Source organism: Coffea eugenioides, chromosome 4, assembly GCF_003713205.1.
Source record: "Coffea eugenioides isolate CCC68of chromosome 4, Ceug_1.0, whole genome shotgun sequence".
NCBI lineage: Eukaryota > Viridiplantae > Streptophyta > Magnoliopsida > Gentianales > Rubiaceae > Coffea > Coffea eugenioides.
Genome location: NC_040038.1, coordinates 605,969 through 882,311, shown reverse-complemented (window position 1 = coordinate 882,311; position 276,343 = coordinate 605,969). Strand labels below are relative to the sequence as shown.

Below are 276,343 nucleotides of genomic sequence, written 5' to 3'. Positions count from 1 at the left end.
GGAACTGAACCGTCACTGGACCAAACAAGTGTCTTTACTCCTGCTGTAAAATTTTCAAAAAATTTTGAATAAGAATGCAGGTCGAATTCCTTGACCTGCACCCAATAAGAGTTTTAAATCTATCCCTAGTGAAAGTAAAGATGATGAGAAATTTAAAATGCAAAGTTCTAAAATAAGTCCAGGAAGGAGACAGAGACAATTTCCTTCAGAAACTGTTTGGATTGAGGAACGGGAGGGAAATAAAATGAGAGCCCTAAATGGGATTTGGTTTTTCTTGACTATGGATCTTTTGTTACACCTACAAGTGTTACAGCTTATCCTAGTATGGTGATACATGTTCTTCTTTAATTATGATATAGAACTTAAGTCTAACTCTAGTCAGCCAAAAAAACTGTGGTTCCATTCTTCTCTCTATCAAGGAAGATTCTTCTTCCTTTTTTCCCCCAAATCACCTAATTCAACCTCATAGAAATTCAAGTATGAATAATCTAAAAAAAAAACAAATTTAGATTATAAAATTTATCTTGTCAATGTTTGAATTGAATAAAAGTATTTTAGAGGAAAACAAAATAAAAAACTGGGAGAAAGATTAGCCAACTTGAAAGAGAACAAGGAGAAGGCCTGCCTACAGGGAGAGAGGAGAGAAGAACCCCAACTTGCTTATTTTTTGTGCTCTCCGTTGGAGATAGATCATCAATTGTTGCTTGTTGCTTTGATTAATATATATAAGAGTTCAAACTTAATTAGAAGGCTTTTATAGTTTAAAGATGACACATGTCACTACATTAGGATATCTAATTGCTGTATTACATTTTAGGGTGTAATAAAATACTTCTTGTTGTTTTTTCTTGTGGCTATGATTCGTCTATTACACTTTATTTTGATGAAAAGTGTCTTATTTAATAATAACATCTCTAGTTAAGTTAATTCTTAGATTTTTTTTTTGGTAAGTTGGAGGTTTTAAATATAAGTCTCCTACTTACATTTTCTCCTTCTTATCACCCAACCCAACCGGTCTTATTGGGTTAGTCTAAATAATCATTGTTTAACAAAACATCTCTTTTTAATATGACAATTATCCTTCCTCCTTTGCCATATTGCAAATCCTTCTTAAGCAAAATCCCTCATTTTGCAAAACACATTAAATCTCAAGAAAAATCCACCGCTGCCAATTACTTTAGTTATCCTGCTACATCACCAGGAGCACGAAAGTTATTCCGTCAGGTACAACGCTATTTCTAACAAGTTGCTTACACAATAACTAAAGCCTAGTGACCTCTAAGTAGCTCCCAAATCTTGTATATTACTTTGAAGTGTTGATAGGGATGAATTGCAGAAAATTGGTATATCAAAATTCACAAGAATGGTACCAAGATATATTGTTGAAAAATTGTCTCCTCCAAAAATTGGTGAAAATGGAGGGAGAATCGAATTTAATGTTTGGATAGAGTATTATTTGAAATATTATTTGGAATAATTACTGTAGCATTTTTTTTGTAATGTAATGTATGTGAGATAAAAATGTGGTTGAAAATATAAAAAAGCAGATTGGGAAATGTGTTTATGATACAAACAAAATATTATTTGATTTTTTTAAAAAGATCATTCTCTTTTTTTTTTTTCTTTTGCAGTTAATTAACACTCAATATTTTTCTCTTTTTTCTATGCTTGGTTGAGTCAAAATAAAAACGTCCAATGTTTTCATTCTTCTCCGTTCATATTTAACCTAAGCAAGACGGATAAATTAAAAAATATAAAAGCCCGCTTTACTCTACTTTCCCTAAAGCAAATAAGATTTGATGAAAGCTGCTTTTTTTTTTGCTGATGAAAGCTGCTTTCTACTTGACCCATTTTTTCCCTTACTTTTCCACCGGTCCTTTCTATTCCCTTCCTTTACTTCGATCCCAACGATTCCTACGTAAGCCGGAACCGTTACGTTAAAAATTCCGGTGCGGTGGTGCACCCCCGTTATCCTGGGAAGGTGTGTCGTGATCTAGGCTTGCTCTCGGGCTTGGTTAAACATGCCCGTTGTGTATTTGGGCTATTAAAAGTGGGCAGGTCTGGTTTACCTTGGGCTCTGCTACGTAGGCTTTTATTGTTTTAACGTCCAAAAACAAATAAAATTGGCGACATCCAACATATTGGGTCATAATTTTCTTATGGATTAATCAAATTACAGATCAAACTCTAGATTTTGGCCCTATGACACTCATCCCCTGTTCCTCCACAAGAATTTTTTGGAATTCTATGCTTCAATGTTTTAATTTTGCTATGCTTTTGTCAAGTTTCAAGTGGAAGTAGATGTTTTGTTTGTGATGTTTCAACTTAAGGTTTTATAAGAATTGATATAGGTTGGTGACACAGTGACAACAAATGATCAGTCTAAATTTAACTTTTGTGTTTGATTTCACTAATTTGCTGAACATAAGATATTGAAAATTGATAGCCATGAAAATGTAATTGATAAGAAAAAGGAGAACAACAGAGTTTGGGGGATATTAGATTCTTTTTTTCTTTTTAAAAAACACAGACACATCTACTGTCAATAGATATGATTTAATGGCGAATTACGAGCAGGAACCGTCACCTTCAGGCACCATTCCTGAAGGTTGATGATAAGGATTGGTTAAAAACAAACTGAAAAAATTTATATATTACATGTGATGTTTTTTCCATAGACAGAAATAAATACACGCATTTAATTAGATTAGAACGCTCAGAAAATCATCGCCAAATTAGTTATATTACATGTTGTATTTCATTTTAAACGCTGTGTGTAGGGTCACAAATATTTGCTCTAAATTTAATATTGTGTTCAAAATGATTTACATGACCCCAAAAAAATGTGCATCTTCATTCAATTGAACAAAATAATTTTGAAACCGTTTCATTAGCCACTGTTCCTGCCTCGTACGCTTAATGGCAATGGTTGTAGCTAGCATAGACTTACTGTTAGAATGACTGAAATACAGAAATAGGGACCTTTTTTGTAATTTGGCTGAACCTTGAGGATTAATCAGTGATTTAATTAAACCTTAGGAGAAGTAAAATGTAATTACTGGTTTACTGCATCTGTCTACGGTACGAGTACGACTCGGTAAAAAGCGTCCTATAAATATCCGCGTGAGGCGAGTTAAATTCCTCCCTTTTAGATAGGCCTCTCTTTAATTTTCTTGTCTTTTTTCTTTTTCTTTTTTTCCTTTCTTTTTTTCTTTTTTCTTTCTTTAATTTTTTTTCCTGTTTCTTCTTCTTCTTCTTCTTCGAGGCCCTTTCCTAGCTCTTCTTCTCACTCTCGAAACCCTACCCTCCATCAAAGTCTCTTCATCAATCAAGTCGATCAAATCGATCGTAACCCTAAAATGCAGCATCAGAGGCTGAAGCAACAGCAACATCAGGCGCTGATGCAACACGCGCTTCTTCAGCAGCAGTCTCTCTATCACCCTGGTCTTTTAGCTGCTCCTCAGGTTCGAAACTGTTCAATTTTTCTATTCTTTTTTTTAAACCTTGTGTAATATAACAGTTCTATCTCTTGATAGATATGTTTTCTTGTCCTTTGAGTTCCTCCCCCGCTTTTTCCTGAGAGCTGTTTTTTATGCCTGAGGATGATGAAATGGCTTCATTTTTGAAGAATCCCATTCTTTACTATTGTTGGAATTGACCACAAAACCCTCTTTTTGTCTCCCTTTTGTACTTTTTCTGTTATATTCTCCTGGATAAATTGAATTGAATGGTTTGAAATGGTAAATTTGATAATTTGACCGCTGTAAAAATAAGGTTATGTGTTGTCCTTTTTTTTTTTTTTTTCATTTTCCTGTTTGACTTCACTTGTTAATCAAGAGGCAATTGGAACTCTTTTCGTTGTTTTATAGTCCTTTGGGAGTGCCTGCAAGCTCTGTGTTTATATTTTTGTTTTGCCTTGTATGTTTATCTGTTCAGGTTTTACTACTGTGGGTGTTATTTTTCCATTGCATGATGCTGTCCATTGGCTGTAGACCAGAAAGATGATTGCTTTTTCTTTTAAACATAACTTTTTTCGTTCAAGTTCACGGATATGGCTTTTTTATTTTTCTGTTACCTGGCTTTTTAGGAAATTTGAGAGGATTTAGAGAGTTTTATAGGTCACTTAAAGCACCAGTCTTTACTGTGAAAACGGTGGTTGTCAGTGAGGATTGCAGCTCTGAATTTTGATTATTCTTCTAGCTAACAGGGATGTAACTTTCTAGTGTTCCATTGCTTCTGCGTACTATTTAGTTTCTTTCTTCCTTTATTTTCCGATCTATGGTCAAAGTGTACAACAATTCTCATTCTTTCAAGATAAAATCTCATCTAAGAAAATGCAGCAGTTGGTTCAATTGATGGATTGCCATTTTGAGGCATTTAATCCAAGAAGGTAGCGGAGGCACTGGAAAGGTAGAAGTGTTATATAGACAAGCAGGGCTTTTAGGAAAGAATTTATCTCTCATGGTGCAACATTTTTTTACCCCCACTGATTGTGTTCACTAACCGGATCTGTATTATGAAAATTTTAACATTTTGATCATTCCCCTTTATATGTCAATCTTCTTTACACGTCTTCTTTCTTCTATTTGTATTTGGTATATGGGTTTCTTCTTGCCCTGTATTGCAGAAGTTTTGGTAGTGACATGTTCGTGCTGTACTTGGTCAAATCATTGTGTTCATTTCACTCGCCTGTACTTTGGTGGTTTCAGTTGTAGAGATACAAAGCACTATGATTTTTCTTTATTTTTATTCTTTTTTTTTTTTTAATCTTTGCAGATTGAGCCAATTCCAAGTGGAAATTTGCCTCCTGGTTTTGATCCAAGTACATGCCGCAGCGTGTGAGTGCTGTTTGGAGCCTTTTTCTTAGTAGATGTATATATTGTCACATAGTGGGTTTGCTCCGTAGAAGTGAAAGCAATTTTGCAACTAAGAATTCTTATTTCCCATTCAATGTGGTATTCTATTGTCTTTGTCCCTTTGTTTGCCCTTCATTGAATGTCATATTGAGTTATAGATATTCATCCAATGCTTATTTATGTGATAAACTTAAGCATCTTTCTTGTGCCATTTGTGTGTACTTCTGTTCATAACATGCTTCAGTAATCAAAGGAGATTCTTATAGATTCATTTATTTTTTTTGTTTTCTTTTTCTTTTTAAACCTCTAGGTTTTTTATTTTTGAGAAATTGCAGGTATGTAGGAAACATCCATACCCAAGTGACTGAACCACTCATTCAGGAAGTTTTCTCGAGTACAGGTCCTGTTGAAGGTTGTAAACTTATTAGGAAAGAAAAGGTAGTCTACTTTTATTTTTTCTATACCCCATTCTGATTTTATGTTATCATACAATTGCCTGGTATATGTTTTGCCTTTGTTCACTGACAGTCAAGTCCTTCCACGCACTCCCTTTTGCTCCTTGCAGTCATCCTATGGATTTATTCATTATTATGATCGTAGATCTGCTGCACTTGCTATATTGTCTCTTAATGGGAGGCATCTGTAAGTAAACAGTATGTATAGCACTCACTATAGTACTTGCTTGATTTTTCTGCTTTACTTATGTTATGGCTATGCAGGTTTGGGCAGCCAATTAAAGTTAATTGGGCATACGCCAGTGGTCAAAGGGAGGATACATCAGGTATGGTAATCTTTTATGTTTGATGTTCTTGTGATTCTGAAGTTATAAGAAGATGACATCATAACATATTCTTTGGTTAACTGCATGTTTTTTCTGTTGTTCAGGTCACTTCAACATTTTTGTTGGTGATCTTAGCCCTGAGGTTACTGATGCCATGCTGTTTGCTTGTTTTTCAGTTTACCCTAGTTGCTCGTAAGCATCCCCCCCTCTCTTTCTATCTCTCTCTCCATGTTGTTGGCTGCACTGATTATAATGCTTAAACTTGTGCCTGATTGGACCATAAAGTTGATTATTTGAGCTGTTTTGTTTATATTACAGTGATGCAAGGGTTATGTGGGATCAGAAGACAGGCCGTTCAAGGGGTTATGGATTTGTATCTTTTAGGAATCAGCAGGTATGCCACTTTCTGCAACTATCATTTGGATATTTGATGCGCTTCACTGGTTTTATTCAATACTCAGGACTTCATTTTCTTTTCAGGATGCGCAGAGTGCAATAAATGACTTAACAGGTAAGAAAAATTGATGAAATGGGTTCGCTTCCCCCCCCCCCCCCCAGCGGGGCGAGTGGCATGTTTTATCACTCACAAATCATTAAGAAATTGTCCATATTTGAGATGGGGTTGCTTTTCTGGCTGTGATTATTTGCTCATGTTCATATAGTTGGTTACTTTTGTATCCCTCTAGCTGCTGTTCGAATGGTTGCATCTTAGAGTTGTTGGTTCCTTTTGTTTCAGGAAAATGGCTTGGCAGTAGACAGATACGTTGTAATTGGGCTACTAAAGGTGCTGGTGCTAATGATGATAAGCAGAGTTCTGATGCTAAGAGTGTTGTGGAACTGACAACTGGTTCATCAGGTGAACAATCATATTCAGAAATAAGAAAGATATATTGTGTATAGTCTTTCCCTTTCTAATGTTGTCTTTTCGTAATTTTAAAAGAGTGAAACAAGGAGAACTGGCGATTTCAGAGTTTACTCTGTTCATTAACAAGAGTGCTATATTTCTCACCAAGGATTTTTTTGTTTTGTTTTGTTTTGTTTTGCAGAGGATGGGAAGGAGGCAGCAAATAATGATGCTCCAGAGAATAATCCACAATTTACCACTGTGTATGTGGGCAATCTTGCTCCAGAGGCAAGAATCCATCCCTTCTGCTTGTTCCCTTCCCCAAAGGATTGTTACAAGTTTACAATCAATGAACAGAATTTTTAAGTTTATAAATGAGAATGTTGCCTGTTTCATTTACTTGTGTATATATATATATATACATACACACACACACACACGTGTGTGTATCAGACTTTTTCTTCTTTCTTTCTTTTTTTTTTTTACTACATCGAAATAGTTGATTGTGGAACTTGCGAGTTTCTGGCAGGCACTTCAAGAATGTGCTTTTACTTTTTGCAGGCAACCCAACTTGATCTTCACCGGCACTTCCATGCTTTGGGTGCTGGAGTGATTGAGGAAGTCAGGGTTCAGCGTGACAAAGGATTTGGCTTTGTAAGATACAGCACCCATGCCGAGGCAGCTTTGGCGATTCAAATGGGCAATACCCCGTCAATTCTTTGTGGGAAACCAATTAAGGTGTGCCTTTCAGGTTCCTCTGACAGCTATTTTGACATTTTCTTGGAATCATGAACTTACTCATCTGTTCCCTTTTATTTTGCTGGGTTACGGTAAGGGAGCAGGGTTTGAGTACCTCCGAATATGCTTTCTTGTTTCCTTACCTTAATCAAATCCTTTGGTAAATTGTAGGCAAATTTGGTTGCTTAGGTAGTGAATTGCGCTGGGATTTTCACTTAAAATTTAGACTTTTTCAAATTTCCTTGTGTCTTAGTGTTCATGGGGAAACAAGCCAACTCCACCAGGAACTAGCTCAAACCCACTTCCGCCACCGGCTCTTGCACCCTTGCCAGGCCTTTCGGCTACTGACCTCTTGGCCTATGAACGGCAACTAGCTATGAGCAAGATGGGTGGTGTCCATGCCCTCATGCACTCTCAAGGGCAACATCCCCTGAAGCAAGCATCTATGGGGTTGGGTGCTGCTGGAGCTAGCCAAGCAATATACGATGGGGGGTTCCAAAATGTTGCAGCTGCACAGCAGCTTATGTACTACCAGTGATGCAAGAAGATCAGGCATTGTAAACCCACCTAATTATCCTGCTCTACTTGCTGTTGTTTGAGGCTTGGATTTTTTATTTTTGTTTTATGTTTATTGACATTGACATGGATGGGTTTGTTAACCCATCCTTTACCTGCTTGCCATGTGTATCAACATATAGAATGTATGCTTTTTCATTGGTTTTGTAGGGAATGAAAGGCTACTAATCCTATTAGTGTTGGACGGAGTTGCCTTGCTTGGTTGCTATTGTCTTCTGTATACCCTTACGATGAGACACGGTTGCTTTTGAATTCTGAGGGCTATATGTATGGCGCTAGCAGTGTTGGGGCTGTCGAGACATTATTGCTTCCAAGTGGAGAAAACTGTAAGGCTCTCCCGCTTAAAGAAGTAACGAGTTAAACTTGTAAAGGAAATATAGGCCCCCGATGCGCATGCCAAGAGAGCGTTCCAGGGAAGTATTACTCAGAAAAATGTTAATTGATCGCTTTAATTGTCAAGTCTGACTCTTTGCTTCTGGCATCAAAAGCAAGCTTAAAACCTTGTGATAGTGAGAATCTGAGCCATGGAGCATTCGCTCATTCGAGCTGTATCGTTCTGGTTGATCACAAATTGGCGTGTGCATATAATTGTCTCTTATTTGGAGATTGTCATCTCAAAGAGAGAAATATTTTGGGCTACCACGCCTTTCCCGTCTTTATACTGGATTTCTTTAATCGGGCATTGCTACGTTTTACTCCAAATGCCATGAACCCTATAGACAGACGCGGCAACAGCCAAACAGACTTTTAGTATTAGAGAATGTGCGTGCGTTGCCAAATAGGTTATTATAAAATGGGTCAAGAAAATATTTTTAAAAACATTTCTACCCAAAAAAAAAAAAAAAAAGGCACAATCCAAAGAGGCTCTCATTTTAACCAACTCCACAGCAGCCAGCCTATTGTCGAAGCAGCGTTGGAGATAGTTTCCTCCAATCGGAATAGGTCAATAAAGGAAATTTTCAACGGTTTCAATTCTCGGCCTCATTTTCCCCGGCCCCTATGGAGCTCCCTTTACGTGTCCCAATTTATCGAGTAAATCTCACAATTACTGAAGCAATAATTGCAAGATACTGCATTAAAAGATATAATACTTTTTCCATGGGATCATGATTCCGAGAAACTAAAAATAATAACCGTTTAATTTTCCTTTGGTGTCTACACACTTCACCCATTTAAAATGATATAAGAGACCAAAATAATTTTTCCATACTACTCACTCCCAGCATCTACATATAATGGGTTTGCTTCATCTCTTTTCTTGTCGATTTAATCCCCATTAAAAAGCATACACCGTTGATTCAATTCCCATTAAAAAGCCTTCCAAATTAAGTTATTTATTTGGTCTCAAAGCATACACTATTGATTCAATCCCCATTAAAAAGTTTCTTTTCTTTTTTTGTTCCTCTCAATAGCAAAGTATACAAGTAGAATTGATAAGGAGAGCAGATTTACACAGGCAACAAAAAAAGAATTCTGTTAGTTTACAATTTAGTTCAAAATATGAGGTGTCGTAATATAGGATAATGTTTTTATACACAGTTAGTATATAACTAGTTTTGTACCGTTCGTTGAACGGGAATCTTCGAAAAATAATAAACTATTTAGTCAATTTTATAAAAATTTCGATATGAAATACAAACTTAATGTATATTTCATTATAATCTTTCTTAAGTATATTACTATATGCACATCATATATAAAGTATTCTTATAATATAAATTTGAACATCTAATTCAGTAAATAATAATTCAAAAATGGAAAAAATAACATTCGACAATACCATAACATTCAAAAACTTGAAAATAAATAAAAAGTGCAGTAAATAGTATCAAATAATATTCTACTCTTCAGAAACTCGTTTTTGTTTTTCTTCTGTTTGAACATTCTCCTCGATTTGTCCGTGCAAATCAGCATTTATTGATTTTCCATTATCACTGCATGATAGCAAAGCAGGATAACTAAGTATAAAAAAAATAAATGATTTATCGCATTCAAGATTGTGTATAACAATACGTAAATATTATAATTTAAGAAAGTAAAATAGTATATTAAATCTACCTTCTCATGCAAATCTTTTTATGAAGATTCCCTTCCTCTGTGATTTTTGTTGATGAGTGATTCATATAAAGTGTATTGAAATGTTGTTTATTAGAATCATCTGTTATACTAGTTGGGATCTGGGAAGAAGATGCTTTAGGTTGGTATTGATTGTCGATTCCACCAATTTGATAATGATTTATCAAAATTAAAGACAAAAATATTATGTGAGATATAATATGTGAAATATAAGAGAAATTTATTACTAATTCAAGATATATTACTAATCCTATGTGTTCATAAAAAAAAACAGAAAATAAAAACAAAAAAAATAAAATTCAAGATATGTTACTAAACTTTTACAATTGAAGATCAACATGCCTTTTTTTAAAAAAAATATGTATTGAAAGAAGATGTACCTAATAATCAAGAGGAGTGGAAACCCAAAATCGATACTTTAATGTGCCAACCGCTTGCACTGAAAATACCTAACCATGAATTTGATACTTGAAATCAATATATTAGAGGTTATATGTAGTGTAGGCATAAGAAATAAGAATTGATAAGAATATAAAGAGATATTGATAAGAACATTAAAAGTAAGTTTATCGTGATTTAAGTTATTTAAAGTACGTAACTTTGGGTAGGAAATAAGAATCCTATAATATTAAGAATTCTTATAAGAAATAAAAGTGCGTTCTCAAGATAGATTTTACTTATCTTGAAAGACCACTTCAACTATATCGAATCCTTTAAGTGCATGGACTCCTATGGTGTGGGTCCACACACTAAATATTCCCCACCATCTGAGCAGAGATGTATTATGAATTCTATAACCTAACAATGAGTATAACCTGCATGTTTTGATTAACAACGAACAGGTTTATAAGAATTTACAAACCCGTGCTCAAATAGGAATTTATATTTGACCATACGGGTCAAATACATATAATTAATTGGATTCAATTAATTTTTTCTTTTCCATAAATTTCGTGCTATGCACTATGTCTTGATAACACACTTAATAATAAAATTTATTAAGAATCCTATTTCCAACATCAGATATTGACTTCTGTTATTAATGGTTCATTTTGAAATTAGTTAATTTTTTACTTTTTGTAGTGATAACAATTCTTATTTACTTCGGTTCCCTATGCAGTACACAAATTATTGGCATGAATTTGGAGATATATCTAATAGAGATATTTATGTCTCTTTTATTTATATCGCATTACTTTCCAGTTCCTTTTTTGGGTAGGAAATAAGAATCATATAATATTAAGAATTCTTACAGGAAATAAGAATTGATATATATCTAAACAAAAAAGGAGCAAGTCACGTAGGAAATTACTTGTCGTCTCGTTAAACCACGTAGGAAAGAGAAAACATGAAGGGATAAGACTGAGAATACGACTTTATTATATATATATATATGATTTTCTTTAAATCGCGTCATATAACATGAATTTAAATTTGAAATTCAAATCATCCATACGTGCCATACATCCATAGCTGTTACTACTGTTAGTATAAAAAAATTGCTATATTGTTAGTGTATACAAACCCTAATTCTTAATAATATTATTAGGGTTAAATGTACTAAAACCTCTCTAAACTTTACCAATGTTGTGCATTACAGTTACTATTACACCCTCCTAATTTACAGTACTCTGATTTCTGATTTGTGTTGTATTGGGAAAAAAAAAAGTCTGATGTCCTTTACACAAATAACAAAATGAAAACATAAAAAAAAAAAATTGTTGCTACTGCAATGCAGCTGAAGACACTGTCTACTGTTCACAGGTCTGAATAGCTCCGTTCGTTGGAATTAAGCAAAACCCTTCCCGCGCGTAAAGACGCTAGGCTAGGGTTTAAGCTACACAATTCAGGCAAAGCTCACTGCTACCATCTTTCCGTAACAGATTAGGGTTCGAAGCTTTAATCAGAATGGAAGATGTGGATATGGAGGCTTCTCCGAGCTACTTTGACCCCGAAGATCTCAGCATCAGAGAGCAATTTCGTCGATACGGGTAGAGCATCCCCTAAGATTATTTATGCCCTTCTCTACCCTGTTCTATTTCTCTAATGTTCTGGCGCCACAAATTATTGCAGAGTGGTTCATGTAGTAGCCCTAATGTTTTATGCACCCCAAGTTCTCTATATGTTTAATGTCGCCACCACAAAATCTAAAAAGCTACAAAAGGTTGGGTGTGCTCGTATTTCAATTCAACACAAAATTATGCTCGTTGGAATAATCAAACCTAGCCTGAGCACCATAATGTTTGGCTCTCTATATTGGGGAACATCTGAAAAATACGTTCTTTGGCCTATAGCTGATTTTGGGTTTAGATAGTTAACAGGCAATCCTTTTTTCCAGGCATTTCTCCATAACTTATAGTGTGTTTGCAAAGTTGATTGGTTATATGGGGTTAAATGAATTTCTACGATGCAGGAAAAGGCATTCAGGGTCAAGCTTATCACCGCAACATGATAGCGCCGCTTCTAAGCTGAGCGAGATCAGGTCAAATGCTGCACTTTTTCTTGAAGATATAAAACAGGAGGCTGAGGGCCTTGACATGGATGATGGAGGAACACCTCTTAATGCTTTTTCCAAGAGGAGATCGTTCATTGATGATCAGGGACCATCTGAACTGGACTTTGGAAGTGGAATTCGTTCTCTACAAACTCTCAAGCAGGAAGAGGATAGACTGGTTGATAGTGGTGACACAACCTTTTCTCTGTTTGCTTCTCTACTTGATTCTGCACTTCAAGGTGCTTGACATTTCTTTGCTGAATATTCTTACCTTTTTATTTTATTTTATTTTTAACATGTCATTCTAAGTTCATCTCTTGTTACACTCCTTGTTAGTAAGGATGTGCTTTCCAAGCCTGCCAAATGGTGCCTTTAGTGTTAAAACTATTTTTTGAACCTGTTATTGAATTTTTTAAAATTATTTAGTTTGCGAATTTGTGCATGATTTTGAACTTTCTCTGAAGAAATTTCAGATGGGTTTAAATCTTTTGTGAAAGCCATAAAGTATGTTTTTTTTTCTTCTTTTGACTTGTGGATAGGAGCTGCCTAAATGAGATGATGTCATTGGAAGAAAGCTTGTTTAGACTTTGCCTAAAATAACATTTCTGGCCTAGTTTCTGATGTTGACAATTGAGTTCCCACATTGTCAGAGTTACAAATGAAAAAGCAACAAACTTAAACTTATATTTGATTACGACCTTGAACTGATTTGTTGTTCAATATCAAGAGATGCTAATTTATGCCGAGTGAGTTAACTGAACTCGTAAGCTTCGTCCTAGTGACTACCTACTCAAGTTTCTGGTGGGACTCGTAACTGTAGGGCTCTACTATTTGTAAGTATCATTCTGGTCTCACTTAGCATTCTAGTAATCTCAAAGATGGTTTTCTCATTTATACTGCCCATTAAAGTACCCATTTTAAATCAAGCAGTACTCTCTTGGTTGTTACCAATTATATACATATTTTTTTTGGAGTTCATTAAAACTTTGCAGTTAATGCTAGTGGTTTTAGTCTGTTCCATTCCTTTCTAAACTGCCCAGTTATAGGAGTGCCTACAATTCGGCTGTATGTCTGGTGCAGGGTTGATGACTATTCCTGATTTGATATTGCGATTTGAAAGTGCTTGTCGTGAAGTTTCAGAGTCAATCAGGTTTGTTGAACTAATGAAAGTCACCATGTACTCCTGAAAATGAGATCTTTTAACAAATTTTGATGGGACATGTGAATTTGGCTTTACCTTTTTGTGATGTTGTGTTATATCCTTTCCAATCACCTGATAAAGGTATAGACATCATGATATGAAAAATTCTGGACGACAATTCATATTTTGTACAGAAATCTACAGGCAACAGGTTGAGATTTCATTTGATGTGATTGTTTTTACTCAATTAGATTAAGATTTTCCTGGAAACTAAATTTACATACAGATCACATTTCATTATCCCAAAATTGCAATTAGTATTCATGTCTTTTGAGTTCTTCTTATGCACTTAAAATGCTACTGGTTAACAAATAGGAAATGGTAAAATTAAAGTGGAGACTGTCTTCTCTAGCTTATCATGCAAGATAGCCAAAATCCACCAGTTATGGAAGCTTATACTCAACATGAATTCTAAGTGGAATTTAATAGGCATAATTCACTTCCATTCCTTTCCTTTTTACTTGTTTTATTAATTCTACTTTTCCTTTCTGGTGTTATAATATTTTGCATCTATTCATGTATTTCTGCTCTATGAGGTTGTAGAAGACAACTATAACTCGGAGGTGTTTATTTCTGCAAAGAAACTAGTTGAGGATTTCCAATTAATCATCTATTTGACCATTGAATAACATCTCATAGTTTTTTGTCTTGCAGGCCTGGCTCCAATGAAAGACTTAGGATTGTAGAGGATAAACTGATGAGGCAGAAAGCCAGACTGTTGCTTGATGAAGCTGCTTCTTGGTCTCTGCTGTGGTATCTATATGGAAAAGGAAATAAGTCTCTGGCCTTTCTTATGCTATATGTTAGTGGAGACTGTGATTGAACACCTTGCTGTGAATCATTTGCTTGTTTTCAAATTTGCAACATGCACTTTTGAACTATACATAGGATATTAGCACATGGTAGATTGAAAAACATTAATTGCAATATTGTGCATGAATGGTTATATCTACGTTGTTGGGAAATTTGCATATCCAGTTTTCCATATCCACAGAAATAAGTTTGTAAGGCCTTTTTCTTTTCCACTGCAGTTATATTTCCATGACCACTTGTAGTTCTTATTCTTCTTGTTTTTTGAATTGAGGTTGTTCCATGTAAGCATGGGAGTCTTTTTGTTTTTCTTGTTTGGACTCCATGCTTCTTGGAGCCATGATTGTGAAGCTTTTTATGCTTTTGCAGGAAGTGAAGACATTCCAGAAGATCTAATCCTGGTGATGAGCTTTTTATACTCTTGTTTTATTCTGAAACATCTATTTCTCATTTTTCACATCTTGAACGCCCTCTTGATTAATGACAGTTCCCAACAACTTCGCATTTGGAGGCTTGTCAGTTTGTTGCAGCAAATCATACCGCGCAGTTATGCCTCCGGATCATTCAGTGGCTTGAGGGGTTGGCCTCCAAGGCCCTTGATTTGGAGAACAAGGTAGCAAGTTTGACAATCTTTATCCTTATTTGAAGGTTGACTGTTTTTCTTTTAGTGTGGGATGGGGGAAATAGAAAGCATTTGCCAATGGTGTTAAAAAAATATGGTGCAACTCTGTTTGCAAATCATAACTTGTTTTGAACCTGAAATAAGCTTGGGTTAAGCTTGTGATAAAGAGGGAGTCTGACATCTGGTGACGAATATAAGAAAAGGGAAGTTACACTTTATTGCGTTTATGAATTATTAGCTTCGGGGGCCAAGGTTTGGTCTGTGGTATTAATGCCCATGCTCTCTCTCTCTCTCTCACACACACACACACACACACATCCATGCACAGACAGGCAGACAGTGTAAACCTTGAAAGAACTTGATAAGAATTTTTTGGTGAAGACTTAAGGTTGTAGGTATTAGAAAAGTTATTTTCATGTTTTTATTTGTTCTGTCCACATGCAAGCATTTTTGTTACATTGCTATCTGTTTTTTGTCATAAAAGAGTGCTCTTTTAACTTAACAGTAATTCCACTTACCTATATGTGTGTAGTTTTTTGTCTCTTGTTTTCTGCAAAAGAGTGCTCTTTAGCTTAGCAAAATTCACTTTATTCATCTCCATTTTATGTATTTGCAGGTCCAAGGTTCTCATGTGGGTACCTATCTTCCTAAATCTGGAATATGGCATCATACCCAACGGTTTCTGAAGAAAGGTGCCTCAAATCTAAAGACTGTTCATCACTTAGATTTTGATGCTCCAACACGTGAACATGCACAACTATTACCAGATGACAAGGTAAAACAATGAACATACTGTGATAGCTTATCACCTTAAATTAAAATACTGAGTTACTGTTCACCTGGGTTCGTTATTCTTGTGATGTATATTGGATGCCAACTCTATTTTATTTGTAAGGAGAAGCCTTGATTGCCTTTTAATATGGGATACCACTATTTTCACTCTGGCTTTACATCTGCATATCTGGCATGGAATATGTGTTGTATCCTATGAACTCAGGGGAAACAGATTTGAAATGACAAACTAGACAAACTACTACTTGTTCTACTTGTGGTAGCTATGTGTTGGTATTTGCTTATTGTGTATGTGCATTAGTTAATGTCCTAAGCAATTGCTTGTACAAACAGAAACATGATGAATCTCTTCTGGAAGATGTCTGGACTTTATTGAGGGCAGGAAGACTAGAGGAGGCATGCAACCTTTGCCAGTCTGCCGGCCAGGTATGGCTGTCAAAAAGTTATTCATTTCTTCTTATCTTCTGATAAAATTGCTAGTATTTTTAAGAGATTCATTCTATTTTTTTTTTGCCTTTTCTTGGTGTCATAGCATTTATTCTCTTTGAACAGCCATGGAGGGCTGCAACTCTCTGCCCATTTGGAGGATTTGACCTTTTCCCATCCATTGAAAGCCTGGTAAAAAATGGCAAGAGCAGAGTCCTGCAGGCCATTGAATTGGAAAGTGGTATTGGCCATCAATATCGCCTCTGGAAATGGGCTTCTTATTGTGCATCGGAGGTAGATGATTAACATTATAAGTAAAGCTTAGTTGTCAAGTAAAGCAACTATTGTGTATTTTTAGTTCCTATCTGAAGTATTATATGTTTTTTCTTTTTCTTTTTCATTCCTTTGTCCTGTTTATGATCTTTTAAGGTCTTGCTTGATTTCTTGAATGTATCTTCTTGCCTAAGCTGTACTGATGCTTTATGTGAATTGATGTCAATACCATAAAAGTTGTGAACAAAATTAGAAGTTTTAGTACCTATTTTCTTGACAGCCATTGTTTGCACATGATAAGCTTTAGCATTGCTAACTATATATATTCCTTCCTTTCATTGTGTTGAAGCAAATTGCCAAGCAAGATGGTGGGAAGTACGAAATGGCAGTATATGCATCACAGTGTAGTAACTTGAAGCGCATTCTTCCAATTTGTATGGACTGGGAGGTATCTATGCTCTGCTTTACTGGCTTGCAGTTGTATTAATCATCTTGTAACTGGATAGATGACAGGCAAAAGAAGCCTTCCATTATCAGTTCACCTCTTTGAATTGCTTTTATTGTCTAATTCGAGATGACATGGGTGAAGAACCTAAATCCCTAGCTATTTTAATTTTTGGTTTCCTTGTATTTGTGGTTGAACAATTATGAGATGCAGTTAGTGTTATGCTTCTGCAGTCTGCCTGCTGGGCAATGGCCAAATCTTGGCTTGATGTCCAGGTTGATATGGAATTGGCACGCTTGCAACCTGGGGGAATGGATCAATTTAAAAGTTATGAAGAAGCTATTGAGGAAACTCCAGAACAAGGGGATGGTGGTCAGCAAATAGCTGGACCAGATAACTGGCCCCTTCAGGTTTTAAATCAGCAACCCAGACACCTAGCTGCACTGCTTCAGAAACTCCATTCGAGGTTAAGATTTCATGTTTATCCATTATGGGTGTTTTACTGGTATTCTTTGACTATCTCAATTTCCAAGTTCTGCTCATACAGTGACACTGTGCATGAAGCTGTTACACGAGCATGCAAGGAGCAACAGAGGCTAATTGAGGTAATGATCTTTCTGAAAGGAATTCTTGTTTCTGAGAAGATAGCAAATTTAACCTCAGGAATCATTTGACAACTCTCCAGTTTGATTGACAAAAAGTATTGGGGAAAATTGATAAACTGTATATAATGTCAATAGGTGTTCTACATCTGCTGCTACCTCTTACAGATTTATGTTTTCTTCCTCGGTTGTGGATTTGAAACTTCTTTGGTATTCAGAATAGCTAGATTTTTGTGGTGTGATCATCCAATGTGTTGAAGGACATGTTCGACACAAAAAAACTTGCTTATGTAAACTATGGGTCAACTTGTGACTGGCAACTGAAAATTGGATACTCATTTAAAGCTGAAACCTCTAAACAGTAAATCAGAGAGGTGGAATAGGCTGCTTATTTAGGCGGTTGATCCTGTGAAAGTTGATTTTTTCTGGATTTTACTTTCATATCCTAGGGGCTTGTATAACCTTGTACAAGTTCTATTTGGCACAAAATAGTAGACTTGTGCTGCTAACGCAATTCAAGCTGCATCACACACTGTTCTACTTAGATCTTTTTGTGATGTGAGATGTCATTATTCCTTCTTTCCTGCAGCTCTTCCAAGCTGTGACCTTTCCCCATATTTTAGATAATTAATCTTGTTTTCCACTGTCCATTTTTATCATTTTTTATAAAGAGGATCAACAGTGGTTCTCCACTTAACCCCCTTGATGACTTGAAGCTGTGACCTGTCGGTTACAGGTGAAGCGTCTTACCGACTAGGCTACACTTCGTTGTCACAGTCCATTATGTTGATTGTTTGCAAATTCAGAAAGAAAGCAGCCTTTGCGATGGCCAGAGCTCTGCTCTTTTTCTCCTTATTTTTGGTCATAAATTGAAGAGTCTTGTTTTAATGTCTTGAACACTAAATTCTGCTCGAATGGTTTTACTGTCATTGACCAAGCTTTTGAACAGATGAATCTTATGTCAGGAGACATGCCATGCTTGCTTGATCTCATATGGTCATGGATATCTCCTTCAGACGATGACCAAAATGTCTTCAGGTATATGTCCACTATATAAGCTAGAAGGCTATGTATAGACCTTTCTGCTTTATTCCCACTAAAATTTTTCCCTCTCTTTTAACATGATTAGTTGTCTCCACCTTCTGCAGGCCACATGGCGATCCCCAGATGATGCGTTTTGGGGCACATTTAGTGCTTGTGCTTAGATATTTGCTTGCAGATCAGATGAAGGATGATTTCAGAGAGAAAATCATGGCAGTTGGTGATCTCATCCTTCACATGTAAGTCATTATTTTCCTTTTGTGCTAATTATATATGAAATGCTTTTGAACCACACTTCTAGGTGTCAGAGTGCATAGATTAAGAAAAAAGTGGATATGTTTGGTCACTTGGTAAAAATTTTGGATTTCAATGGTTCTTCCCCTAAAACTATAAAGGTATACCTAGAAAACTTATATCATGAGAATAGTATTTGATGCTCGGTTGGTTTTGTGATTAAATTACTGGTCCTCTTAGCATGTTACCAACTTCATTTAGTCCCCTAAATAAACTTTAGATCATCTGTTTCTGTGAATTATATAATCTGGGATCTCTTTTTTGGGTTAATTTAAAGGCCATTTGAGGATAGATGTGTTCACTTTCATATTGCTGTTCAGGTATACTATGTTTCTATTCTCAAAGCAACATGAGGAATTGGTTGGGATATATGCATCTCAGCTTGCACGCCATCGTTGCATTGATCTCTTTGTGCATATGATGGAGTTACGGCTTAATAGCAGGTCTGGTTCAATGAAGTGAAGATTCTTGTTTTGCTGAGTCCTGGTCTGGTGTAAATTTCGGTCCTTCATTATTAGATAGAAAGTTGGCTGACTATTGGTTCCTTGCCTTGCATCGCATTTTCTGGAGAAAAAGTGGGCAGGACTTTAATCATGCCTTGAACCCTTTTATTGCATATGATTAGCTGACTTCAGGAATATGTGCCTGATAAATTAGGCCATACTTGTCTTCATTCATGCATGATGGATAATAATCTTCACTTTAGATACATATCACAAGCTCTGGCCTGGCAGTTAATCAATAGCTGGAGAAAATATGCTCTTTCTTTCTACACAAGCAAACACGTGTATTATGAATGATAGGTCCATTTACTTGTACTTGTTTTCCTTCAAAATCTTTGCTTTCTTCATGTTCTACTTCCATTATTTTGAATTTGGCAGCCCTTTGCTTATATGAAGGTACGTTAGGATGATTTGTCAAATTTAAGTCTGTTTGAGCTTTTAGGTTTGTTGGTGACTGTTATGCTGCCTAAATGACATTGAGGCATATTCTGCTGAGCTTTACCGCAGCATGCTGCATATGATGTATCCCTTCTCCATTTTATGAGTTCTTTAAATTTCTGGTACCAATTCTGGTTCCCAGATGGATTTCTCAGTTCCCCTTGTTCGAAGGAACTGCTACCCTAGGAGGAGCTGCTTTTAGTCTATTAGCTTTTGAGAAATTAATTGTAAGTGCTTACTTGCCTTTGACTTGTTATTCAATGTTTTACTTGCCTTTTTTCTCTCAACAGCGTGCATGTCAGGTATAAGATATTTCTTGCTGCCATTGAGTACTTGCCTTTTTCAGCTGGAGATGACTCTAAAGGCAGCTTTGAAGAAATCATTGAGAGGTATACTTATTTCCTGAAGAATATTTTTGTGTTGTGTAAAGTTAGTGCGAAGGATGCTGTGTTCCAACGGCACAACTGATTCATTGAATTGTAAATTCGTTGTCAGGATTTTGTTGAGATCTCGAGAAATTACAGTTGGAAAATATGATAAACTATCAGATATTGCAGAACAGCACCGTTTGCAGAGTCTTCAAAAAGCTATGGTTATTCAATGGCTTTGCTTTACACCTCCCTCCACAATCAAAGATGCTAAGGATGTTAGTTCCAAACTTCTTCTCCGGGCATTGGTTCATAGGTATTTCTGTCTTTTATCTTCCTTCATGGGTGTATGCTTACACTAACAGAGGCAAGACTTGTCGTGTATAGGTCTTTTCCTCTTTCAAGTCATATTGGTGCACAAAATGGATATATTGAAGCTAAAATCTGTGCAACTAATTATTTCTGGTGCTTCACTTTGTGTATTTTTTATTGTTGGTTTTTCAAGTCCTGTTTATAAGAGTTTTATTGCTTTCCTGCTTTAATCGATGTAGATTTTGGGTTTAAATTCTTCTTAGTCTCTCAAATAAATTGATTTTTTTTCTAATGTTTATTTCTGCAATACAATTACATGTTTGTCAAGATTCGTAAGATACTTCTTTTGCCAATTTTCTCCCTTCGGTTTGTTATTTTCTCCGTATAGGAAGGGGATATGGGAGATGAAATATCATATAGAACTTCCGGATTTGTAGCAGGAATTTTTTGGTCACTGATTTTCTTTTTTCTTTTTTCTCCAAGAATGATGTTAACCTATGATTACTTTATAGCAACGTTCTGTTTCGGGAATTTGCTCTCATCTCAATGTGGAGGGTTCCAGCGAATTCAATTGGGGCCCACACACTGCTTAGTTTACTTGCTGAGCCCTTGAAAGAGCCAACTGAAACTCTCCTTTCTACAGAGGATCATCATCTTACAGAGAATTTGCGAGAGTTTGAGGACTGGGTACCTTTCTGATATCGTAGTTTACATTTCTTCTAAGTTTTTCAATTGAGTCATCATCATTAAGAGTATTATTTTCTTTGTTTACTAATTTATTTGTTTTATCAATTAGAATGAATACTACTCGTGTGATGCAACATACCGGAACTGGCTAAAAGTTGAGTTAGAAAATTCAGAGGTTCCTCCCCGTGAACTTTCAGTTGAGGAAAAGACAAGGGCACTTACAGCAGCCAAAGAAACTCTGGTGTCATCCCTTTTATTGTTACAAAGTAAGTTTTAGTGGGAAAGAGCATTCTGAGATCAAGGATGCAGGTTGATATAGATGCACTAATGTTGTCTGTCATTTGGATTGGACCTAGCTTGCTTATTCTCCTGCTTGCAGTGACCTCTACTATCTTGCTCATCATATTAATTTACTTTTGAACTGGTTTTCTAATAATGAATATCTTTTGATTATGTCTTCAGGAAAAGAAGCTCCTTGGTTGGTTCCAACCCAAGATCGAATTTACGAATCTGAGGAACCTGTATACCTTGAATTACATGCCACTGCGATGCTCTGTCTACCCTCTGGTGAATGCTTGTCTCCGGATGCCACTTTGTGCACAACCTTAACAAGTGCTTTGTACTCTTCGGTGAGCGAGGAAGAAGTGTTGAAACGTCAACTCATGGTACATTTACCTTTAAGTCCTGATTTCCTGGTGAATGAAGATGACAATTAAAAGAATATAATAACACCATTAATATTACAATGAAAAAAAATGACTTATGGTTTCGTGCGGATGCTTTGATCTCCACATGGTTTATTGGCTATTACTTGGATGGCTTAGTACCTGCAAGATGCGATGATTGAGTAATCTACTCCAAGTTTTGACTTTTTCATTCTACTGTAGATTTTAAGTGGGGAGGTCATGGTTGTTACGTCTAAATGTTATCATACTCTTTTTGGGGGATGCCTATCAGGTTGTAGTGTTGCTGTACCTGATAGGCGATGAATGTTGTTTTGGTTTCAGGTGAGTGTCTCTAGGTCAGCGAGGGATGAGTACTCCATTGAGGTGATACTACGCTGTTTAGCAGTAGCAGGCGATGGGCTAGGGATACACGAGGTCAACGATGGTGGTCTCCTATCTACTGTGCTTGCTGCGGGCTTCAAAGGTACTGACTTGCAGTAGCTGCTTTATTTACTTAATATTATATCAAGTCTGGTTTGTGCAAGTCGTGCAAATTTCTTTAATTTACTTATCCCAAGGGTCATAGCAGTGCGTTGAACTGGTTACTGGACGCCAAGCTACTTGGACCACTTCCAGGGGCTACTGCTCTCCCCATGTATGTTTTTGTGCTGAGGATGATACGAACTTGTAGAGGGTCTGAAATTTTATTTCTGGTACATGTGATGGCAATAATCCTGATCTTTCCTTGGGATAAGACTCTCTCTATTCCCTGATACAACTGCACAAATTTGATTCTTGTCCATCAACGACTTCTTCAGCACAGCTTTTATATTTGAAATTTCTAAATACTGCTGTTTAGGCCCATTGTCAGAGTTTGGCTGTATCCAACTAGTATAATTGCTGGTCCAACTGTAAGGACGATTACAATCCAAATCAAGGAATACAGATGTTAAATGAATTGCACTATTATTGTGGTTGATTATGCTTATTCTTTCCTGCAGAATCTTCTGTAGTAACCATATCTTTCGTTACAGGTGAGCTGGTTAGGTTTCAAGCCGGAGTAACTTTGGAAATCTCTAGATTAGATGCTTGGTATTCAAGCAGTCTTGGGTCTTTGGAAGGTCCAGCAACATACATTGTTCGAGGCCTTTGCCGTAGATGCTGCATTCCGGAAATAGCTCTTCGGTGTATGCAGGTGGGCATAGGGTGAAACATAATGAAAAGAAAATTATGAAATATATAGAACTGTGAACTAGCAGCCAGAGAATTAATTTCTGTGTCCTTTTTTGAGTCTCTATTTTGGTAATTCATAGGTTTCCGTTTCCCTCATGGAGGCCGGCAATCCAGCCGAAAGCCATGATGAATTAATTGATCTAGTCTCATGTGCTGAAACTGGATTTCTTCATTTATTTAGTCAGCAGCAGATGCAGGTGAGCACAGTTCTTAAATTTGTCTCTTTTCAATTACAAGAATTTGGACCACAAAAGATCTTCTGTCCCACATTTTGTATCATTTCCTGTTCCAACATCTATTAAATTGCCATATATCCTTCATGAGCATCCTATTATAATTCTTTTTCTTGTTCCTTTAGGTTCTAACACTACTAAGAGAGTTGAATGTAAAAGATCACAGACTAAAAAAAACAAAAATTAACTAAAAAAATGTGGTTTTAATGAATTTTTTGATTTTTTGTTTCTCTATTATATATTTTTATTTAGTTTGTTATCTTTGTATTCTACCCTGTAAAAAGAATTAAAATGAGATGTTCCAGAAGGGTATATGACAATTTAATAAATGTTGGGACAAAGAGTCGTATAGGAAATGAGATAGAAGACCCCTTGCAAATTTCGACTGGGTAGTTACTTGCAAATGGCTTCATTAGTAAATAGAATTTATTGGGGTCTGGTTTGCTTCCTGTTTTGTCATATTAATTGGTTATACCAGTATCTCTGCACTTGCTTTTCCGTAAGTGCTTTGTGCAGAAACAGTGGGGCTTGTCGTCTCTCTTTCCTTATGCTTTACTTATGGATTAAATACTGAGATACAGTTAGACTTAACTGACATCCAGCAGTCTTGAATCTAGAACATCTAATTCCCTGGTCTCAAGCTTGGTTTTTTATCATCAGACCATTGCCTCATTGGCGATAGTCAAATTACTTGAGATTTGAAAATAGAATTAAATGATACCAAATGCTTTATTGTTGCTATTGTGTGTGTGTGTGTGTGTGTTTTAAATTTTTTCCCTCCTCCTTAGTGCCAATATTTATTGCATGTTCAAGTAGTGTCTCGAAAAGCCCTTGTTTTTTTTGTTTTAACCAGATTCTATCCACACTTATATGCTAAATTTTGAAATGCGAGCGTCGAGCACATCACTATAGGAACTTCTCGTGCTTTTGACATTTATTAGTTGGAATTAGGTAAATATCACTTTAGAAACTATTTGAGAGTCAATTGAAACAGAAGCCAGTCAAAAACCTTAGCCTTTTTTCTTCTGCTTACCTTTCTGGTTTTTGCATTCTTTGTTACTCGCTTGATTGTTAACAAAGAAGGTACCGAGCAAGTTTCCCTCTGGGTTGATTGGTTGTGACCGGCACTGACCAAGCTCCTCTTGCAGAAGTTTTGATTTGTATTATTATTGCTGTGCCCATATTGCGTGCTGCTGACTGGTTTGGGATTTGGTTTGCTGCAGGAATTTTTGTTATTTGAAAGAGAATACTCAATTCATAAAATGGAGCTTCTGGAAGATAATTTTTCCTGACTCATTTCGACGGTGCAAATTGGAATGGGATCTTAAGCGCTTGGTTTCCAGTTTGGTGAAAAAAAAAAAAAACTCTTGGGTTCCGCCATTGGTGTACTATACCCTGTACACTGCTGCACCGTTCTTGATGTAGATCATGCTGTGTCTAACTTATTGTGATGTATGTGTATACGCACGAGCAAAAAATGTACCCCTTGACTGCAAATACCTTACATAGATCATCTAACTAGTTATGGGGGCTTAATATCCGAAACATCTATCTTTCCCTTGTCAATTTCTCTTGCAATTTATTTTAACACAATTACTTGTGATGCTGAAACTCGTTTAGATTGCTATTTTTTGGAGTTTTTGTAAAAAGAATATATAGTAATGATTTGACTTAATGTATGTGAGGTAAAAGGATGATTCGAAAATACGATTACGGAAAACATAAAAATTTTCTTTTTCTGGGGAATATGGGAAATAATTGCAGTAGGGATGAATGATAGTGAGCCATATTGTATTCTGAGTTCCCTTATTTATTTACGTCTCAATGCCATTTGAGCTGAGTACCTCTTGTAGGTCAATTTCTTTTACTCACTCGATTGAAAAGGCTGGAGATTTTCGCTTTTTTTTTTTTTTCCTGGAATTCCATAACGAGTTGAACTTTGTGTTTAAGCTTGCATGTTTTTTTTTGGAAATAATATTTAGTAATACAAAATTCTAGTACAACTTAAGAATTTACTATTAAAAAAGGAAAAAGTAAAAATCGAACCATTTTAATTGAGTTGACAAAAGACATTGACCCACAAGAGATACTAAGCTTAAATTAAAGTATCATTTCAAAAAAGCAATTTATAGGACCAATTTAGCGTTGAACTCGAGATTTTCATGACAAAAAAGTTCAACAACTTTTGATATCAAACGGAGGTCGAGCTATATTGGAAATCCTACTAATCACAAATTTCCTATTCAGATTTGGTTTAATTGATTGAACAATGAATTAATTAAAAAAATTTCACTTTAAACGAGCTAAATATCTTTGTAGACGGACAGTTCATCCAAACCGAGCCTCGACTCTGCGGTCGGCTGGCCCAAACCCAAAGTTCTACAAAACCCCTTCCTGCCTTCTCCTCACAAAGGAATTTTTTTTTTTTTAAATATAATAATAAATAAAAGTCTTCCTTCCCTGATCGTCCCTCGGAAATTCGGTTCCTCCTCACTAACTATAATGCAGTAAATGTTCATTGCTGCTGAAGTTCTGCGACTGGAAAAGCTTTTCAAATTGCAGAGGTTTTATTGCCCAATACCAGCAAAGCATTCGCCAGAGATGAATTGTTCAATTTTGAGATGAGAAGATAACTGTTCCCCATTAGACACTGAGAGATTTAATAAGCCATGGGGATTTCGTTTAAGGTTTCCAAGAATGGTAGGCGGTTTCGCCCCAAACCGCTCCCTCTTCGACCCGACAGTTCCTCCGTTCCTGCTCCCTCCGATGGAGCAGACGACGTCATCTCCGTTCGCACTTCTAAAGATACCAATCATATCGTCGGAAAAACTGAATCTGCTTCCATGTCAACTCCTAAACCCGCAGTATGGCTTCTCTTTTCACAATTTGCTTTTTGGAGATTTATTTTTTTCTTTTTTTAGTGTTTAATTTTTCATCTGTTATCAATTCAGTAGGTACGGTTCAGTATTGATGCCTTTTGCTCTACAACAAAAATAATTTTATTGGTTCGAGTTTTTTTTGGCAGTGAAAGTTGCTAGTGTCTTCTGTTTCATTAAGTTGGAAATTTTAAGTTCATTCGGTGGCTTAATGAGTAGGGAGAGATTTTACACTTGTGATCGCTATGCACAGAAATGGACGTTTTATGAAATATTCTCCTTCTTGTGATTCAGCTTTGCTAATCGCCGAAACTGATAACAACGAAAAGAGCAAATAAATTAATCAATAGATAAACAACTACTATTTAAATGATAGTAACAATAATGTGGCTGTTCCCCCTCCCTCCCCCAACATCTTTGGTTGAGCATATGATTTTGGGAATGCATTTAGTCATGCTATAAAACCTTTTCATTGGAGTCATTTGTTGGATAATCATAATATTTGGAGAGGAGAGGTGGTAAGGATGACTATAGTTTTGATTTACTTAAAGAAAATGGATTAATCTTTCATATACTGTTAGCATTGGATGAATGACAATTATGCAAAATTTGAATTTGAAATTCAACTTTTGCACATACGTAATGCATCCAACAGTGATAATGTATACATTGTCAGCGCATATGAGATTTACTCAAAACAAAATTGCATATGCAGATATTGCTCTTTCTAACCAAACAATCATATCATGCTTCCTAATACAAGAGCAAAATTGGGGATTTTGTTTTGGTCACTATGAAGGGAGCAAAATGGTATAGTCGATATGTATTGAAAAGGAAAAAAAAAAAAGCTATCATTTATTGATAAAAACTCTCTTGTTTGTTTCCAATTTCAATATTTTATTTTGTGTGCAGGTTGACTTTAGCGAGAGGGACAATGACACTTCTGGAACCTCAGGTATGTCAAATTCTTCTGAAGAACTTGTAGATAATTTCTTTTATTTCTGCAGCAGTAGTATTTGTATTAATTGGTAACCTTTCTCTTTTTGTTCCAATTCCACTAGAAACTGAAGTTTCGTTTACACTGAGCCTTTTCCCAGATGGATATTCTATTGGAAACCTCCCTCAGGTTTGTTTCAATATCTTTTATTTGGAAAGCATGCCAACATAACTGCTTGAATAACGAAGAAAAGAAAATTTTGGCACACCTAGTGCTGTATATAACTATTGGAGATGATTATTCTTTCCTTAGTTTCAGGGTGAATCTGGGCATCAGCTATCTGCTGAAGTTCCAAAATATTTGCATCCATATGATAGAGCATCTGAAAGTCTCTTTTCAGTAAGTACATAGTTAATACCTTTTGCTTTACTTGCAAATATTCCTATTCTATGTTTTTTTTCCCTTGAATTGATATTTCATTTGTGCTTATTTAACGTATTATTGTTTTTTTCCATGTAATACTGTTTTTATTGTACAAAAGTGACAAAAATGTTAATTAGCTATTTATCATCTTTTTTTACTTCTTGATGCATGAAGTAAATTTGGTGCCTTTGAGGTCTGGTTTTGTTATAATCATTTTGTCTCTTGCCTTCTGGTTTATGTAATCGAGAATATCTTGATAATTGAATGGTTTTTCTTTCCTTTTTTCCCCTCTACATTCTTGTGTATGAAGGCTATTGAATCTGGTCAGTTGCCTGGGGATATTCTGGATGATATACCATGCAAGTACACAAATGGGATGCTTGTTTGTGAGGTAAGTTATCTCGAGTTCATTGTAGTTTTTGGGTAACTCTGTATCAGTTATATGATCGGTATGGGGATTTTTGGAAAAATTTGCATGTTGGTGTGGGCATTTGCTGACATGGTAACCTCAGTTTGAAAGCAGTTCAATTCTGGCTTTCTGTATCCTCTGGCTTTGTGTATCATCTGAAAAAATGGGAAAGGAAAAACCAGCTAATAATTTCATTCTAACTTCTGTATACACTGTGATAAATATATGTGACAGCCCAGACAATTATGTTCCCTAATCAAACTTTTGTTTTGTATTGCATCTCCATCTTTCTCTCATCTGCGTGTAAAAGAGGGACATGTTGTGGTTATCTCTTATCTTTCTTCATTTATATATGCCCTTTTTCTCTTAATCTGTTGTCTTCTAGTATCATGCTCTTGTTTTGATTCTCGTATTCTGGCTTGCCTAATACATCCATCATAGTGTGTGAGTACTTTTGCTATTTACACCTTTAAAGTTATGAATAAGTTAGTGATGAGGTGGTTGTAATCCTTATTACAGGTCCGAGATTATAGAAAGTGTTTATCTGAAGCAGGAGTTACTGTGCCTTCTGCCAGTGTTTCTCCAATTATTAACAGGGTATGTCTTAGGATGTCTCTGGAGAACGTTGTCAAGGATATCCAATCAATCTCTGACAGTGGTTGGACATATGGTGATTTGATGGTTAGTATGGTTGTCATTCTTATGTCAGCATAAGAAGGAAATATTACCTAATGTCATGCAATCATTTGCCTTTGGATAGGAAGTGGAGTCTCGAATAGTGAAAGCCCTACAACCTAAACTCTGCCTAGATCCAACTCCAAAGTTTGATAGGCTTTGTGAAAATCGAACTTCCACTCCCATTAAGGTAATCCTGTTGTAACTTACTTCAGGAGATGTTTTTGTGATCGGACACCACTAAGGTTATCCAATTTGTTTCTGCAGTTAAATTTGTCTCTAAGTAGCATGAGGAGGGAAAGGTTAAAGCGTATTCCAGAAGTTACAGTGACATCAAATAAGAGTATCCATGGGAAAAAGATATGCATAGAGAGAGTTCCTGAGGGCTCAAGATTTGGAGATTCTGGAACTGCACTGCAGCAGCCTATCCATGATAATCTGCAGATTCAAAATAATGGTCCAAACAGTATGCTTGCCCTTAGGTCTAATAGCTTTGGGCCAAATGCATCTGTCCCATCATCTCCTTTGGTATCTCAGCAGTCAAAATACCAAATGGGGGTTGGTAGCCCAAGATATATGCAGGATCATATGTCAGGAGCTGTTTCGAATGCATCAGGTGGTTCTCTTCCTGGGCAGGACATGATTATCAATTATGCTGATAATATGAGCTCTGGTGCTGCTTCTTTTCATGGTAGGAGGGATAATCAAGAAACACAATCGAATTCAAACAAGAGATCAAGACTTACTGCTATTGGTGCTCATGGAAATCAACAGCAAATTGTAGGATCACAAATGGAGAGCTTCCATGGATCGGATTCGCAGTGGAAGAATACACTTTTACAGCAGCAATCACGCATTCAGTATGCTACTTCTGGAATGCAGAAGTATCCACAGCAAATATTTGAAGGGGGTTTAAATCAAGAAGCTGGGGCAGCGCCATTCTCCCAAGGAATGAGGTATGGCTTAAAGGAAGAGCCAGTTGAGACAGAGAGATGGGACAAGCCAGAGCTAGGACAAACTAGAAATGAAATGCATGTGCTGGAGTCCGAACTAAATCAAACAGATTCTCCGCAGTCCCGACTTCAGCAAAGACTACCACAGCAACTTGTTCGATCTAGTTTTGCTCAGACTCCTTGGAATAATCTTAGTCAGCCTCTTGAAAGTAATTCTAGAAAAGAGGATCCATACCACAAGAGGAAGGTAGTGCAAAGTCCTCGTGTTTCTGCTGGAGGCATACCTCAGTCTCCTTTGTCATCAAAGTCTGGAGAATTTTCTAGTGGTTCAGTAGGGCCCCAGGTTGGAGCAGCTGTAACGAGTGGATATATATTATCCCAAAAGGAGAAGCCAGGAATCACATCGGTTTCTCCAATTGGCTGTACAACTTCTTTGACGTCAAGTGCTAATGATTCTATGCAACGTCAACACCAGGGACAAATTGCTGCAAAGCGAAGATCCAACTCTCTTCCCAAAACCCCCGCTATAAGTGGAGTTGGTTCTCCAGCTAGTGTTAATAATATGAGTATGCCAATAAATGCTAGCAGTCCTGTTGGAACTCCTCCTTTGGCAGATCCAGTTATGATTGATAGGTTCTCGAAAATTGATACGGTGACTGCAAGGTATGATGCTGATCAAAATGCTATTGCACTACAGCATGATTTGTTTGGCATGTTTTTTCAGGCAATTTCCACAAACCTTCAGCTTACTGTTTCTCCATATTACCCTTTGACGTATGTGTCTAATATCTGAGTTCAATTGCTCTAGATTTTGACCTTTCCTTTTCTTACTGTATGAGAGTACTTGAATATTGGTAAAATGCAGAAAATCATGTTTAGAATGATTCACCAAGGGTCAATGTTGCAGAGCTTTTCACATAGCAAGGATGTCCAATATGGACTGACCAATATCTTACATTGCAAAAATAATTGCCTGTTCCAAGTTTCACGAGGGATTGTAGCCTATGCGTGCTGCTATTGTATTAAGCAGTTTGTTATGCTTTTAGTTCTTATTTATGTTAAATGTCCTTAACTTCACTCTTCTTTGATCAACAATTATGTTTGCTTAATTTTCGGAGTACTTGTGAGGAAATTTTCGTGTCAATCACTCAAAAATCTTTGTTTTTGGGATTTGCTGATATTTTCAGATTCCAACTTAATTGCAAAAAGAGTAAGGTGGATGAGTACCCTATGAGGAAAACGAATGTATTCCCTGCTCAGCAGCTGTTGGCTCTTCTCTCAAATGATTCAAGCAATGAAAACTTCAAGGATGAGTCACGTAAAATGCCATTGTCAACCTCACTTGCAGGTGGGAACATGAATGTTTGCAAGACGAGGGTGTTAAATTTTATGCTGACAGAGCGCATAGTTCAAGGTTTGTTGGGACTGGAGTTTTAGATTTTGATCTTTACTGTGGGTGTTGATCTGATTGATCCTTTTGCTTACAAATTATATCCGTCAGGGAATGGTTATTCTATTGTGCCCAAGGCTCGGACTAGATTGATCATGTCAGAGAAGCCGAATGATGGTACTGTAGCAATTCATATTGGAGAGATAGAAGATGCCCAGTACTTGGCTGCGGAAGACTACCTTCCTACCTTACCCAACACGGTGAGTTTCAGGATTATCTTTCAATCTGGGTGTTTATTCCTTTCCCTCAGCTGTCTGCCTGCCTTGCCCCTATTTGGAATGATACCGAAGTCCGAATATCTTATTCTTATTAAACAATTATGTATTGCATACTTCTCATTACTGTGGTTTAAGAATCAGTTGGCTTTCCTCCTCTGCTAGCCTGTGCATTTCCTTTCATGGTTGAACTAATGAAACACCCTAAATCAAGGAGGAGAAACAGGAAGTAGAAAATGAAAATGTTGAAGGAAGAACAAGAAGAAGGGAAAAAAGGAAAATTAAAAAAACCATTTTATACCTGTAGGCGTATTAAAAAAAAGGGGGGGGGGGTGGGAAATTTATATACCCAGAGGTGTATAAAGATCACATGTTCAGAACCAATAAAACTAGGTCCTGCTCATAGAACTCGGGGGCTGTTCCTACCTTTTTAAGCTGCTGAAATCCCGGTCGCACACGCCAAAAGTTTTCCGCGATAGATTTCCTTGTAGTAGTTCCTTATGCTAAGTGGCTAGTTGTTTGAGTACTGATTCTTCACATTTCATCTGCACCAGCTGAATTTTCTTTCCATCCTTTAGTCCACCAGAGACAAAATAGCATCTCTGTGCCTTTGTAGATTGTTTTGTAGTAGTTCTGACATCAATTGTATGGTAATTGTAACAGCACACGGCAGATTTGCTTGCAGCACAATTCTGTTCACTGGTACGTTACTTCTAATGTTCATATCACTCTCTTTTTCTTCTTCCTTGTCTTGTAATGATCTCATCCTTTATCCAGATGATACGTGAAGGATATCTTGTTGAAGATCTTGTCCAACCAAAACCAATTCCAACAACGAGTGCCTCAAGCAACCAACCTAGTGCTCCAGGAGTTCTTCCTAATAATCCTGCTGAAATGCAGCAGTATCCAGCAGGAGTTTCAGGTCCTCCATCAAATGACAGTAGTAAGCCATCAAACAGTGGAGCTCTGTCATTGAATCCATCCAATAATTTACAAGCACCGAGAATGCTAGCTCCTGCGAATGTACAGGGAGTACATATCTCCCAAGGGCTTCTGCCTGGGACTTCAATGCCATCCAGGCCACAGCAACCTGACCCACTACCAACTTTGCAGCAGCAGCAACTGCAGAGTCAACATCAGTTGATGCAGCAGCAGCAGCTCCAAAGATCACCCCTCATGCTTGCTGCTAATCCAATGTTGAATACTATGGGGCAGAATTCCAATATGCAGTTGGGCAATCACATGGCAAATAAACCTTCACCCCTCCAACTTCAGATGCTGCAACACCAGCAGCAGCAGCTGCAGCCACAACAGCAACAACAGCAGCAGCAGCAGCAGCAGATGCAGAGGAAAATGATGATGGGTCTTGGAACTATAGGTATGGGAAACATGGCAAATAACATGGTTGGGCTTGGAGGCCTGGGCATGGCAGGTGTACGGGGAGTTGGTGGAGCAGGAATTTCAGCACCAATGCCATCTATTGCAGGAATGGGCAACTTGGCTCAGAATCCAATGAATCTTAGCCCAGCTTCAACTATAAGCAACACAATTAGCCAACAGTTACGCTCTGGGGCTCTTACTCCAGCACAAGCTGCTCTGATGCAAACAAAGATAAGGATGGCACAAAATAGAGTGAACATGCTGAGTGGCCCTCAATCAAGTATTAGTGGTATTACCGGTCCTCAATCCAGTATTAGTGGTATTACTGGTCCTCAATCCAGTATTAGTGGTATTACTGGAGCTAGGCAGATGCATGCTGGAGCTACGGGTCTTTCAATGCTAGGTCCTGCTCGAGGCAACCTCAATCCTATGCAAAGAACTATGGGACAAATGGGTCCACCAAAGTTAATGACTGGGATGACTCCTTACATGACCCACCAGCAGCAGCAGCAGCAGTTGCAACAGTTGCAACAGTTGCAACAGCAGCAACAGCTTCAACAACAGCAACAGCAATTACAGCAACAACAAGAAACTGCTTCACCTCTGCAGGCTGTTGCTTCTCCTCCACAGGTAGGTTCACCATCTAATATGGGAATGCCACAGCAAATAAATCAACAGACTAACCAGCAGCAGCAGCAACAGCAGGCCAGCCCACAGCAAATGAGTCAGAGAACTCCAATGAGCCCACAACTAAGTTCAGGGGCTATACATACCATGAGTGCTGGTAATCCAGAAGCTTGCCCAGCAAGCCCTCAACTGAGTTCTCAGACTCTGGGTTCTGTCAGTAGCATCGCTAATTCTCCCATGGAGCTGCAAGGTGTCAACAAGAGTAATTCAGTTAATAATGCATAGAAGAATGTGGAGATTTTGATTTTGATTCCCTGGCGGTTTCTTTTAGCTGCCTTGGTCCACCTCAGCTCCTTAGCAGCATATCTGATTGGCAATATTGTTGTTACTTGGCGTGTAGTGTCTATGCCTGATGTCGTATTGTGGTGCCTTGTAAAATTTGTACGATTATATGTATGTATATTAGTAGTCATCTTAGTTTTTACGAGTATGTTCAGTCTTGGTGTATTAGCACCTTTAGTTTCTCAAAATAACACTTCTAATTACAATTTATTGCTTGCAGGAAACTTAAAATTCTGCAGCAACAAGAATTTGTAAGTATAGAAAAGTGCTTTGGTTATTGGACGGTATTGTCAAATGTTTGTTCTAATCTTTTCAGGCAAATAACAAGTGGTGCTTTGGTTATTGGACGGTATTTTCAAATGTTTGTTCTAATCTTTTCAGGCAAATAACAAGTGTTAATCATTGCGATTAATTGACCATTCTAATTACTATAGTTACTCAAACAAAATCTTGAAGTCTTTAAAATTTTCTTCCTTTGACAAGTTTCTTGTATCGTGTTATACACATTAGATAGGCAGTACTGGCGTCTATAACCATTGATCCAATACAAAACGGTCCCAAGACTCACGATCACGGTGCCTTTTCGTGTTGGTCTATCATATCCTATGTACCTTCATATTTCCCGCTACAACTACTAGGAAGGGATGAAGAATTGCGGAATACATGGATGCAACGTCAGATGTACTTAATTTGTTTTACGTCATCTAAAATGTTAGGGTTAAACTTGCAAGTTATTAATACTAATTCGAAGATGAAATTTTCTGTCTGAAGGAGAGCACCAAAGCACCAGATGCATCGGAAACAAAGCACAGAAGACAAAATAAGACGGAGCAAAAGAAAAAAAAAACACGCTTCCGGATCTCCGAGCCCCTCACTCACTGTTTCATAGAAAAAAAAAACAAAAAAAAAAGGGAGGCCTCTGCGTCTTCAACTGTTTTTGTTTCTAATTAATTACCTATGAACCCCAAATTTCTTCTTTACTATTTGCAATTTCTCAACTTCGTAGGCAAATGCTGAACACATCCAAGGATTCCATTTGTCTTGAAAATCCATTTGCTTCCTTTCATTTATCAGAGAAAGTAAAGGACAAATCCATGCATTCCACCGCCCAGTTAGTTACCCGAGAATTAGCTGAGACTTCCCAGCAGTTTATAATGCAAGCACATAGTCCTGCAAAATTTGTTTGACAAGAAAACATGGACATTTGAAGCTACTACACCCCAAAACACAGTAAAGGAATGCGGTTGAACAAATTCTTAGATTTTGCATAGCAGTCTATCATGTTGCGTCCTCACGTGGCCTCGAGTGATGTCCTTCACTGTACAAGTTCCAGCAAGGGCCATGCTTAGCTCTAGCTCCTCCTTCAGCATGTTAATGACTCTCTTCACCCCATATTCTCCCTTTGCTGCCAACCCAAAGAGAACTGGCCTTCCAATCTATAGCACAATTCCAAGCATACTGAGGATACTTCATATTTGCAAGAAAATGCATGGCGACACGTACAACAGGAGAGAAGTGGTGCTTATCAGTTTAAGACAAATTAAATGATAAAACAAATTTTACCATAACAGCTTGTGCACCAAGGGCCAAGGCCTTGAATATGTCCGTCCCTCGCCTCACACCTCCATCAAGCAGAACAGGAATTTTCCCTTGAACAGCTTCAACCACCTAAAATCGTATGACGCACAAACGCACAAGATGTTACACCAACTACTAATGGCCACCCGGTGCAAGAGGATAGGATGATACAGATCAAATTTCTGAATCTTATGAATGGTACAGTTGGGGGATAATGTGTAAAGACACTGTTCTGTTAGTGATCAAAGAGAATTGACATAGCGCAACACCTCCTGTTTAATTAAAAGTACCACACTTCAAAGTAGTCCTATCCTCTTATCTACAAACATCTGGAACTGCCTTTTATCTTTCAAGAATGGGTGAGTACACGCCAAAACAACTCAGAGCTTTGGATAAACAGCGACAAAGAAGAGCCATTGGGATTTTGGAGTCTAGATCAAGTTTCAGTCATTCTTGAAAAATCATTTCTTTAGCATAAATCTAATGCAATACCTTTTGCTGATCACCAACATTTGACAAACGTAATAAATCATACATGTTTCTGGAGAGAAACATTCAGAGTTAAAAAGTAGATTAAACTCTGTAAATAACAAAACAGAGTTAGACAAAACACTTATACTTAAAACATCGTAAGGTATTTCTGGTCGAACACTAGAAGTTAAAACACAGTATCATACTCTTTTCTCAGTGCACAACCATCACCAATAATTTGGAATACTTTAAAATGGGCTAAAACTTCTATCCATGAAGTACAGACGCATAAAACCATCAGACGTATGAGCTTAATGTACCTACCTCTTCCAAAACACTTATAGTAGCTGGAGAATAATCTAGCTGCCGAGCTCCATGATTAGAGACAATGATGCCTGAAACTCCTACTTCCAAAGCTTTTATTGCTGTAACAATAGCATTTTTACAACAGAGAAATTGAAAAAAAACTGCAAGGACTTTTTACCATATGTGACGTTGTAACCTATTGTGTGTCATTGGAGTGATGAATTTGCAACCTTAAAGCAGATTGACTCATGAATAGGATATCCAAATTCCAAGACCAGCTTTGATCAGATAACAGAAGAATTAGGATGTCAGTGGTACTAATCTCTGGCTATTACGTTATAGAGGTGGCAGTGGTGATTACATCAGAAGCACCTTGATGGACATATGGAAGTAGGAAAATTATGCAAAACATGTTCATTCTGATGTTTCAGAATGCACATATCTATAGGAATGCAGGAAATCAATAGGGGAGTTTTAAGCTTACCATCCTCAGGAGTGAGTACGCCCTTGATCAGAATGGGCAAATTTGTAATGGACTTTAACCATGTTATATCCTGCAAAAGGTGTGATCCAGACAAGCAATAGTTCACTCAACAACTATAGTTTGTCATACTCATCAAGTGGGTTACAAGTTTCTTGGATGTTGGAACAGAGGGTGTACACTCCAAGACTAATGCTTCTGAAGCAAAACCAGAAATGCATGTAGTTAATACCTTCCAACAGACAGAAGCATCCAACATAGCAGATGCATAAGCTGCGAGTTTTGAACCTTTATCCTTAAGAGAAAAATAAAAAGAAACCACATCAATAATCAACATAAAGAAGAACTATGTACATAACTAGGGAGATATGTGAAATGACACTGGAAGAACTAATGGGATGTGCTACCGCAACTTGAAGATTTCTAGCGCATAAAAGCACACATGATTCTACTGTATCTAAAGACCGGATTCTGCATATGATACAGAACTTGCAAAGCAGAAGATGGAGAAAAGAAACTTGATTAACAAATTAAAAATCACCTTATCATGTATCCACGGAAGTCCATCAAAGGTGTCATTTATGCAACATTCCCAGATAATAGTTAGACTTAAGAGACCTAAAAACCCAAGAATGAATGTTTTTCTGTTTTTTTTTTTTAATATTGAATTTGGTAAGTAGAAGTCAAAAAAAATATGATCCATCTTCATGAACTTAATCATACAGCGAGAATTCCTGCTAAAATTTCTGATGCATCTATCTTCAAAAATAAAATCAACGAATTTGGAAAGGTTGCTCTTTTTCTTTTCTGAACTATGCCTCCCATCTATTACTCTGATTCTCTTTCCAGCTAATTAGATTACTAACACTAGCTACAGATTTTTTTGCACTTACAGTAACAACATCAGTTGAAATGAGACCGTCAAAATTTCTCACTGGAGGTGCAATCATCCTGCAAGAATGATTATGCTAAAAGGGTCAAATATGCGATGAGAAAAAGCACGTCTATGTTTTGTGCAAATCAAAGTAAACTGTGACAAAGATTCTACTTGAGAAAATGGCATATATTCATGTTACTCACTTGTTTTTTATGTCAGCCTCTCTCCGACCAAGTCTAGGGGTATCAGCAGTAAGGATGACAGCCTTGAATCCACTTCTTTCTGCCCTTCGTACCAGTAGAGCAGTTATATCCCGCCTTTTGTAAACCTAATAAGAGAAGAAGACCAAACCTGAATCAACTCCTAAAGCAATAGCATAACCAAATATTTCCCACTTGGACATTAGAAATCTTTTAGAAAAACAATAAGATCTTAGTAGACAAGGAAGGATGGATACATATAGTTGAAAGAAGCGGATGGCATTGCAGCTTGAAGCAACCTCCTCCAATGGGCGGGAAGACGAGAAGGACACAGCCTGATATTGACAAAAAAGTGTTAAAACCTAGAGTTCATATTAAAATCAATCGCACCCTTCAAAAAATGAATACCATAATGGTGTCACATGCTGCTGCTGCTCTGGCAGTTGCAACTTCCCCTGGAAAAAAACAGTTTTAATAGTCAACTTAGAAATACACCAAGTTCCATGACAAACTGGTGAAGAAATACACACACCTTCAGGGTGTGCCAATTTATGCCCGCCAGTTGGGGCAATCATAAGGGGTGCTGAAGTTCTATAGCCCAAAATACTAGTTGAAATGTCTATTTTGCTGACATCCACAAGAACTCTTGGCAGGATGCTGAAGTGATGCAAAATTCATGTTAAAAACCTGTCATAACTTGCAGATACTGAGCAACTGCAAATACACCTACTTTATTCTGTGAAATGCTTCCACATTTTCCTTAAGTGTATACTGGTCCTCAGCACCACCAGCATAGTAGTCATAATACATCTTTGGAAGGGCTTGCCTTGCGAGTTCTTGAAATTCTGTGACATTTACTGGTTCAGCAGCCATATATCCTTTAAAAAAAAAATCAGAACAACTTCTCATAATGCAATTCATGGCAACTGACATTACATTATTTCCATGTGCTTGATGTTAAAAGGATCAGTAGATTTTGACATACTTCAAGCAAATAAGATGACAAATACTTGTTCATCTTTCACGTCTGACAGTCTGAATTATCAACCCACTTTCTCATTTACATGAATAGGCTTAATTCAACATGGTGCAAATAATTACACTGCTCCCTACTAGCTTAGAGTATATATGGAAACAGAAGTAAGTGCAAGTCCTTGCTTGCTGCAATCATCGCAATCAGATGAAACCAATTGGCTACCACGAAATAATCAGTTAAATTTTGTGCTTTGCAAATCGGCTACCACAAAATAAAGTTTCACTCCTAATTGCCAATTAGCATCCCTAAACAAAACTCAGATTGACCAAAAAAAACGCTTGTCCATATTACGAGCATATCCAGTCAGAACAATCTTTTAAACTACCAACTTCAAATGGAATCACAGATTTTCATCCTTGAATTTCAGAAACTACGCCATGTACTTGTCTCCTCAACTTAATACTCTAAAAAGGAAGACACAAAGTAGTAAGAAGCAGATAAAAGCTTGATATTGACTAACAAATGAAATCAGACAACTGCCAATAAAGCCATTGTTTCAGCATGTCTATGTCTAAAGTTTTTTTTTAATTAAAATAATATAATTATTATCTATATCTAAAGTTATTTAAAGTTGATATGTAGCACTCAAAATGGATGATCCAAACCAGTTTGGAAGCAAAACAAGATGCTGAATTGCTGAATAAATCGATACAACACTAACAAAGCAACTGAATTTCAGCATCCCAATATCTTCGTTATTGGTAAAGTTGATACTGACTGCCAAGTTTGCCACTTGAAAGCTAGCTAGCTACTTTCATACAGAAATGCTCCAAGAAACTTAAGAAAAGCAAAGATTTATATTTTTAATTGGTGATCCATAACCATGCTGCCCCAGGTTGATGACGGGCACAATACTGAGAAGAACACAAGATGCTCGCTCATTACTGATACGCTAGATAAATACTGATACCACTCTGGAGAAAGTAAGAAATTGAGCAATGGGTTTATGAGAAGACTGATCAAACCATTTATTTACCGTTAATACCAAAAGCAAGATAGTATTGCACCAAATGTTGTGTACTTGCCTCCAAGTTTCTAGAGTGGAGAGACAAAGAAAAAGTTTCAACAATGGAGTGAAGAACAGACTGAAATGAGTAATTGAGTGGTCAGAACCCAAACACTTTTAACTCCAGAGGTTGAAAAATGGCAAACTCATGGTGATTAATGATCCAAGTACAAGTGAACAACTGCTGACTAGTCAATCCCCGACTCCATTTTTTAACTTTCATTTTCCATTTTTCTTTAGAATAAATACGAAATCACGGTCTCATACTTTACGTCTGGTTATCTTTTTTTACGTCTGGTTATCCAAGTATTGTTTATTAGGAGTCACAATCAGATTAGGCCGTGGGTTGATGGGTCGGGTTGAAACTCAAGTATTCTAGATAACAAGTCAATCCGAATTCGATCTGAAATTTTAAATGGGTTAACTTTCGTGATCCGAACGTGACTCGTTAATTTCGCGAGATACTAGAATCCGACCTGAATAACTCATTTACTTTAACTTTCTTTTTATTTTTTTAAACCTTCTCACTTTAGTAGTATGGTGGTTTTTTTTTTTATTAATGGAGTTTCCATGAGAATATAGAAAATTGCAATCCAATCTAGTAGTAATTTTTTTATTTTTCTTTTTATACAAAAAAAAAAATCATGCATAAAAACAAAACTATGACACTTTCACAAATAAAATACCTTATTTTCGTATAATATCATGATTATGTTCCCGTAATACTAATTTATAATTTTAGTTAGCTTTCTTTTTATTTATTTATGCCTCTAATTTATTAATTAAATTATAAAATTACATATTAAACGGATTAGACGGGTCAACTCGTGTTGACTTGAGTTGGATCTGTTTGCTTAGCGGGTCATTCGAGACTAACGTGAATTTGATCCGAATCCGTGAAAAGTAAATTCATACCCGTTAATTTCGTATTAGATTCGAATCGTATTTTCACGTCCACGTCGAGAGTTGCCACCCTTAGTTTATTTGATGGTTTGAAAAGATTCTTCTTCTATTATTCTATACGTGTATAGTCTAATGTTGTTGTTTGTGTCGGGACTGTTGATGGTCCTCAACAGGGTTCAACTGTTAACTATGACGATTCCTTCTTATCTGTACCGGGCTATGAACAGTTCCACAATTATGAGATTATGAGGTTGCCAACTCTTTTGAGCTTCTGCTTTCAACTTTCTGCTTTAGTTCATTTGATCGTATTGCACCAAAAATGACTCAAAAATAGTCACATTCATACCCTTAAATTGTTCAGCAATTCAATTTCATAATATGTTCACGAATACCACTCACTGCATTATATTTCTTAGTTGTCAAAATAGCCATAAGATACTTGCCAAAACTTTATCCGATGTTTAAAATTGCTGCTCAACTGATGCTAAAATCACACGAGCCCTATCAGAATCAGGAATTGACTTCCTTATGTGTTTTACAATTTTGCTCTTAACAATCATTAAACTTGGTCGGTTGAACCATTCCTAATTATCATACACGATCCTTTCCTGTTTGATGCTTTCAAGAGTAGGCTACGCAGGCTTATCAATACAGAGGTATAGATCTAAGTCTAGGCAATCCAAGGTGATAAACACTTGGTCACACCAATTAGAAAAATTGGACCCATTCAACTCCTGAATGTTAGCTGCAATTCCTAAAACTAAAGCTGGAGTAATAGCTGTAAATACAAGTCAAGCCATGAGATACATATATAGAGTAATCAAGTGCATTATCGTATTTTACCTTTGGACTAGAATAACAACGTCATGCTAACAATAGTAAATGATAGCAATTATTCACTTACAACTTTAATAGAGATATCATATTTCTTTGGATAATATAATAACTCATGACTATAGAAATTAAAATACCTTTGGACAAATTTTAATAACTATAATTATCATACAAAATAGATATAAATAACCTTTGTATAAACTGTATATCAATTAGGTCACTTTTGCGACAAACTAAATTAATCATCACTACTATCATGTTTATATAGGTTATTGAACTTTAAATAGCTGAAAAATATGATTGTATTGGTTTAATATATGGTAATTTGAATATCCATGAACCATTATTAAGAATACCTTAATCTCAAATTGCCCTCCCAAATATGCATTTATATATGCTTTCTTTCCAAAATTGTGCACATATCAGTTGTCGGACACTATGAAGACAAGAAGTAATAGTATATGTGCGTTAAATAATTTGGGTTTCAAAAATGGTTCATTATGGCATAAACTATTGCAACCATTAAAGTAAGTATACAATCAATTATCCAATCAACCATCATAATTCAAAGCGTGAATATTAAGGTTATTGTAATAAAGCATATTTATCAGCCATATATAATTGCTCATAAATGATGTTTTAGTTCAAGTACCATTTACGCATTCAAATTTTATTTTAATACACAAAAATCTTTTATGTCATAGAAGTAATTAAAATGCACATAATATGGTTACATTTAGAACCATTAGTAAAAATTTTGGGCACTATAACCAAACAGACATCTAACTCTCCTTAATTTCTTGCGGTTAGATGTTATTAAGATAATAATTAAGCCTTTAATAATAATATTGAATACTTTTCCAAGGATCAGAGATATGGCAGACCAAACGAAATTAATTGATTCTCATAATCAATTAGGAAGCAAAACTTCTATTCAGTCATTGCCAATTCCGCCATCCAAAGCCAACTAACAACACAAGTTGGTGCATGTTTCAAACTGACTAGAAGAGTCAATTAATTGGTCCGAAAATTATTATTGTCTATTTCTTTTTTGCGTTCTTACGATGTCCATTCCCAAAGTCCGAGTGATTAATCAAGCTTTTCTTTTGGCCCATGCAATAGGGCCACTTAAAGTCATACAGATATAAGCAATTGCATAGTTGACATTTGACAATCAATCATGGGATTCATAATAAGCATATATATATATATATATATGATTAAAGACATCTAACTATCACCCAACCATAACAATTAGTGAAAATATTGTCAATAGCATCGATACGTCATACAAATTTTATCGAAAATTGAGTTCCTCCATTACTTGAAATTTTAACAGTTATCGTTAGCGGAAGCAAAATCAAGACCGTCACATGCATATGTGGTACGAAAATAACGAACCAAATTTTTGAACTCTAAGAATTTTGTCTTAAACTTTATTGCAAAATAAATCAAAATTAAGTGTGACATAATTAATTTACAAGTCATAAATTTTAACCTAACTCTGATGCCACTTGTTAGACATAAGAAGCAAGGTTTTTAGTATGATTTGTAAATTAAAATTAAGAAATAAATTGTAAATTGGTATACCTTGAGACATTTTGGAGAAGAATTTCACACCTCTTTATCATCAAACTTTTCGATCACCAATGTTGTAAACCATAAATCTTATGCTATTTAGCCTTCTCTCACTAACTCTCTGTTATATTATTATTTTAGTGATGGGTGAAAATAACATATGTCAGAGTGGTGAGAGAAACTAGAAACTCTAAAGTATTTGTAGAGTCACAATCGAGAAACTAGAAACTCTAAAGTATTTGTAGAGTCACAATCACTCCCGTAATGATAGATTTTAATATTCTTATCGTACTTCATTTGTTAAATATAATGATAAGATACAATTTAATAATCACTGAAATTATCAGATAAAGTATCACAATAAATATAATACATCCACATACAATGAATATAAGACTCCCTACTTCCTCAAATTTGTCTATCCTAATGATTATGTAACTATCAACGTAAATCTATTTACGTAGTTATTTATTCCATGAACTAGTGAGGTAATTAATGAATATTGGTACAATATCATGTGATCGTGTAGGCTACACTAATATTCCAACAGGAAAGATAGGCAATATTCAGGTTTTATTAGACATCTCCAAGCGTCAACATTCAACACTGAGAAAGAGAATCTGTTAAACCGCATTATTGCGCAAATTGCAACATGTGCCTGACGTTAACTCCTTGTGCTGGAATTGGATCATAGCTCAAATAGGTGCAAGCTTTGAACAAATGGCAGCCTGTTGGAAATTAATTTGTCGAAATGAAACAGCAATAAAGGAAATTCATTGCAGATTAGACTGCCATTTCTTCTCGGACACAAGGCAAGCCACAAAAATGCATAGAGACAAAAATGTGTTGACAAGTTGGTGAAAGGTCAACCATTCTCCTGCCGGCAAAATTACAGCTTCTCTTGAATTAGAATCGGTGTCACTCAACCCAGACTGAACTACGAGTTTGCCTGAGTATCGCTATAGCCTCTCCAGATTGAAGCGGAAACACAGATGAGTACAAGCCGAAAGCAGATAAAAAAAAAAAAACTAGCCAGCTCCGTAGAAAATTGAGCAGAGTGGACAAACTGGTCATAGTAGTTTCTAATTTTGTTAAACCTCGTGCAAATACTTGCACTTGTATCCATAATAACACCTTCCTTGAGCATAGTACCTGCACAGCTGCTTCTTTTCCTTTAAATGTCCTTGGACTATATCCCTGGATGCGTCAAAATTCTCAACCCGAACATAAGCACGCATCTGCTCTGAACTCTTCAGAGGATTATTCATACCACAATTTCTATGATAGAAATCCTTTTGCTGTGCATTCTCATTTTTGGCATATACATGGCTTTTTGTTGAAGAACTCAAAGAATTAGTGCTGCTAATTTCACAACCAGCTGGGGCTCTTGGATGATTTATAACACTTCTGTGGTTTGCGTGTCTGGCATTTTTTACCGCCCCGTAAACTGAGGTCATTGAATTCTTGAACTTAGTTTGGACCTCATGGGTTTTCATCCAAGAAGGATGCCCTGGAAGATTGCAATTCATACTGGTAAAAGGTCGCCTAGAAAGATTCCCTTCCAATGGGACATTAGCATCCGTGCAAATTTTAGACCTCATCTGCACATACCCTGGATCTTCTTGCCTAGCAGAAGTTTTATCCTTGAAGCTTCTCAACTCCCAGCATTCCTTCTTCTTAAAATGTTGAGATTGGCAAGTGTCCTGCATGTCCTCTGGCTGCTGTTCAGGTTGTATGTTGTTGTTCAAGGGAATGGAGAGAGAACATTGCATTTGTTTTCTATTCTCTTCCTGTTTTCTAAAACTGTGTTCTTTCTTCAGTACCCTGACAAAAGGATGAGAATGATGGAAGAGGATCAGTCAGAGGTTTAGATACTATAAAAAAGTTCCTTCTATCTCATCATTTTTTACAAAAATGCAAATTTTATTTTTCATTAAAACCTAAGAACATTGTTACCTATCTGACTTCAGCACTTTCCGCATGTCTCTTTCTAGCACACGAGTTTCCCTATTTGAACGAGCAACAGCACCTCTAGCATGCTTTTCTGACAAGATCCTTTTCCTTTCCTCTTCATCTTCCCACCTCTGACAGTAGGAAAACAAGGTAAAAATTGATGCCTGACATATGAATGGAGAGAGATTAAGATGCTTTATTGTTTGCAAACAAACCTGCCTCATTGTTGTTAACCTATAAAGATTTCTGCCCTTGATGAGAAGGGGATGAAGTGGGGGTAGCGATTTCTCTCCTTTGCTCCATAGTACTTCAATCTGAACAGATTAGTCAAGCAAGTTAGATTCACACAGCATGATAATTTCATTTTGAACTCAGATACCCTGCAAATTGTTGTCTTACAGCTGGTAAGCATGATGAAGCCATACAGGAGTGCGGCTTTTAGAACAATAAGAAAACCATTTCTTTTGATTTAATAGGATTCCAAGGTGAACAGTCAGCCCCTCAATTTAGTTGATATCATACATTTTCGATCAGTTTCCTAAGCCTACTACTCCACCAAGTTGAACAACTACTCAGCTCACCGTAAAGGTATGTTGTTGCTTTGCAGCACCATAACTCTCTTTTACTATCCTGCCAGCAACCAGTCGAGTCCCGCAAGGGGGCCCACTTGCACTCCTTGAGGCAATGTTGAACCTGAAAAGCAAATAAAGACCAAGTCTAAGAATCTGCATTATTCTCAACACACAGATTCAACAGAATTTATAGTAGGCATTATATAAATATCAAGTAATACATTCTCTGCTGGGTTAATTAAGTGAGATACTACTTGACTAAGTATTTTCCTGGAGTAATCAAGGTTAAGCTCAACAATTCTGCACAATTAAGATTGCCATACTGAGAAATAGAAGTATGGACTCCATCTCTTCAGAGGGCTTACATTCCATATACAGTTTGTTTGAACAGGATGATGTCACCAGTGCATGCATCACCTGCATGAGACAGAAACTTAAACTCAAAAACAGACAAAAAGATGATTTATGTTATCCAATTCTTAATACACACATTAACAAGAGAAATGCTACCCGTTAAAATCGAATTGTAATCCATTATAGGAAAACTAATTAAAAATGGCAATAAAGTTGGGAGCCTTTCAAAGTTCAGTGCAAATTCATAATGGTAAAATCAGCTATTATCATCAAGAATATCACGATCTCTATATAAGCTAATAACTTACAACTATCTAAGTAACTATAAAAGCAAAAATTCTGATGGTACGCACCTTTGCAGTTCACAAGAAAACTAGAAGCAGGGTACTTTTTCTCCCCTCCACCATTGAGGATACTGAAACATATGCTAGAGCTGGTAAATTAGACTTCTAAACTAGGAAAACTCAAAAATGGTTCAACATTAAGTAGCTCATTCAATGCGGGGACACAGGTATGAACAAAAAACAAAAAAAAATGAAAATGGAAAGCAGAAATTACTCAAGATGTTCTCTAATACGCTGAATAAGGGTTTCTTTGTTGCCCGTTAATCTCAAACCATGTTTCCTCAGATACACCTTGCACTGATCCACTTTAAGCTTCTCCAACTGACCAGCTGCCAGAAAGCATGTATCAGTATCAGCACAAACAACGCATGGAACAACATATAGTCCCGAAATAAATGGACTAATTATCATGATTGCACTGTACTAACCTCCAATGACCTTCTGAATAGTCTCATAACCTTTTTGATCTTTCTCATCAAGTCCGGGAACAACCACTTCTGTAACATCTGGGTCACCTTCTCCCTCCGCATACTTGATCATTTCCTTGTCAATACTAGATTTTGACAGGAACCCGTTTCGAATACTCAGGAAAGAGTCAATAATGAAAATGTGATTGACACATTTGAGCAAACACGCAGTAGGCCAAATAAAGACATCATTATTGTTTTTATTCATGGAAAATAGCAAAAAGGAAAACGAATTACCCAAGATTGGATTTTCTCCTAATGGACAGCCCGGAAAAGCTGGATCGACTTTCTTCAAGAATATCAAAATCTGGGTCTTCTTCGGAATCATCAGAATCATATCCATCACTATGGTCTGATTCACCATTGTAGTTTTGTTGCTCAAGAAGCGCCATTTTTGGTCTAATATTTTCCTTTAATCAGTATCAGCCGAAGCACTTCTAAACAACGTTATCTCTTGCAATGAGGGATAATCGTAATTGGGGTTTCCACTGGCCTGCAGAATGCAATGAAAATTCAAGAAAAGGTGGGCGCATTCATCTCAGGATTTGAATACAGGAATGACCGTTGCACTGCACATCAGAACAAATCGCAAAGAATGGGGTCCTTAAAACCGGATTGAGTGGAAGTAACAGTGGTGTCAAAGATATAATTAGTTAGAGATTAGATTATTCGACAAGATGGGAGTGTTGGACTTGGGTATTGCTTTTGGGCCAAAATGGCTAGGCCATCTTTTTACGGGGTTGAGTATCGGAGCCGAATAGACCGAGGTGACTGGTTGAAGCATCAGCCGGCCAGCATGAAATGATCGGTTCCACCTTTCAGGCCATCCATCTTTTTCTTTTGACCTTTTGCTAGTATTGGTAGGATACGGACTATGGTGTATGATGTACGTACTAATTTGTTTTTAACAATGAAGGCGAATTTCTCATGTGATCAGCGCCAATCATCTGATTGGATAGTTCTTCATCTTGTGATCTTCAATATTCCGTTGGAAAATTCCAAGTTGCAGCACATTCATACTCAGAAACACAGCCATGCAATTGTGAATTCCCAATCGCAAAGAGAAATGGGCTTCCTTGCTATTCCAATTAGATGCTATGCTTTTAAAAGAATATCCTGGGCCACATCACTATACTACTCCACTAAACATAAATCACATCTAGCGATCATTATCACCTTGTTTCAGACATTAACTAATGGTATTAAATATGTTTAATGCCAGTGCTATGAATATATACCATTTAAACTTGCGAGTTTCTGAAAAGCAATATGAATTAGTACCACGTACGTGTAGGTTTGTTACTTCTGAGCTACTGCGAGTTGAATGAGGCAAATAGAGATAAACAGTAGAGAGCTGATTTTCAAAGTCAAGTGCTACTGCCGCACCTGATATGAGTCTCTTAAGTCCTTTCTATTCTAACATGGACTAATTTTTCCTAGCTCAACTCTTGATTACTAGGCTAAGGTTGTATCGATTAACGTCTCAGGCTATTATTACTAGTAGTAGATTGTATAAAGACTGATTTAGGCAGCTTTCCGAAAGATTAATGTAAGAAGAGAGACATCATTTTCACACGAGATTTATAAATGTTTTTGCTTGGTCAATTGGACAGCGCATTGTGAAAGCAAGCAACGCATACCTATCATTAACAGACAAGGTGCCATTAGAGCCTATTACTTTTAGCTAAAAGTAAGAAAATTAAGGCTGTTACTTCAACTTCAAGGTTAACATTCTTTCCAGCCTATTGTCCTCGTTCCAAGTTAACACAAAGATATCCTTTTCTCCTTCTGAATAGAGTAATATTTTTCAGAATCAGATTTGTGTTTTCGAGAAAAGAACTTCAAGAAAGCTGAAGCAAAGGGGGATATTACACCACAAGAAATAAATCGATTTAGGGAGAAAATAAAAGCTTGCTATAGAACTGCACCTTCCCTTTTTGCTCGACTTTTTGAAGCAGCAGAAAATGTGACAAGTATATACAGAAGTTTCGACTATGAAATTATTAATTGAGAATAGTATGTTCAACAAATTTTGTCAATCAAACCAGCACTTTTAGTTTCTTTTTTTTTTTTGTCATTTATATACTTTAAATTCAACAGTAAACTAAGAATAACATTTCAGATTTACGTCTATCTTCTTAGTGGTTTGTGACTTTGTGGACGCTTTTTCTCTTGGATCTACTCTTGGTGAAAGAGAGCAAATATGTTTACTCCAGTTCATTCTAATCTTTAATTAGATAAATGTTCTGTTCTCTTGGGCAGAAGGACATGCTGTTTTCACTTTCTATGACCAAATCTCTATGCAGTCCGAGAAGATAGGGAAGTTAAGACTTATACGGTAGATGGCGAACATAGTGGCACAGTACCAGTTGATATATCTAATTTGTGGAATCAAGGAATTTAATAATTTCCAGTCCAAATCTAGGAAATTTCTGAGGAATCTAAGCGCAAGTTTGGTCTTACCAAAGTAGACCACCAAGGAGCCTCACAATCTTACCCATAAAACAATCACTTTGTGATGGTAACCGTGTTTGGCTACACATAGATCAATCTGTGCGTCTACTCCTTTGTCATCTTCTCTTTTCGCAAGTTTCATTTGTTTGTCCAATACTGCAACTGACTCAGATTTGCATACACTAGCAAACACTCCGTAACTGCCCTGCCTCTTCTTAATCTATGACAGCTCCTCTTCGTATCAAAACCTTTCCCCTATTCTATCCCAACCAAATTATCCGAGCCCACCTCTCAAAATCACTTTTTTTGGGTTAGGTACCTCTCAAAATCACTTGAAAGCCAAGAAATTATGTTATCTTGATTGAGATTCAATTAACAGGGCTGTATTAATTTGCTTCAAAGTCTCATCCTCTCTGTTGAATTTGCATAGTTTACCAATGATGGCTTCTTCTGTTGCCTCCCCACTTTGTACATGGCTGGTTGCAGCTTGCATGTCTGCGTCCTGTGAAAAAGATCACTTTTTGAAGTTACCATCGATTTTTCGATGTTCGAGAAGGCTGAGTAGGTCTGCAAGAAGAAGAAAAGTGGTGGTGCCTCAGTTCCTAAATGCGGGTGGTGCTGGTTTGGTTTCTTCGTTTTGCGCTTCTGGAATCCAAAATTGGTTGAATTCTTGTCTTACTTTTGAGCCCTGTGAGGAATATTATAATTCAGAGGGACTGGCTTCTTCTCTCTCTTGTTTTAGTGAGAATGCATTTTCACTTTTCGGGCACAAGGCAGAGCCGGTGACTCGCAGGCAAAGAAGGATGAATAGAGCTGCCATTTCTGGTAAAGAAGCACGAATTTCTGTTGCAGGTTTCTATTGATGTCGTCATCGGTGGTCTTAGTTTTTTATGCATGCCTCAAGTAGTCGTCTCTCGAGGCTTGTGGTGTTTTAGAGATTCGTTTGATAGATTCTGTGGTTGGATCATGCTTTTACCATGAACGTATGAGACTAGCATTCAAAAAATGGCCTTTGGAATGTGTTAAATGTGAAGTTCAATGTGTAATAAATACTTCACCTTTGCTTTGAATGTATATTAATGGGAGTACGAGAAAGGACAGAGATAGTGATGCTAGTAATTTGGACCACTGGACACCATATAGGAAATAAATGTTCGGTAAATCTTGATGGTAAAGCTTTTTATGCTTCAAGAAAGTTGCCTGTCAAAGCAAAAGGAAGTAATGCACTTGTCTGTGCTATAAAAAATGGAAGTTTTACTCCAGTGAGATGTTGTATTTTTCCGTGATTTTAAAAAAATTAAAAAAATATAATCCATATCATACCAACCAACTGAATCAGCTCCTAGACTGAAATGTTTTTGTTCTAGGCAAAGCGATGGCTGTTGCAGTCAAACCACAGAAGGACACCATAGCAAAGAAGAAATCTCTTACTGAGAAAAGGAGGATAGTGGTAACAGGGGTTGGTGTAGTATCCTCTCTTGGTCATGATGCGGATATATTCTATAGTAATCTTCTTGAAGGAGTTAGTGGAATAAGTCAGATTGAAACTTTTGATTGTTCTGAATTTCCAACGGTAAATTGTGCATCAAAGCAGAACTTTTAATGTGTTTCTTATTTATAGCACTTCTTTGGTATTGGTTTTTCTGTTGACAGTATATTTTGTATAACAGAGAATTGCAGGGGAAATCAAAGATTTCTCAGCTGATGGGTGGGTTGCTCCAAAACTTTGTAAGAGGGCGGACAAGTTCATGCTTTACATGCTAACTGCAGGTAAAAAAGCATTAGCTGATGGTGGCATCACAGAAGATGTCATGGAGGAAATTGACAAGGCTAAATGTGGTGTTTTAATTGGCTCTGCCCTGGGTGGAATGAAGGTAACTTACTAATAAGCATTTTTAGAACCTTGAGAATGAATATGTATTTTGACTCGAACATGCCTCTATCTTCCAGCTCAGAGTGAATTCTTATGAAACTCACACAAGTGCCAAGTTTTAACTTGTCCTTCTAGTCCTCAAATGAGGGTTCATTGTATTGTCTCTCTCCCATAACAGTTATTAAACTAATTATGGGCTTTTTGCTGTTTTGCTTCCTATGCTCTTTTGGCTTAACTGAGTAGGTTTTTAACGATGCAATAGAAGCTTTGAGGGTGTCATACAAGAAGATGAATCCTTTTTGTGTACCTTTTGCTACAACCAATATGGGGTCTGCAATGCTTGCAATGGATTTGGTATGCTGCAGTTCATTATTTGCCAAAATTTCAATCGAGTTAAATCAAGATTATAATCCTGTAGCTGTTCTCTAATTGCTGAAACTGTAGGGATGGATGGGCCCAAATTACTCTATTTCTACAGCTTGTGCAACAAGCAATTTCTGTATGCTAAATGCAGCGAATCACATCATTAGAGGTGAAGCTGTAAGTGGCTAAATCCTCCTCTCCCCCAATTCTTGTGACATGTAGGTATTTAACAGTCCTTTGAAAATTTTGTAGCAGCTGATCTAGTATTCTGTTTCAAATATATGGAAATCTGCAGGATATTATGCTATGCGGTGGCTCAGATTCTGCAATTATTCCTATTGGTTAGTAATGATTTCAGTCTGACATGATTGAAGTTGTACCTTGTTTACTGTTAATGAAGCTGTCATTTTAAAATATGATTACAGGATTGGGAGGATTTGTTGCATGCAGGGCACTTTCACAGAAGAATGGTGATCCAACCAGGGCTTCACGTCCTTGGGATGTGGTATTACAGCAACCTATCCTGTTCTCTCTCTCTCTCTCTTCCTGGTTCTAGTTCTAAAAAAGGGAAATCATGGAAAATTTCATCCAAAATGTCAATCTGGAAAACTTTTTCTGGACACATTTCTACTTGCTTAAGGAAATATGTGTTAATTTAGTGATGCTTGAGTACATGAGGTACAATTGACACTCCATGTCTGCAGATTTTACTGCCTATACTTATTGGCATTCAGAACTTGGTTAACCTATAATATTGCAGAATCCAGCAATCTAAAGCGATATTGATCCTTAAATCTTGAAAATATTCTTGCTAGTCATGGATTTTTCTGTACATTAATATCTCTCTCTCTATCTCTGTGTGTGTGTGTGTGTTTTTTTTTTTCATGTGAGGGCTCAATACTTCTTTATTTTTTTGTGGTTACGCAGGACCGTGATGGATTTGTTATGGGGGAAGGAGCTGGCGTGCTACTTCTGGAGGAGTTGGAACATGCAAAGGTATACCACTTTTGTTTTCTTTGGGGAGGGGGGCAGGGAGTTGTTTCTCTCAGCCTTATTGAAGCTTCTTTCTGTTTTCATTCTGATTAATGCACTAGAGAAGAGATGCGAAAATCTATGCAGAGTTTTTAGGTGGAAGCTTCACTTGTGACGCTTATCATATGATTGAACCCCATCCAGAGGGTAAGCTTGTGTTTTTTTATTTTTTAACAACTCTTCTACCTTCCTTAATGGACTTTTTATTAGATTAGTGATTTTGCTGATGTGTTTAGATCCATATCCCATGTTATAAATGGAGTCAAGGAAATGGATTCCCAATTCATGAGTTATCTTGATCAGTAATTACTTTTCCATTTAGGCAAGCAATTGCCATAAGCTTGAGGGGGTCTTTGACATGTCATGCAGGTGTAGTAATCTTGTTCTAAAAGAGAATGGGCAATAGTGCTTGTTAGATTGATTGTTTAACCCTGGACCTTTGGTTATAAAGGAGAGCATGAGTTTTCTTATAAAACTTGATGTTTGGTTTCAAATAGATGCTAAATCTGAAATTTGTTTTGAAATCATAAAACAGGGGCAGGAATTGTTCTTTGCATAGAGAAAGCCTTAGCTCAATCGGGTGTCGCTAGAGAAGATATTAATTATATAAATGCACATGCAACATCAACTCCAGCTGGTGATCTGAAGGAGTTTGAAGCGATAATGCGATGTATTGGGCGGAATCCTGAGGTAATTATCTAAAAGGCCCTTATCATAGTTCCGTTTGCTGTTCTTAACATGTTCTAAACTATTACAGCTCAAGATGAACTCTACAAAGTCAATGGTGGGCCATCTACTTGGTGCTGCTGGTGCAGTAGAAGCTGTTGCAACAGTTAAGGTAACTGGAGTGTTGATTATAGTGGACAAGAAGTTTATAATTACATTAGATTGAACTGGGCATGCTTTTTTAAGAGTTATATATATATATATATAATTTTTATAATTTTTCTTTCTACTTTTAATTCTAGGAAATCTTTTCTAGATGCATATAACAATCATGTGTGTTTAAGTAAGAATGATTTGCAGGCTTTACTCAAGTTCTGTTGTACATTGATAGTTATAATGTCTAAATTTGTAGTTGTTGCATCTCTTGATTGCATGTGTATAAATGGTTTTTCTCATGAACATTTTTTTTTTTTTTTTTGTTTTGAAGGGAAGGGATGGGAAGGAAGAATTGTTGAGGGGAATGGGACTGTCAGATTTTTAGAAGAACACAAACTTTTAACTGATGGGCTGCATTCGTTTCTCACAGTTGTATCCGAAAATGCTTATCTATAACAAGTTCAAACATGTTAAGATTTGAAACCAAATTGGCTGCAATGGAAGTTAGTGAACTGCATCTTGAGTGGCTTGTATTGCTGTTGAGCATTACTCCATGCTTTCATGGTTTCTGGGAAATCCATTTTTCAGATTTGGTCTTGTACTTTCTACTACCTGGCATACATTCAAAGTTTTAAATGCTATTGTTTCAGATTGTGTGTGACTTGCTTTGGAGAGCCTCAGGTGAGTATTTAAGAGTCAATGTCAATGGTTTATTTGTTTACTTATTTATTTATTTTTTTAAATAAGCAGGGGGAAGGGTGGGATTTAAGAAGCGGGGTGGGGGAAGGGTGGATTTGGACCTAAGACCTCTAATTCTTGGGACTTCAACCTTAGCCACTAGACCAAGGCCTTCGCAGCCAATGTTAGTTGTTACTCGGTCCCTGGATGAGTACTCTCTCTTCCATGTGAGGTTTGAGAAGGCGGCAATAAGCCCTAAGTTTAAGGATCCAAAAAATGATCCTGGAATACACCTTACATTTGGAATGACTTTGTGCAATTTTGCCCTGTTTATTCCCTTCGTCATTTCCTGCTGGGGTTCTTGTATACAATGAAGGGCAATTTTTAGCTTGAGCATTCCTGCATAGAGAAGTTCTTGCTTCGCGAAGGCTGAAGGGCCTATTGAAGGCTCTTATTTGAGTTGATATTAGATAATTTATTATCACATGAGCACTGTTCTTCATGACATTTTGTCTATGTTCTTATGCCCTCTTAGCTGCTCTTTTGTCCAAACTCTTGCTGATATCTGGGACTTGGTGCTTTTTAATAGGCCATACAGACAGGATGGATCCATCCAAATATCAATCTCGAGAATCCTGACAAAGGCGTGGTATGATTTTGATACCCTTGTTCCCTTGAGTTAAGCTCTTAAGATTGTATTCTACTATTAAGGTTGATCATCTTAGAAAATCTATGAGTGGTTTCTTTATTTAAGTGACTTCCTTCGTTATTGATATATCGATCCTGTAACAACCTAGTGCAGGACACCAGTGTGCTTGTAGGCCCGAAAAAGGAGCAGTTGGAAATAAAGGTGGCACTATCCAACTCTTTTGGCTTTGGAGGACACAATTCTTCCATTCTCTTTGCTCCTTACAAGCCAGATGAGGGTGACTGAAGTATTCTTCCTTATGACTGGGCAAGTAACTATCAGTTATGAAGTCACCCCCACAGAATGGACTGCTTTTTATTTTTATGAAGCAGTCATTGCTCTTCTTCAGCATTTTTCTCATTGGCTAGGATATCCTTCCAACTTAATTTGATTTCCCTGGAAAGATTAGTGGCAACTCATTGTATGTACGCAGTTGATACTTCTTTCTTCTTGAAGTTGTGTATGGTGGCTTGGAGCAAACTGCGGAGTGCTTCCATTGGAAGCACAAGAAATGAAAAACTGGAATTGCAGACAAGCTCAAAATACATGAACAAGTCCATGAAAATCAGCAAAAATTTTAATGGAGTCTTCTATGACTCGAAAAGTCGAGCGATTGCTTTGGTCCCTGGTGGATCAAAACTCATTAGGTTATTATTCTGATGTTCCTTCCAAACGTTTTTTCTTGCCCCATTCCTTCAGATTGCTGTCGGATTTCGTCCGTGTTTATATTTATATATACACACTGTCCCCTATCATTAGCAAATGATATTTGCCACGATGAGAATTCTAATATCAGCAATTTTTTTTTTTTTTTTTTTTGTATCAATTGTCAGAAAAATGACCTTTCTAGTCAACTCTCCTGGTCATGAGTTAAAATTGACTATGGAGGGTATTATGACCTTTCCAGTCACTTTCCATTTGCATCTGTTTTGTTCGTGGATTTCTCACTGGGCATCAAAAAATTTCATCTCATTTACCTGAATCTTTTGATTGAGAATGATGCATCGATGCAAACCAAATTACTTTAAGTTGCGTTTAAACTTTAAGCAGCTGCTTTAACACGGGAAATTCATACATTTCTATAAACAAATTTGGGATCCAACAGCATGAACATGCTCTCAGCAACCTACAAGAATTTGTCCAGCAATGCCAGGCTCCACCTCACTCCTAAACATAGTACACCGGCACCCTATATTAAAGATACGCCTCTCACATGTTTGTATTACTATGGGCCTGGGAAACTCGGCAACGTAAGCAGTACCATTTCATGTTTATACACACGCACGCACACACTAGCGCAAGACCATAATTTTAAGCACTTCTTTTCACTTCACATTCTGCTTCGGACCCTCCGCAAGAAAGAATTTGACCAAATATCCTCCAAATTTCTCGCAATTGTCAATGTAGGAAAATTTGATGCAAGAAGTGATGAAAGGACAAATATCAGATAGACAAGGTAATGAAGTCTGTACGAGCCCTACAATGACAATGAGCTCCCTAAAGTTGTCAATAATAACTTGCTTCTGTTTGTATCTTTTGATTCTCAAACAAGGGGTAAAACCACTTGAGATAAGCCAGTATAATGGAACACGTGAGAGATGACTTTCTTCTGCCTCTGTAGGTGGCATCTTCATGCAAACTAAGCAAAGGCTCCCCGACATCCATCACCAAATCTTCTTCCTAACCCAGAACAGGAGGATTACAACGCCGAGCACTACCGCTACAGGTGCCCATTTACGAATCAAGGCCTATAAAGGAGCAAATATCAATGCAAGGTGAAACACACAAAACTGAAAAAGCCCAAACACATCTTAGGACTTGATGCAGCCACCAACAGATTATACAATTTCAAAAGATAGGATGCAGTCAACAACGATTAACACAACAGGCTCCAAAAGAAGAGGCTTATATCAACAAGCTCATGAATCACTTGAAGAATAGCAATATACCTTTTCTGCTCCAAATTAAACCATTAATTTTGCTTAACAAGCATTCCAAGGAGTGGTAGTAAATCAAGATGTTTATTATGTTTACCCTTAATTTGACCATATATTGGCCACCCTAGTTAAAAATCTCACTTAAGAGAGAAAAAGATTCTATACCAAGAAGTCAACTTAACCAATGTGGGGAAAAAGTAGTGGTCATTTCAGTGTGTGCATGGTTTTATTTATTTCTTTATTTTTTAATATAAGCTTCAATGTTTTGACCTCATATTGAGGATTTCACACTAAGCTGTGTCACAGTCATGCAAACCCAGGCCCTATAATCAAGGTAAACAATTGGCATTTGCCTTCTAAACTTTGCCATTTGACCAATCTGACCAGTTCAAAGCAAGAAAAATATATTCAAAGCTAAAAACAATTTAAAAGAAACAAAATGAGAAAAGCTTACAAAAATCCCAGCTTGTCCTGTTCCTGTTTTGGTCAGATTCTTATTAACTTGAACTGGATCATGCACATGATTGGTCGAAACCATTGATCATGTGTCCAGTTTTGATGGCATTAATGCAAAATTATTTGCACAAAAATTATTTGCTTGCATCACAAATACAGTTTTATCTTCCCAACCACCTTTTTAACTCACATACATCACATCACATCACATCACCAAAGGTGCTACAGTAATTATTCCAAATAATATTTCAAATAAACTCCTATCCAAACACACTCAAATATTTGTATGACAATTAATCTTAAAGCAGCATTATTGCAAGACACAAGAAAGGAGAATCAAGCATTTATAAGAATGAGAAGCCAATTTCAAGCATCAAAAGAGTTGGACCAGCAACAATTGTCCTGAACAATACAAAAGCATAGACACGCTAAAGCATAAAGTGGGTCAAGCTTGCAAATCTAGGACATCATATTATAGCAAATCAGAATGGTAGGCATAGGCAATCAGACGCTTGACCGACAGAAACAAAACCATCTTAATGCTTGATAAAACTAACCTGGCGATTCAAATCTCTTGCCTTTTCAGCATATATGCGAGATTCAGAAGTCAAACGGCTAGAAAGCTGACTCACCTCTGCATGATTGGCATATTAAACGTTTACTCAAAAAATAAAATAAAATAAAATACAATCAGATATGAAATGAAAGAAAGTACAATAGCAGGCACCAAAAAGATTCTTAGCTTAGAAAGGGCAAGGGAAGCTGAATAACAGTAATGGGCTACTGCTAACCCCATTTAATCAGTTAAGACGCAAGTAAGAATAAAGAATGATCCACTACAATCTACGGAATGAATTATCAAATGCTCTCCACCCCCAAAAACTACAGAGCCAAACAACAATATTCCAGACCGAACAATAATGTCGCTCAAGTAGGATAATGGTAATCTAATATAGTAAGTTGGCAATTGGCAATTGGCAATATTAGTTAAATAGCATTGTCATAGACTGAGGTTGCCCATATGTGACTTAATTCGAGATGTAAAGCTGAACAACAAAATGCATACCTACTAAACCAGCCCTACATAAACATTATTTGCAATGTTGTTTTCCATCTTTGGCAAGTCACTAGCTATAAATAGCTAATACTAACAGGTCAAAGACTTCATGTTAATGACTTGACACCTACAATATTCAAAAAGGAGATCAAACAAAAAAGGGAATTGGAATAACTCACGGTCCAATTTTTCCCCGACACCAAGAACTTCTTGTACATTGCGAGTCATAATCTGGTGTACTTCATAAAGTTCATCATTCAACTTTGCAACGTTCCGCTGGGTTCTTGTATCCTGGTATAGTTTCTTTGTTTTCTGTATGAATGTATCTTCCAGATACAAGGAAGAAAAGAACGTATTTAGCTATGGGAAGAGTAGAAAAGCTGGTGAAAAAATTTTTAAAAAAATAAGCGACAGAAATATTACCAAATTTTATAAAAGCATAAGGTCTGGCAGCAGTTTCGATTTGACTACCATTTACACGTTCAAATTCATTCTTAAGGTCTTCAAGGTATTGAAAAGCAAGCTTCTTAGGATAAGCACGGTCACACATTGTCAGATAACAAACTCGCCCTTCAATGATATAACTGGGGATCTTTTGTCAAGGAAGCACAGTGATTCATATAGCACCAAAATCACCATTTGACCAAACAAGAAATGCATGTGACTTTCCCAAGAAATAACTAAAGCAGCATAAAATACCAAGATAGTTGTCCAAATTTCTATCCAAACTTCCTAAAGACCATTATTATACTGAAAAAAAGTCATAAATACAAATTTCCAGACCACATAAAAACTGCCAACTGCTGCTCTAGTCCTCCATTTGAAGATATACATGTGCAATCCTTTCAGGATTCCAGTATATTTACCAAATCCATCCAATTGCAGCATCTTTTCATAAAATCCTCCAAGAGTTTCGGGTGTTTTTAGGTTGAAATTGAAGGAAATATGTACTCATGCACAATCAGAAGCCACATGTACAGTTCTCTCAATGTAAAACCATACCAAATAAAATATTAAGGCCAAGAAATTTATCAGTTTGGAACAAGGAATGCAGTGGGAAATGGTGGTTTAATCACTTGTCATGACTAAGACAGCTTCAACAGACATGCACTGACAGACAGTGAGCAATCAATCACTCCTGGTAAAAGCCGAAGTGTCCTAGTTATATCCCAAGACCAGCACCTATGGCATGTTCAATTCAGGTTTAAAACAAAGGGGTCAACAGGTTTTTATTTAATCCCAGCTCAGTTAACTACACTAGCGAGCAGTGATTAATCAGAAGCAAATCTCTTAAGTTAAACAAATCACAAATTTCAACAACATAGTTTGCAATGTTAGGGTTTAAGATCATTATCACACCAATTGTCTTCCTTCTGGGCTTTGGCTACCAAATTTACTACAATTTGATAGTATAAGAACCATAAAGAAAGGAAATTAAACTACTTTGTGATATTAGAAATATGCCTGGTGGCATAAAGTAACAAGAGCACACATAGATAAAATAATGCCTAGCGGCATAAGCAAGAGGATACTGGAAAACATAAGGACCGGTTTCAATAGACATTCTGGAAGCCTCATTCTGGCCCCTTGACAGATTTGTGAACAACGCCTTGGCCTGCTTTTTGTAGTAATCCACGTCTGGCATATCTCGGCCATCATCCAGCCCCTCCACTAATGGAAGGCCATCAGTAACACGAGCAATCATAGTCAATTTCACCATTTTTCTTCCTGGAACTCTATCCTATAAGACAAATGACCTACAACGTTATTTCTGTAAAACTTTAACAACAATGCCAGAATAGCCCTCTTCTCAAGAATTTTTTTTAAATTAAGATAAAATAACATTAAATTAGAACAATGGCAAAACGATCCTTTGAATTGAATCAGTCGATTTGAAGCAGAAAACAAAATCCAGCGGCGAGGAATGTTAATTTTCAGTTTATACAACGATAACTAGTTTTATTTCACTTCAGACAGATCATAACAGCATTAAAACCAAAAGGATGCAGGACTGAGTCGAAGAAAAAATATTTATTAAAAAAAGGAAAAACAAAAGGATTGTCAGCATCCATTACCTGAGCCTGAATTAAGTGAGTCGATCAGGTTCTTTTCATACGCATACGCGGCTCCGCAATAGGTAGACGCACACGTATGTGGAAGGTATGTAGATTTCGATCCTCAATTCGAATTGGCAGCAATTGTAATCGGTTACAGCTACAAAATTCCGATGATCCGAGCTAGGGCTTGCCGGAATGACGCGAAATTTGGGAGATCCGATGGTGATTAGGGGATACGCCTGCGACAAGTTTTCCAAAGAGAGGGAGAAGGCCAGACTAGATGGGGCTGGTTTTTTTTTTTTTGGGTCTGTTTGGTTTTAAAAAAAGTACTACTCGTCGTATTAAAAACTGGCGGAAGGAGCGGCTACTAGTACAGTACTACGGAAATACTACTGCCACTAATTAATGGATTAATTCCATTTTGTCCCCTCAAACTATACACGTAATCTCACTTCAACCCCTGAACTTCAAAATGGGACATTTAAATTTCTAAACTACAAAATATGTTCCAGTTAAGTAAAATTAGTGACGGAATAAAAAAACTTGACGGTGTATTGGGAGCGTGAAGAGCACCCTCCATTAGTGTGACTCTGTAATAAACCAAAAGAATAGGAACATAAGATAATTTTACCTTTTTTTAATTCCTTCTTCTTTCATCCTTCCATTTTCCTTCTTTTTTTTCCCTATTCTTCTTCTATCCCATCCTCCCCAGTTGCATCCCCACCTCTGCCACCCAGCATCCACCACCATCACTCTCTAACCTCTCCCCTCCCAACCCCCACCAGCCTGCTATTTCCAATCCCTTTTCCACCCCTATATCTTGTTGGTCACCAAAACTCATCACCGCTAATCCTTTTTCACTATTGACTCTCCCCAGCCACGGATTTAAGGGGGGGCTGGTGGGGGCTTAAGCCCCCCCCCAAGCCACCGGAAAACCCCCTATATATAGGGGATTCCGGCGGCCAGCCCAGCCATTCCGCAGAGGGCAAGCTCAGGCTCCTGCTTGATGATTTTTTCTTTGTCTGATGAGGTCAGACATTCCGCAGAGGGTTGCACGTATCCATACCCAAACCCTATGGCAGAGTTGCAATGAGTCTCTAGATTCTAGGTTGATGTTGTTCAGCACAATGTGGCTGCAAGGAACCGTGTCGCTGCATGCAAATTTCATGGCGTTTTTGCTTTTGGAAGTCCCGCTAATGTTCTTGTACATGATTTCACTTATTTCAACTGCAGAACTCTGGATATAAAAAGTCGTTGTCAGGATATTTTAAGGATGAGTAGATAAACAATTGCCTGCACTTTTTTTTTTTTTGGTCGAATTTTAGTATCATTCAGAGTTTATTCACCAAAGAGAGCAGAAAATACAAAGTCCGTCTGGTTCCCAATTAACCAGCTATTCTGGAAAACCATGAAGCTAGAGGGTGAATCATACCTGGTTCTGGCAAGGCGTCGGCGAATCACAGTAGAATTGGTCAATGATAATGGGATTTGAAACGTCATCTACTCTCACATTCTGATATCGTACCCCTCGAACATACCCAGATCCTCCCTGCAGAGCTACCATTTTTAATCATTCTCCATATAATTATATGTTTTTATTATTTTTATAATTATTGATTCTAAATTTTACTTATTAAATATATTTATTTCGTCACAAAAAAAAATTTTTAATACACTTCGGCCCCCCCAAAAATAAATTTCTGGCTCCGTGACTCTCCCCTCTTTCCGATCATGGCTGATCTCCACCCGCCTTAGCCATAATCGAATTTCCTACTTTTCTATGTTTCTTTTCAATATCAAGATTTCAGGGATAAAACATGCATCAAGAAGTTAAAAAAATTTTCAACTTGAAGCTTGAAATTTGTTTCTGGATCTGTTCGTATGGGATCTTCCATGGAGATTGCAGTGGCCTTGAAGGTTTTATTGAGTGAAAGAATATTGCAAGAAGAGGCAAGAAACTTATCAGACAGCAATTCCCATAAATTTTCCCCTTTACCAAACCATACTAACCTTCTGTATTTGAATCCGATTGTGATATCAATTTCGAAGTCTCATCCAAGTACCCCTTCAATTTGTTTTCATATTTTAGCCAATTTAGTTCACATCCCTGCTTTGCAGTCTAAATTATGCATTCAACTTGAAATTTTCCTTTTTGGCCTGACGATTTTTTACGATGAGCATAAAGATGAACTAAGAGGCCTTTCCATTTTACTAATGCAATCCAATGATTTCACTTAGCATATTACTGATGCAATCCAATATTCAGAGTCAGCATGAAATTAGTGAAATTTGCTTTGCCTAAGCCTGTTTCTGAACTCTATTAAATAGTCCCTAAACTTTACAACTGGAATTGGATAGAAAAATGGACTTTCCATCGCCCAAAAAAAAAAAAAGTTATGTGAAACAAAAGAAAAATGGAGTTGCGTGAATTTCTACAGCACAGAATTCAAATTCAATTATAAATTCTAGCGTTAATCATAAGTCCCCTAAAGTTTGGTATATTTTGCAGTTTATCTCCTAACATTTTATGTTTCTCATTTTATCCACGCTATTAGTCCATATCTCAGCAAATGGGCCGTTTAAATATTGCAATTGATGAAAATACCCCCATTTTAACCGTTAAAATTTCTAACTAAAATGGTCCTCATCATGTTCTATAAAAAAACGGTTTTTGAAAGTTTTCTAATATGTTTTGAGCATTTATCACGCCAAAAAAATTTCTCTCCTTCATTCGCAATATTTACAACTAAAATAGAAAAAAAAAAATGTCCCAAGTTTCTTCAAATTTATTTCCTTACTCTTCCTCTAAATGTTGTTTTATCACACCATATGGAAGAAATCAATTCAGGAAACCTGTGAATGTAGTAAAAAAACACTCCTTGAGAAGATTTTGAACACAAAAAAAAAAAATTTGGAAGGAGATTTCTTAGATGTTCAAATTATAAGGTTTGATTTTTATGGTAGATTATTTTTTTTTTACTTTTTAGAAAATAATTTGAAATGCAAAAAGTTTTTATCTAAAATCATCATGCACGTGATTAGTTTAAATGATTAGACTTGAAACTTTGCTACAAAGGAATAGAAATATGTGTTATATCTGACCCAAATCTATAGGCATTTATGTTTGTTCATTGTTTTTTTTTTTAGAGATATCATTATCCTTCTTATATCAACTGCGAGCACTGTTACTAAATGTTTGCTTTGACTATCAATCAAAGGAGTAAAGTGAGAAAAATAAAACGCTATGAGATAAATTACAAAAATATACCAAACCTTAAAGGTACTTCTTGTGATTAATCCTAAATTTTAATAAAGAATCAAAAACGACCTTTAGTCCATATAGTGCATCGTGAGATTAGTGAGACTTTTTGTGTTGCCTGAACTAGTTTCTTTGGATCTATATTGGTGAAAAAAAAAAGATTGACATTTGGAATTGGATTAGAAATGGACTTTTCCTAAAAAATACAAAAGGAAAAAAAGTGGAGTTGTGTTAATTTCTATAGCACATAATTCCAATCCAATTCTAAATTTTTAAGAAAGAACAAAAAAAAAAACAACCTTTATTCGATATAATATTGCATGCTACAGATACTTAAATTCATAATAATGTGAAAACATCGGAAGTAGCGTTGATCTGAAAGGAAATGATGGGGCTTTGATCCTTGGTGTAGCTCCTATTACAACTATTGATGCGGCGAGGTCAGCTCGAACTTGACCCGCTCTATAAGAGAAAAAGTTAGATAAGCCTATAAGTTTGGGTCTAAATATTATTTTCAAATTAAATATAAGTCGAGTTTGGTCCTTATTAGATTTAAACCTGATAATCAATATATATATAATTATATATAATATATTCATATTTTTGTATATACAATTATATATCTGAATATTAATACTAATACTTTATATTTATGAATTATGTGTCAAAATATATTAATATATATAAGAAATATTAAATATACAAAATTATGTCAAAAGATTCAAAACATAAGCAACAATCCAAAGCCCTAAATATACTTATGAGTTGAAATCAACAATTCTATTGCTTTCGTGAGGGGTCAATCTCATAACTTAAATTCTAACTTTGTTTTTGTTTTAGTAAATTTTTGTGTTTGTATGATGTTGGCTACTTCTTATACCAAGTAGTTAGATTATTGGTTTGATTGTCTTAATGTCTCTGGTGTATTATCTACATGCTCCCTCACTGCCTTATATGGGTAATAGTTGCTTGTGTTTTGACTAAGGATACATGGGTAGTTTTTAGCAGCACACACATGGGTAGTTTCAATGACAAAGTATGCCTTTTGTACCCTCCACCAGTTTAAATTCCATTTTAACTCGCCACCATTATTTCTTGATCTGTTTTATTCTTTTTTGTAGGTTTTTATGTAACTCATGAGTCAAATCAATTTATTTACTTCTATTTGGATTCAAAAGTTGTGCTTTTATACAAATTGGTCACTGTGAACAAATGGAGTGGACAAATCTTAATACAAGCAAATTAAGAACATTTGAAAATATACTGACTGTTGATCATCTTTTATTACTATTTTTCATGTACTTTAAACTAATTAGATATGTTAAAAAATTCTTGATTTATGTACTTTTTAATGAACTATTATTGGTTCGTGTATAATTTTAATATTGTGATCCTATGAGTATTAAATTAATTTTAGAACTTAATAGTTATAGTAACTATATTAAGAAAATTAAGGAGTAATAAGTAAGTTTATCTTAAATTTGAATTAATCTCATAGCTCAAATATTGCGTAAGTCAAGTATGAACTTCATATCTATCAATCTGAAACTCATAACCAGAATCTTGATCTCTGATACTTACATCAAAAGAGAAGAGAGAGAAGGAAAGCTTCTAGATTTACGTGTGTTTAACATATTAGGAGAAGGAAAAATTGCACAGATTGTACCTCAAACATCACTATGTGAAATTTTAGTCCCTTATAATAAAATGATTACTTTTAGTTCCTAACAAATTGAAAATGATCAACTTTGATCCTGCATGAGCAAATCACATGATCAATTCTTAAAAGGTAAATGTGGCACGTCAGTGTAACGTTGATCGAAAATATAAGGGACTATTAATCCTTTTCTTTCCAAAACCCTAATTTCCCCAAATTTTCATCTTCAATCTCTTCAAAAAAATTATAGACCAAACCCAATAAGAACGGGGGATGTGGCAGACAAATTGGCTTACATTCAATCAATTCACAGGGCTTAAAGACCCCGATTTATGCACAGAGATCCTCTCCGCTCATGGCTGGTACCTCAAGCAAACGGTTTCCTGTTTTACCTCCACCTCTAATCTCCTTTGACGAGCCCACCACCGCTAAAGATACTTCTTCTACCTTCGTCCCTACAATCACCTCCTTCAATTCTAACACTGAGGAAGCAATAGTAGTCTTAACTCTTATCCACCATAGCAGCTAGAATCGATGGGGCCCTCGATTTGGTTTGAAAAGTTGTGACTCTCCCATTCTCCATCATTTCCAGTAGTCCAAAACAGTAATATTGGCAGCAATCGAACTCGGGATGTGGGCCACTTGGTTTGATACTGTGGAAACGATGCTTGGTTTGACCACGAAGAAGAGTTCAAGATGGTGCTGTTTGGTTTGACCATGAAAAATGATTAGTGTCTTTGGATTATAAATTATTTGAGATATTTTTACTGTAGTATTTTTTTTGATATGATGTATGTGAGATAAAAAGGTAATTGAAAAATGTGTTTGATGATGTAATCAAATCAGAATCTGTAAATAAGGTGTAAATATAGTGAAATAATCTTCATGCAACATTTGAGCTAGAAGGCATATTTTTGAGGTTGAGATTTCATGCAACATTTGTCTGGGGAATCTTGCCAAGGTTGTTAATTGTTGTTTTGTTTCATTTTGGCTTTTTGTTTATTTTGTAATTGAATATTGGAGAAAAATATAGTCAAACTTAAAACAATAATTTGAGATTTTAGTTGGTTTCTCATCTATGCAGAACATGAATTACTTGTTTTTGTTGTAAGTAATTCATAAATTACTTGTTGGAGTATATTTTTTTGTGCAAATCTACTTTCTCTATGATGCAATTTTTTAGTATATAATGAGGTTTGGGTTCATGATATATAAGACATCATTCCACTTATTTGGAGCAAAAGGATTGTACTTTTGTTAGTTTTGGATGGAATTAGATATTTGTTCAAAATCATTTTTTTTTGTTGCACAATCCATGTGTTTTTCTAAGGTATTTTTGGAAAAAATTTAATGTAAAAAAGTGATTAGTCATTTTTGTATAGTGCTTAATTGAGATATAGGACTTTTAGTCTCTTATATTTTCGGTCAACGTTACACTAATATATCACATTTACACTTTAAAAATTAGTCACATGGTCTACTCGTGGCTAGTTCCGGCTAAACTTCTAATGGAAAAGTGATAAAGGACCAAAGTTGATTATTTTTAATTTGTTAGGGATTAAAAGTGATCATTCTGTTCTGGAGGATTAAATTTTTACATCAGCGGTATTTGAGGGACAATTTGTGCAATTTTCCCTTAGTAGATCCACCTTGTTTTTGATTTTTTTTTCCTGTCAATCGTTACTTTTTATCTATATCATACTCTATCATAATCTAACAAGGAAGTCTCAGTTCCTACAACGGGTCGAGATAGGGACAAAATCACCACCAAATCAAATAAATACATTATGCACCCGTCTGAATTTTTTAAAGAACTACATAATGTGATAATTGATGGAACCTTGCATCCCACCCCACCGAAGCCTTAATGGCTTGGTTTAGGCCACCACCCCACCAAAGCCTTAACGCGTGCACCTTGGTTCTGGTTAGATTCGGGCATTTATACCTGCATAATTTTTTGTCCCTGTGCGCTGTACCGATCTAATATCCTACTGCAACGAACATCAGTCTTGGGAAGAGAAACGATCAAACAAGACTAAAATCCATCGGGATTAGGATATCAGAGAAGATGAAGGTGGAAGTTCTCTTTGGTTTTCCCCACGAATGAAAGGTTCTTCAGGGCTGGTGGCTTCTTCACATTCTTCAGGGGTGGCTTTACCACATTCCACTCTCGCCAAAAAGTCCAAACCTGCTTAGCTGCTCGTGTCGCGGGACAAAATGAACTGCCGTCGGACCCTAAACGTCGAAAACCAGCAGCTCAACTCACCCAAACGCCCATCACCATCGCCTTCTCATTTTCCCGCCAGTTATCGCAGCCCTGTAAGTTCATCTTCTACCTTTTGATTTGGATTATTTGTTTAATCTTATCAATTTTTACTATGTTTTATCCAAGGTAACCATCTCTAATCTTTCTGGGATGGACTCCTCCCCGCCCCCAACCACCAAAAATCCCTCCCTGTTATTCTTTTCTTTTCTTGTACTCTTTCTCCAGTCTTATTTTTTACTCATGGAATCTTTGCTACATAATCGACTTGGTTAAAACTGATTCTTGCTTTCTTTAATTGAATTGTTCTGTTTGTGACTTGTTCCAACTCAAACAGAAAAAGGTTTGAGTTTTCTCTAGACAAATGGGCTGTGATGGTCAATAAAATACCCTTTACATGTCTGCATTTAGGCCTTGTTTGGAACCTATTTTTGGCAAGTTCGTTTCCTACAAGTTTTTTAAAAACTTTAACTACAATAATCTCAAAAAATTTCTTAAAATTTTTAAACTATACATTTTAAAATATTCAAAAATTTACACATTTTAATTTTTTTTTAAAATTTCTACATTAAGATACAGTAAAGTTTTAGACAAATTCCCAAAAAACTCACTTTCCAAACGATTTTTAGCGTAGTAGTGGTCAAAACTCTGTGGAGAATGGCTCTAATAGCTTTTTTTTTTTTTTTTTGAAAAATGCTAATGCATATTATTTAGAATTTTTTGTAACCCCCGTGGGCCTATATGTTGCTATGAGCCATTTTGCCTTTGCATGTGGATATTAATGGTAGCTTGTTTACCTTGGACTTTGTGTAGTATGCAAGAAAGTTATCAAATCAAACCGAGGAGATTGCTCTATCGGGTTATGCAGTTTTAATATACCGTTCTCTTTGACATCACTGTACGCTCTTATTAGCATATTGAGATCATCTAGTATCATCCACATATCTAAATACCGGAGGAGAAATTTATGATGCTTAAAATCACTTCACGATGTTCAAATCCCAAACATTTAGCAATTTTGACCCCACCTTTAATTTTCTATTTCTACATCATATTGACTGTTTCTAATCTTCCAAGGTGCCCCAGCTGGACTTGTCTGGAAAAATGGAAGAATTTGCATTCCTACTAGTTATAACATTATTTGCTGTTATTCAGGTTCTAGCATGGTATCTAATTTAATTGGTGACAGATATAAATAAGCTAGTGTTATTTTTCCATATGAGTCCCTGCATCTAAAGGTATCACCAGTCTCCATTGAACTAACAGGTCTTAGAATGGTGCAAAAGGATTCTCATGTTTGGTCGAATTATTTCATTCTAAACATTTCAGGATGAAGCTTGTAGATCTTCTGATCATGCACTACTGGCGAATCCTGGTGGATTGACGGAAAGTTCAAGAAAAACATCTACTTCTGGCACACCATGTCAGTTTGATGGTATGCCAGCTTCAGATCAATTGTGCAAGCATAATCATCAGCAACACTTGCCATTTGATATGGGAAACCTTAATCTGATGCATAATTCATCAGTACAAACACATGGTTCAGGTCACTCACCATCCTACAATTCCAATTTGGAGAAGTCTTTTGCTTCAAGAGATACTTGGATTGATCCCAAGTGCAAGCCCTTACATGTGAGGAGAATGCAGAGGGACCAAACACAGTATGCAGAGGAAGGAGATTCTAACTTACCAAATTCAAATTCCTCTAGTGTTTCTGATGCTGCCAGCATTGGCAAATCATCTCCATTAGCTAATTACATTATAAAGGGCAGCACTTTTGAGAAGGGCAGTAACCATGAGGAAAGTTCTCATGGGAAAATGGGTATGAATGACATACCTGAAGATTCTAGATTCCATTTTGACATCTGTCCATCTGGATCCGTTATCAAGCTAAAAGCCCCGCTTCATCTCATGAATAGAGAAAAGAGGAATGAAACTAAGCGCAACACAGGTGGACTCTGCATTACATCATTGAGGCCTGGGATGATTTTGTTAAAGAATTACATTTCCTTCAATGATCAGGTGCAGTAATGTGGCTTTCTGACTATTTGTCTACATATCTTGTGGTGTTCCTTCTTGACGTGAACTTCTCTATTTTATGTCCATAAAATTTTTCAGTCCTTGTAATGCATTAAGTCTCATTATTATGAATGAATGCATCACGTTGATTTGAATTTTTATGTATCCAAGTACTTTTCTTTCTGCAATTTTATTTGCCCTCATAAAATTGTCTTAAGATACATTAGAATTCGACAATTGAAAATTCTATTTCATTCACTTTGCATCTTGCTTCTGGGAAATGCTTCTACAACTAAGCCTAGATTGTGGAATAAAATATGTATCCCATCCCTATCCAACTAGGTCAAATCCAAATTTTGAGCATAAATATAAGGAACCACAAAAAAAAAAGGGAATATTGCTTTACAGATGAACTACTATTTTAGCGAAACAGTAATTAGCTGATGAAAGGCTTTGCTCTGTTTAGCTTGACGGTTTTATATCAAAGGAGAGCCATGTCTGTGGCATTCTTCTGTCAATCTGCACAATGCTAAAGAATTACAGCTTCTCTGTGAAAACAATGATAAGTTTTACATGTTTTCATGGAATTAATTATTAGGAAGTTAAATTCCATTTTTTCATGAATAAATTTTTTAACACAAGTTCCATGGATTTGGGTATTTGCTACTCTCTAGCTTCCCTTCTTTGCTGATAGACCTTTTTATTTGTCTGTCTAGGTTAAATTGATAAAGAAGTGCAAGGATCTTGGACTGGGTCCTGGAGGCTTCTATTTACCTGGCTATCGTGATGGAGCAAAGCTGAACTTGAAGATGATGTGCCTTGGTAAAACTTGGGACCCTGAGACAAGTACTTATGGCGATGAAAGGCCTTGTGATGGCTCCAAACCTCCCATTATTCCTAAAGAATTTTGTGACTTGGCTAAAAGGGCTATAAAAGATTCCCATGCACATATAGAGAAAAACTCCAGAAAAAGAAATGTGGAAGATGTTTTACCCTCGATGTCGCCTAACATCTGCATAGTCAATTTCTACTCAACAAGTGGCCGCCTTGGTCTCCATCAGGTTCTATCTTAGCTCTCTGTCCTATACCATTACCAATTTTCTGGACCAACTCTATGTAGATGCGACACAGTTATTTGCTTTCAAAAGTATACTTCGGACTTTAATGGCTCAAACAATGAGAAAAAAGATGGTGATTCTTTATTTGCTTCGGCCTATTATAAGATTGCAGAATAATGACATCTAAGACAGAGGCAAAGCAATTTATCATATTCTCTAGTTGAACAACACTAAATATATTTTTTGTGCATGTCACTTGCAACTGTACAGGACAAAGATGAAAGCCAAGAGAGTCTTCGTAGAGGAGTGCCCGTGGTGTCCTTTTCAATTGGTGACTCTGCAGAATTTTTGTATGGTGACCAGAGAGATATTAACCAGGCGGAGAAAATCAGACTGGAATCCGGGGATGCGCTGATATTTGGTGGTAAAGCTAGGAACATATATCATGGTGTCTCAACTATTTTTCCAGACACAGCTCCCAAGGTTCTGTTAGAAGAGACAAATTTGAGGGCTGGCCGTCTGAATCTCACTTTTAGAGAGTACTGACGACATTTTTTGTGGGTTGGAAGCTGGATCAATTCTTTGAACTCAACTGAATTGTAACCTTAAATCCTTTCTATGTCCTTTGATGTATTCCTGCTAAGACAGGAAATTGGTAAATCGCCAAAAAGAAAATTTGCAAGAACTTGAGAAAATCATGGTTGCTTAGATCTAAAGGAAATCACGTAGCCTTCGGTTTGCATGGCTGCCAGACTACCATAATTGTGAAGCTGAGAGCATCATATGGTTGTTTTCTTTTTTTGGTGCAAATCTGCATGACATGCTTATTGACTGATAGAGCCATAGACATTAATTGGGGAGATCTATAAGAATAAAGTAGATCAATCTTATGCTCGAGTCTGGAGACTGTTGAAAGTGTTGATACAATGCACTGAATGGGCTATTGTGTGGCAGAAGCTTTTGTCGGGATTACATTCCACTGGTTGCATTGTAGGAGTTGGAATACTCTCTAGAATAATATACAGGAGGTCCCCAGCCAGTGAAGCTGTTCTTTTGGGGATCAGGAGTCAGCTAAATCCACCTCATGCTCGCGGAAAGTGAATAAACACACGAAGCCTAAGAGAGTGACAGCTGAATCATGAAATGTTGGACTTGTGCAATAGCTCAGAGGTATGGGCTTCAGAATGAAGCTGACATACCAATGTAGGGGTCGACATTCAACACCAAAGAAACCCCTTCTTTCTTACAAATTTGCATGGGTTTAAGACCTCAAGCAACGCGAAGAAGAAAATGGTAATAAAAATGTGAACTCATAGGCTCACCTTATAATATCAGTAATGGCGCTCTTACCTTCTTGTTTTTTTTTTTTTGGTACAAATCATAGGTATTCGCACCTATTTTGCGGTCTGCGACAAATTTTATTCGAGTCGGATAGGGCTCTTTTCAGGGAAGGGAAACTCTTCCAATACTATTTTTCTATTTTTTATGGATTTCAAACCCAAAATTTCATGATTAAAGAATGCAAACTCCTTCCACTCCCACTTGCGCTCTTTCCTTCACGGACTTTCTCCTTCTTGTCTCAGTCACCATCCCATTAGTTCAAGCCGCCAATTCCAAAAATGCCTTGGCCTCTCCCTCTGCCCCGTTGCAACTTACAATGTGATAAAACGATGATGTTTTGTGTTGAAGTAGCTCCAGTTCAAGAGTGATATGATCGCAAACTTCTGACGGATTTTTCAGGGACATACTTCTCCACGATGTCTAGTTAAATGACCACGGCAAGTGCTATCTTAACAGCCCCCAATGGCTTCCTTGAAATGTCTAATAGTAGTGCTTAATACGGTTGACGCCTTGGTTGGAAACCCTACCTGTGCTGCTCCCTTGCTGCATGATCAGAGAAGAGAGAGCAAGCGAGAACTGAGAAACGATTACCATTACAGAAGAAGTTTCACATAAATGCTTTTCTGCACGTTCTTAATTCTTATTTGTGCTTGTTTTATTATGTCTAGGCAAGACGCTAACCAAACGTTTGATTGATCTTTGATCGCTGTTTGCCCCCCAGTTTACGTAGTAGGGCTGTCTTCCATAATGAAAATTTTGTCTGCCGCTACATGTGTATATATTGAGTGGAAATGAATCTGTTATTGATTTTTGATGGAATGATATCACGTACCATCAATGGACAGCATTTCCAGCAAGTTTTGTTTAGGTAACGTTTTATACCCGATGGAAAACTAAGAAAGTCCCTGCGAAGTGGGAATTTCAGTTTCATCACAGGCTTTCATTTCTATCGTACTGCGAAGTGTGTATTCCTTCCTCCGTGTTTCTGATTTTTGTTTTGCTCTGTTATGCGTCTTTTATTTGGTCATTCAAGGATCTCATGCTAAGTGCTTTGGTTAAGCTCTTATATTCGGCGGCGACTCTTAAGCTTACAAGATTTTCTGCTAATATTTTTAGCCAGAGATGCCGCGGCAGTCTCAGAACAATCATTCTCCGATGCATCTATTATGGGCTGCGGTTGGTGACCGGCCTTTGCTTCTGTAATGCTTGTAACGACTAACGAGGGCACTAAACACATCTGAAATATTAGCGTAGCAGATCGAGTAGACCACAGGACCTCCAGCTCCTTGCATACAGTGAACTACTTGCTGCTTTATTGACCCCCTTTTTGGCAGCCAAACTTCAACAGTCCCCGTACCAAAATCGCCGGGCAAAACTTCCATCCATGCATCACTGTACATTTGCTTGAAAAGGAAACCATTTGCTCTTTGATTGATTCTTGTCTAGTAGATTACACCAAAGCAGCAAGATCAACTACCTAGCCAACCAACGAAACACAATTCCCCAACCAACAATTGTCTTTGTCTACGCATTTCCTAGACAGCAATATATAATTCATAAGTGCATCATGCACATACATATTCCCTCGGCATACAACTTTTCCTGCGGACTTCGGACCGCAGAGAAAACATTCTTGGTTCTACTGATCGTGTCATTTCCTTTAACCATTTTTGGTCCTTCTTTTAAAGGATTTGGTATTTTGTGCCAGAACTAGAGGAAAGATGTCGAGAGAGACGAAACGAACTATTCAAACGGTGATCGGGACAAATTTTTTTTTATTTTTTTATTTTTTTATTTGCAGTTGGAGAGGAGAAAATCAAATACGGGTAGCCCAAGGTGGAGAAGCAGGGCACATGCCAAATTTCTGGGACCTTGATAGAAAATTTTGCATGTGCCCTGATCCTCCATCTTGGGCCACTCCTATATTAGGCCGTGCAACTCCAAAGCCAGCAGTTCAGCAGAAATGTTTTATTAGTAAAGGTCAGTTTTTAAACTGAGCTCACATTGTAGTGCATTGAAGCTATATCTACACACTACAACAATATTAAAGCACTTTCCTCCGCTGACATTACCTTGTATGTACATAATTGTTGAAGGAAGAGTTTGCTGCCAGAGATGAATGGTCAATCATTGTGACCTTGAATAACTTATTCAGGTACATAAATAGTTGTGCTTGGCAATCAGATAGATCAAATAAGAGTTGATAAGGTGAAATTTAGTACATGTTCGACTTACTCTTCTTTCATCACTTAGGATCTTATCGGCTTTCCAGAGCTACTGCAGCTGAATCGACATGAAGAAGCAAACAGGAATAAATTTTTTGCTTCAATCTATCAACAATTTCGCCCAACTCCTTTTTCTCTGAGTCTGCATCATTTCTTAGTTGATCCAGCCATTCGTTCGCATGCTTAAGCTGTGACAACGTGAGAGCAATCTGGTTACCAGGATCTGTTTGGTTTATAAGATAATCCTTTCCCTTTTTGTTCTGTTTACCCCCTTGGAAGCCTGAATCAAGTGCCTCTTCCAAGAACTTCAAGAACCAAGCTTGTGTTTCATTTAAAACAATCTCTCTTAGTTCCTTGATTTCCTTTGAACCATCTATATTTGCCCATTCGAGTTTATCGGTACCAGTCAGATCTGTCGGAGACTTTGAAAGTTTCATCCTATCTCTACTAACTGAGGAAGATATCCTTTTGCCATATTTGTCTGTATTTTGCATGGATGAGTTGACGGTGAAATGATCTGGTGTATCCTTTGATGAGTTTGTGGCATTTGGATGTTTAATAAGCTGGTGGAGCGTAAAGAACATTGAAAGATAGAGATGGGGGTTCGTTGGTGAAGCGGATGAGCAAAGATCAGCAAAGATACTGGAAACACAGAATGCATTATGTTCCCAGAAAGTCTGAAGATGATCTTATGTAATTCTTAAATAAGCAAACATTTTAGGCCTTCTGTCTACTCAATTTACGTACTTAATGTCGAATTTATTTATTTTTTTGCCAAAAGCAAAGAATAAAAGGAACAATTATCTGTAACTACCTGAGGCACTTTACCAGATTTGCTGCTGTGGAAGCTTCTTTCTGGGCTTCAGCTGCTACTGAAGAGGCCAAGTTTTTCCTCCGAAGCAATCCCTAGGTGTAAAAGTTGAAAATGAGAATTATATCAAGATGGTAAATTGGTACTATTTTAGCAATTTTTTATCTGTATGGATTATATGTTTTAGCAGCTATATCCTATTACGACTAAATGCCTTCTCTCTGTAGATAATTCGCATTTTAATGATAAAAACATCGGATGTTTGAGTTCATACGAGTAATCAAAACTATGAAAAAGGAGCAGCATATTGGGCTACTAGATAGGGTACTTGATGTGTGTGTGTATATATATACCTTGCCAGGCTTCAGCAGGTTTGCAGGTAGATTTGACCAACATATTCCCTCAGAAGATTGGTGTTTGTCTCGATTGTTAGGCAAGCAATTCGAGTCGATGTTTTCTTGTTTGCTGCTGGTGTGTTTGATAGCTGGATATTTAGAGGATGCAAAGGCCTCCTTGCCGTTTAATGTGTCAATGTCTGAGTTTGTAGTAAGTCCATCAGGGCGAGTTCGTGAAGGAGTCAGAGTTCGAGTCTGTAGGGCAAATTTCAACCATCAGTCTTGTCCAGATTAATGAGCATATGAAAGTGAATCCAAGGTTGAAGAAAATAGACCTTATTCTAACATACTGATTCTCGTTTTCTGTCAATTGTATCATTTCAATCACGGACGTTCAAAGTAGGACTGGTACAGACAAACTGCTAGATTGCAATTGTTCCCTCACGAAGTATGATCATTAAGGCATGAATTTCCTTTCTTCTTTCTCATCAAAGCAAAACTAGAATCCTACCGAGTAATGCAATTAATGTTTACTCTGTCATCCAGACAAAGCACCGGAACAGAGAACATACGCTACAAATTAGAAAAGCACGTTCATCACATGGTTATTTGGTGGTGATCAATTTCTTGTAAATCTATGCATTCTCAAAGCAGAAAATTTCTTATGAATTAAGACTGTCAAGGGAATTCCTAAATTTTGAGACAGTAAAAAGTCAGAAAATACACAGATGGTTCTAAGTTAGTGATGTCAAAAGAAATGAAATGCGAAGAACGATTGTACTTGTACCCCATTACCTCTTGCTAAGTTGGATATAAACAACTGAAGGGCAGTACACTATGTTGGTAAGGAAATTGTTTATACCTGAACCTTGATCTCTGCTTGTTTCCCTTTCAAAAATCCATTCCTCTTTCCTGCTACAGCATTCTCACCGCCAGGGTCAGCTCCATTTGCTTTTCCATTTGGTGTCAAGACACCCTGCATATACCTTGAGGAGACAACAGCCTTGTCCTCTTTAATAATAATTTTCTTTCTTTGGCCATTTTCTTTTGCTCCTGGCGGTTCAACTGATACTGAACTATCTTCACCTTCCTGATCAACTTGAACAGGGCCTTCAGATGGCTCTAACACCTGCATCAAATCCTTGGGATTACCAATGAAAGGATGTCGGCCTGGAAGCGGTCTAACACCAACTAAGACGGGAACTGGAGTTCCAGCCTCCATCCTATCAACATAGAAGAACTGCCCAAGCTGCAGCTTGTTGTTTAAGATAAGTTCATTGTCATCTTTTGACAGAGATACATATGTTGAATGGGAAGAGTCGGAGACCTTTATGAAAAAGCCATGGCAAGGCCACAACTCTGATCCACTTAAGGCTGGGACAATGCTTATTACTTGTAAAAGGATAGACCTATATTCACCGCGAACCTTAACAGATGAGTTTATAGTCTGCAGAAGCTTAAGCAGCACTCCAGGTGTAAGGGATGCCATCTCTTTTTCCTTGTTCAAGGGGAAACTGAATTGGCTCGTGCAAATCAGCTTGAAACTCGAGACCTGTGATTAATAGGTGGTAAATCAGGTGATTTTGCTGGTCATGATGATTGAAGTATTGCTGCTGTCAAGTGTTGATCAAACTTATCAACTATGTAAGTACTAAAGGAGAGTAGCAACTAGATTCATTTGACTCTTGGTGGATGAAAAATAGGTCTCATCAAAGTGCTTGAAACATGAACTGGGGCTGCATTGAGGTTGGTTTTTGTTTTTCTCTTGCTGGATACCCGATTTGAATTAGGATAAAAGGTTTTCCAGTAAGTCGATGGTTGCATTTCTTTGATTCATTGTCTTCGTTGTCCTAGTCTTTGATCAAGTTAAATGCACAGTAAAATCAACTCTAGGAGAACCAGAAAGCAACAAGTGTTAGCGGAGAAAGACGTTTTCTGTTTGGAAACAGTTTTCCTCCAAAAAAACAGACAGGCGATCTATATACTTCGCAAACCAAAAAAGAAATAAAACGACCCACAAAACTGATTATCAGGAGTTTTTGTTTAAAAGACGGAGGTAGGAGATATGCACACCTGAAAGAAGAGCCAAGGATACAAAAAACACAAGAAGGATATAAAACCAAGCGTCAGCCTTTGAGGGAAGTGATAAAAGAGTTCAAAATGTTAAAAGGTAATGGATTCCAAACGAGGTGGAAGCGGACAATGGAGTTAGCTTCATATTGCAGGCACGTAATCATCCAAACTTCACTTCCCTTGGCTTTGAAGAAAAGAGACAATCTTTCTCGAGAATTAAATGTCCCGAGGACATCTTTCCTCAACTTTGAATGACTGCTTTGCCCCCACGTCTAAAGTAAGATGTTGAAGACGTCCTGGACGATGCTTAATGTGGCTAATATGGTAATGTCAGTCATGATACCATTCAATAAACCCATTATCACACACTCAGGCAGAGGAAATGGAGCCATTTGGAAAGGTAGTGGAATTGCAATATCTTAATCTCCTCTGAGATAAAAAAAGCAGATGAGTTTGACCAAACCACGTAAATTACTGTGTTTCTCTGTTTGATTTATTTGTTTTGTTATTATTTTTATTGGGTTGTCAAGAACCATGTTGGTGTCCAATTACTCGAGGCCAAACATGATTTACATATTAGAGAATCATTTGACTTTAATGTTCCACTATTAAATGGAACAAAAAGTTTGACTTGTTACTCTGCTTTTCCAGTTTCGTAGTTGAAAAAACCTCACCTTTGAGTTCGACTTAAAAAAAATGCAAGATTCATTGGTGTCCAAACTTTATGGGCCATGTCATTTATGTTATTGCCCTTTAATTGCACAAGGCGGCACAATACAGTTTCCAGCCATACCAACTTCCCGCCACTTCTGAAGGAAACGAAAAGGAAAAGATTGGTGGTCTTTCTTGCTTAGGATTTTGCAATCTGATGCATTGAACTCCTCGTCACCATCAAATTTTATTGCTTATTCTGCATAGTATAAGTGGGAGAGGGGAAGCAGGTGTTTGGGCGCGCAGTTGTTTCTACGAGACTGGGAAAAATAGAACATCAACTTGCCTTCGTGTGTTAGTTGACAAAACACAGAAAGGCCTTCAATGGTGTAACTGTTCTCTACCGCCCACCATGCCCCTGGTCGAGTAGAATTAGATTACTCTTCATAGCAATTTCAGATGAGAGGGTCGCATATCGAGTTGACAACTCTTACAGAGCTTTAGTACTTATTGAGTTTGTGAGTTGTTTTAAACTCAACACTTCAACATTACTGTGTAAATGTTCCTTGCAATTTCACTGAAAAAACTGTTCTTTCTGCAATCAATATAGAATTTTGAAGCATGTTTCAGTTTTCACCGCTTATGAAAATGCTGTTGCTTCCAATTCTGCACGAACCAGGCTAGCGTAGACACCATCAAGGTGGGAAGCCATAAGTTTTTCATGGCTTCCATATTCTGCCACCGCACCATCCCTCACAACTGCAATTGCATCTGCTTCGCTGATTGTTGAAAGCCGATGAGCCACCACAATGGTGGTGGCTCTTTTAGCAATCTTCTTGAGTGCATCTTGGACATGTTTCTCTGATTCCAAGTCTAATGCACTGCTAGCTTCATCTAGTAAGAGCACTTTTGACTTCTTCAGTATAGCTCTGGCTATTGCGATCCTTTGCTTCTGGCCACCAGACAACTGTATCCCACTGTCTCCAACCTACAGCAGGACGAGAATTCACTCAGCTACACAAGTCAGTTGATAGAACAGCAATAGGATGCTTAAGATTTATTTTTCACTTTGCAGTTATTTTTCATTGAGTGTACTCGCAGAAATTATCTCAGCTGAATGAAGCGTAGTAAGGCAAATCATCCAAGTAAGTTGCTATTTGCACCAGCTCATTCCTCTAATATATTGTTTTTCAGTGTTGAGGAACATTTGAATCTTTACCTGCTGTTAAAAGGAATTCTCTAATATCATTACAGAATGTTTTCTCATTAACTTGAATTTTTGGTCATGCATTTAGGCTAGATTAAATCTCAAATCAATACATGTTCAACTCAAGAGATCGACTGCATCAGCTACCCAGAGTACTATTTTCGTCACTTTCTAAAGTGTTTCGGTTTAGTGTAAGAGAGGTCATATAATAGTAGACATACCTCTGTCTCGTAGCCTTCAGGAAGGCCACTGATGAATTTGTGAATGTAAGCTTCCTTGGCAGCATCTTCAATTTCGGCCCATGAAGCGTTAGGATTGCCAAATGCAATATTCTCTCTTATGCTTCCAGCAAATAAGGCAGGCTCTTGACCAACTAATGCCGTCTGCCTTCTCAACCATTTCAAGTCAAGCTCCCTAAGATTAACCCCACCCATCAAAATCTTCCCCCGAATTGGATCATAAAACCTCTGGATCATCCATATTACTGTTGATTTTCCTGATCCACTTCCTCCAACCAGAGCAACCATTGTCCCACCTTTTATCTTCAGCCCAAAATCTCTCAACACGATCACATCAGGCCTAGAAGGGTATGCAAATGTCACCATTCTGAACTCAACATCAAATGGCTTCAACATTTCTATCTTGCTGCCTTTCTGGCTTTCATCTTGTATTAATGGCCTACGACTTAGTATATTAAGAACAGCTGGAACTGCAGTTGGGGCCAAGTAAGTGTCCGGTGCAAGTCCTGCAAGTTGTCCTACTGAAAATGAACTCAAAACAAGTATCAGAAAAATCTTGTACACATCCCCGAAGTTGGTATAGCCTTCTTTCACAAGATAAGCACCAAAGAATAAAGTTAAGGTATAAGCTCCATACATAGCACCTTGAGAAAACCCAAGAGCTAAACCAAGAATTTGTGTTCTTTTGACTGATAATTTTTTTGGCTTAGACAAAGCTTGATCAAAAGATTGAACTATGCGTTCATGAGTAGAGAAAGTGGCCACTGTTCTGATATTGGACACAGCATCTGCAGCAATATTGCTAGCTTTGGCATAAGAACTATTATCTAGTTTTGGTCCAACATTAATTATCAAGCTGAAATAGCTTGCACCAAGAGTGAATGGTGTAAGAGCAGCGGCCAAGAGAGTCAATCTCCATTCAAGAAAAAATGAAACACCGAGGCCAACTGCTGCAGAACTCAACCCCATTAACAGCACTGAAATCTTATCGCCCAAAATTGATCGGAAACTAACACAATCACTTGAGAGCCTTGACACCAGTATCCCAGTGGAATTCTCATTAATGTCAAACCAGCCAGGTTCTTGTTTTAGTATAGCTCTGAACAAGAAATCTCTGACTCTCTTTGTGAGTTTGGTACCAGCCCAACCACAGAGACCTTGTTGGCCTGTCATGAATCCTATACACCCAAAGCCAAGTCCAACCAGAATCAAGCAGAGCTTTCTAATTTCTCTTTTCAAATTTTTGGTGCTTGGATCAAAGTAGACATTAAGTGCTTGGCCAAGAACCAGGGGAAAGACTGATAGAATAACACCTGCGTGCATACCCAAAAGAAGCCCCAATAACAGTATCATGAGTTCTGGTTTCTGTAGATTCCATACCTCTGAAAGTTTATACTTCCTCGACTCGGATTGTTTGTCTTCTGCCTCTTCAACTTGGCCCCCATCTTGATTGGATTTCAAGTACTTTGATCTTGATATCTCATATACATTCTCTGCTTGTGAGGGATCCTGATTCAATTTGGTATGGAAACCAATTGCAATATCGGATTGTTGCAACGTTGGTTTTGAGACAGCTTCCAAAGCAAGCTTAACCAGGTTATAGTAGGATCCAGAATTTTCCATGAGTTCATGATGATTTCCAATCTCAACAACAGAACCTCTATCAAGCACAACTATGGCATCCGCATGTTTGATTGTTGCTAGCCTATGAGCAATGACAATGGTGGTTCTACCCATTGAAATTTTATCTATGGCTTTTTGAACCACTGTCTCAGATTCAGGATCTAGCGCACTTGTAGGCTCATCTAGGAGAAGGATCTTAGGGTCCTTGATCATTGCTCGAGCAAGGGCAATACGCTGCTTCTGACCACCAGACATTAAGGTTCCCCGATCTCCTACCTGCCCATGAGGGTGGGATTAGAATCTGAAGAGGGCAAAATATATTGTTGTAGATGTAACATTTGCTCCTATATAAATTGGCCTAATTGGATATGTAAAAAAATCAAAACATTATACCATGGTTTCATAGCCTTGTGGAAGTCCAGAGATGAAACTGTGAGCATTTGCAGCAATGCAGGCTTTAATTGCCTCTTTCTTGGTGGCATTCTCCTTTCCCATCATGACGTTTTCTAGTATGGTTGTTGAGAAAAGAACTGGTTCCTGACCAACCATACCAATCTGACTTCTCAACCATTTAACTTGTAATGTCCTCAAATCGTTACCATCAAGGGTAACAATACCTGTCAAATTACAGCAAAGTTACCAATTTTTTTCTGTACACCAAAACCAAGAACCTTCATTTGTGAACGCTTATCACTGAGTGTAAACCTTTTTCGTTTGTTATAGAAAGAAACAAGTATTTATAACAGACCAACCTTGGGTAGGATCATAAAATCTCTCTATGAGAGCAAAAATTGTTGACTTGCCGCCTCCACTGGTACCAACTAATGCCGAAGTCTTTGAAGCTGGAATAACCAAGTTGAGAGACTGGAGAATCTGGATTGTAGGGCGAGAAGGGTAGGCAAAGGTAACACCCTTGAACTCTATCTTCCCTCGTGGGTTGGAAAGCCTCTTCCCCTCAGCACTATAGGGATCAATATCTGGAACTCTGTCTATAACTTCAAATACTCTGCTTGCTGCTACGGTTCCTTGTGCAAATTGAGCAAAATATGACAAGGACAAAGCCAAGCCCCTGCACAAATGGTTTATTTGTTTACAGGATTTAAATTCTGATTAGACATGGTAAGGTAAACAAATGTGATTTTAAAGTTCTGGAGAAGTCAAGTTTACTAGTTTCCATAACAGCAGAATGCTTTCATTCTTTCATCAGAGAAAGAGAGAGAGGAGTCTACCTTCCCCCTACAGTGACGCCAAAGAAACATGCAATGGCTTCACCTCCCTTTATCTCTTTCCTTGCAACTAAGATTGATCCATACCAGAAAGCCAATGCCCATGTAGCATATGTGACCAAATAGATAACTCCAATCCCTGCTCCCTTGGCAAACCCAATCTTTATCCCTAATGGCACCGACTTATCAAGCACATCAACGTATTTTTCAGCTAAAAGATCCTCTGCTACAAATGAGAATACAGTTCTAATCGATGATATGGCTTGCTCCGCTATGCTGCCTGCTCTACGGTAAGAGTCCTTAAATACACCATCAAAGAAAAAGTCAGCAAAGAAAACTAAGCTTCTCAGAACTTACAGAATTGTCACCGGAAATTTTTTGTTCTTTACCTCTTCTTTTGCAGCTAAACCACCATATATTGCCTTATAGGCAATGCCACAGAACATAGTCAATGGTGTGACTGCAAAGATTGCCAGGGAAATCTTCCATGATCTTAAGAATCCAACAGTGTAACCACATATGAATGTGAAGATGTGATGCACAAAATGTGCCATCTGCATTAAACAAAAGAAATTAATTGAAACCAACCCTGGAAAACTTAATGCATGATATGGCTACTGTACAAGTATACTACCACACAAATGGTCACTGTCAGCTGATCCAGGAATGTTAAGGTCAGTATTTGAAATTCAACTCATTCATACCTACATTCACATCGCTACATCTCTGAATATCTCTGTATGTGGCAAACCATCTAGAACTTAACTAATTCACCTCATTATGTTGCAACTCTCCTTAGATTGCTTTTATTGATGCAAATTGGTGTTAGTCAATGCAAGTCATTAGAACAATAACCTAAACCTATCGTCACCTTCTCTCCCATCACTTCCTGGATTTGTGCAACATCACTTGAAATTCCGTGCATAATGTCACTGGTGCTGATATCAGTGTCAAAAAAGCCTATATCCTGTCGCAAAACTGCTCTTAGATACTGAGTTCTAATTCTGAGGGCAGATCGTTCCCCAACCATTCTCCAACAAGTAATTTCTACCATTAGAAAAAAAATTGCATCAATAGCGAATATTATTGCAAATTGAAGCGTACAGAAAATGGAGAAGAAAGTATCTAGCCTACCCATATATGCTCCAACTACCACGACTGCAGCCAATCCAGTCATAAGCAGACAAATCTGAAATAAGAGAACATATTATCAGCCCATCGTTGCATGCTCATATAGATGTATGCTCACCTATGTATCTGCTGTTATGCATAAGGCATAACAGCATAGTTGTATTGTATTTGCAGCTAGAATATTGACGGAGGAATGCCAAGTAAACTTGGTCATACAACATTTTTTCTTCTAACCAGTAATTAAAAGCTGGCAACCTTATGTTAGAACAACATCCTACTTCTGAGTGCCCATCACATTACCAGATACTGTAGTGACAAAGCGCGTACCTTTTCCACATCTTTCATCATCTTTTGTAAATCAGTTTTTGATTCCTTTGCAATTTTATTTACAAACCGTCCGAAAAGATAGGAATACCAAGGAAGAGATCCCCCATTTATCAAAGATCCCAAACAACCTAACAGCACAAGTAACAAATCAAATTTGGTTGAGTACTTGAACAAACCAAACAGTCCGACTGACTTGGGCGCCCCAACATCATCGTCATCAAAATCTTGTACATCGTAAGCCAATTCCTGGTCAACATCATACCCACTGTGACTGTGAGTGCGGTACTGATTACTTGTAGCTTCATGAACTCGGTGATTTGGAGTCTTATGATCATTATTAAAAGAATACAAGTCATCATTGATGTTTTCCAGGGCATGCACTGTATGATCGTAGTCCCCATGACGATATGGCGCTGTAGCCAATGATGTCCGGTGATGATAATGATGATGATTCTGTCCATACTGACAGTTTAACTTCCGATGGCTTTGTGCATCGCCGCCATGAATATGGTGGGTGGTGTGACCAGGATTGCGAGGACCATGACCAACGCTATACAGGTCATCTTCTGTTCCTTTGTGCTTATAAGCGTTTGATATTGATAACCAACTAGGGTTCTGGCGTTGGAGGTGACCTGGATCAGTCTCTAACAAGTTGATTTGATGATCTAAATCCTCCGGTGCATCATAATCAACTAAGCTCAGCTCGTCTTTGTCAGCCAAAGGCCCACTACTTGCAGCACTCCTTTTAGTAGCAGCTGACAAGTGACGATGAGCTCCATGCGGCATAGTTGGTTCACGGGGAGCAAATCTTCTTGCAGAGAACGCGTCTTCTCCATCTCTGGCAACATAGCTCTGTAGCTCAAGCCTTCCAGACGGTAATGCTTCATAATGTCCGGAAGAATGATCATAGTATGGATTGGTAAAGCTACGTAAACCAGCAGCAGCAGTAGTACGTGAAAGAAAATAGTCCTTTGCTGATCTCCTGAATATCCTACTGCCACTTGAATATCCTACTGGGCTCAGTGCAGCACTAAAATCGCGATTGTCACGCCATCCAGTAGGGTTGAACTGCCATGACAGCTCACCTTGCCATGACCTGTCATCATCAGCTGCAAAAGGGCTGGCTGGAGTGGGGTTTCGAGGCCTGCGTGAGCCCAAAGGAAAGTCGTACGAAGTGGAAACTGAAAATGAGGCGGATTGAGGTTGAGATCTTGCAGGGGTAGTGTGGTATTGCCGGTGAGAATTACGTGGGGTAGCAGGTGTTGAGTGCTCAATTTCGGAGGAGTATGCATCCATGAATGGAAGACTCCTGTGTAAGGCTTTAAGCAGGAATAGAAGGTATGCAAATTGAACGCCAGAGACAAGAGACACAGACAGATGTTCTTATTTGTGTAGAGCAACAAACAAGAAAATTTCTGCTAATCCGCAAGTAGTGACAGGTTTTTCCTGGTCATTGGTCTCTTATCACTATGCTACAAGTTGAGTACCACGCGAAGGTTTCTAGAATGAAGGTTGCTAATCAATCGTGACTGGATTTGGTCCTAGGAAAAGCTGTTACGCGTGTTTCTCGATGGAAATCCAAAGTTCTTTCACGTCACAAAGTTTGGTTGCATGTGAATGTGTAGCATTGGGGTTCAAAAGATGCTACTAGCTGATTGCTAGAAGCCGGCACCGTGCATTTGAATAGTGAAAGCCAGGATCGCCGGCATGACGCTTCTAGTTGTTTAATCTTTTTAGAGATCTTAAATAGTAGCTTTAATGAATAGTTTATTGTTTCTTAAGTTACAACGGCTGGGGTACGTGTTACTGCAGCTTGCTTGTCCCTGCCCTTACAGTGCTAGTCCTGATCATCATCTTCTTCTTCATTTGTTTGTATATTGGCCATCGGCCATCATCATTTCTACCGTTACATCCTCTCAATGGCGATAATCTTATGCGAATGACTTTTCCCAGTAAGCATCTTGTCCTCCGAAGGACAAGTTAAGATTCAAACCAAAAAGACAGCATTTGGATGTTGATTAAACCAATGCTAAGATTAAGTTTGACGCAGTGCTGCATAGTCGGAGAATCACATTTAGTTAAGACAAATAAAAAGTATGATGTGCAACTTCAGATGGATTTTGAATTTTGATTGCAGTCCGAAATGTCAAGAACGTCATTCTCCGACGAGTTACCCGGCTGCGAATGATTAGCTAACTTCGTCTTCAATTCAGGATACTGGGGTGTCAAGAATAGGGTACAATCTGGTGGTTAAACTTTGCTGTTCTCGTCTGAACAGTTTCCGTTTGTCATTTTGATACGAGAAATTATTCTGTCTAAAAAGAATAACGAAACCAGAGACCTTTGTCCTGTCTACACCTTCACTTTCTAAAAACCTGACCATCTACATATCACGAACCCTCTAACCGGAGGGCTAGAACTCTGACTACGACTGGTTTGAATATGATCTATATAGAATATGTTCACCTTCTCTAGGGCACGACTCCTTCCAAATGTCACTTTTAGCAATAACAGGCGTGCAAGTCTCTGGTATTTGCTAGCGGATGATGGATTTGTCATGTTTTTGTGTCATTTGTCCAAGGGGAAGTGCCCCGGCTTTAGCAGTCAAAACAAAATCGATATAGAAAGGTCTATATATTAAAGAGAGAGAGAGAGAGTGAAAAGCTGAATGTGGAAAGACAAAAGTCCATTGCTTGCTGGGATTATTGATCAGAAGAACGTCTACTATCAAACAATCAAGAATAATGAATATGAGCAGCAGAACGGGTCTACGACTACTAACAAGTCATGTAACCACACAAACAAGTGGCCAAGTACAGAGTCCAACACTACTACAATCATCCCTCTCTGTTTTATCACAAAACATAACCCAAAAATGACGCGCCCATGTCCAACATGCAAGATTTCAAGAAATTAGTCAAACAAAGTCCATTGTCTCCTTGGCGACTGGATTCAAATGAAGCGGAATAAAAACACATTTGCCTTTTTGTTCTCCCTCTTTTCTCTGGAAAGTGGCTTACCATTTCCAAAATCCTTGCCTAGATCCTATTTCTATAGATGTACAATACCATTTCCGTAATTATTGACTAGATCCTATTTCTGTATATGTAAATAGCACAAGTTATCTTTTAAATTCCGAGGAGTTTAACACAAAAATTCTGAAACAGCCTCATAATTCCCACATTAAACTATCAAAATGAAAGAAAATACACGTGGCCTCCATTTTTGGCTTAAAACATTGCTAATTATGACAGTAATACAAAAGCTTTCTGATCCATATGACCCAATCATGCAATCATCAAGTTCATGGATAATCCCTACATTACATGTACCAAAACGTCACCTCTCCAAGTATTTGAATTTGTGTTTTCATTCTAAAAATTCTCAAGCTAGAAAACAGCCAGTTAGTAATCATAAATCTGTTTCCACAAGCATCACTATGGACGTCAAACTTAGAATGCCTAACATCTGTTTCCAGACGTTAACACAATCTTCACGGCTGAAATCAGCTTTGTGGCTTCCTTATCCATATATTTGGATGTAAAAACTAGGCAAAAATACAGAAACATACAAAACGGGCATCATCTACAGCATATCACAATCCATGAATAAAGTGATGTTCTTGCTTTGGATTATCTTAATATGCAATATGTCCAATCATGCGAATTCAATGTAATGTTCTTAAGTTATCTGGATCTGTAAATAGGTCCCTCTTTGTCTCTCCCTGTACATTTGTGTGGTTTACAAGAATGTAAAAATTGCAAATAGCAAATGTTCTCATATCAAGACTCCAGAAAAGTTACATTTGGTATGGCATCAGCAACAAATAGTCAACGAAGATGTATAGACATTTTTGTGCTATAGGCATCTTATACAAGCTGTTGCATCGCATAATCACATAGTTCTCCTTTAAAGCTGTCCCATATGATTCCAACAAGAATATAACTTCTGATATACATTCGGACAGGTGTGATACAAATGACAAGATTATAAAGAATGCTTTTACTACCAAAATCACATTAGCATTCCGCCAATTGGAACTGTACTCTCAAAGATATACATGTATTTAAGCACTACGACCTGAAAGTTGGGCAGGCCCAATCAAAGTTCACTAGCTCCATCAAGTGTTTGAAAAACCAAACAGACCTTTCATTGCATGGCACCTCCTTGACAATTGCTCTTGTTTGTTCAAACATCACATTGTCGATCATGGAAATCACAAAGATTTTATGGAAGGGACTTTCTCACAGAGACTCAATCATCTAGGTTTTGACTCACTTCCTTTGCTCCGGAATGATGATAAGGAGAAAAATGATCTTGGTGCTGTAAATTCATGGGATGTTTTAGTCAAGTTAAACAAGAAATCATTTCTTAGAAAGCTGTACGCAATAATCTTTGCTAAGAAATCTGACTAAAGGCAGCTACATAGAATTCATTTAAATTCAATGATACTGTAAAACATTTGCTTTAGTTGTCAAGGATGAACACCAATCTCCTTCCTCAATGCCGAAGTTTCCAAAATTTTTTCATGCTTGCAGCAAGCAACTTCTCAGAAGCAAAACTATCACACACGAGACCTTTTTCTTTCTTATTTAGGCCCCTTTCTTCATCAAATTAGTTAAACTAAAAAAAGTGATCAAAAGAGAAGCCACTAGTGCTTCAGAGCACAGGTCAACCAATCTATGCAAATAGGCATCGAAAATCTTCCCAGTTAATAATCAAATCCATCTACATACATCTATGAGTGCAACAACAATAGAATTTTTTTTTTTTACATACAACAACACTAGAATCAATGCAAATTCAGTTATCATTTCCCTACTTTACAACACCATGAGTTTGGACCCATAAGCAGCCAAAGTATGAAGTCAGAATGTTGCCGAGAATGCAGCACAAACGAGTACCTAGTGAGACTTTGAAGAAATATGAATTCTGAAACCTCACCACATAATATCAACAGAAAGCACCCTCATTTGCAAAGTAACAGGAAAACCTATTTGACAAACAGAGTGGGACTTCAGATCACAGAACAGCTGTTTGATCATCAACTTGTACTGTAGTCACTGAGAAGTTAAAACAGAGGCCTCTTCACTCAATGCTGATCTAAATCGGCACTATGTAAGTCTAATATTTCCAAGCACCTAAAAGTCTAAGACAACTTGTCAAAAATCTAAACCATTCTATTCAAGTGTTCAATATCATGCCAGTACACAGAATTCAGTAGACACGTACTCCACCATCTCATGACTTCAATCCACTTACTGGCAAAGTAAATGACAAAGAAGCAACATTATGTTGTAAAGAGTCACCTTTAATTGAGCTCCCAGACACATGGTCCTCTCTCAGTTTAAAGTTTGCTGGAGGTGCTGGGATAGAGCTCCGCAAGGATTGAACTGTTTTAATTAAGAGCATGCACATAAGAAACTTGATAAACAAATATACATATTAAAGAAATAGGGGCAAAATGCCAAAGATATTTAAAGAAGAAGCTACTTGATAGATCAGAAAGAAACTCATAGAAATGAAAATAACAAGCCATTCCAAAAGTCCATATATGATCCTGTACTGCAGAACTTAGGAATTGAAGTTTTGATGACTAGAGTCCTTATAGCTAGTAGAGTAGCTATTAAACCGAATCTCTAGAATAAATTTTCTAATGAAACATCTCAATCATCCAAAATTTCTACTGGCATGCATTTGTAAAATTTCAATATAGAACAGTAAATTTGTGGAAACCATCATATGCACCAATCACAAATAAAATTGATATAGGCAGAAGAAAAAAAAACTAAGCTAAACTAGTAACTAACAGTATTTAATCAAATAAACAACATTTAGGCGAACAACTGTCAACTCAAACAACAAAGGACTCTGCTACAGTTAATCCAACAAACAAAATGAAGATATCAACAAATAATTAAAAACTACATGTGTGTGTGTGTGTGTGTGTGTGCGTGTCTATGTCTGTATGTTAACCTTGTTCGTTAAAAAATTCGCTCTCATTGAAGCTATCATCTGAAGGATGTCCCTGCGATGATCCCATTCTTGACTTCCTAAGGTCTTCTGATGACCGATTGGCAGTATCACGCCCATCTTCTGTGTCATCATCTCCCTCAGATGTGGTAGCAGAAATCCAGTCAACAAGAGTTTCTGCGCCACGGCTTTTCCTTCCAAATTTTAGTAACCTTTTAAAGCCTCTAGTCATATCCTTGCGTGACTGATTATTGGAAGAATTACCAACCAGCATTGGTTTCTGAGCTGCTCCCCATTTCTTCCTCATCCGAGCTGCATCAGTCTCAGTTTGACTCAGAGAATGCGAATTCCAAGATGCAGGACTCCCAACAGGGGAATCAACAGAGGCATCAACGTCAGACGTCTCATGAGAATAAGCAAATGAATGATGAGTCCGTGAATTCCACGACACAGGGCTCTCTCCTGGTGAATCCTGTACATTTTCAGAAGGATGAAAACCAGAAGGAACTGCAGCAGCTAATTCAGCCACTAATGATGAGTCCACTTGCGCAAAGGATCTCACAATACCATTTTCTGATCCAAAATTCAACTTCAGCGACTCCTGCTCCAGCTCTGGTTCACCCTGATGTTTAGTTACCGCTGTCTCAAACTCCTCCTCCTCTTCATCTTTGACTAGATCCGCTGAGTCTTCTCCCTCAAAGGCCAAGTCATCAAAGTCATCCTCATCATTAGTGATATCGGATGCCATTTTGGTCTTCTGCAAAGCAAAAGTTGTTCTGGCTCCAAGATCCATGCCACTGACCTTCTTAAGGAAAGATTTAGACTCTGAAGTCTTTGAATACTTGAAAGAAGAATTTTGCTCAGTCTCGTCCTTGTAAAAGTTTTGTGTTGTCAAAGAAATGCCCTCGGAGTTCAATGGAGAAGGCTCTCTGCACTCAGCTGAATTTGCTAGGCTCTTTCTCAGGGATTGTGATCTACGTGACTTTTCCTCCTTGACAAATGAAGTGTCTTCATTGGCACTTTTGCTGCGGGTATAATTTCTCAGTTGTGGCCGAGTTGTTCTACTGGCTGTGAAAGAAGGTTTCGTGTTTTCTTTCCTCAGATCAGAGAAATTGGGAACGGATTGTGCAACAGGATTTTCCGACTGCATCTTACGCCGCCCAGAAATACTGGAAGCTCGAGTTGCAGATCTTGGAACAGGTGCTGCAGTCATCCGAGGTGTGGATGAAGACAAACTTTTTGTAGGTAAACTCTTCTTACTCTTAGGTAAACCATCTACAATGGATGTCTCAGTGAAGGACCCATCCTCACGATACAATTTCTTCTCTGGAAAATCAGATGCACCTTCATCGTCGCTTTGCCCAAAATCTAACTGCTGCTGCCAAATGGAAACTTTTTGATGGTTGGTAATAAATGACAGGAAAAACTCCAATCAACACCTAGAACAAAACTAAATGTTTTAGTACCATTTATAACCAATTAAAAGTAAAACTATACCTGCTCCCTTCTCATAATTGATCGCGTATTAAACGATCTGAGCCTCTCTGCACGTCTACAAGCACTGAATACTGAATCCTGTCTATCAGAAGATACTGAAAATTTAGCCTTCATCTCAGATTTACTACGCTCCAGGCTATCCTGCATTGCCTTCAACTTGGCTTCCTTCTCTGCTCTATTGGAACTCCAATCTTCCCTAAGCTTTGCATCCCTTTTCTGCATATATCTCTCATAGAATTTCCCTCGAGAACCATCTGGAAAATTAAGCTCAGAAAATTTCTTATTTTCAACATCATTATGATCCTGGCCACCAACCACTTTCACCACAGGAACATCACTGAATTTGGCCAAGTTTTTTGAACTCTCAGCAGGTTCAGATAATGTGCCATCATGAGACAAATGGGCAGTATCGGTTTCTGCAGATGATTTCCTACAAGGTTTTGCAGGTGAGTCATTTTGCCTGTCAATAGGCCTGGTCCTCCATGTAGTGTTAGATTGATCTCCAGGAGCCCGCAGTTTGTGCTCAGCAAAGAGCTTTTCAAGTTCATTAGCTTTCATTTTCAGCTCATCATTCAGCTCCTGGTTTCCTTTTGATTGCCTAACCCTAACATGTTCTGGAGGTGGCGTTGAAAAAGAATCAAACCCATCCTGATTCTCAGTAGCTACTTTACTATGGAAAGATGCCATATTACTTCCATAAACAGGAACACTATCATCCTTCCTGCCCTGGGTTTTCTTGATCAGTTCAGAGGCAATAATTTGCTTGTCGAACTTCATCCTCTCGGATCCAGTTCCTTCAAGTTTTATTGCAGTAACACCACCGTTCTTCTCAGCTGAAGCCAATTCTTTCTTTTGAATATCCTCAGTCTCCAAAAAGGACTCAAACCTCGGATGAGAAGATGATACTTTACCTGCAACTCCTTTGTGCTGAGCAGCAAAAGCATCACGTATTCTTGATCCTGAACCACCTTCTTGTGGTGCATATTCACCCACTGGCCTCTGGGGGGCCCTCGAATAAGTTTGTGCTAAAGAATCATCTCTTATTCCAACTTCCTTTTGATCTGAAAGTTCAACTTGACTAGGTTGGTATGGACCAATAGCTGACCTTGTGTCACTGCCTTTTCCAGCAAAATATCCAAATTGGGCCTGAGAAGTACCCTTCTCCTTGTGGCCAGCAACCTGTGCCTCAGAAAGTACTTGCCCTTCTGTTTTGACAAGGTCATCCCTCTTTCCAGGACCCTTGAACTTGGGTTGATTGTCCGAACGACCTTCCTCAGCTTTTCCACTTGGCAAAGACCTGAACTTTGGTTCAGAATTTGCTAGATCATCTAATCTGCTATCCTCAGCCCTGTTAAGAAATGACCTTGACTGAGTCTTCCCACGTGTTTGATCTTTCCAAGCAGTGACACCAATAACGCCTACAGTAGAATTTGACTTTCCTCCTTCAGAAGCCTCCCCTGACTTATCAGATGAAACTGTAGATTGCCTCTCCTCAACAATCTCCTCTCTCCCAGAACCTGCACTATCATCTACCCACCGAGGAATGCTCCTAAACTCCGGCTTACCAGAACCTGCCATATCTTTCTGATCCTCAGACTTGGAATGTGAAACAGAAGACGAAGGGGTGCAAAGAGGGCTCTCAGTATCCCTCTTTTCGCCACTCAAATCAATGCTCATGTCACTAGCACCACTCCATCTCCTCAACACCGCCTTCTCTACAGCAGCTGCAGATGCAGATGATGACACATCAGAAGAAAGTCTCTTGATCTCGATTGATTTTCCTACTGCAGGCTTCCCACCAGAATTCTCCTTCTGCTTATTCTCAAACAAGTTAATACGATCCTGCACGCTGAGCCGCCTAGATGGTTGACTCACTGCAATTGACGGGGCTTGATCAAGAGCAGAAGGAGGAGCATCACAGCTACTCTCTTGTTTCTTCTCTTTCTCAGTAGCGAGAGGGTCGTTTTGTTTGCTTCCTTCTTCTGGTTCTGTGCTTGCTTCTCCACTCTTTCGTAGAGAAAAGGATGGTTTCAATGTGGTGGCAAGATTGGGATGTTGATACTTTTGGGATGTGTCTGTTTCTTGTTGTTGGCCGGTATGCTGCTGCTCATGCCTCGGGGGTTGGCAGGACCCAAAGCGAAGGCTGTCTGGAGAAGTGGGCTCATCATCTATGGACATATCTGACCCATACGAGGATCGGATGGCTGGGTCGTCCCCTCCGGCCTTCCATGTAAGGATCAAGTCCGGCCGTCTCTCGCACAAGGATATGAATTTACCGCATGCTTCGCTGCAATGAAATTGTAGTTGAACAATATTAGCAGTTAATTGAATTCATAGTAAATACTTGACCAAATATTACATAATGATATTTTTTTTTTTGGAGTTAGTACCTAAGGATAAGCTTTGTATGACATTATGTTGTTTAGCTTGTAAAATTCAATTTCCTCCTTTGCTTATTAATTTGAATTTTTTTCTTCTCTTTATTTTTAAATTTTTAAGTTTTTAAGGTGCACAATCAATATTTGTTCGAGTAAAGACATTTAAGTCCAAATCGTCGGGTAGATGATGTCGACTGCAGCACTACTCAAGGGTGCTGGGACCGATGGCATCCAGGGAAATTGGAGCTTTTCATCTGGCCCTGTAGAGAAAAATTCTATACGAGCCCATTCACAGTAGACTTTTTCAGCTAGTTCACCAGCCCAATAAAACATACTGACATCAATTCAACTGCAGCTTGTCTTTCACCATGCCATGCTAATGAGGAGTAGAAGCCTGAAAGAAGAGCAAACCAGCTTAAGGTATTAACTCTGTTACTATAACGTGCAATTCTGCTTACACAACCTACGACCCTTTCGTTTCGAGAAACCAAGATAACCCTCCAAGCACAGGTCTTCATCTTCCTCCAGGACCAAAGCCACATTAGCAAACTTGCTGAATTCACAGCAGAAAACCTGTCTTTACAAACTTCTTTTGAGAAATAAAACCCCACCAAGTTTCATTCCACCACAAGAGCCAGAGCTTCTCTTTTGCATGGTTTTAACATTTTGAAACACTGCAGTCTGCACCTCCACCTCTCTCCCAAACAATTACAAAAAAAAAGAAAAAAAACTAGAGGAGCAAAGGCAATTAATACAATAAATATCTGACAGAGCGCATACACCAAAATTTGGCAGTTGACTTGTTCATGTACCATCATACATAAAGCCACTGACCACATAAATTAGGCCAAGACACATCTTATTTTCTAACCAAGCAAACAGGGAATTGCATGAGATGTCCTTCAATAAAGCATTGCCTTTGATCTATTTCTCATTTTGATCTAACCCTCAAAATCTCTTTCTCCGGTTAAATTTTACTTGTCAAGACACGTCATAGACATCAGTAGTCAGTGGTCTGAAAACATTTTAAACCAAATCCTAGAACTGGAAAAAGACAATCATGGCAAAAGACGACCATGCAGAGCATTTTCTATTCATCTTTATATACAGCATGACCAAACATCCAATCCTCATTGAAGCTTTGGTCTACGCAGCTTTTCATTTCAGAGAAAGTTATAGAGATTTTCCAATAAATTCAGTGTACAGCTTACTCTAACTTGGCATTTTCCACCATTTCTTTAAGTAAGCAATTATGAAACATGAGATCAAAACAGTACTAGCCCCCCCCCCCCCTTTTTTCTCCAATTATGCAGAAGAAATTAAATAAGCAAGCTGAGAACTGCAAGCTATACCTGATGATCTTGCAGCAGCTTAGACACAAAAACAAGCTTCAGCTTCAATGTCTTAAAAAGTCCACAAAGAACCTTTTTCCTTAATTTTGCCTTACTTTAAATGCTTCACATTTGTTATCTGGAAATAAGCACATGCCTACATCTAAACACAAGCACATCTCTGCAGGCATGTGCAATGAGGGCACAGATGGAAGAAGTTGGTAAGGAGAGCAATAAAAAAAAATGAAAGGTAATCAAGATCTTACTTTAAGCGTAGGGCACCAAAATGATCTGCAAACATTTGAAGGTCCAAGATTGTGTCTGGATTGAAACCGGCAGCAGTAGCCCGAGCACAGGCTGTTGTTAGATCCTGCTGGACTGCAAGAAGCCGCACATCAATGGCTCTCAACAATTCTTTCCTGTTTAAACAGGAACATGTTCAAATCAAAGTCAATAATTACATACTCCTAAAGCCAAAACCACATGCTACAATTTAGCATTTTATTGGTGGAAAGTAAATAAAAAGAGACACATATATCTTTACACACAAGGCACAAGATCTGTGAGTGTTTCAAGCAACAACCATCATTTCTACTAGCTGGATATCATACATTTGTGTTAGCATTTTAATCTAGAAGATTAGTACAATGTAATCTTTCTTCTTTTGCCGTCTATCACACTAAGATTTAGATGCAATGCCACCTATTCACTAGTCCATTCACCGTATAACCGGTAGAGTGACCTCACAGGTTCTATTCATTAGATCAATCATCTAAGTTCAAGTCAAATACCAATTGACAAATCATGTAGACAAAAAGATGCTCTTCTATACTTTCATTTCTAATTTTTTACCTAGCCATGGAGGCAAACTGGCAACAGGAATGGTCTGTTAGATAACAGGTTTAACCATACGGCAGCCCATTATCAGTTTGTTAAATAGGTAAAATTGCCTAATATGAAGACATTCATCACACTGCTATAACTAGCAAAGTAGCATTTCTCCCTTTCAATTTTCGACAACATAATATCTCATTGTCGATGCATTAAATGAGTTTTAGATGAGAATTGAGGTGTATGATATTCCAAGATGAATTGAGATTATGGGAATTTATATGGGTGACTGAAGGATTACATGTAAACCCATAAGTTATCTCATAATCTTAAACATTGAAGGGCAGTTCACAAGGCCCAGTTAACATTGTATGCCAGTTGTCTTGAGCTGGCTTTACAAGGTAGCCAGTGCACAAAACTGAATAGTACATATAATATGCTATGGAGGAGTAACATAAACTAATGCTTTAGTAAGTAACTAATAGGCAAGTTATTTCTAGTAAATTGATAAAGCCTTTAGAACCAAAATGTTTCCAAGTCTTTGAGATGAAACCTCAATAATTCATTGCATCTCATTTTCGCATTCTACACACACAAGTAAGACCTAGGAGTTAAGGGAGCAATACATGCTAGCCAAAGGAATATCAGTAATAGGATTGCAGACAATTTTAATATGTTACAATAGGAGGTAGAACACATTCAACACAGATGCAGTCTATGAATTTAATATTCCTGGAAAAACCTTCAGATGACATATGCTTCTAATTTCTCCATTCTGCCATTGTAGTTCTCTTTTTCTCCCAATTATCCTGTCATTTTCTAGATAAATGTTTTAGAAACAAGAAGCACAGACCTAATTAGGGAACAGAAGAAGCAAAAGGCTGATATGAGATATGAATCTACTGCTTTCTTCTTGGTTTTTCTATCCACTATCCTCTGGCAAATGTGTATGCTAGTTAATGTACATTAATATCTGTATATCTTATGCATGGCAAAGGTGCTAAATGAGCCATTTCTCTCTTAGGATTATGGACTACTTTGATTTAGTAAACCAGCTAAATAAACCTTTAATAGAGTTCTTGCACATGCTGTCGCATGCACGGATGATTAATTTTCAACCAATATCATAAGTTTTGTAGCATCATTAGCCACAAGTTTCCAACACTACAGACACATTTTAGGCTTATATAAGCCATTTAAAAGTAGGCCAAAGAAACCTCTCCGTTTTGCAACAAAAGAAGACAGAGGTCAAGGCTTGAGCCTTATTTAAGAAGCTTTCTTCACTTCTAAAATACATTAGTGATACCAGTAACCATATTAGTGAAACCACTCTTGGTGGTGTTACTTTAGCTCAACAAAAAGCAACTAAGGCACAAATCTGTACTATTGAAAAGGAAACTAAGAGCCAAATAAAGAAATGGAATCGAAACACTGCAAGACAGAGAAGAATCAATGGAGAGAGAGAGAGAGAGACTCATTACTTTGTTGCATCAGCTGCTGCTGCGGCTCCAGATCCAAGCCCACCTGCATCAACCCCCAAATGCATTATCAATCCAATAGAGTTTTGAAAACAATCCCTCAAAAAAAAATCTGAGGGCAATTAATGCTTCTGATTTACAGCTAAACTCTTAGAAATATATATGCCTTGTGGCAGAAGTCCATGAAGCTAAGCACAAAGTCAACACAGCAGATAGGATATTACAGCAATATCAGTGTGAAAGCCAAGATAGTGAAGCTTCCATGTAGATAGGACTCCATTTGCTTGTCTTGTTGCACTAAAATGCCTATTCACATAGTTCTTGCTACACAGAATCCTTAATGCAGGTGGGCAATCATGCATATGGCGCAATATTTCAACTCTCAATCACCTATACGTGTCAAATTACACCCAGATAACCCTTAGTGCAGGTGGACAGACATGCATAAGGTGCAATATCTTTCCAATCTCAATTTTCTATATCCGTCGAATTACAGCCAGATTCAACCTTAAGACAGAAGAGAATGTACAGGAAGTATTAGGCAAGAATTAGTTGATCTATTAACTAATTCTTCACCAGGAAATGGCCACAAAAATTAAATGCTCTTTCATTGCGCATAAGTGAACTCTTATAATCTATATTTGCAAAAGTGACCAAAGAGGAAACTTGCCCCATACTTGAGAGGAAAGCTAAGAACAGCTTGCAGGGAGAATGCATATCTACAACTAACAATAAACTTGACAGACAAAACCAAACAGTAGGCAACAAAGCTTACCAGAACCAGAGAGCTGTTGTCCAGTACCCTGACATTTTAGGGAGCAAATCATGAGACCTTTCTAACTTGGTGGGAAAGCCGGCAAGTAAAATCCTCAATGTACTTATCTAGAAGCATGAAAGAGTTACTACCTGCGAATATATTCTTCGAGCTGATTCCAACTGGGACATCTCTGTATCAAAGGTATTGGCCAGTTCCAAAATCTCTGGCGTGCTAACAAACCGCACAAACCTGGAATGAGGGACCCCCAGCATTGTTAAAGTGCATCTGTCTGGTGAAATGAAGTATTCATCTGCAAGGTGCATTAGTACCTCTCGAGTGTTCCCTTGGTGAACCACATTTCAGCATTTTTCTGCCGCTCAACTTCGAGCTTTATAGAGTGAACTGACATCGCCACCTGCTCTTCTGCAACCCTTAAATTGGCAACAAATGGCTTCACCAATCCTGAGGCCAATTTCTCCGTGTTTCCACCACTGGATACAACCAACTCACATCTGCAAAAGGGAACTTCAGCAATGAATAAATTGAGGAGCTAAAACCTTAATAATCAGACATGAGAAAGGGAGCATCTCACCGAGACCGCTTCGGTGACAGCTGGAAGGCAGCATAATCAAGAGGGGTGTCAGACTTCATCGCTGGGCCTTAATTAGAAAACTCACAACCTTTGTTGCTCTTCTTTCATATAAAGACTCAGCGCCGCCAATTAAATCCCAGAGTTAGATCATTCAATTACCTTTCCTCAAAAATCTTAACCCATTACTATCTCCTCCTCATTCTGCCGAATAGGTCCACGAAAGGAAACCCCGTTGTTAAACGAAAAAGTTTCGGCACCTGAAATTTGATACTCCAAAGTGTAAAATCAAAACACTGGTTATGTAAATGACAGATCCTATAGTTCAAAATCCTGGCTTCGTCAAATGTACCTAAAATTGGAGCATTTAGCCTACAGTAGAATTAAACTAAGAATTCCTTCAGATCTGATTGTAGACCCAAAAAAAATTCAAATGCCAACCAAAGCAGGTAGCTAAACCTACAACTAAACTTAAAAACAGTGCCACTATAGTTGGCTGAAACTTAGTTCACAGGAGAATCAATTCAAAAAAAAAAAAAATCAAGAAGTAAAAACAAAAATGGAAGCACAATTAAGAAAATGAATAAGGATAAATAGAGAAAAATGCGGGACGATCGTGACAATCGAAGCCTACCATGGAAACAGGGATGAAGAGATCTTCAAATTCCGGTGCCGGATCATCCAATTGCGGTTCGCATCGAAGCCCGCATTTCCGTTACCGTAACAGAAATGTGGCAGTAAGGATAAACTTTATTCTTTTTTTTTTGGAAGAAGGGGGGGGGGGGGGGGGGGTTGGGGATATGTGTGCGTGGGTTTTTGCGGAGGGGAGGGAGAGGGAGAAGGTTTTGGTGGGTTTACTCTGGGCTGGAACTGGAAGGAAGCCCTAGAAGGGGAGTAGTAAGATAGTTGTTTTTGCGGTGTTTTTTGGGTTGGGGCGGAGGGGGTGTAGGTAGCTTTACTCCTCCTTGAAAGTTGAAACTCAAATGTTGTAGATGTAGTACCACTGAGTATCTTTTTCTTTCTCTCTCTAATTCTTTGAGTTTGAGGAGGAGGTGGGGTTTGTCATTTGTGGGGAGGAAGAATGGAGAGTGGGAGGGAAACGTAGAGAGACTACTGCTGTTTGTCGTTTGATGAATGAAAGTGCTCCTCCTTCAGACAAAACTTACAACCACCTCGTACTACTTTCATTTTTACTCTCCACTCCACTCTGCAATTAAACCCATCCCTCTTTTTCTAAATCACCTCTTTTCTTCTTTCATCTTATAATAAATACATCCTTAACGGGGGGTGAAATTGAAACACTTTCGATTTAAACGACACTGCCGTTGCCGGAGACAGATACCGCTGTTGGATGGATTTTCACTTTTCTCTTCTTTTTTTCTCCCTTCTCCAGTTCAGGTACCACCAGTTACCATTTTGTCTCTTTTCGATAGCTTATTATTATTATTATTATTTATTTGGCAATTTTTTTTTGGTATTTTTTAAATAAATCAAAATCAATTACATATCTTTTTAGTTTTTAACTAACTGTTTATTACTAACAAACACGTACGTCACATCATCGAATCCCAAAAACTCAAAAAGTAATGTAATATATTAAAAAAAAAAGTAATATATTAAAATAATATCCGACCCAAATAGAATAGGGTAATTATTCTTTCTTTGGATGCACTACTGCTACCCGAGGCAATTTCATCATACATGCATAATCCGCCGTCAATCCTTATCTTCATTTCTACCCCAAAAAAAACTTAAAAGAGAGAGAGAGGGATGATGGTAAGTACAGCAGTGTATGGTGAATCATCATTTCCTGTTCCTAAAATCGAGATGTAAACAGCAAAACACTTCACTAATAACCATGTTCTAACCTTTTTTTTAGCTGCCTGCCAATCAACGTTCTTTGAAACAGCAACTTGGTATTGATTCTAACCTTTTTTTTAGCTGCCTTTTTTTAACTCTTTTTCTTTTTTCTTAGAAATCGATTGTATAGTTCTCATATATCAAGTTATCTACGCCGAAGGAGGAATGGATCGGGTAATTGTGAGAGTCCCAAATCCAAACCATCTCATTTACATGTATTAAAAAAAATTATTTAGAACTTCCGCGAATAATCTTTTAGTCGACATCATAGTCTGAAATTTTATTTTGGTCACTCTTCTCATACCAAATATTAATTAATTGCTGTTTATTTATCGGGTTTTTTTTGGGGGAGGGGGGGGGGGGGGGCAGCAGGTATTGCCGGGTAAAAAAGGCAACGGAAATGATAATTGATTATGGGCATTGTCAACTTTCTTAGCCAACACACTACACATCCCAACTTGGTAATGTTGACAGAAGCTTTTTTTTTTTTTTTTTTAACATGTAATAAGAACATCTTGCACGACGACAAGTTTAATAACTAAATTATCTTTTTTTGTATGTAAATACCCTACACTCGTATCAGTAATATACCTTCGTACACATATTTTAGTTACAGATATGCCCCCTTGAGTTAACGTTTCTCACAAATAAACAAAGAAAAAGTTTTTTTTTTTTCCCCCACAAAGTAGAAAACATTTGCCTTGGATTGAATCACTAGTACCAATTCCCGCATGCCAAATTCAAACATAACTAGCCATCATACAGACACACCCAACAAACACCAGGACCGGTTTATAGTTCTCATCTGGCTTTAGTCTATAAAAAAAAAAAAAAAAATCTTTTTTTTTTGCAGAATTCAGATTTGATTTGTAGAGCCCCCTCTGAAAGCATTACATAAATAATTTTTTTTTTTAGAAAAGTTCAACCAATAAAGGGTTATTGGTCGAATTACATAATCAAAACGTCAGTTTCTTTTTTTTGTTATCTTTTTCCAAGCAAATTAGTTCCATCTGTGGATTGGCATTTGGCATGCTGAGCATTGAGCACTATGAATCGCCCAAAAGAAGGACGGCGCGCACTTCAGAAAAAAGAATGCCGTGTAGGTGATACAAGGAACTTTGACAAGATCTGCTGTAGATTCTGATTTTAAAATTGAGGTCCGTTTGAAAACGACGGGATGAGCGTCCCCGTTCCTGGACGCGAGCCAGGTTTTTATTCTTTATTCTTTTTTTTTTTTTTTAAAACACACTACTGTATCACTTTTTAAATATATTGTACGTGAAATTAAAAATTGATGATACAAATAAATAAATTTTTACAAATTGTGCGAAGAAGTTATTTATAGTGTGAGCTTTTTTATTTGGTTAAATCCGGTCAGAAAAAAAAATGCATATTGGGTTCAGTTGTCAAGATCTCACTTAATTATATTCACGATGAAACCTACTAATTTTCAAGTGCAATCTTTTTATTAATTTTTCTAATATTGTCATTGCCTTTTAATCCCAGGACTTTGGATTAATCATTCATGCGAGTTTTCAAAAACATAGGAGGCGTCGTAGGATTTAAGGTTATTTTTTCTTGGCGCAAAATAGAAGTAAAAGCCTGCACGATGTGCATGCACGAGACGAGCATAAGAAACTCAAAAAAAAATAAGTTCCTGGGGTTGCATAGGGCCCCGAAGGATGGTTGGATCACAAATGTGGAGTGGAGTGGAGTGGACTTACTACATTCTTCATTCCAGCAATTGAACTTAGATTTGAATTTAAAGGCAGGCAGAGCCAGAGACAGCTCCCCATCCGTGCAGTCGGTGGGGCACGTGACTGCAATTCTTGACTTGTGATAGCGAAGACAATTGAAAAGTCGTTATAGATGTCTCAACATCCTAGATTTCATCCATCAGGTTGCGTTAAAAGTTTTACTATGAGAAAGAGCTTGACATGGGTTGGCAATTATTTTTAGGACAGCTTAGTTTGGCTACCAGATTACCGCTGCTATTTGGAGGTTGAACGAGTCACCGCCATGTGCTTCATGCCAATGAACAATCCCATCAACACAAGACTCTTTTCGAGAAACTTCTGTGATGCTGCTTTGACATTGACGTACTGTGATATAGTTTTTTTTTTTTTTTTCAAACCCAGGAAATATCTCAGTTTTGCCAGACTAATTTCCCTGGACCTGGAGTACCCCGCCCCCCAAGAGCATCCAGGCGATATGTGAAGCCAGACTCGAACCGCGCCCCACGAGGAATACCCCCGAGGATTCACCGGTTGAGCTAACCCCTAGGGGTACGTACTGTGATATAGTTAAGGCAATCATATAGTTTTCTGACAACCCTCGGGTGTGTTTGGATTGCCTTTGAAAAATTGTTACTTTTTTTTTATATATTTTTTAATTATCTTTTTATCTCATATATATTAAATAGTTACAATAATTTTTCTACAAAAAATCCATAAAAATGCAATCCAAATAAAGCCACTTAGAGAGACTGGATGGAAAATTGTTGTCTAAAGGTACCATTTTTTCATTTCATCACGCAGTCTTGAGAGTTTAGTTTATTCATGGGCTTACTGGAAAATATGTTATGAGTAGGAACATCATTTTTCCTTTTCAATTGCTATTATCCATAAATAAAACCCTAAAAGGCTAAAACACAGCCCTCTATAAAAATTAAAAAAAAAATATTTATTAGTTCCTTTGGTTATTTATAACTATTTTATATATCACAATATGTGAACTTTGGTTGCTATAAATAAAAAATGCAGTATATGTTGATTAGTACATTGTATCTATTTTATTATTTATTAACAATTATTATTCTATTTTATACTTATACACTTCACTCGTCTAACTTTACTTTTTCTATACACTAACACTTGAACCCATCTGACATTCATATCGTATGAATAATTACGCCACCAAGCTCATGCGTAGTATCAAACCAACTACTTTGGCATATATTCAATGGTTTTGATTGGCTGAATTTCTTGCGGACAAAAAATATAAATTCCAGAAAATACAAGGGTTGTTCGGACTACTAACAAAGCCAATCTAAGTATATAATTTTGGGGAAAGTCACGAAAACTCACACTAACATTTGTGGTGTTTTTTACTTTATCCTCTAATATTATCCTTTTGACACGTTATCCCCTTAACTAATAGTCAAAACATTGAATTAGTAATAGCGATGAAGGTTATAAGCTAAATAACAATAGTGTTCTTGATAAAATAACGGATGGACAAAATTTGACAATGAATCCTAGTCAGGAAATATTTTTTTCTCAAAAAATACCCTTCATGGAGGGAAAAAGCCTGCTCTTGCTAGTGTATTTTTGTCCCCTTCATTTTTTTGCTTCAGTCTGGCATGTCTCACTTCTAATTCTTCATACTCCCTTTGTAAATATTTTAGCTTCTCTTTTTTTGTTTTCACAATTCTTGATTATAGTATAGCATAAATTTCTCTTCCGTTGTCTCAAAGTTCGAGGTCTATCCACTTAAAATAATCACATGCTTAATGATCCCATAACAAAGCAAAACATAAATTTTTTAAAATTATTTTATCTAAAAGTTAAAAAAGACATTAATTTATCATACAAATCATACCTTATAATTTGATCATCCAAGAAATTTCCTTTCAAAGGAAGGTGTCCATGGCCTTCTCAAGGTGCTAATTGACCGCATCCACAAGTTTTTTAATTTGGTTCTTATAGATGCTATGATGGATAACATCTAAAAGAAAACAACAAAATGAATTTGAAAACATCTGGGACTTTTTTCCCCCTTTTTTGCTGCAAATATAAGACTTGAAAGTTTAAAAGCTTTGTTGAATGATGAAATTATAACAAAAATATTTTTGGTCTTGGGAGGAGACTTTTCTTTATATACAATGGAAAGGGGCATTTTCGTCAAAAAATTTGAACATTTTAAATGGGTCATTTTCATCTACCATGATATTTCAACTAGGGCTGCAAACGAATCGAGCCGCTCGCGAGCGGCTCGAACTCGAGTTCAGAATATTAAGTTCGTTGCTCGCGAGCTTGAGTATATATATATATATTTTATTTTTATTTTTATTTAATAATAAAATTTCGTATATTATATATATATTTTTTTAGTTTTTATTTTCATAGTAAAATTACGTATATATCCTTAATATTTTATTATTTATTAACAAAAAAAATTATTTTATTTATTTTTTAAAAAATAAAATAATTATTTTTTATTTTTTTCGAGTTCGAGCTCGAGCTTGAAAATTGCCGGCTCGTCGAGCTCGAACTTGGTAAAATTCAGTCGAGACTCGGCTCGATTAGCTCAAATCTCAACTCGACTCGGCTCGTTTGCAACTCTAATTTCAACGGGTCTTTTGCTGAGCTGGATTGTATAGGATAAAGTGCCAAAAAAATACTAATATATTAGAGGGTAAAGTAAAAAACACCACAAATCTTAAGGGGATTTTTCGTGATTTTCCATATAATTTGTGGTGTTCGTAAAATACTTGCTACTTGTATTATCCGTATCTTTATCCTTATAGGCTTATACCATCACAAGCGCTATTAGTAATTACTGCTCTTAAGTCTTCTCCGGCCCCTGACTCCTGCCGGAAACTAAACGGAAACAATTTGAATCTATTTCTAGGGCCTTGGTTACCTCCGAAATCTTCCTGAAGACATCGGATACAAATTCTTACGGCATTATACTTCTTCGTTTTCCCAGGTACGCTCCCCCCCTTTCCTCCTGTCTCTCATAAAAATAGTTATTTGAACAATGCATTTCTTCTGTTTGGAATGGTTTCGTCATTAAATTCTGCAATTAATTATGATTTTCCCTTTTTCCCCTGCACCTCCATTTGGAACGTAAGAGTTGTTAGCATTGCCAAAAATTCACGCTTCCATGTCGGTGATTTTAATTGCGCCAAATTTCATATTGTTTTCAGGTTATGAGTAACTGCAATACTAGGTTGCTTAGCCTAAAATCACGCTTGTCATGATACCCCTTTGTTGTACTTAATACATTTTCTAATAGCATCTATTGCCCGTTAAAGAACGTCCCTTTCAATATGCTGTACTACTAATTGAAAAAGAAAATGTCAACAGTAGAACTTCTCAAGTACTGTTAAGCTCATTCGTATAGCTATATGCCTGGTTTTCTATTAAATAAAAAATGTTTAGGGGAGAGGAAGGGGAAGAAGCCTGGAGGAATGGGGGCATACTTTTTCTGATCGTTATTTTGAACTTGTTCACTTTGCATTTTCATAAAAGTTAATGCAGCTGAACTTGTTGATATCAAACACACGACCATCCCGTAAATACAGTGTAAAGTAATGTCCATCTGTTTAATAGTGCAAGACTGATTTCTTTTGTTTGGGCGGTTATTTTTTCAATAGCGTTTTTTTATTGATTCAGTGCCCATCTTGAATCAGTTTCATCAATATATCTATCGAACAAAAAAGTTTCATCAATAAAACGACTTGCTTATTCAAGATCGCAGTTCTTTTTGATAGGTTACTTATTTTTTGTTGCTTACACGGCTTTTGGTGTTAGATAACAGTAAGAATAGTGTGGGATGTAAATAAGGCTAAGGGCATTGGTTAAAGGTTTAAGTCATGAACTTTTTCTGCAGCAAGTTGGATGTTGAACTTTTCTCCAATTATGTCATTCAATGAGTCGGCATGCAAATTATGATTTGTACTAATTGGTCGTTATGCTTTTCTCCATTGTTTTTGTGTTTGGTGATATCTACTCACCGAAGTTTGTGTTGGGTGTTCCTTTCCTGAGTATCATACATGGATTGTTGCTCTGGTGAACTGTGGAGATCACCAACTCAGACAGATTTGATATCTTTTTAGACGATTAAAGATTTGAAATTCCTATTATTATTTGTTTTTATTTCCTCATCATGTTGACCTCATTTGACTTTTTGCACCATTAAAGAAGCAGTATACTTCATTATCATTTGATTAATTTCCATTGATTGGTTTCCAATTCAGTTTTTTAAACTTTACAACCTCAAATTCAGTGAAGCTGTTAGGAGTTCTTGTCACAAACTCTATACCTTGATTAATGCATGAAGTCTCTTCTAGAAACAGGTAAAAGAAATGCTTTACACCATTTGAAATATTCCAAAAGGGGATTAAAATAAATGATGAGTGCATATCATAAGTCAACTAGTAATGTTTTGGCTTGTCAAAGGATTGGAATTATCCTTGCTGAACTGTGGGAGACATTACTTGATATGCCTACCACTGTACTACCTTATTAGTAATTCTAGCCCTGATTTCCAGGGAAGAAGTACCTTTTTTTAGGGCCTTCTTTTCTTCCTTTGGTAAATCTTAAAGATTCCTGATGTACTGTGTCACTACTTTGTCTTTACATCTTTGAATTTACTTTCCCCCCAGTGTATCAATGCGATGAGTCTTCTTCTCCTTCTCCTTTTTTTGTGGCCCCACTCTTAGATGAAGATTGCACTTTAAAAAAAAAAATTAAAATTGCACAGGCCATTTGACATAATTTTGGGACGAATTAGTCTGAAATTTGGTGTATTATGCGAACTAGAATAAAGAAGACCTGTTTCTAACTTTGTGCCTTACATCAAAATGTCATAGAATTGCTGAATTTTATCTAAAGCAGTGGCTTAAGGTGGCTTTGGAGCTTCAAGAAATGATAATTAGATTCTTGGCTTGACATATTAGATGACAGTCCAAAGATGGAGTTCTTTTCCCGTTAAGCTGAAAATTGGATAGAGGAAGTTAGAGAGATCTTGAATTGCTCGTGGACTCCTTGTACTTCTACTGTGGTTTGGGTTTGATGGTTGGTTTTGGTAATGCGAACATGTTATCTTTAGCTGCTTTTTCCTAATTTCTCTAGTATCTCCACGTAACTTAAGGAACAAAAAAAGCATATGAATCCTCGCAATCACTGATGTACTGGTTCCTTTGTTATCAATCTTAGCAGATAAACTAAACACAATAGAAACGTATCAATCCCTTGCTGGTTTCTGATTTCTAGTTTCTAGTTGATTTGCATTGGAGTATTTGGTAGATTAAATAAGTGCTAAATTCGTCTGAAGAGCTCTTTTCCCTATTGATCTTCCTCTGTTGTAGATGGTGTTGATCTTTTAGTATTACTGCGCTTCTTTTGGGATACCTTCAGAATTTAGAGTCTGATGTACATCTTTATGGCTTAGGCACAAACCATATTAAGCATAACGTCACAGCATAAGTCTAAGTGCTTTTCTCTTGCTTATAAAGCATAATTTTACATGTCCACACATTAAGTAGGATTCTGGAACCCAACCCAGAGAGGTTTATTTTAAGCGTTAACTTGTAACACCAGACTGCCCCGCACTTCTACAGCACTAGGATATGGTAGTTAACATAGGCCAATTTTGATTGCGAGTATGTGCTTCAACTCGCCCAATTTTCCATGTTTGCAAATTGCAGGTGATTGATGGACAAAACTTACAGCTTTCCAGGGGTTTGGTTTGAGTACGTACATTCAGAAGCTGTTCATGGCTTGCAGAGATTGTTGATGACATCACTTGAAAATCCAGTACTGGAATGATGCCTTGTTCTTGCCTCTGCTTGATTTAACTTCCTCTATTGAGCTGATGTACCTCTTTAAAAGCTGTAGCTATTTTATCACACAATTAAATCAACAAAGGGGCCAACTTCCTCATATGAAATGAGTGGAGGTCGTGGAATATTGTTCCAAACTTGTTGAAAGAAGCTTCATAGTTTATCGCAAGATGATCTCAATAAAAGTTTGAAGCAGAGGCTTCCTGAGATAGAGAAGGAAAAAAGATGGATGCCCTGAAAGAATTAATTTTTCATTGATGTTTCTGAATCAAGATCATCTTTTGATGCTGCCAGCATGACGAGTGACCCTCATTGCCGCCGGAGCTGCTCCCTTTGCAAAGCTTCTTCTGATGAGTCCGAGTTTCAATAGATGATTGAGCATGGTCAAGGAGCTGCCGGGATACTCGCTTCTAAGATGTGCTCGCAGAGGACTGCTGAACCATTTTAGTAAAAAGCTTTTCCATCGAAATGAGGACTGCTGAACCATTGCTTTGGGAAGAAACTATGGACTTCTAAGATGCGCTCGCAGAGGTTGTACAACTAGTACTCGAGTTGAAGAATGTGAGAGTCACGGATATGAATAGCTTCCCCTAGCAGGGAAGAAAGGTATGTACTGGATAAAAGCCCATCTGTTGCAATGAGTAGTTCTAGTCCCAGGTTAGATGAACTTGCAAATGTTACCGGAGGCGGCCTTCCTAACTGTATACATCTGGCATGATTGAACTAGTTGCTAAGAAGGCTAATCTCTCATATGTTAAAAGAAAAGATCGACAGAATGTTTTTTCTAATTTACCCCATATGTTCATTGCAATGACCGTTCAGAAACACGAAATGCATTTTTTTTGAGCTGGCAAATGCAGGAAAGAAAAGCGATTGATGAATCTTCAGTTGGGCATTTAATAACTTGTGTAATGGAGCATTGTGCTGTATCATAGAGTGAATTCTTGAAACTGGTTACACAGAGGAAAGAAAGAAATGAGGATGGAAACTAGCAATTGCCTTGATACAGACACAAATTTCTATTCAACAACATGGGTGCTTCACCCGGAGATTCAACCCAATCTAACTTGAGTAAATCTAAGTTATATATTCTTCTAGTTACTGCTATCACTATGGTGGTTGTTAGTGTGGGTGGTGGCATTGATGTTATTACTGCTGTGATGGTGGTGGTTATTGTTCCCAACTCTCCTACTACTACTGGTCTTGAGCTGTGAGAGCTCCAATTGCGTTTTCATGAAGAACTGCATTCTCTGCAATTCCAGCTCTTTGGCAAACTTCATCCTCTGCTTTTCCATGTCCACCAGCTGCTGCAGCTTCGAGCTCTCAGCTTGCTCGTAAGCTTCCCCAAATTTAAGTATAGCTCGAGTCAGCTCCCTCACTGAATTCCCCCAATTCTTCCCCACAACAACACTTGCTTTATCTGCACCTCCCTCTCTCCCCCTGTTCGTTCCAGGCCCAGCAGGCTTTACTCCTCCTCCCAAATTCATCGGCTCCCGCTGATTCCTCGGCCTCTTCCTTTCGTACGTTGCAGGTGGAAAATCATCAGCCGAGTCAGGCGAACCATCGGGCTCGGACTCCTCATCCGAATCCACCGCAGGAGGAGGGGGAGGCCGTTTCCGGAACTGCTGCTTCTGCTTCTGAAGGTGCTGTTGTGGAAATTTCTCTTGCTGCTGCCTCAGCTGAGGAGCTGATCTAACTCCCATCGGGATTCCCATAGGAACTACCCTTTGGCTTCCGGAGTAGGACGGCCCTGCCCCCGCGCCACCCCCGGAAGCCAGTACGGAGGAGTTAAGCTTAGCAGAAGGTCCAATAAGCTGATCAAGCCTCTCAAAGAAGGGCCACTTACTGGGGCCACCACCGGCGGCGATCTTGGCCTTCTCCAGCTTGTACTTCTTCTTGACGGTATCAATCCGGTTCTTACACTGAATATCAGTTTTAGGGGCTTTGGTGTAGTCTTCGCGGCTGCTGACGATATCGGCGACATCCTTCCAGTGCTTCTGCTTAAGATTCCCCCGGCTGAGCTCTAGATACCTTTCTCCCCAGGCGTCAATTAGCACCCCGGTGGCCCCTTCGCTCCAGCAATCCTCCCTCCCACCACCTCCACTATTTCCAGTAGGCCTCGTCTGCTGCTGATGATGTTGTATGGGTAACGCCAGAGTTAGCGTGTTCTGAGAAGGCGGAACAGCAGCCACCGTCACCGTTATCCTGCCGTTGGGACGCGGTGACACCGGAGATCCGGTACCTCCCGATGGATGTGACTGAGTTTCTTCGTCGTCTTCCATGCCGGGGGTCGAAATCTCGCAGCGATCTAGAGGGAGAGAGAGAGAGAGTGTGTGTGTGTGTGTGTGTGGGCGAAGGAGTCAGAGGGAGGGGAACAAGTGCGTGACTGTGCGAGAGAGAGAGAGGGAAAGGAGAAAGAGGGGGTTTGGTTATTTAGGGCTTATTGTAGGTTTTAGAGAGAGGTTGACCGGCGGAAATTAATGACCGGGGAGGGGGGGGCGTTATTTTAAGGCTGACGACTTTGCAACGGATGTAGGAGTAGGTTAAAAATTGCAGGAAAAGATGACCGGGAACGGGGGAAGCAAAAAAATTGCAAGCACGCAAATTGGGCTTCTTTTTTTTTTTTTTTTAAGTGTTTTGGGATTTTATCGGTTGACGGAAAAGAACGAGTTGGAAGGGGAGGTGGGTGACGGCGTCGGTAAAATGAATGAAGGAAGGGGGTGGGACACGTGGAGCGAGAAAAAGGGGATGGTCCGAATACTTGTTCGGATGTTATTGGGTTGGTTACTGGGAAATCGGTCATCGGCGTGATGAAATGATGCCTCATCAGTCTCCTCCACAGCCAGCGCCATCATAGTCGTACTATTATTACTACTACGACGACCACTAGAGCCCTTCGCCTCCTCTCTTAGTCTTGGCAACTACTACTGCCGGCTGGCTTGGTGGACCTTTTCCCTGTTTTTGTCTGCTTATCTCTATCCTCCCTCTGCCATTTCTGATTTTTTTCCTTTTTTCCTTTCTTTTTCTTTTTTCTGAAGGCAGGCACGACGTTAATCGGTTGCAGGCACTTAAGTACTACTACTACTAATACGCTTCTCTTTTCCTTTCACCAACTGGACTTTGCTTCTTCATCTTTGTGTCCGTTTTACAGGACAGAGTTGTTCTTGGTTGGTGGAAGCTGTCTGTGGAGAATACTTGGAAGCCAAAGGGCTCTCCCTCTCTCTCTCTCTCTCTCTCTCTCTCTATACAAGACTAGAACAACTACAAATGGTAAAATCCCGGCAAGTGATGATACCAGCGGCCATTCGGATGAATTCGATTAATCAATGAAGGCTTTGTAGGGAAAAGTGGATAGGTTCGCTACATCAGCTTTCATTGAGCACCAAAATCTAAATGCAAGCCAATTCAATGCTAATACCAGACACATCTCGCTATAAATCCTTAGCATCTACTCACGTACTACTATTTGGTTAGTAACTATTATTATTATTATTACTACTATATATTTTTGGCCTAAGGACACATTAATTTCACTCAAATTCACGTGCTCGAGTATCATAATAAATTCACACATTATGTGGTTCTTCAAAAAAATTCAAACGGGTACGTAGTGTATTCGTCTGGTCTGATGGTGGTTCTGTCTCCGTCGGTTCCCCATAGGTCTAATTGAGTCTCCTTGTAGTTAGATTAGGATAGAGTGGGAGTATGGATGATAATTACCATAATAAACCTGCCAAGAAACAATTGAGGAGAAAATTATTGGCCGGACTCGAACCCTCTCACCGTTCTGTCTAAACAGAGCTTGACGGCTTACCTGGCGGGCAACGACCCCGGTGCTCTGCTACCGCGTCTGCTGATGTAGCATGGCTTGGTACCACAAATTGGTGAGTAAAAATTGGGGACGATAATTAATCTCGCTTACAAGTGTTGTTGACGATAGCGAATTTGGATACATAAACATTACTTAAAATTTAAATTTTACCATGCAACGTCTATCCAATTTTGCTAGCAGCGTATAAAATATTAATCTTTAATATTTTTTATTGAGAAAAATAAAAAAGAGGCCAGTAAAGCCATAATTGTTAACTCTTTCTTCTTCTTATTTTTTTGTTTCGCGCATTCCTTGGGATAAAAATAGTAAAGCAATCAATTTGACATTGTGAAAATGCAAGTTGGTTTAAGACTGAACAATTCTCGAATGGGGTTTGATGATGAAGTGCAAGCTGTCGAAGGGCCAAACGATTCCGTTCAATATTAATTTGGACCTTACAAATACATAGAAGGAGATTGAGCATTGCATGTTGATCCAAGCTGAAGAAGAAGGGACTTAATAGATCCGCCCCATAGATTGGGTCGCAGCGCGTTTCCGTGAAGCGTTTCATTTCAATTTTCTTAGTTCAATCTCTGCCCACAATCCCTTCACGGATTCGATTCAAATAACTAACTTTTAGGGTTTTTTCTTTCTAATTGTCGTTCTATTAATTAGGATATTTTATTTAGTTACTTAATTGTTGGTTATTAGAAATAAATGGCTAGCTGTATAAGTTATTTGGACCACTAGATTAGTAATTTTAATGGAATAAGTGATGTAATTCACGTTTGATTCGAATTTAGACTAGTTTAGCTATTTTGATTATAAATAACTTTACTCTAACCTTGTAATAATAATAGTTAGATAGACAAATTTCAGCAAATAATGAGAGCTTTCTCTTGGTTTTATTGAAAACTTTTCTCCAATACTTTAGAATTAATTTTAAGCGTTTAAATCAACGTATCAACATGTTCGCAAATGCGAAAATTAGAAAGGTCTTTTATTTTTCGCAATACAAACTTAAGTATCAACATCGAGATTTGAACTTGTGAAATACGAGTTTCGTTTTCAGTAACCGGAGGGTTCGTGTTAGGGTTGGAGCGAAATCAAATTGATGCGATCTACTGTTTTTTTTTTTCTTTTTCTAAAAAGTGCATTTATAAAATGGGATGCTGATATTAGCGGGTCGCACAGAGCGACTGTCTGAAGCCGAAGGGGATAAAAACGTGGCGGTGCTGGCTTTTGGGGATCAGACGATGGCGATGATGATGTCAGCAGGAGTCTAGAAACAAAAGAGGACGGACCCCTTCTCACGTAGTGTCCCAGTCATCAGCTAGTAAAATGGATGCAACCAAAGAAGTACTGGCGTGGATATGTTGGTGGCTTAGCAGACGTCGTCATTTTTTACAAGGCGCCGTTAACAAGCAGTACTGCATTCCTCAGGTGAGAGTAATGGGCTCATGGCTTTGGGCTTCAAGTTTAAAAGCGCTTGCAAAAGCTGAGAGAAATCCAAGAGTCTTCCCCACCATTTCCACTTCGATTCTTCTAAGATCAGAAAGAATAGGGTAAGTTTGATTTCATATGTAAGTACAACGGCTCTAGTACGTTTTCTGGGTCCGGAAGAAATTCATTCATGTTCAGCCTTAACGTACGTTAATATTTGCAATTAAACCTTCTTTTTTTTTTTTTTCATAACCTGGAACATGTCTCGATTCGAACCCTTAGGACACGAGCCGGCACACCAAACCGGTGGAGTGTACCACGGCCCCACGCAGCGACTTCGGACGAGTCACGGGAATTCAAGTTTAGGGGAATTCAAGTTCAGGGTAACATTCGAACCATGATCACAAGAATCCTTAAAAGCCCACTTACCGCTGAACCAATCCCGTGAGAGCAATTAAACCTTCTTCGTTGACCGAAAGATGTGTGTACGTATGTTTCGTGTTACTGGAAGGCATACAGCTTCTTCCACGGCCTCGTTGGCAAAAATGTTTAGGATCCCAGTAACAATGACAGGACATGCATGCGTTCGTCACGCTTTAATTTCTCCGTGATATAACTCTCACTTTCAATATTGACAGTAGTTATATAGAACAAATTTTTATGAATCCAACACGTAACATGTACGGACAGTGATTTGATCCTGACATTTTCTTTTGCCGATCTCTCAAGAGCGAACTCGGGGCACGGACGGTTGCAGGTGCAATCGTCCCGGACGATTTTGACCATTTTCAACTGCGCGTAACTTTCTTTGTACATCGTGTAACTTTTGTTGCACATCGCATAACTTTAGAGTAAATTTTTGTGAGACCCACACATGGCGTGAAAATCGAGTTACAACTTGTAATCTCAACCGCACAAATTTTTGAGGCCAGATCGTGGCCATTAACCGTTTAGGGACGGTCATACTACTGAACGTCCCTGCCCCATTTCCCTCAAGAGCAGACATTCTGATGACGGTCAGGTCAAATTTAATACATACGCATCAATCTAGCGAGTTATTGATGATAACCTTGACAAATCTAAATAACAGAAGAACTTTAACTATTGCATTTCGAGACTTTCTCTCGATCGAAGATATTGCAATTGCAGCAGCTGCCATCACCAGAGAGTGAATAAGTTCAGCTTGTGTCGTACCTTAATTCTTTTAAAATTGGGAAGCTTTCCATTTTTTTCTCTTTTATTTTGATTCAACCTAAATATCCGGTGACATCAAAATATGCTCGTCTCTAGATCGATAACACCCATCCAAAGTGTTTGTAAAACAGGCAAATAGCTGCATCCGTATCATCCGCACCACACATATACAGAAATTTCATTAATTAGCGAACACAACTCAAACAAGATACATACGTAAACTAGAGCCATGCTCTATGTACAGAAGACTCAACAAAAACACTGGTAGAAAAAAAACACTGGTAGAAAACCAACCAAACCCCCACCACAAACACAAAACGAAGAAAAAAGGACCAAAAAATCAAGTGTCCATCTATTCTATCCACTTGATATGGCAGCGGTCCTGTCAGTGCATGCCAAGTACACTCTCTCCTACTACTACTAATCAATCATATAGGTTACTACTCATCCCAGACTTGAGAAGCGGAAGCAAGGGGGCAAATCATATTCATGGCCACACAAGGCCAGGTTTACTTCTTCTGCTTCAACCTCTGCAGTTTTATTTGCCCTAACCCTCTCTCTCTGTTTTTTTTTTTCAAAATGCAGCTCGCTCTAACCATGCTGCTGTCCTATATTTACAATCAGATATATACACACACACCATGAGATATGATAAAAGAAACTTGGTTTATTTTAGTAGTATATACTTTGGGGGGACGTATGTACAAAAAGGAATTTGCCTTGGCGGGTGTAGCTGGCATCTAATTTCCCAGACAAAAATGGTCACCTCTCGCTTCTCTATTAACGATCCAAAGCGCTTAGTACAATCCTGCAATTGTATCATTACACCACGCGTGAGAATCCTGAAACCTTACAGGTAATTACATTAGCATACCAAGTAACGTTAACAAAAACGTTTGGCCACCCCCCTCTTTTTCTTCTTCTTTTTTTTTTCTCAAATGAATCCAGCTTTGATGTTGATTGCAATACAGATAAATTGATACCAGAAAATTATTATCCCATTTCTTTAACCGCACTAAAGAATTATCACTATATTAGCATCGTGTGATCGATATTCGATCGTACCACAGAAGAAGACAAAATATACCTCTCCGTGTATTCCTTTTTTTGTTGTTTTTTTTGTGGGGGTGGGGGGAAGAGAGGGGGGGGGGGGAGAAGGAGGAGGGAGTTTGAAAAAATAACAAAATTGTTGCAACGAGATTATGCATAACTAAAATCAAATGAAAAACCAAAAAGGTGACGGAGAAGAAAATCACCAATCGTAGCCCGTCGGGCTTTTTGGCTCCCCTGGTTGTAAGGCTGCCGAATTGGATTTTCTCCTCGTCAACTTCTTAAAATTTCCACCATGACCAGGAGCAGTCGCTACACCACACCCAACCGGAGGCCCAAAAAAAAGAAAAGAAAAGAAGCAGCAGAAAGGTTTCAAGACGAGACAACACAAATCGTTTAAAGAAAAACACCTCTGAATCCCGAGTCGCATGCAAAAGACTTACGTGAAAGTGGAGAAGTTGGGGTGGTAGAAGCAGAAGCAGCGGGAGAAGAAGGGACGGAGCCGGAATCAGGGGTAGCAGAGGCATATCGCATGGTAGGAGAGTTGCCACGGAGGATAGTAATGCTCCGTGAAACAGGGATCAGATGATCATCCACTGATCCCATCATCATGGTAGCTGGAGCAGCTGGTGCAGATGGACGAGCGCCAGAAAAGGAATTGTACTTGCGGAGTTTGCCAAGCCCGGATTCAGGTGTTGGCCCGGCAAGCGTTTCGTCCCAGAGCTTGTGGAGGAAACCCATGTGCTTTTACGGATATTTTTAGTACTGTTTCTTTTGTAACAACCGAAATAGGGTGATGCTATCTCCTGGGTTTAGCAGCACTAATACGTTGGTGACACCAAACGATATACGACTGTTACAAAGAGGAAAGAAAATGGTGTGTTTTCTTTAAAAAATTTTTATGCTTAAAAGCAGGAAGGAACTGTTAGGAAGTTCTTAGGCTTCTTATGGAAGAGAAGAGAAGAGGAGGAGAGTGTAACAGAGAAAGTTGGATAAGATTGGCTGGTATGGCTTTGGGTAAGTGGGTGGCTCCGGCTAATATGGCTTGGTTTGAAGCCATTGATTTCTTAATGGAGGTCTGAGCTCCAATGTGAAGCCGAATGAGGTACGGTAGCTAAATTATCAAGCGGATCTTCTGTCCCACATTGTCATTCTCCATCTTATTTTTTATTATATTATTATTTTTCTTACACAAACATCATATTTTAGTTCTTTTTTATTTCTTTAAAATTTGATAACTATTAACCAAAATTCAGGCTCAGTCGAGTGATAAAATTCAGGCTCTCCGCTTACCTTTAATAACAAATGATAATAATAATAAGATTCTCTGTCCATCATTCAAATCTCAACTGCTTCGAGGCAATCAATGGATTTGTTTGGATAGAGGATTATTTGTCAAAATTTATTTGCTTACATCATCATTACAATTTTCAACATACCTTTTTATCTTCTCAATTACCTTTTTATCTCACAAACATCACATCATTAAAAATGCTACAGTAAAAATATCTCAAATAATTTACAATACAAACAGAGCCAATACTTTGTTCATAGGTTCTTTTAGGACATAAATATGTAGTCGGTGCTCATAATATTTATGAATGTTTAAAATCACAAGTTCATATATTTTATTGTTCTTTATCATATTTTTCTTTTGAAGCTCAGCCTCAGAAGAATGTAATCCACACAAACAAAGGCAATGATAACTTGTAGAACCAAAATATATATATATCAAAAAATTATAGTAGGAAAAAATTTCATAAAATCAATATATATGCGGAGCCAAATTACACACAAAATTATATGTGAAAAAATGCATCAATAATATGAAATTTTTTAATAAAATACTAATTCCTAAATAATAAATTATCATAACTTGATTCTAATAGAATTACTGATACTTTAACTTAATTAGCACACTGCTATATAATAATATGAAAATATTTATTTTTTTTGAGTCTTGATTTAATATGCAAACCTAATTGTACCGAAAATAGAATGACTAGTGTGAAAATTAATAAGAGATTACTTAAATTAGACGTTAAATAGACTCCTTGCATGTGAAGTTTAAGTGCGAGAGTAGTGACACCAATCATTGGTTTAGCTATTAAGCATCAAATATAGCATTAAGTGTCAATACAAAGTTTATGAATGCAAGCGATATTAATTCCTCAATATCAATTTTTTATTATTGCATGTTTATTCTAATTTGGGTACTTTATTTCATTAGGAAAAGAACTAGATATTATTTGAATCATTCATTTCATACATATAAATGTCAATTAGAAAGTACCTTAACAACAATATTGGTGACTTTAGTATTGACACGAGGAAATGAAGTGCAGATTAATATTCAGTCTGTGTTCAAACTTAGGAATTAGAAGCCATTTGGGTGGATATAATTTTTTTAAAAATTTTTTAAGTATTTTGTATATGTTTGCATTAGACTTTCATATTCAATAATAGAAATAGGGTAGTAGCAAAAATGTGAAATATGGAGTGGGTAAGAAATAAGAGCTAGTGAAAATTTTAGTAGTACTAGTGAGTATTGAGGGAAATTCAGCTGTTTAGCCGCTAATGGAGCTATGGGGAATGAGTCAGTTAGAAGCCACGAGTAGTATAGTGTAGTGTACTAGGTGTAGTGTAGCCAGATGAGAATCGAGATGAGAGGTAAAAAGCAGGCGGGGATGGTTCTTTGAGTCATTCATTCAACCGATTTTCGGAGCAAAAGATGGAGACGGGGGACGGTGACTCGGTCATATCCGTCCAAATTCGACAGGCTGGCCCCGCCATTTTCTTTCTTCCATCTTTTTTAACTTCTTCACTTCAACACGTCAATCTCGTCATCACTCATCATCAGATAAGGTTGGGTTCGGTTCCAAGTGTAAATTACCTACTTTTCCATTTTTCCTTGAGAAATTTGAGCTCCATGGGACCCGGCCCATCCCATGCTTGATGGTCACTTCGTCGATAGTGTACTAGTCTATTTCATTCATAAGGATTTGTGCATCCTCAATCAATTTTCCTTTCCTTCGACCTCTTTCTGTCTGTTATACGAGTAAGGCCTTGTTTGGATTGCGGCTTTTCGTCAGAAAATTACGTGATCATATTTTCCTATTAATTTTTTTGTTCACATACATCAAATTGCTACAGTAATTTTTTCATGAAAAATCACAAAAAATGCAATCCAAACACAACCTAAGTTTTCCAAGTACGTGTTTGATATAAATCACAAGTACTCGCATCATTTATTTTATGTTTGCGATTAATCTTGTTTGAATTGTTTTGATTTTCTTACGAGAGAGAAGTTTTTCTCTCCCAATGTAGTTCTTTTTGTTTTCATGGATTTCAAATTCGAAGCCTCGTGATTAATGGATGTAATCTCCTTCCATTTGCACTAACATTTGAAAAAAAAAAAAGTTTCCTAAATATGTACTGCTAAACACGGATCAAGATCAAGTTATCACTCTTTATTCGCGCATTTAGATGCGATAAAGAGTTTGATTACACGCCATTTTTTTTCTGCTGCTTTCTCTTCTTTAAATAATCACCCTCGATTGCATCTCTGCATTTTGTTACAAAATCAAAGCGCATGTCCCCTAGTTTTTTTTATTATTATTTTTTTTAACAAGCAAACAAATATGGGTGTACGCATTTTTTTTTCAGCAACGATACATTTATATAACCTACTCTATCCTAATCTAGAGAGGAAGGGGATGCTAAGGAGGCTGTGGTAGGGAACTAGTAGGTATACAGACCCAACTAAACCAAGGAAGTATTCTGGCACAATCTTTAGATTTTTTTCACTGCAGGTAAGGTTTGAACCCTCATCTACAGCCCATGGATATGCGAACTATTAACAACTTGGATTTGCAGAATTATTTTGAAGCAATTGAGACGGATCCCATGTTCCAGTTAACAACCGGTCTTCATTCCGTACGGGCTCGTGCATTTCCATTCCCCATTTGTGCGTGCGTAAAGGATGGCATAGATGAGCTATTAAAAGGGTGAGCCAAATGGGTTATATCAAGAATCAGCACAGTCGGTGAGACGTGATTTCTTCGGGGCCAACCTATTGGTGGCCGGCCCAAATCTAAATTATCCCAAGTTTACATTCCGCCATCCTCTACTTAGGCTATCAGAGTATCAATCAGTCCTGGCAAAACAAAAGACTCGACTTCTGCAAGACAGTCCAACTTCAATCGTACAACTGTCGCGTTTTGTCGTCAAATATGCAACATGAAACCTATCATAGCGAATTTGACTGCATTGAACCAAATTTGAGAGCCCATTTTGCAGAAATCCCAATTCCCAACTCAACTTTGTCGAGACGCTGCTCTGCCTGTAACCAATTGATTGCATTGAACATTTGAACATACGTACCCTGAGGATGCTCATTTCGGTCCAGATAATCCAAGGCCTTGCACTCTGATATCTCCCGAGGTTCCGCCTCGGCACCTTGCTTATCAAATACACCATTACCTGTGTACCACCTCGGCTTAAATCCTCAGGTCATCAGCCGAGGTGATACCTGATTGACAGACGCCTACGAAAGATAGGAAATGACATCTGACGGATAGCTACTCTGACACACGCCGCCTGAAACTGGCGAGTGTCCCATCAACCCTTTTCGTAGAAAGCGGTCAAATCCACCAGATGCACTGACCATCTCAGATCTTTAGGGACCTGTGCTGTCAGTCCCTCTTCCCAACAAATCCCCTATAAATACCCAGTGTATCCATTAAGATGGGGATGATGACCAATTCTCTGGTAAAATCACACTGATACTCTCTTTTATTTAGCTATTCTCTCATCTCCGAACTGACTTGATCTTCGGAGTTCTACCGGGGGATTCAGCCCCTCTCGTGATCTAAGCAGGTGACCTCGTCCCAGTGGACCAACCAGAGTGATCAGAAGGTTCACTCCACCGGTACCAGATTCACCTCTTCAATTGGCGCCGTCTGTGGGAAGCGTGAAAATATCAAAATATGAAGCCTACGCGTTCTAAGAGCAGAAAAGCTCTCACCATTGGTGCTGAGCAAAGCAATGCAGCCCAACCGGAAGATATTTCAGAAGGGCAAGAGCCCCCAAGGACTCAGCCCGCAAACGAAGAGGCCATAACACGTATGGCCGAGTTTGTAACCGAGAACCCCAACATCTTTGAGGAGTTGGGGAGGTACCTAAAAAGGCAGGGCAAGCAGAAAGCTGAGCCCTCCAAAAGGAAGTCAGATGGATCCCCTGAAGGTTCATCTGACGAGGAATCTGATGGGAGGCGCCTAAGCCGAAGTGCTTCAAAGCGGGCATTTTCTAAGGCCACTTCTAAGGTAGCCTCCCTGACCAAGGCATTTTCCCGAGGACTTCTAGGGCGAAGACCTGAGGAAGAACCTCGATTTTTGGGAACGCCCGGGGTGAATTACATGAGAGCCCCACCTTTTACTGACGACATCAACGAGGAAAGGCTTCCTCCCAATTTCAAGCTTCCCTCTATACCATCTTATGACGGCCGAGGTGATCCCGAGAATCACATCCACGCCTTCATCTCGGCTTTCCGTTTATACTGCATCCCTGACCCAGTCATATGCCGAGCTTTTCCAGTGTTCCTCCAGGGCACTGCTCGAAAATGGTTCTGGGGATTAGAACCTAGGAGCATCTCCACCCTGGGGGAACTGGTGGAAAGATTTCTCCACCGATTCATCTCCTCCCGACCTACGATCAGGACCTCGGCTTACCTGCTGAACATGCAGCAGAACCCGGGAGAATCACTTCGGTTGTACGTTCAGAGGTTCAATGAAGAAAGCGTCCAAATACCTGACCCCAATGAGCAGGTCATCACAGCTGCTTTGACCCATGGACTTGTATCCGGGGTATTAAACACGGGGATCCACAAGAAATATCCCCGCACACTCCATGAACTATGGTCGAAGGTCGAAAAGGGCATACAAGCCGAGAACCTCAATCGCATGAAGAAAGAAGTCCAAGCTGCTCGCCCGAGGGCTGACCCCCGAAGAGGGAAGGAGCTTGGCCGAAGTGAAACAGGGACAGGAAGCGGCTTTCAGAGTCCCGGCCGAGATCGCCGTAGTGTGTTCGATAGGATCTCCAAGGGGAAGACGCCCATTCCTGAGTCCGAACTGACTCCCTTGAACACCTCCCGATCTCGCGTGCTGTCTGTAAGGGAACAAAACAACCTCGGGAAGGCCCCTCCCAAAACGTACAGCAGCAAAGACAAGAGGAACTCGAACCTCTACTGTCTGTACCACCGGGACATCGGGCATGAAACTGAGGACTGCAACGATCTTAAAAAGGAGATCGAGAACCTCATCAGACAGGGCCACCTGAAGCAGTTCATCCGCCGAGGTGGAGGTCAGCAACGTAATGAACCCCGACGAGATAACCGGGGTGATCAACGCCGAGACGACAGGCGGCCCTCCAGAAGAGTTGCAGGCCTCCAGAGGATCCTAGGGAGACAAAAAGGCCTCCCCGAGACGGATCCTCGGGACATGGATTAGGGTACGGACCCAACATAGCCGGGGTCATCAATACAATTGCCGGAGGTCCGACGGGAGGAGATAGCCAGAACTCCCGGAAGAGGACCGACAGGCAGGCTAACCCGGATCCGGCTGAGTCGAGTTCTCGTCTATCCGAGGTGATCACTTACGGGTCTAGTGACCCCGTCTCAACTGCTTCGAGCAGTCATGAGGCCTTGGTGATTGAGTTGCTCACCAACAATTATATCGTCAAAAAGGTCTATATTGACCCGGAGAGCTCGGTGGACGTCATGTACCTCCGTACGTTTGAGAGCCTCAAATTGGCCCGGGATCGCATGACCCCGGTAAGGACTCCTCTTGTAGGCTTCGGGGGACATGTTGTGCATCCCGAAGGGATGGTGACCCTGACGGTAACCGTGGGATGCCACCCCCGTTGCCGGACTCTTCCTGTCAACTTCGTCGTGGTAAAGGCCGACTCCCCGTACAACCTCCTCCTAGGTCGGCCCATGCTTAATGCTCTGCGGGCGGTATATTCTACCTACCACCTGAGCTTTAAGTTTCCTACTCCCGCGGTTGTTGCCGAGGTCAGCAGCGACGTTTGTGCTGCCCGAGAATGCTACCTCGCTACTCTACAGGCAGCCTCCCCATCTACCTCCAGTGCAAGGTCCGAAAGGGGGTCGGACATTCTCTCGATTGACTGCATCTACCCTCAACAAACGGTGAAACTCCAGAGGCTGGAAACCGGAGATGAGGTGGAAGATATTCCCCTGGATCCCGTGAATCCGGACCAAACGATCCGCGTCGGTATCTGTTTGCCTGACTCAATTAAGGAAGGGATGGTGAGTCTTCTCAGAGAATACCGGGACGTCTTTGCTTGGGCCGCAGATGAGGTCGAAGGAGTCCCGCATCACCTCATAATACACGAGCTCAATGTTGACCCGCAAGCACGCCCGGTCAAACAAAAAAGGAGGCACCTCGGCCCTGAGCGTAGCCAAGCTGTTGGTGAAGAGGTGGACAAGCTCCTACCTGCAAAAATAATCCGGGAATTCCAATATCCGACTTGGTTGTCCAACCCGGTCATGGTCAAGAAGGACACAGGAGCCTGGAGGATGTGCGTCGACTTCACCGACCTCAATAAGGCCTGCCCCAAAGACTGTTACCCCTTGCCCAAGGTCGACACTTTGGTGGACTCGGCAATGGGTTATGAGGTCCTCTGTTTCCTTGATGCCTTTAAAGGGTATCACCAAATCGGAATGAGTCCAGAGGACCAGGAGAAGACGGCCTTCTACACTGACCGAGACACCTATTGCTACGCCACCATGCCCTTTGGACTAAAGAATGCCGGGGCCACGTACCAACGCTTGGTCAACCAAGCCTTCAAATCTCAGATCGGGCGAAATGTCGAAACCTACGTGGACGACATTCTCCTCAAGAGCCAGACGACCTCTTCCTTCCTCTCTGACCTGAGAGAAGTCTTTGAGGTCCTACGGAAGACGCGGATGATGCTGAACCCCAAGAAATGCGTCTTCGGGGTCACTTCGGGAAAATTTCTTGGCTACCTCGTCTCGAGACGGGGTATCGAAGCAAACCCAGACAAGGTGAAAGCCATTCAAGAAATGTCTCCACCTCGGTGCATCCGTGATGTCCAGAGGCTGACGGGGCGGTTGGCCGCCCTGAATCGGTTCTTATCGCAATCAGCTTCCAAGGCATTGCCATTTTTCAAGGTCTTAAAAAAGGCCGACGGCTTCTCCTGGACCGAGAAATGTCAACAGGCCTTCGAACAACTGAAAGAATATCTCCACCACCTCCCAACACTCACCTCACCTCGTCCAGGGGATAAGTTATTCTTGTACTTATCTGCTGCAGTCGAAGCGATAAGTGTCGTGTTGATAAGGGAGGAAGGTGTACAGATGCCCGTTTATTATGTCAGCCGAGTCCTCCGAGGTCTGGAGACCAGATACACTCAGGCGAAGAAGCTCGTGCTGGCCTTAATCCATGCAGCTCGTAGGCTTAAGCCCTACTTTCTAGCCCATCACATATGCCTGAGCACTGACCAACCACTTCGGCAAGTATTGTCACGGCCAGAGGCTTCTGGACGCCTCACCAAGTGGGCTATCGAGCTGGGGGAGTACGACCTGTCTTACGAACCTCGCGCAGCAATCAAAGCTCAGCCTCTTGCGGACTTTCTAGCCGAGCTCACCTTTGATAAAGTAAAGGAAGCCATCCCGGCTCCTGCCGAGTCCCAACGGTGGATCCTACATGTGGATGGCTCGTCTAACAGTGAGGGTAGTGGAGCAGGCTTGCTCCTCGAAGACCCCCAAGGAGAAATATGTTCATACGCTCTGAGGTTTGACTTCGCTGCTTCCAATAACGAGGCTGAATACGAAGCTGTCATTGCCGGCCTGCAATTAGCTCGTAAGCTTGGGGCCGCGCACATCTTGGTCTATAGTGACTCTCAGCTCGTCGTGTGCCAAATACTAGGCGAATACGAGGCCAGGGAAGAGGCGATGCATCGTTACCTCTCCAAGGTCCTCCAACTGGTGACACACTTCGAGTCTTTTGAAATCCAAAGAATACCGCGGTCACAGAACAGGAGGGCAGATGCCCTCTCTCGGCTCGCTTCTACCTCCTTCTCTGACCTGAACAAGACGGTTCTTGTGGAAGTCTTGGCCAAGCCAGGATATGTGGGGGAAGTTGTATGTCTCATTTACCCAGGGGACACCTGGATGGGACCACTGGTTCGATTTCTCAGCCGAGGTGAACTTCCCGAAGACCGAGCCGAATCCCGGAAACTGCAACGTAAAGCAGCTCGGTACGCTCTCCGGGGCGATCTCCTGTACAAGAGGTCATACCTCGACCCGTGGCTGCGATGTATTACTCCGGAAGAAGGGGAGAGGATCTTACAAGACATTCATGGAGGACTCTGTGGTGCTCATGTTGGCTACAGGATGCTCGTTAAAAAAGCTTTGCTGCTCGGATACTTCTGGCCCACCATGAGGGTGGATGCCCAGGTCATGGTCCTTAGCTGTCCTTCTTGTCAGCATCATGCCCCAGAGCATCACCAGCCAACCAATTTCATGATCCCCGTCACTTCGCCATGACCATTCGAACAATGGGGGACTGATATAATCGGCCCATTCCACAGGGCCCCAGGCAATTTTGTATATGCGGTGGTGGCGGTGGACTACTTCACCAAGTGGGTTGAGGCCGAGCCTTTGAGAAGCATTACCGGAGCAGCAGTTCAAAAATTCTTCTGGAAGAGCGTCGTTTGTCGCTTCGGCCTACCCCGGGTGATCATCTCGGATAATGGAAGGCAATTTGCTGATAACCCTTTCAAGACGTGGTGTCAAAACCTGGGAATTAAACAGCATTTCACTTCGGTAGGACACCCTCAAGCTAACGGACATGCCGAAAACTTCAACCGCACTCTCCGCCATGGCCTCAAAACCAGACTACACCGAGTTGGATCGTCATGGGTGGAAGAACTCCCCAGCGTCTTGTGGTCTTACAGGACCACCCCGAGGTCGGCAACCCAAGAGACCCCATTTTCTTTGACGTATGGGTCTGAAGCTGTGGTTCCAGCCGAGTTCATAACGCCGAACCCGCGGATGGCCGCATATGCTGCCGAAGTCAACGAGGAAGAACGGCGAGTTGACCTCGACCTTGCCGAGGAGAAACGTGATATGGCCGCGGCCAAAGTTGCTATCTATAAGAATATCCTAACTGGTTACTATAATGCTCGGGTCAAACACTTACGTTTCAACCCGGGAGACCTTGTGCTCCGGAAGAACTCGGTCAGCCGAGCTGAAACTCAGGGCAAACTGACTCCTAAGTGGGAGGGACCCTACCGCGTTGTCGAGTCCAGCGAAAATGGATACTGTAAATTGGCATACCGAGATGGGTCTCGGGTGCCCCGAACTTGGCACGCCGAAAATCTTAAGATGTATTACCCTTGAGGGGTACGTGCTTTTAATTCTACGTTTTGAGTTATTTCTCACTTCTTCTCATTTCATTACAAGTGAAAAATAAGGGGACAAAGCAGTAGTAAAGAAAAATAAAACCAAGCTGAAGTAAAAGGATTGCAAAAATATGAAATCGATTGAATTGAAGCAGACAAAAAGTAGAAGACCGAGGTCATGCCCACAAGTACAAAAAAGAGATGCTTCTAAAGCATTCCCTGTGAGGTCATCCGGGACCTCGGCCTACGAATACAAAAAAGGGATGCTTCTAAGCATTCCCTGCCCCGGAGCCTTGCTCCCCTATTGTTTCTCCACCCGCTTCGGCTCCACCTGCCTCGGCATCCTGCTGCCCACTAGCCCTGTCGCCGGACTGACTCCCTTCACTACCCTCGCCATCTAGTTCAAACTCCTGGAGCCATTTGTTGAACTCAGCTCGAACCTCGGCTAAGTCTCTCCCGGCCTGGATGCCCGCGGCCATACGGTCGCACAGCCCCTTGGCATCTTCATTGTAGTGAGAAGCGCTTTGAAGGGACTCCAGCTGCTCAGAAGAAATGAAAGGCATTGCATCATTGACAGCCGAAGTGTAGGCAAGCATAAAGGATGGGCGTGTGAGTTCGCCGAGGTCGCGAGTGAAGGACTCCGACTTCCGGAAGGCCTCCACAACAGTGACCCCGGCTTTGTCCATGGCCTCTTTGTTCGACTGCTCTTCCTGGGCCCTTCTCCCTTTCTCTTCATCAAGGGCAGTGATCAGGGAGTTGTTGGCGACTTCGGCCTTCTTCCTTCCCTTCTCGGCCTTGTCTCGCTCCAGCTCAGTGGCCCTTAGCTTCTCTTCCAGATCGGTGATCCTTTTCTGAAGCTCGGCGGGTGGCTCGTAAGTCTGTATGAAATGTCCATAACGTTGGAGCATCTCAGCAAAGAAAGCCGTGGTGGAGGCCCAGGAGACCGAGGCGCTCTGCATCAGCTCGACAGGAGTGAGCTTCCTCGCGTAGGTGTTGTCCCGAGGCAGCACGGAATGCACCAGGAGCTCATGCGCGACCAAAGGGTTTTTACAGCGGTCGTTGACATTGATCTCCCACTCCGGACACCAGTGCGCCCCGGAGTGCCTCTGGTCATCACCGGCCTCCTTCGAGGGTACGTGATGGAGGTTGAACAAAGATGACCCCGTGACAGGTTTCTCCGGAATCACGGTCACGCCTTGACCCCGAGGTGGATTGGCTATTGTCACACCTCGGATAGGAACCCCTATCGGGATGGCAGAGGCTCTGGACTTCCCAGGCGTAGCCGAGGTGTGTGAGCCTTCGCCTACGATCACCACGGCAGGCTCGCGGATGCTTGTCGCCGCGGTAGACTTCTGCGTCGCCATGGTGGTCTTCTTACTTGGCCTGGTAGAGGGCTCAGCAGCATCCTTGCGCTTCTTGGGTGCCCTCTTTGCTACCTCGACGTCTCCCGAGGTTATCAGGTCGGAAATCTTTGTCACTGCAACAAGTGAAAGAGAGTTGGTTAGAACTCAAGATGGATAAATAAAGAAGGGGACTGGAAAAGTACAAGGTCTCTTCAGCCTAGTAGAAATGAGGACGGGATGATCCGAGCTGATCAAGGCCCGGCTGAGGCCGCCTTTCACGAGTATCACTTCGGGAAAATCCCAGCAGTTAATTCTGAGGCCCGACCCCGTCAACTTTTGGAGGTTGCGCTCCTCTAACTTGCCCGAGGATGTCTCTTTAACCGGGGTGGGAGGCCTCCACTAGAACCCCCTGGGGAAGTCCTCGGCCGGGACTAAAAAGAAATTTCTTTTCCACTCCTTAATTGAGTTGGGAGCGTCCACTACTAATTTGGGAACTTTGTTCTCGATGTAGAACCAGCCCTTTTCACTCCCGCTGTTTTTGAGCGAGTAGCAACTGCGGAAGAGGTTGACAGTGGGCTCTATCTCTTGATGTCGGCAAAGCAGCTGGAAGTCGACGAGGACGCGAATGGCATTTGGGGCGAGCTGAGTGATTCTCACTCCCCAGTACCTCAGGCAGTCCCGGAGGAATCTTGTCGTGGGCACCCTGAGCCCGGTCTCCAGTTGTTTTACGTAGATTGCCACTCTCCCCTTCGGAGGCAGCGCGGCGGACTGGTGTGGCTCAGGTATATAAATGCTGTAGTCCTTCCTCCAGGGATACTTGCGGACCACCTCGGCGACGGAGTCGCACCCCATGATGCTTCTAAAGGCAGGCATCTGGCCGTAGTTAAGTGTCGACACGTTTGGAGAGGTGGATGGTTCTTGTACGCCTGCATCCCTAGGGACCTCATTCCCGAGGTCATCGTTGTACAGGACCTCGGGTTCGATTTCGATCTCTTCTTGCTGCTCCGCCTCGGCATTCTGCTGCCCTTGAGCTGCCCCGGCTTGGTGAGATGCCTCTACACCTCCTTCCCCGACGTCAGAAGCGGTTCTCTCCTCGGAGGGGTCAAGCCTCTCTGCCTCGGTGAAGTCAGGCCTCACCGTTTCCTTGTGAGTGCAGGCCGTTCTGGCCATTACTACGAAGAAGAAAGAAGTGGACTTACTTTGGAGAAGCTGTTGGAAAACTGCCGAGGTGAAGAAACGCAGGAACAGAGCTCTGAGGTGATGTACAATTTTTGGTGAAGAATGAAACGGTAAAAAGGGCCCCTATTTATAGGCAGCTGAGGGAAATCGAAGAGACGGCACCTTTGGGATTCCCTGGAGCACCCACTCTCTCTCCTCATTAATGAAGATACTGTTCCTCTGACGGTTGATTTTACGGATCCGATGTCAAAACTGACAGCCACTGTTTCGCCCTTCTTATTAGTCCCATCCATACAGATGACGTGTCCTTACTATTGCGTGTCCTACACGCTCATCAGCCTCGGGAAGGAACAGCCCTGGGAAACCGCGACCTCGCCCTTCTCGAAGCTTGGGGGGCTTGGTGAGGATGCTCATTTCGGTCTAGATAATCCGAGGCCTTGCACTCTGATATCTCCCGAGGTTCCGCCTCGGCAACTTGCTTATCAAGTACACCATTACTTGTGTACCACCTCGACTTAAATCCTCAGGTCATCAGCCGAGGTGATACCTGATTGACAGACGCCTACGAAAGATAGGAAATGACATCTGACGGACAGCTACTCTGACACACGCCGCCTGAAACTGGCGAGTGTCCCATCAACCCTTTTCGTAGAAAGCGGTCAAATCCACCAGATGCACTGACCATCTCAGATCTTTAGGGACCTGTGCTGTCAGTCCCTCTTCCCAATAAATCCCCTATAAATACCCAGTGTATCCATTAAGATGGGGATGATGACCAATTCTCTGGTAAAATCACACTGATACTCTCTTTTATTTAGCTATTCTCTCATCTCCGAACTGACTTGATCTTCGGAGTTCTACCGGGGGATTCAGCCCCTCTCGTGATCTAAGCAGGTGACCTCGTCCCAGTGGACCAACCAGAGTGACCAGAAGGTTCACTCCAGCGGTACCAGATTCACCTCTTCATACCCTCCCTTTGTCTTTTTACGGATCGTTGTCCCCCCAAATTTCCATCAATCCTTCCAATTATTGCTTTTAGGGAGGCGAAACTTTTCATTATTTTTTTTTTTACCGCTTTATCTTCTTAGAGAAATTACTACATGCAATTACTACTGAAGCAGTAAGCCTGAATCAACCAGCCCTACTGATATTATGACTTGACCATTTCTGGAAACTTAATCAATCACCATCTACTGCCATCATTTTATAAGGGGGATTTTGTGACTCGCTCTCCCTCCTGATTAGTGTGATTTTTGTTAGTATTTGATTGGTAAATGTCCACGGCACGCAACAAACCTTTGAACCTTGTTGCAGGAAAACTGGCAAAGCTGGAAATTTGCCAAAAATGCAAGTAATGTTTAATCTTTCGGGACTCAATTAATACTCGGTTTTTTTTTTCAACCGATAAAATGTACTAGTACTCATAAATTGCTGGTATCATCCGCCGAACACGAACAGTAGCGGTACAAGCCGACGTCTGTCGTCATATGCGCAGCCAGAAGTTGCTCGCACATGCACTTTTTTTTTTTGGGGCTGCTGCTGCTGAACCTCTGGAAACCTTGGGTGAATTGTGTGTTGCATTTACTTTGCAAATTGCATGGACGCCGTCTCCTCTCATGAATAAATTCATAAAAAACTAATAAAAAAAATGAGAACAACGGAGGGATGGTCATCGGGACCCACGCCACTCTGTTATGGTTTGTCATCAGACCGATAAGGTTGAGGGGTGCCTTCTTTTTGTACGACTAGTGGCAGTGGCGACTGAAGCAGCAGTTGGTCAAGTCAGTTTAGTTCCGCTACAGTAGGACAGTTCCGCAACTTGGCTTTGACTGTCCCTTTACCCACCTGTTCAGTTCCTTGTGGGCCCTTCACTTGCAACTTCTTAAATAATTATGAGTTAATCTTTCCTACACCGTCAGTGTAAACCTATTTTACACTGACGGCTCACCATATTGCGCCACCTCATTAATGAAAATTGGTAACCTGTTATAACTTGTAACCATTACCTATTATCAAATAAAAATAGGTTATTCACCTATTTTTCTGCCTCTTCCTTCTCTTTCTATTGTATTCTTGATTTGTAACCAAATTCCTCCGCTAATCAACTCAAAATTGGGATCACATGTTAGACTTCGTTAATCTCTCTCTCTCTCTCTCTCTCTCTTTTTTATATGTATGATGTCTTTTATAAACCTATTTTTACTTAATTTTTACAAAGTGTAAACCTTAACTCAATATTTGTTCAAGAATCGATTTTGTAGTATAAAAGAAAGATGAAATAAATATGTCAAAAAATAAGAAAAATTAACTAAGTTCCTCTTTATATTGCAAAATTATAGTGTAGGTCGATTCCAGCTATGCTAGTGGAAATTCTTATTAAATCTGTTTTGAATATAAATATAACAATATAATGACATTCTAGATAAATATAACAATATAATGACATTCTAGTTAAAACTAACATTCTGGTCAAGTCACTTAAAGTGGACAAATATTCTGGTCAAATATTTGAAGTGGACAAGTGAACATGTATCAATGAAAAGATAAATACATCAAACTATCACTCTACTTAAGTAATCTGAACTTGGACAAGCAAACTTGATAACAAACTATCATTCTAGTAAAGTAATCTAAACATCTAAACAGTACACGTGAATGAATGAAAAGATAATTCATCAAACTACCAGGCCCTAAACAAGAGCATTTATTGCTCTTAACAGTCCTCTCAATTCTTTACTTTGGGACACGTACTTCTATTGTGCCCCTTCTCTTTGCAACAAGAGCATTTATTAATTTTACGAGACTTTTCTAAACCACCCTTCATCCGTAAAGTGCGAGGACGCCCTTTTGATGCAACTGTCACGGGATTGAATAGAGTTATACTCTTCTGAGATGTTTGACCTTGAGTGAGATCATGAATTTCAGAATGTGAGTCAACTTGAGAAACAGATAAACTACTGTCTTGCTCATTTTCGTAGGGCAAATCATCAAGTTTGTCAGGTAATGCTTGCAACCCTTGAAGTGCAACTCTGCAATATTGAGTATGGTGTCAAATCAGGTTAAAAATTTCAATGTCATTTAAAAAAAAAAAAGTAGAGGTACTATACAAACCTGTAGTGTTTTGCAGATCTTGAAGCTTTCTCTGAAATGCCAAGTGAACGAACCATTATATCATTAAACCACATGCTTGAATTTCTTAGCAGCTCAGCTTGGTGAAGTTTTTCAGAAAAATCCCCCTCATCTCGTCCACAAATAGCACTCATTGTCCAACGATCCAACAAATAATGCATTGGAAGTGAATGAATTTGTTTCTTTATAAACACCATCAGCGCATGTTTACAAAGAATCCCCACAAATTCAAACTTGTGACAAGAGCACTCAACTTTTTGTTCAACAATATTTAGAATTACAATATATGAGGGAAATTCCTTTTGACGCTCATGTACCCTATATTTGTAAACTCCATCTTTCATAGTTATTTTCTCAGAAACATATTTCTGGGATTCCAGTAATTCATCTTAAAACATTTTGAAAATTTTTCGTGTATACACTTTGGCTGCTTCAGCTTCCATAGGGTACAGAGTTTTCAAAATTGGTTTCGTATTCTTTGCCTTAAAATTTTTTTCTTTTTCTTTATCATACCTTGCCTCAATAGCCCTATCATATTGAGTCACAAATTTACTCATAGCTGTGCTAGAATTCAGATAGTCTTTGAAAAACTTATTCATACTCTTACTTCTTTGGGTAGTTGACATACCTGGACAAAACAGTAGCAATTACACAAAAGTAAATAATTATATAATAAAAAAAATTAATTATCACTATCCTAAGATTTAAAGTCTAAGTCAAATTTTATTTTTTTAACCAAGAAAGAATAAGGTACATACCTGCGCAAAAACTAGCACGCACAAAAGCAGGAACCCATCTTTCACGAATTGAATATACCTTTTGTATCCATGTATTATTTTGCAACTTGTACTTCTCAATTAACTCAGTCCAAGCCATTTCAAACTCTTCTGGAGTGATAGTGTCATGAATGCATTTTGAGAAATGATACTTGAAATCATTGTTTTGGTGATAAATATGGCTAAGTGTCTCTGGAAATTTTTTCTCAATATGCCACATACAAAAATGATGTGTACTATGAGGTAAAACTCTAGCAACAGCATTTGTTATCGCAGTGTCTTGGTCTGTAATGACAGTTTTAGGAGGGCACCCAAGCATTGCTTCTAACCAAGTTTGCAACAACCAAACAAACGATTCTTCGGTTTCATCCCAAAGCAGAGCACCTCCAAACAAAATTGACTGGTAATGATGATTAACTCCAGTTAATGGAACAAAAGGCATTTTATATTTATTTGTCAGGTATGTAGGGTCAAATGTAACCACATCACCAAAGTGTTTATATAATGACCTTGACTTAGTATCAGCCCAAAAACAATTAGCAAGGCGACCCTCTATATCTACTTGAATGGCATAAAAGAAACCAGGATTCTCAGATTGTTGCTTTTGAAAATATTGCAGCATTAATTGTGCATCTCCTTTTTCTAGTTCCTTGTGTCTTTTTGTACTCAAATAGTTACAAACATCATGATCAGTGACATTCAAGTTTCCAATTCCCCCAACTTGAGTTGCTAAAACAGAGACAATCTTGCTTGGGCGAACACCAGATTGGTCTAGCATATCAATCAAATTCTTTTGGGCCACACTTTTTTTCCTTTTTGAACGTAAAAATTTTTTGCTATAAGGAGAGGCAAGTACATGATTATGTTCTAAAACAAGTCTAGCAATAATCCACTTACCCTCTTCCTTTTGGGATACATACACCAATGCTTTGCATCCTTGTCTTGTTTTATCCTGTGGCATATCAGCTTTAGAATCTTTTTTGGAGCGAAATCCTTCTTTGGAACAAACAAATTCTTGTCCAATTATCGATTTATCGCTCCTTGATTTCGTGATACGATTTCTTCGCACACTAAAACCTTTATTGTGTGCATAGTTAGAGTAACACTTAAAGGCATCACCCAATGATTCAAATTCCATTCCAACATATAAGTTCACATCTTTTCTAGGTTCAATCTGTTCATTAGTAGAATCTTTAGGCATAGATCCATGTGCAGCGTCATGGTCAAATTGATCTTGTTCCATAGGACATTCAATACCAAGTTCACGTTCCATACGACATTCAGTACCCATTGTTTTTCCGAAAGATGCAACCACAATACCAAACTAGAGACACAAGTTTCACACAATTGTCAATAAACATGACAATAAAAACTACCACTCTTGAAATATTCAAAACAGATTTTGCAATATAAAGAGGAACTTAGTTAATTTTTCTTATTTTTTGATATATTTATTTCATCTTTCTTTTATACTACAAAATCGATTCTTGAACAAATATTGAATTAGGGTTTACACTTTGTAAAAATTAAGTAAAAGTGGATTTATAAAAGACATCATACATATAAAGAGAGAGAGAGAGAGAGAGATTAAAGAAGTCTAACCTGTGATCCCAATTTTGAGTTGATCAGCGGAGGAATTTGGTTGCAAATCGAGAATACAATAGAAAGAGAAGGAAGAGGCAGAAAAAGAGGTGAATAACCTATTTTTATTTGATAATAGGTAATGGTTACAGGTTATAACAGGTTGCCAATTTTTAGTAATGAGGTGGCGCAATATGGTGAGTCGTCAGTGTAAAATAGGTTTACACTGACGGTGTAGGAAAGATTAACTCAATAATTATTTACCATCCTAATCTCTCAAGTCTCATCCCATTATATACCACCACCGGCGGCGGCTAATGTTATTAAATTTGCCAAACTATTACATCAGAGGTCAACTGGTAGAATCGGTTGAACCGTTTTTTAAAATTTGTTGACATCAATATGATGTTATAATTATTTATATTTTTATAAGTTTCAAAAATATTGAAATTAAGTTCTTTAGTATATTTGGTCAATTATAAAAAAATGTTTCAAAAATATTAGACTAGCAATTAAATATACACCTAATGATTGTATATAAAAATGTAAATTCAAGACTAAAATATGTCCATTCACCAAAACTGCTTGAAAAACTAAATTAAAATAAATTAATGCAAGTTAAAATCACTAATTCTAAATTAATAAGATCATAGGAACGAAAACATATTGATTTAAAGATCATTTATAAAAGCGAGTGATTTTGATACTTACACTAAGTGAGTGACATTTTCTTATTCCTATTAATAAATGAATGTGTTACAATTTAGATAATTCAAATTATGTTTGAAAGAGAGAGAAAGAAAAATTTGAGAATAAGATCAATCAGTCGAACTGAAATCACTAATTTAACCAAATTTTGACTGTTTTAACTGATTTTTAACCAAAACATTTTTTTTTCTCCAAATCAACTTGAAAAGAAAGCCAATTCACAATCAGACCGATATCGAAGCAACCGATCTGATTCGAGTCTAACAACACTGGCAGCAGGCAGGCGCAAAAAGACTCTTGAAGATGTAAATATGCCACTACTTGATGCACGTAAAGCAAGAAAAAGATATTTTAAATTGACATAAATGTTTCTTGAAGAACGTTGTGGCATTCAAGAAATTAGACGACAGCTCAATGTGAGTAAGATAATACTTGTAACGACGAAATTTCGATCTCCTCTACCCACTTACAGAGCCAGAAGAAAGTTTTAAATTCCTTTTCCTTTTTGGTGACCAGTAGGTTGGAATTTTACTTCCTCGGCTACGAATTTGCATTTCAAAGCAGTAGCCGCGGATCTTCTCTCATTTCAATTTTTTTTTTTTTTTTTTTTGCAATGCTGAATGCTTGAAAATAGAAATTGAAGGCCACCCCTACCATGACATCGGAATCCTAGACACCGCCGCACCCGACGCCCGCTCTGTGAAACTCTTCAACGCCACAAACCTGAACTGAATCACGGGGGATTGATCGAAAGAATACTGAAAAATGGGGAGGATCACCGATTTTTCACAGGTTTTCCAATGAAAAAAGCCAATGCCCGTGTGGCCTACATAGGCAGTGAAGTGACTCATCTGCCGCCTCGTTATGAAGGAATACAAATACCAGCTAAGTACTACCCATCCGGAATTAGAGCATTATTACAAGGCTACAACTTTCTTGTCCCACCATCACCGGATGAAAACTGAAACACTTATTGAGTCCTGCCTCAGCTCTCGAGTGTGGGATGAAACTTTCGAATTTCCACACCTCTCCTGCTATTAAATGCCTATAATCTTACGCTCCTAGGCCAATATTCTGTGTGTCTTTTTCGATCGTGAGCCAACAAAAAGGCTCTTCCATTCATGTGGTCATAAATCCAGCTGTAAAAATCATGCACAAACTTTGAACCAAATCCAGCATTAGGTGAAATTATCGTCAACATCTAGAAGAAATTACTAGGATACTTATTGAAGGAGACGTCATCACCAAAACAAACTTTCTGCTTCCTGCCGTTTCTCCTACTGCCTCCAATACTTCCCCGCGTTCTTGCCCCGGTTCCTCTTCCCATCCTGGTTTCTCCCTGATGTTCCACCTGTCTTTAGACATCGTTAATTTAGCTAGAAGATGTCAGATTTGCAATAGGAAACGGATACTCAGGAAAGACTAGTTGAGACGCAGATAAAAACAACATACCCCTATACAAAATCCATTGAACTGAGTACCCTCCACCTGAGAACTACTTGGGCTCATTTCTGAGGAATTTCTCTTGTTTTTAGCATTGTAAGTCCCACTGCACGATGCAAATGGTGGTTTAGGCGTCGTACTTTGCGAAGAACAGGAAGCAAATGCCTCGACATCACTTTGGAACATCTCCTCAAACAGCTCTTGCAATTCCTCAAAGCTCTCTTCCTGATTTTCCTGTCAATTCAAGCACTACATTTGAACACCGTACAACTCCTTAGTAAAACCTTGACAAGATGATAAACTTTGTATGAATCCTCAAACCAAACATCGGATCCGCCAACCAGCAGGCTTTCATGAGATAAACTTGACAACGGATAACCATTAAACGCGGCACTTTGTTGGTAACTATCCAGCCAGACAAAAAAAGTTTGTCCCGCCTTGTGTAACTTGCTGTTTGTATGGTTTAAGAAGAGAAAAAGAGACCCAACAAAGAAAACTGAAGTTCAAATCCCTAGATCCATCCAATCCCCTTCCCCCCCAGACAACAATGGAAAACAAGAATCTTCAATTCAAGCTACACCACGAATACATATACATAAAATAGAATAAAAACTACTACAAGGGAACAGCAACTCACCTTGGACTTGTTTTGGCTCATCATGGCCGCCATTTCGTTGAGAAAGTCTCCCATTCCCTGCATTGCATTATTGGAAAATATATGAACTTCAGCCACAAAAGAAAGACCAATATGTAATTGCCAAACACAATTGCACAGTTTCCATGGAACCGTTAAATAAGTTCAGCAGATTCATTTGAAAAAACAACTCAAGATTTGGTGTTCCTTTCAAAAAAAAGGAGGAAGAAGATTTCTTGACCATGAAAATCCATAATATCATTTAGGTATCCCAATTGGAGTACTTATTCAAGACAATCAATTATTCTTTAAATTGAACACCCTGAACCCACTCAAAATTTCCTTGGTAGACAAATCTGCTATCGTATCGAGGACAATAAAATGATGAATTGGGATTATTAGTTTTGTCATCCGCATTGAAGCGTCTACACAACTTTTGTGGAGCTTATTGAAGGAGCGTGTGTACACGTGCCAAAGAGATTATTACTACTACTACAGAATGCAGTAGCAGTTACTAATAAATATATAAAAGAAAAGGCACTGCTAAATGCGGATGGAGTACAATAAATACAAAGAGGAAAAATGTAAAGAAAGAAAGAAAGGGGGGACGTACATTTTCGTCGTCCTCATCGTCACAGTCGTAAACTCCTACGTCGTACAGAAACCTTTTGTTGGCGTCCGAAAGTACTGTCAGGTGTCAACCCAAGAATCTCGTGAGTCCAGCATTTATAACTAAGAATTATAGGACTACTGACCTTAGCATTATGATTTATGACTACTAACAACACCGATTATATGTGTTGATAAATAAACAAATATGACAGCTGAATATACCATTGAACAAACAAATACTAGTAGTAAAATTTGAACTACAAATTTTAGGGGAAAAAAAAAAAGAAAAGAAAAGAGAGAGCGATAGCGTCCTACCAGAATAGGCTTCTTGAATTGCCTGAAATTTCTTCTTGGCCTCCTCCACGCGCTTCGGATTCCCGGATGTCGAGCAACGATCTGGATGCCATTTCTATATCAAAAACCAGATTCCCCATTTCAGGAAAAGGAAAAAATTCAGCCCAAAATTTATTCTGGTCAAGACATTTGAAGCAGAACAATCATCATCTTCAATGCTTTCGCACCATCCGCATAAGCCTAACAATTTTTTGAAAAGTCCAAAAATTTTCTAACTTTGCGCTCGGATACCACTCATCACCCAATTCAGTTTTGGAAAAAATACTCGAAGATCAAAATACTAGCTCCTTCGCCCTCGCCACCCCACACCACCTAAAGAATAAAATAAAACAAAGATGCCTTCTTTACACGCCTATGGCATTGATCGACAATCGACAATCTGTTTATCGTAATTTATTTCTGATTTGGTTATTTAAATTCACAGAATTAAGAGGTTCAAATGCTGACCAGTGCGAGTTTCTTGTAAGCATTCTTGAGCTCTGCAGCACTGCATTCCTTCTTCAGCCCCAAAACAGCATAAAAATCACTTCTTTTATCATCTGCTGCAGCCATTTCCGGACACCCAAACAAAAGCAAAAACTGAGACAAAAGAGACCTGCCCCCAACCCCCCACAAGCCACAATCCCTCCTCTGCTGTTTCTTGTCGACAAATTTTCTGGGCAAATGTATGACCCTTAAAACCCAGCGTAAAGATTAGAATATCTTTTCACGTAATTATGGGTTGTTTGGGCTTTTTTTTGAATGTAACAGGGAGCCATAGCATTGTTGAGAGAGAGAGAGAAAGAGAGAAGAGGAGAACAGAGTCTTGGTTGATTTGGGGCGGCGGTGGGGGGCGAGATGAACTGTGCAATACAAATGTCTCTTGAGTCAGTCAGGCAGCCTATTCCTTCACGCTAAGGCAAACGAAGACTCCAGAAAAGGGTTTATTTATATGGAGTTAGGCTGCTAGGTGGGGAGATTAAAAAACCTTAAAAGCTTTAACAAAGAACAAGGAAAAAAAGGCAAGGTAAGGAATTGTGTAACATACTTGTTTGTTCGTGTGACCTGGATGAGGATGGTCTCGGTTGAACGGCTATGATTTGATTAGGAGGACAGATATTTTTATCGTACTCTGCCTCCAGAAAGTTCTGTATTAACTGTTTTCATAATGTTGTTTTTTGTTTTGATGGCTACTGATATACTACTGCTAAAGCTACTAGTGAGGGGTGACAAGTGAGTGGGGAGGAGGAGGACGATAAATTAAAGGATGCAAACGATGATAGCCCAAAGGCCCTTTTGAGTTTTCATCCGACATGTTGCAGGATATTTGGGTGGGGGCTGTTTTACGTTAAACACGAAAAGGCAGTAGGCCCCACAAACCCCAAAATGACATTTATTATTATTATGACCCCCACCCCTCAATATTAAAGCCCTTTGCAAGCCCACTCAAATCCCTGTTTGGAAGCCAGGTTTTTGGACAAGTTTTTTACCTATTAGTTTTTTAATAACTTTTGCTACATGAACCCCACCTACACACTTAAAATATCCAAAACATAAAAAAAAAAAAAAATTCCCTTTCCCTTCTCTTCTTCTTCTTCCTCCCCCACCCCAACCCACCACTACCTTCGTCGCCGGCCACCACCTCCGCCGTCGGATCTGGCACCGATCACCTCTTCCGGTGCCGGTCTTCTTTTTTTTTTTGCTCTTTTTCCCTCTCCCCCTCTTCCTCCCCTGCCATCCTCCCCTCTATCTTTTTTTTTCTCTCTGCGTCTGCCCCACTCCTCCCCCACCACCCTTCCCCTTCCCCTCTGGCCGATCTGGTCGCTAGACCAGATCGCACAGGGGAGGGTGAGCGTGGCGGGGGAAGGGGAGGAGGGGGAAAAGGAAAATTGCCCCAAAAAAAAAAATTCATTTCGTTGCTTCATCTGCCGGCAAGAGCAAGGAAAAGAGACGGGAGAAGAGAGAGAGAGGGAAAATGTGAAAAAAAGAAAGGGGCAGAGGGAAGGTGAGAAGCGAGAAGAGGAACAGGGGAAGGGGAAGGGGCAGAGAGGGTGGCGGGGGAGAGGGGAGGAAAGGGATGGTGGGCATAGGGAGGTGGCGGCCCAAGGGGGGTGGCGGGCAGAGGGGGAAGGAACGGGGAAGGGAGTGGGAGGAGGGTGGCAGGGGAGAGGGGAGGAAAGGGGTGGCGGGGGAGGGAGAGGGAGGGGGGAGAGGAGAAGAGAAAAAAAAAGAGAGGTGGTGTTGGCGGAGGTGCTGGAGGTGGGAGGCAGAGGTAACAGGGAAGGGGGAGGGGGAAGGAAGAAAAATAAGAAGAAGAGAGGCAAGAAAAGAGAAAGAGAAAAAGAAAGAAAACAAAAAGGAAAAAAAAAATTTTCACCTTACAAAAACTTCTACAAAATTTTTCACATTACAAAAACTTTTATAAAAAAGTTTTTCACCTTACAAAAATTTTTCAGAAACTTCTACGGTGCACTACAGTAAAGTTTTAGATAAACTTCCAAAAAACTCAGGTTCCAAACAGGCCCCCAATTTGCAGAAGTACTTCCTTGTTTGATCAAGTAAGTGAGTAAGTGCACCTATCAGGCTGTAAACCAGGCAGCAATAATTCTGGAATAGGTTGCAATTCCCTGTATGCTCGAGTACTGTTCACGTGAGTCATTACATTGCATGTTTGATTGAATGTGTTTTCGTTTCATTAATCAACTTTGAATCATTTGAGATGGTTATTTGTCACTTACCATCTACGCAAAACTCCCATGCGCTTCTTCGTCCACTAATCATATATAATTATCTCGAAGCTTCATTGACAGCATTGAATAAAATATACTAATATGCATGTATTAACCTATTGATTGATGACAATCTGCATGTTTACGTATGTTCTCAGTTGCTGCTAGCCTTTTATATATATATATATATATATGGATAAGAAAACAAACAAGAAATCTTTCTTCGTCATATCATAAAACATTTGTTATATAACCTCAAAAACGACCAAGAAAAAGCATCACATGACCAGTTGAGGTAGTGGGGGCATGGCAGGGGATCCGACACGAAAGATAATAATACCAGGATTAGTCAGTGGCGACGATCAACCGCCAAGATTGATGGGTGCTGACAACGTTGTTAAAGATGATATGATATGATTAGGTGCACGAAATATCAGAGATGAAAATGTGGTTGGTTCAAGCGTAAGTTCATGAACTAAAAAAGTTTTTTTTTTTTTCTTCTTTTTCCTAAAAAGGCGGAAGTTCATGATGGGCAGAGAACCTCTAAATGTGTGCATGCTTTTTTTTTTTTTTTTTTAAATAAAAATAAAAATAAAAGAAAGTGAAACAAAAAAGGAAAAAAATGACGAATAAGCCAACAGGTTAAACGCCAAGAGTACCTCTAACTGTGTGCGTGTTTTTAGAAATGAGCAACGCGCAAGTGGAGATATATAATATATATATATATATTTAAAAAAAAATGAGAGAGGGAACAAAGTAGTTTGATTAAAAAATATGCTAACAAAAAGTAGTCATGACTCACAGCTGCTGCTCGATCGAAGTCACCTGCTGAACAGACAAAAGCTTATAGCCGACGACTACGCCAATGTGGTCTTAAATTAATTCTACGAAGACGACAAAAAAACCTGCCTGGTGGAGAATGCGCTAATTGCAGAAAAAATAAATATGTAAAAAAGGAAAAAAAAAAGAAAGAAAGAAAGGCGAGTGGTGGACGAGCAGCTGATGGAAAGAAAATGCTAATTAAGTAGGGGAATGGCCATGCATGATGCAACTGGGCAAGGATTCATCTCTTCTGATGATGAGATCCTCCCAATCCCCAATTTTCGTATTGTACCTACCGTGCGTTGTCCCCTTCATCCAACTTGCTCATTTTGTTCCTCCATTTTCGAGCAGGAAGTGGATGCAACTATCCAATTAGTAAAAAGAGTTAAGGAAAACAAATAATTTTTTTTTTTTTTTTAAAAAAAGGGGAAAAAGAAGAAACAGATTGAATTGAACCGGGACGGCGACAATAATGAATGGCCCTGTCCTTGCTTAGTTGCTTAAGTTGGATTTGAGAACCCGTGGTGGGGACCGGGCGGGGGGCAGCATTTTGCACGTACCAAAAATTAGATTCAGCCTAGAATGAAAAAGGCTAAGGACTTTTTCTGGTTGTTTGGTTGGCTGATCCCTGCTGTTCCGTCGATCCATGACAGCTGAGCGGAGAGCCCTCAAGGGGGACCGACACATAGTGTTGTTTAAGATGAGAAATGCCCACGTGATTTTCAGCCCAAAAGTGTTGGAAACTGCTGGATTCTCACGTGTCCGATGCCTTTTCTTTGGATGAAATCAATCAATGTAGCCAAAGATATTTTTTCTCAGTTGTCAAATATGCTCCGCTACAGCCACAAACAAAACGTCCACTCTCCTTAACGCATCAAAATCAATATTGATCTTCCACTGCTGCTGCTGCTACTACTACAAGTGTGTACCCATTGATTGATCATATGCTCACGCAACAACAGAACAGTGAAACTGAAAAAAGATCTTCATCTGACGAAGAGTCACCAAAAGAGCAGAGATACTCCACAATTGATCAGCATCATTCCAGCGAGAGAGTATCCTGCAGAACCAATGAAACAAAAACAAAAAAAAAATCCTTCAGCAAATGCAGCCTAAATGTTACAACGTTGCACCCTACCTAATGTACTCAAAGTCGCTCGGATTCGATTCTAATGTTCGCAGCATTTGTCATTGCAATCGCTCGCTCCTATCTGCTGCTGCTCAAGAAGTCCTGTTCTGGACTTAAATTGTTTCAAGTAGGGTAACTCTTAACGATGAAAACCCCTTTACAGACTTGATTTGCAAATAATAACGAACCATTCACGTAGAGTAGCAACTCAGAAGATAGTGCGGCCACAAGACATGATGACATCTTTTATTGTTTCTGTGTGTATCATTCCCATCACTAGTATTCATCAAAGCTATGACAAAAGAAAGGAAAAAAGAAGAAGAAGAAGCTCTGCGACAAAATTTGTTGTGAATGGTGAGCAGAATACTAAGCTGTGTTTTGTTAAAAGACAAACAAGATCATCCATATACACGAGTCTCATATTTAGTGCCACAAACATTCTTCATAGGGAATCACTGCGTTCTAAAGGCTTTGATCCAATCGATTTCCACTCGAAAATCACCTGGACCAGTCCTAGCACCTGGAACTCCACCTTCTGCGTTAACAGAAAACGACATGCCAACAACTCGAGAAGGATTCATCTCCAAATTTGCGTCAATAACATTCCCTCTCCACGTTGGCAAATACCGAGCAATGGGTATCTGTAAAGCACAACGTAACCCAAATTCAGCAACTAAGAAGTAAACCATATTCAAGGAAATATATTTATTCAGTTAATGTGGTCCTGATTTCTTAATGCAAGAAGGAAAAGAGCCGAAGGACACTTACCTTAGCTATATACCAGTTGTCTTTAGGCACAAAGACAAATGCTTGCCACGAGTTATCTTCATGTTGTGCTGGAGAATTCACCCAATTCTCCGTATAAATCTGCACTTACATTGAAATAAGGCTCAGCAATCTCTTTCCAACCTCATAGTCAATTAAGGGATGGTAATCACCTCCCTATTGCTTCTATGCACCCATTTTGATTGGTTTATGCATGCACAGTTCCCCACAGAAATGAATACCACAACCGGCCCAGCATACAAAACGAATGCCACTAAAGATAATTGCAAGTCAGAAATGAAGTGTGGAACTCACAGTAGAAATATAGCATCTCCCATCTCCTTTAAGTTTTAGAGCTATTGTGTCATATGATTCCAAGTCAATAAAGCCATCAAACTGGGAAAGGAGAGAGCGAAAAATAATTACACAAGCAAAGCCATGGAATATGAATAAAATTTGGAAAAGATGCATGTGGATTACACTCATTGCAGTCTTATTAATCTATGTTTCTGGATGCCTAAGCATGTTGGGATAGCCGTTACCTTTCTAGAACGCATGCCACAGAAGCCACTTCGACTGATGTTCCACCTTGAACCCTCAGAAAGATCAGAAGAAAGGTTCCCAGAAAATATTCCTACACAAAATAAAGGCATAAATTAAGAAACCAAAATATATACTTATAATGCAGACTCGTAATAGCCGATGAGATGTTGTATCACTAGCCTCATTTTCTGAATGCTTAATGAACTAGATTTTCAATTTTCAGTAGCTCAACAAGACATTTAACACATTTAATGTAAACCACAGGAAGTTTTTAATTTAGCTGATGAGGCCTTATATTAGTCATTACTTAATTACCCTACAATGAAAGTATCTAAGTACAACAATGTGTACAAAATGGGCAACTGAAGGAAAAGCAAATTCAAGCTGCAGTGTGGCAAGAGGCTGTAAAATTTTACAGACCGGTAGTAACACTTGATGCATTTCCAACATTTTTGATTTCTAGAGATGCTGTAGACAGACCTGGCACATTATAAACAACAAATACATGAGTTCCCTGACAAATTCCACAAGTACAGCATGTAACAAAGCAAACTGTCTTCATTAAGCAAAAAAATTGACAAATGGGAAAAACTGGTAAATTCAGTAAAATATCATGCTTCAACTCTGAGAAACATTAGTGCACTTTCTTCTTTCACGATGTTCTAGAGATCTATGTAGCCCCATGTATGTATCACAGATTTTTTTTAGAACAAAGTACATGAAATATGAACCCAAAAGAGCAGTTAGATTAACTGACAAAAACAAGAACCATAAAGAATCTTGTATAAGAAAATTCTGGCACTCACACCTATAACTGTCAATACACACCTCCATACTCGGAATCGGAATAGAGATGCCACTTTTTAAGCTCATCCTTTGAATTAAAGCTAAATATGTATTTTTCACTTGGTGGAATCCAGTCATCGACGTTCCAAGTTAGAGCTGCAAGATGCGAACAGGGCAAATAAGTGAACCAGATAGAGAACATGAAGAGATATTCAAATGAACCATGTAAAAAACATGATTTACTCCAAGCAAATACATAACCATATAATGATAAAACCCGTGATCAGTTATATCATAGTGAAAGCTAAAGCAAAAAGACAACCATGATGGCAGAAATAAGCGGAGAGAGTCTCTCGGGAGGAGCATACAAGAATACTAAGGCATCACTTTGCAAAGAGAAATGCAGCGACGACCTATGAGCGGAACAAGGTCATACACAGACATGCTTAAACTCATGAATCATTGACAAAAACTTAAAAGTGGAAGCTCCAAATTATTCTGGCATCCAACAACATACTTAACCTTTTAATCAGTAAGATTAATAGAATGACCAACTGGCCTTGAGACGTCAAAGTACTGGACAAACATACCCGAGTTGAAGATCTGAATGGAACGCACATGCAACATATCTTAGATATACTTACCAGCAGCAATTAAAAATCACATGGACTGTCAGTCTGACGGAGGACGAATAGGAAAACAGATAAGAAACTACCTGAATACAACAAACTATGTGGTAGCACTGAAGATGCCTCATGATGCATAGTATTCATGGTAACTAACAACAGACATGTGAAAGCAATTGCTCTCTAAAAGAGCAAACAAAGAGGAATTTTTGTACTTAGATATTGACACCACAATCCGAACAGTAGTTGAAAGTTATCTCGTACCTTTTTTAGTAGCATTAACAGAAGCCTGCCATAATCCACGGAACCTTGACATCTCTCTACTGGTCCTTCAAGATGCCCTATGACATGAAGATAAAAAAAAAAAAAAAAAAGTTTCATATTTCCAGGTGCAGACACCAAAAGAGAAAGCCAGATAACAGAAAGAATAGAAGCATCATAAAAGAAGAGATAGTTTAGATTATGAAGGTTGGACAAATGAAGCACACAAGTGGTAGATTATCCTGAGAAGCAATTGAACTAGGTCTATCATACTTCCATCATAACAATACCTTTAATATAAAATGAGAATAAAACTGAAGAGGAAGTTGAGAATATATGCATTTGTTGTTAAGAACGGATAGCAGTTTTGACAAAAAAGAATTCTGAAAGAACGACATTGCACAAAGCATACATACACTAGGAAATAAATCGTTGCAGGAGAAAATGCACATAAGGTCCAATGATGTTTCATTTACCAAAAACTCTCTCACAGCTGTTTGTCAGGAGTAAATTTCCCATGGATAAGTGTTAATGATGAAATTTTTTTGCTAATACATCACTAACAAACTGGAAGAAATACATGCAAACTAGCCTCCAACTCTGGCTGATTGAAAACTTACAACTAATTATATGGCAGTATCAGCATTTATCTGTCTGATAAGTCAACTTTTAACATATGTTCGTGGGCTTGTAATTTGTTCGGGACAAAATAAAAAGAAAAATGAATTTGTGGACATGAAAGAAACTCTGATATCAGTTTGAGAGATGTATACATATTTCACCGCCCTTAATGCTAGTATAAAAATGCCAGCTTTATCAGCTGCATACGATAAGGAGTAAATTCCCTAAAAAGAACAACGTGAAAAAAGAACTCAAATGAGCAATGACAAACTGTATAGCCCATCATAGAAATAACAAAAAAGATACAATCTTTGAGCTTAATCAAAGAAAATCAAGGGATATTGGTAATGTTGCAGCCTTGAAAGCTACTAACTGAAAATGAGGGTAATAAGATAGCTTTTAGATCACTTGAACTCTCAAACATCAAAATACAGAGAAACCAAGACTTTTTAGATTCACAATAGAACTAAAAACTGTTATTTTGTGCGAAAGAATTGAGGAGACTGGACTACGTCAGCAGATGAACAGGCACCTCACCTTGAGTTAAAAAAAAAAAGCATCAATTTTTCTAATTTTTTTCAATCCAACATGAATTAGGAAACAGTGAGGGAAATTTGGAGAGCTGAGGGAAAAGAGGTAATACCTGTATTGGAGACGTCCAGGTGTTGGCATCGCCGTCAACCGGGCGGTGCTCTTAGCAGAAGCGGCGAAAAACTGAATAGTTAGGATTTCGTTACTGCCACACAGAAGGTGCGAGGAGGAGGAGGAGAGGGAGCAAAGGAAGGGAAGAGTGAACTATCAAATTTCAGAAAATTACAAAACTTACCCTCAACTTTTAATATTTTGCAAAACAACCTCAACTTGTAATCTGGATAGTGGATACGTGTATACTATATAAAATTTGAAATTTATTATTGAACCATCCCATGCAAGTCCGAAATGATTAATGGCTTTCTCTCCTATTGGTCATTAACCTATTGGATGCAGTCATGGAAATACTCAGATGCACCTGTTGATAAAAGGATCTCCCTCCCGACGGCTCTAGTCTTCTAGATGGAATATAAAGGCACAGATTGCCTCCAAATTTGAAACATGTTAAAATTTGTGATAGATTCAAAATGAATACAACAAAATCAAGATGAGACAATAATGACGGGATTAGAATATTGAAAGCATAGGCTGGTCATCTTTTGTGGCAAGGGCATGGAATATCTACCTCCTAATCCTAATCCTAATTCCTAACAGGAGGAAGCTAGCTTATAAGTAATATCTATGCCACGCTAGTAAATTAAAGATATAGCTAATCAACCTCAAACTCACTCTTAATAGGGCCGGGGGCATGTGTTTGTGAGTAAGATTAAGCGCTCCAGAGAATATTTGCTTAATTCAGATCAGACCTCAGAGAGACAGTTGCAGGCAGGAGGATATGATATGGGAGTTAAAGCTTGCATGTTATGCAGGATGATGAATAGTTTCGGAGCAAATATAAGACGGCTGAGAAGATTAAGATCACCACCTGCTCTAACGCCAAGAGGTTATATTAATTCCAGTTTCAGTGGGTATGAATGGTGAAGCGCAGCTTTTTCTTGGAGTTGTTGCGTAGATCAGCTGAGGAGTACGGATTCACTAGTCAAGGCGTTCTCAAGATCCCTTCTTGTGAAGCTAAAGCTTTCGCGGAACGGATGACTGTTACTCCTAAAAGAGCCAACAATCCAAAGGTGCTCAAGATTCCACCCGCAGCTAAACATTATTAGCATTATTGATCTGTGGCCAGTTAAGCTTTCCGGCGACTTTGGCAGTATATGCTTTTAGTAGTAGCAGTATATCTCCGCCGTGTTTTCAGATCAAGTTGCCTTTAAATTTGTGTAAATTTCATGCTCTGATGGATCTACCCGGTGGAATATTTCGTTTGAAAGCATCAAAGGAGTGTTGTAAAATTAGGCGCATGATGCAGCTCGGGCACCATATACATTGATCCAAATGGGTTTGTTGGATTCGTCCAAACTATCCACATGGCGCTTCTGCTTAATTATGATGATTATTTTTCTAAACTTTAGGGTGAGACGAACTTTAAAATAGAACACTTCAATTCCTAAAGCATAAACTATACCACATTTTAGTTCCTAAAATATAAAAATATCCATTTTAGTATTTAAAACATAAAATTTGTACCACTTTAATTAGTCTTTACAATATAAAATTTGTTCCACCTAAATGTAAAAAGTTGTCTCGCTTATGTCGATAATTCTAATTAGGCGAGACAAAAATTTTATATATTATGAATTTAATTAGTGCAAATTAAGTTTCAAGGTTCAAAGTAGACATTCGAGTATATGTGAAAAATGCAAAGTGAATTAACCAAAAAATAATAGGCAAATGATACTTACATTCTAAAAAAAAAAAAAGTTTCTAGCACTCCGCTCTTACCTATTATTATTGAAAATGACATAAATACCTATGCATTACATTCTCTGACAAATTAAATGTCAAAATTGCCCTCGATGCATAATTTAATGATCATTTTGTATTATTTTTGTGGAGACTTACACTCTTGATGACAAAGTCTTAAATATTAGAAAAGAAAAAAGGAAAAGTATGAAATTGTTCAAAGTTATAGAAATTAACATAAAAAATAATGAACAAACTAAAAAAGCAATAAGCAACTCACAAAATCTGTATTTTAGTCGAGGATTACCAAACAGTTCATAATTGAACGGTCTTTTATTTCTTCCATCATTTTTTTTTTTTTTTGTCAAAATATTTCTTCCATCATTTGTTGTACAATAATTTAACATTAAGTTAAGAGTGAGGAGAACTAAGTGGATTAAAGAGACAAAATAGAGAGAGATAGTGATGAATTCATGAAGGGGCAAATTCGTCTCATAAAATATTTCATAAGTTATATTATTGTGTCATTCCATTAAGCAAAAAAGAACGGTGCGGTATCAGGAGTCAGCAGAGATTTTTTATTACAGTATTATTTTTAGCACAAATCATTCGATATATAAAAAAGGTTATTGATAGTCATTGCTTGGCTACCAAATTTTGAAACGTGGACGCACAAAGGTTGCTGATAGTGATGGCCCCAATCCAAGTGTCCCTCCGATGCCGATACTCTGCAATGAGTCGGGAGACTTCTAGACTTTTTCAATGCTGCCCTCTCGAACTTTCCTCCATTCCCCTTAATTACTCCTCCAAGCTCCAGACCAGCTACTCCTCCATGGTTCTAAAGCAACTTGACTTCGTGCAAATCAATTACACTTCTTAGAAGTAGCAGCATTCATTCATTCGGTTTCTGGGCAGCTTGGTTCTAAGGCATCACAGCACAACATGAGCACTGTGGTGGAAGCAATAAATCATCTTTTCAATTTCCCAGAAACCCTTGACAAATTCATGCTCAATTCGTCTTCCCGGGCAGGGGAAGGGGCTGGCAGTGTTGCCAATGACAGCAGGGGAGGAGTAGGTTCCCTCCCAGCAGTTGACATTCTTGATTCGCCCAAGGCTTACGTCTTCTACGTGGATGTTCCTGGCTTGTCCAAGTCTGACATTCAGGTAATAATACTACATCCCCAATTATGCCATTACTACTACTACTACTACTGTTTTCAGGCCAAAAAGAAAGCTACATACTAATGAAGTAGTATGCTGGCTGATAATGTATTTGTCTTTGGGAGCAGGTGACTTTGGAAGATGAGAACACATTGGTGATCCGGAGTAATGGGAAGAGGAAGCGTGAAGATGGCGAAGAGGAAGGCTGCAAGTACATAAGGTTGGAGAGGAGTGCACCCCCGAAGTTGTCGAGGAAGTTCAGATTACCCGACAATGCTAATGCGACTGCCATTTCTGCCAAATGTGAAAATGGGGTCTTGACCGTGACTGTGGAGAAGCTGCCTCCTCCGCCCAAGTCCAAGACCGTTCAAGTTGCTATTTCCTAGGCGGTGCCTGTGTCCACAGTAACATCAACTTGCTCCTAACGATGGCGATTTCTGAGTGTCTGGGCTGTACTCTTGCTCCTCCAATGAAGTTACGAGGCCCTTTTTTTTTTTTTTTTTTTTGGGGATTCGCTAGTTCGATGTACTGAATATAATAGCAAGCAGTAGTAAATTTGTCTTGAACGCTTTAAAAGTGCTTTGATTTATCTGGACCCTTTGGAAGAGGATTTAAGGGGCTTATACTTGCCTCGTTTCGTAAACTCTCTTACCTCGAGCTTATTTTATTTGATACCATTACCGTCTTTTGTACCAAAAATGAATGCTTTAGAAGTTTGCTCGGCATCTCATTTCTTGCCGACCCAATCAAAATTACCACTGGATTATGCATCTGTTTCTTTTCATTTCTCTAGTTGTGATATAGTACCACAATGGAAAATATACAACTCAGCAGGACGACTATTGCGGCTATAGCAAAATTTCAAGGGGACAAACCCCATTACACATGGCAATACGTAAGAAAGCTCAACGACAACATTTGCGAAGATCTGCAAAACATGTTAGAACGATCCCTCACTTGGACGTCCTCCTTTTCTTTTTGGTCCTTACAAAATTTCAAGGGGACAAACCCCATTACACATGGCAATACGTAAGAAAGCTCAACGACAACATTTGCGAAGATCTGCAAAACATGTTAGAACGATCCCTCACTTGGACGTCCTCCTTTTCTTTTTGGTCCTTACATGCTTCTTCTGATTGGGAACCTCTGTTTCTGGACTTCCGTCATTGATGATGAGATGCTCATATTCTTCCATGCTTGCAAAAGGCGATGCCAAAGCATTCCTACGTGATTTTGATTTTCCTTTCCTCCCCCTCTCGTCGAAGCTGTCCTCATCACTACTCCCATCATCTGCTTCTCCTAATCCTACATCAACACCATCATCATCTTCCCAGCCGCTGATCTCAGAACCCTCGAGTTCACCACCAGCAACATGAGAAGGGAGATCCGGCTCCTCATCACTTACCTGACCAATTAGCTCGTCATCATCTTCATTGGCTATGTTGTCCAAATCATCGTAATCATACTCTCCATCATTTTCCAAAGGAGGATTTGATGAATCCAACATGTTCTCAATCGCTTCATTGTCGCTTTCATCATCTTCACCATCAACGGCGTACAACTCTTCAGCAATTTCGTCCTCTGCTCCTTTCTTCTTCTTCTTCTTTTTTGGTTTATTGGAGGAATGCATCTTGTTGGTGTAGAACCTATGGAACACAAGATCCTCCGGAGGCACATCACTTTCTGCCAGTGAGAGAATTTCAGGTCCAATCAACAGGTTGTTCGTGTCAAGCTGCAGGACAAAGAATAACAGTGTTGGGCAGAAAAATCTCCACAATGCAGCATGCCATGCCTCCAGAGCAAAGACCAATTGAGCTAGTAATATAGAATTGACAACTGACCTTTTTGGTAGGTTCAATTTCGGAGGCACCGTGCCATGTGCTCTGTTTTGGTTTCTTTTCAATGAACTTGTCCAGAAAGGCGGTAAGTGAAAGATCATTAAGAGGGTTGCCATTGTAAACAATGTTGGCCCCAGAAAGAAGTGTGTTGGCCATGGTAGCAACAGATGGGTGCACGTGTGATGCCAATACTCTCAACTCCCACCAACTAGCACGATCTGCATTACTGTCAAGCCAAAAAGCAGATCATCATTGAAAAGCGATTATGAAAAGCGTATGCTGTTGTTCTGCACAATATAGCAAGTATAAATATAAATGGCCGAATTGGCATATTTTATGCCAGTTACATTTACTCAAGAAACAGAGAATCAAAATAGCTTCAAAATACAGCAGATCCAACTTAAACAGGAGGACATCCAAAGTTAAGCAACAAAACACGCTTTAAGTACCAGTATAAAGGTTCCCTGTGTCGTGGGCTGTAACCTCCAGGGGAAGTGGTCCTAATAGTTGTCACTTCAGACGCAAGCCCACTACCATCAGCCATTGGCTTGGAACCCTGAAGTTTACGTTGACCACCTTCCAGAAGTAGATCATTTGCATCATCTGAAGCCTTGCCTTCAGAATCAGAAGGTGCAGAGCCATCTTCACAGGGTAAGGCATCAGAATCCATGTCAATAGCAGCACCACCCTGAGCATTAGCTGATTCAACCATTTCATTTTGTTTTGGATTGGCTGCATATTCATCGTCCTCCAGCACGTCTTCAAAATGCTCAAAGTCCTCATCAATCAACTCATTCTGAAGCACTATATTCCTGCATGATAAAGTTATATCTTCAACTTTGGGAGCTATAAAGTGGAGTACTAAGAAGCATACAAAACTAGGTAAAAACAAGTAGAATATTTATTTTCTTTACAGAAGGCAGAAGAATATCGTGTATGTGTAGCCATACCAAAGGGGCGGTCTTGCTTTAAGAACTTCAGAGAGGAGGAAAAGACATCCACATGCATATTGAGGTGGCTGCTGAAGAGCAACCTGTAGAACGGTCACAGTATTAGTATATCCTCAATTATGAGTTGCAGAAGGCAGAGTAATCCAAATAGTTCTCAACTTAAGATTCCTCGAGGTCAAGGATTCCCTTGACAATTATTTACTTAACGAACTAAATTGAGTCAAAAACCACAAGCAAATAAAAAATCAACGCTATCACAAACCTGTAACAAACGCTTAGAGAAAGCAGCGACCCTCCTTAGATTGATGTCATTTTTCATCGCCCTTAGAAGTAGCCCAATAAACATTTCCTCCTGAAGATTAACACATTGAATACATATCATAGTCAAGAAGTGGTACAATTAGGACCCTCTCCAATAAATCTACACGAGTAAAGAAAGCATTCAAGAGCAAATGAGGAAATATTTTCAAAAAGCCACTTGATCATGCTGAAATTATGTTCCAGATAGAAGTGGAACTAGAAAACACAAAACTTGCAAGGCAAAGTGTCAAATAATAATCCAAAACAGGCTGATTTGCAAGCTTGCATTTCAATAGAAGATAAGACAGCAGCAGCAAGCCAACCAGAAGAAAAGACAACAAGAATTCAGTTTTTATGTCCAAGGGAAAAGTCCATTCATCAGATACAATATCTGATACTGGAGGGAAGAGGGAAACTATAAAAGACAGCAATAGTTTACATTTAGAAACAATGTCCAGTATAGTATTTGTGCTCAGGTACATGCAATCATACTCTACAAACAATTCATTGGCATGACCAGTTGGAATCAAATAACTGCTCCTAGGTGCCGCAACTACTAGTTCCTTTGCCCTGTACACAATGCATTCTCTTGGAAGCCTTTTGACAAAAATTCTCTATAGTCCTAATTATAAGCTCATAGAAATCCGTATCAATAATCAGACCACATGCATTAAGCAATTTTACTGTTCATCACAGAATGTGTGAGAGGGAAGACTATCAGTCCGAACAAGTCAGACATTTAGAACAATTAAACAAAACAGCATACCCATCATTTTGCTTTCTCATCTCACATCATTTCATGTCTAAATGGTTTAAACAATTGGAACATTGAGGAATTATAGTACACTTGACACACCACAAAAGCATCACTTCAGAAAGCGTTGAAACACGAACATAACAAATAAACTGGCAGAAACTTTCTAAGAACTACTACAACTCAACTCACCTTTGAAGAGTTCATGGCAGCTGGTAGCAAGAGTTTTGAATATAAGGCTCGGTAGAATCTATCACTAACAATTTGATTTCTGGTAGAGATCTTGTCAAGAAGCATTAATGCTTGAACTCCCACATTAAAGCTCCTAGAATGAACCTAAAAAGGGCAAACAAATTTTTGAAAGGAGGAACACCACATTATACTATCTGCATAAAATTTTCATTCTTTCTGGGCAATTAGGAACTAAGCTTACCAGCTGAAATAAGATTGGCGTCTGGGTTTCAATAATCTTGTCAGATTCATCGCTAGAAACAAAAGGAAACGCTCTATTCACACCCTGCAATGGAAGAAAGAGAACTTATACGAAGTGCCCAAAGTATCTTTCAACACCATATAAGGCGATAACCACAAGCAGCATGATGAACTGGTATAATAATTATCTGCAAGCACGCTGGTTCAGACAAATCCTGTACCACTTGATTAATCACACCCACATTTTAACACATAGGCATGTTTAATTTAGTGCCTGCTTCATCACCAATTCTCAATAACACTTTCCCAACTACTTCAATTCACTTTCAAGTTGGATCCTTTAGTCACAAAACACAGCACCAACTTGGAAGAATTAGTTCAAAAAAATTATATAGAGAAAAGTTGATTCTTCATAACAAACATATACTAAATAAAGTGTAGAATCTTTTTCTTCGTACTTGAGAAAGAGCAAAACATTAGTTAGGAGTAACCTACAAAACATTCACTGTCTTTGAACTAATCTAAGGCAACTTAGTTGAAGCAAGGTGTGTAGGGAGGGAAAAACAAGAAACAGTGCCAGAATTCTACATAAGATAATTACATGGTAAGTGCCAAAAATTAGAAGCATTTATAAAGAGTACGCCTAAATTTGTACAATAGCTTACCACAAATATTAGCATTTTCTTACTCTATGGCTTTCAAAAGATAAAAAGGCCTTGAAACTTCTAGCTGATACTACATGATCCCAGAAAAAAGTACAAATCCAACTTTAGCAGTTTCTTCTACTTATATGTTTGCAATCATCAAATAATAAAGAAGAGAAAGAAATTAATCTATACTAACTGTTAAAAGAGCTGTTAATAACCGGGAATCCATCTCAACATGAGATTCTGGCGGAGCGTTCTTTGGATTACATTTTGAACTAGAAATTTTTCTAGTTTTTTCTTTAGTGCATTTGTCCGTCCCATGCTCCCTATTGGCATCAGAAATCAATACCTGAAACAGAGACTTGCATATTAACTTGTTGCACAAGACTAACATGTCTTACATGTTAATTGACTACAACTTTGAAATCCTTAACTTCATAAAAGAAAACAAGCACAACACTTTTTTTCCATACCTTAAATAGTGCAAAATACACCTCGATCAAACGCTTTGCCACTTTCGGCACATCTCCCTTGTGACTTAAACGAATTTGGCTTAAGAAGTTAACCTGTACACGGACAGCATTAGATAAATGAAGTTCACTCAGAAACACAAATATAAACAAATGCAGCAGAGAAACACTATACTTGAACACTGAAGCTAAAACGTCTAGCATACTGAAATAAAACATCTAGGAATGGCATACTGAAAGTAGTGTATGATACACTCCTAAAGCACTAGTAACCTGAAATGTGAAAGCAAATAGCATAGATATTATACTGTGTACAAAAAAAGGGACTACTATTAAAGACTTTTGGTCAACTAACTGACAAACATTGGACATGAAACCATAAACTAAAGATATCAGCTAATGTATAATAAGAATAAAGGCCCAAGTATTATTGACATCAAATCAGTCAAGATTGAATAAATAAGCTGAAGCTATGAAAGTATAACTAAAATACACAAAAAAGAGATTATCTGAGACAAACTTATTATGTTACTCATGGCACAATATCCAATCCACGCATAACAGAAATCGTAGATTTGAATTTTCTCGCAAATCATGTAGATAAAATGAAGTATATGGGCAATTGTCTCGGTAAACATAAAGCAAACACCTCAAAAGAAATTAAAAGAATAAAGAGCATTTGGGACATACAGCATAAAATTTGGCTTGTAACCCAAGATGAGGCCGGAAAAGAAAATTGTCCACTTCATCAATAACCACAGCCTGTTACAATTGATAAGATGTTCATGAGTTTAGAATAGCAAATTAGAAAAGTCAAATAAACCAGTTTAATAAAAGCGTCAACATAGTACATCAAATCCCAAGACCAAAACTGAGGCAGTTAAATATATATATATTTTGCACATGGTTTGCTCAATTTTAGAACCCAGGATGTTATACAAGGGGGAGAGACAGACAATAGAAACATATATTAGAATAGCAAAACAGATGTTAAATTAAGAAAGAAGCTGAAAGTGTCAATACAATGATCACCTTCATGCTTGGATGGTCCGCTAAAAGCTTTGACAGATGAAAATCAGCATTGGATGCAGCTTTCTTTCCAGGATCACCCAGCTGAATTCAAGCCAAAAAACTAGAGAAAGTTATCTCAAGAGGGTATACACACTCTTGAAATGCTATGAACATGAGATAAGAGATGTTTATTTCAAGTGATTTTAAGGAGAAGAGAACTGTTTCATCACAGAAATTTTTTTGATTCTTTCCTTTTAAAAAAATTCCATGATCCGTCAAACAATCTTTTATAGGATTTAATGATTCATAAGAAGAGATTCATTTCTTTTATTACCTTATTTTACTTATTTTATTTGATTTAGTTCGGCCATTTTATTTAGTAAAATAAATAGAAAAGAATAATAGTTTGGGTCGTGTATATACGGCCAATCTACAGTAGGGCAGAAGGTTCCATCGAACAATTTTATATTTCAGTTCAGGGTTCCTCCTCCCTTTTTTGAAAAAGGGGGGATATGGGGAGAAATGACAAGAAGATATTGGAACATCAATTTAGAAGAGATGATGGAGGCAGGGGTTCATTTTGGCCATGGTACTAGGAAATGGAATCCTAAAATGGAAACTAATGCAGAAAGCAAACAAAGAAGACATACTTTATTCACTAATGCAGAAAGCAAACGACGCTCTTGCTCTGGTTTGCTCTTCAACAGAGTATAGATGGTCTGTCAAAATAGTAACACAATACGGACAGGTTAACCAAGTCTTGCATTATGTTTAGCATGAATGACTCAAAATCAGAACACAACACAATCAGCAACAAAATTGCCAGAGAAAACATTGCTGAAATTCCAAAATTTTACCTTAAATGTTTCTATAACACTAGCAACAACAGAACATTCTGTTAAAGACTGGAGCTCAAATAGATAACAATTACAAATATATGTGCAATAGAACATTGATAGCAGATATACTACAGAAACAAGCACCTTCAGCGCCTTGTCTTTAAGTATTGCTAAAACATCTCTTGATGCTTCTTCAATGGCAGAAACAAAGCGTTCATACCTGTAGTAACAATAGGATTTGTCTAATCAGCAAAAGTAAGTTCAGCAACTCCAATGGGATTAAGATTTAAAAGGGAAAAAAAAACAAATTTTAGTACTGAAGATGTATTAAAATGCTCTCTCTCAGAAACTACTTTAATTGGTCACTAATCGCCCCATGAATCAACCCACAAATTACTAATGAATAGTCAAGATTTCTGTAGAAGCATCACATATTTAACTCGCCAGTCCTCTTAAAGCAGAGAGTGAGCAATTCTATACAAAAAATTCTGAACATCTCATCTAATCTAATCATGTTTGACTACACCAAATGGCATATTGGCATACATCAGTAAAGTCAAATTTAGATTGGTTTGCCAATTATATAATGCAGCCTCTAGTTCAGTTCTGTTAATAATCTTATATCATCTATGTCGACCCATTACAGCTATCAGTTGAATCTTCAACAGAAAAGAAAGAGACAAAGTCACCAATTAAAAAATCATCTTTAGATTTAACTTATTATCCTGGATAATACAATGTAGACTATGCACAAAGACACAATAGCAAAATACCTTTCTTTTAGGCATTCCTCCCAATACCAAAAAAGTAGAAGAGAGTAGCCATCTTTAGTCTCAGGAAGAAGATTTAAAGGCCGCTGAAATAGTGTCTTTAGCTTACGATCTGGTAACAAGCTGGAAACATAAGTTTAGACATGGTTGAGTGTTATATAAACCCACTAGATTATCAAATTAATATTACACTGAACCGCAGTATGGCCATCCATACATGTGCAACCAATAATATAAATAAGCAAAACTAATAGATCATTATACATTTCCTTAGGCCTACTCTCTTTTCCATAGCTATATATGAATGACAAAAAAGAGACTAGAGGGCAAAGAGAAGGCAATGCTTCTTCACCAAATTAGATATAAAAGTATAATGAATGAAGCTTACCTAGAAACAAAAAGCTCTTTCAGTACTTCAAAAGCTGTCAAGGCATGGCGCTTTCCAATTTTTGAAGTCACCATTCCTGCATATGGTATTTGTTAGCTGTAAATCAAAACATAACAAACTTCAGATAAATGTAGGCATAACTACTATATAAATCATTCCCTTGAAACAATTTAAGCAACTCAAGGAATTCCAACTGGTAGATCATTGCTAGCTTGGTAGGTAAAGAAGCACATGCTCATTAAGTAATTCAGATGAATTATAATCCTACATGCACTAATGACCTCCCTGTATCAGAAAACTCAGATGACGCAACATCTGCAGATTTTGATCTACAATTCCTCAAGAAAAGTATATTTGAATACCCTAAAAACTTAATTTCATAACATGAACTGACAAGGTACAAATATCTCCACCATGATTGCCATATTGAAGAAAAACAACCGTAACAGCAGACAAAATGTGAAGCGGTGCACTACTTGGGGCAAAATATACAGCTGTTTCTTTCTTCCTTTTGTCCTCATCTACCTCAATTCAAAGAGAGAGGACTAAGGAGAAAAAAATAGCCAAGATCAAACTTTACTCATTTTTTACCGAACTAAGTTTGCTGCCATTGACTTAATACTCCATCCTATAAGCACTTCTCTTCGATTACTATCATGCCCTTTAGTAAACAAGGACAACTAAGAAAAAATATACCTTTCTCATCAATGAAAACACACACAAAATAGAGGGAGATGATAGCAAGCTGAAAACTATCCCATTAATCAAACACGCTCCGGGGAAAAATTCACACAAATTCACAGGAAATGTAACCTAAGAGACTGTACCAAGCAATTCAAAACTCAGCCCCGGGTGAAAAAAAAATTACCCAAAAGCACGTCAAGCGATCTGATATTAGCAACCGTGTTATCTCCAACCATAACCGAAAAGGCAGAAACCTTATCCACAGCTGTTCCAGAGCGCTGAGTGGCAATGAGCATCTTAATATCTCCACTTTGGCCTCTGGAAGTCTCATAGTCCCGCGCAAATTGAGCCAACAACCTCTCTCCCTGCTCCTTCTTCTTCTCCACCAAAGCCTTCCATTCCTCCAAATTCTTAATCTCAACTTTCTTCTTTGCTTCCGGCCCTCCTACCACTTTCTCCTCCAGCTCAGCAGCATCGACGTACCAGACCCCCAGTGCACTTGCTTTCACCAGCGGAAGCTTAGGTAAATTCTTGAACTTCTCGGTGGCAAATTTGGAACCGTCATTTTCGAGTTGAAATCCAGGTTTGGGTTTGGGTCTGGAGTCGGATTTGATTCTGTTCGTCTCCGTCACCTGCTGATTGTTTTTGGGTTTGTCCCTCTTGCTCAGCGGTGACCTGTTTCCATCATGGGGTTTCTGGGGTCGGGGTTTAAGGGGGCCTTTCTTGCGAAAATCAGAATCGTCGAAGCCGGAGGAGGGGGCAGCGGAAGTAGAGAGGCCAATGGAAGAAGCGAATGAGGCTACTTCGGATTTGAGGGCGTCTACGTCGTCGTCAGATGTTTTGGCCTTGAATTTCTTAGTCCCCATTTCTTTCATGTGCAGAAACTAGAGAAGCATTCGCCGGACGGAAGGGGCCTTTGGTTAGAGAAATCTTATTAGGGTTTAAGGGCCGTTAGATGAACAAGTCCGAGAGTCCGGTGGTACGAGGTCTAGGTGATCCGATCCAAACCCGGACTTGCCTAACGATAAAATGATAAAATAATGGGCTGCTATGGTTACGTAAGTAAGACTTACTATTTCACTTTCCACTTCAAAACTTGTATCAGTTTCTTCGCTCTGTACTTAAATTTTAATTTTTGATAATTTACACTTTAAACTCTCAAGTTTGTCTTATTTAACTCTAATCAATGATAACTTCAGCAAAATTATCAATATAAAGGGCTTAACAAATCAATAAAATATGCCAAAAGTGGGTCAAATATGCCAAGATTTCATAGCAAAAATAAAACAACACACTGTCATTAGTGTACACCATCGTTTATCTCGTTAATTTTGTTAATAATATTAGTGATCATGATCATATAAATAAATGGTAATGCATTGAAAGTGATGAAAAAAACTAGGGGGATCGCACTTAGAACAAAATATTACATTGTCAACAACTTTTACTACCATCTTTTAACTCATTAATTTTGTGAATGTAATTATTGATTGAATTTAAATGAGACAAATTTAAAAGTAGAGGGTGCAAAGTGTTTAAAATTGAAAAATTCACAGTGCAAAGTGATAAAGAGGCATGTGTTTTAAGTGAAGTTAGTCCTGTTTAAAAAAGTATTTTCCTTTTTCCAACCACAGAAATTGATCGCGTCCCTGGTTGGTTTGATTGGCTTTAATAAGTTCAAAATTATGGCCCCTTCCAAACAGACAGTACTAGTAGTATTGAAAAACCTGAATCCAATTCAAGTTTTATCGAGATTGTAAATTTTGTGTTTTTCTAATCCTGGCTGCAAACGACGGAGTTAGAATTTAGACATGGAAGTGGCAATAATATATATTTTTTAATTGTGAATAGAAAACGTTAATGACAGCCCTTTTTTTTTTTTTTTTTTGCTTTGGCACCTGCAATACCTTATATTTTTCTTAATAATAGACTATACATACGATAAGGACAATGGCTCAATGATGGAATATATCATGTATGAAAAGGAAAATAGTAAGAGGATGATTAACAATTGCCTTGTTTTTTCTTGTAAAGGCCTAATTCCTTAATCATACATTATTGTGTTGTGTATTCCAACACTGAACCAAGCATGACTTACCCTCTTCTTCTATTAAAATAAAAGGACTGAGCCATGTACCGAGAACGATGGCAAGTCTCACAACTTGTGAGGCTTCATTCCGCTATTTTTTTTTTTTACGAGCAGGTGAAACCTTCCGTACTTTAAAGCGCTATTATTCCACATATTTCTCATTGACCTGTAAATTCAACTAATCCCCATTCTCTACATAATTTGTGAGGGCAAATCCAACAATTAGAGTTCATGAGACTGACCTCAGAAATAGGATAGAATGGGCAGAGTCCAGTGTAGCCTGGTAGGTGCCAGGTTTATTAATGACATTTTTAACTGATGATGATACGTGTGTCTAAAGGTGCCAGGATCTATGCCTTGACCTTTGGCTGTTCTGCAGTACAAAGACGGCAACCATTTCTCTGCAACTTTAAAGCAACCATAGTCCACCCTGCACTCTGCCAAGCCTTGCAGCCTAGGCGGAATTAAAAATGCACACGGATTTCGACCCTAACTTAAGAAGCCAGCAAGCTCAGTCAATTCACCACCACTGAGTTTGGTAAGGAAGGATAGGAGTTCAAAAAATTCCTCCTCGCCAAGGCCCTCAATGTAGAAAAGATTAACTTAGAACAACCTTGTTATGGTAACACACTGTTGAAAAATAGGAAGGAGAATATTGTAAATCCCACACGAAAAAGAAACATCACATGGTTACTAGCCATCACCCCCCCTACTAATAGAATCAAGGTTTGAGCTCCTCACCCATGCAATCAATTAGCTTCCAATCTACCTGGAAGCAAATGTTAATCCATGGCTTCGGAAAATTGTACAGCACAGTGCTTGAAAGCGTCCTGACTGTTAAAAGGTCCATAATCTATGCCTTCTTTTGCTACAGATATAAAAACTTGTAAGGGCTAAAAAAGAAATGGAAATATGATACATCCAAAAGTTTCTTACTGAAGCTCCAAACAATACATGTATATTCACAAGAGCACGGACTCTAAAGAATTGTTAGTCTAGTAATGAGGAACTGGGAGCTAAGAGCCCGAAAAGAATTTCGTTTTTTTTTTTTGCTTTTTTATTCTTTGTGGCCGATGTTGTTCACAGGGGGGATTTTGGCAGACGAATTGCTGCAAATTTACAACCTAAGAGCATCTTCAATTAGTTTATCTACCTTTAACTGAAATTCCGATTTCTTTGCTCTCTCCTAATTTTGATCACCTGATGCTGACGGAGTATAAGTAATCCACATCCTTCGGATGGGGTGTAATTAAATGATGATGGCAAATTAACTGCAAGGGACCATGGTTGATCTTCAAGGGAAAAGCATATCCCCGTGGATAACCCAATTGACGAATGACTCCGAAAATTCAGAAACCTCACCAGCACCAACGCTAACATTACCACCAGTATCTTCCTTCTCCTGAAAAAGGTTAACCAAAAGGTGATGTTGACAAGAAGAAGATTGATGAGATATAACAGAGAGGTTTCTTGTACCCGTTCAGTAATATTATGTAATAAATGACGCAAACCTTGCCTTTACTCCCCTTGAAAAATAAAATAAAGGGCTCGATGTGCTTGACTACTTTTCATAAATAAGTTGCCAAATTTGATTAAACTAATTTGCAGGAGGAACACCGTACCGCCAAATACAATAACAAATAAATTGACTGTATGATAGCAAACCTTGATGCTCAAACTGGATGCATAAGCTGAACAGCTTCTCTCTCCTTTAAACTTGTTTACATCGCAATAGGACGTAAGATCAGCAGACGGAGTGCTGATAAGTGCAGATCTACAAACATTAAATTTACACTGCAACGATGAGCTTATGTGAAATCGTATGGCCAAAACACAATGAAAGGAATGTTACGAACAAGGGAGGCTACTTGAAAAAAGTTTTGGTCAATGAAAAGATAAACATGCAAGACATAAACATGGGAGTAAGATCATTTTGACTATTGCATTAAACAAATAAAGTGCAAAAGACGAGCGCAACAACGGATATCAAATTCAAGACCACACCAATCATGATTTTTATTAAATCTTAAAGTACGCTTTCAACAACTTAAAAGCCAAAAAAAAAAAATGCGATACTTCAAAAAAGAACAAAGAAGGTCAAGCATGCAAACACGATGTGTGAGAAAACACTAAAAATGGAGCTAAGGGAGAAAAGGCATATGGGGAAGAGAAGCAACACTTTCGTGCTTCTACTTTTGGCTGAATATCTTCTCTCACTCTGTAACTAACATAATAGATTCAACTCTCCTTTGAGGTCTACAATGCCCACCAAGGATAAGGATACATAAGCAAAGATGACAATTGCACATTCAGATGATAATAGATACCAACATATTTAAAAGAGGTTTTTCTCTTTTACACAAGCATGCATGCTCAAATAGACGTAATCTTCCCCAGTCTTTATGATCCAAAAATTTACCTTTCATAAGTCTCTTCTTCAATAGAATTTCCAGATGAAGAAAGCCAGTCAATATCAACAAAATTTGAACAATCAAGTGAATCCCCTAGATCATGAAAACATATAGCATCATCTTCGGGGTCCAGTGTCCCAACTGGAAACAGCTTCCTAGAAGACATTGATGGTGTATAACTACAACAAACAAGTGATTAATCAAAATGCTGGCAGGGAAAAAAATTTTGCAACCACACAAATCTCAAGAAATTCTTGTAACTAACACTCGTTATAGCTTTCAATAAAACAAAAACAGTTAAAAGCCGATTTGTCAAGATGACGGAAGCTAGAACTAAAATAAAACAGACCAGAATAGATGTATCAATATTGTCTCCAGTTTTATTGCAAGCTCATGGGATTAATCAATATATACTGAAGCACTAATGGAACAGATAAAGAAGTGCGATTTCATAATTTTGTTTCCCTTAACACATCCATGATAAAGTATGTGAAAAAAATATTTTGCAACATAATAAACAAGGAAGCAGCCAACATTTAGATAAATATGAGTTACCATATTTGACCTATTTGCATAGCATCACCCCAAATGACATACTGCTACAGCCATAAATGTTTTTTAGAGTTCAAAAGGTTAAAAAACTTTAAATGATGACATGATTTCTACCTAAAAAAGTTTACAATTAGCTAGATTTTAAAGCAACATTATACGAAACTTAGAATAACATGAGTTAAATCAGCATTTCATGATCTTTAACTAAAGCTAAAGTGCTGACCTGGAATATGATATGTTGCTTTTCGAAGTTGAGATTTCTGGAGAGGACTCAGAATGCACAGTATTACCACTTTCTGCTTCGTGAAGCAATATTTTATCACAATCTTGATTCTGTTCAACATTACCATCTTCAATAGGTGAATTGCTTTCACAGAGAATATTTCCATCTGACAAAGATCTTTTCATTAATAACCTGAGATGAAGAAAATTAAGGAGTTTAAGGTTCACAAAATGTTATCAGACACGGCATGAACAACCTAGTGCTAATAAATTTAAAATCAACACTCTCTTTTTCAACAAACTTGAATGAGCTCTAGGAAACATCTTTATTCATTCTTAATAGTACTACTAATGTCTGGTGTGCAACTTAAAAAGAATCCACACAGGTAAGCTTACTATTACAGAAAAACAAGTTCTCAATAATTGGACACCCCCACCCATCCACCCACCCCTGGTAGAATAATTTTAAGCTAAGCGTTAGCCAGAATTAAAAATAATGAACAACGTAGATGCTATCAAGTACCTTACGGGAGTTTAAATGTAAAAAATGCATTTTGTATTCCAAGAAATATAAAGAATTAATTTAGACAAACATTCCTTGATCATACATAAATGAACATTTCATACCTAGAATTTTCACCAACAAAATCAGAGCCATGTCTTCCAACATTGAAATGCTGATCTGAATCCAACTCCCATAGAGCTGGTTTACCCAGCTCTGGCTGGAAATGCCCCAAAAACCTGCTCATATAAGAACCAACAAAAAAAGCCAATTCAGGAATCAACTTTTAATCAATAGCAGATGACAAGATGGAGATACATGCAGTACATTGCTACTAAATTTTATTAGTTGCAACAACAATGTTTCAATGGAACTATAAAAAAAAATGTGAAGAACACTATGCGGGCATATATTAAAAAGAACTTATTATGGAATTCAAAAACAGCAGGTGCCACTTTTTGAGTCCTGCTACAACATACAAATGGATATTGGTTAACTTACACATTAATCGAGTCTTGTTTCTCAGCATCCATGTAGGCATTGCTATAATACCGTTGAAGAGTTCTAAAAAACTCTTGGGATTGTGTTGCTGCTTTCCACTGGCCCCTCCTTGCTGCAAATATCTGTTTAGGATGATGAATACATGAAAAAGGAAACATTAATCTAGAAACAAAGTAAAATGTAGCAACAACATTAGCAAAACCAAGTAACGATTCATGATTTATCTATGGTTGCAATTTTTAATGCTTCAGGTCAGCGAAATAATAACGCAGCGGCATACACATGGCATTCCTCTCGTAAAACTCTAAGGTTGACATTAAGAAAATGAAACACTAAACAGAAGCATCGAAATGGATAACATGGAAACTATAAAATTAACTTTTAGATCTGGAACTTTAACTGATAACACGGTTTAAAATGTGCATTCATGCCAATTATTTACGTTTCATGAACATATATTCAAATGCGAAACAAATCTCCCTTATAGACAGCTTTATACTTCTAGATATAGAAAAGCTAGAAAATTCCAAGGGAACCTTTAAATAAGGTTGTCAGTTTAATCTACTCTAGCTTTTGTCATAATAATAGACTGCCTAAAATAATCTGAGGTCAGAGAGCCAAACATGCTTCGCACAAAATATAAACAATAATGTTCTTTCCCTAGAGATACTATATCACATGCTACACAATATTTACCTTCTTGTGAGCTGGAGAACCACCATACTGTAGTGCAAGGGTGTCTCCCATTTCTTCATAAACTTTCATTAAGCTATCAGCGAGAGGGGAATCTATATCAATAGTACGTGCATCCACAAATCCAAAAGCATGTAGTTGACGCCCAAGAGCAACTAGCCCATACGCATATTGAGCAACATTTGTTCGATCCAAACAGTCTATGCAATTTGTTCTAAGAACACCACTTTGGAACATAACGTACTTCCCAACATTATCTCTGCCACTGCCACGAGTACTTTCATGAATTTCAGTTTTGGTACTTGTATTACAAGCGACCTTCTCAACATGATCCCACTCATTATTACTGCATCAAATAACTAAGGCCAAGTTAAAAATTTGATGGCCAAAATCAACGAGTGAAAACATGCAGATGGAAAAAATATGTAATGCATTGAACTAATGCAAATCTTAAGGGGCACACGTTGCCTAGAAACTGAAACCTTTAGTATAATAAAAATATTGTCATGGAAACTTTATCTTAAAAAAAATATGCAGCAATAGTATCATCATTGTAAAGATTCTGATATAGAATGGTCATAACTTATTAACTCCTTTGATTATCAAAAACCCCAAGCAACTTAGTGAATACAATATTTAAGAAAAATTGAAACAAAATCAGAAGTATGTACAATAAAGTCACCTGTTGCATGTGTCAGTCAACTAAAAAGTTATTTCCTTAGAATGCATAATAAAACGTTGGTGAAACTTAAACTTGCGTGAAACTTACCCAAAGTACAACCAATCTAGCAATTCATCATTTTTTGAAGACTGCACTCCTTTACAATAAAGGAAGCCTGTCAAATCTAATGCATAAGCAGCCACATCTACCAAACGTGCCAATAAACTTCTAGCTCTGAGAAAAAATACACATTCTGACTAAGATAACTATATTGTTAAATATATAACAAAGGACATGATAAATTATAAAGAATAAAGAAGACAGTCAAGTGTACTTTTGGGAGTGTTTATTTATATCCCAATGCAGAAACTTCAAGTGGCCCTTCTTAGATAGATCCTTATTAATAAATTCAATAGCATTGACAAACTCTGCACGGAGAATTGATTCTCTAGGCTTCTTCTCGTGATTCTGTAACCATGAAAATTGTGACAAAAGAAGTAAACAACTATTTAGATATAAGAAAGTTCAAGAAACTTCTAATGCGAAAACCAAATAAGTAGGCTAGGCCCAAAACAATATAAAAACTCTACCTTAACCAAATTCAAAATAATAATTGGATTTCCGTATCTCTTAACAAGATTCTCAAAGTGAAGTTTAGTGGCTTCATATTTGCTATCCTTCCTAGACACTAAGGAGCAAAGTCAAAACAAGAGAGTCAGCAAGCAATTTGACATGTTAACACCTTACTAATAAATTTCAGATTGCTTGACTCATACATATAATATCTGGTTTTAAATTAAGTCGTGAAGTTTCCTGTGACCAGAAGAGTGGTATTGAACCCCGATTTTGCACAACAGAACTTATTTGTGGTGAACATGCTTCATGACTATCTTCAAGAACAATTTGTTCAGTCTCAACATCATTTGCAACACGACCTTTCTCATTTACTCCTCGTTTCAAGTACCTGACACAAAGAAAAGATCAACAATTATGTGCACCACAAATATTAGAAAATCCTTTATTACCCTTTTGCAACTAAACAAAAGAACCTAAGTAAAACTTTAGACCAAAATGAAAGATTAATTGTTAATGCATAAGTTCAAAATCTTTGAAGATAGAAATGGTTTGAAATCTGTGGAATAACCTTTACATGCACTAGTGAAGGCATAAATTCATTGTTTAATAGCATTTCCGTAACTTCAACAGTTGAGGGGGGGGAAAACATTCAAACCTGGTTCCAGCATAATGACGAGAGCGCCTAGCAATGAGTGTCAAAAATACAATCCTTTCAGATACCAAAAGTTTCACCTATCATCACAGTGGACCAATCTTGTCAAACTACTCAACTGGAAGTGAAAACTAAAAGCAAGATGTAGACTCATACAATATCAGCTATTAAATCAAGCATAACATTGTCACAGGAAGCATTCATTATAATTAAGAATGGACAAAACAGTTCAATAACCAGTAAACATATTCTCAATAAAGAATGTACATGCTTAAGCTGAACAGTATACAAAGGTGACTACAAGCAATAGGCTAGTAACTTTCCAATGGCCAAAAAGAAGAGAAGATAGTGATAAGAAATTCACTATAAACAAGGCAAAATTCACTATGAATTCACAGTGAAATTCGCAATAACCATCCTACACATGGATTACGCAGGCAAATGAACAAGGAAAAACAGTAGAGTTAATTGAACCTTACATGGAAACCGTATTAAAAAGCAAAACAAACTAATAACCATTTAAAAATCACATACCTGTCTAAAAAACCCATACACTAACGCTACCGTCCACATCGTATTCTTGAGCTGATTGCGGATTCCGCGAGTTAAATACTCATTCCACACAAACATTGTATCATAAACACCTAATCCTGTCTCATGATTGCATAGATTCTTTTGAAAACTAAGCATAATATTGTAGGAGTAGCTGAAAAAGAAGTCCTTCGTGAGATCCACTGTGCGTACGAGCTTCTTATATCTATGTCATAAAATGGAGAAAACAAAATGTGAAAGCAAATTACAACAAATCCACTAAATTGATCAAATAAAAAAAAAGAGAATGTAAGACAAAAAAAAACAAAAAGATAATAGTCTCCCCTTGGTACCCAGATGATACCTTGCCTGATTCATCATGTTAAATTTACATCAGGAGACCAAGTTTCTCCCCGTACAATTGCAGGAGGAACTGGAAAGTCTCTATAAACAAATTAACTACAAACAAATGCATAAGTGCTTGTGTCTCTCAAATTTGAGTAGCTGTACTATTCAGCCTCACAAGAACAAAATCACACTACCTTAGGAATGTGAAGTTGTTTAGTCCACGTAACTGAAAATACAGTGAAAGGCATAATCACAAAAGGTATCTCCATCATCAGAATTCTGGTAAGATACCAAAATTCATACTAATCCTAAGAAACTTAAAAACAAAAACAAGAAAAAAAATAACTAAAGCAAAAACAAAAACAAAACCAACAACGTTAAACACCTCCAGATACAAGATACAAGGGAACTATAAATCAATTTCAAATCTAACAAAATATTGGTTTAGAAGTACCAAATACACTTTACATTTACATATAGAATTGACAAAAGACCTGTTCTCATTCTTAGATAATGCCATATTGGACATGATAGTAGAGTTTGGAATTGGAATCATCTCGCTCTTGATGATGGAGTACACAGCATGACCACAAATCATGCCAATCTTCTTTCTTTTGGTAATAAGAAGCATGTAATATGGTCCCAAAAATTTGACGAACCCTGCAATGGCAAAAATTTCAAGATTAAAATTCTATGCTAACAACAATTTACTTTACTTCAATAACAAGTAACAAAGGCCGAATAGACAAAATACTAAAGTATAGGCATGCCTTACCAACAATGCCATAACACATGGTAACAAATTTTAGTCCACCAGTGGACTTGTTTCCATCATGTAATCTCTGTAAGAGATCATAAAACTCCACTTCAGAGTATACAACAGAATCTTCAACAATGTTGAGATCACTAGCCTCTGATCTGTCTATCTTTAAAACCTTCCAAAACGTTCTATTCTTGTCCCATCCAATCATGTAAAATTTCTGCCCATAGGAGAAGGCATCAAAGTTTTAGCAAAACAAAGTGAAATAAAAGAAAAGAGGCATTGAATATGAATTAAAAAACTTATGATTCGTGAGGTGATAATAAACCAGCATTATAAATTAGGACAAGTAATCATAGTGCATTAGAAACTACAAGAGAAAAGAACATTTAGATCATTTATTAACACAATCATGAAGCAATAAATAAGTGGTCTTCTAGAAACATAAATGCATTTCTGATGCTATGTGGCACATTTTAATTCTTACTAAATTTGTAAGGGCATATCTTGATAGTGAAACATGTTTTAGCACTCCGTACTAAGTTTGATTAGCTAGGGTTGTACGCAAGTGATGCAATAAAATACCTATAATTACTAGACATGGTCCATCCCAACAAATGGATCACCTTTTCTGCTTTAATCCCAAGCCATAGCTTCATTGTCTTTCTATAAAGCATCCCCCCCCCCCCCCCCCGCGGAAAAACAAAAATTGACAATCTTAATCTTCATCTTGTAGAAATTTTACGAGTTACCTTCATACACTCAAAATATTATAGGAAGAAAAAGTAAAAAGGACACAAGAAATTCATATTCATGTCACTTGATTCCATGTAATCCCTGAAAATATCTTCCTGCAAAATCCCATGGTTTATTTGTATACCGAAACTACATTGTAGTCCTTCCATATCTAAAAACAACATATAACACATTCTCGTTACCGCATCAGTAGTTCGTTTCCCTCACATACATGCTTGCAAACAAAAACTTTAATTCACGACCAGAAACATCTAATTCAAGTGATTTTTTCACCTGGCCTCCTACTCAAACAATTAGTACGAAAGAAGTACATCAGTGGCAAACTGAAAAAATTTTCTCGGTAAAAAGAATGGGACGTTATGGGGCAAAATCAATTCCATTGAAACTTCATATGAAAAATTGTTTAAAAGACTTGAAAAAACTAGATTTAAAAATAAGAACCTTTTTGAAAAGTTTGCAATGCAACTTCAATTTTTTTAAAAAAAATTTTGCAAGCTTATAGAGTAGAGGACAAATCACAAGAACCTCACAGCAGTCATGTAATCAACAACGAAGTAAAAATACCCCTCTTTTTTTTCCTTTTCTTTCTTTTCCTGAAGAGGAAAAATACATACCGAGAATGTCTCATAAAGCTTGAACTTATGCATATAGCCGGCAGCTTTGCTGTACTTTTGCTGCAAATTCATCCAAGGCAACTGGGCTTGTTGCCGATAGCTATCCGAACCCATTCCACAGCTTCCAATTCCAAGTCGCCGCCACCAAGAAATCGGAAAGTCAACTCAACCACAGCAAAATCCTCAGCGCCTCAAGTCGTTCTTCTCCACACATATAATCTGCCCCGCCTTAAAACTGGGCAAAGTTTTTATATTCAGATAAAAACTCGAGAATTTAACAAAATCAAGTAAAAAATACAATGAGACTTCTACCCACCAAAATCAAAGCTACCTTTTGGTCATCAAAAAACTTAATTCTTGACTAAATTAACTAAGAACCAAAAAAAATAAAAACTACCGACAGAGGAAAGTTCGAGAAAGATTATGGATTAGTTAAGAGAAGGTAAAATGTACAAGAAGGTAGTGGAAAACGTCAAACCACAAAATTGCCGGGAGTTTGAGATCGGGAGAGGAGTTAAGGCTGGCGCTGCCGAGGCTGAGCTCCGCCGACTACTTGTTGCAAAACTAAATCCAGAGCATCTAAATACATGCATATATTCGTATGTATTCTCCAATATAAAGTATTTTACGGAGAGGGAAAATGGAGCAAATTAGGGGTTCTATTTAAGAAAAGGGTTACAGCTCAGACACGCGAAATTTCGAATCAGGAATATATTTTTGTTTCTAAACTGGGTAGTGGGAACTACGTACTCCCTCTCTTTGTCGTTTTTTATTATTATTATTATTATTTTCTTTTGATACCTGTGAGTGTTTTACTGCTATACAATGATTGTATGGACAAGATTGCGGCTGCGTTGAATGGACCTTTCTCACAGGCTCATACTAAGAGCCAGGGATGACACTACTAAGGAGTCACATTTTAGGCACCGGTTGGATTAACGGTAGCTTGAGGGAATTGGTTTTCGTTGATTGGATTGATTTTTTGGGTGGAAAAGGAAAGAAAATTGATGAAAAAAGTCTAGTTATTTTGTTGAATTATAATTATTCCTCAAAAGTTAGTAAAAATGGAGGGAAATTAATTTAAATAATTTAAAATTTTTTAAAAAACATTTTTTCCTATCTTTTTCAATAAATTAACACTTGATTGTTTCCTTTTCTTTCCTTTTTTCCCCTCAATCCAAACAATAAGAATCCAAGCAGGATGTGATATAGCACCAATACAGTGAATTTACATATATAAATAACCAATTTAAAACAATAAAAAATTCTTTACTTGTTCTCACGAGGTGTATTTCAAATCCATCCCAACTAGTATCATATTTGAACATCGCTCAATCAATTTCGTCAATTCTATACCCTAGAGGTCATCATCTCAAATAGCAAGCTAGCACTAAGTCAAATTGGGAAAACTTTAATGCAACTCTGCTACATTAGTTTTTAAATGCTATACTTAAAGTGTTTGGATAAAGTATGATTTTAAATTTTTTTGAAATAAATACTGTAATACTTTTTATGATATGATATGTGTGAAATAAAAATGTAGGTTGAAAAATGTATTTATGATGCAAACGAAATATTATTTGGCAAAATTGAGCTATCAAAACACACTCACTCACGTGATTGCGTTTTTCATATAGATGGGTATTATTTTCATGTACGTATGTATATCAAGGATTGCATTGTACATCTAGTAATGTTAATGTGCTTTAATTAACTTTTCTTGTAAAATCATATTCATAATCAAATTGTCAAAATAAAAATATATTTGATGGAATGGATTAATTGCTATAGGTCACAGGCGAATTTAGATATCAAGTTTCTCATGTTCAGGAGAATATAATTTTTGTCAAATACATTTCAAGTTTTTAAATAACATAATCCATAGAAAAGTTTTTTGCCTTGATAGCGAGCCCATTTGAAGTGAAGTTTCTATTTTAAAAAAAAAAAGAATACTATAGTGACGTCATGTGAGTGAAGTAATAAGGTAATTGAAAAATATATCAAGAAAAATCATCTAACACATATGAATACATTGTAGAGTTTGAATTGTCTCCACATTACGCAATAATACATACTTGGTGTTTAAGAAATTGTAAAGTAAGTACTTTAAAAACGGAAACAAGATAAGGATAAAATATGTTCATCACTTGATGAGACATAAATTCCAAAACAACATGATGTCGTCATAATTTGTCTTTTAAACTCAGTATGGGTCTACTTGCTTTGTTACGACTCATTGTTAGCAATAATATTTGAATAAATTTTATATACACTGACAACATATATATTATCACCATTAGATACATGACATGTGTACAAATGTTGAATTTGAAATTTAAATTTTGTATAGTTATTATTAATTAAACGTTGACAGTGTATATACTGTTATTGTAGAAAAGATTAATCTATAATATTCGGACTCCGCCTCTTTTTTGTGATGATTATAATATTGAAGGCGGTAACAAAAATATATATATTTTATATTCAACTATCCTTATTCACTTAATTAGCGCTACTATACAAGTATACAACAAGACGCCTTTAGGGGGGAAAAAAACACACTACAAGAAAGTCGGGTGTAAGAAATGAAAGCTAATAGATGCTTACCACAAAAAAAAAAAAAAAAAAAGGAGCTAAAAGATGCTTTGAAATATACTAAGATGGCTTTTAGACGTAATTGACTGATTATTATCGTTTAATCGTAATATGGGAAGGATGAAGATTGACAGGGTTTGCAATGCTACGACGCATAGCAGGTCTTATTGACTTAGTCCACTTCTTATCTCCAATGAAGGAATTGACTAGAATGAATTTATGCGAACCAGTGAATTGGTTTCAATTTCAACAAGCTTGACATAAAATCAGATTGATGGAACCATGGCATGTACCTCCAAAAGAGCCCGGCCCCTCCCTTTGTTCGAGTATTTTATGTAATGCAAATTATTTGAATAGGAGTTTATTTGGATGATTTATTTGAGATAATTACTATAGCATTTTTTATAATGTGATGTATGTGAGATAAAAAGGTGATTGAAATTTGTGAAGTAAATTATTTTATCTGAAATCAAGTCAATCCAAACAATGTCCGAAAATAATATAATGAGATTTTAATCACATAATTTGCTTTTTTTTTTTTGAATGTAATGTATTATTGAGAATTAATTTGAGGAAAGAACGAGGAAAATTCGTCAGAATGTCTTGGAAACAGGTAAGTTTTTGTGTTAATTTCCGGATGATTAGATATAGGGGATACCGTAATACTGATTGGCGTATGACTAGATCTTCCGCGCATAATTAACCACAATTGTCTCACGAAAATATTAAAAGAATGTGAACAAATGTATATTTGTACGGCATAATTATCTCCACCTAAAGGCGAATATGCCAATATACCATATATATATATATATTTTTTTGTAGTCGTATTGACCGGGCAACCCAATCATTGTATCCGATTTCAAGGAACCTTTATAATACGTGTATACTGTATCCTCCCAAATCCCAATAACAGAAATGAAGACTATCATCATGTGACGAGCAGTACTCGTTTGGGAAGATACACTACTCTCACTTTCCTTGAATCATTAGTACTCGTTTGGGAAGTTATAGAAATTTCGTTTTTTTTTTTCCATTTTCAACGTTAGAAACAGTTTATTTACGCGTTCATCTCATTATCAAGTAATTTTCATACTTTTTTTTTTTTTGGGTTAAAAAACTACAAAGGGATCTCTTCTACAATAAACAAAATTTTCACGTATAAAACGGTTAATATCAGCATGTTACCTTCATTATTTTTTTTAACCACTTGACATCAAATGTTTCTAATGACAGTAAGTGTGTATTCCTACCAGACCGTATGCAGAATGCCATGCCAAGTTAATTCCTTACGTAAAAATTGGGTATCATGGAATGGCTTAAATAAAATACTTCAACTGAAATTTTGATGGAATTTAATCACGTGGGAGGGTAATACCAGACAAGTACACAATTCAATATGAAAATGCATGACTTTTGCCTTTGAGTAAGCCAAGTGGTTGCTCAAATGAATATAAATAATTCGGCTGTTAAGGCCGGAATGCTATTATATAATGGATGGATTATATAGTTTATTAGTACTTTACATTTTTACTATAATTAATTAATTATCAGTGTTAGTCTTATACTACACACTACACTGATAATTTATATATTATTACAATTAAATATACAATATATGTGTAAAATTTAAATTTTGATTAGTTGTTATGCATCCAATCCAATCATAATAGAATATATAAAAGATTGATCTTTATTATTATTGTTGTTATTATTATCTTAGAAAAGGGGTTTTATTATTTTTTCCGGAAACCGAAAGAAAACACACACACGCACACATTTAGATTACACTCGAAGTTAATAGATAAATCGGTTCGAAAGCAGTCTAAGAAGAACCCACGTTCAGCCAATTAGTGACACGCGCACACAGCCCTCTCTTCTGATTGAAAGATAAAGTAAACGTTTGGACACATCACATCCACATCCAGGTTGATGCCGATTTTTCCTTTCTTTTTTTTTCGGGATGAACCATGTGGATGTGGAGGTCCTCTCTCTCATGTGACATGGTAACAAGATAAAGACACATCGCATAGTTAGTTAGCGGGCGCCCATGAATAAATGTCTCTCTCTCAACTCTCACGGTTAATTAAGTCCGGGTTGGAAATGGGCATCCGTTGGTCGTAAGCAGGTCCCAAAACGTGGCAAGCAATCGGGATCTCATGCGTGGATGGATGCGGACAAGGTGACGACGTGGCAATAAAAATGACATTTTTTTTGTTTATTTATTTATTTTTGAAGTCTCCTTCCACGTGAAAATTGGGACCTTGTCTGGTCTGGTTGTGTTAAGCCGACACTGCCCCCACGTGCCTAAGAGCAATGGGTGGGAAGGGGTGTTGGTTGTGTTCTTCTCCTGCCTGCCTCTTGGTTGAGACTTTTTTGTTTGGACTCTGAGACTTCGAGGGCTGAGCATTGATAAAGAGAAGAGAACCCCTAACCTGAAGGGGGCTGGATGCAGACTACTAGTACTGTTCTTTGTTTTTGGATTAAAGAATTATTGAAAAAAATATTTATATTTTTAGAGAAAACTTCATACCTTCCACAAGAAAAAGAGCAAAGAGAAGGGCTCGGACTAGTCCACCTCGTGTCGGTGAAAAATGCTACGTGGTTGATCCTGCCAGTAGTCATATGCTTGTGTTAAAGATTAAGTCATACATATGTAAGGATGAACTAATTCACAATATAAAACTGGGAATGACTCATTAAATAAGTTATAATTTGTTTGATGATACTATATGCTACTCGGATAATCGTAATAATCCTAGAGTTACAAACCCCGACTTTTGGAAGGAATGCATCTATTAGATAAAATGTCGACGCGGGCACTGTCCATTGTTGCGATGATTCAAGATAACTCGACGGATCGCATGGGTCTTATGCCGACGACGCATTATTCAAATTTCTGTTCTATCAACTTTTGATGCTAGGATGGTGGTCTACCATGGCGGTGACAGGTGACGGGTGATGGAGAATTAGGATCTAAACTGAAAACATTAAGACTACTTGACTATGCTTTTGTTATTTATTACTATCACAATTTTTGTATTGTGATGCATGTAAATTAGAAAGTGGCAATAAAATGAAAGATAATTATAAAACGTGTTTAAAGCTTAATATGAAAAAATTTTCTAAATATCTATCGAACCCCAAACACGCATACTTCGAGCTCGAGCTCAGTTTCATCTCTAAGAAGCATTTTTGTACATCAACTGTGTGCTTTGGTTTTCCCAAATCCTTCCCCATCAAAACATGCTCCCCGGCAAACGGTTCGGTTTTAAAGCAAAACCTGGCTTTGCTGCATTTATCTCCAGTTTTTGGTAAATGTACGGTCACCCCCTGCGACATTTTTACTGAACTCTTTTGATCCGCACTCCAGAACGAACGAATTGAAACGGCCAGTTGGCCACGTTTTGTCACTACTGTGAATATTCGGATACAAAGGTTCAATCGTTTCATTGGCACTAAGAATTTATTACTCAGTGCATAGTTTGTCTGAATCTCGTGTAACATGATGATGATTTTTTCATCAATTGTACACATGTCAAATTTGCATCGCGTGTTCGAATCTCGTGTAACATGGTGAATATTTGACTTGGACAGCGGGGTCGAACTTCTAGAGCAGCAGTAGTGTATTTAATTTGTCGCTCATTTCCTGGATGAAATGTGTGTGAACGGGGGATTCGATCAAATTCAACCAGTAGGTCACCAAGCCTGACTACTGACAATGATTAATTGGTTTTATTTTTAACAGAGGTCGCCTTATAGTTGAAATCAGCTTCTTTTAATTACTAGAGTATTTGATGAATTGAGCTCACGAAGCCAATAAGAAAGTGGGAAAAGGACGTGAGAGTCATGTAAGAAAGGGACTTAGAAATTTGGTACATTTATTAGGAAATAAGTGCTTGGATAAATTGAAAAAATGACCCTCAAAATTCCCCTACTTATATATGTACATTATGAGATATAATGAAGTCCTCCTCACTTTCGCTAAAACTAAAGAAGAGGTCAGTGTAATTTATTTTACTCATCTTCTTCTTTTAGATGTGTTTTGGAAAAAGAAAAAAAAAGAAAAAGAAAAAGAAAAAGGAGGTGTGAGGTATAATGTCCTAATCTATTAAAACCATATACTCGAGGAATCTTGAAAGATTTGTTTCATGACAGATATACTAATAATATTAATGTATGTTCACTTCTTGGACTCTCCCTGTCAGCTACCGCAGTTTCGCCGCTCCACCACAAGTTGACGGCGAGGAAATTCGCGGATGAGTCATTCATTTTTCCGTGGATAGACGGGAACCTACACTCGTGGCAAAAGGACGCTACTGGCTCACATGCTCACAAATCACAGATCGATAGAGAAAGCTAGACGAGATTGACGCACAACCAGCTTCTTTTTTTTCCTGGCCTCTTGCTAACTGGCTTTTAGTTTCTAGTTTCTACAGAATTAAGCATTAAGTAAAAGCACATACAAAAATTCCAGGTCACGAAAACGAAGGACTATAAGATGGATAATAAATTTTTTTATGACAAAATTTATTTATTTCGCATAATCAACACATTATCCAACTCTTTTTTTAATATATTACATACAGCATATAAAAAAAGTGATACAATATTTTTTCAAAAAAATTATTCTAAATAATCTACTATCTAAACACACTAGTTAGTTTGTTTGGATAAGAGGTTATTTGGATGATTTATTTGAAATAATTACTGTAACACTTTTTTATGATGTGATGTATGTGAGATAAAAAAGTGATTGGAAAGATAAAAAGGTGATTGAGATTTGTGAATTAAACTATTGTTTTTCTGCTGAATCAGCTAGCTGGTGCAAGAAATAAGTAGGTCTACAATGTGATATAGTGAACTTCCTTCCGCGACAAGTTAAAATACTTGATCTTTGTTTATCCTTTTTTTCCCAAAAAAGGAAAAAAAAATCGTTAGTTAGTTAACGTCTGGATTATCTAGGCCTATGTCTTAATAAATGCACCTTGTTGGGAATCATGGAGGTGCCCTTAGATCATGAGGGATGATGACAAGAAATACCAAAACAGAAACTCAAGTTACTGCTCTTAAATTATCATGAACTTAGTAGTGATTCTTGCTCCTCTCTGGAGTATCCATCACTACAACTTCTTTCTTTTTCCCCACTTCTTCTATTTCCTTCCTCTCTCCTTCTTCCCCCATTTTGCCTTTCCTTCTGTCACTCTTTATATACAAATTATCTTAAATCTAATCTATTGTCTGCAGCTTCTATCAGATATGTATGGACATCTTACTGCAATTAGTCGCTCTCAAGTAAAACTCACACACAAACACACGCTGGAAAACACACAGTTTCCCTCTTGGAGTGAAGAAAGAGACGAATTTTAAGAAGAAGCGGGAAGGGGCCCTCTCCCGTCTAACCCATCTCCCCTGTTTACTAGACTATTGATTTTCTCGTGCTTGCTGATAAAAGAGACCGACCCTACCCACCCAACTCACACTACACACAGTCACACAGTGTAATAATGCAGAGGCGACGCCACCAGAGAGATAAAAAGAGGGAAAAAAGGGCATTTCAAAAGTAACGTAAACTACTATTGAATTGAGAGGATCCGGTAAAAATGAATTAATGTGTAACCTCTGGAAGTATTTGGACCAGGTTTGTCCCTTGGAAATATTGGATTTCCATCTTCGTCCTTTTTCTTTTTCATGTTTTTTAAGGTTGTTTATTCCAGTTGGGATATTTTTTTATTATTGACTTTGTCCAAAGAAGTTATTGGAAATCCATGGATTTGTGCAAAACTGATTTGGTTTTAAATTACCAAAACAGAAACTCTTTTTGGGCCTCCAAAAACCGAAGGGCAAGCTTCAATTTTAACTCTTATCGGCTGATTTGTAAAGCCAATTCATGTTTTCCTCCCCGCCCTCGGATGCTGTAAGCCTATAAAGTAACTTGATTGATCAGGAACGTCGCGTAAAAAAAAAAAAATTGACCAGTTTCTGATGCTTCTTTTTTTTTTTTTTTTTTGTCGATACGATAGACTTACAATTATTCTATGTTACGGGGAAGGGAATGATCTAAAGAGGTCGGGAGAAAATCGAAGGGGACTGAACCGCCTATCAACCCAAACAAATGCACACGCAGCCGTCTCATCATATTTTATGGCCAATAGTGGGAGGAGGCAGGTTTGATCCCTGACCTCCCACCCCACCAACTTTGGTGGTGGCCTTAGCTCAGTGGTTCTGATGCCTTTTGCTCTTATCTTTGCTGAACTGGTGAGCTCAAACTTCAAAGAGCGACTTGAGACTACACGGTCCCGTAACACTGGGAGATCCATTCCACATCAACTCAGCGAATTGATGGTAGGCTGTTTCAGATGGATGGTAAGAGTCAAAAAAGAAGTGTTCCTCAGGATTATCACATAATTCATAGGCGGCGTCTCCTCTCTTCCCTCCACAGGTATAATTTCCCCGATAAGCTCCGCTACCACAGCATCCACTCTTCACTTCCTTGAAACCTTTTACATATATGCAACCAAATTAGCAAAACAGGTAAACGCCACAGAATATATGTAGATATATATAGTGAATGGCGACCTGACATTACCATACTTTGACGGATTAGAAAGTCTTTGGGTAACTGCATTAAAGAAATCGAAATTTGAGTAGATAAATCCTTTGAGCTGCTTCTGTAGCTGCTTGAATTTCTGAGCGAGTGCCGCATTGTATGATTTCGCCAAGTCCGTGAGGTCTTTCACGCACGTCTCCCCGTTGCCCTCTGCATTGTGAGCTCTAACATACGGCAGACATCCCAAAGGCAACAAGCTAAGAAATCCAAATTTTCTCCCTCCCGCCTTATAAACTTCCTGTCATGATATTTGCCTCATCTTGATACAAGAATTCCGAGAAGATAAGCAATGAGAATTAACATCATGATCTTGTTACCTTTAGAACTTCTGTGAAGTTTCCAACAATGATTCCAACATATTCTTCGGTAGAAAAGCTGCTAAATATGGGATTTGGGGCCAATAAATCATTGCCTCCTATACTAAACATGTATACAGCATTGGAGAGCAATTGGTCCGTTCCTTCTTTACCTAGCTCCCTCCTCAACTGCTTCTCAACATTCTTAAAATACCTCAACTGCGTTTTTAGGTCAATTGCCTGCAACATGATCAAAGCATCATACTGTACGCTCTAATTAAGATGTACTAACACTTCTTGAATTTCAAATCAATTAATAGCCCTTTAGAAACCAAACATACTCTTGAATTTCCATTTAAAGAGTAGTGTTTTTTGAACATCGAAAAACCGAAACAAGAAAATTAACCCTCAGCGACTCAATTTTAACTAGTTGCTTTCCCCCGTTAAGATTACCTTTGATTCTGATAGTCCATTATTTCTCTTTTTCAAGGAGAAGGGAAGGGCAACAAATAAAAAATAAAAATAAAAAACAGCATAACCAAAAAAAAAAATCACACGAAGAGAAGCTTAATTAGTACAATGACAGCTACTGCATGAATTACCTTGCCCTCATGGGTTTCAACAAGAGCTCCTCCACCTCCAGATGCAAAATTCACCCCATAAACGAATTGACGATAGCTACTCTGGAAGTAGGGTGGAATTAATGGTAGCTTTGCATATTTAGCTGCAATACAGAGAGAAAACGTAAGACGACAAAGCTAAAATCGATGAAGTGTTGTTAAAGATCCTTTGGGTCCTGACCAATAAAATCGGGAATGAGACGGCCGTCGGAAAATCTCCCGGTTGCGAATTCGAAAAAAGTTTCTCCATATGGCAAAAAATTGGCCAGGAAATCGGGGGTGGTGTTAATGTAGTTGTTGTTGCCTGGATCGTAAAGTGAATCGCCAAAGACGAACAGAGGAACTCTTGGTTTGGGAGAAAGGTGGTGAAAGCCATAGGATTGGTACGCGCCGGCGAGACTAGCAATCAGGAAAATCAAGAAACGGAGCTGATTAATGCATGAATTTCCCATGCTCGCAATCCTGTATGCCTTTGTGTCCTTCCTGCCTTCTGCCAAAATCTATTTACGGCAAGCATTGCCGACAAGTTACCCGATGAAAATAATTGTGATAAGTACTGTTAATGATTGTGATAATTGTGTCCTCATGCTAATAATTTTTTTATAAAAAAATTAGCATTAGCAAGCATTGCCGACAATGACATGTACATTTTAAGTACAGGAATTTTTTTTTTTTTTTTAATAAAAAAATTAGCATTATTAGCATGGTGGCAGTGAGCGAGGAAGTAAAGAGGCAGCCCGACTGCGCGAGTAAATTGGTGAATAAATTGTTGAAGGGTTGGAACTTACAATGCTATATTCGGCTCAAACTAAAAATTTCGCTTTCTGCATGCAAATGTACGTTGGATCAAAGTATGCGGAATTTATGTATTCTGAATACTCATTTCGATGATGCAAAGTCCACTGCAGTCTCCAGCTCCTGCAGTCACACTCCATGCTATAAATTTCACTTTCTGCATGCAAATGTACGTTGGATCAAAGTATGTCTTCCAAATCTGCACCTCTGCTTGAAGAAAACTACTATTATATATCCAGAAGCTATTAAGGTTGTCCTGAATTTTTTTTTTGTCATCCTTGAAAGATTATTCCAGCTGATATGTTGAAACGTTCCCCTCGAATAACTTGGAAGCTTGTCAGCTACATAATGGTCAGTACTCAGCAGAGAGATTTTGCCTTTTGTTCATGCGGAAAGGAAATAAACAGAATACCATTTGTTCTTTTGAAGAAGAAGAACAACAACGAAACAAAATACCGCCGTTACATTGTAGCAAGTGTAAGTATTCCGGTGTTTCTACCAACAAATAAATAAGTATTCCAGAATCAACTTTGGACAAGGACAACTCTGCCTTTGGACATTGAATAAGTAGCATTCGACTTTCTTATGAATTGTATCTTTCCACGGTAGTTACATTTTTGTTTATCTCTTTTTTTGACCCCTTTTCCTCGGGATATTTGGACCATGAATCAATATAAAGCTTTTCTGAAAGTCACGATAGTGCCGCCTTTCATGTTTTCATAATTGGCAACAATGAATGAAAATATACTTATTAATGATTAACCCAAAGAAGAGCAATTTGGATTGCAGGTTGGACATAATGCTACGGGAAACGAATATTACTAGTGGAATATACGGCTAACAACACCTCCCTTGAACCTATGGGCTGGTATCATTTATCACCCCATATGCAACCCGGGCTAAGGGGGAAAGCATGCACTTTGGGCTATCCCGTTCGCGACTTCGGTGCTACGGGGCCCTTATAGAATCCAGTTGAGACAGTTGGGATGGAGGGTTCGTATGCAAAAGTTGGAGAATGCAACCTGCTGCCCTGTCAGAGAAGGAGTCCTGGGGTTGATGTAACTTGGGCTTTCCCCCTTGCACGCCCTTGGGTCGGGCTTAAGGCCATGATATAATTCCTTTTGCTTTTAATGAAGTTTGTAACTTTCTAGATTACCCCCAAGTTTCGTAGTTTCTCAATTTTTAAATTGTTGCATTTTCTTCTTATGTGTTCATTATAATATTCCATTCTTAAAGTAGCTGACCATCAAGAGAGTCTTAAGGTTCTACTTGAGTATAGGTCAAGGAATTCCTGCAATGTTTAAAAATTCATCCGTTTGAATCGGTGGTAGTTCAGTTCTCTCGAATTCTCTCCTTGGATCACCCCCTCTCTGTAGTATAGAGTAATAATAGGTCTATCATATTCCGCAAATATAATAAAGTATGCTATCATGTTGAACGGCCTACCTCATCCTCATCTCCATCCTATTCAATTATCGTGCGCTTGCTCTTGTGGTGACTACTGCTGAATTTTATTTTACCTAATATATATATATAACACTAATAAGAATCACAATTGTCAATTTTTTGAATTAGCCAAAAATTTAATGTTTAATTTTTTTTGAAATAAATCGCTGTCCAACATCACATCATGTAGTAGAAAAATATTTTGATGAATATATAATAAGAAAATGCAATAAATGAAAAGTTGATGATTGAGAAAACAGGAAGACACTTGGGAAGAAAAATGTGCATATGGGTTGGTCAAAATTAAAAGTACAAACATAATTCACTTGAGGGGGCTTTTATCACCCTATAGGTTTAAGGGATCAAAGCGTTATTGACTGTGGAATATGGTACCTTAAAAAATGAAAAAAAAAAACTATTTTAGAAAGAATTTAAATGATTAAGGATGCAGAGATGTCTTCTTCGATAACAGCAGATTGATCAGCTACAATATCTCATAATCAATAGACAAAAATCGTGTTTCCCTATCTTTGGTCCGTCTGGAAAGGAGGCAGAGTAGTATATAAATTACGATGTTAATCATAGCATCCACGTGCAAGTGTGTACGTAAGATTAAGCTTGGACAAAGACTTTAACGTTAAAAAACAAAATGGACAAGGTACAAGTGGCATTTATTCGCTTGCGAATTGATCCTTTTGGGGAACACAAGGGAAAGTGAAACTTCCACTTCAGAATTTTAAGGCTCATTCACTTTTAAACGAAATTTAGGCCGTCAGTTGCTTTGTTGGGAGAGCAACAGACGTAAGAAATTTATGTATTACGTACTCTTTACTTTTCTTTCTTTTTTTTCAATTATTAGATGGGATAAAAGATGTACTTGGGCTTGCAATGATTAGCAAAAAGATGAGACGGCTAGTAGTAAGTAAATCCAAAAATGGTTAACGGTTGTCAATCGTTCTTGTTCACTCCGATGCAATTAGTAGTTCATTATATCGGCGAATGTTCAATAAATTTCCGCACCATATCTTTTCTTGTTTGCTTTCGAACGCATTCGTTGAAGCTCAACAATGGTATAAAGCAAATAAATGAACAGCGACGTGAATAACATGATCAAATTTTGACTAGTATATGAACTTGATCAAATTAGAATCTGAAAATCTTTTATTCGTTTCCAACACAAAGACCCGGAAAGGAAAACGAAAACTAAAACGAAAACGAAAAAATAGACCTAAGATCGGATCTATAATTTAGTTATTGGCTTCTGGGCTAAGTTTATTGGGTCGAAGTCCTCCTGCAAGGAAGAGAAACCAGAGCCTCATCTGCTTTCATCTATTCAGTTGGCCGCCAAGGGAACCGATTCAGCCTGAAACACACAACAATTCAAAGAACAAAATAAGAGCCAAAGGTGAGAGCATAAAACAACGTTGGAAAGTGTGGAATAGTAAAGGCGCAAGTGAACTCACCAACTTTCGGTAGTTGAGAAGATAAAACATTTCAAGGTAGCGCTGCATTTTAAGGCGATCAGGCTTGGAGACATGTTTCCAGAATCCATGAACTCCAGCCAGTGTCAAAATACGGTCCGAGTAAATTTGCCATGTATACCTTTTGCAGATGAAGAATTAAAAGGTTCAGAATATGTATACTTAACAGAACTGATGTTTTAAGGAAGTAATATTTCCGTAGCTTAAAAGTCAAATGAGTAGGCTGCTGCTTACTTCTCTTGTATACGTTTCAGGCCTCCTGATGAGATGGTTTCCCAATAGGAAGCATCTTCTTTGCACCTCTCAAAGAAGTCGACCAGCACCTCTGCAACCTGCTCACCCTTATATGGATCAATGTGGAAACCAGACTTCCCATTGACAATGATCTCAGCAGGGCCACCATTGATGGTTGCGAAGGTAGGCAAACCGCTAGTCATGGCCTCGACAACAGTCAAACCAAAAGCCTCATAGAATGCAGGCTGCACAAATGCTCCTCTCGTGTCAGCAATGTATCTGTAGAGTTCACCGTTCCTGACCCTATTCATCTGAGAAGAAATCCATCTGAATTGGCCATTTAAATTGTAGGTTTCTATGAGCTCATACATCTTCTTCATCTCAGCTTGCTCTTCCAAGTCTTTGGATTCCTTCCTTCTGTCCCCACCAACCACAACAAGGTTCACCAATTCCCTTAGCCGGGTGTTCTTAGCATACCATTCTACAATTCCTGTCAGATTTTTCACGCGATCCAATCTTGCCATGGTGAACAAAATGGGCTTGTTCTTGTCCTTCAGAACACATCTGCGACACATTTTTTTTCCTCAATTAGAACTTTTCCACTAGTTAGGTAACAAAACAAATAAAAGCAAAATGGTAAAAAGGATCAGAAGAAGATTTTACAGGTGTTCCTCATTTTGGTCATCACTAAAGAGTAGCTCCTCAATTTCAGGATGATATTCTGTCAGTCTCTTGTTCTTCTCTGTATACGGAAAGTAGATCTTCGTATCAGCTCCAGGAGAGACAATGTTGAATTTTGGGTCAAAAACATCAATGCCATGTACAACTCTGTACAGCCCTGGCATTGTGAAGGCCTTATGGCTTTCATACTGTCCCACGGTCTCCTTGCTGGAAATGTAATAGTAGCAATTAAATTGAGGAGAAGGTGACGAAGTACTAGATCATTTTTAGCAAAGACGTGCACTCTTACCTTCCAGCAATCTCCTGGAAAGTGCTAGTGATAATGAAATCTGTGTGATTCATTGCAATAAGATCAGCAGTGAATTGGCTTGAAAAGTGATACTTCTCGTCGAATTTTTTCCAGTAAACATCAGAATCAGGGTACTTCGTCTTTTCCAAAGCATGAGCAATTGTACACTGCCAAACAAAAGTAAACGTCCAATTTCGTTTGAAGCAGGTTGATGCAAATAGAACAACAAACGAGAGTGACAAGCAACAAAGCACGGACCTGCGTAGCACCAAACTGGTGGGCAAGCAAGGAGGCAACAAGGTTTCCCTCACTATAATTACCAATGATCAAATCAGGAGCGGCCCCCAGTTCTGCAGAAATTTCTTTCGCAACATCCTGTCAAAACAGATTTTAATATCGTAAGAAACGCACTCAAGGGGATTGAAAATGAAAACAAAATGACACGTCTTACCTGAGTAAAAGTCTCGATGTATGGCCAAACTTCAAAGCGAGAGATCCATTTGCGAAGCACACCCTTCTCTGTTCTAAAAGGGACTCGAAGTATATGAGAGTGCTCTGTTCCAAATACTTTCTCCAGGCGTTGACCACAAGTGGTACCAACCGCATCAGGTAGCAGCCTAGTTACCTAAGAAAGGAGAACCAGATCGGTTTTTATTTATTTGTTCAGTTTTGCTAATGAAATGTGACATCAAGAACAAAAACAGAATTTCACAATTTTTATGCAACACTAACAATGAGAATGCGCGGTTTGATATCAAGTCCTTGTTCCTTAATTCTTTTAAGCATTTCACGCTCCATTGCAGGTACTTGATCCAAAATGTAAACGACCTGAAAATGTAGAAACGGTAATTTACTGGTGCAAGCCACCAAAAGTTGATTATTAAGTTGCAAAAAGCCAGGAGATTATTCTCAATAACATACCTGGCCTCCAGTATCAGGATAGCCCAGCACATTTTCTTGTGCAAAGTAACCATGGGGGGAAAGAATGACAACGTTGAAAACTGTAGGAACCCTCGCTAGGAATTTCTCAAGGGTAGATGAGTCAGGAGCCTCAAAAAGATCCAAGAACATGGAGATCATTTCCAGCACGCTTTCAGCAGTATCGCCCCACCCTCGTTCCAATCCAATTTCTGTAAACTTGCTTTCAAATTCTGAATATGGTGATTTTGGAGGTAGCTGTGTAAGATGTTTTACAGCCTCTTGCAGGACATCTTGCAGGTTATTAAGGTTCTTTATCCGATCATTGAGCATCATTGTCTGTACAATAATGTTAGAGCAAAAAACAAATTTAAAACATGAAGTATATATGTATCTATTTAGATTTAAGCACAAGGAAAATCTAGCATTTTGTATTGCAATTAAATTTCACATGCGGTTGATCGTGATAGTTTACCTTGCCCCTGTAGTGATGGGATCGAAGAAACTCAAGAAGAAGAGGGGCCATACTCTCTTTGTCATGGAACAAGGAGGCAGAAATATGTTTGCCAAGAAACTCAGCTCCGTTGCCGATCGACTTCGTTAGAGTTGGCTTGGGAACTGATGCAGTGAATGGTTCAAAGTCCAGATCAAGGACAGGGTTACCACTGCTGCATAGATAAAATGCTCAAGCAAATCAAATTGGAGGGACATATTAGATCATTAACTTTGAGAAGTGACAAGGAAAAGCAAAGAACCATACTCTTCGCCCACCAGCTCCTCCTTGAAATGCAAATATTCCTTTACAGTCATTTCTTCAACATGAAAGTCATCAACATTGACACCAACATATTCCCAAACACCAGGCCTCAAACGAATTGCAAGCGCAATCAAGGGAGGTAACACAAGCGCTTCCTGATCACACATGTAAAACAACTTGTCAAATCCGGCATGTATTTACAGAAATCTTGATTGACTCATCTCGTTGCGGTACGTTAAGTATGAATCAGTTTCACCTGTATGGACTTTAAAAGTTCTTTGAATTCATTGTCGCGTTTGTTGCACTCGCATTTGTTGCAAGTTCCTTCCAATCCAGCCAGAAGCTGATTCGACTTTAAGATTCCTTTTCCATGGCTTGTAATCCTACAGTATGAAAATCACCGCGAGCAATTATAAGTAGTCAAATATTTACTCTAACATCTAGTGATTTTGAACCACTCAATGGCTGAATTTGAAATAGACCTTGACAGGAACAATGATATCTCTGTGCGGCCAGCATCAATACGTTCGCGGAGGCTTTGTGCCATGGTGGTCCTAAGTTTGAGCAACGAACAAACTGCAGAGAACTAAGGCAAATAAGGATTGGAAGGCCACAGGGGATTCAATAGGGAAAAAAAAAAGAAACTTTTTTAAATTGGTAGGTTGACAAAATCATCCGACATAGACTGTTCAAAGAAAAAAAAAAGTTTATTAAAAAAAAACCCAGTGATTAGAGGCTGAGATCAAGAAACCGGCAGGGTAACCAAAACTGCCCTTGACACAATAAACTTGGTCTATATGATTACCCCTTCTGAGCGTTGATAGATCATGCAACAAAAAATGTGAATCTATACTAAGAGATAAAGAAGCAATAACAGGAAACCCCATAATAGAAGCATCTCGAAGAACACAAGTTATTGCACAGTAAAAACAGCAACTTTTGATTAGCATTGAAAACACATGCATAGAACTGACTAAAAAATCTATTACTATAGTATTTATTGTTTCCCCTGTTTCTCAAAATATCGTTAAACATACAAGAGCAAAAGTGGAAGGGCCAGTTTATGCATGACCATTGGATGATCATGGGCTTGGCTAAAATCCTTTGAGAAGAAGATTGCAAGTTATGACAAACTACATAAAAGCACTGATTTAGGGCATGCAACGATGCAAATTAAGAACCAATGACCAAAGAATCACCCAAAAGAAACGGGAAGAAGAAAAAAGTGAGAACAAAAGAAGATCTGCTTAAGCAGAAGGATTGAAGATTAGAAGTTGTCAAAACTTACGTGAAAAAATAACAAGAGAAACAGAGTAGAAAGCTGCAAAGGGAGAATAGAACGCGGTAGGCGATGCATGCAATTGCAGGAATTTATAGGGAGGAAACAAGCCGACCTAAAGCTTAACATGGAAATTCTGCTAAACTTGTCATGCAGAATATAAAAAGTGACAGTGGATTCCGTAATTTCTTGCGGAATTCATTAGAGTGATACTGCATTCCATGATTACTTGCACAACTTTTTGGCGGGTTCCCTAAATCTAAACTAATGCTAATTATTTACTTGCAGAATTTTGCAAAGATTTCCTGTATCTAAACTTTCTTTAACTTGCACAACTTTTTGGCGGGTTTCCTAAATCTAAATTAATGCTAATTATTTACTTGCAGAATTTTGCAAAGATTTCCTGTATCTAAACTTTCTTTAACTTGCACAACTTTTTGGCGGGTTTCCTAAATCTAAATTAATGCTAATTATTTACTTGCAGAATTTTGCAAAGATTTCCTGTATCTAAACTTTCTTTAACTTGCACAACTTTTTGGCGGGCTTCCTAAATCTAAACTAATGCTAATTATTTACTTGCAGAATTTTGCAAAGATTTTCCTGTATCTAAACTTTCTTTATAAGAGAGGGATCAACTACTTCCTTTTCATTTATTTATTTACTTGTTTTTTTTGGAGTGACCCACTCTACTCCCCATTGACGTGATTGGGCATGGTCCTCACGGGCCGCCGCTTTCTCTTGTTTGGTTTTGTTGGTGGGCTGCATTGGGCTCTAACACTTGCTCAACTCGGGAGTGTTCAAAGGCAGTCTTTTTTTCTTTTTCCATTTTCAGGAACTTTTTGTTCTCTCTATCTTGCTTATATTAAGCCTGTTATCACTAATTATTTAATTCCTGTAGGCTAATTAGTGATAACTCAACTTTCTTCGACTTTCATCTTTAATAATCCCCAAGTGTTATTTTAGTGGTGCCAAAACCGCCATTGATTAACTGTAAAAGTTAAATTAAATAACTTGACTATCCTCTCCAATTTGTTCATGCTACCCACTTATACTTTTTAAGGTTAATAATCTCAAGCAACCTGAGTCGAGGGAACTCATGTGCAAATCGTACATGTCGAGTTTTTAAAATTCAAGGCGGAGTCTTTTGTAGCATTAAATTATCGAAGTTGTGGTACAAACAGCAAAAAAAAAAAAAAAAAAAAAAAAACCATCGTTTAGCATCTTTTGGTCCTAGCGTATAGTACCTTTAAACTCAACTGCTTCTCCGCATTCTTAAAATGACTCGCTTGCATTTTAAGGTTAATCTGCTGTGAAATGACAGAGAATTGAAATCTCGGCTTTGTTTGGCAGACAAGCTTTTTCCTAAGTTTTTTAAAAACTTTAACTACAGAAACCTCAAAAAATTTCTCAAAGTTTTCAAACTATACACTTTAAAATATTTAAAAAAATATATATATACTTCAAAATTTTTTAAAAAAATTTCTATAATAAATTACAGTAAAGTTTTAAACAAACACCCAAAAAAACTCACTTGCCAAACAGGGCATTTGTTCACGAGTAGCATTAGTTACGAGAAGACCAATACACATAAGGATTGGATTTTTTTTTTTTTGGGGGTTTAAAACATTAATAAAGATATTGCATACCATTCCGGAGTCAACTCAGACGTCTTCAATAATGTCTTTTGAAATTAACTTGATCTGCAAGGTTCAAATTTCTGCAAGGTTCATTATACTGGTCAACAGCGTTATTTGTAATTTTTGTCTTCTTCTGTGGCGTCTTGGCAAATTTATTAGTGTTTCTAATCAGTCAAAGAATTCCTTGAGCTTGGAGTAAATCCTTGAGCTTGAGACTGTAAGGCCGCCCCCTTCTCCTGGATCCATTCCACATTTCTGATGCCATCTGCCTGTAGACCCTCTCAGTGAGATGATAAGAATCCCAAAACACGTATTTCTTCGGATTCTCACACAGCTCGAAATCCTTCACCATGGCCCTCTTCCCTCCACAGCTGTATATTCCTTTATATCGTCCTGCTCCGCAACATGCTGCTCTCCCTTCCTCGAATCCTATCCATTCCATTGACAAAGCTTAATTACTTTTTGTCATTAATCTACTCTACTACTACTACATTGAAATTAGTTCATTCCCAAAGTGTAGAGTACTAATCCAATGTCAATTTGATTAATATCACGAAACACTTGCACACTTGTACCAACATAATAACATAAGACACTTAATTAATTGGTTTACTTTACACATATCTCAAATAAGCATGCATGGACACATCTTGATTGTGTCAACATATATATATATATATATATATATTATATAGGGGAAGAGAGCGGATACCAAATCTGGAGGGGTGATCCATTCTGTGCCTTAGAGCACCATTGAAGTCGCAAATTGAATATCTGAACCCCTGCAGTTGATCCTCCATTTTTGACAAGAAGTTGTAGAGTGCCCGATTATGTAAATTTGCCAACTTTGAAGCTTCTTCGAAGCAGCCACCTCCTTTTGTTTGGGATTGTAGGATTCTAAGCCCCGGTAGACAACCCAAGCTCCCTAAATTGAGGAAACCAAATTTTCTTCCGCCTCTATCGTATATTGCCTGCTAAATTAAAGGACAATCAGTCACTACCCACATTAATTACATTTATACACAGAAACCCAAGCTATAATGAAAAGCAACGTATCCTTTAATGATTGGATGGGATCAACTTACTTTGACCACTGATGTCAAGTTACCGATCACCATCCCTGCGTATTTTGAAGGAGAACCGGAGTTGGCCAGCATGGTAGAATTGGTAAGGAAAGGGCTTGTGTAGTCATTCGTCCCAATGCTAAACAAATACACAGCTCTTGATAGTATCGTGTTGGATTCCACGTCCCCTAACTCGTGTCTTAACCATGCTTTCACCTTGGTGTAGTATCGTAACTGCGTCCTGAGGCCAATCACCTGAAATATGAACGTCTTACAAATAGCAAGTTAGGAGGGAGAAGATAAAAACTAAAAAGACCAAATCCAACCATAATTATTTTCTTGACTGCATGTCTAATATTGGTCAGACCAACAAATCCAACTCCCACAAAAGAAACCCAACACGTGCATGGATGAAGAGAGTACAAAAAGGACCAACTCCATCGGTGGAAACCAAAATTTGGACTACTAATTAACATCACTTCAATTTCTGCTCTGTGGACAACAGCGAAAGCTAAAAATCAATGAAAGAAGAAGAGCCGTGTAAAACTCTGCTGCACTGCACAAGGGGGTTGATTGATTTTGTCCCAATTAACGTAATTCTTAATTATAACTTTTGGTATTAATTCACATGACTCTAATGCAATTGTGATTTAATTATATGAATTCATGTTTACATCAGTTTATACAACTTAACGGAGGTGGACCAAAGTTCAACCGGAGAGATCCCAAGTCCATCCGTAAAACTCTTACCCCAGCATGGAGCAAACTCATCAATGGGGCACGGGAAAAGAGACCGGTTGAAATTAACGTAACAATGAGACAAGCGCAGCGTTTGAATGGAAGAGGTGCTTTCCTGGAAAAAGCCGAACCTGGAATGGTTACTCTTCAGAAACTCCGTGGACCACCTCCATGTGGTCTGGAGAGAGAGAGAGAGAGGACATTTTTCCTCGGATGTCCAAGACACTACTCTGTTTTGTATGTTGGGCCTGGCCTGATCTTGGCAACCATCCCGTCCGAAATTTGCCATCAAGGGCCCCGCTTCAGACGTAGGCAGTCCAACAACACCACACACACACACAAATATCACTTCCATTGACAGATGATGGATGGAACCAACAAATACGGAGTCCAATTGCCCTTCATAAATAAGTACTCCATAAACAGGAAATTAAATAAAACGAGGAAAGAAATCCTTGCCTATGACCAGTGCTGAAGTGGAGTAAATAATTCGGTGGCTACACAGCAGAGAAATGGATATGGGTGAAAGGGGCCCACGGCCATAGATGCGTCCAGTTCTGATCTTTTCCTTTCTTCTTTTTTTTTTTCGCTTCTTCTATACTGCAGATAGGATCCGGGCCCTCTCCGGTCCTAGTTTTATTCCTCGTAAACCAGTACTCATTATAATTTTAATGTAAACTTTAATTTATAATTAAGTTGGTGCAAAATTCTCGATTATTACACTAAAGATGTACCAAAGTTATATCAGTTCCCTTAACAGAATTGAACTGGACGGAGTCCAATTAGAGATCCCTGCACGAAGGTTCTAATAAAAAAACCTCCCCGCTTTTGCAAGCTTGCTTAGTTTTACTTTTGCCTATCTGCCGGTAACTTAGTGCAGCAAATGAATCAATCCCAACTTTCGTATTGTTACCATAAGCTACCACTATCCGAAGACTACTAGCTTCGAGTCTAATCGAATAGCAGCAGTGACAATAAGGTGACGGCTAGCAAGTTCGTCTTTTTCATATGTTTCCACCAGAAAAGACACACAGACAGAGTGATAAACAGATTGATGAATAAGGCAAACATACAGCTTCAATTGTAAATTTAGTAGTTAATTAGCGCAAAAAATTGTGATAGCCGTCGCTGTTAGAAACCTAACACCAATAAATAAGAGTATGGTGGCATTTTGGCAGCAGTATGTATATGTATGAAGATGAAAGTGAAAAGACATTTGTTTGCATGAAAGGTGTGAATTGAATACATTACCGCTCCCCGAAAGGTCTCATCCAAAGCGCCCGCTCCAGCCGATGCGAAGTTTACTCCATTCCGGTATTCTTGGTTTCCCGGCTGCAGAAACGGCGGAATCAGTGGCAGTTTCGCATATTCGGCTAGGACCAAGAAAAGAAAAAAAAAGCATTTAGTAAGATGCGACAACAGTAAGTAAAACTACCCAATAGGAGACTCGTTGCATGAGATATAGAATTGATCAGTCTTGACTCAGGAGTATTAGAAAAATCTGATATCTTACCAATAAAATCTGATATTAAACGGCCGTTGGAAAATCTTCCGGTTGGGAAGCTGAAGTAGGATTCCCCGTACGGCCAAAAATTTGCCTGGTCAAGTGTAGTGGTGTTAATGTAGTTGTTGTTGCCTGCATCAAAGTAAGAGTCGCCAAAGAAGAAGAGAGCAGTGGCAGCTGTTCCGCCAGGTCCACCACCACCGAGCTTCTTTTGGGGCTTCCCGCGGTATTCACTGCCCGCTGCAGCTGCAATACCATCTAACACCAGCAGCACCGCAACCGGAATTTGCAGGATGAAGAAACAGCCCAGTCTATGTGTAGCCATGGCTGCAAGGGTGCAGATGTCTTAATTTACCACCAACTTGAAATTGGCTGCATTTTTCACTAAAAAAGTGCACGTTTAGTCTTTGATCAGTAGCAATTTTTACTATTATTATTATTATTATTATTTTGCCACTGTGGGTAGAGAAAGAAACAAAGCATGCATGGTCATGTGCTTTCAAATTCAAGTGCGAGTACGAGAGTTGTGCTGGCAGGTAATTTATAAATTTTTTTTATCAGTAATTCATGGTCCAAGGTCATGTTATGTCATGGTCTTGACTCTTGAGTGATGATCAGAATCAAAATCATCTAAATTGTTCTTTACCAAAGAAATAAAAAGGGCAAATAAGCACGGCTAGCATTTTTTGTTGCAGTTTATCTATGTATTTTGGTTATGAATAAAGAGACATATGCTAAATTCATTTTCCCATCTCCTCGATCGATCACTTCTATGCTTTCATAACTTATATTATTATGAGTACCAATGCTCGTACAATGTGTAGATTTAGAGTGGAAATGTGCAGATTTAGCTCCTTCCACGAAGAAAATGTCAGCGAGTTTGAAAATCACAATGCAATGGAAATTGTTAGTGAGTAATTGACACAATTCAAAACGCGATGGAAATAAGAATGTGTTGTGAATTTGAAAATCACCAAACACAAAATACTAACGCTTGAGATTTTAAATAATTGTCTGTGCTGGATGTCTATTTTATAAGGTGAAAATATTTCAAAATTTTAAAAGGGGAAAATATTTTATAAGGTGAAAATATTTCAAAATTTAGAAATAAGTATAGAAAAATGGCAAATCTTATATACATTGACAGTATATACACTATCATTCTTATCAGTGTATGGATAACTATCTCTCGATCACAGGTTTAGGTTCAGTCTCAATGGAAAAAATGAGTCTGAAAATTAACTCATCTTTTATATTACTATTGTTCATAATTAATATCATGAGTAATAGCATTAGCAATAATCGAAAAGTAAAACCGGATGAGTAATAGCGTTAGCAATAATAGAAAGGTAAAACCGGGGGACTTTAAGTTCGGTAAATTAAACAAGCTACCGAGAATAGTCCTCTACAGCCTCTACAGTAAAAAAAGAAAAAAAAAGTCTTGTTCATTAGGGATGCTAGAAAGTCAGAATTTGTAAACGTCGGGGTTGGAGAAAATCTGACTGGTAAGATGAAATATCCATAAATTAAGTGGAGATGTCTCTGATTACCCATTTAGTTCAAAGGCTTGCAAGTCATGTAAGCCGACAAAATTTGAAAAGTCAAAGCTATGCCAGTGGAATTTTGGTATAATTTTGCAATGTTGCATATTGCGGGTTAAATGTATTAGTACACATTTGACTCCTTTTGGCACTTTGTTGCGGTTCGCATGTGACGAGATTCATTTCATTTCTTTCTCAGCGTTTTTAGTATGCCTCAAATTGTCCTGGTCATTATAATTATTTTCTTGACTGATTCTTCTTCTTTGGGGGTACCTTTTAGGTTACAGAAGATCACGAAGACCAATGTAATATTTTATTTTGTCAAATATGTTACATCAAATCCTTCGAAAAAAAATGTTATATCAGAATCCAAAAATAAAGCCCTCCATCTTTGTCTCTGTGTTGGTGATGAGGGCTTTTGGAGTTCTTACTTTTTTGCCCTTTTCACACAACATGTTTTTTTACTATTTGGTCTCGTTTGCTCTGCTCTGGATTGGAGTCTGTAGATTTTTCCTGATTGTATTCCTAAGTAATATTGTAACTCACCAGTGCGTGTCGGTGTCATAAAAGAGTTCAATCTCTTATGATAAGCCCTTAACAAAAGAAGAATGAAACAGCTAGTACCAATTACTAATAATTATGGCTGATTAGAGCACTAAAGAAAATTTGGCAAGCTGCCAAACTCCGCCAACAATACAATATAACATTTGCACAACACATAATTACGGTTGTATTGTGTTGATTTTAGTCATTGAATACCATTCCACTTAACGAATTGATATCAAATATCGTCTTGCAATGTACTAGTACTGTTTTTCTGTTTCTTTCTATTTTTATTTGTAAAATACAATGCTTTGTTAAATTGCAAATAAGGATAATAATAGAAAGAAATGTGCAATTCTATTTTATTTTTTATAAAAAAAACCTAGAAGAGTTTGATTTCGATTACTATCACGAGTCAAGTCAGAACATACTTTCAAAAACCATACATACGTAGCTTCATTCTCAGAGATTGAGTCTTAAAAGTTTGGGGTAAAAAAAAAAACAGATGTGCAATTCTGTGATTTGGTCGACTCTAGTTACGTTGGCACTGGACCCGAGACCATGGTCATTACATTTTGGGCCAGGCAAGACATGGGTTACGAGGGCTGCCTATTGATGGATCAAGCTTCATAAAAAAAAAAAAATTTTGACTGACCGCCTCTTATGAATGCAACATCCCAATCGTCTCTTGATCTGCTAAATCCCATTCTACATAAATTTAAGCGCATACATATTGGTCCAGGACCAAAAAAAAAACCAAAGCATATACATTGAATATTTATAGTTCCAAAATTTTCTAAATAAATTTCAAGCTGATACCAAAAAAAATTTCATTTTAGTTATATTACAATGACGAAACAATATATGAAAATTCTCAATGAGAATAAAAGAAAAAGCATTTAGAAAAAGAGCTAGCCCCTCCTGTAGTGGGGCCAATCCACCGGAGCCACGTGTCAGTTTGGTCATGATGACCTGACAGTTCGGACAGAGAGTTCGAGCAGGAGGGACAACAGTTCGAGCATGGCCGTCGCTTCCCAGCTGGATGGGCCTGGTGGGCCGCGGCTCTCGAACCTTTCGAAACTAGCAGACAAAGCCCTAGAAAGACTCCCTCTCTACTAGGACTCGTACTCCTATAAGGAAACTACTAGCAGGAACTCTATAAATACAACACAATGGGCCAAGACAAGGTACGTCGTCTACAGTATTTACGCTGTTGCTCTATCCTTAAACTCTTATTGACTTGACCGTCGGAACTACACCGGGAACTAGCTCCGCCGTTAGTTTCTCTTGCAGGTCAATTCGCTCACCTCGCTAGTACTAGTTCACTCACCCGCAGCTCGCTCAGCTCTCTGCTTCCCAGTTTGGATCGTGCTCTCGCATCACCTCCCAAAAGTCAAACATGGCAAGTTAAGTAGTACCATGTAATAGTATTCCAGGTGGCATTGGCTTGAAAGGCTCTCTGATAAAACATTTGTGGTTCTTCCCGCTCCCCCTTCCTTCCTCCAGGACAAACCATGATCGTCGTCATATGTAGAATTAATTTTGAGCAAGATCAGGTTTGATGCATTAACCCCGGTCGGCTAAATGTACAGTGCGAGGGAGCACTTGTTGGAGAAGAGCTGGGATACGGTAGGAAGAGAAATCTGGAAATTTTATGGAGGAGAGAAGCGCAGCTAAACTAAATTATGAAGTTCATGCATGCATTTCAAAGTGCTCTCTATAACCATAACAAAATGGAGAGGCTTACCACATCAGTAGCAACTTTTCCATCTTTAATGCTACTGATCATGATCATGTCGCGATTGAACGTAAGATGTTTAGGATCGATTTTTATGTCACAGTCCAGGGCTATCTGCAACAATTAAAAAGAGTAACGGCATTAATTAATCAATTGATGCGGGGGGAAAAAGTTGTGGTTCCTAAAGTTGTGTGCATGCAATCCGTGCATCGAGCAGCAAGCAAGCTAGTATGGTAATCGCACTGCTCAATTGGATGCTGGAAACTTGAACCAGTATTTTATGGGGAAAAAAACGTAGTTACTGAGAAAATACAAACCCTGAGCTTTGGCAAGGTAACATGAAGTATTCGGACTTGAGCTCTAATGTCACCTAATAGTCTGATTTGGGAAATGCTAGTAGCGTTTCTTGAACCCTCTTGCATCGACTTCCCGGATGTAATTTCACTTATGTTGACGCATTCAAGTATTACTTGAGCTTCCACGCTTACATTTTGGCTCCGAGGAGGTTGATGAAGCTGCGGAACCTTGATCATTCCGATGACCATTCCATTTTCGAGGACATGAAGTCGTGAAGTGCTATAACTTATGCCAACCCTGTTAGGATTTGCGGCGTTTAAGGTTAAAGAAAGAGAAGATGAAACAAAGAGATCTTTGTTGGACACCACGTCGAGTTTGTAGGATTCTATTTTCGCTGTTTCAACAGAAAAGAGAGGCTTTTGGGGCTTCAAGACGAAGAAAATGATAATTGCTGCCAATCCTAACATGAAGACAATCGAAAGCACGAATATCAGAAAGAAGAAACAGCTTCTCTTGAAAAAAAAGTTTGGGACGAGCAATTTCTTCCTGCCAGAATTTTTTGAATGTGGTGGTGTTCTCGTAATATCCATAATATTTCTTCATCTTGGTTTTTTGGCTTATTACAATGTGATTCATGTTTATATTGATTAGAGAATGGTACCATGTCCGAGTTAAGGAGGAGACGAATATTGTGATCATTTCCTTTGGACTTCGTCTTTTCATTATACCTTTCTTCAACTTCATTCTACATGGTTCGCCATAATTTTTATTTATTTATTTTTTAATTTTCCCTGGGTTTGGGGTTATTCTAATCCGTCGAAAGTTCTTTATTAGCCCAATTGATCTGGCCCTCCAGGCCAGGCCACATAAACAAGGTCTTTGATTGTTACAAGAATTAGCTTTGCTACTGGAGCCTGTTTCAAGTCATGGCTAGGGATGAGATACGTGCGAATCTTTCTCTTTCCCTCTTCAAATAAATACATGGGTTAATCACATTTTATCCCTTTAAAGAATACCTCATTTCTCAGTTTACCCCCTAACCTTTAATTTTGCTCACTTAACCCCCTTTTGGACAAAATTATCCTTGCATTATTTTGACTTTTCATTTACCTTATTTTCCTTTCTTTTATTTCTTTTTCTCTTTTTTCTTTATTTAATTCTTCCTCTTTCCCACAAAAATCTTCACCTTAATGATTGAAATTAAAAAAGAGGAATTGCAGAGATCTATCTTCTCTTTAAATGATTAAAAAAATATTCAAATCACTTTCCTAAAATACAATTTTTTTAGCCTTTCAATTCTTTTAATTTTGAGTTTTCCTCTTTCTTTTCTAGTTTCTCATTTTATTCTCAAGAAAATATCATAAGATGAAATTGTTTTCTTTCTTTCTTTTCCTTCCCAATAGAAATTTCATTTCAACGAAAATTTTTGTTTTGAATTTGTAATTGCATATTTCTGGGTGAAGGTTTAAAAGGCATCACAAATTAATTTTAATTTTTTGTATGATGCCACGTGTCACAAATTTCAATTGATGATTATTAATCAGGTCACAATTTCATCTTAAGATATTTTTTTGGCAATAAAATGAGAAACTAGAAAGGAAAGAGGAAAACCCAAAATTAAAAGAATTGAAAGGCTAAAAAAATTGTATTTTAGGAAAGTGATTTGAATATTTTTTTAATCATTTAAGGAGAAGATAGATCTCTGCAATTCTTCTTTTTTAATTTCAATCATTAAGGTGAAGATTTTTGTGGGAAAGAGGAAGAATTAAATAAAGAAGAAAGAGAAAAAAAAAATAAAAGAAAGGAAAACAAGGTAAATGAAAAGTCAAAATAATACAAGGGCAATTTTGTCCTAAAGGGGGTTAAGTGAGTAAAATTAAAGGTTATGGGGTAAACTGAGAAATGGGATATTCTTTAAGGGGATAAAATGTGATTAACCCTAAATACATATGCAACCAATTGAAGGCAAAGATCTTTGAAACCTCAAGCTTACTACGCTTGAACTTTATTAATACTGGACTATGACATATTTAGCAATTTACACGTCTGGATCCCCAATGGATTTGTGGGAGGGAAATGATGATCAAAAGATCCCCCAGGTTTACTAAACCTTGGGAATTGGGAACCCACCCCTAAGAAAACCTTTTCTTGACCAACCCCATAAGCTGCTCAAGACAAGGAAAGAATATCGAATAGTTGGATTTTCATCGCATGCTTCGACTTACACGCGATCCTCAACTCGTACATTGATGAAACGCATTTAATGTAATACGTGGACAGTGCATCCATTTCAGCCATTTAGAGTCAGTTTGGATTGTAAATTTTTAAAATTTTTATAAAAAAAAAAAATTACCAAAACAATAATGTAATAAAAAATTAATTAAAAAATCTAGCAAGAGTTTTTTTTGTTAAAACTTGCAACCCAAATATGTTGAGACTTGCCAATGCCAACATATATCAAATGTAGAAGTTGAATATGATATTTCCTCCGTTTCACTTTGACAGTTTTAATTTTTTTTCTCACATAATTTAAGAAATATTAGTTAATTTTTTTGAAAAAGTAAAGCTAGTCTTGCATTAATATTAAGAGTAGCACTAATCACTATACATTTGCATTAATTATAACAACAATAATGAAGGTATATTACCTCGTTCAAGACATAAATCAAAGCAATTATTGGTAGAAAAGTTGACTATATTAAAAAATAAGGTAAACTATATTATTGATAACAAAATATATTAAATAATGATATTTTAAACAGACCATTTGGATTTAATAATTTTTTGACAATTTGTTTTTGTCTTTTAAATCTACAGTAATAAATTTTAAAAACTTCAAAAACAATTCAAAAAAAATACAACACATCTCTAATACATTAAAAAAATAAAAAAATACCCTCTTTCTTCTTCCACACACTACGCACCACCACCATCCATCACTCTCCACTACCACCCTCACTCCCGCGACCCACCCTCCTCTCTCCTCCCTTCTTCTCTTCCTTACTTCTCTCCCTTCTTCCCTTCTTCCTTCCTTTTCCCCCCTCAATCCCCCCCTCCCCTCCACTGACCACGACCTTCTTGATCGCAACCAAAAACCACGAGTAGAGCCGTGACCTTTCTAGTCGCAACCAAGAAGGTCGCGGCTAGAGTCACAACTTTTGTGTCGCGAGTGGGAGAGGGGTTTAGGGGATGGGGGAAAGAAGGGTAGAGAGAGGGAGGAGGAGGGGAAGGAAGAGAGGGACTAACGGACAGTGAAGAGAGTGAGGAGGAAGAGGGGGGATGGTGGTGAGTGATGTAAAATTTTGTAAAAAAAATACCTCAAAAAAGTTATAAATTATAAAAATATTTCAAAATACATTTAAAAAAATGCCCCAAAAAATACCTCTAAACCCAAAAACATTTACAGTAAAATTTTTTATATATATAATTACAATAATTTTTAAAAAATATCTCCAAAAATAATTAATCCAAACGAATTTAATAGAAAGATCAACTATGATTTAAAACGAATGAAAAAGGAAAACAAAAACTATCAGTCTTGTCACTTATGTGACATTTGTTTACTCAGCATCCGCACTCACATGCAAAGGAGTTCAGGCTTCAGTGATTAATGACTGCCAAAGGACACCTTTCATCGTTTTCATAACTCTCGTAATCCTCAACCACAACATAATGATGACCCCACCCCGTTGTTCAGGCCACCATAAGGTATCTCGTACGAGGTTGGGTCGTATACTCTATGGTAATGCCTACCAGCGTCTGGGTTCTTGCGCCCTTTCTGGGCTTGTCGGAGCTTTAATCTTCCCACCCCGTAATTGCTCGTGGAGTAGGTCTTACACAAATCCGTACCCTTCTTTTTAAGGATTAAAGGCAGAACACTCCCATGAACTTCACTCTTGAATAAAGATCAAATTCACCGTACTAGTTTTCAGATTGTTCATGTTAAAAAATGCGCGCACTAAATCGCAGGATTACACTCAAAATCATTTTGAGTCCATAACAATCTTAACCATTTGAACCTCCACACCAAGCGCTTCAAACTTTGTCAGATGAGGGGGTAAAAGGATAGCAATTCTTCAGGTCACCTTTATCCACTTCCCATCCATAATCCATTGAGTGATCAGGGAATTTAAATCAAACACTACTGAACATCGACAAAAGAAACCACGAGCCTACCTACCGTGCAAGTTGATGCACGAACGTCAAAAGCTGGCAGCCGTAACAGTTAGTCATAGATTATTCGGAAAATGACAAGCAACATATGAGGCCAAGGTACGGCTGTTCAGCTGCCAACGACTGCACAAGCGCTTTCAATCACCTGCTTGCCTGACGATTCCATCAGAAACGATGATGCTCGGCCCCCCTCACCACGTACCAACCATTAACTTCGCCGACCCTCATTCTCATCAAAATGATTCGACTACTACACATCATCTTCTTCAGCAGCAGTTCAACATTATTAGCTCCTCTTGTACAAACCGACGTAAGAATTCTTGGGATATATCCACGAGGCTTTCTACAAAAATCAGATAACAAGAAGCGAACTAAATAACCGTACGATGATCCGCAAGGACCACAAAAAAGATGGCAAAAGTCCCCATAGGGTATAATCAGAAGTCTCAGCCACCACAGGCCTCTAGCCGTGCTTGAGCCACCTTGTGTCCATTTTAGAAATTTTTCTAAAAATTTTGCATTCATTTTGCTGTGCGAAATGACTGTCACTGCTAATTGGCAATCAAAACCAGCTGTTGCTGCAATCCTTTCACCCAAATGTCCAGCAGCATTACAAACTAACTACAGTACAGTGATAAGAGTGGGATACCCATATAGAAAGAGTTCAAATTTAAGTAACAATAGGTATTATAAAACATTGGTCTTCATCGAGTCATCATCATTCATACAACCATCAAATTCAGAACACTTGAATCAAGAGTCACGAAAGGTTAATGCAACCTAATTACCTATGTACTCCCAATCTCATCAAAGTGCGTACAGCATCCATGGCTTAAGCATGCTTGACACCACAAACATACCTAAAGAGGCAAGAAAATACAAAATCAAACAAGGAATGAATCAAGCTCATATAAATTCAAATGAAACGCATGATGGGGAAGCTATATTTTCGAGAAAATCAAGTTTGAAAATTCACTGACATGTAGCCTTATTTACAGAAAGCCACAACAAGGCCAAAAGCAGGCTTAGTAAACACCCCCCATCATAGCAGAGATATCATCAAATGTCCAAAGATCCTCCATTGCATTCCCGCCACCCTGGGTTGCATCCCCATTTAGGAAGGTGTCAACAGATGCTTCCCAGTTTCCATCAAATAAAGGCATCTGATCGAACTTCATCTGGGACTCAAAAGCTGACAACTCTTCAGACAGCTTGTTATCATTGTCAGCAGCAGGCACCTGATCCAAAGAACTCTTCAGTTTCTTTGAAGGGTTTGTGTCCTCCGAAAATTGAGATTCTTCCACTTCTATTGCAGATGAGAGAATGGATGATATTTCTGGAGTTTTTGGGCACTGTTCTCCCCACCCAAAGTCGGAACAATCGAAGGAATTACTTCCTTGATCAGAATTAAAATAAAGGCTAGCACAATCAGATTGGGGAAATGACTTGAATTCCATCTCTCCAATGGTAGGATAAACATCAGCATAGCCAAACTGCTTTGTTGGTGGTTTTTCTTCAACAAGATTCAGAGAATTGTAGTAGTCATTTTCCATGCTGCTTGTGAAAGTCATGCTTTCACTTAGAGTGGGCTGAACTGGACCAGGAGTTTCCTTGACTTGTAGTTTCTGAGGATTCACAGCTACAGGGCGTCTTGAGGCAGAGCCTTGAGTTTCATCAGGAAAATTGACCTTGGCTTTTTTGCCTCTGATCCTTCGAGCCTCAGTATCGTAGGCTCTAGCAGCTTCTTCAGCAGTGTTAAAAGTTCCAAGCCAGACACGGACCCCTTTCCTTGGATCACGGATCTCAGCAGCCCATTTGCCCCATGGCCGCTGTCGGATACCTCTATATTGGTTCTTCCTCTTTCTCTTTGAGTATTTTTCAGATTCATCACTGGAATCAGATGATTTTCCATACTTGGTGCCTTCATGATGAAAATGAATATTTCATAAACAAGGTGCAACTATAGATAAACCAATATTCTGGTATTCAATTTTAAAGTACAATAATTACCAAAAAAGGAGAAACATAACCGTTACTTAATTGAAAACATGTAATTAAACAGAAACGACCAGGTACAGAGGGGTAAAATATTCTTTTTAGATAAATCATTCGTATGATAACCAGAATGTAATTCTGCCTTATGGAATTAAATTTGACCTCTGCCTAATCCTCCAAGCACTAAGTACCATTTTTAGCCACAAAAGATACGTATAGGCATCCAGGGCCGATTTAACATAAAACTTTTGATGTGGTACATATAGAGACGAACAATCTTGTATTGCGCACACAATTGAATTTCCCATTGATGTTAAGTAAAAATTAAAACAACAAGCCCTTCTATAAAACATAGAAAAACTATAAACTCAAAAAATATGATTGGCAAATTATTTGTTTCCTCCAAAAAACTCCGTAATTTTTTTAACCTTTCATTTCATACGTTCCAAAAATTTATGTTATAAAGAAATTCTTTTCATCTCTCTTCTTGTCTTTTTTGGGGTTTTCCCCTTTTCTTCCCTTTGGTTGGGGTGGTGGGGGAGAGTTTAGATCAGAGACAATACACGACAGAGTTCAGCAACACTATTCTTAAAAATTGCTAATAAATTTTCCGAAGAAAGTTCATTTGATCCATCATTTTCTATGAAAAGCCGCAAAAGAAATTACAGATTATTAATTAATATAACTATTAACCACAAAACTCCAAAAATATATGATCCAACACGGTAGCTCAATCAATCAAAATTACCCGGGGAAAAAATGAAAAGAACTGCAATTCATTCGTGGAACAAAATTTGACCCAAAGAAACTGTCTTTTTTTTTTTTTTTTACTTGAATCGCTGAAAGAGGGAAAAAAAAGGACAGAGACAAAACTATCACAACCCAAATATTATAAAAACGGTAAATATAATTAAACTCTGAGCTCCTAAAATTTAAAGCCCAAAAAAAGAAAAAATTGTAAATCAGGAGCTGCCAGACCAGAAATATCCGAAAATGAAAGGAAAAATTACCACGGGAGGGGATGGCAGAATGCTTGGAGGCAGAGAAACCGAAAGGCTTGACGTCTTCCAGCTCCTCCACTTCGTCATCGGAGTGGTCGTTAAACTCCTGAAAATCAGTCTCAAATTCGTCATCCAGGTCAACGACCTCAGATCTCAGCGGCTTGGAGTATAAATCGCTAGTGTTCTTCTTATTATTCTTCTTCTTATTAATGTCCTTCTTGGTACCAGGGAAATCGGCGCCGGTTCCCCAGAGCAAGTCGGCCGTTAGCCGGCGAGACGATCCGCTCGGAGGTATAAAATCGGAAATGATAGCACCGCCACACATGGCTTCTTGTCTCCGGTTGGAATGATTTGTATGGTTTTTTGGAGAAAAAGCTTTTCAGATGATAAAAAATTTAGGACGGAAAATGTTAGGAGGGTTTTAAAATTTATAGGAGCAGAGTAGGAAGAAGCGTCTAGTGTTAGTCTCTCTTTTTAATAATAATATAATGGTACTACCAGTCTACCGCAAGTGGTTGTACAGTGGTAAAAGTAAGGAAAAGGAGATGAATTCGGCAGGGGTGGGGACTAGGAGTGCTTTTACTCTCTTACCCCTTCCTTGGGTTGTTATTTGCAGTTAAAGAAATTTGTGAGACAGAATATCCTCGTGGTTGCGCGTGGATGAAAGCCATGAGCGAGTTTTTTTTTCCCCCCGCCAGCAAAGGGGTATTTTAGAAATTTTAAGAATAAATTTACCATATTGGGCCTATATTGTTAGACATGGCTACGGATTTCGAGTTAAAACTCGACGGTTCTAATTTTTTTAAAAGATCAAATATGAATACTTCTTTACGGGGATGGTTGCGATTACGAATTTTGAACCTCCAGTTCCAATTTTATTGTGGTTACAGTTTTACTTTCTTTTGATTACGTTTCTAATTCTTTTAGTTACACGTAAACATTTATTGTTATAAAATTAATTCTAAGAAAATATGATAACAATTGTTAAATATATATGTATATATATATATATATGCGCGAGAGCACATAAGAAGTTTATTGTTTTATCATGTGTAAGAAAGAAGAAAAAATGATGCATCTTTTATGAAAAAAAAAATCTCATTCTTGATTATATTAGATTAATCTTGGATTTAAATTAGTCACGAGATATAGATTTACTTTTAAAAAAAAAGGGACAATGGATTGTTGGGTTATGATTGAACTTATTGGCATTAGATGCTGACTATTGATGTTGAAATATAAATTGGACAAATAGGTTTAGATAGTAAATATTTTTTAAAATGATTTGAACAAATTTTAAACCGGCGATTTCGCTTCCGGTTCGGGTTCAAATTTTTAATGAACTTGAATCTTTAGTTATAGTTATGGTTCCAATTTCAGTTCAAAATTTCAATGAACTCGAACCTTTAGTTACAATTATAGTTCTGATTCCAATTTCCAAAATTCGATTCCAGTTCAACAAAATGCAGGACTAATTTCGGTTCAAATATTAACTATGACCACCCCTATATATTGTTACTAAAATACTAATAATAGAGGAGGTATGTGTTACTTTTTAAACTAAAGAGAAGCTCTCTGCAATAGTAAAAACCTCAATGAAACTTTCTGATTTATCCCTTACCTTTGATGTCGAGATATGCCAAAAGTTTCGAAATGACAACATGTTTCCTCTCTAAAGTAGAACTTGTATAATTTCTGCACTTTTTTTTTAATAGAGTAGTACAAGTGAGTTTGAGACATCTCGCTTTATTTTTGTTTTTTGTTTTGGATAATTAGCACCGTAGACCTTTTCGTAAATCTTTCATTTTCTACTTATCGAGATTCTGATGGAAAGTTAGAAGGGCATATCTACACGCTTACGCTTGTAGATATCGATCTATATGCAATGTATTTAGATGGAAGCTGACGGCATTTGAGCTGTTGCGTGGACTTTCAAATGCTGTAGAGGCAATTGCGGACCACACGGCAGATGGTCCTTTACCAAACTCGGGCAAGGGGAAGCAGGAAAAAAGAAAAAGAAAAAAAAAAAATTGAACGCACCTAATTTGACCGACGTTTAGTCCGCGAGTTAACTCTCTTGACCAATGTTCCATTTACTAAAAGTGGGAAATCGTGCTTGTATTTTGGGTTATTATCACTTTACCCCCTTTAACTATATCACAACTATCAATTTACCCCCTACCGTTATCTTTTAGTCACTTTACCCCCATAAGTAATTCAATTCAATATAGTCAAAATTTTTGAAAAAAAATACCCTTTTATTCTATAACATTACTATATTGTTATTATTATTTTATTCCTTTAAATTATAGTGATATAATCGCTTTAATTCCTAACATTATTTTCTAGGCATTTTAGTTCATTGTTAATCTAACTAGTATGGTCAAAAATTTTTAAATATATTTACCCATTTATATATATAATTAAAAATAAAAAATTTGGAATGATTATTCTTCTTTTTTTTCACTTTAAGAGATCCAAAAATATAAAAACAAAACGATTTTCTCAAATTTCTTTTTTCACACTTATTAATACTAGGAAAAGAAAAAGAAATAGGAAAGAAGAAGACAAAAAATTAGATTTTGCAAAAAAAAAAAGAAAAAAAAAGTCTAACATTATCGTATTAATTTAAGGTTGTTATAATTAGAATTGAAACCTAGTCAGAAACAGTAAAGTAAAATAATTTTAAAATAATAAAAGTATTTAATTCTTTCTTCATTGTATTTTTTTAAAAAAAATTGAACTCTCTCTCTCTCCATCTCTCTCCCCCCCTCTTCCTCCCCCTTCCCGATCTTTCAATTTTTTTTAATATTAATAAGATTGTCAAGAAAAAAAAGATTAATACTTTGACTTTTTTTCTTGATACTAAAGAGGAGAAGAGCCATTCTAAGTTTTTTATTGCTTTTATTATACAAAGAGGAGGGTACTTTCTTCTAAAATTTTTTAACTTGCTAAGTTGGTTTAATGGTAAAATAAATTGTTTGAAAAATAACTCTATAGGGTAAATTGATAATGAGACTATAGTTTATGGAGATAAAGTGATCATAATTTTAAGGGTTAAACTTGTTTTTTTATTTTAATTAACAAATTTCGTTAAATTTGACCGTTAGTCTGGGGTAAAGTGACTAAAAGATAACGTTAAGGGGGAAATTGATAGTGATATCGAACGTTAAGGAGGTAAAGTGATAATAACCCTCTAATTTTCCATTTCATGTGCCTAGAATCATACTCAAGCTGTATAGTGTCCAATCTTTTTGTGTTTTGTTCTAGGAGATGGAATTGAAATTTTAGACCAGTTAACGCTATCACAAGTTCATTTACTAGTTAATAATAATTAGAATCACAATTGAAAACTCTACGAATACAGTTAAAGAGAGGCGAACTAACAGCGAAGTGGTACTTGAGGACCTTAAGAATGAATCAAAATGCTCCAAGCCACAACGGGCTCTTGGTACTCATTCGAACGTAAAATATTGGAAGCACTCAAGCTTTACTTCGACTAAAGTGCTTCCAATATTTAAGGGTATCGGGAAGTTCCGTGCAGTTTTGGGTTGTTATGTTTACCACCGTGAGAAATGTGTTTGGCTAGGGTGTGACCTGGGGGTAGGGATTTCCTCATGTTACATTCCCTTTAATTGCTATAAATCTTGTAATATTAAACGATTCTTTTCCTTGGATTGGTGCGAATCAAAATTTACATCAGTTTATGTTTATTGATGTAAGTCTTAGTATAATATTTAGCGCAAGTTTTGAGATACGTTAGTCCAGTAAAAGGATACATCAAATATTATAAAATTACACTGATTCAGTAAAAAAAAAAATGCATTAAATATTACGTAGCTTTTATGAGTTTTTATTAAAATCAAATTATACTCTATCGATTTGATGTATATCAAGAAAAAAAAAGTGATTGTAAAAATGTATTTATGAAAAAGTAAAAAAAAATTACAATCGAAACGAGGCCTTACATTAACCGAAAAGTGTAATATATAGGTGTGTTTGGATTGTCTTCTATTTCATTTTGCGTGTGTTTGGATTGTAAATTATTTGAGATATTTTTACTATAACACTTTTTGTGATGTAATGTATATGAGATAAAAAGGTAATTGAGAAAATAAAAAGGTGTATTGAAAATTATAATTGTGATGTAAGCAAATAAATTTGGACAAAAAATCTCCTGTCCAGACACATTCTTTATTTACCCACACTGATTTATTTCCATCATCAACACATTTTTCAATCACTTTTTTATCTCACATACATCATATTTAAAAAATACTACAGTGCTCTTTCACAAAATTATCTTAAATAATTTACCATCCAAACACTTGCGCGACAGAGGATCCTTTGCTGTGGCGCCGCACGTACAGACAATCTGACGTGTTGAGTGGACGGAATAATCCAAGTCGCGTGTCGCGAATCACGACACGAGTCGTAAGTACCAACCAGCTAAGAAGGACCAAGTTGACGCATAAAGTAGAATAAACTAGAACGTATGCATGCATCTCACTGTGCCGTAATCGTGGAACCAAAAGCCAACAGGCCCAACACGACAAAAAAGTATTTTAATTATTAGAGAGCCCCTAAATTATTTTAATTATTATTAACTTTTAGCCCCTTATCTATTTTTAATCTCAAATTAGCTTTCAATAGTAACGAGCGGCACATTTTCATCATTTTGTCCATCTCTACCGTTAAACCTTATGAATTTAAGAATAAAGGCTGATGGATCTAAATAGTGAAAAAGGACTGAAGGATCAGAATTTTACATTTTTTAGTATTGAAAAACTAATTTAAGATTCGAAATAAAATGAGGGCTTAAAGTTGAAAATTGGAATAATTGACAGGATTGTCATGTTATTTACCCTTATATGTTTGCTAGGATATATATATATATATATATATATATATAAATGAAAAATTCTTAAATCCCTTTTGGTTAATATATTTATAATTATGTTTTAATTATCTCTTGTCACATCATTTAATAATTTCCATCAATTTCAATCCCTGAATTCCCCTCCAAGGAAATAATACGTCATGTTAGTAATTTTTAAAAATATTTCCGCTGTGTTGTTGTAAGTAAATCTGAATACCTTGTCGATTACCAAGAGCGTGGAATATTAGAGCTTTAAAAGAAAGTATTTGGTCCATTACTCTTCTTAGGCTAAGCATTATTACACAGTTGTAGATAATGTACAAGACTCCATCCATTTCACTTGTACAGGCTTTGAAGTTTCCTAATTAAGAAGTGTTCGATTGCCGGATTATCAAAAAAAAAAAAAAAAATTTTTTGTTCAAGTGAATTCCATTTTTGTTTTTGTTCTTGTACGTTTTCACTCTTTCAAAATCCATTGTCGGATGTAGCTAATGATGAAGAAATAAATCATAGATATTTTTTTTTAGTTCTGCGAGATAGTTAACTAGTCATAATTACACTTGTTGATTTTTCACTTGATCATAGATTCTGATTTTGAATAATTAATTTTTTTTTTATGTTCTTATTTGTTTTAACTTTGTATAGATTATGAATTCTTTAATTGGCACAAAAAAAAACCTAAAATTCAGTATCTAGTTGATTCTTTATAATCACTGACTTCAATTCGATTTTGCAAAATCTATCCCTTGACGAGCTTAATGCATCATCTCTCATCAATAAAAGAAAAAGTGAGGAAGCAGACACGCTGACGTTCGTCAACAGTGATTGTCCTTATTAGCAGAATTGAAGCTTATCCTTCACTAGCAGTGGCGACGGAGACAAATTAGGATAAGGGTAGACGTCAGCCCTCGTACATGATTATGGTGAAGACACCAAAATAGTAGTCTTAAGATGATTCAAATGGTAAAAATAAGACGGACATTCGAAAATGGAGTCTGAAATGGCAAAACAGCAGTAACCAGCTAAGAAATGGCAAAGCATCGATTTGGTCTTGAATAGTAGAGTATTAATCTAACCTCTGGGAAGGTGTCGTGTGTTCAGCTGCCTGACTTTTGAAGCATTATCTCTATAATGGTTAATTTTTGCCATGCCGTACGAGTAAAGGATCCCAAAGGCCAAGACAGGCGGAGGAGGGTAGACCGGAGAAGAGAAGTTGGACCCGAGCTCGTGGCTGACACGTTTCCCTGGGATTCTTTGTAGAAGCATCTAGAGTAGAAAGCATGCATGTTGAACGCAGGTTTCCATCCACCATTCTTTGTAGTTTACTTTACTGCAATATTTTCACTTGGGATGTCACATATTTTCTATGCCAATCCAATGCCACCTCTAATATTGCGCCAAGTGTCCTGTTATTATTTGCACTTTAATTTTCTAATAATTCAAATTGGTTTGGTTTAACACAAATTTTCTCTATCCTCTAAAACTTTGAACCAAAATTAACCGACCGGTCTAATTTATATACCAATACTTTTGAGTTTACGACTCACGATCTGTTGCTTTGAGGAAAAAGAAAAAGAAAACCCTAAACAAAATTGCCTCCAAACCCTCAAATTTTAGAGGATAGAGAAAACTTATATTAAACCAAACCAATTTGAATTATTAGAAATTAAAGGGCAACTAATAACAGGACACTTGGCGCAATATTAGATGTGGCATTGGATTGGCATAGAAAATATGTCATCGAGAATCCCAAGTGCAATATTTCGAGCTTGGATGCGCTGTCGCAGCGGGCTCGGTTTTGCCAAATTTTTATGCCATCCCTCCTATTTTTACGAAATTATCCCTAGAAATTGCTTGGCATATAAACAAGTACTTGCGCTTTCTGAATTCCACAATTTGCAGATAACACACTCCACCCAGTGAGTGAATGCAGATCAGATGAAACCATTCTTCAGATTAGTGTAGAGCGCAATTTGCAAAACAATTTTTTGCCCCGCACTTAAATAATTCATACCAGTCACACTCATGGTCTCATGCTACTCTACCATCTTAAATGTACTGAATAAAAAAGGTCATTAATTAATGTATTAAAAATATTCGAACTTTAGAATGTTTAGCAATAATGTTATATACATCTATTAAAAAAAAAAGAGAATGTTTAGGAATAATAATAATAATCACTCACCTTAATCATCATCGACCACTCTCCGCATGGTAAGTTTTTTGGGCCCAAACCTCCTGATGTGGCAATATTAAAAAAATCCAAAAATGAAATACAAACCGGAGAAACGTAATAGCTGGGCTGAATGTCGGGATATGGGCAATGAATTTCTCGATGTGTTTCCTAGTGGCCCAAAAGTTTGGTGACCACTATTCCGTGGAGTGGGCTTGGCCTACTCTGTTCAACCAAGACCCCTTTTCTCTTCTTCTTTCCTAATCGAAGGCCCCAAACACCGAGTTGTGTAGTGCAAACTACAAAAGGAACAAAGCCGGCGCTGTTGTTGGCTCGACGTGATTATGGCCTGAGTTGTAACTTGTAAGGTGACGAGGGCTGAATTTTCTTTCCCGCCTTGCATTTGCATCCAAGTTTTCCTAATCTGGAAGATTAATTTAAAAGGGATCAACCATAACTCAATCACTAAAGGGTCCTTGTTACTTGAAAATTCAAATGAGATCTGAATTTGCTTTTACAAAATTAATTCCCCTTTCAAAGCTCTTATTCCACATCGCACAAAAGTAGAAAACCCAAATAGAGCATTGTGTACAGAGTTTTGCTGATAAGCAGATACGATCTTGCAGCTGGAGACAAAGCTACAGCCACTTTATATACTACTGCTTAAAACAACTTGCTATTTCGTAACCTTTTGTTTTGCATATGGACTTTCAGCAGCAGAGATCTAATACATTATTATAATCAGAAAGCATGAAATGGAGGTGATAAATAAACAGAACAATTACTGTGAAAAAAAAAGGGTAAATAATAAAAACATGAACAGATAAAAAAGTGCAGATCCAAGACACCCCTGAACATGCTAATTAAGAAGCGATGCACAAAACCACAGAGCATCTGCAACATATAATTCCTGATTCGTCCATCATGCTACAACTTTTAACACACAAAGGGTTGTCCCGGGCACAATCCAAACTCACCATGCGCAGAGAACGCGCTGCTACGGCACTCGCATTGATTATACATTATCTAGCTTACGGATTAAGAGCTAATGAAATAATTCATTTTACAATACAGGATCAAAAGAAAGAAAGAAAGAAAGAAAAATGGAACTTGAAAATTTCTACACCCCAAATTCCAAAATTTTAGATTGGATTCGGATCAGAGAGGTTGCTGCATTGTGACGACTATTGGACTTCTGACAGAATGATTCCCATCAGACCATACCAAAGAACCACTCTTCAAACTTGAGCTTCCGGGAGAGAGTTTCACAGCCTCGGCTTCGACTCTAACCAGAAAATTCAGCTTCTGGCCTGCCCTCCGGAAGGTAAGCTTGTCCGGCTGCACCGTCACTGATGTCCCTACAGGAGGCGTCACGGTGGCCTTGTAAACCGAATTAGCATCCCCAACGTTGGTAACTGTCCTGATAAAATGTGTGGACATCTTGTGCCTCCCATATTGTTGGAACACAACTGATAAAGATGGATAGTTCAAATTCCCGATGTGGCCAGCCCTTTTAGCCCCACTGCAATCAGCCTTCTTCCTCGTGATGGCCTGAATATTCTTCACGGTATAATTTGAATTGCAGAGGAAATCGACATAATCATAAGTCGTGAGGTCGAAAACCAATCCGGGATCCATTGCTTTCTGAGGATGCACATGACCTGCACCGTAATCCATCACGGTAGACGAATTTCCAGACGACTCATCCAACATCGTTTCTCCCCGATTATCCACAGTGTAAGCTGTGGTCATCAACGCTGACCTTATTGCAGCCGGACTCCATTCCGGGTGAGCAGCCTTCAACAACGCGGCGAGGCCAGAAACATGAGGGCAGGCCATCGACGTACCCGACAAGATATTGAACTCCGTCCTACGTTTGTCAGAAGGAAGTCCGCTGGGACCGACACCATCCGGCCAAGCAGCTAGAATATTCAATCCTGGGGCAATTAAATCGGGTTTCAAAATCTCCGGGGTCTCAGGATTAGGCCCTCTAGCCGAAAACGAAGCGACGACTGGAGCTGGGCTTACATTCAGCCTGGTGCCCCGGAACATTATTGTGGCTGTGGCGGTGGCTGAGGATTTTTTCGACTCCGAGAGGATGTATTTCCTTATTTCGTCGCCGCCAGATGCACCCACAGCCGTGGCGGGTAACACGTGGCAATCAGCCACTAATCCTTCGCCGTCAAAAACTCCGTTAGCCAAGATCATCCCGATTCCGCCAGCCTTTTTCACCACCTCACCTTTAGAGGCTCGCGAGTTGATTCCTCTGTCGCATAAAACAAGCTTTCCCTCTACAGCCTTAGGGTCCAGCGAATTTTCTAAACACAACGAAGATGAATAGCCATCACTACCTTCACTGCCGGCGTAAATTAACGGGTAAAGTTTATGTGGGGCCAGCGCCGGCCCGCCGTAAAGGCTGGTTCCCGGGATTACCTTCCCATTTCCGAGCTTAACTTCCGCCGGGAAGTCCCTATCGATGGTTCCAGCTGCCACGGTGGTGACCCAGGGGGCCACATTAGTGACAGTTAGGCCGCCTGGACCGCCATTGCCAGCGGAGGCTGAAACAAAGACGCCGGCTTCCCATGCTCCAAAAGCGCCGATGGCAATGGCGTCGAGGTAGTAGGGGACCACGACACCACCGACGCTGAGGGAGATGACGTCGACGCCGTCGGCCACGGCTGCGTCGAATGCGGCGAGGATATCGGAGTCGTAGCAGCCGGAGTTCCAACAAACTTTATACGCAGCTAAGCGAGCTTTGGGGGCCATCCCAGCAGCCACGCCGCGAGCGTACCCCAGAGTCGAGGCTGGAAAGACGTACCTGCCGGCGGCAATGGAAGCGGTGTGGGTGCCATGGCCGTCTGAATCCCTGGGGGAGCGATACTCGGTGGTCTCATTCATCTTCCCGTTGGTGGCCTCGTAGCCATTGCTGAAGTACCTAGCTCCGATCAGTTTCCTGTTGCAGGAAGTGGCCAGAAAGTCCCTCCCGGGAACGCAGGCGCCTTTCCACTTGGGGGGAACGGGGCCGAGGTCCCGATCGTCGAAGGATTTCCTCTCGGGCCAGATCCCAGTATCAATAACAGCGATGACAAGATCGGAGCCGAAATCGGACTCCTTGAGCAAGCCGGCGCTGTCGGAGGTCTTAAGGCCGAGAAATTGAGGGGATCGCGTGGTATGAAGTTGCCTGACTTGCTCGGGAATAACAGCGAGAATGCCGGGGAAGGAGTGAAGGGCGTGAGCTTGGGAAACAGTGAGCTGAGCAGAGAAGCCGTGGAAGACGGTGCTGTAGGTGTGGAGAAGAAGAGAAGGAGGAGGAGGGGGAGTGGTGGTAGTAGCAGCGGTGGAATCATGAGATGAGAGGAGAAGAGGAGAGGGAGGACTCATACCAGTGCTGGTGAGGGGAAGATGGAAGGCTTAGCATCGGGGCGAACTCGTACGATAAGTCTTGCGCTCTTTCAGTGGCTAAGACAGAGGATGTTGGGAGGAGTAAGAGAAACAGTGCAGCAGGGAGGAGAGGAAGATTGGAAGAGATGGCCATTTAATTTAAGCGCTACTAGCATTTAGCATCTAGCATCTAGCATTTGGGGAGGAGGAAGAGAATGGTGGGAGAGGGATGGATTTTTTGATATGCAGTACACTGTGAAACTCCTCACTACACAACTGTGAGTTTTGAGCTGCTAAGAGTGGGAATAAATGGTGCGAGTGAAGAAGAAAGAGAGGCGCTGTTTGTTTGTTTGATGTTTGATGTTTGATGTTTGATGATGGGAGAGTGCTGTTTAAGAGTAGAGCGGGGAAATACTGCTCACTGTGCTAGTACCAGTACTGGGTATTGTAGTGACTAGTGAGTGAGGGCCAAATTCAGGAATGGAAAGGAGGATGGAACGGGGAAATAAGAAATGTTTTTCACAATAATAAAATAATATATCCTTTTGTTCTTATTTCCAGCCTCGAATTTTAAATACTGAGTATTTAACATTGCAAATGATGATATATATATCCAGTGACTGAGGGAGTTTTATGTATAACAACTAGGTAGAATTTATTTTAGAATTATGCGCATATTCATTGCAAAAGGAGCAGAATACAAAAGGAAAGAAAAATCCTTGTGAACTACTGCTATCAAGGAAATGCATGCAGCAACAGACATCCCATTTTTATCCATAGGGTTTGTGAACTGAATTGATGATGCTCTCGACAATTTACCAGAGAATTTAAATGGTAAAAGCTTTAAGCAGCCGCCCAAACACCAAAACCAATTTGTCTCCAGTGCAAAATGGAGGTTGATGTACTACAGCACCACGCGCATGCTCTCCATCATCAAATGCTTCCACTTTCCCCGTGTGCCGTTGGTGAAATTTTTCCACCTTTTGGAGCCGAAAGTTAAAACCTCCTGGGCATAGCATTTGCCAGTCCACAATTCTCTATTTTTTTACAGTTGATAAAAGACGCACGACAATGCGGTCAACAACACACTGGGTCACGGTCCTTTTCTACATTTTTTTTTTTAATTTTTTATGAAACGGCCAAATATATTGAAAGCGATCAAAAGTTCCCCGGGCTATCGATGGTAAAAATACTCCACCAGTCCATTGTAAAATACTACTACTGCTACCGTACCACAAATGGTTAGGACAGGCGTCCATTTAAGTCCATGCCCAGCAATAATTTCTACATTAGTTACTTTACAGCCTGCACTCACCGGATCTATTGTTACAATTTACGCTTAAATAATTACATGTATCTTGTTTTTTTTTTCTTTCTAATAACTGCCAAGGGGAAAACAACAAAATAAATCTTCAACAAGTTTATTAGGTTCTGCTTTTTTGGTACAACTTTTATATTTTAGCTAGAAATTAAAAAGAACCAGCTGTAGAGTAATAAGTTTGTTGGAATGCATTTTTGGAAGAACTTTTGAAGCTCCATATGCATTGCAACATTTCAGAGTTTTTATGTAAAAATATATTGTAGCGTTGTGATATACGTGACATTAAAAAAATAATTCAAAAATATTTGCAAAATTTTTCTCCGAACAGTGACAATCCAAAGTTATTGGAAATAATCCCAAAATTTTTCCTCGAAACATTCGAGTGAATGCTTTTTATGCTAAATTGGATCAAGTAACCGTCATTCACCATAACTCATTAACCTAGTATTTTGTAATTGTAAATTTAGAAATATCATAGGATTTGAGGTCTCAGACAATAGTGTGTTCGGATTGTAGATTATTTGGAATAATTTTTTTTTTAAAAAAATATTATAACACTTTTGTTAATATGATACACTTGAAATAAAAAGTTAGTTAAAAAAAATATTTTGATGCCGTAAGCAAATAAAATATTGACAAGTAAACTACTACAATCCAAACAAAATTCTTTCATATCATCCTGAACAATAATAATTTGTGACAAGATCTTTTGTGTAAACACAGACTTTAATTTAGTTAAATATTTCCGAATCAGAATGCCAGTCATTTTATCTTTTACTGTAAGTATTAAAGGCTAATCAGCGTATTAAATCAGTAGTCACGAGGGGGAATTATTTATTAAAAAAAAAAATGCCAGTTGGGTGGGTGGGGCATAGACGTTTCAACGGTGTCGGGGGCTCATCTTCTCAACTTTATATTTGACGATTTTATGATGACGAAGGTGCCTGTATTTCACGTACCGCGGGACATTCCTCAGACGCGTGTATTTTATTTGTTATTTTGTAAATGAGAAAAGAAAGAAGGAAAGAAAAAAAAGACGGATGGACATCAGGACATGCCTGCCTGGCTACGCGCGATCCAGTACCTCTTACTGAGCTTATTTAGGAGTATTTAAATAAAGGAGTAGTATTTATTACATTAATTAATTAATAGGAGAATATAGTAGGAATATGTCCTTTTGATTCTAATGAAACTGTAACTACTAGTACATGTTTGGTCGTTGAGATCACCTCATACCAGTATTTGATACTAGTATGGTGACAATTTGGTCAATACATGAGACATAATAGGATCCGACGTCAACCATTGACAATTTGGTCAATACATGATACTCCATGGTGGTGGCAATGACATTTGACTGCATGTACATATTGTATGCTAAAAGTAAAAGTGCAGTGCTTAAAGATAGATATGATGGGAACTGAAATGGTTTTGGTTTTTGTAAAAAGATGTTGGAAAGGGGCCAAACTAATCGACGGTGCTCCTCCTGCTGGTCATGCCTTCCGATCGAGGCCAGTTGTGTGGATCATCATCATTGGCAATTTGGAAGCAACGATATGGTGGGCAGTGGCACTGGGGCCAATGCTGCTGGCTGCTTCTACTCCGATTAATGCGTCCTGCAATCGCCATTCAATCTTGCTGCTGCTGCTGCTGCTTCTCTCTCTCAACTGGGACCTCACCACTCCCATCTAAAACTTCCAACAGTGAAAAATGCGACGTCAGTCAGTCAGTTTGAGACGAATTTATTACCGCATGAGGATGAGGGAGAGGGAGGGGGGGTGGGTGCATGCATGCCTGCCTGCATGGATGATGCTAGCAAGGAAGCCAGCTACCAATATCCGTGTCACTGGGTGGGTCATTAACAGAAAGGGTTTTCATTGTTTTACTGTGCCTTGACGCGTTATCTAATTATCAAGAGGCTGATCAGTCATCAAAATCATGAATGAGTTGAGTTCCTGCAGGAAAGCTAATCAGCCTGTCGTAAAATTTCTACTGTCCGTGTCCGGTAGGAGTGTCAAAAGCATTCTTTGTCAGAGAAATGCCACAAAAATGGACTACGATTCGAACAAAGGCACCACAGGTATGGTTGCTTTTTACTAATTATTAGTTCCTAAAAACAGTAGCAGTGTAGTCGTTACTGATGGCAACTTATTTCTTCTGCTTACTTTAAAATTCAAAGAAAAGTAGCAAAAAGCAGGCATGGGATGATGGGATGGGCCTCTCTTACCACTTTAAAAAGTCTACAATCAAAGGTTAAAACGCCAACTTTTCTACTTTCATGCTTGCCAGCCACCTGTTTTGACATTTTCTTCTCCCTTCACCTTTTTTATTGGGTTCGCGGCTGCAATTCTGGGTTGGATGCATCTCTATAAAATTTTATAGGAATCATAATCTTTTACGCGCTAGGAGTAATTAACGTTGGCATGTCATTAGATACATGACAATTAGTTTAAGTTTAAAATGTCAGATTTTATATGTACGTATCATACATTTGACTGTGATACTGTAGTATATTCTTCTTGAAATATTTATAAATTTCAAAAATATGAAAATCATTTAACTGTGTCTTTTATACCATATGGCTAATCCCTTTCCGATGGACGATATAAACATTGGAGGTACCAAGGACAGGACATATTATGATTGTGATTTAGAATGCTCCTTCCTTTACTGTGTAAAGTCCAACAAGTTTGTGGACAATAGGGCTCGTGCATCTTCTGTATGTAATTATTATGATTGACGGTGCTCCACTTCTGTGCGTGTATCTATCATTTCTTTAATCTCATATAATTGTCATCATTTTTAGAAGCTTTGGCTAAACCCTAGACATGCAAAAGTTAAGTGACTCGAAAATACTACAGAATCATCGCTGTTTTCCACCTAAGTGTAAATGTGTATGAAGTAATAAGACTCTCTACTGTAAATGTAGCGTCCTGATACATGAGTGTATCATAATCATAATTAATGAATGCAGCAACATGGAGGTTTGAAGTTGTGTAAATAAGCCAATGTATCGTTGCCACTCATGTCTTCATTAATTTCATTAAGTAATAAGCTCAATTTTCAATTCTCTGTCCGGAGGACTATTTTAATTCTACCAAAGTAGAAACTAGGAGTCAAAATTTAGTCAGATCTAGTTCAGGGTTCGACTTCCACGGAGGAGTTGCTGGTCTTATCATCAATCAATTCAGGCAAAGTGATCCCAAGATTTTTGGAAGAAAAAAAAAAAAGGAAAAATTGCTCGTTGGAAACTAAAGAACTCCCTTTGTTTAGATAAAGTACAACTCCTTTACTATCTGATCCCATAGGGATTTTGTTTGGAGTCAAAAAAAAAACAAGAAGAGGAACTTGGGAGCGGCAGACAAATCATTCATTAATTTACCAATTTACATAAAAATAGCAGAGATAAGCATGTAAAAATGCAGTGCAGCTCCCGATCCAGCGTCTCCCTGTTGTCTCGTTTCGTTTTGACCGACTAAAACTGGAAAAACGCCGTCGCATTAATCCGATTTTCGATACGTCAAAACGAATCAAGAACATGAATCATAAGTCCTGGACCTAAATTAAGGTCTATTTTTGGGGATGAACGTCTTTAATCTATCTTGGATCGCTTAAGAAAAATCAAAACGAATAGAATGATTGGACCACTTAAAAAAGATCAAAACAGAAATAGAACAACGCTATAATCAAGGTGAATACTTGATTGATAAGTCGACGAAACACCTTACGCTAACTCTAAGATATTCAAAAATGGCTTTCACAAGCCAAAAGAACTCTTTCTCACCAGAAAGAAATTTAAAAATTTCTTAACAAAATTCTTATTCCATGTCTTGTCTAACTTACAAACGTATAACTAAGGTTTTTATAGCTTTTATATGACTTAGAAATCAAACATGACTAGAATTCATCTAACTAAAACTTATCCTTAACTCGACTTAAAGCTCAACTATGGTCAACATGACCTAGTCTTTTACCATCAACTAATGACTCAATATTACTCTTATCTAACACGAATCCGACCATTTAAATAAACATGAAGCATGGCTGGAAATAATGCAACAAACGCCAACATGAAGACTCAATAACAATGACAACTTAAATAACCACACTAAAACTAAGGGATGTTAGATTGTTGGACTTTCATTAATCAATCACTTATATGATTTGAACACGAGCCATCAGGCCCTATGTCCTATGCTCCCATCAGTATTGTTAGTGTGGTCAACATAACAAGAAGATGATTAGACACGTACCATCACACAAACATCTCTCGAACGGACAGAAAAGTGGCGAGTGATCTGATGCGTATAAAGTGATGGAAACGTGTGGATATTTTTTTTTTTTTTTAAATTTCTGCAACAACTCGCAATCCAAACAAGACCGGTTCCTCCATAGATTCGGGATTCTCAAGAAAAGATGTAGAATTGTATACCAAACCAAAGCCCTCAACTCAAGCTCTCTAATATACCCACGAACCAACAACATGCAGCGGTCAACAATCCCAGACACTGAATAAAGAACAACAGAATTTTAATGGAACCCATAAATCGAATCATCAGTATCTCTATTTGCTAGGTCTATGATCCATAATAACGAACGAACAAAAGTCAAAAGTAGATGAAATCTACTAGATAAACGAGGGAATCTAACCCCTTTGTAAGCCTTAAAATTCAGGAAATCTATCTACCCATCATTATTTGTGATCTTCGACTTCACCCATGAATCGAATTTGGTCAGCAGCAGGGTTAACCGGGGTTTATCTAAAGAAAAAGATAGGTGGCAGGGAGAGATGTTCACGAATTAGGGAGCTATACTGCATGAGATCATGAGCCACAGCATCAAACCCAGCACGAGCCTGAGCTATAGCGTCCGCCCGAACCTCAGCCTGATACTCCTCGCAAGACTTGCCCATGTGCCACTTAACCCCACATTCCACGCAGAAGATTCTCCAACATCCCGGGCAAGCTTTGATCCTGAAGCCCCTGTTATCATCCACGAATTTAGCAGAGCAGAACAACAGAGGACATTTCATGATTTCTGGGCTTGCAAGGACATTGCTCTCTCGTCGTGCTTCAACAATTCGATCGTAGACTTCATCCGGGATGTATTGGCGAAATTGTTGAATTCCCAACTTTTTATTGCAATTTTCCTTCGGGCACTTGATCTTCTTGTTAATTTTTGTATATTCTTGAATCTTTTCTCCGACGTAAACCCTCATGCAATCCTCGCAGAACAGGTGTCCGCAGTCAGGGCTTCGTTGCATCTCTCCAGTGGGTTTATCGTCACCGCAAAGCGCGCACTCAGACCAAGAAGACTCTCCTTTCTCCGTGCGTGATGTCCAGATATTGAATGGAGCACAAAAACGAGGCTTTAGCGGATAAGAAGTGCAGATTCCTGATATGTGTTTTTTTTTTTTTTTAATTTGTATTTTTAAAAACAATAACAAAGATCAAGTTTTAGTACGTAGTAACTAACTTATCATATGGAAAACCCCATGAATAAAATTCGTGGACTAATAATGGAAGGGAAAAATTGTAACTTTACGCATGGTAATGGTACCTTTCTGCTTGACATCAGGGGCTTTGGGAGAAGCATCGTCATCATCATCGATTTCATATTCTCGAAGCATTGTGATTCTTGAGTAAGAGATTGCTTTCCGACGATTATATCTGTGTCCTCCTCCTCCTGTGTGCCAAGAATATTGCCCATCATCATCATGATCATCAAAGAAACTGATGGAAAAATAATCTTCTTCTTCCTTTGATTGGAATTCTTTCTCCCATGACCATCCATGTTCTTTGTTTTCTCGCTCGTTGTTGTCAACTTCCATGTCAGAGTTAACGGGTCGCAAAGACTTGCTTTTTTTCCTTCTCGCCATTGAGACAAATGTCTTGAATTCTGCTTTGAGCACTTAAATATGTCTGGGAGGTTTATGTGCTTAGGGTTTTAGCGGTGGTTTAGATGAGGAGGAGAGAGAGAGAGAGCCGATGAGATTCTCTTTCTTTGTCTTACAAAGTTTCCCATTCTTGTTTAGAGTTCCCAGTGTCCCCAACCTAATGTTTCCTTTTCTTGCAAAGTTTCCCCTTCTTGTTTAGAGTTTCCTAATGCCCCCAACCTAATGAGCTATAGGGCTGTGTTTTTGGCAAATTAATTTGCTGCCGTTTGAACGCATCATCTAAAAATCCAATAAACAGGAACTCCGCTCCCCAAGGGGGCATAAAATCTAGCACCATTACGATTTGTTCCTAATAAGCAAGCAGAACTACACTACCATTTTACTCTCTTTTTTTTTTTGGGGGTGGAGATAAATTTAGGGAGCAACCTTGGACCGCTAAGTTACAATTTAACAACCTTGATGATTGAAGCAACGTTGGACAGGGGGGTCTCCTGGACCTGAACCTGGTCGTCCTTCGTCAGTAAAGTAGCATCCACCGCATTTGCCCCTTCATGTTCTGAAGTGGAGAAATTGGATGGTGCTTTTGAATGGTAAATGACGTCATTGCAACATGCTGCTATTACTACAAATGAAAGAGGCATAAATCTAATTGGCGCGAGCAAAATTTATGAAAAACCAAGAAAAAGAAGATCCAAGGGAACCGCTAAATTGATACTTAGAAGCCAAATTGCAAGTGAATCGGCAAAAATACTTTCACTAGAGCTACAGCCACTAACTGGCTGCCTTATAGGTTGTAGTAAAAAACGATGAGATGTATCATATTTTACAAAACCCTTCGCAAAAAAGGGGCTTATGTTCGAAAAACTGGGCTATGCCAGAACGCCGCTTACCTAATCTTCACTCCGTATACATCCCCTTTCTTTCCTTAAGGGAGAGAATATCCTATCACCGATGGATGGACTCGGGCAAACTGTTCTTCTCATCACCAAGTCCAATTCCACCATAGCGTTCTCTGCTCTTCAAGTTTTCTTCCTTCAATTGCCGTCTTCACTCCAGTATTCCCTTTGCATACACACATTGAGCAGCAAGTTTGCCCCCCTACTTATACAGACCAGAACTCCTGCAACTACTAAATTAACTATCAACACAAATCTAATGCTAGAGCTAAGAAACTTTCTCCTGTTTGAGAGAGAGACAAAACTCTACTCTGGATGAATCGATAACAAAACAAGCAGGGACAGGAAGAAGCCAATAAGCAAAATACAGGTTTCTTAAGAATATCCATTCAATATCCATTTACAGTTTTCTGCATCTTCTTCTTAAAAGTTGACACGCTGCATTGCGGACATATGTATTCCAGTCCATCTGTTTTTGCATAGTCCTGTAAAGCAACAAAAAAAAAAAAAAATCAACTAATACTTGTCTGCACAAATTCTAGAAATATGTTCACAATCAAGAAGTTAAATAGATTTAGCGGAGCACCTTGAAAGCACCAAGTCCCTGTCTTCTATCACAGCCAAAATGAGCCCATTCACCACAAACGCCGCAGTTAACCCAATCTCCAGCAGCGCTACTGCAACAATTATATGCATCAAGTGTTAGAATTATTAGTTCACAAGGCTTCTCAAATTTGACTTAGTAGAAAATTGTACAACACAACCTGTGGCATAACAAGCAGCACTCTCCATCCACATCATCATGAGCCAATTCATACTCCAAAAGATAAGTTTCATAGTGCCTTTTTAATGTATTTCCAACGCCCTGGAATTATGCAATAGCATCTTTAATAGCCAGCAAACCAGGACATTCAGAATTGAACAGTGTCAGAAATAATTATATAGCAAACATCTTCATAACATTCATACTAGGTCCCATCTAGGCAGTTGCCAAAAAACTGGAAGGATGAATACAGGCAAAGTAATGCAGTCTTAAAGACCCTGCCCCAAACTGAACACGTTAGTTTGATTGAGCATGGCATCCTGAAGGACCGAAGATGAAGTTTAAATACTCAAAAGACTTGGGATAGGAGTAAACTGAAATTTAAGAGAGAGCCTGACATACAGAGCATGTGCAATCAATGTCTTGTGGAGCAAAATTTGCATTTAAGAATTTATTGAATTATTAACAAATAACAATTGGGATATAAGAACCCTAACACATAAGGGAATTCAGAGAGCATACTGTCATTCTGTTAGTTACGGTGTGATTGCGCATCTTTGAGAAAACTTGCCCTTTCCAATTGATGCCATTGCCAACATGAAAACCACCTCTGGAAACCACCTGATTAAGGATTTTAATGCCGAATAAATTGTCTTGCCACTAAGAAAGCATGAAAGATATGGCTGCTGTACTATGGTTTATGATGAGATCTGTAATGACTTGGCCATCAATCCCTAAAAAAGAAACTCACCTCCCTGTACAAGTTAAATAGATCAAGACGTTTGGCGTTGAGTATAGCATCAGGAAACTCAGCGAGCCCACCTTGAGGAATGAGGCGAGTATGGCCACGAAGTATGAGAAATTGCATCACATCTTTTAGAAACTCCTCCTGCAACAGATAAGAATCAGCACAAATCAACAAACAAGACCAGCATGATAATAAATCCATACATGAAGCCTTAAACCTCACAGAATTGTTTCTCAAGTTAAAAATGAAATGATGTCCTAGAAAGGAATTTAGTTACATAAGCCATAAACACAAGCAGCAGTATCTCCAAAGGAGAAACAAGAAAAGGATACAAAAGGGATGACAAATATCCCTCCCAGATTCAAATTGTTCAAGAGAAACATTTTCATAATATCTAATTAAAAAAAAAAAGTATATAAAGTGGCTCTACAATATCACCAGAAAATTGAATACTAGCATAGTAAACATACAAATGAATCTCCACATAACATAGCTTGCACATTATACTGCTGTTAATATTAATCAAAATCTTTTCAGCTATCCTAAGAGGGGGAGGAACAGACAACGATCACCAAGAAGTGCAAGAAAAATCAGACTCTGAATAGTTCAGGTTTAGGGAAAAGTAAACCAGTATCCTTAGAGGATACAACAAGACCCAAACACCAAGTGAGATAAGCTGGACAAAATAAACATAAGGATTTTGTTTGTCCCGAAAAAGTTACAGAAGAAAACTACTTACCTCAGAGCACACATGTATAGGGCTTCTCCCACAACCATGTTTTTTCAAAGGAAGGGGATTTAATGAAATGATTTGCTTAGCTTGATATGAACTTGACGCTGATTTCCGGTTGGATACAGGAGTTACACCGACACCACTATGCTTTGTGGGAGCAACAGGAGGCAAGTTAGGCTTCACCTGGGTACCTTCATGTCCCTCCACCTCTGGAATTCCAGAGAAGGGAAGCATTTTTTGGTGACGAATGTGAGGGATAGGTCTCAAAGCTGCAACTTTAAGTTTTTGTCTAGAAGGTACCAGAGGAACAGAAACCCCATTCTTCACTACAGATTTCTTATCCTCCAAGTCCTCCTTTTTCGCAGCCGTACCAACTCCAGTGGCCAAACCATTGCTAGAATTACCATTTGTTGCTTGGGATGTTTCACGTCTTTTCCTACTAGGCGCTGGTGACCTTAACCAGGTTGGTAGATTGCTGATAGTAAGACTGTTAAAACTGCCATCTTTCCCCTGCCTTGTACTGAAAAAAAGGAGACGTTCTGCATCATCACTCTCAAATGAAGCAACAGCTAATCCCTGGATGCTGGCAATACCAAGTGCAACTAAATTACGATATGAAACATCAGGTGCAAGTTGCCTCAAAACCTGAAAATGTAAGCACAATTTGCCATCAGATTTTACTGAATCTCAAAATTAAGGAGCAATAGAAGTCTGTTCTAGTTAAGGGCACATGGCTTGCAGCGGATTTTTCAAAGAGATATATATGCCAAGATAACCCTTTATGAGAGAGAGAGAGAGAGAGGCTAACACGTTGCACACAGAGGGGAGAATAACCTGTGATGCCCATGTTGGAACCTTCACGCAAGCTTCAAAAACAGAAGCCCCACAAGCTATTGAGACAGATCTCCGAGGTTCTGATAGAGGCTGTTTATTTTCCTCGCCAGTTGGAAGTGCATGAACCAACTGATTTTTGTCAATGACTTCACTCTTTATATGATTCTCCAACAGCTGAGATAAGGGGAACGATGATTTACAGGTTTAAAAGCAGTAAAAGCAAACCTACAGTCCTAGAATGTGTGCTACAACTTTATTCTCAAGTACAAACACAAATACCTGGTCATCAAAGCATGTCTCTGCACTACCAGACACTAGAAGTGAGATGTGAGCAGAACTACTGGTAGAAATGTCACATCGCATTGTCACAACTCCACGAGAAAATGCCCCCGCCTGAAGTGGTGGAGGAAGTGCACTGCACCACACAAAGTAAACTGTTCAAAAAGAAATGACAACAGCATACCGCAAAAATTCCACAATCAGCTTTAATCCATGCGGTCTGCACCCATATGAAGATTACTGTTCACATGATTGGATACACAACTTTTCATAATTGTGATGCCCATGGATCTTTTCTGAAATTTGATGAGATATAACAAAGTGCAAACTTGCTACCAAAATGAAAAAGTAACAAGGTTTTTCACCAAGCTCATATTTTTTTTGCTCCCCTTAAAAGAGGGGAGGGGGAGGGCAGCGGGGGAGTAGCCACTAAGAACATGGCATATCACAGAAAAGGCTTTAAGCCTTACCTAACCCGGTTATGAAGTTTGCTGCCACGCATCTGAAACAGCAGAAAAATGAAGAAACTGAGTCCAATCATGTCACAGCAACATTAAATAGCCAATTAATGGCGCCAGAGGTAGAAAGAATGTGGAGTAAATACTGTCTTCTAGATCATGAAAAACCCAAAATAAGAGGGAAAAGAAAAGTATGGCATAGGCTGCTGACGACAAGAAGTTGTCGACAAACAAATTCAAAAAATGCTCTCTTGGAGGGAATATTAAAATTGAACTTAAGTCCCAAAGAAACAATACAAAGGCAGGGCTAGGAAAAGAGATGGTGTCTACATGAAATTGACACCACAAGCAGCGTCAAATGAAGAAGAGTTATGGATAGTTGAATGCTTGGACTCACTTCAATATTTAACAGGGCATTTAAACCATCCTCCAGAGATCCCAATATTGTTGCATCCTACAAAAGAAAAACCATAAGTAACATATGAAGTACATATGTATGTTCCTCTGTCGCTAAATGAGAAACCAAACTTGAGACAATTACCAAAGAACGTGCATCTCCACAGACAAGAAACCTCAAGTTGATATCGTCATCATATATTTTTATTGCAGGAAGAGAACTAGAACTTTCTTCATCTTCGCCAGTAACTGCCTCGGGTGGGGGCACATTGATTTTTGGAGGCTCCCCAAGAAGATGAGGACCCAGCTTAACAGTCATTTTCTGGCTGTTATCAGGGAGGACAAGGTTGTTTTGGACACAATAAAGCCTAAAGGAAGCATGTGCAAGTTGAAAAGCGTCCCAGGTATGACAAGATGAGCTGCAATTAAAAAAGAAAAGTTCACACAAACTTGGTTTTCAATATACTTTCCCAGATTCATCTAGGCACTGAAGATAAGCATGTCCTTCAAATCTAAGAAACTTAAACCCATAAACACAAAAAAAGAGCAAAAGTTCTCTTTATTTCTACTTAACAGTACAGAACAACTACTGAAGTACTATTGCTTGGTAAGTTGTAATTTTCCTAGTTTTCTAGTAGTACAGAACACTAAATACATAGTTAGGCAAGTTGGACAAACTCTTAGCATTGAATCTCACAAATGTTCTTTTAAAGACGAAAAATCATAGTAGAAGAAGCAAATTATTTGTGCAGTACTTGTACGCAAACAGATATGCATATTTAGCCTATTTTCAGTAGCAGAGAAGTTGTTTCCATGCATTTAAACTTTAAACAACCAGATCATAATCGAACACTTTACCTTGTTAATTGATAAGAAAACGTACTCTAACAATATCATATGCTTGCAATCTTTATTATGAAGATAAGCAAATTGGGTAACAGTAAAATGTAGCATGAGAACTTACTAATATAAAATCCTCTCACAATTCTACCAGTTAGTTACCCCCCATATATACTAGTAACTTCTATCCCACTAGCAGAAACAATGGATAAAATCATGTCATATGCCTTACACAAGAAACCACACCAATTTATTTGAATATTAGAGAAAACGAAGCATCAAACTACACCCTTTTTTAACAAAATGAAATTGCAAAATCAAGCAACAGAAGTCAACAAGTTTTTCATTCAAATTAAATAGTATATTCAGGCACAACTTGCAACAAAAAGATGAAGAAGTACTCAAGGCAGTTTCAACTAGTAAATAATAGTACCTCTGGACCACCGAAAACAATGCATGACGAAAATGGCATGCTGCATAGCAGGAAAACGCATGCTTCCAATAGATTACATATGGGATACCCTGAAGAATACTCAAACAATGAATCACACAATGAAAACATCATTGTACAAAGATTTTTAAGGTGGGTTTTTTTTTTGGGGGGGGGAAGGGGGGGGGGGCTTTCATTTTACCTTGGAGTAAAGAGCGTCAGCCAACTTTTCTCCATTTGGGACCTCCAAATAAACCTTCATAAGCATTTAAATGGGAATAAGACCAAAAGTGACAGCTTACTCATATCAAATAATATTACCAAACTACAGAGAATGGAATTTCTTAACATAAAAGAAAGTAGATGGAACATGGCACATGCAAATGAATAACAATGAATAGTTGGGTGGAGAAAAACCTAAGGTCCATGATATCATGCTGCCATGCAATTCCAGCACGGTGAATAAGGAATGTGTAATCAAAAGGATTGTCAACTCCAACTGTACACTATTTTTGTGAACATGAAATCATGTGAAATTATAATCAAATTCGATGTCCAGTAGCTCGATTATATAATTCACTGGTTAAACAAATAATCCACTCCTCAAGTCCTTGCTAAAATTGCATGGGTGTGTGGCTCAATAACTATGTGAAAAGAGATTAACAAAGAAGATTTTCTATGTATTGATAACTGCAGAGAAATGCTGCCTCTTTAAAGTTTAGCTAAGACCTCTTGCACGACCCTCTTGCTAACCTAAACGTTGGACTTGAAAAATACCAAAAACAATCAGCACATCCCTGCCACTGATTTCAGAGCAGCTATGCTGAAATTGAAGTCCATTTCTTTCTTTTCTTATCAAACCCATTCCTGGTAATTAGTTCTTCATAATAGTGCTACAACAAAAGAAACTAGTTTTAGGCATTCCTGAAAGACCATTCCATGTCCTCAACTCTGTGTAAATTCCCTACTCTTTTTGTTTGTTGAGTCACCTAACCTCTGAGTCATAAACATCTTTAGATTTCCTTCTAGAAACCAGAAAAGAAAGTTTCTTCCACCTAACAAAACAAAATTCCAGCAGAAAAAGCAAAAACAAAACCAAATTTACAAATCAAGCACATTGCGATAGATTAAATTTGTCATTTCGTTGATTCCCAAAGAAACCACTGCAGGTACACCCAGAGAATAAGCTAACAAAATTACTCCAAAGCAGGGACAATAATGTTTAAAAATGAAACGACACCTAATAGTGTTAGATAAATCAAGCATCAAACCCAATTATACAGAAAAATAAACTGGCATATAATTTGTAGCAACCTAATACAAAAATGAATAGGAACATATCGAACTAAGAAGATAGTTGCCAAAAGAAGGCAAGATGATGCACAAGAAAAAGCCAGAAGCACCATAAGATAAAAGAAATGCCACCTACAGTGGTCGGCAACATGGAACCAAAAAGACCAGTGATGGCTTCTGCAGTGTTCAAGTCAACACCTCCCCATACTAGTGAACCAACTTCATTATTAGCAAACTGTTCTCCTTGCAAATACAAAATATTAGGCTGCCATGAATCCACAACCTTGCGAAACTCGTCAACAGTTGGATTTTTCAAAGTTTGTACCTACATTGACCAAATAAATCACAAGATCCACAGATTAGTAGGCAGGTTTTAACTTAGCAACTGTGAGGATCAGTAAAGATCTATATTAACCTCTAAACGCCCAGAAGATAGAAGATCTGGAAATGGATATTTCGTTTTCTGAATTGTGGCTTCTTGCTTTTGTTCATTGTCAGTGGTTCTCCCGCATAAGACGGCAAGAAGATTGCAAGTGTATTTTGGAGCTCCTGGGACGTGAAACATGGGGACAGCACTCGTTCCTACCATCTAACAGGAGGCAAGTGAGAGCAGCTTCTGCTCCTTGCCCGTACTGAACTATCTTCTCTCGCACATTCTACAAAACGCAGGGAATTATTACATTTTGCTTGTTCATCAAATTCATCAACAAATCCCCAAAAACCCAAAAGCTAACCAAGCAGCCAGATGTACTAAACTTGACAAAACATACTGAACTAGTAAAAGGTGTAGCAGGCCACTCACTTGCAATAAACTTTTTTCCAAATAAAAAGGGGCAGCATTATAATCCAACAAATTCAGGATTAAAAAACTGGTCTTTATAACACCCAGAAACAACGACTTTCATCCAGAAATCGTCAAAAAAAGGAAGAAAGAAAGAAATCCCAAAAAGTATGGAACCAGATGGAGTCGGAAATAGAGAGGTAAACATACTTGACCAGTAAAAGGGGCAAGGTAGCCTTTATAGCGGTGGTGAATAGTGGAGAGATGTTGTAGTTGGTGGCAAGGGACTTGAAGGGCTCTAGGGCAGAGGCGTTGCTTGGCGGCCTAGCAGCTTCGGAAAACAGAAATTTGAAGATCCCTAATCAATCAACGCAAAAAACCCTAAACAGGGAAGACAGGTAAAGGGAAAAAGGGAATGGAATCCAAACAGGAATACTCATAATCGAGTTTAGATGGGTGAACCAAGCGAAACTGACCAATTAAACGGAGAAAAATTCCAATGAGATTGAACAGCAGCGGGCAGGAAACGGAGGAAGGATGGAAGATTTGGAGCTTCTCAAATTCGTAGCAGAATAAACAGAAAACAAAAAAAGGGAGTAGATTGTGAATAGTAAAGAAAAGAGAACCTAGACCGAAGGAAGCTTTATAAAAATCAAAGCCCACACCAACAGAGAATCGAGAATTACTACTACTATAATACTCTACACTATTACTCCCTCCTCCTTAGAAGATAGCAGATGCGATAAAAAGGAAAAATTGAAAACCAAGCAAAAAAGAAATAAATACTAAATCGTTTGTTTAAAGAATCTCCACCGCTTAAATCAACAACATCACCAAAAAAAAGGGCAAAAACAGAAGAGAAAATTAAAACTATAAAAACAAACCGAAAAAAAAATTGTTCTCAAGTGTTTTAGTTAAAAAAGGAAAACTAATGCTGCAACTAGTTTTATAATACTAGCAGCTGTACTAGAAAGATAAATTCGGAAGAATCAAGTTTCAACTTTCAAGTATAATAAAAAGTTGAACCCACCCCACGATTCCAAGTCAAAAAAAAAACTAGTCTCCTGCTCTGGTGATGGAGTAATGGTAAATTGACAAGTTCCAAAAAACCATCCTCCACGCGCTTACGCTCCCTCTGCCCACTATGAATTCAAGTCGTCCTCCTTTACAGATTTCACAAATCCTTTCCCACATTTATTACTTTCTGCACCAACATTCGTCAATTTTGAATTCTTTCAAAGTACAGAAATGCAGAAATAAAAGTATGATTTATGATGACAAAAAGGGGCTTTTGATCCCTCGTTCATTTATCCGTTTCTTACGATTATAGGACCTTCTCGTATTTGCGAGTGCCCAGAAAATCGGGAATTTTTAAAAGAATCTCTTGCGCTTGCTCTTTTGTCTTTTGTCCTCTTTTTCCTTTTTCTTTCCCTCATAGTCATAGCCCCCTTTTGAAAAAAAAAAAAAAAAAACTATGAATGATGTTTTCATGTTGTATAATAAAAATATCGCTCTCGCATCTTATGTATACTCCAAGAATCTGTTCTTATGCAACATCGTCAAGTGCGACGACGTCGTTGCGCTGACTACCTAGCACCTAGTCGTTTAAAATCTTCCATTTCCCTTTTTTCGGTCGTCACTTTGTCATCTTTCTTGGAGCAATTCAAGTGGGGGCATCTTTTCTTCTACGGCAGAGAAAGACACCGCGGGTGCCTCCGTCTAATTCCTGGAAACGTATCTCCAACTACACCTTTTACGCTTTGCCCCCTCATTCTTTTAAGGGATAATTTCAGAAACCTCCCCTGAGGTTTCTGATAATTTCACTAAGCTCCCTTGAGATTATTATATTTACCTCCCTTGATGATAGACAATGACTATAATAACCTTCATAATTTTCAAAAGGTAAGCCATTGATAAAAAAGGGAAAAGATAACAAAAATAAGAAAAAGGAAAAAAGGAAAACGATTTTTTTTTAAAAAGGCTATTAAATTTGAACCTTGTGTCACTCAAATATGCTAATCAAACACGCGCTTCTGTAGCATAGTGGTAGTGCGTTCGCTTTGTAAGCGAAAGGTCGCGAGTTCGATCCTCGCCGGGAGCTGTCCTTCCATTCTATTTTAAATCCTATATCGTTTCTGGAAAAACAAATGCTAATCAAGGTAAATATCTCATTTCTTCTATTACTCGAATATGCCACTACTGTTGATGATGATGGAAGTAACCATCACTGCTAACAATCCAATTGTTCATATCATCGAGCACAAAAAAATCACTGGATTATGGAAAAATATTTTGATAGATTGTACCAAAACTATTATCCCAAACTTGCACTTTTTTTATATTTTGCCTGGTTCCTCTTAATAGATATCAAATTTATTTTCAATAAAATTGTATCAATTCAGAAAAAAAAAATGTGGGCTAATTTAATATGACCAACCCAAATGTTGAGAACAGAGATTAGAAGAATTTTGATAACTGAGGACTTGGCCTTTTCAAAAAGGTAAGGATTGTGAGTTTTATGACTAAAGATTTGTTAGGCAATATATGGAAGAAAACTTAGACAAGTAAATATTGTGAAGGTAAGAATTATGACGGTGAATTTTGACATCTAAGACAAAGAGTTTATTCGAAAGAAGAAAAAGTGATAAGAGTTTGAAAGTTTGGGTGGATGTAGAAAATCATGAGAATGAAAAATATCAAAACATTGGCTAAGTAATAAAATTCATAATTTTAATAATATACAAGTGTATTCTTGACTTTTAAAAAATGTTAATGATTATTCATATTAATGAAATTTAGATGAGGGCAATTTTGGGCATTCATATACTTTTTTGGTCTTACATCATTAAGGTGAAATCCAAACTTATGTTTTAGGGGAGATATGTGTAATTTTTAAAACATGAGCGGAGCTGTTTGAAATTACAAGAAACCTCAAGAGAGGTTTCTGAAATTATCCCTTCTTTTAAATGCATCAGAATTAACTCCTTCAACCTTTCAATCCGTCGCAGATGACCATTTCGTACCTATCATAATTTCCATGAAACAATTGTCAACCTTTCTATGCCCATTTTCACCTTCCCCCTAGGGCAATCAAGGCCTCACCTTCCATTAGAACACCCCACAGCCCCCATTTTTAAAATAGAAGATGCTCCAAAATATAAAACTGACAGCCACCAATTGGTGCCGACTCAAATAACTTTTTTTTTTCGGTCCGATCATTAGTATCTACACTACCCCGAAATTAGTTTGTATCAACTTAGGACTGCGCTGTCGAATCGAGTTAAACTCGAATAGTACCTGCTCAAATTCTATTGGAATAAAAATACTTGGTCTCGAATTTGATTTCGTCAAATTTTTCAAAGTTAAACTCGAGTACAAGGTCAAACTCATTTTGTCTTACTCTAGTTCCATCAAATTTAATTCAATCGAGTTTTCAAGCTTGATTTTTTAATAAATTTTATAAATTTGTAGTAAATAATTAAAATATATATCATAAATACGCTACGCCAAGTACTCGAGTTTTGGATTTTTATTATCAATAGGTCAAACTCGATTCAACTCTGGTGTTAATCGAATGCAAATTGAGCTTTTGACCGAATTACTTGCGAATCTGAGTTAGGTAGTTTTGATTAATTTACACTCCTAGTACCAAGAGAATCTAACTAGACTGAGAGGGATTAAAGGGAAAGAACTCCCCCTCGGACAAAACAGATGCACTGCTACACAAGTGTTTTAAGTTTTAACGCAAGGATTCCAGAGGACATTTTTATGCATTGCCTCGTGGCCAACTCTCTTAGAGCGAGTTGGTCATCATCTCAGATTACTTCGCTGCCCGCTTTTCTCATACTCGAACCTCGTCCTCTCCTTATAGCAAGCCTGCTGATCCATCGTCCAAAACTACCTTTCTGCGCACCTTATCTTTTCTTTTCTGCCCATAATTCCAATTGGCGAATGTTATCTATTCTCTTCTCCTTTCCAACCTCTTCTCATAATTCCAATTGGCTAATGTTATAGGGTCGACAATTTAGATCCTTTTATTTTGTTGTATTTGCATTTGTTTTCTTTTGTTTTTTCTTTTTATAGTAATTTTTCACTTAGCCTTTCAATATCTTAAATTCGAAATATCTCAATCTCTCAATAAAAGACGTGAAAGGCGTGTTAATTCTTGACATACTATTGAAGGCGTGTTAAAACGGAGCTGCCCGTGTTAAAATGGAGAATAGGCATTATTATGCGTCTTTTGAGTATAAATATTACAAATATTTTTGGACAAAAAATGTGAAAAAATGTGTAATTATTGGATTGTTTTATTACACGCTAAAATTATATATGCAAATGATTACTACTTGTAAATAATTGAATCAATATAAGAAAGTGGTTGACGGATTTTTATGGTGGACACAGTGGCAAAGATTAGCAAGTAAATTGCTATTGTAGTTTATAAAATTTTATTGTAAACATAAGGTAATTTTTAATACATAGCATTACTAAAGAAATGATTTTTCAGGAAGCTTTATATACGAGTTATTGAAGAATTCATGTGTGTAGCTTATTTGCAATAAGAAATTGGTTATGTTTTGCGCAATTTAGTTGAGATCTGGGAAGACTATCTTCCAGGCATAGTTGACTTGAACGTGCTGTGGCCAAGTGATTTGACAAAATCACTGCACAGTTATTCTATCAAAGCAAGGACACGAAGCTGCAAGGCATTCGAGCACTGCAAGCGGTCAAAGACTCGACTTGAATTCCGTTAAAATCGAACTCGAATCGAGCTTGAGTAACTCGTTTGTAGTGACGAGATGATCTCGAAATTTCATTTTTCAAACTCATCGAGCTACTCGAGTATTTTATACATTTTTTTTTAAAATATATATTTGTGAAATGACATAAATAAATATATTAGTTGTGAAATTTACTGCAAATACCTCCTAACTAAAAATCAAGCTCAAGTTCAAGTACTCGAACTCTCTATAAGTTCACCTAAAAACTCAATCTATTCGAGTTGAATTCGAGTTTAAATGGCTCTTTCATGAGTTGAGTTCAAATTTTTGTATTCCTACTCGATTGAGCTTGAGTTGAAGCTGAAGTAATACACATATCCATCAAGTTCGAATTCGAGTATAGTGCCACTCGAGTATGCTTGAATGAACCCCTCGAGTGACTAAAATTTCCGTGGTTTCGTGTTTATTTGATTCAAGTATCTATTTCATAGCAAGTGTATATGAATGATGAATCTAGCTGCGATGCTAGCTGGGACACCTATATTCTATTTGGCGTCTGCCTCTGCTGGCCTGAACGAAAATATTTGAGTAGCAAGCACATTAATTAAATAGAATGGAGTATCAGGGGCCCAGATCGACCCCATTTCTGCACAAAGAGAAACACAAGTACATTACGCTCGTTTGGATAATCTCTATGTCGCCTCTCTGCCGCCAAAGTGGCGAAGCACTAAATTAAAGCTGTTAAAGGGCGTCTACATGATCAATCAGCGTAATCCCAAACACTAAACAGCTCATTCCTGATTCTTCTATTTTGACCTAGCTGTCCATTATCCAAATTAATAATTATTAAGTAGTACTCTCTTAGTTTCTCCGCCGGACCCGGCAGAGGAAGTAAGTTTTAACTTTTAAGTGGCCTGAATAAATACTTTATGAAGTTTCTACTTTCTCGCTAGCTATGAGAGTGTAAATATAGGGGCTACACTTTGACCCTTTTGGCATGGCATTGGCTGGCGGTCTCTCTCGCGCCGGAATTCCTCTAGGACGGTTCTGGTCTCGCCCTCGCACTCGCACCAGTTACTGTCCCGACAAGTACGCCGCAAAGATGCTAATGTCCGTTTAGTGGAACTTTCTACTTCTCTGATTTCATCCAGATGTATTTGCCTGCTCCTGCACTCTACACTGCAAAATCCTTGATCCCCTCTGCATGAAAGACGTACGCAACCGACATATCAGTCAATTATAGGTCATCAGAATTCAATAAACCATCGTATTATTTGTAGTTCGAGCACACGATTTGTCCAACCCAATCTCCCCCCCCCCCCACCAAACACAAACAAAAGGCCTGATAAAATCTCAATTATTTGCTGTTCGTCTGGTTCAATGTTCTTACCTGTACATGTAGACATCTTTATCAAGACGTAGAGTCTTGTTGCACAGGAAGCAGGAGCCGAGACAGCAGTAAGAAGAATGAGGAGAAAGGGTGGTAGGGGATGAGTGGGAAGATTGGTTAGCAGCAGTCATGCGAAAAATGGGTTTAATAAGTCTGAGGCCAGAGTTGAGGACAACATTGGAATGATCGGTGAGCAAAGTGGTATCAGCAGCTGTTAGTATCCTCAAGCCAACGGCGGTTGACGAGAGTTGGTGGTTGTGGGAGCTGATCAGTGACGATCTTTTCTTGTTTATCTTGCGATCATGATCAGTGTTCTTTTGATTTAGTTTCAGAGGGCTCCAAATTGAGACCTTGGAAAGCATCCTGAAGAAGAGGGCTGAAAGCAGAAAGTAGAGAGAGAGAGAGACAGATAGAGATTGGACACGGAAGAAATGGAGACGAAGGGAATGAAGCCCTCAACCACAACAGCCGTATTAATTTAATTTAACGTCAACGTGGAAATGGGACTCATCAGTCATCATCATCAATGGACAACATAACCGCTGCGGTCCCTTAACTTGAGATGCACGTGCTTTATTCCTCTTTTTTAATCATTTACCTGTGATCTTTACCGCGTTTTAACTTCGACGAGGGCGAAAAAGTGGCAATCCTAGCCGTGAAACTTTTCCTGTGGGTCGGGTCGTCCCACAAAGTCTAATGAAAACGTGAAAATTGTGCTTATTCGTAGCTCACCGTCTCATCTTTATTGCTTTATTAATAGTGTACTAGTTTATTGTCTTTTTATAAGTGGACAGCAGTTGATTAATTTACTCAAAAAAAAAAAGTGGTTAATTAATCGTTCGATCGAGAGAATTTATACATATTGTGGTGACACGTACAAAACTCTGTATATCGTTATTTGTTTTGCTTAAAATGTTAAATACTCTTGAAGGTGTCTAAAATTCAAGAATAGAAATACCTAAAATATGGAAATAAAGAGAAGCAATAACGATGGATTTAATGATTTTAGTGCTAAGAGTGGTTTCAAACTCATATCTTCCCAGATTTTAAGTTGCCTTTTACATGATTTCTTGCTTATAAGAAAATGTATCTTATAATTACATCTCCAAACTGAGGTAAAACTAGTAGTGGGTCGTTCTTCCCACGGAGCAGAAGCCAATTTAAACAGTATCCAAAATCAATGCCCCTTCAATGCCAAAAATGTTAATTGTAGCAGCAGCAGCAGTATAGTATACACTCTGTAAAATATATGCTGAAAACTCACTGACTCTGGCTCAATTCAAAGAATGGTTACACCGACATGTCAACGCCTGCAACAAGAGGACCAGTGGCTAAGGAGGTGGCCGTCTCAGAGCCACCCGTCACCCTCCCTTTAGGTATGCGGCGGCATTCCCACCTATACTTCAAGGAAATATCAAGGATTAAATTTTTATCCACCGACGATATAGTACGTAGAGCTTTTACAGTAGTACTAAGAGTAGAAGAGATAAATGAAAAAGAAGCGAAATTCAAAATTCAAAATTAAAATTAGATTACCTGATATGTATTTAATTCTGTTAATGTAGTAAAAAATTTTCACTGACGGTGCATGAAAAATTAACTCGAATGTTAATGCTCCAACATACGCGCTTTTCAGTGAATCCCAAGAAAGCAGATGAACCATTTTAACACATCTTCAATTATTAGAGAACTTATAGTGTTGAGTTCTTGAGTTCAAATCCCTTGCATGCCAGTTGTGGCCGAAGCACACAAGTAGCTTTCATTCGAACGAATCATGGCCAAGGTGCACGATAGTTGACGTATATAATTTTAGTGGAACTCAGTAATCAAATGGTGATGGTGATCATTAGTATAACCAACATTTTGAATGTACGAAAGGTCTGGCACGAAGTTGGGCGTTTGATACAATGCTCAGTGGATGAATTGCTGCAAATTAATCCAACAGTTCATTGCATTATATGCACCAACTAAAGAATTTAATAAATGAATGAATTCCTTACCAATAAATAAACTTACAAGAAAAAAGTACTAGTAATTAAAAACAATTGATGTCATGACTAAAAGCCTTTGTCCAAAAAATTTTACAAGGGAAAACGAAAACAAGAGGTTATCCTAATTAAGATGAAGAAAAACTGCTGAAGTAGTTCCTCATTTCTTCTTATCATAAAATTCGCCTCAAAGGAGATGAATATCCCACCTGTACAATTACTGGAATATGAGGGTGATTGCTGATGCAACGCAGGCGACGCAAGCAAGTGAAGTGTAATCTGGACCGAAGGCATATGGAGAGACTTTGTCAGGGGAAAGTTAGCTCCGAATAAGTATTGCAAGTTCAGCATCGATCTGACTTGTGTAAATTAACGCATTACTTTGCTTTATTTTTCGTCTTATCGTGCCTCAAATGTCTTAGCCTTATCTTCGTCTTCCTGATCGATCTGGACCCTCTGGCTCTTCGCATCTGATTCCCACACCAGTATCTCAATTAATTAATTGACAATAAGTGAATAAAATGGCAGAATAATATTGGATGAAACTAATCCTTTCGAGAAACTCCGGAGGAGGGCTGATACCTGATTTTTTATGTTGTTGTGTTGGTGAGGAAATTTTGATAAAACAAAATTTTGATTTTCCATTGAGAGAGCATCTACGGCGTGTTGATTTTTCTTCTTGTGCATTAGTTCATAGATATCCTTTAACATATGATTATTCAACTCCAAATTGACTGACTTTGTATGATTATTCTGCATGCGTTGGAGGGCATTGGTCATAAAATCTGCTGGACGTTGGAAGACCAGTTCTACTCGTGATTCACGTATCCCCTTTTCTCTTGAAATTGATCCCCTTATTCCTTTCTTTTTGGAAAGTTCCACCGGATAATCGAATATGATACCTTTCAAATTTAAATATATAACGTCAAAACGTGACTAGTTAACCTTCCAACAGTACTAATAAATAATTGACTAAAACAAGAAATTTTAACCTTTCGATAAGGATTCGGAGTCCTCTACAAGTCAAAATTCTAAATAATAACGAACTCCTTATATATATGTATATATATATATCCGATTCATCTTTCAAATCTTCGCCGTTCCAACTTCAAATAAACACACACACACACACACACACACACACACAAAAGCTTTGTTCCTCTTGCTAACCCCTATCGCAGGTGTTGAATCATGTCTGTAGTACTTCGCTCCAACGGTGCCGTTCTCTTTCTCAGGTTAGCCTTGGTTTTTCATGCATGCAACCCCTATTTTTATCTTTTATCCTTTTTTTTTTGTTCTTTTAATTTGTTAACCTGCCGTCAGTCCTCTTTCCTTTATTTTGATACTTTCTTTTCTTCCTTATTCTCTATAATTCTTATTTTCCTCGGTATCTCACGTTATTTAAGTATTTGCTACTTACAAGTAACATGCATGCTCTCTCTCTCTCTCCATTATGGATATCACAGTATTATATATTGCAACGATGAAATTTTGATTTTGTGGGTTCCTTTTATATATATATATATATATATATATATCTGCTCCCTTTGATACTTTTTAACTTGTATGCTCTGCAGGAGAGCGTACACTGTTGCGGTAGAGAATGTGAAAGCACAGCCAGCCGCTTCAGTGATGAGGAAGGTGGCGGAGCGAAGCACAAGCAATATTGATGTGGGGAAAGAACTAGTAGTTCAAGGGGCGAAGAGGGAGGTTTTCTGGATGAAAGATCCAAAGACTGGAAATTGGATTCCAGAGAATCACTTCAATGAGGTTGATGCTGCGGAGCTCCGAGAGAAATTTCTGTCCAAGGCGCCAAAACCCTAAAGATTGTAGTACGTAGAGGAATTGCAAGTTCATACAACCACTACTATCTGTCGAAATATCTTTCTTATTTGCTTTTGTTTCTGTCAGGTATATCGGTTCTCCTTTAAGAATTAATAATGAAAACATACGTTTCAGACGAATGAATTAGGGATTTATTCGTGGTTTCCATGTTTTTTACATATATATATATACTCCACCATGCAAGGGATAGGGATCCCTTGTTGTTCTCACCCATTTATGGGACGAGGTTTGCGTGTAATCATCAAGACTAGAAACATATGCATACCTCAATTGTGTTCACCTTTTAAAGTTGGCTTGTTCTCTCTCAAATATTTGAATTGAAATTTCGCTTGCTTGCACAGCACCTAACCCTGGCAATAGGGTCTAATGGGCGGAGAGTTTTGAGACGTTCCACAACCGGATTAAAAATATAGTCCTAATCGAGTTTGGGTTTGGCTCATTCGACTTTGTACAATGAAAGTTCAAGCTCACCTCTTTATGTTTGTTGGGTTCCAAGCTTTGTAACGGGCTGACCCATTTTAAACCAGGCAGAATCTCATGGGTACTGCCTCTATTAGGCACGCAAGACGCTCCATTGCACATATTTTCAATTCAACCCACTGCACTTTCTTTTTAGTAAATTCGGGACCAACTAAACCAAATCCAGTTTAGTTGTTGTTATCACCTGCATCGACCATTATTAGTAGCAGTGCATTTAACCTGAGAGCCAATCCCATATCGAACAAATTACTGCCAGAGATCATATTCACTTCATCTGGCAGTTCCGACGCTTGAGCGGTAGTGTACTAATCTAAAGTAGGCGGCCCAGGGTAAACATCGCAGCTTCTATTTATCTATACCATGGGCATGCTTTTTGCGGACTTGCTTGGCCATGAATATGATGAACGTGAGAACTAATCAGTCAGCCCTTCTTGTCTACAAAGCTCACAGTGCACCCGGACCCAACAAGTAATAACGTCATGACCAAGCCCTTACGGCATGCCATAATGTAAATAAAATCTGTAAAACTGCTCTAGTGTGCGCAAGCTGAACGATGCTTCAACCAGTTACCAAAGTGTGAAAGATACGTGGAACACAAGATTAACATAAACATTGTGCATTGAACAGAATAGGACGAACCTTTTTGTTGGCTCTGAAATTCTATATCCCAGGAGTTCCAAATCATGAAAATAACCATGTCCCTGCGGCATATACCACCTCGTATCCCACAAAAACCATTCGAGCAACCCACATTTGGTACAAAACTCAGCCAAAATGCCCATGCCCATTAAGAGCATTCATGAGTTTCATGGAAAAGAAAGAGAAACGAACCAAATCCACAAGTGTAATACCTTAACAAAAATATCCCAAAACATGGCTACAAGTATAGTTGGATGAGTTCATCACTCACTACAGAGGGTGTTAAGACACCCAAATCAGTGAAAAGTAAGGTCAGATACTGAGGTGGCGTATAGTCTCGGGCAGATGTTTCGACTTCAACCTTGGAAGGTATGGGTACTCCAAAATCAATAGGACGTAAAGCAGGAACCATGTCCTTTTGATTGAGCGGATAAAGACGAGCAAACTGCAATAATAGAGATCAACAAAACCTAATTGCTTTAGCTATAAACTGCAACAAATAATTGAAATTGAAAATTTTCATTCATCAATCAGAAGCTTGCAAAAACACGGAGTGAGTGTACCCAAAGACAGAGCAGTAACTCAATGTCATGTTCATATGAGCTCGATTTCAAGTCAAACTTTAGGGCCGGGGGGGAGGATTTTTATGTACCTTGTAGCTTTCAGCAGCAACATAAACTGGTTTACTCATGCTCTTAGCAACCAATGCAATTTGGTATGTCCCCATCATGTTAATTATTCCTCCACTCTCAACAACTCCATCTGCTCCAACAAAAACCATGTCAACTTCATCCATGCTATATGCCACAGCAGAGTCTATCAATAGCTTCACGGGAACGTCAAGCTTGGCTAGCTCATTGGACAATCGCAACCCAGTTCTATCTGGCCTTCCCTCTGCATATCAGAGAATACTAACTTACAAAGCTTTACTTGCTTGAAATTAAGCTTAGTATCACATCAAAGGAAAAAAAAACCAGGAATTGATCAGCATCAACTACAAAGATGAAGCCAAATGTTTGCAAATCTTAGTATCTTCAATCTACAGTATGCAAAAATGATGCTGATACTCTGTGAAGAAAAATACATGATCTAGTTTTGATGCATTTATCAATTGGAGATCGCCTTTACACAATCATGCATCATCTCGATGCCCTTCTGTGCACCATGAAAAGAAAGATGTAGGAAATGCTAATCAGTGAAGGCAGATTTGGTCCTACAGGTAACAGGTAACCGTAACCTAGAAGCAAGATGTACAGATGTGTACCTGTGCAGAAAATGCGAAACAGTTTCCTGTTTTGTGCAGCCGTTCTCAAGACTTCCAACACCACGCGGGAAAAGCCATGCACCAATATAGTACAACCATCAAAAATGAAATCCTGACTAAGCATCGCAATTATTCTCCTAGCCTGTATGATGAGCTTAATTAACAACTCTTTCCGCATGAAATGCAAAAATTACATAGTCAATAGTGAAGTGAAGGAAGATTGAATGACTAATATAAAATCAATAATTAGCTCAAGCACCTTGTAAGAAATCTCTCCAAACTTCTCTGCACGTTCAAGAAGGCGAGACTTAGCTGAATTGAAATCCTCATACTCCAGAGCTGAAGTTCTTGTCACATACCGCATGAACAGATCACAGCCAGCTGTCAGAGATATCGAGGTTGTATCCCATGACTGGAGGAAAGAGACAACGGTTCGTAGAACATTAGATTTTTCTCATCGATTGTTTTAGTCTTTCATTTCTATGGTTGACAGAAATCAGGGGGAAAAAAAAGGTACATATCTCATTTCCTTAATGCATGGCTCTCCTCTCCTTCCAACTACCTTGTCACGTTTAGGCAATTCCATTTTGCACAAACAACTAAAACTAGAGCAATCTATCACGTTACTTCCAAACTTCGCCAGACTTATAACACAAGGAGCGAAGTTCAATTGGTAGCAAAAGCAAGAAATCCAACTCGAGAAACAGACGAAGTTAAAGAAATGCTCCAATGAGTAGCTCAAGCCAACCTCATTAGATAAACCAGGCCCGGTCATGGCCATGCTGATAAAGAACAGGTTTGATAGCCGGTAGAATTAAAAACAAACGTCCAGTAAAATCTCAGGCTCAAGCTTATTACTGAGTTTCACCGGGGTAAGGTAAGAAGAAAGCAGCATTACAATCGACAATCGTCAAACAAAATTGCAGAAAGAATTTTTTATCAAACCTGAATACGAGCCACCCCAACCCCACTCCTCCTCGTCAACTTTAATTCAAGCAAAATGGAAGTAAACAATTCCAACAAAGAGAGTAAAAATGAGTTACTTTGAGGGAATCAGAGGCTTTCTTGAGCTCAATTTCCAGCTCCATCATAGTATTCGCCTCGCTGGACCGAATAACGGACGCCAAAGCCCTAATGGCCGCCACAGCCTCAGCCAATTCAGGTTGTTTCCGCCAATTATTGAACTCATCAATCACGCTAAAGGCCTTGGGCGACTCGCCCGACTTCAAAGACAAAGAGTCGTCAGAAACGGCTTCGTCGGCTTGGCGGCCAACGGCAGCTTGAGCTTGTGCGAGCCAGTCGCTGGAAACGACGCCGTGATGAGCCGCTCGCGTCTGATAATAAGCAGAAATTTTAGGGTTTTGCTGTGGGGTTTCTGCCATAGACGGCGAGGGGGCAGTTGGAGAGAGGAGGCGGCTCTCAGGCTGGGCTACGCCGTCGTTTTGTTGTTGGTCGAGAATGAAAGAAGCGGATCGATACCACATTTATGAGATGCGAGCACTCTATTTTCCTTTTATTGTAAATCAGTCCACCGCTTTTTTTGCCCTTTCCTTTTTTGTTTCGGCCGTGTGTAATTTAAGAGGGAATAGAATCGAATGAGAACGAAAGCTTAAAGTGCGAAGATCGCCGGTGCGGCTGTGGATGATTTTTCCGGTGATTAAAGCCTTACAAAGACGGGAGGTCGAATATTTTCTAAATCGAAATTGTACCACCACACTACTAATCTCGCTCGATTAGGCGTTAATCAGTGATTGGGATTCCACTTTGGACTAGGGTGGGCCCTGGGAGTCGGACATTGATTTGAAAAATGCGCTTTTTATATATATATTTTTAAAGTTATATTGACAGACGTTTTTTTGTTTTTCGGACCCCCCAAAAAAAAAATTTGTTCCAAATGCTTTTGGAGCCGGTGGGTCCATAGAATGGACTAGAGAAAAGCGATCATATCTTTGAAATAACCGATCGAACCAATTTAATTTGGATTTTAATTTCTAAAAAAATCAATTTATATTAAAACTCGAATATTTTAGCTGCTCACAACACTATATCTCCGTTTGGATTAGCTGTTTTTGGGTTTGTTTTTCAAAAACACCACTGTAGCATTTTGAATCTGAAAAACAAGTCCGTTTGGATTAGTTGTTTTTTGGGTTGTTTTTCAAAAACTATATGAAAAACTTTTACTGTAGATTTTTTTGGATTATTTTTAGAGGTATTTTTGAAACATATTTTTGAGTATTTTTAGAATATTATAATTTTTATATTTTTATATAAATATACATTTATGCATTTATAATACATTTATAGATATTTATAAATAAATATATTTATATATTCATATAAAAATATATAAATGTATTATATTATATATAATACATAATATAAATATATTTATAAATGTATAAGTGTATATTATTATAAATGTATAAATTATAAATGAATATTATAAATATATTATAAATTATAAGTGTATATTATTATAAATGTATAAATTAGTATATTATAAATATATATTAATATTATGTAGAAATGTATTTATATAATTAACATAAATGTATATATGTATTGATATTATGTATAAATGTAAAATTAATATTATGTATATTAATATAAATGTATAAATGTATTATATTATATATAATACATAATATAAATGTATATTTAAATGTATAAGTGTATATTATTAAAAATGTATAAATTATAAATGAATATTATATAAATATAAATGTATAAATTAATAAATTATAAATATATATTAATATTATGTAGAAATGTATTAATATAATTAATATAAATATATACATGTATTAATATTATGTATAAATGTAAAATTAATATTATGTATATTAATATAAATATATAAATGTATTATATTATATATTATACATAATATAAATGTATATTATAAATATACATAAATATTTATATATTATGTATAAATGTACATTTATATAAATGTATAATATATTATATATTATATTATATATAATTTATATAACATATAATATTTATGTAAATATATTATAAATATATAAAAATATATTATAAATAAAATAAAATATTTATAATATGTATGTATAAATATATAATATTAGAAATGTATAATATATATAATATACATTATTATTAATATAATTTATGTATAATATACATAATTGAAATATACATATTAATATATATTAATATATATTATAAAACAAAATTGAATAAATATATTTATAAATTTATATATAAATAAATGTATTTATATAAATATATAATATTTATTTCAATTGATATAATATATATAATATTATACATAATTGAAATAAATATATTTATATTAATATAATATATATAATATACATAATTGAAATATACATATTAAAATACATAATTGAAATATACATATTAAAATATATTAAAATATAATTGAAATATACATATTAAAATACATAATTAAAATATACAAATTGAAATATACTTATTAAAATATACAAATTAAATATACATAATTGAAATATATTTGGAGTTGTTTTTGATATATTGTTTGGATATGGTGTTTTTGAAGTTGTTTTTGAAATACACATTACTGTAGCATTTGGAATGTGAAAAACAGTTTTTCAAAAACAGGTGCAAAAACACTCAATCCAAACGCAGCCTATGTGTATATGAAAGTGTACCAACTATACCACAGGCGTATGAAATGATTGAGCGAGACAGAGAGTTTGTCTAACAAGTACATTCACACGTAATTTTTTTTAATTGTTTGTTTTTTTGGTAGGTAAAAAATTTTAAATTTAAAATCTCTTACTTATAATTTCTTTCATTTTACCGTCCAATCCAACCCTTCTCTTCACTAACTAGGTTTAGATCTTAATTTTGTGAAAAAATAGAATTAAATCGTGAAAGTGTTTAAATGTAAGGCAAGCAATTAAACTGTGCATTCAAGTAATAAATAAAATATAGAGATAATTTCAAAAAATTCCCTTGAGATTTTTTCTAATCACACCTAACACCTCTTAAGTTTCTAAAATCACACTTAACGCCCTTAAAATGACAACTTTTGTAACATGTCAGCCTTTTTATGTACAAATAATATTAAAAAATATATCTAGTAGAGGGACAATGGTATTCTTCCAATTTTGCCCTTTTACAAGTTGATTTTTTAATTTTAGAAGATGAAAATAAAAACAAATAGGACTGCAATATTTACATAGAAATTGAGAGGGTGTAAGTACAATAACTGTTGAATTGTATAAATTTTGTTAATTCATATGATTGTTATAACATCTATGCCAAAGTTTTGGATAGAAAGGAAATAAATTTTTTTGAATACTATTTGTTAACCAATTTTTCAAAAATTTTGTTTTTGATATTTGAACACCATTATAGGTATATTTAATATATACTTTTTCATTATTTCAACTATATGCCAGCCTTGTTCTTCACCAAATGAATGATTTTAACATATTTTTTCCTCACTTCTTACTAATTAAACTAGATAACAAGATAAAATCGTAGTTAAAAAAAGATAAATTTTCTATGTTTTGATTGTCTAAGTACATTTTCTTTTATAAAATCAAACATAAATGTTTTTTCTTTTTTCTTGACCTTTCCCACATAAGATGAAAAAGGCATAAAAAAATCAACTTGTTTTTATTTTCATATTCTAGTTTTCAAAAATAAACTTACAAAATGGCAAATGTGGAAGAATATTATAGTCTCTCTCCTAAATACTTTTTTAATACTATTTTTACCTAAAGGGGTTGATATGTTACAAAAGTTGTCATTCTAAGGGTGCTAAGTGTGATTTCAGAAACTTTAGGGGTGCTAAGTGTGATTAGGAAAAATCTCAAGGGAAGTTTCTGAAATTGTTCCTCAAAATATAAGTTTAAGGGAGCGTTTAATAAAACTAAAAACTGAAATGTATAGTTAGAAAATTGAAAATTAACTACTAAAATCTTTAGGCTTTGTATGATTTAGATATTTTTTAGGTATTTTTTAAAAAACTTTACTGTAGCATATATGTAAAAAACTTTCACTGTAAATTGTTTGTTTTGAATTAGTTTTTTTTGAAGATGTATTCTTGAATTTTAAATTTGAAATTTTATTAAAGCATTTTTTTAAAAAAATTGTTGTTTTTTACCACAATTACTCATCGCTACCAACTCTATCTCTCTTTCCTTTCCTTCCTCCTCTCATTTTCTTCTCTTATTTTTCCTCCATCTTTCTCTTTCTCCCTCTTGCCCTAATTTGGTCATGAACTAAGGGGAAAGAGAGAGGAGGGGGTTGTGAGAGAGGGGCAGGAAGGGGAGGATGAGGGAAAAGGGAGGGCGAAGGAAAGGGAAAGAGAGGAGAGAAAGAAAAGAGGAGCGATGGGAGTGGTAGAGATGAATAAGGGAGGAAATAATAGGTGGTGACAATGGTAGGTGGAAGAAGAAAATATGATAGAATTTAATTTTTTTTAATATGTATATGAGTATGAAGTGGGAGGGAGGAATGCGAAAGAGTGTGTGTGCGTGAAAGGGAGAGAGAGTGTGTATGTGTATTTAGGAGAAAGAGGGTGGGTGTGCATTTGTGAGGGAGATATGTATACATGTACGAAAGTGTATATGAAATAATTTTTCATACAAATATATTATACTAATTTGACAATTCAACCAATTAAATGATACACTTTCACTTAAAATTTCGTATACATGTTAAGTCCTTCTTAATAATTAAAATACAAGCAAACTATTCTTGTGTTTGGATATGAGATTATTTAAAATAATTACTGTAATATTTTTTTTTCTATACGATGTATATGAAATAAAAAGAATGATTAAAAAGATAAAAAAAATATGTTAAAAAATATATTTATAATGCAAACAAATAATTCATATCCAAACACTCTGTATATCAGCGAACAAGTTTAAGTTGAATCTTAAGGGGATGATCGGCTTAAAAAAAATCAAAATAAAAAACGTTTGTCAAGAAATTTTAAAGCTGTTAACTCCACTCTTTAATCCTTTTTTCTTCACTTTTTTGTTTTCTACTCTGTCAACAAACCCTATGGTTTGCCTTCGGGAGCATTTGACTTTCTTGCGTGTTGAACAAGGTTCTCTCACTGACGTAGGCTTGTATCCCAAATAGCCCAACCACAGCTATCAGGACGCGTTGACCAATGAATGGGTTAGCAAAAGAAGTACTCCCACAAATACGGTACCCCACCAGCCCCCGTTACGCCCCACCAAGCAAGGGGAAAAAAAAATGGGAAGAGAAAGAAAACGACGTAGTAGTAAGTAAGTTGAAATTGACGAGAGAGGCTTGCACTGCATCAGCTGCATGTGCATGAGTGAGTTAATGAATTCTCCGTGTTAGCATTCGTGGCAGGATTGTATTGGTTCCGTTATCAAACGGATTTTGCCTAGTTACACAATTAGTATCATTATTATTATTACTGCTACCATTTAGCGAACAGCTCACCGTGGGCTGGGCTTACAAGTCAGAGTAGAAGATCACACTTAAGATTAGTCGGTCATTTTCGATTTGGGTCGCGTCCCCACAATTTATTTCTTTATTCATTGTGATATATATAATTATATCCGCTTCCCCATTTTCCCCCCTATTTTTAATTTCTCGACTGCAATTTCTCAATTGCACGGGAGAGGGGAAAAAAATTTCAAGGATATTTATTTTATTTATGTAAAGTTGTTTTTTTTTTTGGCTTAATTCTGGGGATTTCTTATTTATGTGTTCCTAGGAGGTGGACACAGGGTGTTTTCTTCTTGACCCGAATTCATCATCATCAATCCCGCGGATGTCTCTCGGATTCTATCGAGAAAATCGCGTTCTACTCGATTGATTATAATCAAAGGTTCGGTGTGTACTGAGATTTTTTTTTTTTCAAATAGAAATGAAATTTTCCAATAGATTTGTTACCGGTTTCTGCTCGATTCAAATGTAAATGGTGAAGTTGAGGTCGCTTTCAGAATTTATTCGCTCATCGATTTTGGGCTTTGGGCTGAGGAGTTTTAAAATTGGGGTTCACTTGTGGAATTTGAATGGCGATCAGTATACTATTGGCCATGATAGATAGTTATGCTATGTGAGTTTTTCCTTTTTTCCACTGTTTTGGGGCCTGGAAAGGGGGATTGATATTATTTGCAATTTCGAAAGGCGGAATAAGAGTCTTAAGCCCTTTCCTTTTTTTTTTGGGGTGGCAATTGGTTTTATTGGTGGAGGCTGCGCTGGGTTGTGGGGAAGGTTGTTCACTAATTGGGTTTTCTGATTCTTGTTATTTGATTTGTTCTGGTAATTGAAGCCATGGAGAATGTGTACATATTTCTCTTAAGAATTAGCTGCTTTCCCATTTATTCCAACTTCAAGGGGTTGCTTGGTGATTAGCCCTTGTTTGGATTTGGCATTTGCTTGGCGTCTTATCCTGTTTTGTTTTGGGTTTTTGACACATGAGAGCAGTAAGCAAATGAGCCTATCACAATGGTGAAAGGAAAAGGAGGGTTGCATAGTCGATGGATGCTGCGGATAACCCATTTCCGGCTCTAGTTGGCAAGCTGAAGTCGTGGATCCGGCGGGGTGAGCCGGCTAATGTGTCCAGGGACTTTTGGATGCCCGATCAGAGTTGTAGGGTATGCTACGAGTGTGACTCCCAATTTACATTGTTTAACCGAAGGCACCATTGCCGACATTGTGGCCGGGTATTCTGTGCCAAGTGTACATCTAATTGGATTCCTGCATCATCTCTTGGACCAAGGACTCCCAGTGAAGAGTCAGAAACGATCAGGGTATGTAATTTCTGTTTCAAGCAATGGCAGCAAGGCATAGCTGCTGGTGTTGATAATGGGATTCAGTTTCCCAGTCTGGATCTCAGTACTTCGCCATCGACAACCAGTTTCATTAGCAGCAAATCTAGTGGAACCATTAACAGTAGTAGCATTACTCTTGCATCAATGCCACACTCTGATGGGGTTAGCCCTCATCAGTCTGCAGCGATGGAAACTGCCTTAGAAAGGCAACCTGTCGGAGAATCAAGAACATGCAATGGTCATGATTCGGAGACAGCTCATAGAGATCAGTCTTCTAATCAATTCGGGTATAGCATTATCAGGTTGATTTCTTTTACATAATTTTGGTTGCTTGTTCAGAGTCATATTTTTTGTTCTGAAGTTGCCAAGTAAGTGAATGAGTGTGGTATATTCTTTGAACCGCGGCATAATCAAGTATCCTGGTACCTGAAATCATTGCAGGCAATTTCCTTGATATGCTTGATTTTTGACATCAGGTGCATTTTTCAGTGAGGACACTTTCCTTAAATTAAGTGAAAGGCATTCTAGTACAGATGCCATGTCATTTAAGTTCACCATGAGCTTGTGCCAACTCAATGGCCTGGTTTATGGCTGCTCCATGGATATTGCACATGGCTGACTTGATAACTTTTTTCTTTTGCACCTTTTCAATTCAGTGAGTTGATATTATAATGTTGCAGCTACTTAATTGTTGCTTATGTTTTCTGAGTCCAGGAATAGTGATGATGAAGATGAATTTGGAGTTTACCGGTTAGATTCTAAAACGAGGCATTTTCCTCATCTTAATGGTTACTATGGTCACATGCAGTTTGATGAGATTGACAATGAATATGGATCACGTAAAGTGCATCCTGATGCTGAGGCTGTTGATTCAAAAAGCATTAGTAGGTTGACATTACAAAATAGTTTAGATTTTCATTCCCAGGCTTCTGAAGAAGTCCAACAGATTACCCAAAAAGAAGGTGGACATGACGGTGGTGATGAATGTGAAGCGCCTTCATCTTTAATTGCAGCAGAAGATGTTGATGCTGAACCGGTGGACTTTGAGAACAATGGAGTTCTATGGCTTCCACCTGAACCTGAAGATGAAGAAGATGACCGTGAAGTGCTTCTGTTTGATGATGACGATGACGGGGATGCTGCTGGAGAGTGGGGCTATCTACGTGCTTCAGGCAGTTTTGGAAGTGGGGAATTCCGAAGTAGGGAAAAGTCAAATGAGGAGCACAAGAGGGCCATGAAGAATGTAGTTGATGGACATTTTAGGGCTTTAGTTGCTCAGCTTTTGCAGGTTGAGAATCTCTTTGTAGGTGATGAAGACGACAAAGAGAGTTGGTTAGAAATAATTACATCTCTGTCCTGGGAGGCTGCTTCAATGTTAAAGCCTGATATGAGTAAGGGTGGGGGAATGGACCCAGGAGGATACGTGAAAGTAAAATGTATAGCTTCTGGGCGTCGTAGTGAGAGGTAAGGTCTTTGAACTTCCAAGTAATTATTTCCGCATTGTGCTATTCAGCTTAGGCACTTGGAAAGTTTTGATGGAGTTGGTGTGCAGCCTAAGTTTTGTTATCTTACATTACTTTTCAGAAGCGTTTGTTAGAGCTCTGTTAAGATACTTGATTAAGTTACATGTGAATGGTATAGACTACTAAATTGTACTTAAAACAACCTCAGTCTTGGTGCCTGTCACTGGTGCTTTTATCATTTAGTTAAGTATAATTTAAACTGATCTTTGAGCTTCTGCCTCTCTCTGAGTTGTTTATCAGATTAAGAAAGTGCTCATGCTATCATTTTAAATTCCTCATTTGTTTGAAGACTTTCTTTTCAGTATGGTGGTGAAAGGAGTTGTTTGTAAGAAGAATGTTGCTCACAGAAGGATGACATCAAAGATAGAGAAACCTCGCATACTAATCCTCGGAGGAGCTCTTGAATACCAGAGGGTTTCTAATCTCTTGTCAAGTTTTGATACGCTGTTGCAGCAGGTTAGTTCTATAACCACCATTCTCGTGTTGCAAGTCAGAGACGGACTGTCTATTACATTGTTAGCATAATGTGATCTTTTCTCCATGAGTATTCTTAAATCCTGGAGGTATCATTCTTAAGGAATTGTACCCTTTTCCAGGAAATGGATCATCTGAAGATGGCTGTAGCAAAAATTGATTCCCACAATCCTGATGTTCTCCTGGTGGAGAAATCTGTTTCTCGTTATGCACAAGAGTATCTTCTTGCAAAGGACATATCACTTGTTTTAAATGTCAAAAGACCACTTCTAGAGCGCATAGCTCGCTGCACAGGTTGTCAGATTGTACCTTCAATCGACCATCTCTCATCTCAAAATTTGGGATACTGTGACATGTTCCATGTTAAGAGGTTTCTAGAAGAGCATGGCACAGCTGGACAGAGTGGAAAAAAGCTGGTGAAAACATTGATGTATTTTGAAGGATGTCCAAAGCCACTTGGTTGCACTGTAAGTAATTACACTAATTTAAGATTGGTGCATGTCTAGATGGATGGGTTTGTGAAGGTCTTTCACTTAATTTTAGATAGATTCTGATAAAAGTCTCGGATACTGATTTTCTTCCTTGACATTGATGACTTGAAAATTTGTCAGATTCCATGTGGCTATAAATTAATATTATCCTCCTACTTCAGCCTGCAGAATTTCAATTTCGGGTCTCCAGTTTCTTTGAAGTGTTCAAGTTTGAATTGATATTATACTTATTGGACTTCTTTGAAATTAGTTGATATGTTGCCATGGATGTAAATACTTGCTTGATTTTGTCTCTTTCAGGTACTACTTCGAGGTGCCAATGGCGATGAATTGAAAAAGGTAAAACATGTTGTGCAGTATGGAGTTTTCGCAGCTTATCACCTGGCCTTGGAAACATCTTTTCTTGCTGATGAAGGAGCCTCTCTGCCAGAGCTACCATTGCATTCTCCAATTACTGTGGCACTTCCAGATAAACCATCTACTATTGAGAGATCCATCTCAACAATACCTGGTTTTACTGCCCCAAGTAATGAACATAATATTGGACATCATTCTGAAGTTGAACCGCAAAGGTCAATTAGCCTGCCCATTCCAGAACAGTTCAAGGCCACAAGTTTGTTTGGTCATGAGATGAATTCTCCGAATTGCTCTAGCTCAAATGCTGCTGTTGTGTCTCATTCCATAAAGCAGACTGTCACATCTGCTGGGCAGATTCTTTCAAAAACTTCATCACGTGAGCCCTCTCCTTGTCTTTCTTTGGAGGACAAGATTACGGGGAATTTGACTGAGTCTACTGGTGTAAAAGCATCTATGGCCAATGACATTCAGCATGCTTCAGGAGATCCTATCATTCCTAATGGTTTTATGCCTTCAATACCACCGGTTATAGGCGTTGTGGCCGATGATGTGCTGAATGATTGTGATGGACTTGATAGAACTCAAAATAATCTAGATCTGTCTTCATCGCAGCTAAATATAAAGCAAGTTCTCGAGGAACCAGTTTCTTCAAAGGAAGAGTTTCCTCCTTCCCCTTCTGACCACCAAAGCATTTTGGTTACCTTATCATCTAGATGTGTCTGGAAAGGGACTGTTTGTGAAAGGTCCCATCTCTTTCGGATCAAGTACTATGGAAACTTTGACAAACCATTGGGACGATTTTTACGAGATCATTTATTTGATCATGTACTAATATCTATCTTAAGCCTTGCTAAAAACCAATGCATGCTGGTGTTTTAATTTTCTGATTGGAATGCCTTGGATATTTTACTGTGACTAAGGCTCTTTTCTTTTCTTTTTAGAGTTACAGATGCCGCTCATGTGAGATGCCTTCAGAAGCGCATGTTCAGTGTTATACCCATCGACAAGGCACCCTTACAATTGCTGTGAAGAAGCTGCCAGAGTTTCTTTTACCAGGTGAAAAGGAAGGAAAGATTTGGATGTGGCACAGGTGCCTTAAGTGTCCACGAACCAATGGTTTCCCTCCTGCAACTCGAAGAGTAGTGATGTCTGATGCTGCTTGGGGATTGTCTTTTGGAAAGTTTCTTGAGCTCAGTTTTTCAAACCATGCAGCTGCTAGCAGGGTAGCAAGCTGTGGCCACTCTTTACACAGAGACTGTTTGCGATTTTATGGGTAAAAAATTCATTCCTTTTATTGTCCTTGGTTTCCAGGAGCTATAATGTTTTTTTGACTCTTCCTGCAAAGCTTAATATTCAAGTATGGTGGGCCATAAAATTTTATCTATTATATATTCCTGATGAAGTTGAAATAAAATTTAGGCAGTGCATGTACTTGGTTCTATGAGCACCTATCTCATTAGTAAAAATCTAGGCTATTCATTTGTTTGAAAATTTTTGGACAACTTGTGTCTTTTCATGCAATGTTCCTGAAATACCTGCTAGATGAACTTTTTATGTGTGATGGGTAGAGTATTTGTCTTCTGCTTTCCTTTGAATTCCTTGATGATGGTCATGGCTTTGCAGATTTGGGCAAATGGTTGCTTGTTTCCGTTATGCATCAATTGATGTTCACTCAGTCTATCTTCCTCCTCCAAAACTTGATTTCAACTTCGAGAATCAAGAATGGGTACAACAAGAACTGAATGAGGTACAAAAGCATGCTTTTGGGTATTTTAGTATCCCAAATTGATCTATCTTCACTCGCTGTAATTGAACAAATTTTGGTCAGGTGGTTGGCCGGGCTGAGCTTTTGTTTTCTGAGGTACTAAATGCTCTCCGTCTTTTGGTGGAGAAAAATTTTGGTCCAGGCTTGCCAAGCAGTGGCAAAAAAGCACCAGAATCAAGGCATCAAATGGCAGATTTAGAAGCAATGTTGCAGAAGGAAAAGGTGGAATTTGAGGTAAGCACTCATTTTTCATTCTTATATTTAGCCTTTTCTTTTCTTTCTTGCTGAAGTATGTTTGCTTCTCGAAGAAGCAAAGACTTTTTCTGCACTCATGGATTCAGTCAGCAATGATGACTCATGGTTAGATGTATCCATCTTGTGTTCTGCTTCTTATTTTCTCTTTGCAATGTTGATTGGGATATAAATTTCCTCTTATTGGCTAGTCTATTTTGACTTTGTTGTTCATTTACTTCAGTTTGGTTAAAAAAAAATGTTAAATTTTATACGTGGGGCATAATATCAACTATGTGAAAAGGATAATCTTCTTCATTAGATTTGAAGAAGTTTTGTCATCTGATGCATTAAATTGTATTTTTTTCACAAATTGATAGAGCTTAGAGCCTTGTTGTTTGAACATTACTGAATACTGTCACTTTGACTATGTTCTTCACTTTAGAACATCTATTTAATATTTGCTTCTATAACAGACTTTATGTCTTTTCAGGATGCCCTTAATAAAATTCTGAATAAGGAGGCTAGGAAGGGCCAACCCGCGGTTGATATTCTTGAAATCAATCGATTGCGTAGACAACTACTCTTTCAATCTTATATGTGGGACCACAGGCTGATATATGTAGCCAGTTCAGATAACATTTGTCAGCGTGAGATGGCAGTTGCCAATTCAGCTCCTGATGTGAGACCCAATGAGGAGATATGTGATTTAAATGTTTCTGTTAGACCAGGCCAGGGTTTCGACAGTTCTAATTTGGCTTCTCCTGATGTAAATCTAGATGAAAGTCATCATCATGGGGTTAGCGGTGGTGAGTATCCTCCTGAATTTATTTGTGATCATGGAGTTGGTGGCTTGAAAAATCCCGCTGTACTTGGTCATCAGGAAACTGACGGTTCAAATCCTAATAGTGTAAAAGGAAATCTGTCATTTCCTTCTAGCGTGACAGACATTCATGATGAATCTGTTTCTTTAGAGTCTAATGTAAGTGTTCATGGCGTCCTTTCTGATGGGCAGTTTCCAGTTATGGTGAGTCTGTCAGAGACACTTGATGCTGCTTGGACTGGTGAAACTAATCCTGGTCTGGGGTTATCAATGGATGATATGCATAAAGTTTCTGATACAGCTTCATTGGATTCATCGACTACTGGAGGAGCTGCAGAAATGTTGGACACAGAGGGCCATGGTGAGGAACTGACTGGCGCTAAAATTGTGCCATCTCCTTTTTTGTCCTCCAGAGTTTCTGATAATGTGGAAGATACTGTCAGCTGGCTAGGTCTTCCCTTCATAAGCTTCTATCGCTCATTGAATAAAAACTTTTTAGGTAATAATCAGAAATTGGACACGCTGTCTGAGTATAATCCTGTCTATATCTCCTCATTCAGACAGTTGGAACTTCAAGGTGGGGCCAGGTTGCTCTTACCTGTTGGGTTTAATGACACAGTGGTTCCAGTTTATGATGATGAGCCTACGAGTGTTATAGCTTATGTCCTGGCTTCCCCCGATTATTTGGTCCAACTGTCTGATGATCTTGAGAGACTGAAGGACATGGCAGACTTAACATCATCTCTGTCCTTTGACTCGGGGAGTTTTCAATCTTTTCACTCGATGGACGAAATAGCCTTGGAACCTTATAGAAGTCTTGGTTCTGCAGATGAAAGTATCTTATCCATGTCCAGTACTCGTAGCTCCTCGGTGTTGGATCCTTTTTCTTACACAAAAGCTATGCACGCCAGAGTGTCTTTGACAGATGATGGACCCCTTGGGAAGGTGAAATATACTGTGACCTGTTACTACGCTAAGCGTTTTGAAGCTTTGAGGAGGATTTGTTGCCCATCTGAGATTGACTTCATAAGATCTCTTAGCCGCTGTAAGAAATGGGGAGCCCAGGGTGGCAAGAGTAATGTCTTTTTTGCCAAAACCTTGGATGATAGGTTTATTATTAAACAAGTCACTAAGACTGAGCTGGAATCTTTCATAAAGTTTGCTCCTGGATATTTCAAGTATCTTTCTGAATCTATTGGTTCAGGAAGCCCTACATGTCTGGCAAAGATACTTGGGATTTATCAGGTACTTCTAGGGACTGAATTTGAGTTGGTAGAAGTAGGAGTTTAATAAATTACGAATGAAAGTAAATTTGGAATTTAAAGGCTTATTTTTTAAACTCTTAGAGTGATCGTAGTAATAGTATGGTTTGCAGAAAGCAACCTTCACATAGGTAGGCATCAGAACGCTTGCAAGATGCTAGTTTTACTTACGTCTGTCCATTTTATGAAATAAAACCCTCATCTGGTGTGTGTTAAGGATAGGTTTTACCACTAGGCCAATATCCTTGGAATTCTAGTTTGATGTCTAGTGCTTTCTTAAACTAGGCCAAGATCCATGGATTGTACTTTGACTTCTATCACTTTCTTATACTCTGCTAGAAAATAAATGTTGTATTTGGATATCACTTGTAGGTTCTTGTCCTTTCCCCTCATTTTTGGTTCGGTGAAGCATTTTTCTGAACCCCCAATAATTGTTATTTTTGCCTTCTTGGAACTTATTATATTGTCATTTCCTTGATTGCTGAAGGTTACGTCGAAGCATGTTAAGGGGGGAAAGGAATTAAAGATGGATGTTCTTGTTATGGAGAACCTTCTTTTTGGGAGAAACTTGACACGGCTTTATGATCTAAAAGGATCTTCCAGATCTCGATATAATCCGGATTCCAGTGGAAGTAACAAGGTTTTGCTGGATCAGAACTTGATTGAAGCAATGCCAACTTCTCCTATATTTGTTGGAAACAAGGCAAAGAGGTTGCTTGAAAGAGCAGTTTGGAATGATACTGCATTCCTTGCAGTAAGTTTCCAACTTTCTCTAACGGCTTAGTCGGTAAACGTGTAACATGTCAGACATATGACATATGGTAGCATATAAATTGTCTCTTGAAGAGAATCTCCGAACTTGGCTTTTTTGACCACTTTAGGTGCGCTAATATATACTCCATCTTTTGTTTTTGTGTGAACTGTTGATGATTAACTATCTCTGATCAGCTAGGTTGCCCTATGTACAATAATTTGAGCTTAGCTCATGAAAATTTGGTTTATCTTCCCATGAAATCTTTTTTTTTGGTGGGGGGGGGGGGGGCGCTGTATGAGTGAGTGTTGTGTTTGTGTCAATTTTCACATGGCGTGTCCTTCGCGTTGCATTTCCTGGGTCTTTTTTCCCTGATAGATGCATGTTATCACTACTGACGATCTGATTACTTTTGCAGTCAATTGATGTAATGGACTATTCATTGTTGGTTGGTGTTGATCAAGAGAAGCATGAACTTGTTCTTGGGATTATCGACTTCATGCGGCAGTATACATGGGACAAGCACTTGGAAACATGGGTGAAGGCGTCTGGAATCCTTGGGGGTCCAAAAAACACACCACCAACAGTAATCTCACCTAAGCAATACAAAAAGAGGTTTAGAAAAGCAATGACAACCTATTTTCTGATGGTTCCAGATCAATGGTCTCCGCCTACTATAGTTCCCAGCAAGTCTCAGAATGATTTATCTGAGAACTTGCAGGGTGGAGGTGCTGCTCAGTGATCAAGTAAATTGGCAAAATTGGCCAATCTGTACATGTGAAGATATATTTTTGGGAGCATGCTCCTGCATTATTCTTCTAGTTCATAAATGGTGCTTTTGCCATTTCGAATTCTTTTGGAGGGAACTTCCAAATACCTTCTTTAACAGCAGAATTCATGATTGTTCATCAATGGCTGAAGAACTTGGCTTTATTACCTGGGAAATGCTCAGCAGTATAAAAAGTAGAGTGACCTTTTCTTGAAATGATTTTGTAAAATGGTTTTTGGTACTTTTTTTTTTCTTTCATTTTGTATTTAGAATTTAAGATGTAAATCCATTTTGATCATGCAATTGCAATTTTGTGTAACATATTAACTCATCGCGGTTTCTTATTTTTCCCTTGTGCGTGCTTGAAGTTTATCACAATGCGTTGGCTTCCTGGATGAAGGACGAAAAATGATGGCTAATCACAGAATACATGTCCATATCCCTTGAAGAAGACTCGTAGGTGATGTGTCCTCTCCTCTGGGTTTGATGTTCTTGTCTGATAATAGTACTTGTTTTGAGAATTCTGCAGTACCGGAATGGGTCAAATATTCAGATTTCTTGGTTGTTTTAGATTGGAGATGAGGTGGTCTGAAATCTGAATGATTTTGTGCTGCTCCATTTAGAGATGTTGCACTAATCTGTTCCAGCATTTAGCATTCTCGAAATTAGTTTTGATTTTCATTGAGATAGGGCTCTTAGTGGTGAGCATATTAACAGTTAGAACTCATTAATAGGTGCAGTTTTCCTCCATATTCGAGTGCTATTCTCAGTCTCTCTGTTTTATATTTGTCTTTCTAGTGACATGTTGAAAGAAGCTAGTTGTGGATATCAGAGAGTTCTACAACAGCACGGTCATCACGAGTTGCCGTGGTCATTCTTCCTGTCTCGAAAAAGGCTTTTCCTTTCCTAAACAAATAATGATGGATTCCGTTTGGACGGAGCAGTATTAATTTAAAAAAAAAAAAAAAAAAAGAGAACACCTCAAGAGTCTTTTTTGAACAGGTTTTTCAATCAAAGAAATTTTTTTGTTGTTGTTTTAAATCTCGAATGAATATATGGTACTACCAGAGAAAGTGCCGTGATTATTATTTTCAAATAAGTTTTTCCATCTCTTCTTATGCATATCTATTGATTAGCAGTAAGTAGTAACCAACTTCTGGGTGCCGACTGGTGGTCTGTTATCTCGGTGTCTCTTGTTTAATCTTTTTCCCTCGATTGAATGCTACCTGTGAATAATCAATACTCAGCTGGCGATATAGGTGAGAATGACGATGGAAACAAAGCACGATCAGGGATAAAAACTGGCCTAGATGACCCTTTCTGATGTGCAGAGAGTGACAAAGGAAATCCTTATCAGTATGGCGTGTAGGTATGGCGTTTTGGGATCGAGGATGCAGGGGAAGGGACATAAAATAAATAGATATTGTAAATACCAACGAGGAGGGTCGAATTATTAGGTTATACCAGCTGCTAATACCATGGTGGCCGTGATATTGAAAGGCCAACATTCTATCTTTACAACAAAACGGACCATCCAGAATTTGTTGATCTTTGCTCGGTCAGTTTCATCGTACATAACCCAAGGATCAATTGGGTGCAAGACTGTATATACAAGTATTATGTTTTATGCAGAAACTGAGGATTGAGCAGAAGAATGAGATGAAGGAAGCAGCCATCGATTATTACAGTCCGGATTGATGCTGTTGCCTCGCCGCGGCACCGTGTCCTGTCTCAGCCTTTGCCTAATTACGTCTTGTCACTGTCCACCACTTGAAGCAAACTTCTTTCCAGTAGGTCAATGATCTCTGCTTCTCTGCAAGCCAAACATTATTAAAAAAAAAAAAAAAGCAATCTTTAGTCACCACTCACACTACTCACAACCTAGCAAGAGGTGATGAGTCACTTTTTAAAACTAGTAGCAAGATGTACGTTAACCCCGGGAGAAAGGGTTGTTTTTTGTAGGAGAATCTGTGGTCTATTTCTTACCGTGTACCTTTGATTAATAGGAGTGAATCTTGAAGAAAGATGGTGTAGACGAGGACCTTCATCGATTCCTTCACATGTTATCTCCCCATTTTCTTCTCTGTAACAGACGATTCCATTGGATGGATCCTCAAAAACCTGAAACAGTCAAATCTATTAGCGTACAAAACCAAGTAGTCCTTGTCTTACCATACATACTTTTAAATTGTCAATCAGCCGGAGAGGAAATGAAGATGATTACCTTGTTTCTTGTAGGTGATCTGATCGGAAAGGGAGTTGTGCTAATACTACTTCCAGTGCTGTTGACTGATATGTGATTCTCTGCACTCATCATCACTATGCTCGCGGGCTTTCTGGAAGCAGGATCTTGGATGATGATGGGAGCAGAAACAGAAATCGAGTATCTCACAGCCATTAATTGATTCTCTAGCTATAAGCTATGTGGTGGAGTGGAGTACCAGAAAGAACTTTTACTAGCATATACTAATACTACTATGTGATGAACAAAACAAGGAGATGCTGAATTGATGATGGCTTGCACTTTTCCTTTTGCTAGCTAATTATGGAATTTCCATTAACTACAAGGTTTATTATAGGCCATACAGAACAATATCCGACGTGTATATACTTGCACTGTTTGATTGCTTACAATAATGTTCCTCTTTTTTATTTTCCGGGTCATCATTAGGCCATGTAAGGAAAGAGCTCGTAGGGGGGGGGTGATGTATCGTATTATAGTAAGATAAATTAGGCCATTTAGCTGCTAATGTCTAATCAGTTGATCTCAGCATTAGTGGATTATTTTAGGTAAAACCTGCGTGTTGGTGGGCTCCATTTTAGCTTATCTTCAAACTGTTGATGCTGCTGCTGTCATCCAGTCGGTTGACGCCAACATGATGATTTTCAATTTCATTTGAGCCCCCATTCGTATTTTCTAAGGGTGGTAAGTATGCCGGTAATCAAGAATTAGTCCAACAATAGTTGTATAATATGATATGTCAGAGCCAAAAAAAAAATGAATTTCCATTCAGGGGATGGATGCCATACCCTGTTTTGTCTTGTATTTCCATTCAGGGGTCGATTTTGGCTTATAAACATCGGAGAAAAACCTCATATATATACATATATGTGTGTGTGTGATATAACTCTTGAAAAAATAAACTTTTTTAGAGAAAAAAATATATATAACTCTCCAATTAGATATCAACCAGGCTAAGGCTCTAAGCTAAGCGCTGAGCAGGAGACATGCATACGTTCAGATGGCATGATGATGAATGAAGCCGACGTTTCGGGTTCAGGTACTCGTGACTGGTGATAAGAGGAAGACTCAGACGTGACAGTTTGTTCCCTAATTTCTTTTTGCTCCTTAGGCAAAAGAACTGGGAAAAAATGTACTATAACAAATAGTAATTAATATCTTGACACGAACACAAAACAATTAGCTGAAGCATCTAATTGGATTTGTTGGATGTGGGCCTGAAATGACCTGCTGGTTTCTTGTTTTAAAGAAATTCGTGGTGCCATCAAAATCAAGCGACGACTTTCCTGAGGCCAACATGCCGTAGTATTCAAGGACTGCTGCTTGATTGTTACCTTCTCCAGGAGGAATTTGGACTCTCGGGAGGAGTATTATAATACTACGATCACTGGTGGAAACAAGAAACAGGCGAGGAATGAGATTTGAGAAGCGAAAAAAAAAAAAGAGAAAGGGATTAGAACTCAAAAAAATCTTGAATTCCATTCATCCTAGCTTGATTGCTTGCTTCCTTTGACATAAATTGTTATATATGGGCAGTTGGCAGGAGGGATCAGCAGGTTCAACAACTGAGATGATCCGGTCCGAAGATCACAAAGCTGATCCAATTCGTGGTACGAGTTGCTCGAATCAAACATTCTATGCTCAAAACAAACCAACATTGCGGTTTATTTGCCAAAATATATTTGCTTACATCATCATTATAATTTCCAACACACCTTTTTATCTTCCCAATTACCTTTTTATCTCACATACATCACATCACAAAAAGTGCTACAGTAAAAATATCTCTAATAATTCACAATCCAAACAAACTTAAACGTTAGTAGCAATCAAGCAATATGTATGGTAGATACCCGCAACGGATCTTCTGTCCCACATCCTGTGCCACTCTCTGTCCCACTTTTTATTATATTGCTATTTCTCCTTCATAAACATCATGTTTTAGTTCTTTTTTGTTTCCTTAAGATCCAATAACTATTAATTCAGTAATACACAAAATTTAACAAACTCAAAAAATCAAAATGCATAAAAAATGAGATTTTTTATGAATTTTCTGCTGTATTTTTTAATTTTCTATTATATATTGCTTTTTTGAAGCTGTTGTATTTATTTTTTACTGAATTAATAGTTATTGAATCTTAAGGAAACAAAAAAGAACTAAAACATGATGTTTATGAAGGAGAAATAGCAATATAATAAAAAGTGGGACAGAGAGTGGCACAGGATGTGGGACAGAAGATCCGTTGCGGTAAATACCAGTAGTCGTTCTACATTGGTCCCAAACTCCGGCGAGCAACAATAAGACAGGTGCTTCTGTTGATTGTGCGGAGCATATTCAGTGATTAAAGCGCGTGTTGCAAAATTAAGGAAGGAATATTAGCGTGCTACTTCAACTGTTTCACAAATAATTATGCGGCTGTGGTTTCCTGTTTTCCGATCACAAGTTGTAGACTTATTGAGCAATTAGGCCCGAATGCTGACTAATTCTATGTTTAATGCACTATTGCATCAATCCCACAAAAAAAAAAATGCATTATTGCAAGTGCAGGTCTGCACGCTACACTAGTGAACCCAACGCCACGCGCACGCCTTGTATCCTTATAATAAATAGACAAGTTAGTCTTCCTCCCACCTAAATAAAGGAGTTGCACGCAACCGTTTTTTACTTTGTTGGGTAAATGAATTGCATTTCATGGAGTAGTACTATATTTGGATAGACATTTTTTTTAATCTTACAAAGTTTTCCAAATATTTTTTAATCCAAACAAACTCGTCACGTGGTTGGATAGCCATTATTTGCGTGTGTGTTTTGATAGGAGATTATTTTGAATAATTACTTTAAAATTTTTTTTGTGGCGCAACGTTATTTCAAATAATTATTGTAATATTTTTTTTAAAATAATATGAGACAAAGAGATGTCTATAAAATAGAATGGTTGATTGAAAACATATTTTATAATGCAAGCAAATAATTTTTTACAAATAATGCCAACAGATAATGGGCGAGATTTAAAAAAGAGAGAGCGATAATGAAAATTTGAACCCATTAATATTTTACTTGCATCATAAATACATTTTTTTATTATACTAACTATATTTTCATTTCACATACATCACGTCACAGAAAAATACTACTATTAGTGGTGTTTTTCCAAACAATTATTCCAAACGGAGTAATTTTTTAAGTTCTGCAGCTGGGATTCTTCTCCTGTCTCCAACTTCGGGATACCTTCTCGACGTGGTTAGTCACTCGCTGGCAACAGAGACGCAGCACAGGTTACGCACGCTACGGAGTGTGTAGGTACGTACATGAAGTTTTCAATAATAGCATTTGATCATGTGGCCATCTCCGGTTGCTCAGCACTTGATTATCGTCTGTAATCTCGAAGCATCTCTTTGAACTCGCAAAAGGGTTCTATTCTAGTATTTGATTAGGATAAGACTGTTGAGTTTATAGGTAGCAATAAACAAGAAGTGTAAATGGTAATCCATGGACCAGCTTGCAAAATTATTGTTCTTTATCCGGAGACAGGCTGGCTGTAACTTTTGAGACAGTAGCAGCTTGCAACTGGCAATACCTTCTAAAACATGACCAAGTAAATACTAACAAGGATTAGGGAGGACTTATGAGGCGGATACAGATTAAAATACTTAAATTCTTTTTCCCTATTATTTACTCTTCTTCTTTCTTAACTTGGCAAAGAAGGCCATGCATGTATCTCGTCTTCTCCTCTTTCTGGCTGACTGCATATGAATTATGAGACTCCCAAAGCTCCCTCTGCCTTTTTAGGGTCACTTGCGTGGTAGCACGTGTCATCTTTCCTGGATTTTTGCAAGTTCACAAAAATCACCAGCGTAGTTTTTAGAATCGAATAACCTCCCAATAAAGTTTTATGTTGTTTACATTAATGTCCCCGTCCGTTAATATCAACCGCAAATGTGCCTCGAGGGTGCCTCCCTATCAATAATGCTACAGAGATGATGAGAGGTTCTATACTTGTATCAAAATCAAAATGCAAGATGCGACAAACTGCAATAAATAAATCGAAAAAGCTAAAGGAACACAGGTCATCTTACTCTATATATATATATATGTGTGTATATATGTATATGTATATATATGTAGAGAAAGAAACCAGATCAATCTAATTATTCTTCACCTCGAGGAAAGTCAATGAGAAACTTTTTTATTTTTTTCAGTAACGATAACGTTCATGTAATTTAATCTATTCTATTCTACAGGGAAGGAGAGATTAAAGAGATTATGTCGATAACATTCTTATAATCTAATCTATATATAAATGATTAACAGGTACATGGATTTGATCTGATTAAACTAATAAAGTGCTCTCACACCTTTTTAAAATTTTTTCACTTATAAGTGGGATTCACGCCCCAACTTGCAGCTAAAAAAAAAAAAAAATTACTAAATCCCTTCTCTTTTTAGTGGCTACTGAGCTTTGGCTCAGTGTGGTTTGCCGCACGAAATGAAGCAAAAATAGCTTGCACCACTCAATGCTGCCAACACACTTTGTCCTTTGGTCAGATACACCACTCTCTAGTACTCCTATATGCGAGTGTATTTTCATTTTCCTGGGGAAGCAAAGATCATCGTCCTGCGGTACATTTTAGTCATTGTGAACTGTACTTTACACACAAGCTCCCCACTGGTCAAAACTTTTTCCTACTTGAGTAGTCCTCTTCCCCTGTTACGCTTATTCATTTACACCACCAAACTGCCTCAGTCACTTTCCTATGGCAGGGACTTTTCTATCAAAGTTGATCTACATTTGTAAAGCCATCCAACTCCCCAACGCCTCTTATTATATAGATTCCATTTCCAATAAGAGAGATTATAATACTAGAGAGCAGTAGAGGCTGGTCTCTTCTGCCTCCATAGTTGATAGTTATACCTCTACTTACTCATTCCTGGCTCAAAAACATGGATCTCAAAGGCCCCAAATACTATGAAGATCCACCGGTCTTCCCAGCTCAACAGGTGAAATATAAATGCATCCCATTCCCATTTGCACTTCCCTGTAATTTCTTCTTTTCTTACCTCTTTTTCCGGACATGGGTTTTACTTGACAGTTTCTCTATTATTTCATGTGCATTATGGGTTTGTGACATTAGGAAGCAACACTAGTAGAGGGCAACAATTTTTTCTACAGCACGGGAACAGAGAACCCTTTTCTGGACCATGCAATCCACGAACCTCTGTGCAGACTCAATCTAAAGGAAACTTCTGATTTTGTCAAGTCATTTCCAATGAGTAGCAATGGAGCGGAGAGCCGAGGTTTCTTGGACGTGCCGGCTCAGAAAAGGAGAGACCTGGGACTGAGTTCGTTTTCAAAGAGGAATAATGCAGATGCCCCTCCCACACCAGGCAGGCCAATTTTTAGCTTTAGCGTTGGCAATTTGTCAAGAAAGAGTTTCCCTTCCAAGTGGGAAGATGCTGAGAAGTGGCTCATCAGTGGCAGCTCTTGCCATGACTCCCCTGCTCATTACCACGGCTCAAGGCCTCCGTTGCATCAGTTTTGCTCCTCAAAGATGTCCAAGCATTGCAGTAATGAGTTTAAGCCACAGCAGGCTCAGCCTGAGCCGGAGTTGTTTGCTGAAAAATCAAGGGTCATAATAGATGAAAAGGTCTCTACAGTTGTTACAAAAGCAGGCCTCCAGGGGCTTTTACCCCCTTTCGGCCATCATAACTCATCTGCTGGAGCTTTCAGTGAAGGGTCAGCCTCAGCTGCAGCAGCAGACGTACTGCTAAAAGGTCAAAAGCTTTTCTATAATCTTTACCCCATTGCCTTTGTGGTGTAATTGTTCCACTTATTGTGCACACAACAATTTGTATGCTCCTTTTTTTTATTTTGGCCTTGTAAAAGCCCAAGTGATGCGACTTTTGAAGCTTGGCTACAAATGCACTACTACTAATTAACAAGAGACAAGGTTTAATAGTTGCAAATTAAAAAGGTGTCTAAGTAAATATCCTATGGTGAAGGGGGAAAAACAAAAAAGAAAAAACTACTCGATTATGGTATTTCTTTTCCCAGCACACTTCGAAACTTAGGTATCCCGACCCAAACTTTGGTTAGTTTCGAGTTTTTGAGCCAGAGCAGAAATTGTAACGTGGATATGCACTCTTTCTTACTAATCTTTGGACAATCATTTGTTAATTTTGCTATGGCAGATAAGTTCACAAACGAGGCGGATCCTATTTTCCCCAGCTTTAAATGCTCAGAACCAATGAAAGAAGGATTTTTATTTGGAAGTGCTGCAGGAAAATCGACCAAAGATGCAGCAACAGAGGCAGTGAAGAATGAGGTCAAGCACAGGGACATTGGAACAGAAATGACTCCACTTGGGAGTTCTACCACTTCAAGATGCCATACTCCATTCAAAAGTACGTCGCCCGTGCGCCACAACACTCCTGCCGATAGGTCTGGTCCATTAGTCCTGTCGAATTCCAGTAGCACCACTACCATTGACATCACACAATTGCAAGAGTGCCATTTAGCCAAGTTGCAGTTTGGAACAGCGCCATTTGATTCTGTTACGTCGAATTGGAGCTCGAGGGAAGAGGAGGAAGAGGAAATATCAAAGAGCTTGAGGCATTTTGATCTAACCAATGACTGCAGGAAGAGTTTGTCCGAGTCCAAGGCTTATGCATGGGAAGAAGAAGAGAAGACCAAATGCTGCATTAGGTAAATTAAAGAGCCAAGTTTTTTTCTCAAGTCTATTTACACCCTCTTATATATCCAGAAATACAAATTGATTGTGCTAATATATCTTCAGGTACCAGAGGGAAGAAGCAAAGATTCAAGCTTGGGTGAACCTCCAAAGGGCAAAGGCAGAAGCTCAATCAAGAAAACTTGAGGTACCCTTTTGGCCTTTTCTTGGTTCCTCGTGGGATTCTTCTTGGATAGATAAGCATTATGCTCTGTGCCACAATATACATGCATTTGAGATGTGAAAGCTGTGAATTGATTGGTTTATTTTAAAACTGAAATCCCCCAGCCCAAAAACAGCTATAAAATTTTCATTCTTGCAAGAAGGCCAGATCAGTCATGCATCTTTCAAAGTATCATTATTGTTCCATATATGCAAGCAATACCTCGGAAACGTTGTGGAAATATGCATATGGGAACTTGGGTTCTGTACAGCATGGCCTCTGACGAAAGGAAAACTCGGTTAAGAATTCAAAATCTACTTCCCCCCAGTCCGAGACTATACGTATCTGTTAGTGTAATAAACATATAGAACGGCTGGATTATGTTGACTATAGTTTGGAGAATTTGTCAGGCTTGTTGCTGGATTGGTCTTCATCGAGCCACCCGCTGCTATAGAACACAATTTTTTTCCTCTGTGGTCCAAAACAAGTTTCTTTATTCAGCCATTTTTCTCATCCGGCGTGCATCACAGTCTTCCTTCTCTCTCGATGAGGGAGAAGAAAGCAGGATAATCCCTGTAGTATACTGCATAATTTTAGTTTTATATGGTTACGCGTAATGACCCCTACTTTGGGAAGTCCCAATTCCATGTGAGGGTGCAGCAGTGGCAAAATTCTAGATAAACTTTGTCACATTTGCATGAACTAATGGATAACATACTTGAGACTAAATTATTACTTGTCGATAAACAAGGCCAATAAAAATCAGTGCTTTGTCCATTTGACTGATCAAACCTTGGAATCCGTAATCAAGAATTTTTTGAATGCAAGCTTTCGTGCGGAGGACTTGCTAATTAGCCCTAGCAGAATATCTTAAGATTGGACTTTTTGTGGGCACTTGCAGTTTTTTTGTCTCAATCTGATGGTAATGATGTTGTCAGCATTGTTATCACTTGCACCTTTTTTTGTTTGTTTAACATGTGAACAAATACCAGTGAAAGTAGAGAAGATGAGATCAAATTTGGAGGAGAAATTGATGAAGAAGATGGCAATTGTCCATAGAAAAGCTGAGGAGTGGAGAACTGCTTCCAGGCTTCAACATTCTGAACAAATACAAAATGCCAATGAGCAAGCCCGGAAGATTACCAACCGCCAAACCTCATATATCACTAGAAACAATTCCTGTGGTTGCTTTCCCTGTAATAACCATCACATTTAGACAACTAGCGGGTAGGGTGGAAACAAGTCATACGAGATCGTGCAGCAATTGTTACCTCAAGCACTCTTAGTAGATAAAAAAAACCAGCTAGAAATGATTCCTTCCCCTAGCTCTTCCTTGCTACATAAACATCTCTCGTCTCAGTAAAAAGGACAGGGAAGGGTAATTATGTCGTGGATACATGAGAAATTATATGTTAGATTGAGTAAATTAACTTTGGATGTGGACTAGCATATAGGTAGGTTCTATTTGTTCTTGAAGTTGAAGCTGGTAGAATCCTAAATCCCATGAACCCAAGATTTTCCGAGCATTGCTTCGCTGCCTTGTCAGTGGTCCTGAACGTCACGGGTGCACAAATTCAAGAACATCTACCTACCTTTATGTTTATTGGTGGAGCATCTTTTATTTATTTAATCAAGAATAATCGAGACCCAGTGCTCCTGAATTTCACGGTTGAAACTCGAACCAAATCAATACCAACCCAGCATGAGTTACTCGTATATCATCTATCAAACCGTGATAGTCTATACATTAATATATATCATCTATCAAACTATCACGTATACATTGACAATACTCAAAACATATATGTAAAGTGAAGATCAATTAGTTATCAGTATAATTACTAGTAGAAATTTTCAGCTATACATTCAGTTTTCTTCTCTCTTATATACTACTATAAGATTCTACAAATTATGCGCATGGTTTCCTAATTGGACGCAAAGATACCAGCATCCATCATAATGTGAGACATGTGAGGAGGGGAATCACATCACAGCATGCATGCATGCAGATGCAGTAGTAGTAGCTGGTCGACAAAGAGCGCCATCCCCCACCCCCAAGGCCCCCATACGTACGTACGTTTCTTTTTGAATTTGGAGCGAGTGCTATCCATGGCTAACAAGCTGCTGACACCCCATTCCAATTTTCTGATTAGAGAAGGCAAAAAGCTTCCAAAATTGCTGAATCACCATGAGGCCCAAGAACACGTCTTTGCACCGTCAACTTTAGCTCTTGTCTTTTCATAAAGCTGCATACTGAAGAAACCATTCCTATCCCCAAATATATACTACTACTGCTAGTCTGCTACCCACTAGAACAGTATGTAGTTTCCTCTCTCTCTGTCTCTAAGAGCAGTAAGTAGCGGTATTTGGTACACGGATAGATAGGTTTGTCTTTCTTTATCGTCTCACGCTTTGGGTTTACAACTTTACATTGGTGAAAGCTCTGATGATGCGTCTGCTCAATTCACCAATGTTTTGTACTATTTGATTACGCTGACCAAAAAAAAAAAACATAACACGGCTCGCCCTTTATACGATTGAACCTCTCTAACCTATATACATAGTCGCAAAAGTTGTGCAAAAAATGACTTCTTGTAAAAATGTATTCGGCTCGTCCACCCACAACAATAATCGACCAAGCCGAAAATTCCAGCTCCAACGCCACAAACCCTTCTAATTCCCATGACCATAACAGTGCTAGTGTTTGTATTCTAAGTCTGCGGCTTCGGCTAATTAAGATGTTATAATTACCACTGTACTACCCGTCCAAGAAATTTCAAAGTAGTGGTAATGGTAAGGATTAATTCCATTTTACCTCCTTCAATTATATCTCGATTTCTACTTTAACCTCTAAATTATATCTCGATTTCTCCTGAACACATTTTCCAATCACCTTTTTACCTCACATGCATCAAATCGCTACGGTACATTTTCTATTAAAAAACTCCAGAAAATTGCAATCCAAACACAACCAATAATTGGAACCCTTTCCTTGTTATTATTGCTTAATCTTAGTTGCTGCTAACTTAACTAGTATTGAGCTAGTTTTTGGGGATTTTGACAACAATTGTACTTAAAGTTTAGGAGGAAAGCTGAATTTTGATGTGGTTGGTGAAAGTTTTCCCGTCTCTGTCTCTGGCTTTTAGAAAAGGGGCCCAAGAACAAAAGGATGGATATTCACAAGGCTTCCTGAAATCCGAAGAAGAAAGTGGGTAGTAAATCATTTACTTGGGCCTCCCCCAGATCCGCTGTCAACAACTTGGTGGGCCTTTATGTATGTAGAAATTATCGTATTCACTGGGAAGCAAATTACGGCCCAACAAATGCGACACCCAAAAGGAACAAGATCCGCATGTGGGGGTCGGGTCGGGTCTGCTGCCTTGCTTGGCAAGAAGGGCAAACAGAGAGAGAGAGTTCTATGTAGCTTGTGAGATTGAGAGAGAGGACCATTCAGAAAACCACCCCAAAGTCCCAGGGTCTGTGTTTCGTTCTTTTCTTAAAGTTAGATCTAATTCTATTTGTTGATCTGATATTTTTCCAGCCAATTCTTTTGCTAGTTTATCAAGATTAAAGCTGTCATTTTTTTAGGTTGTACTCTCAATTTTATATTTTTCTCCTAATTTAATAAAATTCTCCCAGCTCTTCGTGCAGGTCTTCAGTTTGCAGCTGTAATTTTTTGCTTTTTTGAGTCGAAGCTACTAATTAATTGCATCCGACAATGTTCCTCACCAGGTTAGCTAATCCTTCTTTCTTTTTCTTTTTTTTTCCCTTGGAGGTTTTATTTAGGGTTTTTCTTTTTAGCCGTATTTCGTTATCTCAACTTAATTAAGTTTGTATTGTTTTGTTCATCGTCCCTACGATCTGTCTGAGAGTTTTCTCTTTTCTTCCCCACCCCAAAAACAAAAAAACGAAAAAAAAGGACTGAGTACGACAGAGGAGTCAACACATTTTCTCCGGAAGGTCGATTGTTTCAAGTTGAATATGCCATTGAAGCTATCAAAGTAAGGCTGTTTTCTTATTGATTAAGTCCTCTATACAGAGGATTCTAGCTCGGTTGATTATATGGATATGTGTTAGTTCGTACATTTTATTCTTTTTGGTTTGGAATTAAGAAATTTACAGGATCTTGATTACTGTTGCTGTTACTATTTGACAGCTGGGGTCAACTGCAATTGGGTTGAAGACTAAAGAAGGGGTTGTTCTAGCCGTTGAGAAGCGTATTACCTCTCCACTCCTGGTCTGCACTGTGATTAGTTTATTTACTACTGTGTACTCCTCAATTTCCAATATAATCCATTTACTATTTTTTTGTAAATTTTTTGGGCCATAATGTTATCTAAAATAAAAAGAAAAAAAAAACCTTACTTTATAAACAAGAAGAAAGGTTTACGAGTGTACCAGATTTTTCCATACATCTATTTGTTCAAGAGTCTTTGAATTTTGTGATAGTAGCTTGCTGCAACAGAAGTTCATGCTACTGAATTCTTCGCATGTCTGGTACTCCTATAGGAGCCTAGCAGCGTGGAGAAAATTATGGAGATAGATGAGCATATTGGTTGTGCAATGAGTGGATTAATTGCTGATGCTCGAACTCTGGTTGAACATGCTCGAGTTGAAACACAGGTACTCACTTTTCTTCAGCTATCTTGACTAAATTTCTATTCTTGTTTTTTATTGACTAGTTACTGGGTGTTTAATCTTGTATTTTTTTTCCCGGTAGAATCATAGGTTCTCGTATGGTGAGCCAATGACTGTTGAATCGACTACTCAAGCTCTGTGTGATCTAGCCCTGCGATTTGGTGAGGGGGATGAAGAATCTATGGTTAGCATCTTCCTTTTGTGTATTAACTTCTAATTTTGTTTGTTCACATTTACCTACCTGAAGGCCTCATCAAATTTGACTCCAACCTTCTATGCATTTACTATCTGCTTGGAAGTGTTGGTAGTAGTTTTGTTTTAAAACATATTCCTGGTTGTTGTTTTATCATCCACAATATCTTTTTGTTCCTAGCGCACATCCATTTTCTGTTTAAGCTATTTATTTTATTGTATTTGTTCTCTGAGGTAGCTAAAGAACGTTCATTCACTTCATGAATAAATTTTCTTTTCAAGTCTATGCACTCACATGTAGAAGACACTGTAGGATGGACAATTGCATAACTAGTTGGGGAGGTGTGTATCAAAGCATGCTTTCGACCTCAAGCTAACATATGTTTTAAGTAGTAAATTGATTTGTGATATTAGAGAGATGCTACTCCTTGTCCTTTTCTAATTCTTTCTGGTACTTTTGAGTATCTTGTTTTTGAGAACCTCCTTGAACGATAGGAATACACGTGTTGCCCCAGGAGTTGGTATGTTGGAAGGGGGAAGTTATCAAGGTGTTGAACAAGGTTTTATGAGCCTTTTTCATCTTTCTACTTCTGCATTTGCTTCCAGACCCTGAGCTGCTATTGGACAGTTTATCATTCAATTAAGCAAAAGTTAATGTTAGTTAATTTGCTATTTTAGGTTCTTTGCTTCCTGTGCAGCTATTGTTTGTGCTACTACTTTATATTCTATGAGGGGTATGATTTATTAATACCTTATTTTTGTACTGTTTTGTGACACATGATTTTGCTCATTTTCATGCAGTCTAGACCTTTCGGCGTATCTCTTCTCATTGCTGGTCATGATGAAAATGGTCCCAGCTTGTAAGTATTTGTTATTTCTTACTAACAAAAAAAAAAAAAAATAGTTGCTTCATATTTGATTTCGTTTTCTTCCACAAAATGGGTGGACAGATCTAGCCTATTTTAGAGTATTTTTGTTGCTTATGTCCTGACAGTCTCTGTTTCTCATTCAGTCTCTTGTGGTCAATTACTAGTATTCTCTGGGGTTTAGGGCATTTGCTTGCAATTTGATCTCTGCCAAAATTTATGCTTTCCATATAGAGCTGATTTGTCAAAGTATATGCCTGATGGTGTCTTCACTTGGTCACTTTCTCTTATTGACTGGACCTTTTGGAACATCGTGACTTATAGTTACTTTTATTTACGTAGAACTGGTTGCTACTTGCTTGAGATGAACTTCTGTTCATATAGTTGTAGTAAGTAATTTAGTGTTGCTAGACCTTGTTTTATTTTGATTAGAACTTACATCAGCGAGGAAGATATCTAAGTTAATTATCTATTCAGGGATAAATGTTGTTGGCTCTAAGTGAGCTTCCTAGTTGATCTTGGGCTTCGTTCTCTTTTAACTATGATCAGGCATGGATCAGTTATCCTGCATACTCTTTTGTTTTTATATTTTGCCCCTTAGTACTTATCCTAGTTTTGTTCTGCTAGTGGAGCTTAAGAATTTTTCTGAATTGTAAAATCTGCAGAGCCGATGCCATTAGTTCTACTGTGCCATTAGTTCTACTGTGCCATTTGTCTGCTGCTTATGCAGATATTTATTGAGCTATCTTCACAAGCAGATGTTTAGTTTCTCCTCTTGTTATCTTAGTTCCTGTTAGATTTGTTTTTTGTGTCGCCTATAATTTTTGAGCCAAGCTGTTGAGCTGATCTTTTTTTGACCTTCACTAATCCTTGATGCTGTGACTCATGCACGCATGCATGTGCACACACACACACTCTCTCTCTCTCTCACACACACACACACACGCAGACAAAGGAACAGCAGTTGCTTTGCTTTTCTGGTGTAGGTCTTTTAATCTTTTTTTCAACCAGCTGCCATCACGAGGGAAAGAAATTTATCCCTTTCATAAAACCTGTGTTCTGTTGTTTTCGTAATGGTTGAAATTAACCAAAGGTATGTTTATAGGTATTACACAGATCCATCGGGCACCTTCTGGCAGTGCAATGCAAAGGCTATTGGTTCTGGTTCTGAAGGTGCTGACAGCTCCTTGCAAGAGCAATATAACAAGGTACATATATTCTCTTTAAACCAGTTTAGTTTCTCATGATTTTATTACAGTTGCTTTTTGCTGTTTTCCATTTTTTTTCCGTGAAGGTAGTTGTTGAGGGCCTCCTACACTGTGCTCAGCTGTGTGTTATTTTTGTGTGTGGTTGTGTCTGTCCACTTATGCTTACCGTGAAAAGCTGTCAATTCAGTTTTGGCTTCAATAAGAAGCACAACAAAGTATTTTCATGCCAAAATAGAGCGCATTGAAAAGGAAAGATGGGTTGTTTGCCTTACTTTTGGCTCTCCATGCAGGACCTGACTCTCCAAGAAGCTGAAACTATTGCGCTTTCCATACTCAAGCAAGTTATGGAAGAAAAGGTAAAACTCTTGATGATTCTTCTGCAAGTCATGCCATACTTTCTGTTGCACTTTTCCAAAACTTGCAATCAGTTGGGGCTTTATGATGTCAGGTGACCCCTAATAATGTTGACATTGCAAAGGTTGCACCAACCTACCATCTCTACACCCCAGCTGAGGTTGAGGCTGTCATTACCCGCCTATGAGAAGGGAGCCACTTCAAGCAGTTTCTTGGTTGTTTTGCAGTTCTTTAGTGCTTGCATTTCACATGTGATGATGTTATTGGATTAGTATTTTTTTTCTAATGGTCCTCTTTTACATGGCCTCAATCAGAAACTGCTGCTTGAGTGTGTTATGCCTTACCAGTCAGTCTAATGGCCCAAACCATTTCCATGATTTGTATCTCTTGGAATTCCTGGTTACTATATTCGTACATGTCCTCTTTGGTTTTCATGGTTTCTATACAAAAATATTGGTACGCTCGTTGAGGGGCTTTATTATTATTATTATTTTGCAGGACATTTTATTTTTAGAATAGACAGAAAATGTAGTGAAAGAATATTTTCTTTTGTATCATATGCTAATACTCAGGGAGCTTGTTTTAACCGTCACGGTGCATTTGGGTTGAAGGAAAAGGGTGTAAATAAAGAATTTGGAGGGAGAGGATTTGTACATCACTCGTCTGAGTTTTCAAGCAGAGAAATGAAGGGTAATGGGAGGATTTTACGTGTCACAAGCTCGCACTTTTGTTCGTTGAAACTTCGACAACCTTTCGTTAAAGTTTCTTCTTTTCTTCTTGAACTATCAAAGTAGCCTTGATCTGGACTCTTATATCAGTCATCTGCTAGTACAATAATGTTAAATCAAATCAGCCAAGATACAAGGCTGATCTGCACTCTCGACATAATGTTAAATCAAATCGGCCAAGATACG

The 276,343-nt window shown here is 37.9% G+C and overlaps 34 protein-coding genes, 1 non-coding gene and 1 pseudogene across 53 annotated transcripts; 13 read left to right on the top strand and 23 right to left on the bottom strand.

Moving 5' to 3' along the window:
* The first annotated feature begins 3,198 nt into the window (after window positions 1–3,198).
* On the top strand, window positions 3,199–8,003 carry LOC113767636 (oligouridylate-binding protein 1B). Its single transcript, XM_027311790.1, has 12 exons — window positions 3,199–3,464; window positions 4,777–4,838; window positions 5,192–5,294; window positions 5,422–5,498; window positions 5,576–5,637; window positions 5,742–5,829; window positions 5,956–6,031; window positions 6,118–6,148; window positions 6,374–6,493; window positions 6,684–6,769; window positions 7,043–7,219; window positions 7,473–8,003. The coding sequence occupies exons 1-12, from the start codon at window positions 3,360–3,362 to the stop codon at window positions 7,755–7,757; spliced, it is 1,272 nt and encodes a 423-aa protein (XP_027167591.1). The 5' UTR covers window positions 3,199–3,359; the 3' UTR covers window positions 7,758–8,003.
* A 3,580-nt stretch (window positions 8,004–11,583) lies between these two features.
* On the top strand, window positions 11,584–24,939 carry LOC113768302 (nuclear pore complex protein NUP107). 2 transcript variants are annotated; one of them, XM_027312591.1, is made up of 25 exons: window positions 11,584–11,635; window positions 11,755–11,862; window positions 12,285–12,604; window positions 13,446–13,515; window positions 14,221–14,336; window positions 14,746–14,777; window positions 14,864–14,989; window positions 15,615–15,773; window positions 16,124–16,216; window positions 16,343–16,510; window positions 16,839–16,937; window positions 17,168–17,400; window positions 17,482–17,539; window positions 18,486–18,574; window positions 18,685–18,816; window positions 19,192–19,314; window positions 20,103–20,201; window positions 20,308–20,496; window positions 21,005–21,179; window positions 21,289–21,445; window positions 21,642–21,844; window positions 22,187–22,328; window positions 22,879–23,039; window positions 23,158–23,274; window positions 24,534–24,939. In XM_027312591.1, exons 1-25 carry the CDS (start codon window positions 11,604–11,606, stop codon window positions 24,600–24,602), a joined length of 3,270 nt encoding a protein of 1,089 aa, XP_027168392.1. In that variant the 5' UTR covers window positions 11,584–11,603; the 3' UTR covers window positions 24,603–24,939. The 2 variants fall into 2 exon arrangements, with proteins under 2 accessions (XP_027168392.1, XP_027168393.1); XM_027312592.1 differs by lacking the exon at window positions 19,192–19,314.
* An 821-nt stretch (window positions 24,940–25,760) lies between these two features.
* LOC113768237 (protein PHYTOCHROME-DEPENDENT LATE-FLOWERING) lies at window positions 25,761–33,939 on the top strand. 2 transcript variants are annotated; one of them, XM_027312508.1, is made up of 12 exons: window positions 25,761–26,174; window positions 27,099–27,141; window positions 27,248–27,312; window positions 27,442–27,522; window positions 27,857–27,937; window positions 28,475–28,636; window positions 28,716–28,820; window positions 28,898–30,246; window positions 30,771–30,997; window positions 31,085–31,233; window positions 31,912–31,950; window positions 32,026–33,939. In XM_027312508.1, the coding sequence occupies exons 1-12, from the start codon at window positions 25,980–25,982 to the stop codon at window positions 33,538–33,540; spliced, it is 4,011 nt and encodes a 1,336-aa protein (XP_027168309.1). In that variant the 5' UTR covers window positions 25,761–25,979; the 3' UTR covers window positions 33,541–33,939. The 2 variants fall into 2 exon arrangements, with proteins under 2 accessions (XP_027168309.1, XP_027168308.1); XM_027312507.1 differs by having other exon boundaries at window positions 27,436–27,522.
* A 688-nt stretch (window positions 33,940–34,627) lies between these two features.
* LOC113768337 (peroxisomal (S)-2-hydroxy-acid oxidase GLO3-like) lies at window positions 34,628–39,668 on the bottom strand. Of its 3 annotated transcripts, none has more exons than XM_027312652.1 (12): window positions 39,523–39,668; window positions 38,241–38,388; window positions 38,043–38,167; window positions 37,919–37,965; window positions 37,768–37,845; window positions 37,514–37,638; window positions 37,327–37,384; window positions 36,666–36,728; window positions 36,437–36,506; window positions 35,971–36,071; window positions 35,161–35,265; window positions 34,628–35,033 (listed from the first exon to the last, which is right to left on the bottom strand). In XM_027312652.1, exons 2-12 carry the CDS (start codon window positions 38,381–38,383, stop codon window positions 34,854–34,856), a joined length of 1,095 nt encoding a protein of 364 aa, XP_027168453.1. In that variant the 5' UTR covers window positions 38,384–38,388; window positions 39,523–39,668; the 3' UTR covers window positions 34,628–34,853. The 3 variants fall into 3 exon arrangements, with proteins under 3 accessions (XP_027168453.1, XP_027168455.1, XP_027168454.1); XM_027312654.1 differs by having other exon boundaries at window positions 38,241–38,355; XM_027312653.1 differs by having other exon boundaries at window positions 39,572–39,664.
* Window positions 39,669–43,354: 3,686 nt separating this feature from the next.
* On the bottom strand, window positions 43,355–47,460 carry LOC113768470 (zinc finger CCCH domain-containing protein 62). Its single transcript, XM_027312842.1, has 9 exons — window positions 46,795–47,460; window positions 46,519–46,643; window positions 46,305–46,419; window positions 46,100–46,161; window positions 45,758–45,809; window positions 45,402–45,513; window positions 45,036–45,134; window positions 44,824–44,951; window positions 43,355–44,691 (listed from the first exon to the last, which is right to left on the bottom strand). The coding sequence occupies exons 1-9, from the start codon at window positions 46,947–46,949 to the stop codon at window positions 43,959–43,961; spliced, it is 1,581 nt and encodes a 526-aa protein (XP_027168643.1). The 5' UTR covers window positions 46,950–47,460; the 3' UTR covers window positions 43,355–43,958.
* Window positions 47,461–48,997: 1,537 nt separating this feature from the next.
* On the top strand, window positions 48,998–55,071 carry LOC113768371 (3-oxoacyl-[acyl-carrier-protein] synthase II, chloroplastic-like). Of its 3 annotated transcripts, none has more exons than XM_027312706.1 (13): window positions 48,998–49,836; window positions 50,379–50,584; window positions 50,682–50,885; window positions 51,128–51,238; window positions 51,329–51,424; window positions 51,543–51,588; window positions 51,673–51,752; window positions 52,175–52,243; window positions 52,342–52,426; window positions 52,815–52,969; window positions 53,037–53,117; window positions 54,369–54,428; window positions 54,577–54,690. In XM_027312706.1, the coding sequence occupies exons 1-13, from the start codon at window positions 49,449–49,451 to the stop codon at window positions 54,598–54,600; spliced, it is 1,605 nt and encodes a 534-aa protein (XP_027168507.1). In that variant the 5' UTR covers window positions 48,998–49,448; the 3' UTR covers window positions 54,601–54,690. The 3 variants fall into 3 exon arrangements, with proteins under 3 accessions (XP_027168507.1, XP_027168508.1, XP_027168506.1); XM_027312705.1 differs by having other exon boundaries at window positions 49,000–49,836; window positions 54,582–55,071; XM_027312707.1 differs by lacking the exons at window positions 54,369–54,428; window positions 54,577–54,690 and adding an exon at window positions 53,433–53,821.
* Window positions 55,072–55,817: 746 nt separating this feature from the next.
* LOC113768529 (25.3 kDa vesicle transport protein) lies at window positions 55,818–60,271 on the bottom strand. The gene is made up of 6 exons (XM_027312927.1): window positions 59,993–60,271; window positions 59,450–59,658; window positions 58,341–58,501; window positions 58,097–58,243; window positions 57,418–57,494; window positions 55,818–56,215 (listed from the first exon to the last, which is right to left on the bottom strand). Exons 2-6 carry the CDS (start codon window positions 59,635–59,637, stop codon window positions 56,132–56,134), a joined length of 657 nt encoding a protein of 218 aa, XP_027168728.1. The 5' UTR covers window positions 59,638–59,658; window positions 59,993–60,271; the 3' UTR covers window positions 55,818–56,131.
* A 6,572-nt stretch (window positions 60,272–66,843) lies between these two features.
* On the top strand, window positions 66,844–70,925 carry LOC113767447. The gene is made up of 4 exons (XM_027311548.1): window positions 66,844–67,209; window positions 68,483–69,175; window positions 69,889–70,233; window positions 70,501–70,925. Exons 1-4 carry the CDS (start codon window positions 67,108–67,110, stop codon window positions 70,774–70,776), a joined length of 1,416 nt encoding a protein of 471 aa, XP_027167349.1. The 5' UTR covers window positions 66,844–67,107; the 3' UTR covers window positions 70,777–70,925.
* A 2,656-nt stretch (window positions 70,926–73,581) lies between these two features.
* On the bottom strand, window positions 73,582–77,060 carry LOC113768715. Its single transcript, XM_027313170.1, has 5 exons — window positions 77,016–77,060; window positions 75,805–76,494; window positions 74,961–75,197; window positions 74,611–74,702; window positions 73,582–74,438 (listed from the first exon to the last, which is right to left on the bottom strand). The coding sequence occupies exons 2-5, from the start codon at window positions 76,429–76,431 to the stop codon at window positions 73,829–73,831; spliced, it is 1,566 nt and encodes a 521-aa protein (XP_027168971.1). The 5' UTR covers window positions 76,432–76,494; window positions 77,016–77,060; the 3' UTR covers window positions 73,582–73,828.
* A 1,046-nt stretch (window positions 77,061–78,106) lies between these two features.
* On the bottom strand, window positions 78,107–84,715 carry LOC113767832 (ABC transporter B family member 19-like). Its single transcript, XM_027312033.1, has 9 exons — window positions 83,420–84,715; window positions 83,096–83,150; window positions 82,833–83,008; window positions 82,351–82,515; window positions 81,965–82,260; window positions 81,488–81,804; window positions 81,129–81,352; window positions 79,095–81,011; window positions 78,107–78,654 (listed from the first exon to the last, which is right to left on the bottom strand). Exons 1-9 carry the CDS (start codon window positions 84,713–84,715, stop codon window positions 78,307–78,309), a joined length of 4,794 nt encoding a protein of 1,597 aa, XP_027167834.1. The 3' UTR covers window positions 78,107–78,306.
* A 2,454-nt stretch (window positions 84,716–87,169) lies between these two features.
* Window positions 87,170–98,978, bottom strand: LOC113767644. 2 transcript variants are annotated; one of them, XM_027311802.1, is made up of 11 exons: window positions 98,888–98,978; window positions 98,257–98,513; window positions 97,994–98,176; window positions 97,814–97,913; window positions 97,683–97,710; window positions 96,911–96,953; window positions 94,865–95,017; window positions 90,890–93,176; window positions 89,396–90,770; window positions 88,729–88,812; window positions 87,170–87,742 (listed from the first exon to the last, which is right to left on the bottom strand). In XM_027311802.1, exons 2-11 carry the CDS (start codon window positions 98,313–98,315, stop codon window positions 87,678–87,680), a joined length of 4,377 nt encoding a protein of 1,458 aa, XP_027167603.1. In that variant the 5' UTR covers window positions 98,316–98,513; window positions 98,888–98,978; the 3' UTR covers window positions 87,170–87,677. The 2 variants fall into 2 exon arrangements, with proteins under 2 accessions (XP_027167603.1, XP_027167604.1); XM_027311803.1 differs by having other exon boundaries at window positions 89,396–90,767.
* An 8,695-nt stretch (window positions 98,979–107,673) lies between these two features.
* LOC113767955 (trihelix transcription factor ASIL2) lies at window positions 107,674–111,095 on the bottom strand. The gene has a single exon (XM_027312161.1). It carries the CDS (start codon window positions 109,963–109,965, stop codon window positions 108,778–108,780), a length of 1,188 nt encoding a protein of 395 aa, XP_027167962.1. The 5' UTR covers window positions 109,966–111,095; the 3' UTR covers window positions 107,674–108,777.
* Window positions 111,096–114,316: 3,221 nt separating this feature from the next.
* LOC113768489 (dormancy-associated protein homolog 4) lies at window positions 114,317–116,304 on the bottom strand. The gene is made up of 3 exons (XM_027312869.1): window positions 115,625–116,304; window positions 115,388–115,493; window positions 114,317–114,939 (listed from the first exon to the last, which is right to left on the bottom strand). The coding sequence occupies exons 1-3, from the start codon at window positions 115,920–115,922 to the stop codon at window positions 114,912–114,914; spliced, it is 432 nt and encodes a 143-aa protein (XP_027168670.1). The 5' UTR covers window positions 115,923–116,304; the 3' UTR covers window positions 114,317–114,911.
* Window positions 116,305–120,169: 3,865 nt separating this feature from the next.
* On the top strand, window positions 120,170–125,622 carry LOC113767831. Its single transcript, XM_027312032.1, has 3 exons — window positions 120,170–121,541; window positions 121,688–124,702; window positions 124,820–125,622. Exons 1-3 carry the CDS (start codon window positions 120,170–120,172, stop codon window positions 125,620–125,622), a joined length of 5,190 nt encoding a protein of 1,729 aa, XP_027167833.1.
* A 5,249-nt stretch (window positions 125,623–130,871) lies between these two features.
* Window positions 130,872–133,342, bottom strand: LOC113767829 (annotated as a pseudogene).
* Window positions 133,343–134,923: 1,581 nt separating this feature from the next.
* LOC113768148 (dnaJ homolog subfamily B member 7) lies at window positions 134,924–138,339 on the bottom strand. 2 transcript variants are annotated; one of them, XM_027312397.1, is made up of 6 exons: window positions 137,831–138,339; window positions 137,345–137,438; window positions 137,031–137,104; window positions 136,421–136,477; window positions 135,793–136,017; window positions 134,924–135,695 (listed from the first exon to the last, which is right to left on the bottom strand). In XM_027312397.1, the coding sequence occupies exons 1-6, from the start codon at window positions 137,933–137,935 to the stop codon at window positions 135,618–135,620; spliced, it is 633 nt and encodes a 210-aa protein (XP_027168198.1). In that variant the 5' UTR covers window positions 137,936–138,339; the 3' UTR covers window positions 134,924–135,617. The 2 variants fall into 2 exon arrangements, with proteins under 2 accessions (XP_027168198.1, XP_027168197.1); XM_027312396.1 differs by having other exon boundaries at window positions 134,924–135,691; window positions 137,831–138,338.
* Window positions 138,340–142,258: 3,919 nt separating this feature from the next.
* LOC113768262 (probable complex I intermediate-associated protein 30) lies at window positions 142,259–146,409 on the bottom strand. Of its 2 annotated transcripts, XM_027312542.1 has the most exons (8): window positions 146,288–146,408; window positions 145,027–145,103; window positions 144,179–144,292; window positions 143,771–143,830; window positions 143,350–143,441; window positions 143,123–143,203; window positions 142,811–142,909; window positions 142,259–142,683 (listed from the first exon to the last, which is right to left on the bottom strand). In XM_027312542.1, the coding sequence occupies exons 2-8, from the start codon at window positions 145,076–145,078 to the stop codon at window positions 142,495–142,497; spliced, it is 687 nt and encodes a 228-aa protein (XP_027168343.1). In that variant the 5' UTR covers window positions 145,079–145,103; window positions 146,288–146,408; the 3' UTR covers window positions 142,259–142,494. The 2 variants fall into 2 exon arrangements, with proteins under 2 accessions (XP_027168343.1, XP_027168344.1); XM_027312543.1 differs by lacking the exon at window positions 143,771–143,830 and having other exon boundaries at window positions 146,288–146,409.
* Window positions 146,410–148,774: 2,365 nt separating this feature from the next.
* LOC113768263 (17.4 kDa class III heat shock protein) lies at window positions 148,775–149,836 on the top strand. The gene is made up of 2 exons (XM_027312544.1): window positions 148,775–149,196; window positions 149,322–149,836. Exons 1-2 carry the CDS (start codon window positions 148,975–148,977, stop codon window positions 149,577–149,579), a joined length of 480 nt encoding a protein of 159 aa, XP_027168345.1. The 5' UTR covers window positions 148,775–148,974; the 3' UTR covers window positions 149,580–149,836.
* LOC113768261 (uncharacterized protein C4F10.09c) lies at window positions 149,680–159,210 on the bottom strand. Of its 2 annotated transcripts, XM_027312540.1 has the most exons (17): window positions 158,461–159,210; window positions 157,593–157,668; window positions 157,208–157,327; window positions 156,579–156,654; window positions 156,246–156,314; window positions 155,617–155,697; window positions 155,275–155,346; window positions 154,588–154,680; window positions 154,311–154,463; window positions 153,469–153,552; window positions 153,228–153,371; window positions 152,244–152,333; window positions 151,982–152,064; window positions 151,481–151,843; window positions 151,035–151,257; window positions 150,256–150,925; window positions 149,680–150,121 (listed from the first exon to the last, which is right to left on the bottom strand). In XM_027312540.1, the coding sequence occupies exons 1-16, from the start codon at window positions 159,149–159,151 to the stop codon at window positions 150,281–150,283; spliced, it is 3,063 nt and encodes a 1,020-aa protein (XP_027168341.1). In that variant the 5' UTR covers window positions 159,152–159,210; the 3' UTR covers window positions 149,680–150,121; window positions 150,256–150,280. The 2 variants fall into 2 exon arrangements, with proteins under 2 accessions (XP_027168341.1, XP_027168342.1); XM_027312541.1 differs by lacking the exon at window positions 156,246–156,314.
* A 2,032-nt stretch (window positions 159,211–161,242) lies between these two features.
* Window positions 161,243–170,858, bottom strand: LOC113767836 (phosphoinositide phosphatase SAC2-like). 2 transcript variants are annotated; one of them, XM_027312039.1, is made up of 17 exons: window positions 170,598–170,858; window positions 170,145–170,379; window positions 168,790–168,994; window positions 168,509–168,674; window positions 167,670–167,892; window positions 167,139–167,215; window positions 166,684–166,871; window positions 166,498–166,595; window positions 166,242–166,375; window positions 166,016–166,141; window positions 165,250–165,592; window positions 164,554–164,675; window positions 164,178–164,291; window positions 163,552–163,743; window positions 162,785–162,955; window positions 162,031–162,139; window positions 161,243–161,767 (listed from the first exon to the last, which is right to left on the bottom strand). In XM_027312039.1, the coding sequence occupies exons 2-17, from the start codon at window positions 170,256–170,258 to the stop codon at window positions 161,660–161,662; spliced, it is 2,490 nt and encodes an 829-aa protein (XP_027167840.1). In that variant the 5' UTR covers window positions 170,259–170,379; window positions 170,598–170,858; the 3' UTR covers window positions 161,243–161,659. The 2 variants fall into 2 exon arrangements, with proteins under 2 accessions (XP_027167840.1, XP_027167839.1); XM_027312038.1 differs by having other exon boundaries at window positions 170,623–170,858.
* A 7,873-nt stretch (window positions 170,859–178,731) lies between these two features.
* Window positions 178,732–180,770, bottom strand: LOC113768796 (GDSL esterase/lipase 5-like). The gene is made up of 5 exons (XM_027313285.1): window positions 180,447–180,770; window positions 180,248–180,369; window positions 179,667–179,885; window positions 179,329–179,587; window positions 178,732–179,239 (listed from the first exon to the last, which is right to left on the bottom strand). Exons 1-5 carry the CDS (start codon window positions 180,715–180,717, stop codon window positions 179,004–179,006), a joined length of 1,107 nt encoding a protein of 368 aa, XP_027169086.1. The 5' UTR covers window positions 180,718–180,770; the 3' UTR covers window positions 178,732–179,003.
* A 2,926-nt stretch (window positions 180,771–183,696) lies between these two features.
* On the bottom strand, window positions 183,697–187,413 carry LOC113767828 (sucrose synthase-like). Its single transcript, XM_027312030.1, has 13 exons — window positions 187,349–187,413; window positions 187,123–187,249; window positions 186,870–187,021; window positions 186,585–186,777; window positions 186,113–186,448; window positions 185,924–186,019; window positions 185,643–185,816; window positions 185,450–185,566; window positions 185,192–185,358; window positions 184,885–185,109; window positions 184,222–184,785; window positions 183,970–184,108; window positions 183,697–183,869 (listed from the first exon to the last, which is right to left on the bottom strand). Exons 1-13 carry the CDS (start codon window positions 187,411–187,413, stop codon window positions 183,840–183,842), a joined length of 2,385 nt encoding a protein of 794 aa, XP_027167831.1. The 3' UTR covers window positions 183,697–183,839.
* A 2,388-nt stretch (window positions 187,414–189,801) lies between these two features.
* LOC113768795 (GDSL esterase/lipase 5-like) lies at window positions 189,802–193,493 on the bottom strand. Of its 2 annotated transcripts, none has more exons than XM_027313283.1 (5): window positions 193,098–193,493; window positions 192,836–192,957; window positions 190,868–191,101; window positions 190,495–190,756; window positions 189,802–190,211 (listed from the first exon to the last, which is right to left on the bottom strand). In XM_027313283.1, exons 1-5 carry the CDS (start codon window positions 193,411–193,413, stop codon window positions 189,955–189,957), a joined length of 1,191 nt encoding a protein of 396 aa, XP_027169084.1. In that variant the 5' UTR covers window positions 193,414–193,493; the 3' UTR covers window positions 189,802–189,954. The 2 variants fall into 2 exon arrangements, with proteins under 2 accessions (XP_027169084.1, XP_027169085.1); XM_027313284.1 differs by having other exon boundaries at window positions 190,495–190,753.
* Window positions 193,494–196,052: 2,559 nt separating this feature from the next.
* Window positions 196,053–197,762, bottom strand: LOC113769575. The gene is made up of 3 exons (XM_027314061.1): window positions 197,228–197,762; window positions 196,920–197,024; window positions 196,053–196,815 (listed from the first exon to the last, which is right to left on the bottom strand). Exons 1-3 carry the CDS (start codon window positions 197,672–197,674, stop codon window positions 196,753–196,755), a joined length of 615 nt encoding a protein of 204 aa, XP_027169862.1. The 5' UTR covers window positions 197,675–197,762; the 3' UTR covers window positions 196,053–196,752.
* A 4,272-nt stretch (window positions 197,763–202,034) lies between these two features.
* LOC113768457 (ethylene-responsive transcription factor RAP2-12-like) lies at window positions 202,035–204,824 on the bottom strand. Its single transcript, XM_027312817.1, has 3 exons — window positions 204,386–204,824; window positions 202,361–203,301; window positions 202,035–202,240 (listed from the first exon to the last, which is right to left on the bottom strand). Exons 1-2 carry the CDS (start codon window positions 204,699–204,701, stop codon window positions 202,406–202,408), a joined length of 1,212 nt encoding a protein of 403 aa, XP_027168618.1. The 5' UTR covers window positions 204,702–204,824; the 3' UTR covers window positions 202,035–202,240; window positions 202,361–202,405.
* Window positions 204,825–212,291: 7,467 nt separating this feature from the next.
* On the bottom strand, window positions 212,292–214,837 carry LOC113767768 (subtilisin-like protease SBT1.5). Its single transcript, XM_027311955.1, has one exon. It carries the CDS (start codon window positions 214,807–214,809, stop codon window positions 212,587–212,589), a length of 2,223 nt encoding a protein of 740 aa, XP_027167756.1. The 5' UTR covers window positions 214,810–214,837; the 3' UTR covers window positions 212,292–212,586.
* A 7,877-nt stretch (window positions 214,838–222,714) lies between these two features.
* LOC113767767 (AT-rich interactive domain-containing protein 4) lies at window positions 222,715–231,339 on the bottom strand. 4 transcript variants are annotated; one of them, XM_027311950.1, is made up of 17 exons: window positions 230,954–231,339; window positions 230,688–230,835; window positions 230,112–230,352; window positions 229,833–230,021; window positions 228,606–228,659; window positions 228,407–228,495; window positions 227,279–227,552; window positions 227,135–227,191; window positions 226,750–226,781; window positions 226,280–226,415; window positions 226,001–226,174; window positions 225,173–225,811; window positions 224,437–224,574; window positions 224,208–224,306; window positions 223,687–223,787; window positions 223,509–223,599; window positions 222,715–223,407 (listed from the first exon to the last, which is right to left on the bottom strand). In XM_027311950.1, the coding sequence occupies exons 3-17, from the start codon at window positions 230,283–230,285 to the stop codon at window positions 223,312–223,314; spliced, it is 2,343 nt and encodes a 780-aa protein (XP_027167751.1). In that variant the 5' UTR covers window positions 230,286–230,352; window positions 230,688–230,835; window positions 230,954–231,339; the 3' UTR covers window positions 222,715–223,311. The 4 variants fall into 4 exon arrangements, with proteins under 4 accessions (XP_027167751.1, XP_027167753.1, XP_027167752.1 ...); XM_027311952.1 differs by having other exon boundaries at window positions 230,688–230,808; XM_027311951.1 differs by having other exon boundaries at window positions 230,688–230,801.
* A 1,167-nt stretch (window positions 231,340–232,506) lies between these two features.
* On the top strand, window positions 232,507–232,578 carry TRNAT-UGU. Its single transcript has one exon. It is a non-coding gene; the product is annotated as a tRNA-Thr (tRNA).
* A 3,573-nt stretch (window positions 232,579–236,151) lies between these two features.
* On the bottom strand, window positions 236,152–237,002 carry LOC113767827 (FCS-Like Zinc finger 17-like). The gene is made up of 2 exons (XM_027312029.1): window positions 236,589–237,002; window positions 236,152–236,398 (listed from the first exon to the last, which is right to left on the bottom strand). The coding sequence occupies exons 1-2, from the start codon at window positions 236,948–236,950 to the stop codon at window positions 236,152–236,154; spliced, it is 609 nt and encodes a 202-aa protein (XP_027167830.1). The 5' UTR covers window positions 236,951–237,002.
* A 2,716-nt stretch (window positions 237,003–239,718) lies between these two features.
* Window positions 239,719–240,659, top strand: LOC113769289 (late embryogenesis abundant protein 37-like). The gene is made up of 2 exons (XM_027313751.1): window positions 239,719–239,811; window positions 240,154–240,659. The coding sequence occupies exons 1-2, from the start codon at window positions 239,768–239,770 to the stop codon at window positions 240,398–240,400; spliced, it is 291 nt and encodes a 96-aa protein (XP_027169552.1). The 5' UTR covers window positions 239,719–239,767; the 3' UTR covers window positions 240,401–240,659.
* Window positions 240,660–241,520: 861 nt separating this feature from the next.
* LOC113768659 (translation initiation factor eIF-2B subunit alpha-like) lies at window positions 241,521–244,561 on the bottom strand. The gene is made up of 5 exons (XM_027313105.1): window positions 243,848–244,561; window positions 243,064–243,216; window positions 242,805–242,946; window positions 242,193–242,434; window positions 241,521–241,985 (listed from the first exon to the last, which is right to left on the bottom strand). Exons 1-5 carry the CDS (start codon window positions 244,286–244,288, stop codon window positions 241,779–241,781), a joined length of 1,185 nt encoding a protein of 394 aa, XP_027168906.1. The 5' UTR covers window positions 244,289–244,561; the 3' UTR covers window positions 241,521–241,778.
* Window positions 244,562–249,488: 4,927 nt separating this feature from the next.
* Window positions 249,489–259,021, top strand: LOC113767756 (1-phosphatidylinositol-3-phosphate 5-kinase FAB1B). 2 transcript variants are annotated; one of them, XM_027311938.1, is made up of 11 exons: window positions 249,489–250,878; window positions 251,306–252,055; window positions 252,417–252,570; window positions 252,711–253,055; window positions 253,380–254,261; window positions 254,378–254,709; window positions 255,060–255,183; window positions 255,265–255,435; window positions 255,926–257,500; window positions 258,005–258,271; window positions 258,687–259,021. In XM_027311938.1, exons 1-11 carry the CDS (start codon window positions 250,298–250,300, stop codon window positions 259,008–259,010), a joined length of 5,505 nt encoding a protein of 1,834 aa, XP_027167739.1. In that variant the 5' UTR covers window positions 249,489–250,297; the 3' UTR covers window positions 259,011–259,021. The 2 variants fall into 2 exon arrangements, with proteins under 2 accessions (XP_027167739.1, XP_027167738.1); XM_027311937.1 differs by having other exon boundaries at window positions 249,489–250,893.
* A 1,437-nt stretch (window positions 259,022–260,458) lies between these two features.
* Window positions 260,459–261,582, bottom strand: LOC113768818. Of its 2 annotated transcripts, none has more exons than XM_027313316.1 (3): window positions 261,262–261,582; window positions 261,024–261,158; window positions 260,459–260,850 (listed from the first exon to the last, which is right to left on the bottom strand). In XM_027313316.1, the coding sequence occupies exons 1-3, from the start codon at window positions 261,433–261,435 to the stop codon at window positions 260,833–260,835; spliced, it is 327 nt and encodes a 108-aa protein (XP_027169117.1). In that variant the 5' UTR covers window positions 261,436–261,582; the 3' UTR covers window positions 260,459–260,832. The 2 variants fall into 2 exon arrangements, with proteins under 2 accessions (XP_027169117.1, XP_027169116.1); XM_027313315.1 differs by having other exon boundaries at window positions 261,031–261,158.
* A 4,639-nt stretch (window positions 261,583–266,221) lies between these two features.
* Window positions 266,222–267,099, top strand: LOC113767826. Its single transcript, XM_027312028.1, has 2 exons — window positions 266,222–266,278; window positions 266,413–267,099. The coding sequence occupies exons 1-2, from the start codon at window positions 266,222–266,224 to the stop codon at window positions 267,097–267,099; spliced, it is 744 nt and encodes a 247-aa protein (XP_027167829.1).
* Window positions 267,100–267,462: 363 nt separating this feature from the next.
* On the top strand, window positions 267,463–269,387 carry LOC113767825 (uncharacterized protein At3g61260-like). Its single transcript, XM_027312027.1, has 3 exons — window positions 267,463–267,983; window positions 268,075–268,156; window positions 269,073–269,387. The coding sequence occupies exons 1-3, from the start codon at window positions 267,463–267,465 to the stop codon at window positions 269,385–269,387; spliced, it is 918 nt and encodes a 305-aa protein (XP_027167828.1).
* A 2,157-nt stretch (window positions 269,388–271,544) lies between these two features.
* On the top strand, window positions 271,545–275,913 carry LOC113768049 (proteasome subunit alpha type-5). 2 transcript variants are annotated; one of them, XM_027312277.1, is made up of 10 exons: window positions 271,545–271,647; window positions 271,823–271,903; window positions 272,091–272,172; window positions 272,328–272,408; window positions 272,681–272,794; window positions 272,892–272,993; window positions 273,803–273,861; window positions 274,973–275,075; window positions 275,366–275,431; window positions 275,524–275,913. In XM_027312277.1, the coding sequence occupies exons 2-10, from the start codon at window positions 271,890–271,892 to the stop codon at window positions 275,614–275,616; spliced, it is 714 nt and encodes a 237-aa protein (XP_027168078.1). In that variant the 5' UTR covers window positions 271,545–271,647; window positions 271,823–271,889; the 3' UTR covers window positions 275,617–275,913. The 2 variants fall into 2 exon arrangements, with proteins under 2 accessions (XP_027168078.1, XP_027168079.1); XM_027312278.1 differs by having other exon boundaries at window positions 271,613–271,647; window positions 271,811–271,903.
* The last annotated feature ends 430 nt before the right edge of the window (window positions 275,914–276,343 follow it).

Coding starts and splice junctions, on each gene's coding strand:
- LOC113768262 (XM_027312542.1), bottom strand. CDS start 145,078: ATGTCAAGGTTCCGTGGATTATGGCAGGCTTCTGTTAATGCTACTAAA. Junction 143,442..143,770: donor TGCATCAAGTGTTACTACCG/GTCTGTAAAATT, acceptor TATTTTGTGTAG/GAATATTTTCTGGGAACCTT. Junction 142,910..143,122: donor GGAGATGCTATATTTCTACT/GTGAGTTCCACA, acceptor ATGTAAGTGCAG/ATTTATACGGAGAATTGGGT.
- LOC113768263 (XM_027312544.1), top strand. CDS start 148,975: ATGAGCACTGTGGTGGAAGCAATAAATCATCTTTTCAATTTCCCAGAA. Junction 149,197..149,321: donor TGTCCAAGTCTGACATTCAG/GTAATAATACTA, acceptor CTTTGGGAGCAG/GTGACTTTGGAAGATGAGAA.
- LOC113767447 (XM_027311548.1), top strand. CDS start 67,108: ATGAACTGCCGTCGGACCCTAAACGTCGAAAACCAGCAGCTCAACTCA. Junction 67,210..68,482: donor CCGCCAGTTATCGCAGCCCT/GTAAGTTCATCT, acceptor TAAACATTTCAG/GATGAAGCTTGTAGATCTTC. Junction 70,234..70,500: donor GCCGCCTTGGTCTCCATCAG/GTTCTATCTTAG, acceptor GCAACTGTACAG/GACAAAGATGAAAGCCAAGA.
- LOC113767756 (XM_027311937.1), top strand. CDS start 250,298: ATGGATGCTGCGGATAACCCATTTCCGGCTCTAGTTGGCAAGCTGAAG. Junction 253,056..253,379: donor CAAAGCCACTTGGTTGCACT/GTAAGTAATTAC, acceptor TGTCTCTTTCAG/GTACTACTTCGAGGTGCCAA. Junction 254,262..254,377: donor GAGATCATTTATTTGATCAT/GTACTAATATCT, acceptor TTTTCTTTTTAG/AGTTACAGATGCCGCTCATG.
- LOC113768337 (XM_027312652.1), bottom strand. CDS start 38,383: ATGGCTGCTGAACCAGTAAATGTCACAGAATTTCAAGAACTCGCAAGG. Junction 37,846..37,918: donor CAGCATGTGACACCATTATG/GTATTCATTTTT, acceptor TGTCAATATCAG/GCTGTGTCCTTCTCGTCTTC. Junction 37,639..37,767: donor TCCGCTTCTTTCAACTATAT/GTATCCATCCTT, acceptor TTCTCTTATTAG/GTTTACAAAAGGCGGGATAT.
- LOC113767828 (XM_027312030.1), bottom strand. CDS start 187,413: ATGGCACAAAGCCTCCGCGAACGTATTGATGCTGGCCGCACAGAGATA. Junction 185,567..185,642: donor ACATCGAGACTTTTACTCAG/GTAAGACGTGTC, acceptor CTGTTTTGACAG/GATGTTGCGAAAGAAATTTC. Junction 185,110..185,191: donor TTCCAGGAGATTGCTGGAAG/GTAAGAGTGCAC, acceptor TTACATTTCCAG/CAAGGAGACCGTGGGACAGT.
- LOC113768371 (XM_027312705.1), top strand. CDS start 49,449: ATGATGGCTTCTTCTGTTGCCTCCCCACTTTGTACATGGCTGGTTGCA. Junction 49,837..50,378: donor GAATAGAGCTGCCATTTCTG/GTAAAGAAGCAC, acceptor TTTTTGTTCTAG/GCAAAGCGATGGCTGTTGCA. Junction 54,429..54,581: donor AGAATCCTGACAAAGGCGTG/GTATGATTTTGA, acceptor AACCTAGTGCAG/GACACCAGTGTGCTTGTAGG.
- LOC113768659 (XM_027313105.1), bottom strand. CDS start 244,288: ATGTGGTATCGATCCGCTTCTTTCATTCTCGACCAACAACAAAACGAC. Junction 242,435..242,804: donor GTTTCGCATTTTCTGCACAG/GTACACATCTGT, acceptor TCTGATATGCAG/AGGGAAGGCCAGATAGAACT. Junction 241,986..242,192: donor TTGCTGCTGAAAGCTACAAG/GTACATAAAAAT, acceptor CTATTATTGCAG/TTTGCTCGTCTTTATCCGCT.
- LOC113767836 (XM_027312039.1), bottom strand. CDS start 170,258: ATGGGTTCGGATAGCTATCGGCAACAAGCCCAGTTGCCTTGGATGAAT. Junction 167,216..167,669: donor TGTATGGGTTTTTTAGACAG/GTATGTGATTTT, acceptor CTGTGATGATAG/GTGAAACTTTTGGTATCTGA. Junction 166,376..166,497: donor TTATTTTGAATTTGGTTAAG/GTAGAGTTTTTA, acceptor TCATGGTTACAG/AATCACGAGAAGAAGCCTAG.
- LOC113767636 (XM_027311790.1), top strand. CDS start 3,360: ATGCAGCATCAGAGGCTGAAGCAACAGCAACATCAGGCGCTGATGCAA. Junction 3,465..4,776: donor GTCTTTTAGCTGCTCCTCAG/GTTCGAAACTGT, acceptor TAATCTTTGCAG/ATTGAGCCAATTCCAAGTGG. Junction 6,770..7,042: donor TGGGCAATCTTGCTCCAGAG/GCAAGAATCCAT, acceptor TACTTTTTGCAG/GCAACCCAACTTGATCTTCA.
- LOC113767827 (XM_027312029.1), bottom strand. CDS start 236,950: ATGCTTTCCAAGGTCTCAATTTGGAGCCCTCTGAAACTAAATCAAAAG. Junction 236,399..236,588: donor AAAGATGTCTACATGTACAG/GTAAGAACATTG, acceptor TCTTTCATGCAG/AGGGGATCAAGGATTTTGCA.
- LOC113768715 (XM_027313170.1), bottom strand. CDS start 76,431: ATGGCATCCCTTACACCTGGAGTGCTGCTTAAGCTTCTGCAGACTATA. Junction 75,198..75,804: donor AAGCAGAGATCAAGGTTCAG/GTATAAACAATT, acceptor TTTGCCCTACAG/ACTCGAACTCTGACTCCTTC. Junction 74,703..74,960: donor ACCTGCTGAAGCCTGGCAAG/GTATATATATAC, acceptor TTTTACACCTAG/GGATTGCTTCGGAGGAAAAA.
- LOC113767825 (XM_027312027.1), top strand. CDS start 267,463: ATGGCAGATAAGTTCACAAACGAGGCGGATCCTATTTTCCCCAGCTTT. Junction 267,984..268,074: donor AAGACCAAATGCTGCATTAG/GTAAATTAAAGA, acceptor ATATATCTTCAG/GTACCAGAGGGAAGAAGCAA. Junction 268,157..269,072: donor CTCAATCAAGAAAACTTGAG/GTACCCTTTTGG, acceptor GGGCACTTGCAG/TTTTTTTGTCTCAATCTGAT.
- LOC113769575 (XM_027314061.1), bottom strand. CDS start 197,674: ATGTTAGGATTGGCAGCAATTATCATTTTCTTCGTCTTGAAGCCCCAA. Junction 197,025..197,227: donor TTACCTTGCCAAAGCTCAGG/GTTTGTATTTTC, acceptor TAATTGTTGCAG/ATAGCCCTGGACTGTGACAT. Junction 196,816..196,919: donor GAAAAGTTGCTACTGATGTG/GTAAGCCTCTCC, acceptor TAAAATTTCCAG/ATTTCTCTTCCTACCGTATC.
- LOC113767767 (XM_027311950.1), bottom strand. CDS start 230,285: ATGGTAGGAACGAGTGCTGTCCCCATGTTTCACGTCCCAGGAGCTCCA. Junction 226,175..226,279: donor AGACATGCTTTGATGACCAG/GTATTTGTGTTT, acceptor CCCTTATCTCAG/CTGTTGGAGAATCATATAAA. Junction 224,575..225,172: donor CTATACATGTGTGCTCTGAG/GTAAGTAGTTTT, acceptor TATCTGTTGCAG/GAGGAGTTTCTAAAAGATGT.
- LOC113768237 (XM_027312507.1), top strand. CDS start 25,980: ATGGGGATTTCGTTTAAGGTTTCCAAGAATGGTAGGCGGTTTCGCCCC. Junction 26,175..27,098: donor TGTCAACTCCTAAACCCGCA/GTATGGCTTCTC, acceptor TTTTGTGTGCAG/GTTGACTTTAGCGAGAGGGA. Junction 27,938..28,474: donor ATGGGATGCTTGTTTGTGAG/GTAAGTTATCTC, acceptor TCCTTATTACAG/GTCCGAGATTATAGAAAGTG.
- LOC113767644 (XM_027311802.1), bottom strand. CDS start 98,315: ATGAAGTCTGACACCCCTCTTGATTATGCTGCCTTCCAGCTGTCACCG. Junction 98,177..98,256: donor CTGTCACCGAAGCGGTCTCG/GTGAGATGCTCC, acceptor TCCCTTTTGCAG/ATGTGAGTTGGTTGTATCCA. Junction 95,018..96,910: donor GCAGCAGCTGATGCAACAAA/GTAATGAGTCTC, acceptor CTGTTTAAACAG/GAAAGAATTGTTGAGAGCCA.
- LOC113767768 (XM_027311955.1), bottom strand. CDS start 214,809: ATGAGTCCTCCCTCTCCTCTTCTCCTCTCATCTCATGATTCCACCGCT.
- LOC113768302 (XM_027312591.1), top strand. CDS start 11,604: ATGCAGCTGAAGACACTGTCTACTGTTCACAG. Junction 15,774..16,123: donor AACTATTACCAGATGACAAG/GTAAAACAATGA, acceptor TTGTACAAACAG/AAACATGATGAATCTCTTCT. Junction 21,446..21,641: donor ATCCCTTTTATTGTTACAAA/GTAAGTTTTAGT, acceptor TTATGTCTTCAG/GAAAAGAAGCTCCTTGGTTG.
- LOC113768818 (XM_027313315.1), bottom strand. CDS start 261,435: ATGGCTGTGAGATACTCGATTTCTGTTTCTGCTCCCATCATCATCCAA. Junction 261,159..261,261: donor GATCACCTACAAGAAACAAG/GTAATCATCTTC, acceptor TGACTGTTTCAG/GTTTTTGAGGATCCATCCAA. Junction 260,851..261,030: donor TTCACTCCTATTAATCAAAG/GTACACGGTAAG, acceptor TTTGGCTTGCAG/AGAAGCAGAGATCATTGACC.
- LOC113767832 (XM_027312033.1), bottom strand. CDS start 84,715: ATGGATGCATACTCCTCCGAAATTGAGCACTCAACACCTGCTACCCCA. Junction 83,151..83,419: donor TGATGAAAGATGTGGAAAAG/GTACGCGCTTTG, acceptor CTCTTATTTCAG/ATTTGTCTGCTTATGACTGG. Junction 81,353..81,487: donor ATTTTATGATCCTACCCAAG/GTTGGTCTGTTA, acceptor GTAATTTGACAG/GTATTGTTACCCTTGATGGT.
- LOC113768049 (XM_027312277.1), top strand. Junction 273,862..274,972: donor GATGAAAATGGTCCCAGCTT/GTAAGTATTTGT, acceptor GTATGTTTATAG/GTATTACACAGATCCATCGG. Junction 275,432..275,523: donor AGCAAGTTATGGAAGAAAAG/GTAAAACTCTTG, acceptor TTATGATGTCAG/GTGACCCCTAATAATGTTGA.
- LOC113767826 (XM_027312028.1), top strand. CDS start 266,222: ATGGATCTCAAAGGCCCCAAATACTATGAAGATCCACCGGTCTTCCCA. Junction 266,279..266,412: donor CGGTCTTCCCAGCTCAACAG/GTGAAATATAAA, acceptor TTGTGACATTAG/GAAGCAACACTAGTAGAGGG.
- LOC113768148 (XM_027312396.1), bottom strand. CDS start 137,935: ATGGCTGCAGCAGATGATAAAAGAAGTGATTTTTATGCTGTTTTGGGG. Junction 136,478..137,030: donor ACGATGAGGACGACGAAAAT/GTACGTCCCCCC, acceptor AATGCAATGCAG/GGAATGGGAGACTTTCTCAA. Junction 135,692..135,792: donor TCAATGGATTTTGTATAGGG/GTATGTTGTTTT, acceptor GTCTAAAGACAG/GTGGAACATCAGGGAGAAAC.
- LOC113768529 (XM_027312927.1), bottom strand. CDS start 59,637: ATGGTGAAATTGACTATGATTGCTCGTGTTACTGATGGCCTTCCATTA. Junction 57,495..58,096: donor TGTCGGGGAAAAATTGGACC/GTGAGTTATTCC, acceptor CCAATCATGCAG/AGGTGAGTCAGCTTTCTAGC. Junction 56,216..57,417: donor CAAGAGATTTGAATCGCCAG/GTTAGTTTTATC, acceptor GCTCCTTTATAG/GCCTTGATTCGTAAATGGGC.
- LOC113768261 (XM_027312540.1), bottom strand. CDS start 159,151: ATGAAAGAAATGGGGACTAAGAAATTCAAGGCCAAAACATCTGACGAC. Junction 156,655..157,207: donor GAGGAATGCCTAAAAGAAAG/GTATTTTGCTAT, acceptor TTGTTACTACAG/GTATGAACGCTTTGTTTCTG. Junction 153,372..153,468: donor CGCCAATCTTATTTCAGCTG/GTAAGCTTAGTT, acceptor TGCCCTTTTTAG/GTTCATTCTAGGAGCTTTAA.
- LOC113767955 (XM_027312161.1), bottom strand. CDS start 109,965: ATGGAAGACGACGAAGAAACTCAGTCACATCCATCGGGAGGTACCGGA.
- LOC113768795 (XM_027313283.1), bottom strand. CDS start 193,413: ATGGCTACACATAGACTGGGCTGTTTCTTCATCCTGCAAATTCCGGTT. Junction 191,102..192,835: donor ATGAGACCTTTCGGGGAGCG/GTAATGTATTCA, acceptor TTCATATTTCAG/GTGATTGGCCTCAGGACGCA. Junction 190,212..190,494: donor GGATCACCCCTCCAGATTTG/GTATCCGCTCTC, acceptor TGGAATGGATAG/GATTCGAGGAAGGGAGAGCA.
- LOC113769289 (XM_027313751.1), top strand. CDS start 239,768: ATGTCTGTAGTACTTCGCTCCAACGGTGCCGTTCTCTTTCTCAG. Junction 239,812..240,153: donor GGTGCCGTTCTCTTTCTCAG/GTTAGCCTTGGT, acceptor TATGCTCTGCAG/GAGAGCGTACACTGTTGCGG.
- LOC113768489 (XM_027312869.1), bottom strand. CDS start 115,922: ATGGGTTTCCTCCACAAGCTCTGGGACGAAACGCTTGCCGGGCCAACA. Junction 115,494..115,624: donor CCCAACTTCTCCACTTTCAC/GTAAGTCTTTTG, acceptor GGTGTGGTGTAG/CGACTGCTCCTGGTCATGGT. Junction 114,940..115,387: donor AGCCCGACGGGCTACGATTG/GTGATTTTCTTC, acceptor ATACAATTGCAG/GATTGTACTAAGCGCTTTGG.
- LOC113768796 (XM_027313285.1), bottom strand. CDS start 180,717: ATGGGAAATTCATGCATTAATCAGCTCCGTTTCTTGATTTTCCTGATT. Junction 179,886..180,247: donor TTGAAACCCATGAGGGCAAG/GTAATTCATGCA, acceptor ATCATGTTGCAG/GCAATTGACCTAAAAACGCA. Junction 179,240..179,328: donor TTCTAATCCGTCAAAGTATG/GTAATGTCAGGT, acceptor TATATGTAAAAG/GTTTCAAGGAAGTGAAGAGT.
- LOC113768457 (XM_027312817.1), bottom strand. CDS start 204,701: ATGTGTGGCGGTGCTATCATTTCCGATTTTATACCTCCGAGCGGATCG. Junction 203,302..204,385: donor TTCTGCCATCCCCTCCCGTG/GTAATTTTTCCT, acceptor TTCATCATGAAG/GCACCAAGTATGGAAAATCA.
- LOC113767831 (XM_027312032.1), top strand. CDS start 120,170: ATGAAGCCTACGCGTTCTAAGAGCAGAAAAGCTCTCACCATTGGTGCT. Junction 121,542..121,687: donor GTTCATCCGCCGAGGTGGAG/GTCAGCAACGTA, acceptor GACATGGATTAG/GGTACGGACCCAACATAGCC. Junction 124,703..124,819: donor GGTCCTTAGCTGTCCTTCTT/GTCAGCATCATG, acceptor ACAGGGCCCCAG/GCAATTTTGTATATGCGGTG.
- LOC113768470 (XM_027312842.1), bottom strand. CDS start 46,949: ATGGCGCTTCTTGAGCAACAAAACTACAATGGTGAATCAGACCATAGT. Junction 46,162..46,304: donor CGTATTAGAGAACATCTTGA/GTAATTTCTGCT, acceptor CATATGTTTCAG/TATCCTCAATGGTGGAGGGG. Junction 45,514..45,757: donor AAACAAACTGTATATGGAAT/GTAAGCCCTCTG, acceptor TTTGCTTTTCAG/GTTCAACATTGCCTCAAGGA.